Source organism: Antechinus flavipes, chromosome 3 (genome assembly GCF_016432865.1).
Source record: "Antechinus flavipes isolate AdamAnt ecotype Samford, QLD, Australia chromosome 3, AdamAnt_v2, whole genome shotgun sequence".
Classification (NCBI taxonomy): domain Eukaryota; kingdom Metazoa; phylum Chordata; class Mammalia; order Dasyuromorphia; family Dasyuridae; genus Antechinus; species Antechinus flavipes.
The window spans coordinates 330134586-330373296 of NC_067400.1; the positions used below are offsets into that span (position 1 = coordinate 330134586).

Genomic DNA, 238711 nt, shown 5'->3' on the forward strand with positions numbered 1-238711 from the left:
ACTTGGCATATTTCTTTGAAACACAAACAACTGTCTGTATTGAGAAGAATCAATAAAATTCCTCCATTGATTATTGCACAAAAGAGGAGAGCCTTTAATTGTGGAGTTATATATTCTACAGAGCCCAGATCACTTGCCCTGATCCATGATCACCACCCAGAAATCAATGTAGATTAAAATCTCTACTCTCTCTCCCTGCTTCTTAATATGTCAACCATGTAGCCTGGGATTCAGTTCTCAAGAGGAATTGTCAGGATTCACTAGAGTATTGCATTTTACTTGGGTTAATACTGCTGAAGTACAGTTGCATACATCTCTCTCAAAGCAGATAGAGAAGACAACAATAAATCATTTGGCATTTGGCAAGAGCTAGGTTCTTATGGGTGAAGTGTCATTGGGTTAGAAGAGTGTTAGAATTATTACAAGGTGCTAAGTCACTGGAATTGATAGAGACAATAATTATCTAATTTAGCATGGTACTTAACAGTTCTCTAGTTCAGAGTTCACACTTTTCACACCTTTAAGATTCACACCTTTAAGAAAGCATATATAGCTAGGAACCTCAACCAGGATGCACTTCAGGAGATTCAGAGCCAGGATTCAGTCGAGGAGATTCACAAGTCAGAAAACACAAGCCTACTCTCTAGGTGAAGTCAGATTCATTCCATTTTCCACCTTTGTGCTGGCTGGAGGCTGAAGTTGGAGAGGCAAAAGACTAATAGCAAGAGCTCTTGGAACCAAGGAGAGGAATAGGCCTCTAAGAAAGCTAACTAGGTCCAAGGAAGGACACAAGACTTGGAAAGAGAAAATAAAGGATGTGAACTTTAATTCCTGGCTGCATTTGAGGTGATTATTACTCTGAACTGAAAGGAAGGCTGCCTCCAGAAGCCCCCCAAGAAACCCTGCTCCCAGAGAACATTATATTTTAGAGAAGAACACTACAAAAGAGGAGGAATGAATTCTTGGGTGCCAGCATATTTGTAGGTCTTTCAACAACTTCTAAGCAAGTCATTGTTTGAAAATTAAATGGCAATCTTTGGATGTTTTAAAACCATCCTTTGTAGCTAACATCTAATAATATTGGGTCCCCAGAGAGGTAAAATATATTGCCAAAGATGAAGATAAATGGAGGATTTCAGTATACCATTTCTCCCTTACAATACTCCCTTGCATTACTTGTGTGGAAAGCAGAAGGCATCTGGCAGCTTATAGTGGTCAACAGAAAGCTGAACAAAGTCATTATGCTCAATCACTTCAGCTGTTCCTAATCTTATCAATGTTATTGAACAGACCCAGGATAAGTGGTTTGGAGTTAGCAACCTTGCCAAAGTTTTTGTCTATGCCTGCAGTTAGGACTAGTCAGGAGCAGTTTGCTTTTACCTGGAATGGAAGCCTTTCTCGGGGCTACCTGAAGTCTCTCAAGATCATATTACAGTGACCAAAGACCTGAAAAATGCTTCCTTTTTGAAGATACTGGGCACCACAACACTGATGACTTAATATTGACCCAATCAGACTTATATACTAAATGATAATCCAGAAAAGGAACAAGATAGGAGGAAAACCAGGAGAGAGTAGTATCCCAAAAACCTAGAGAGAAAAGAATATCAAGGAAGAGAGGATGAAAATGTCAAAAGCTGCAGAGAGATCAAGAATGAAGATTGAAAAAAGGCCACTGGATTTGGCAACTAAGATATCATTAGTAACTGTGGAGAGAACAGTTTTGATTTGGAAGCTGGATTGCAAGGGGTCAACAAGAGAGTGGAAGAGAAAATGGAGAAGCACCTATTATAAATGGCCTTTTTGAGGAATTTAGCTAAAAAAAGAGCAGAAAAAATATAGGACAGTAAAGAGAATGGAGGAATAAAGTGAGGTGTTTTTTAAGAGAGGGAGAGCTGGATTTGTTTGTTGGCAGTAAGGAATGGGCTAGTAGGCAGAGAAAGAATGAAAATAAGTGAAAGAATAGGCAAGACAGAGGGGACAATCTATTGGAGGAGAAGGAGTGGAATGGTAAGTCTTGACAACCAGAAAGTTCCAGTCAGGTAGCTGTAATTATATACCAGAAACTGTCTCTGAGACTATATGACTAGAATTACATACCAAAAGTTCACTATTTTCTTTAAACTGAGAGGACTAATCCCTATACTACAAATACAACCCCAAAATAGCCCTATGAGTTCAACAAATTCTGGAGTCAATTTATCATTGTAGGTGCTATCCACAACTGCTCAAACATGACATCAATCTATCAAAATTTAAGATCAACATTTTTAAAAAAGTTTTTACCATGGATTCATTGTCTCCAAATCACATGGAAAGAAAAGCTCTCAAAATATAAAAATTTAGCAAAAGAAATCAAAGCCAAGAAGATACAAGAAAAGATATATGTTATCCCTATCTGCTAATAGGTTAGTTCCAAGGATATTTTCAATTATTCTATAGAAGATGAACTTCAATTCCAGTGTTCTTATTCAATTGTCAAAAAAAATAGTCATTTTTGTTCTCTTGTGCAATCACTCACAGAACATTAAATATTGAAGCATAATAGCTAGACTTTGACATCTTTGAATTGTTTTGCTCAAAACTCCATCAAAAAAAGATGAAAACAAGAAAACAGTGTCAATTTTGGTAACAGAAATATCCCATATTTATATGGTGCTTTTACGTTTTTGTGATATCTTTTATAAACTATTTCATTTGCTTTTCACAACAACTGGGTAAAATAGGTGGTACTATTTATAGATAAGGAAAAAAATTTTAAGAGACTGTTTGATTTGCCCCAAATCACATAGCTAGTAGGAAAAATATCTGTTTGAATCTCCAATTTTGCTATTAGCTATGTGACAGAGAACCTCAGTTTACTTACCTTTAAGACTAGTTTTCTCAAAAAAAACTTTTGAAAAGTTTGTGAAAAGAAAGTGTATCACTACACTATAGAATTGTGAACTAGAAGTATGATTATCTAAAATGTATTTTCTCTCTTGATTGGGGAATCTTAATTTTGTTTGTCCTCTTTCTTCCCATTTAAAGATTTTACTAGTTAGTACAGTAAAATGTCTGGAGAAGACCATTTCAACATTTTTAAATCAGTTGTATAACTTATTTATTAACTCTAGAGAAGCTTTGACTTTGCTTCTTCTTTGAAATATGTCTCTATAAATGAAATTGAACTGGTCATTCCTGGAGAAAGGCAGAATAAAGAGTATGAAGTATACCTATATAAAATCTATTTAAAAAAAAACAATTTTCAGCCTCCAAATAGTGTTTTGATATAGAATTGAATATTTCAGAATTGATTTAATGAAATCTATCAATATTCTGCAAATCTTTGAACTGACTATTTGTAAAATAAATAGGAGCTATCTATTTCTGATTCTAACATTCTGTGATTCAGTGGTTCTATAGAATTATCTATCACTTCAATCTAGATAAATACTCAAACATTTCCTATCTAAATTAGACAAAATCTATACCTATCAATAAAGTTTACAGAAATCAAAATTGACTAACTTTAGGGACAGCAGAAGTACTAGTCCTCTGAAGCTTTTTAAAAATTAATTATTATATTCCATATTATAAAACCCTGAAAGAAGCAAGATTAGAAAAAAACAAAACACCTACCTTCAAAAGCAGGAATGTACAATGTGTCAGAATTTGGAATCTTGCTGCAAATGAGAATAGTTTTTATTCCTGTTCTCCTTTTTGATAAGCCACTACCCAAAGTTCCAAAGCAATAAAGCTAAGGAAACAAATCCGGGATAGCAATCTCTAGCTAAATGCAAAAGTTCCCTCCAAGCTCCTCCCTTTCCCAAAGTGGCAGGACATAGTCTACTGAAACAGAATATTAGATTTGGAGTCAGGCTTGGCTTCTGATCTAGCTTTGTTCTTATTAGCTGTGTAACCTCAATAACCTGTGTTATTTCCCTTTTTTAGGCATCAAATAGATCTTCTTCATCTGTAAAAATTAGATAATTGGAATAGCTGAGAAGGTCCTTTCCAGATCTAACATCCTATAACCCATTGGAAGATGAAGATGAAAACATCAAATTCAATCTTATGGGATCTGCCAGAAGTAGTTAGAGTAGTTGTGATTATTTAGTCTGGAGAATGTTTAACAAAACATGGTGTTTGATTGCTTTCCAATGTATGTCAAGTTATTATTAGCCTAACTCCATATCTTGAGGAAATTCCTTTCTGACACAGTTAGCTACTGTGGCCAAAAATATTCATTAACTTTTGGTCAATCTTGTGGAGACAAGCTACCCCACACTTAGGTAGTCCGGATGCTTCTCTCCCTGTCCCAACCAGATATAGAGGACTAAATTCAACAACATGCTAAAATGCTGAAGACTCCATGGGACATATAGGTCAGTCAATCAATAAACATTTATGAAATGTTTACTATATTCTAAGCACTATGAATACAAAGAAAGTCGGGGGGGGGGAACACTTTCTACTTTCAATGAGCTTAGAATCCTGAATTATTGAAGGTTATACCAACAAAGCACTGACTGAACAGTCCTATCAAGAATGATCCTAAGATATGTCTTCATCCCAATCTTTCCCCTACAGTGCAGACATAAAGCTTTCCAGGCTAATTATAGTGTGAGCACAAGCACAGTCCCACAATTCTGCTCACTTTATTCTGGAGGGAGGGCAAAAATCAAAGCATCTACATATATATCCGCTCAAGAAGCTTGGACTTCCAATGGCAGCCATAGTAAAAGCACTGGCTCTAGAATCAGAAGGTATGGACTCAAATGTCAACTTTGCTACTTTCCACCTAGGGTATGGTAATTTTGAGAAAATTGCATAACCTCTCTTCATTCAGATTTCCTCTTCTTTAAAGTAATCATTGGATTAAAATAAACTGAAAGTAACATTTTGAAGTGTGCAAAGCAATGTAGTAGAGAACAAGGAGGATACAAAATGTGCTAGGATCAAGAGGTTGGATGGACATGGCATTTCTCTCCCCACTTTCAGTTTTTATCAGAATAACACCACCATTTCCCAGTCAACCAATTGTGAGTTGACATCTTTCTTCAGAAGTGACCAGTTCTTACTAAAGATAATGGAATTGATTTAAGAATTTCCATAACAACTAATTAACACAGAAACAATAGATAAAAAAGAACAGCCAAACCCCACTCCAGTTCAAGTCTATCTGCTTAGAACATCTGTATTACCTGTTGGAAGACAATTGGCCTAAAAAAAGCATCCTTCCTGACTTCAACTCCCAAGATGAACACTTACCTGGTATTAAATTCAAATAGAAAAAAGAGTCACTAATCCATATAGAAGACATGCTTAAGAATCCCTGCTGCCATATATTGACTTCATTTTAAAATGTAATGTTATCTTTGTTTTGTTGCACTTCAATTTATTAAATATTTTCCAATTATGTTTCAGTCTGGTTGCAACCACACTTGGGAATGTTGCAGGCCACATGGCCAGAAGGCTGCATATTTGACACTTTTTGCTCTAATGTCATAATAACGATCTTAAAATGCTCTGGCCTCCAGAATACAGCTGATGGGTCACCAACCTCAAATAATGCCCAGATTGGTTGGGTCTAGCATCCACTTCCAAGGTGCACATTCCCAAAGCAAATGAGTTACAGACCCCACCATTTCTTAAGTAATTTAAAAATTCTAACTGGAACCATCTATACCACCATATCGGATTGTGAACAGCTCCTCTTCCTAAAAATTAAAAGGAATAATGCTATGGGACTGTGTGCTTGAAAGATATGTCTGTAATAGAGTGAAAAAACAGTCATAAGTAGAGGTAAAGATACTTCAATATTTCCCAAGATACTGAAATAATTTGCAATTGTATTTACAAAATCATTCATACTGGAGAATTGTGGAGGATGGAAGAAGTAAGAGAAGATGAGAGTTGGCCAAATACCTTCCAACCTATAAATTGTACCTTATAAATCTAATGTTGTCCCATGCTGAAATTCTGTAATCTTATTAGATGTATGATTTGTTTTTAAAAAATGGAAGGAAGTGGTGATCAAAAGGAACCAGTATGGGTTCACTAAGAATAAGCCAAAGCAAACAGTTCCTTGCTGTTGTTGAAATTTTATTTAAGTAATTCAAAAAGAGATCCACAGATATGATATTCAATGTAAAAAGAAAAAATTAGAGGCAATTATGTGACCCAGTGGATAGAGCACCAGCCCTGAAGTCAGAAGGAGCTAAGTTCACATCTGATCTCAAACACTTAACTCTTCCTAGCTGTGTGACTCTGGACAAATCATTTAACCCCAACTGCCTCAGCAAAAAAAAAAGAAAAAGAAAGAAAGAAAAAGAAAAAGAAAAAGAAAAGAAAAAGAAAAAAAAAAAAAAAGAAAAAAAAGAAAAGAAAAAGAAAGAAAGAAAGAAAGAAAGAAAGAAAGAAAGAAAGAAAGAAAGAAAGAAAGAAAGAAAGAAAGAATTTAAAATCCTTTTTTTTTTAAAGACAATGCTTTCAGTAATTCCAAGATGTTCTTGGACAAAGATCAATCTTTTCAATGGTAATATTCTTTCATTGATATTAAGCAAAGAATACCAATGTTACAGGGTTCTAGAGCATGTACACTGCACCTTCTAACAGTCACCATATGGAGGGGCTGAAATGCTGCTTCTAAGAATATTGTGATTACATGAAATGAATATGCCTTAAAGACAGTACAGCCTATGTAGACATTTTGTAATTCCTTTTGTTCTGTTAACTGTGATAATAAGAAGCCTTTTCAGACTGCCTTGAGTTGCCATAACTGGGGAAGAATGGATGTTGAAAAAGGCTTGAATCAACCTTAGCCTAGTTCTCTACATCCCTCTGATGATTTGAAGTACTTTGAATCATCATGTATCCAGTGACTGGGTCCAATAATGGACCTTAATTAAAAAGAGATGGCCTTGGGAACTTCTCTTTGCTAAGACCATGTGACCCTTCCCAAATGATTTTGGTTCTTGTCCTCTATATTTGTTTTTTTCCATTCTAAGTGAAGGAGATTCTAATCTTGTAAAATTCAAAAGCTCAGAAAGGTGAGTATCTAAGATCTCATTATATCACAATATCAATAATTAAAATTGTGAGTGTCCATAAGGACAATGAAAAGATGTGTGATAAGTATAACTACGTTATAGAAAGTTTGTAGTGGTGATTTATGTACAAGAAATGGTGTTAAAGTTGTCATTAAGGATATATATATAACCAGAAAAAAAGCAAGATGGTCACATACTAAGAGAATAGAATGGTTCACAGATCTAATGCTGCACTGTCATCAACAAAATACTTAAAGACTTAAAGCATTATCTCTAGTACAATGGAGATAGAGATCCTCATTAGAGAATTTATATGAAAATATGCATAAATACTATATAGCAGCCAAGTGGCCCAAAGGATAGAGTTTAAATCTGGCCTCAGATACTTACAAGCTGTGTGAACAGAACTCAACCTCTGCTAGCCTCAGTTTACTCATCTATAAAATGGGAACAATAAATAGCACTTACCTCTCAAAGTTATCGTGAAGACCAAATGAGATAATAATTGTAGAGTGCTTATAATATTGCCCAACACATAGTATGCACTATAGAAGTGTTTATTAGCTATTATTATTTTGCCTTATTTTCCCATGACCTTTAGTAAGACATATGTAATCTAGATAAAGTAGAATAAAATGTTGGGATCAAAAGCTATTAGAAAATATTCAATCTGATCAAATATCCAAAGCAGCATAGTCTCAGCATTCATCGAGTTGAGCAACTAAAAATGTTGAAATAATGGCCAATGTAGAACAAAACTACCTCCAATGACTCTTATAGTACCTATTACCATGATGATAGATAGATGTCATCATCTTGTACCTGCTGATCATTGAGATCAATCCACCCAAGTCCCACTGTAGTACTTGAGCTAAAAGTCACCAGCCAAAGAACAATTTGCTGCTCCTAAGCAGCCAACCAATTGGTGACATCATGCCAGTGAATTGTAATGCCCAAACTACTAAAAGATACTCCACACTTCTGCATATTCCAAACTCCAAATCTCAAAGAATTAGAACCTCTAATATGTTACAGTTTCAGCAGATATGGGCTTTATTAAAGCCTCTCTGGATTTGAGGAGACAACAGTTAATAATAGCTCATTGTTTTTCAAAATAACAATATAATTTAGCAAAGACTACAGCAAAAGTATGAAAGCAGTCAGAATTCCAAATGGAAACGTCCACAACTTTCCTAATTGGCAAACAACACACCTAAGATGGAAGCAGTTCAGGTTTTGTTTAGGATGTATGAAAAAGGAAAAGCTAAAGAGATCTCTAAGGTAGCTTTGTTGAATTCAAATTGCTCAAAGAGTTGAAAGACTCAACACTGCTCTATTTATCTTCAAAGCTTTTAGCACTGTAGTTCCGGTTTTTAATATGTTCATTTAGCAGGAAACATTGATATACTTGTTCCAGCATTCAGTTATTAACAAGGAAAAACAAACATCCAGCATGATATCTTATCCATATTACCTATTCACTTCACCTCAAGTCAGATGCTGGGACAAAGAGTAGTGTGTTTAGTTTACATTAATAAAGACCACATGATGTAATATTTTAAATGAAAATAGCCTGTTATGCAATACTTGGCACCTTTTCATTTTCAGCACTTTTCATAACATCTGTTATTCACCATTTCACAGACTTCACATATTTTGCAATTCATAGGAAATCTTTGGATTGGTTGACTTTTAAGTTCCTTTCCAAAACTGGTCACCTTTCCTGAAGCACTGCAAAAAAGAATTGATAAAGGTCATAAAATCAGCGACAGAACTAGAACCTCATTCGCCAATTCTTGTATACAAAAATTGCATAGAAAACTATTGGACTGGATGTACTTTGAAGTCTTTTTCTATATTACATTGCCTTCCCTCACTGGGAAAAATGATTCTGTTCTTTTGTTAAGATTTGATAATTCTTTAGGATGCCATCATTTTCTCTTTTCGATTATACCACCAGTCTGTGACCTTATTTACAAAACCTCCAATGTAGCTGGTGTTTTCTCATGAGATGACTCTGTTTGTTCACATATTATTCTATTTTTTAAGATTTTGTATTGATAAAATTAGAGTGAGGATAGGAAGGCAGAGAAGAGGTCCCAGAAGAAGCCTAATCAAACCCTTGGTTCAACCTTAAAAAGTTTGATGACAAAGTTTAAAGAGGTGTTATATAGTTCCTCTTCAAAAGATGAAGGAAGAACACATGATAGGGGAACAAATGAGTAAATTTAATTATTTGAAATCCTTGTAGGTCTGACAGGAAATACCATGAAGTCTTTTGTGCAATTAATAGAATTATAGAGGAAAGGTTGGGGGAAGGGGGTTAAGAATTTTGCTAATTTTTTAAAAACCAAAGAATCTTTGGTTTTTCCTTCCTGGCAGAAACTTTTCAAGTCCCAGATTCATCTTTTCTGGAGCAGATGAAACACAGAACATTTTCTGATTTCAGAAGTATAGGTTGCCATAAGTTTCAACATACTTGGGATCTAAAAGAAAATCAAAATGAGATAAAAATAAATTAGCAAAAAAATTTAAAAGAAACCAAGTAAATTCTGATTTTCCTTTTTGTTCCTTTGGTTAAGAAATCTATGTAAAAGAATTGTGGGAAGGGATAGGAGGTAGGCAAAATGGAAAAAGTTTATTCAAAATGAATCATCATTTTCTTACATATAACTCTAAAATTTAAATTGTTTAATTAGAGAATCACAGAATTTCAGAATAGGAAGGTACTTCAAAGACTATGTAGTCAAATCTATATCTATACAGGAATCTCATTTACAATTACCTCAATAATTGTCCATCTGGTAGTTGAAGACCTATGTGAAGGAATTTCAAACATATTTGTCATAAGTAAATTATAATTACGTGACTTTAGCTAAACATCAGAACTATTCCCAGAATATAACAAATCAGGATGATAGTCATGCGTCTAATGCTTTAAGGCAGGGGTAAGGAATACTTTTAGGACAGGAGTGAGGAATGTCTGGCCCTCAGACCATATAAGGCCTGAGAAATCATTTGGTCTGATCTTACCAAGGCAACTACAGGCAATGATGAACTGAAAGTTGGGTACAACAACTTCCCATTGCTTAAGTTCTGTAAGTTGATAATTTTGTATAACCCATGAATGATATTATAAATATCATTATAAATAGCCCTTGGCAGAAAAAAAGGTTTTCCACTTCTTCATTAGGGGAAGCTGGCACTGCTGAGAATGGTCAGTGGTATTGGATGAGCTGAGTAAGGTAATTCCTATCAATACTAGAAGCATTGCCGGAGTAGCAAACCAGCCTAGATGAAGCAAGGCATCCTGAGGGAGAGATAAAAAGTGTCCATGTACCAGGCAAGTCTATCCACCATCACCTTGACCACCTCTCACCAGATCTTGATGGAGATCACCCTGGACCCAATAGTGCTGGGAAAAGCATTGCCCCTCTGATCATCAGCCTTGCTTCCAGTCTGTCCCTTTTAGCCATCATCAAGAGGAGCAACTACTATAGAGAATGGATTCATCATTCACCACCACCACCATCTACTGCTTCACTGTCTTTGATAGGCAGGTAAATCTAAGAGCTTAAAACACACAAGTATTCCCCATGCCCTCTGACCACTGATCCTGCTTTGAAGCCAGCCCCCATTGCTGTTATTTGTCCTTCAGTTTTGAAGACCAAGGACTTCATGGATGATGTCTTGACCCAGAGGTGAATTGGATTTAAGTGAGGTAGAGTTACACAAAGTTGTCAACCTCAGTTTGTTAGGTACCTAACTTACCAATAGGTTTGAGGTCTGTCAGTTAAAAGATCATCATCCAAAGAAGCAACCATTATGGAAAAGGGGCCAGCCATCCCCAGCTGCCAACCAACTATCATCCAAAGGAGCAGGCAAGCTGCTAAAGCAACAAAGTACCCTGAGGAAGAGATACAGGGGGTAGCATGACATCTCAGGTAAATCAAACTTCCATCACTATACTGACTACTACCTCCACTCAAACCAGATTGGACCTATCCCAGGACTATGAATTTAGGAGTATCAACATCCCTCATACTACCAACCTTGCTTCCAGTGCAGCCTCAGGAATCAATCCTTGTAAAGAAAGAGATGCTGTACTCTGAGATACCACTATACACCTGTCAGATTGGCTAAGATGACAGGAAAAAATAATGATGATTGTTGGAGGGGATGTGGGAAAACTGGGACACTGATGCATTGTTGGTGGAGTTGTGAATGAATCCAACCATTCTGGAGAGCAATCTGGAATTATGCCCAAAAAGTTATCAAACTGTGCATACCCTTTGATCCAGCAGTGTTTCTATTGGGCTTATACCCCAAAGAGACACTAAAAAAGGGAAAGGGACCTGTATGTGCCAAAATGTTTGTGGCAGCCGTTTGTAGTGGCTAGAAACTGGAAAGTGAATGGATGCCCATCAATTGGAGAATGGCTGGGTAAATTATGGCATATGAATGTTATGGAATATTATTGTTCTGTAAGAAATGACCAGCAGGATGAATACAGAGAGGCTTGGAGAGACTTACATGAACTGATGCTAAGTGAAATGAGCAGAACCAGGAGATCATTATATACTTCAACAACGATACTGTATGAGGATGTATTCTGATGGAAGTGAATTTCTTTGACAAAGAGACCTAATTCCGTTTCAATTGATAAATGATGGACAGAAGCAGCTACATCCAAAGAAAGAACACTGGAAAATGAATGTAAACTATTTGCATTTTTGTTTTTCTTCCTGGGTTATTTTTACCTTTTGAATCCAATTCTCCCTGTGCAACAAGAGAACTGTTCAGTTCTGCATACATATTTTGTATCTAGGATATACTTCAACATATTTAACATATATAGGACTGCTTGCCATCTAGGGGAGGGGGTGGAGAGGGAGGGAGGGGGAAAATCGGAACAGAAGTGAGTGCAAGGGATAACGTTATTAAAAAATTATCCTGGCATGGGTTCTGTCAATAAAAAGTTATTATTAAAAAAGAGAGAGAGATGCTGTATTCCTGAAGACCTAGAAAAGAAAGCTTTTTCTACCCAAACCCTTGTCATGTTAAATGGTTCATCATCAGAAATGGATATGGTTTTAGTACTAAGAAGTTAAACAAAATACTTTACCATTTGTTCTGCTACTGTATCCTAAGGATCAAGGGTCCTTTTCTACCTGACTTGCAGTTGAAACCTTGTACATGTGTTGCCTCCCCATTAGAATGTGAATTCATTAAGATAACAGATTATATAATCTATAACCCCCACTTAGCATAGGGCTTCATATATAGCTAGCATTAAACAAATGTTCTTTCATTCACTAGGGAAAAGCATCCAGGACTCCTATAATCTCCTTTATATACTTTTCAGACTACTTTTTTATGCTTTCTTTGGCCCTTCTAAATTGCCTTTGCAATTTATTTTAGCCAGATTTCATGCATATAAAAACATTAGGGAACAAAAGAGAGTGGCATGAGAGGGCAATAACATACATTATCATTGGTCTGGGCCCTATACCTACCTAGAGATGGTACTAGCTTGGGTAACTGCATTAGACAAGCCTGGATTTTTATTACTTGCCACTTCTGCTTTCAGTGTCCTAGAATGACATATTCTGTGACTTAGTAGCATTCCACTTTAAAGCACAGCATAAGGAGACCTGGATTTTAAAAATTTGACTAAAATTTTTGATTCCCACGTTTACCATTAATATTTTATAGAACTTTAGGTTTGCAAAGCATTTTATATGTTAACTCATTTGATCCTCAGAATAACCCTGTGAGCTAGATGCTATTATCCTGATTTGATAGATAAGGAAACTGAGACACAGAAAGGTTGTGACAACTTTAATGACCGATTTTCTCAGGGTTACATAAGAAGTGTCTGAGATTCAAACTTAGATCTTTCTGATTCCAAGTCTTGGGTTCTGTGTCATCATGCTGTATTCTATTATTTTCCAGTATTTTGAAATAATGAACCTAATCTATTTCCTTCTTGAATCATACTATACTAGCAGGGAATTTTTAACTGGGGAAATGAGTTATATATGGAGATTTTCCCAACATTTGATGACAGTAGGATCAAAGTACAAGGTTAATTTATTACATGCAAATGAACTTCATAAAATCCTACAATTCTTGAGGACACTGAGCACGTTTTGGCTAATTAGGATCACCTCAACTATTCTATTAGGCAGTGAGCCAAATCTGTTTTCTCTTTCAACCTTTAGAATTGGGATTCAATTTCTTCTTTCATTAGGCTCCATCTTCCTAGTTTCATTATGAACATCAGTATCTTCTCTCTACATCTTTATATAAGTAAAAACCTCTAATCCCCAACAATCTGCAATAGAGGGCGACCAAAACCTTACTTACCTCTCTCATGATCCCAGGCTAATAGGAAGGGGTGGAAGCTAGAGGAAGCATTATTTACTAGTTAGATCCAAATCTAAACTTTCACACTTACTCCTTTCAATTAATTTCATTGAGTTCCAAAATCCTAAGACAGCACAACAGAGGGGTATACTTGTCGGGAGACTTGCATATGTAACATGTTGAACACTTACTGTGTGAGCCCACATTACTCACTGAACTTAATTTTCTTTAAGCCCTCTTTCCTCAACTATGAAATAGATCACATTTATACAGCTTGGACTTAACTGACATTCTACAACTTTGATTGTTATTTCAACTAGTTTTTTAGTTAAGGCTCTAGTCCTACTAGATATTCCCAGAAAGAGAGCAATGCTTAGCCCAGTACTGAACAGAAATAAGATCCAAGTAGTGTCAGACAGAACCGTCCTCCAGCACAATGGAGGAGCATTTTAGATTATACAGCAGGTAGAGATAGGGGCCCCATTAGTAGTAGTTAGAGACATTTATAGTTTTATGAAATGCTTTCTTCAAAAACAACCTTGAGGGGCAGGTAGGTGGCGCAGTGGATAGAGCCCCAGCCTGAAGTCAGGAGGACCTGAGTTCAAATCTGGCCTCAGATAGTTAATATTTCCTAGCTATGTGACCCTGGGCAAATCACTTAACCCCAATTGCCTCAGCAAAAAAAAAAAAAAAAAAAACCACCACCACCACCTTGAGATAGTGTACGTGAACGCCTCATTTTAGGTGAGGGAACATGGCCTAAGAGATGCTACGTAATTTGTTCACAGTAACAAACAAGTGGAACTTCTACTCATGCCTCAAGCAAGTCCTAAATGCAAATCCAGTACCGTTTTTACTATACCCTTAATTCTATGTCTAATATTTCTCAGATTTATGAGTTTACCCTAAAAATTATCTAACCTCTTCAATTTAACTCAACACTCTTCTTAATGTTTTTTCAACTTAGTTAAACAATAAGCTTATTTTTGCACAGCTCAAGTTTATTAAAAGTAAGCTGAGAATGGCAAAAAATAAAATTGTTCATATATTTTTGTTTTTAGAAAAAAAGAATTTAATCTGGAATATACAAGAAGTTAAACAGAGACCACACCTAGCCTCCCTTCAACCAGAAACAAATATTAAAATTTTATGTATTGATTCCACTGACCAAAATTAAGTCCAGATACAAAGAGTCAAATTCAATGACATCCACTACAAAAAATAAAATGATTGTATATACTACAATTTATTCTGTATAAAACAAAGTTTATGTAAAGTCTCCCATTTCTTTTATTCTACATTACTGTCATCCTCTGCAGAATAGATAGCTTGATTCCTTCTCTTAATTTTCTTTTGTAAATGGTTTCCATTTCCAGTTTCATCACTTAGTCTTTTAATGGATCTCTCATTTAAGTTCTTCCCTTCTTCTGATTCCTGATTTTCACTAGATTTCTCCAGTTCATTTGTGGAATTCATTGTATCATCAGAAGATACTACCATGGAATCTGGTAAGATCCTAATGTCAGAGAAGCTTGTTGAAAAATCAGAAGGGTGATGATCAAGCGAGGGCTCTACTGAGGGAGTACTAACATCACCAGGTAGACCTGTAATACTATCTTCACCCTCATCATCGTCATCCAGCATTATTTCTTCTGGGTTAATAGAGGAAGACAGAACAGAATTATCTGTGTTATATTCACTTGGTTCCTCTCCTGATCCATTACTGTCCACTTCCTCATCATAATCTCCACGCAATGAACTTTCTTCTATCACCTGTTGAATTCTATTATTAATATCAGTGAGGCCAAGTTGGGCACAAAACTCCGTGGTCTGAGGACTGATCCTATGAACTAATTCCATGTGCTTTTGGGGCTTGCTGGGATCATAGCATATAGCTGTCACACTGAAGTTACATGGCACTTTGAGGTCATGGTTCATTTCGTCTAATATCTCTTTCATTGCTTCTTCTGTTGCACTATAATCCCACCTAGAAATGTTAGGGAGAAAAAGCATTATTTATTTTTATCTTGATAAAATTAAACAATACAAAATAGGAAATTAAAAAAATAATTTTCAGCTCACAAATAGAAAATAAATTCAATTTTGTTAAGATAATTTTAAAAACAATTTACTCTGGAGGCAGGTAGGTGGTATAGTGGATAGAACACCCACCCTTGAGTCAGGAAGATATGAGTTCAAATGTGGCCTCATTTATTGACACTTATTAGCTTTGTGACCTGGACAAGTCACTTAATGCCAACTGTTGGAGGTACAGACAGAGATGGAAGAATTTATTCTAGAAAGCTATCTCTAACTGATGATAGACAAGTCCATGTCATTCCAGAATAAGAAAAGTCTTTCTTCTAGAATGCTTTAGTTACAAGTGACTTTTAAAAACATGTATGTGGGGGCAACCACATGGCGCAGTAAGTAAAGCACCAGCCCTGAAGTCAGTAGGACCCGATTTCAAATCTGACCTCAGATACCTAATACTTCCTAGATGTGTGACCCTGGGCAAGTCATTTAACCTGAATTGTCTCAGCAAAAACAAACAAACAAACAAAAAACTATATATGTGATGGTAAGCTCCTAACTTTCCTTTTAGATGGTATCTATATCAGAGTTTCTTAAACTTTTTCTACTCAGGTACCCTTTTTGCCCAAGAAATTTTTACATGACTCTGGGTATATAGGTATATAAATCAAACATTTACTGATAATAAATCATAAAGAAATTAATTTTAAAACAATTCTTTGGTGTGTGTATTATATATATGTAATTTTGTCATTTATTAAAGATGAAAAATTTGCATAATAATTGGATGTGCTTGTTTATTTTTACATAAAGAATTAAATCTTAGCAGAATATTTTACTATTGTCAACTTTTTCACAACTACATTCAATTACATGACCTCATATAGGCTCTCAACCCACTGTTTAAGATGGTTTGATCTATATGTCATTAGAATTTTTTGTTTACATTGGTCAGTGAGAAAAAATTTATTTTGAGAATTATTCAAGAACAATTTCCCCTCATTCTAGACTTTTAAGTTATGCATATATCAGAAAGAAAAAAATCTTTTCAATAAAAACCATGGCTATTTAATAAGTATATAAGTTCCTAACATGTGTTAGATAGTGGGGATAAAAAGACTAAGGCCAGGCCCAATCTTCAAGGGATTGATAATCTACTGGAAGGATAGGGATGGAGAGGAAAGGGGTATGTCATGTACACAGATAAGCATATATAAAATAATAAAATAATACAGTATCTAATTTAACTTACTTTGCATGGAGGCCATTATTTTCTGGCATATTCCATAAGCCTCGTGACACATTTACAAGACTATTAGTAGCCTTTAGAACACTGAGCCATTCAAGATCATATTCCAAACAGTCAGGTGCATTTGAGTCATGCTCTACTTCTATTATCTGTGTAAAAAAATTGATTACTTTTAGGAAAATCTAATCACTTTAACATTATTACCATTAAATATAGTATGCTCTCTAATTTTAACTACTTAATAAACAATACTTCTGTTCTCAAAGAAGAACAGAATGATCTGATCTGATCTCAGGATTAACTACCCAAAAGAAAGAAATCAAAGTGTAGAGATGTACTACACCATAGTATAGTTATCTAACGTTTAAAAAAATATTCTGGCTACCTAAAGCAACGTCTTATTTTAGGACTACTTAAAACAACAATTTTAATTTCCAAAATTTTATAATAATTATAATTCCCAATTCAATTATACAGCTTCTCAATCACCTATGCCTCTTCCCTACAGAAGAGGATGTTGATCATAGTATATGGTATTTTAAAATAAGTGCAATAACAAAATATCTAAACTAGGATTCCAAACAGAACTTTTTCGGAATTTATTATTCTATCACATCATTGTCCCCAAAAGTTCAAATTTTTTATTTCATCTTTTAGGCACACTAATACACTGTTCCCAGAATTGTGAATCAATCCAACCATTCTAGAAAACTATTTGGAATTATGCAAAAAAACCCACAAAACCATCTAGCTATAGTCAATGTCAAATTTAAATGTCTTTTTCTTTGTTACAAAGGAAAGCTTAATATAGTGGAAAGAGGAGAACATTCAGAAATAACTGTGATGTAAAAAACAAAAGACTTGGAAAAAAGAAATAAGATTAAACAAAACCTATATAAACATGAGCCCATATTCACATACATTTACAGATAGCACTTTAACATTTTTTTACAAACTCTTCTTTTTCAACAATACCATAAAGTAGGTTACACAACTATTTTACAAATATGAAAACTGAAACTCAGAGAAACTGAAGTTATGATTTGCCTACAATCATACAGCCAGTAAGAATGAGAAACAGGATTCCAAGTTTTCTGACTCTATGAGAGACATAAATGTATTCTTGCAGAAAAATTAATGTGGATCTTTATAAATGAATGAAATTCCTTTTTTATATTCTGAGTACATGAACATTACAAAAGATAATCATATTATTTCATTTTTACCTGTAAGAAGTCTCTGTGTGGCAGACATTTGTCTAAGGCTAAAAATTTAGTTACTTTTGGCAGCTGTCCATCATTGGCCTAGAAAATAAAAATTATGGTTTAATTACTAAATTTAATTAGTTTAATTACTAAAAAGCAGGTAGGTGGGTATTAATTAGAAATGGCTAAATAAGCCATGATATCTATACGTAACAGGATATTTCTATGCTACGATGAATGTCAAGAATTTAGATAAATCTCATTAACATTTAGGTGAATTAATGCAGAATGAAGCAGAACTAGAAATATATGATGTCTACAACATTGTGGATAGAAATAAACAAAAAAAACATGAAACTACAAAATATATTTTGGCCCTGGACAGGAGCTGAGAAAATGCACTTTCTTTCGAGAGGTGGGGCATTATGGGTATGAAATACTGCATGTGATGTCAGATTCCACTGATGTGTTGGTCAGCTGATTTCCCTGAACTGTTTCTCTCTCATAAATTCTATTATGGTCTGATTAGGTATAAAAGGCCATTCTTTGCCTCATTCCTTTCTTACTTAGCTTTAATCACTGAATGATTATGTGCCCAAGACCTGTTAAAGATCTTAGCTTAAAGATATTCCATTGCATTCAGGGCCACCTCCACTCAACGTCTTCTGTGTCTGGCCACTGGACACAGATGGTTCTGGAGGAGTGTGAGGCTGGTGACTGCCATTCCCCACCCAAATCAAAATTATTCTGTGCCAGGCACTGTGCTGGTTTTAGAGACACAAATTCAAAAGCAAGAATTTCAGGCTCAAAGAGATTACATTTCACTGAGGGGACAGAAAATGTTCACAGAAAAGTAAAGAAGATATACATCAAATATTATCAAAGTAATTAAAAGGAACTGGGGGAGAGGGAATGACAACTTGGGGAATCACAAAAGTCTTCTTAAACAAAGTGTCACCTGAGTCAAGGTATAAGTTCCAAGAGGAAGAAGTGAGGAGAGAGAACATTCTAAGTATGATCAAAAGTCTATGTAATGATTTGGAGGCAAGAAATGAATAATAGTGTACAGGGAACAATAAATAAATCAATTTCATGCCAAGAGAATGTGTATAATTAATGTATATGTAATATGTAATTATGTAAAGTATGTAATATGTAAATCCATCAGTCTAGAAAGTGGCACCAGGAAACAAGGTATTAGGTCAATTTATTTCTTCTCAATGAATCTGAATAAGTGAAATACAAAGTTTCCTCTTGAAAGAGCTGTGGTATTGAGGGAAAACCCTTTTAATACTGACATTAAAAAGGCTTTCTAAGTAAGGTTTGCAATAGTAACTACATATTTGATAAACGTTACCTGATGTTTCATGAAAGCTGCAAACTTCACATGAAGGTGGGCAGAGAACCAATAAGTAGGTTTCAAATGATGTAAAAGCTCTGAAGCAGCAGGACTTCCTAATGTATTGTTTTCTACTTCTTGTCGAAAAAAGGATTTTGTTTGAAGAAGTTGCTTTTTATTGCCATAATGGTAGATACTTCTTGGCCAGTCATGAGACAAGAAAATATCAATAGGTTGTTTCAGCTGTAAAACAAAACAGACAAAACATTTAAGTAACCTAATAATCTAAAAATCAGGATGCTCACTTCCTCCTCTATAATGCCTCACCTAGCCATATAACCATTTGGCCATTCTATCTACTGCTACTTAAATTAAGATCTCACAGCCCTCTAACATTAAGAAGGTCACTATTCAAAGCAAATAGAAATCTTTGTTCTAAGGAGTCTGAATCAGCTTTTCACATAACTTCTAGTGCAAATTTGTAGTATGTATTTTAGAAGTTTATCATTGCCATACATTTATTGAGCACATGCTAGGAAATGTCAGACAATTAAAAAAAGTCTAAGATAAAGAATCTGCCACCAGCAATTTACATTCTAACTGCAGAAGAAACAAATTATATGTGTGTGTGAATTTTATATTCACAATATAATATATACAAGACTTAAATTAAGATTATAAAGCAAAATTATGAGGTTTCAATAATGTAGGATTAATTGACCAATTAGTGTTACAGACAGTAATTACTACAGAACATCAGAAAAATCATTTGGGGTAAAAAAACCCCTAAGTATAACACTGAATTGGATTTGAATAGACAGAAAAAAAGGAAGGTGTAATTAACAGTAGAACTGAAGAGAGAAAACATAAAGGAATACTAGTAAGCAAATAGGTTTTCTCAAATAATACATTATGAAACATTGCACCAATATGATTATTAAAAAAATTTGTAGGGAGTTTAATTTTTATAAGAATGATTTCTAAGGTTGTTTTAGTATCTTTTTTCCATACCTGTTTTAATTTGAAGACCTCAATATTTCTCACATGGTATACACTTCTTACTGAGTTTTGATCATAAGGAGGGCACTCATAATGTCCTGAAATTAATAAAGTGAAATAAGTTACATTTAAATCACCAGAATAATATACTTTCCTAGTGTTCAAGACAATTCACAAATGCCAAAACACATCATCATTGTTTGCTAGCAGTACATTTGCTTTTATATTTTGGGACTCTGGCACTTTTCAAACAACAGATTCATTTTTGTCTTATAAAACTACTATTAAAAAATTAACTGATTTGTGGGATAAGATGTGTAATCTGCCAATTATGTTGTATTTATTTGTTTTAAAGCTTTAAGAGTTCATATTACAAGGAAATATACTATATTACCAATAAGTTTCTATGTGGCACTTTGGAAGTCACATTACCTTTGCGGTAGTCATGAGATTTGAAGATACCAGAAATTCCACCAATTCTTACACCACGGAATTTAACCACTCCAGCATATCCTGAAAAATTATACATGCAAATAAAATCCCCATGTATTTCAATATTACACATAAGAAATATGACCTCAAAGCTATAAATAAATGAGCTAATATTATGTTTGTGGTGTGTAAATACACAATGCCACTTAATACATTCTCAGAAAATTACCTTATAAGTTTTAAAATGAAAAGCAATAAGCAACAATAATGAAAACATGAGGTAAATTATTACCAAGATGTGCTGAGAAATAAAAATTTCATAATTTCATAAAATTCCCAAGGTCTTTATCTTGGCATAGGTTGATGTTCAAAATAAGAACTTGTCCTAATACAAAACTTCTGGGGCTTATATGAAAGAAAAAGAAAGGATGCCTTCTAAGGAATTCTCATCAAAACTGATTTGTCTTAGGGCTCAATAACACCAAAACTAATGAATCAACCAACGCCTATTTACAAGCTGGGCTATCAGGGAGAGAAAAAAAAAAAAAGGTACTGTCCTTCAGGAAATTTACTTGAGAAAATTATCATCCTTTACTTATTTAGCAAAAGCAAGCTTGTGAATACATGATTTCATTTTATTTTCAAAAAAATCCTACAAGATAGATCACCCAATTATTATTATTCCCATTTTATAGATAAGGAAATTAAGGACATTGACAGTTACTAAGTGGCAGATCTCTTCCAGTCAAAATATGACTTAACTTTACAAAAAAAAAAAAAAAAAAAAAAAAAAAAATGAATCAACCTAAAAACACCAGTTATATTTCTAATCTCTTTACCATACTAGAACATGTACATTTTCTTGCCCATAAAAAGTTTTAACCCTTTTATCTTTGAATCCATAACCTTAGGTCCCACTGCCTAGATGGTAACTATCACCCACTGAATACAGACTTATTGAATTTGTCTAAGGGTACATATAAAGATACATACATATGTCTCATCACTTCACATAACAAAAAACAAAGAGCAAATACCTAGGTAATATATGTTTGGGGCCACCCAGCCACCATAAGGTAGCTCTTGCAAGTGATTGGAGGCTTCATGATTCCCCCCAATGAAGATTGTAAGAACAGGAGCTTTCTTCTCACCAGAGTAATACCTAGGACACAAGTATACATTTGTCAATTACACTATACAATCCCATACTGTCAGGTTGTTGACATTGTTACATGTTAGAGTACATGTATATGTATCCAATACACTACAAAATTTCCCATAATGGCAACACAATTCAAACATTCCTTAAGTAATAATACATGAAAAACAGGTCATCCTGGAGTATGAAATCAGGTAAAGTATTGGAAGTATTTTTTTGAGGGTATTTTAATCTGCATTAAGGATAAGGAGAAATTAATCTAAACTTTATGGAGCCAGAGCACTTTTTTGTTTTTCTTTTTACAAATCGAACATATAAAGTTCTTAAATACTTGTTAAATTAAAGAGTACACACAGAAATAGGCACTTTACAATCCAAGTGATTAGCATATATAACGTAATTAAGATTTGCTTGGTAAAATAAAGAACTCAAGTTTACATGGCCCTTTAATCCTAAAATAACCCAATAAACTGGATGCTATCATTGACCACATTTTACAGTTAAAGAAATTGAGTCTCAATGAGGTTAAGTCATTCACCCCGGGGTAGTCCATCCATTTAATTCAATACAAACATTTATCAAGTGCCTACTATGTGCCAGGCACTGTGCTAAGCTCTTACAAAATGAGACAAAAGATAGTATCAAAAGTAGGAACTTTCTGATTACAAGGCACCCTATAGCTTAGTCGAAAAGAGGACCTTGACACTCTGAGAGTGATGCATAAGTCATTACATCTACTCATTCCCCTTTCACTGGCCACAAAGATTTGACTTACAACTTGGGGTAAGAGGAAGACGGAAAAGCTCAGGAATTGCTCACGGAAAAGAGGTTGGGAGAGCGGAAGGAAGAAGGCAGGAAGCTCAGGAGAAAGAAATAAAAGAGAAATGAGGGCGAGAGAGAGGGAGTGTACAGGGGTGGAAGAGGAGTATTCCAGGAAAAAGCACCATGAAGGGTGCCGACTTAACCTGTAGAAAGTCTGCATGTGCCGGTACTTGGGAGGCACGGCCATGCAGCGGAGGTCAGCCTCGTTCCGCACCGCTTGGAAGTCGCCGCAGCACAGCAGCAGGTCCGCCGGGCCCCCGCCCCGCCGCTCCGCCAGCGCCAGCGTTTCGTATATCTTGTCCAGCTCTCCATGACAGCAGCCGGTCACGGCCACTCGCATCTTACCGGCCCGAACTTGAGATCCCCGCCCTCCAGTCCAGCAACCAAGCCTCACGTCAGAGACCGCCTCCACCACACCGGAGGAGAAGCTACTGCCAGATGACCACTCCGGCCCGGGGCGACCAGACAGCAGCAGTGCTTCTCCCGCCTTCCTCTGGTTCCAGTCAAACTTGAGCGGAAGTGGCGCATCTCCTCGCTACAAAAGCTCCAATACTTCCGGCTCGTCAACTCTCGCAATGAAATGGGAGCTCCGCTCGCGAGAGTTGGCCGGTGCTTGGCTAGTGACAAGTCCTGATCTGACTTGTAGAAAAACCAAGTGTGGCATTTGTGATCTACCTTTCGTTTAATGCAGAAGCAGGGCAAACAAAACTTTGATGATTAAAAAACAAAAAAAGTTTTATTTATCGATTTTTTTTCTTTTACATAACACACATTTCAGTTTACTTCCATTTCATGAGAAATGTTTTGTATCAAGTGAAACTAACAAAATAGTGACCTCTGAAAGTTCATGCAACATTCTACATCTGTAGTAGCCCCATCGCCACCATCCACCACCACCATTCTGATTATCTAAAAGTTAACAGAAACATATTTGCCTTCCAACTCTATCCCATTGGGAGGAAAGGAGAAAAAATTTCTTGTAATAAGCCAGTTAAGCAAAATAACAAAGAGAACATAATATTTAACATCACCTTCCAGAGGGGAGACGTAGTGCTTTTACTTGGAAAACTTATGAGGACAAGTCATTATGAAACTAAGAGGCACAATCTCCCCTTAAATCTTTGAAAGCATAAATTTTCTCCTGAGTCTGCCATCATTTCAAGCTATCTTCCTACATCTCTGCTTTCTTCCTTGCTCCCTACCTCCAAACCATAGCACTTGGTCATCCGTGTCTTCTTTTCATGTTAAACTTGAATGCTATACCCAGTTATATTATCTCTGATCAGTGAGCTTTCTTAGTTCCAGGGCCATCCCCAAATCCATTCCATTTTCACTTTAAACATTGTCTTCACTCCTTTGAAGCTCTTTGAGGACAGGACTTTATTCTGATTAAAAGATCACATATATGTAATATTCTTCTCTAAAATGTAATATTCTCTTGTTGGGGTTCTCATAGGGTCTCTGGAGGCAGCCTTCCTTTCAGTTCAGTAATCACCCCAAATGGAGCTAGGGGTTAAAGTTCAAATCTTTTATTGTCTCCTTCAAAGTCTTGTCTCTTTCACTTGGGGTTTGGCTAGTTTTGGGGGGTTTTTTGGGAGGCCTATCTCTCTCCTTGGTTCTTTGGGCTTGAGGTCCCACCTACCTTCTCTGGCTTCTGAATCTCTTGGACTGAGTCCAGCCCTGAGAGCTTCTTGCTTATATACCCCACACTGAGTTTACACCAATCATTATATCACTAGAAAACCATTATTTGTTGTAGGATTAAAACCATTGTCTCCTCAATTCCACTTAGTACCTTGTTTCAAGTTCTGGCCCATAACATCTCCTTGTAGGATTAAATCAATCATACTAAACCATGCTAAATTAGATAACTATTGTCTCTATCAATTGCACTGATTTAGTACCTTGTTTCAAGTTCTGGCCCATAACATCACTTGTCTTGATTACATGTGTATCTCTACAGTTTAGCACAGTGCCTACCACATGATAATTGCTTAATAAATATCCTTCTCATAATCAAACTCCTAAGAAAAACCATCTACATTTATTTCCCACAATGATCTCTCATTAACTTCACAATCCTTTACAGGTTTAAACCACACTGTTCAACTGGAACTGCTTTTTTTTAAGTTACCAATAATCTATTGATTTCAAAATCTGATGTTATCTTTTCTGTATTCATCTTTCTTGACTTCTCTGTATCTACTAAATCTAACCCTGCCCACATTCTTCCCTAGATGATTTTCCATGTGTTGTTCCCTTTACATATAATCTGTCCTGAGCCCTCTACTATTTCTATCTACTGTCCATGGTGTCAAGATGACTCCCAAATCTGCATTTACATAATTTGTCTCTTTCCTCCATCATCAGCTGCCTGTCAGACCAAGTGATGGCAGACTCAAAAGAAAGTTTAGACTTTTAAGGGTTTAAGGAGGGATGATCTTGATATCCTATAAGCACCTCAAGCTCAAAAAACTTGAATAATTATTTTTCCTCCTAAACCCAGAACTTCTAACTTCTCTATTTCCTTTGAGGAATGCTACTGTCCTAATCATATACATTTGTAAACTTGGAGCCATATTCTACTCTTGGTTTTCTCTCATCCCCAAAATCCGATCAATTATCAAGTCTCCTTAATTCTTTCCCTTTTCTCCCCTTTACCAATTAGAGCCTCTTTGCTGATCACTTGGATTATTGCAGTAATCTCCTAATTGGTCTCTGTTCCCAGGAGCAGAGGGAATTTTTTTAAAGCTATTTTATAGTAGAAGTGTAGAAGTAAAAGGTATTGAGATTCCATTTCCTGGATTTGGAAAATGGCAGGCCACAGAGATGAGAGTCTTTCTTATTTTAAAGTATTACTAAAATAGTTTGTATAGAGAGTTAGGTATAGTGGAGAGAACATTATTAGGCATGGAGTTATGAAGGTCTGAATTTAAATATGACCTTAAACACTTACGAGCTGTATGATGCTGAGCAAGCCACCTAACTTCTGTTTACTTTCCTTTCCTCATTTATAAAATGGGGAAGAATACCACCTATCTCTTAAGAATCATTTGAGATACTATTTATAGCACAGTGCCTGACACATAGTAAATATTTATTCCCTTCTCCTCATATAGAATGATGTCAGCTGAGGCAGAAGTTGGGGGTAATGATGCCTGTCTTAACTTGTGAGGTAGAGTTGTACAAAGTCATCAGTCTCACCCTTCCCTCCAGCATCATCATAGTCCAGTGACAAGAAAAAATTCAAAGTGACTTGTGCTGGCCAGGATGAGAGTATATTTTAGGAATCCCTTGTATAGTCACTTTTCTGCCTGAGAAAAATTTGGCCAGGCTAAGATAGCCATGAGGACATTAACAGACCATAAAGTCTAAATCTTTTGTATACTGAGCTTCACATAGAGAATCCTCCAAACCACTATTCTTAATCTTGAATGTAATCCTTTTCCAAGTTATATATCAAATTAGGACTTATATGATGACAGCTCAAAATATAGATCTATTGATGGATGGGAGTCAAAGATTTTCAGTACTGTTGCTCTGTCATATTAATTCTGGGTCTTTTTAGAAAATCTCAGGTAGGAACCCCATCCATATTCAAAGTTTTATTTGGAAAGATTGCTTTTTGTGGTAACTCAAATAAAATATGCCTTTTGTGGAATCACCCTAATCCCTCTTTTATATATGAGGCCAATAACTTACCCAGTGCTGCTAAACCAGGTCTATTTATAATCTCTAAGTTATACTAAGTTATACTTATTTGGAAGATATGTTCTGTTCTTTTTTTGATATCATTTCCTTCTCTTAGCAGCCTCCTATCCAGCATAATACAGTGGAAAGAACACTGGATTTAGAGTCAAACTGGAGTTTATATTTTAGCTCTACACCCTTATTACCTGTGTGACCTTGACAAATCTCTAAGCCCAACTGGCCTTCAGTTTACTCATCTATTAAGTTAAGGGATTGGAACAGATGATTTCTAAGGTGCCTCTTAGCTCTGATTCTATAATTCTATGACCTGCTTCTCTGACTCTATCATTCCTAAGAGTTGGCTGAGATCTCAAAAGTAGTATTAAAGATATTATGTCTCATTTTGTTTTCAGGAAGCAGTGAGGAATACTAAATGAAGTATTGTTTCCATTTCCCCCAGTTCTTCATTGACTGTCTCATCATCCATTCATTCTTACCATGTAGTCATCCAACAAACTGAAGTCATATTGAAGTTATCTCTCCAATAGAGAAATTGCTTTAGTGGGATAGTTGTCCAAGTCAGCCTGTGAGATGGAGTCAGTTGGGCAACTATTCTTCAACACTCCCTATTCTATTTCCCCATAGGGGAAAAATACATTTCTCTTCAGAGAATTCAGTGAGGGAGGCTAAGCCAAGCAAAATCATAACTAGTATAAATATTAATATAAATGAAGATATGTTTCAAACCCTTGAAATACAGGAAAGGGCCATAAAAGTCACTCCCTAATGCAAGGAGGAATAGTAAATGAGGTGTGTATGAGTTGCTGGTTCTAACACATCAGAATCCCATTCTTTGTAAGCACCATTTCACTTTTGGTTCTCTTTGATTTAGGACAAGTGGTGACATTCATCCAGGAAACTGGAATTTCTTCTAGACTTAAACACATAGCTTGGAATGCAATTACAGCAACATTTATTCAAGCAATATGGAGTGGGGCAATAAAAAAAGCAATAAATTAATAAAAAACAATAATAATCGCTGATTCTCATATAGCACTATAAGGAGTAAAAAGTTCTCTTCAAGATCTTAAAGAAGGGAAAGAGACCCCTATGTGCCAAAATGTGCCAAAAAGGCAGCCTTTTTTGTGTGGCTAGAAACTGGAAAATGAATGGATGCCCATCAATTGGAGAATAGTTGGGTAAATTGTGGTATATGAATATTATTGTTCTGTAAGAAATGACCAACAGGATGAATACAGAGAGGCATGGAGAGATTTACATGAACTGATGCTGAGTGAAATGAGCAGAACCAGGGGATCATTATACACTTCAACAACAATACTGTATGAGGATGTATTCTTTTTTTTAATAGCTTTTTATTTACAACTTATATGCATGGGTAATTTTACAGCATTGACAATTGCCAAACCTTTTGTTCCAATTTTTTCCCTCCTTCTCCTCATCCTCTCCCCATGATGGCAGGTTAACCAATACATGTTAAGTGTGTCAAAGTATAAATTAAATACAATATAAGCATACATGTCCTAACAGTTATTTTGCTGTACAAAAAGAATTGGAGTTTGAAATAACGTACTATTAGCCTGTGAAGGAAATCAAAAATGCAGGTGGACAAAAATATAGGGATTGGGAATTCTATGTAATGGTTCATAGTCATTTCCCAAAGTTCTTTCGCTGGGTGTAGCTGGCTTAATTCATTACTGCTCTATTGGAGCTGCTTTGGTTTATCTCATTGTTGAAGAAGGTCCTGTCCATCAGAATTGATCCTCATACAGTATTGTTGTTGAAGTGTATAATGATCCCCTGGTTCTGCTCATTTCACTCAGCATCAGTTCGTGTAAATCTTTCCAAGCCTTTCTGAAATATGAGGATGTATTCTGATGGAAGTGGATATCTTTGACAAAGGGAAGATCTAATTCAGTCCCAATTGATCAATGATGGACAGAACCAGCTATACCCAGAGAAGGAATACTGGGAAATGAATGTGGACTACTTACATTTTTGTTTTTCTTCCCAGGTTATTTTTACCTTCTGAATCCAATTCTTCTTGTGCAACAAGAGAACTGTATGGATCTGTACATATATATTGTATGTAGGATATACTTTAACATAATTAACATGTATTAGACTGCCTGCCATCTAAGGGAGAGGGTGGAGGGAGAGAAAGGAAAAGTTGGAACAGAAATGAGTGCAAGGGACAATGTTGTAAAAAAAAAAAATACCCATGCATATGTTCTGTCAATAAAAAGCTATAATTTAAAAAATAATAAATAAAATAAAAAATATCTTCTGGGAAAAAAAGTTTTCTTTATAGCTATTGATGAACCAATAAGCATTTATGAGGCATCTACTGTGTGTCATGCATTGTGCTAGGCATCGGGGATGTAAACATAAAAACAAAACAGTATCTGTCATCAAAGAACTTACACTCTCATGGGGGGAACAATATATACACAAATGTAACAGGAATCGGTACCTCTGTAGAACATCTTTAACAGTTCCCCATTTGGAGAAAGCTAGGAAACCAAGTCCCAAAAGAATTGGGATAAGTAAAATGGAATGATAATAACAACAACATGAAGCATTTGTATAATACGGTAAAGATTGTAAAACATATAATAGTACTCTTTCATTTGATCTTCACAACAACCTGGGAGGTAGGGATATTATTATTATTCTCATTTTATAGATGAAAAATTGAGACACCCAAATTAAGTGAATCTCCCAGTATTACTCAGTAAATGTCTGAGATCTGATTTGGATTTAGGTCTTCCTGACTCCAGGTCCAATGCTCTATATACTGGGAATGCCTTGAAGAAACATTGGAATATGCATAGATATTTTGTCATTGATTTTGGTTAGTCACATGGTAAAGAGGATGCTCATTTATTGACTGCAGAAGCATTCAGAAAGTATTAGCTGATCAGAGTATTAACCAATTCTCTTTGAATAATGGATCTAATAGACCTCTGTTTTTAGTTTGACTCCTTCACTAACAGTACATAATGAAAGATATTTTTGAAAAGGAAAGACATTGGGCTGTAGGCCTGAATGTAGACCTGTGAAACACATTCATCTTTGCCTCTATATTTCTTCTTTCCTATTTTAGGTGAAGGAATCAGAGGCTACAACCTTGTTAGTTTTGAAAAGTCAGTGATCCTCTGGAAGCTTCCCCATGTCATTGATTTCAAGTGTCTGAATCTATGCTGGCTGTGTAGCTAGTTCATAATTAATATTTCAAGAAACCTGTGGTTTCTGAATACAGCAATTGCTGAGATTAAGAATCATTTGTCAGCCTTTGAACATATACTTGATGAGATTGGTCCTTTTTAAGAATTGAACTAAATTTCCATCTACTCTCTCTAGAGAAAAAATGGTGTAGAGCAGGGTATCCCCAAGTTACTGGGGAAAATATTTGTGCTTTTATTTTTGAAATAAATATACCTTTGTAACTAATTGATTTTAAGTAGTTAAGCAGAACTAGGGCATAACAGAAGATACAACCAATGTTTTTTTGGATTCAGGTAGATATGGAGATGAATAGAGTACTGAGCTCAGAGGCAAGAAAATTTGAGTTCAAATCCAGATAAGTAAATCACTTAAACTCTATCTGTCTCAGATTCCTCTGTTATAAAATGAGGATATTAACAGCACCCTTCTCCTAAGATTGTTGTGAAGGTAAAATGCAATAATATAAGTAACTCACCTTGAAAACCTTAGAACATTATGTAAATGCTAACTTTTGCTAACTACTAGAGGATCAAACTGATAGCATCAGAGAAGAGAAACCTCCTGTCACCCATAGAACCTTGAGAAAGAGAATTAACTAGCCTCACTCCAGGATAACAAGGACAGAATATACTTACTATAAGCAAAACATATGTAACTATGACTACCCTAACCCCTACTGCCTGAAGAGCAGTTATGTTTCATGCCCGTCTCCAAGTATCTTAGGCACCATTAAAGGAAATTGGGGATGTTTAAGGCTATCTGCCAATGACTCTAGTCCCCATTGATGATATTGTAAGAGATGGATCCTCTACACGAAGTTCCATTTAATGACAAGTCAGATTAGCTTTTATAAACAAATATTTACTTCAAAAGTAAAATTTCAAATATACAAATTTACTCTACAATGTATGGGAAGTATAACCTCAACTCCATACCACCTCAGTCTTTATGAGAGTAAGATTAGGTTTGTAGATATATTCAGTTCCTCTAGAGTACAAGCTCAGCTATCTATAACTCTCACTTGTAGAGTGTACTTCTTATTGTTTGTTGAATATAACAAATCTTATTAAGTACTTCAACTACATCCTCATGTTGGATTTTTTTTGCACACTGCAATTAGATTGTTATAAAGCTTAGAAAGTACATCACTTCCCTTTACCATACCTGGTGTTTTTCCAGGATCACTTGTTATTGAAATGTCAATAATGCTAATAGTTTTTCTTTTATTAAACCAGTCCTACATTTCTGGTATAAATCGCAATTAGATTAAGAGTATGATCCTAGTGATACATTACTGTAATCTCCTTGCTAGTAGTTTACTTAAAGTTTTGTATCAATATTCATTTGGAAAATTGGTCTATAATTTTTTTTCTCTGTTTTTGTTCTTCATGGTTTAGATATCAGCATCATATTTGTGTTGTGAAAGGAATTTGGTAGACTCTTTCATTGCCAATTTTTCCAAATAATTTATATAGTATTTAAATTGTTCTATAAATCTTTCATAGAAGTTACTTTTGAATCCATCTGGCTTTAGAAATTTTTTTCTTAGGGAATTAATTTATAGCTTGTTCAATTTTTTTTTCTAAGAGGGAGTTAAGTATTCTACTTCATTTTCTATTAATTTGAAATTTTAATATTTTTAAGTATTCATCCATCTTGCTTGGATTGTCAGATTAATTACCATAAAATTGTGTATTATTTCTTTTTTTTTTTTCATCTCTGGCTTCATTTCTTCAAAGTATTCATGGTGCCATCCTTTTTCTTTTTTTTTTTCACTTTGAGTCTTTGTTATAAAGTAAACTCCTTTCTAAGTTGGATATTTTGTTATAAATTTGAGAAATACAATGATATTTTATGTTGGTTTATGTCTTCTGTGGCTTACCCAATTCTCTAAGCTTTAGTACTTAAATTTAATTATTGAATTTGGGAAACCAGACTTTAACCTTTACTGCACTTTCAGGTGGAATGGTCAACCTTTTGTGATATTACCATGAGTCACTTGAGTTTATGCTCTGACCTCTCATTCCAAGGATTAGGCACTCCGATGTCTTTGAGGTTCAGAGTATAGGGTGTTCAAGGCCCATTATGGCATTTCTAAGTACCTTAAATCTCCTGAATACCTGAGCTGTCTCAGAATGAGCTCATAGCAATGATTACTGACACTTCTGGTGGCTTCCAAGATTTCCATTTTGCAATTCTGACAACTCTGGGGATTATGACTATGATGGGTATTTCTTGAGGAGTCTTTCATTATTACTGCTTCTAGATATAAAGCCTTGTAATTTACAAGTAGCTAATTGAGATGAGATGTTAACAGCTTGTTTGCCTATTAGCCCTATCTTGGTTGATCTTCCCTATTTTTATATTGGGCATTACTGATTTTTTGGTGCATTTTGGGAAGAAGTCACATATTATATTTTGTGCCTCAGTACCTCTCATCCCTCAGGTCCTCCCAAATGCCTTGAGCAGCATTCCTTGCTTCTAGAGGCTTTTTAACCCTTACAGTATTCCATTGTTAGAATCCTAGTGTTAATTCAACTTGAAACAAGGTGATAACTCAAGGGAGATGTTAGAATCCTAGTATTAACTCAATGGAATTAATAAAATGCTTATTGATTCACATCTTAGAGCAAATCCTTACAAGGTGATAAGTTGCTAATACTAATAGAAATAATGCTTGTGTTCTCACCTTTAGAGAGCTCATACAAGCAAGAAGTATTTAAGTACTCATTGGAATTCACAAGTATGGGAGATTCACAAAGTTAACTGTAACTTTGTGAATTCACACCTCCCTTGAAGCTCTTAGGGACAGAGAGCACTCTGGGAGGAAACCCATAATCCCACTCTCTCATATCCCACAATCCCTCTCTCGGAAAAGGAGCATAAGTAGAGCTTCAGTGAGCCAGTCAAGAGAGTTCAGCTGAATTAGATTGAGAGAAGAGCACTCTGGGAGGAAGCCCACAAACCCACTCTCGGAGACAAGTCAGATTCATGCCATCTTTGTGCTGGCTGGAGGCTGAAGAAAGCAGAGGCAAAGGAGAAGCTGCAAGAGCTCTTGGAACCAAGCAGAAAGATAGGCCTCTAAGAAAAACTAACCGGGCTATATTGGAGACAATAAAAGATCAGAACTTTTAACACCTGCTGCGTTTTGAGGTGATTATTACTTTCAACTGCAACTAAAACTGCCTCCAGAAAACTTCCCCAAGAATCCTGTTCCCAGAGGCAACCATTATTATTCTAAAGAAGAAGATCACATTCCATTTATTTGGTCTAGTGCATATTTTAGATTTTTGTTGGAATATTTTAGGTTTTTGTTAGGTTAGATTGTTTGGCTTTAGGTATGGAGAACTAAGGAAATTAAGGAATATGCCTGCATTTGTCAGCCATATTGTCCAGAAGTCCCACCATTTTTTAAAGTATTAAGAACTGCATCTTGGATTTGTCATCTGTTTATTCTTGCCCTTCTTTCTGCTTTTCCTTTGTTTATATGAATACTCTTTACATAATGCACTCATGTCTTTTTGCCATCCTATCTTTTCCCCAAAACACAACTGTTTAATTCAGACATTTTACCAAAAATACTGTGATTACTTATACTATAAAAGTTCTTAAATTAAAATCTAATTAATCACATATGAAAAACATGTATTGTTCTAAGTACTCGACTCTCTAGAATCTCCCTACAACTTAATTCTAAAGGGTTTTTGAAGTGTCTTAACACATGAATTATTTTAGAACTTTATAGCTCTTAACTATAATTACATGTCTTTTACTTGCTTAACTACTATCTATCTTTTACTTTCAAACATAATTCTTAGGTCTGTTTTATATGATGGTGGACATAAGGGACCAGAACATATGCATAGAGATTCAGTAATCTGTTTACTGGAGAGTCATGATGATATATATTGGAGAAACTGTGGAACATGCTTAGTTATTTTGTAATTACCTTGAATCTGCTAACCACAAAGTGAATAGGAACCTTTCAATTATCTGCATAGCTGAAACTGGAGGAAGGAATTCTCAAAAAGCCTCAGTAAACATAGGGTACTATCTTTTGCTTTCTTCTCTTGTTGGATCTCTTCCCTGACAAGAGACACTGTTTTAAGGGAAGAAGCCTGGATCTTTTGCCCCTAAGGCTTTGTGGTTCCATGAAAATAGATCTTAATATTTTGGCTTTTAATTTGTTTCTTTATGTTCTAAGTGAATGGATTGTGAGTATCTATAGATAAGAGGAATGAACTGGACATCTTGGTGTCCCAGCATCAGAATAAAATGTTGCAGCCATCACAACATCAATTCCTCAGGGAGGAAAGAGTGACCTTCAGGAGTAATTGTTGAGATCCAGTCTAGCAGAAACAGAGACAAGTACTCATGCAGCAGTCATGGCATACCTAGATAAGAACTTGATGAGACCAATGCTATATAGAAATTATGCTAAACATGAGGCCACTATTATCAGAGACTGAAATATATAGGTGTTATGGGCCAGAACTTGAAACAAGGTGCTAAGCCACTGGAATTGATAGAGACAATGATTATGTACTTAGTACTTATTAGAATTCACAACTTTCACATCTTTAAGAGAGCATATATAAACTAGGATCCTCAACCAGGATGCACTTTGGGAGATTCAGAGCCAGGATTCAGTCAAGGAGATTCACAAGTCCGACAAAACAAAGGAAGACAGAAACCCACAGACCCACTCTTTCGGAGGCGGAGTCAGATTCATTCCAACTTCCACCTTTGTGCTGGGTGGAGATTTGGAGGAAGAGAGGCTGAAGCTGGAAGAAACAAAGGACTAGCGGCAAGAGCTCTCGGAACAAGGAGAGAGATAGGCCTCTAAGAAAGCTAACCAGGCTATTTTGAAGGAGATAATAAAGGATCTGGACTTTAACTCCTGGCTGCATTTGAGATGATTATCACTCTGAACTGAAAGGAAGGATGCTCCCAAAAGCCCCCCAAGAAACCTGCTTCCAGAGAACATTATATTTTAGAGAAGAACATTACATATAGGGGTAAGTTTGCCTTTGAGGATATGTGAGGAAATGTTTGTACTTTTTAATACTATATCATCAAAGCAAATATTCCAGTTAAGCTGTTAAATGGAATGGGCTGTTAACAGTAGAGAATATGAACTGTGGATGACTAAGCTGATATTAAAAAAAGACAACTCCAAAACTTTCACAGTACTCTTGGGTGAGAGGAGTTCATCTAACTGGCTCTGAAATAGTCAAGGTACACTAGTTATATCTGCATAAGCTAAAGTTCAAGTTTCTTCACACAGGAGTACTATGGATTCTTTTTCTTTATAGGCGGTTGCTTACTTTTGGATTTCACAAAATTTTACTTCCCAGTTTCCTAAAATATATTAGATAGTTTTCTTCTTTGATATTTTTAAAAATTCTAGTAATTTTGACATTTTTCATCACTCTTTTAAATAGTCATTTTCATATATGTTTCTTTGAAATATTTTTTCTGAGTATGTATTTCTGTCTTTCAATTTATTAATTTTGCTTTTGGGTACATTCATTTATATTTTCAAATTCTCTAGTAATTTTTTGCATGTATGTCATTCTCTTATTTTTGGAGAAGAACATGTGAAGTCATCAATTTGAAGAATGTAGGGACCCCACTGATCCCCTACCTAGAGTAAATTTCACGGCTAAAAAAATTAACTTCAATTAGTTTTCTGATAATTTCTTTTCTTGTGAATGAAAGCTACTTCTAACTATATCTGTACCTCCAATACCCTGGTCAGCACATTCTCCCTTTGCTTTCATGTGGCTAGATAAGACCAATTCACAATTTAAGTAAACTTAAAGAACTTAAAATAGGGTATATAAAAAGGAATAGGGGAAAATCTTTAAGAAAGGACTAGCATTATATTAGCATAAGCAAAATTACTTTGATATATGAATTACTTGAGATAAATAATAATTTTGATATGATTTCATTTTGTGACAGCAATGGTTATATGTGTATTTCTACTGATACTAGACTAACTAAACAGACTGACACTATGATATGACCAAATGAAATCATGCTGGTTTCCCCATTTATATATGGTTCTGTCAGTTGAGTACTGGATTTCATGGCAGACACAAATATTTCATTGTTCTTGTTTTTTCTAATTCTGTGATTTTTAAAGAAAGGATGTTATTTCAAGTGTGACTCAGGGCTACTGTGTTTTCTTACTAGTCATCTATATTTGCTAGAATTAAGGTTAATTCTCTTAGTTCCTATGCTCAAAAAGTTATCAAAATGTGCATACCCTTTGATCCAGCAGTGTTTCTACTGGGCTTATACCCCAAAGAGATACTAAAGAAAGGAAAGGGACCTGTATGTGCCAAAATGTTTGTGCCAGCCCTGTTTGTAATGGCTAGAAGCTGGAAAATGAAAGAATGCCCATAAATTAGAGAATGGTTGAGTAAATTGTGGTATATGAATGTTATGGAATATTATTGTTCTGTAAGGAATGACCAGCAGGATGAATACAGAGAAGACTGGCAAGACTTACATGAACTGATGCTAAGTGAAATGAGCAGAACCAGGAGATCATTATATACCTCAATAACGATACTGTTTGAGGATGTATTCTGATGGAAGTGGATCTCTTCGATAAAGAGAGCTTTAATTGATCAAAGATGGACAGAAGCAGCTACACCCAAAGAAAGAACACTGAGAAATGAATATAAACTGCTTGCATTTTTGTTTTTCTTCCCGGGTTATTTCTACCTTCTGAATTCAATTCTCCCTGAGCAACAAGAAAACTGTTCGGTTCTGCAACATATATTGTATCTAGTATATACTGTAACCTATTCAACATGTAAAGGACTGCTTGCCATCTGGGGGAGGGGGTGGAGGGAAGGAGGGGAAAAATCAGAACAGAAGTGAATGCAAGGGATAATGCTGTAAAAAAAAATTACCCTGGCATGTGTTCTATCAATAAAAAGTTATTTTAAAAAATTCTCTTAGTTTCTCTCCTGTATGAGACATTAGTCAAAATTCACAGTAATAAACTGTCTAGGCTTTTCCAATATGTGGGAAAGTGGATATCAACCCAAACAATTATCTTACCCAAAGTGATATTGATATGGGAAAACTGTGAAAAGATTTTTACTGCTGTCCTAAAGGACACTTATACTCAGCATGAAAGGTGTTAGTCCAAATGAACACTCAAATTTTAAATTTGGTGAAATTCAAAATGATTTGAGTCTAAATTATAAATTAATTCTTCTGACTACTGCCTCTCCTAATCCACCTTCCATTTTATGGGTCCTCTTCTTCCCTTTTCTTATCTTCTTCCCTTTCTACTTTTTTTTAAAGATAAATTCTTTCATTTTCAAAATAATTTTGATGAAAGTGAGGTTCAAGCATTCTTCCTATTTCCCCTTCAATGTAAAAGCTCTTCTTTATATGTCTCTTTTATGTGACATAATATTCCCCATTCTTCCCTCCCTACCCCCTCCAGTGGCATCTCTTTTTCTCATGTCTTCATTTTTAAAGATCATTTCAACTTAATAGACTCATTCCTCTGCTCTTTGCCTATATAAAGCCCTAACTGCACTTATAGTGATAAAATCCACAGGATTGTATGTATCAACTTCGCATATAGGAATGTAAATAGTTTAATCTTATTAAGTCTTTTTTGATTTCTCTTTCATATTTATTTCTTCATGCTTCTTTTGCATTTGAATATCAAGTTTTTTATTCAGTTCTTGTCTTTTCATTAGAAATGCTTGAATATCTTCTGTTTCATTAAATATCCACGTTAACCTTGAAGGATTATATTCAGTTTGACTGGGTAGATGATTCTTTGCTATAATCTTAGCCCCTTTACTTTCAAGAATTTCATATTCTAATCCCTCTGCTCACTTAATGTGGAGACTGCTAAATCTTGTGTGAGTCTAACTGGGGCTTCATGATAGCTGAACGATTTTTTTCTGGCTTCTTGCAGTATTTTTTCTATTACTGAGGAGCTTTGAAATTTAGCTATAATATTTCTAGGAGTTTTCATTTTGGGATCTCTTTCGATTTCTATTTTATTCTTTGTTTCTAATTATCAAGGCAGTTTGGTTTGATAATTACTTGAAATATAATATCTAGGCTTTTTTTCTTTGATAACAGCTTTTAGGTAGTACAATAATTCTTAAATTATTTCTCCTTGATTTATTTTCCATGTCAATTGTTTTTACAAAATAGGAGGCAGCATATGCCAAGCAAGTCAAACCACCATCACCACATTGAACACTATATCCCTTCAGACCATAGTGGAAACAGCTTAGGAACTTAAACCCAAAGGATCTGGGACCTTCACATTTGATTTGTTGCTGAAATCTTCTATGTGAATTATCTTTTCCATTAGAATGTGAGTTCCTGGAGAGTAGGAACTATCTTTTCTATTTGTATCTCCAGAACTTTACACAGTGCTTTGTAGATACTAAGTGCTTAATTATTTTTTTATTTATTCATTTATTCTAGAATCTCATGAGTGGAAATGGAATACCATAATATAATCTTGCATCATGCTGAGTGTTATAAAAGGACAAGAAATGTAAACAAGAGATGGAGATAAACCCACTTCAATAATCTAGGAACGTAATTTATACTGCATTGAAAATCTGTAAGCTTTTGGAGAATGATTGAACAGATTATGGCATACAATTGTGATGGATTACTATTGTGATATAATAATGGAGATACTTACAAAAAGACACCTGGGAAGACTTATATGAGATGATAAAAATGAAGTAAACAGAACCAGAAGAACAATGTACGCAGTAACAACAATATTGTTAAGATAATTAACTGAGAAAAACTTAGCAATTATGATCAATTCAATGACCCATAACAATTCCAAAGGATTCATGATGAAAAATGTTATCAATTTCCAGATAGAGAACTGTTGGATTCTGAGTATATATTGAAGCATATTATTTTTCCTCTTTTTTTTCTTGTCTTTTCCCCTCATGATATGGCTAATGTGGAAGTATTTTTTGCATGATCTTATATGTCTCTTGCCAATGGATAGGAGAAGAGGAGGGGGGGGGGGAAGGAACTTGAAATTGCAAACAAAATTAAATAAATAAAATCTATGGACTATACTCAAAGGTAGACTTAGAAAAGTGAACTGTTTATCAATACTATACTTAATATCCAATATAATACAAGTGTTGCTTCATTATTTAAAACTAAAGAATTTGTATCAAATCTTATAAGCTCAATGCTAAACATTTCAGTAAAGAAATATTGAAAAAAAATTACAATGTAAAAAAATTGTGAAATTCATTGACAGATTTATTTTACTTTGTCACATTTTGGTTCTTCTTGAGAATGAAAGATGAACAACAGCAACCACAGCTTGGTTACATTTAGTTAAAATACTAAGGTAACAAAAGGATGTCTTTGATCCTTTGATGATTAATTTCAAGTGTGGCTTAAAATAAGGAGACATAGTCTAATATTTGCTACTATCATGGAAAATGTTCACTAGAGTCCAAATGAAAATGTTTCCATATAAACGATGCAAGGCCTTTAGATGTTCCTATTTGCAAATTACTTAATATTAATCATAAGAAATCATGAATCTTTGCAAACCCTTCTATAAGGAGATCCATAATCAATGAGAAGAATATTTTAACTACCTTACAGAAAAATTAAAGTAGATAAAGAATACCTTTTGCCCAATTAAAAGTCAGTAAAGAAGTATTTATATATGTTTGTTATGTTTTTTTCCTATCCAAAGGAACTTACATTCCAAGAGGTGAGATAACATGCAAAAAACTATACATGTATAAAATACAGACAGGAGACTTGAGTATGTACAACATACTCTGCCTTTTGACAATCAAAATAGAAGCTTGGCAAATCTGTTTCCAGAAATGCAAAATGGCATATAGTGGAAGAATTCTTCCCCAATTTAGAACATGCACAGGTATTGGCTTTATTGTACTTTTAAAAAAATGAATAAGTGATGAAGACTATCTATAAGCCTACTGCATAGGAGAAGGGCAACTGCTTCATCCATCTTAACTCTCCTCAGGCGACCATGTAGCTATAAATGCATGGTACTTATAGTGGTTTTAATTTTATTTTTTGCTTTTTAGTAGTATTTTATTTTTCCAAATATGCAAAGTGTTTGACCTATGCCTTTGTAAAACTTTGTGTTCCAAATTTTCCTCATCAAATCAAAAGAAAAAAAAAAAAACATGAGAAAAGAAAAAAATACAAGTAAACAAACAATAACAGAAAGGTGAAAATACTATACTTTGATCCACATTCAGTCTCCATAGTTTTCTCTCTGGATGCAGATGATACTTTCCATTACAAATCTATTGGAATTGCCTTAAATCATCACATTGTTGAAAAGATCCAAGTCCATCACAGTTGGTCACCACATAATCTTGTTATAGAGTACAATGTTCTCTTGCTTCTGCTCACTTCATTTAGTAACAAGTATCAATTCATGTAAGTCTTTTCAGATTTTTCTGAAATTAGCCTGCTCATCATTTCTTTTTTCTTTCTTTCTTTTTTTGCTGAGACAATTGGGGATAAATGACTTGCCCAAGGTCACACACCAGGAAGTGTTAAGTATTTGAAGTCAGATTTGAACTCAGGTCCTCCTGACTTCAGGGCTGGTGCTCTATCCACTACACCAACTAGCTGACCCCATCATTTCTTATAGAACAATAATATTGTATTACATTCACATTCCCTAACTTATTTAGCCATTCTTGAACTATTCCAGTTGCTTGCCACTACAAAAAAGGGCTGCTACAAATATTTTTGCACATGTGGGTTCTTTTCCTTCTTTTATGATCTCTTTGGAATGCAGACCCAGTAGAGACATTGCTGGATCAAAGGGTATGCACAGTTTTATAGTCCTTTGGGCATAGTTCCAAATTGTTCTTCAAAATGGTTGGATCATTTCACAACTCCACATGATACCTATGCTGTTGTTTGTATCCTTTCCTGGATTTAAGTGAATATGCATTAGAAATAAATGGACTAGATATGACCTTATGGGCTTTTCAGTCAAAAGAGGCACCAAAAGTCTAACAACTGGATCCCAAAATAGTCTGCTGCTAGCTATAGTAGTTGAAGCATCCTTGTGGAACAAACTATCTGACTAAGACCAGCATAGAATCCTAGCAGCTTACTCACAGTGCCTTGTCAGCAGTGGAGCAACCCATGCAATCATTATGCCATAACTAGAAGAGCTCTTGGTAAGGCAAATGTTAGTAGTCACCACTTTAAGTTTGAGTCTACTTTCCCCAGGAATAATGGTAATAGAGGTAAGTTACCTCTTTTTTTTTTGCTATATATTTTTTTCTACTTGTTATAGATATATTTAGGTGTCAATCAGTGAGTTAATAAATATTTGTTAAGTGTCTTCCATACACTAGGCATTGAATATTAAGAAAGGTAGAAATAGTTCCATCTTTCAAGGAGCTCACTGATTGATAGTGGAGAGAGCATGAAAACTTCTATTTATAAACAAGATATAAGCCGGATAAATTTAAGATTTGATACTTCTAATTATGTGTGTTGTTATGTGATGTTGGAGAGATGTTACAGCCACATGATATTTCAGGGCAATATGCCAGATGAGGACTTATGTTCTCACTCTATATAGGAAAATAACCTCACTCTAGCTCATATTATGGACTGGGGGAAGAAGCTACTTCAGGAAAATGCTGATAAATATTAATTTACCACACCCCAGAACCTTAAAAGTAACAGCATCTGTTGTCTGGGAACCCAACTTGCAAGTGCCAGCAAGAGTTAGGCAAGTGAACCTTGAGGGAAATTACACAGTATAAATGAAAGGTAATCTCAGAAGATTGTAGGAAGAAGCAGAACAGCCAAAAATCTCTCATCCTTTAAATAGATGTAGAAACTGCATCAGTCTTAATATGTGTAATAGTCCTTGTCTGCTAAATAAGGAGGGGTAGAGGAAGGGAGAGAATTGGAACTAAAAATAAACTATATGCATATACACACACTGAATATCAGTGATGTTGTCGGCATGGAGAGTTTTATAGTCTTTTGGGAATAGTTCCAAATTGCTCACCAGAATGATTGAATTACTTCAAAATTCCACCAACAATGTATGAGTCTTTTTTTTTCCACATCCCTCCCAATATCCCTCATTTTTCCCTTTTTGTCCTGTTTGCCAATCTGATAGATGTGAGGTAGTACCGCAAAGTTGTTTTAATTTGCATTTCTCTAAACAACAGCTAATTTTTTCATATGACCATAGATGGCTTTAATTTCTTTGCCAGATTTCTATTTTCACTGTGATGAACCTTTTTATGCAGAACCTTTTTAATTTAATGTAATAAAAGTTATTCATTTCATGATGTTTTATATCTCTTGTCTACCTTATAAATTCTTCTTCATGGTTCTGATAGGCAGACTATCAGATGGTATCATCCTTTATGTGTAAATCATATACCTATTTTCATTTTATCTTGAGGTAAGATGTGAGATGCTAGTCTATGCCTAGTTTTTCCCAAGCTATTTTATAGTTTTCCAGCAGTCAAATACTGAGTTTTTAATCTCAGAAACTGGAGTCTTTGAATCTTGGTGCAGTTTCAAGCAATGTAGCCACACCTTAACACATTCATATGGGGTAAATTCTTACTTACTTTGGATTTTTTTGTGCTGAAATACATAATTTGTTATGAATTATATAATTACCTCAATTGTTTAACTTCACTTTTAATATGGGGCATGAACCTTAGGGGTTTGATACAAAATAATGAAGTGATCTTGGCTTAGTCACATGACTTCTCTGTTTCCTTATCTGTATGTTTTGGGAAACGAGGGCACTATAAATCTTAAAATGCTCCACACATAAAGGAAAGAATCTCGAAATAGCCTCCAAGAACCTACGATGGGATCTCTATTTACTATCTGTGTGACCTTGAACAAACCCCAATCTCTGTGTACCTCTATTTCATCATTTGTAAATTGAAGACGCTGGACGAGATTCCTGACAATTCCAAATCCAAGAAAAGTTTTCTTTTAAAGGAACATAAAATAGGCTCCATTAATTCTCACCCTCTAGAGGGCTCCCACTCAACGTGCAAAGGCCTTGTCCCGCCCAGGCGGAGGGTTTGCACGAGGGCAATTCCCCTTACGCGCATGCGTCAACTGCTGAACACCGCCCCTTTCCTTCATCTCAACGCCTCCAACTAAGATTAATGTCTATTTCCCATCTGCTGATTCGTTAATAAGCTCCCCTTTCTTTTTCTTTTCCTAATCCAATATCTTTCTCGGAGCTACAGCTGCCCCCGTAGCGGCGTGAATCTTTCCTTTGCCAGACTCCCCACGAGTGACAACGATTAGTAGCGACATAGGAAGGCCGCGGTCGAAAGTGCCGACGCCATCCCTAGTCTTAACCCCAATCCGGTGGGAAGGATCAAGATGGCGTGTCTGCTGGAGACCCCAATCCGCATGAGCGTCCTTTCGGTGAGTGACCCTCGGCGGCCGCCCCGGGTAGGGGTGGAGGGAGGCGGGCAGCTCCGCCGCCTTCCGCGCGCGGCCACCTTCTTCAGCGACTCCTGTGGTGCCCGTCCGGTCTTCCGGAGGGCGGCCCTTCCTGAGCCGACCGGGCTCCAGGGAGGTGTCTGGGGAGCGCACGCTCTAAAGACTAGGGAATCGGAGATCAGCTTCGGGCTGCGGGGTCCTATGGGAACCCGAAACCCCCGGCACCGGTGGGGCCAGTCTGTTCAGGGTTGCCCAGAGGTCTGTCCGCTCCGAGACCTGGTAGCAGCTGGGGCTCATGGCTTGTCCCCCCTGCCGCGAATAACTCTCCCCGCCACCCCCCCCCCCAACCCCCGACTCCCTGTGGATCCCCGGGGAGGCTATAAGGGAGGGGCGGGGCGAGGCGAGGGCAGCTTGCCGGTCTCGGGGCTCGGGCCTGGATACTCCCTGATTTTCGAGAGGGCCAAGCTTAGGAGCGGGACAGATGCGGGAGTCGCTTCTTAGTTTGGGTTGGGGGGGGGTCGTATTGCAACTCGTAAAAGTGTGTGGAGGGCTTGCGTTTGTTGTCTGACCTCTTTTATCTGGAGCTGTCCATGGGGTCATTTCTTTGGCTGGCTCCGCCGGGGTTTGTGTGCTTAGTGGTGGGTAACATGCTGTCAATAACTTGGAGGGAGTTAGTTTAAAGACTAAAAAGAGGATGACCCGACATCCATAAGCACGGGCACATTTGTAAGTTTGGCCTTACACCACTTGGAAGGCTGACGCTTAGAAGGGATGGATACCAATCGATTTTGCTGGAGAGAGGTCGGAACTAAGACCAGAGATTTGTAATTTTACAGCCCTTACAATTGGAGCTGTCCAAAAGTAGTTATAAGACTGGAGAAGTCGCAAGCTTGTTAAGGTGTCTGGAATTGCTCAGAGATGGGGTGACTGCTTGTAAGAAGTGTTTTAGAAAGAATTTCTACATGGGGCGGGGATTTGGAACAAATAACTCTTTTTTTTTTTGTTCCCCAAAGACTCTCACATTTCTTTATTCTAATGCTTTTCTTTCCCCCTCTCCCCACCCTTTCTAGTGCTTTGAGTTTTGAGATTCTACCGAGCAGATGACTTACTCCTAAAGATCCCTTTGACTCCGTAGTTTCAAGTAGATTACTTCTTATTCCTCAACATACACTGTATTTTGGGAGGGTTTTTGGAACAGAATAAGTCGGGGCTAGGAAATGGGAACTTTTCTTATTTACTTTAGATATAGCATGATGCATTGACAATGCGAGTGTTACAGTTTTAAGCAATGTCCATGACACTAAGTCCATCTCAATAAATCCTACATACCTCAATATCTTATCTATCAAACTCAACACACAGATCTAAAAACATGTATTCTCACCCTACTCAGATCAGGTTATTATTTTGTCTCTGACAGTGACACCAAAAATATTTTTGGGAGTATAATGATAGTTTTCTTTTAGCAATGTCTTTAAAGATTCTACAGTTCAGTAGACATTTATTGAGCAAGTGGCTGTATACACAGTAGTGGTTAGGAAGTAATAGAGTACAAATCTGACATGGCCCTTGCCCCAATGAAGTTCACAGTCCAGTAGGGCACTATGAACTTTTAATTTCTCTAGTTCTATCAACTATGCTAAGTTCCAAATATTTGCCTATAGAGTAAAGTATTTCTAATTTTGTCCAGAAACCTTCTTCACGGGCAGCTTCCTAATTCATGTTGTGATAATCATTGTTGGATAGGGCAAACTGGATGATTAGCTCTTATCTTCTGAAGTGCAGCTTGTTAGTGGGGTTGCTACAATTTGAGATATGGTTTCATAATTCTGTAGGTCAAGAACTTCATTTCACCCATAGTTGGTGTCTAAGATAAACTGACTTATACTGTCTAAAACAGATGATTTGATCCAATTTATTAAATTTGCGGATACATTATTTAAGTGACTGAAAGTTTCGTTTACATTACTCTGGGATCTCTTTTCTAGTATTGAGGTAGCTGGGAAACTAAATTGGTAATCAGAAAGTAGATCTACAGGCATTAAATCAGAGAGAAAGTTGGATTTGGAGTAAAAGCTCTGACTCTCCTATTGATACCTGTTTAATTTTGGATAAGTTGTTTTAACTCTGGACTGCAGTTTCTTTCTTTTTTTTTTTTAATTTTATAATAACTTTTTATTGACAGAACCCATGCCAGGGTAATTTTTTTTTACAACATTATCCCTTGCACTAACTTCTGTTCCGATTTTCCCCTCCCTCCCTCCACTCCCTCCCCTAGATGGCAAGCAGTCCTATATATGTTAAATATATTTCAGTATTTCCTAGATACAATATATGTATGCAGAACCAAACAATTCTCTTGAGGCACAAGGAGAATTGGATTTAGAAGGTAAAAATAACCCGGAAAGAAAAAAAACAAAAATGCAAATAGTTTACATTCATTTCTCAGTGTTCTTACTTTGGGTGTAGCTACTTCTGTCCATCATTGATCAATTGAAATTGAGTTAGATCTCTTTGTCAAAGAACTCCACTTCCATCATAATACATCTTCATACAGTATCGTTGTTGAAGTATATAATGATCTCTTGGTTCTGCTCATTTCACTTAGCATAGACTGCAGTTTCTTTATCTGAAAAATGAGGGAATATGATTAGGTAAGCTTTGAGGCTTTTTCTAATCCTAAAACTTATGAGCCTATTACTGAGAGTTAAATTATCATGATCCTCTTACTTAGTATTTATTTAGTGCCTTAAGGTATGCAAAATGCTTCAGAAGTATTATTTAATTTAATCTTCCCAACTACCCTGTGAGATGCTGTTCCTATTTCCATTTTAGAGATGTGAGCATTGGGTCGAACAGGTTATATGACTTGCCTAGTATCACACTAGAAATGTTTTAGGCCACATTTGAATTTTCTTACTCCAAGTCTGATGTTCTATACATTATGCCACTTAGCTTAAAAAATTTAAGTATTTCATTCAGCCTAAAGACTCTCTCCTATACTTTCTCTTTCAGAGAATTTATTCCACTGGCTTTAACTATCACTTTCTCTATAGATAACAATTCTCTATCCCTGGCATTTAAAGATTTTCCTGAGCTTCAGTCTCAGGTCTCCAGTTTCTTGCTGGATACAAATATTTGAAAATTCTATCATAGCCTTAAACAAATCTACAAAATGCTGTATAAATTTAAAGAGACTGGACCTGTGATTTTATACATACACACACACACATATATATACATATATATATGTATATATGTATGTATGTATAAAATCACAGGTATATATAATATTCATGACTATATCAATGAATATATATAATATTCATATTCATAACAATGAAATTGTTAGAATGTAAAGGTCTTGCAAGTAGTAATTGCTTCATTCTTAAAATTTGTATTCCCAAGGTGTAATTTGTATGCCTTAATTTATATACTCAAATAGGTACTTACATACCCAGAATTGGGGAAAAATTTCTCTGGTGAAAAAAGGGTGGCTAATGGAAAAATTTTAAGAAGACCCGAACTGTACCACTGAAGCTTTTCATATAGATGTAAGATGCTATTTCTCGTGGTTTTCCTCACACCTATGATGTAGTACATTTATTACTTTCCACTTAAAGTAATAATATTAATAGCCTTCTAACTGATGTCATTACCTCTCTGGTCTTTTGATTCTACTGTCCCTGTTATCCTCAAATAACTTTGATCTTATCACTCCTCTACTGAAAAACATTTATTCACTCTTGATTGTCCACATGATAAAGTCTAAATTACTAAGTCTTTCATTGTGATATAGGGAAAAGAGCGCTAAACTTGTAAACTGAATTCAAATCCCAATTCTGCAACTTATCTGTGTGGCCTCAAAATTGCTTAATTTCTCTGTGCCTCAATATATTCATCATTAAAACATGGACCTTGAACTAGATGACCTGTAGAGCCTTTCAGTTTCAGTTCTATGATCTGATGGTCAAGATGTTTCAGAATCTAGGATCAGTTTACCTTTCTAGTCTCTGCTTCAACTAAATGGTTTGTTCTATTTCCTGAATACATGTTGCAATTTTTAATCTCCATGTTTTTGCTCACATAGAATGTCCTGTCTCTTTTTTTCTACCAATTAATTTTTCAAGATTGATCTTAATTCCAGCTTTCTCTGTGAAGTCTTTTCTGACCTATGCGAAACCTTTCTTGGTCCAATGAATTTATACATTGAATTTAGAAAGCTTTTCTTATTTAACTCATTAATTTTACATTTATTTGCTGCCTTATTTATTGTTTTATGGATATATTTCTCATCTTGATTATAAACTGTTAGGGAAAAGATCCTGTCTTCTACTACTTGGTATCTAGAACAAAACTGATAGGTTGAACTAATAGTTGTATTTGTGAACTAATATGCTTAATTATAGAAAAAACTTTTTGTTATTTTGACCTAGAATATTTTTGTTTTCCCAAGACTATGTTGAAATCCTTACTATCTAGTTTTGTTTTGTTTTGGTTTTTCCTAGATAGCATGGTATTTATTTCCTTTTTCTCCTAGTGCCTATTAAAAAGAATCAAAAAAGAAAATCCGCCAAAGATGAGGATATGTTTTCTGTGTAATTTTGTATATTTTCCCCTAATACTAGAAGGACTAAGTATGCCCATTGATGCAAGAAAATTATGATTTTATTTAAAATACATGTTTCATCCTTTTTTTCTGCCTCGTGGATAAAAAAATCATGCCAATGTATGCAGGTGGTCCTCTTAAATTCTGGTCCTTCTGCGTTAATAATGCTAGGCATTTTGTCATCCTACTTGGCTGCAGCTTCACTTTTAACTGATGAGGGTTGCAACTTGACACTCAAAACTTTTTATATAAAGATAAAAAGTTACTCATCCTTGTTTCTTAATAGCAAAATAATAGTAAAATCAATGAATGGAATGTTGTAAGGATTCAATTAACACATTTAAAGTAGTTTGTCATTAACTTACTATAAAGAGCCAACTATAGAAAGTATATCAAAGGTTGTACCAAAATAAATCAATACTACTGGATTTATGATTTGTTATTATGGGTTCCAAAGAGAATTGGAAATACAGTAGTGATGTCTGTTCTTAGATGGACTGTTTTGTTAGGCTTTCAACACTATCTGAATTCAATGTGTGGAGACCCTATTGACTAAGCCCCCTCATGTTAAAAATTAAAGAACTCAAGTTAATGATGATACTAAGGATTTCTAGTGATACTGGATTTAGTCTAACTTTTTTTTTTGATTTGCCAGTAGACTTGAGCTGCCTTAACTTCTGCAGGATTGCCAACCCACACCATGGTGATTGCAGGTTAAAGGTATAACAATATTTGTTAAAGTAGTTCCTTTTCTTCTGAAAACTGTAGAACCACTTGCCTTCATTGAACATTGGTTATTCACTGTGCCTCTATGGTCTACCTAGTTATATATGTTTCAGATAAGAGGTATGCATGTGTAGTCAAAATATTTATTGAAAAAAAATTGATCCTTGTAGTTGCTATATTCCTACTTGAATATTCAAAATATAAAATTTTCTGGTTGTAATATCAATTAGTGGCTTACTCTCTCCTTCCTCTTGTGATTCAATAAAAAGCACCTAGGAGCTAATAACACGTAATTAACATGGGAAAATGAAAACGCAATGCAAATTTTCTGTTAGCTCTAAAATGTTTCAGATTTTAAACATTGCAAAAAAAATTCAACAAATATTTAGCAATAAATTACTTTAAATTATAACTTTTTTAGTATTTGCCACATGTTATAAAATTGTTAAATATGAATAACTTTGATACATATGGAATTTAGTTCCTAGCATATTTGTAAAAATATGTATCATGTATATTGTATTTAATTTATATTTTAACATATTTAACATGTATTGGTCAACCTGCCATCTCAGGGAAAAGGTTGGGGGAAAGAGGGGAAAAGTTGAAACAAAAGGTCTTGCAATTGTCAATGCTAAAAAATTACCCATGCATATATCTTGTAAATAAAAAGCTATAATAAAAAAAATCATGTATCAGTATTTTAAATATCTGTAATTTCATTTATGTGGATATTTCCTCCATTGGAAACGCCTTTCCTCTCCAATTCCTCAACTTAGATTTTTGTAGGGAATTGCTGATCGACAATTCATCATTCTGTTGCCAAACTGATGTTAAGCCTTATAAAACATAACAACAGGTGTACAGTCCAGTGTACTTTACAGAGTTCATATATCCATTTGGAACTTGTATTCTGCTTACATAGTCTATAAAAATCCAAGGTTATTTTCACAATTAGGCAGTGAAGTAGGACCTATATTAGAGTAGGACCTCTAAGTGCAAAAGACTCTTGGTGGTCTTAATATAGGCTGTTACTTATACCCTGAGTGGATTTCTATAAAACTTAAGGAGGGGTAGGGGGAGTGGGTAGAGATTATAATTATACTGGTAGTAAAGGGACAATGCAAGTGATGACAAAAGTGAACAAAATATATTTACCTGAATGAAAGTGATGCACAAAACTATTCCTTCAGTAAATGTGTGATGTAGGTATATTTCATACATGATTTTGTGTGTGTATCTGTGTGTATTTTAGTATTTGTTTACATTCATAGAGATCTTAAATAAGAAATGTAGTTTACATGTGGGAATGTTCTCTATTTGGACCAATGTAGGATAAGCCTTCCATTAATTTATAAACCGTAAACTATAATTTTTTTTTAAGTTCATATTAAAACTAGAAAGTTCCTTAGAGGTTATCAGTTCAATCCCTTCATTTTACAGATGAGGAAACTGAGACTTAAAATGTAAAGTGATTTGCTCAGCTATATATAAAATGATATTTGAACCCAGGAGTTGTCTAACACTCTCTCCAATACGCTGTCCTCCCACCAATTAATACCTTTTCTTTTTATTCCACAATTATTTTTCACTATTCCCATCTGCTACTGAATGCTGCCATATAGCTAAGAAAAAGTAATATTCTGAAAGGAAAAAGTCTTGAACACTTATTTTGAATTGGATTCTTAGTTCATGCTTCCAACAAACAAAGATTATTCACCCAGGTGTGTTGGTGGGGCAGCTAAGATCAATTAGACAAGTACCCACTCTTAACATACAGTATAGATAGAGGTCAGATGGGGAAGAGGATAAGAAATGTAGACAGATAAATAGAATACATTAAAATATATTGTTGCTGTGAAGTGTGGGATAATATTTTGAGATCATGAAAAAAAGATTTTACAGGTTAAGAGATAGTGGGGGAAGATTTTATGGAGGAGCTGATATTTGACTTAGGCCTTTAAAGAATGGGTGATAGAGGTAGTCATAAAAAGAGGTCATTTCAGGCATTTAAAATCATTTGAACAAAAGTGCAGAAGTAGGAAACTAAGTGATGTGCATGGGGACAGTGATGAATTTAGTCTAGTTATAATGTAGAGTGGAAAGGTAATTTGGAAATATATTATAGAGAACTTTCAATGCTAGACTAAGGAATTTGGTTTTTATTCTGAGCTATTTGGTCTAAAACTCTTTTAAACTTCATGGAACCCTAGTATTCCCAATTTGACATTCCTATTTTGTGCCATCTTCATATTCAAGAATTCTGAAATCTCCTTATCTGACAATAACGTATTGGTTTTTCATCTCTCTCTGTGCTTTCTTTTATAAAACCTTATTCTGTCTGCCTCATGACCTAAAGCCCCTTGACCCCTTGATTCTCTCCTTGATCATCTCTCTCTTTCCCTCATCTTGACCGCTTGTTGCCAATTCAACTCTGTATTGTCCTTTCTTAGACAGTTCTATATTTGGACTGCTGAATGAAGGTGGAGAAAATCATACAACTATTCTGATTGACTATTCCACAAATTTATGTAATGCAGCTTCAACTGGATCCTCACTGATGCTAGGTAATCCTACTATAGCTCCTTTATTGACTCACTATCCCACACTTCACAGCAAATCTTTTCATCTCTTCTCAAACTTCCTCTGGTTCCCTCTCCTTCCACTCTTTCAGGTCCTTTCCTCATATTTTATTTTATTCAAAATACATGAAAAGATGGTTTTCCATATTTATCCTTGCAAAACCTTGTGTTCCAAACTTTTCTCCCTTCCTGTCACTTCCCCTAGACAACAAATAATCCAATATAGGTTAAATATGTGCAATTCTTTTAAAACATTTATCATGCTGCACAAGAAAAATCAGATCAAAAAGGAAAAAAAATTGAGAAAGTAAAAAAAAAAAAAAAAAAAAAAAAAAGCAAACAACAGAAGATATGTGAAAAAAAAATTGTGGTCCACATTTAGTCCCCATAGTCCTTTTTCTGGATGTAGATGGCTCTCTCTATCCCAAGTTATTGAAATTGGCCTGACTCATCTCATTGTTGAAAAAGAGCCAATCCCTCACAGTTGATCATCACATAATTTTGTTGGTGCTATGTACAACGTTCTCCAGGTTCTACTCACTTCACTTAACATCAGTTTATGTAAGTCTTCCTAGGCCTTTTCTGAAATCATCCTGCTGATCATTTCTTGTAGAACAATAATATTCCATTATGTTCATATATCATAACTTATTCAGTCATTCCCCAACTCATGGACATCCACTCAATTTCCAGTTCCTTTTTCTTCCAACAGATTGCCTCCTCAGTTAGTATGTTCTTTTCTTTTTTATTAGATTTATATTTTATTTTATTTCATATGTATTTTATATACATATAGATAGATTTTTTTTTTCTTTTTCCTTCATTGAAATACAAGTTAATCAAAAGTAAGCATTGTTTCTTCTTTGTACTTTTTTCTTCCCAGTACTCTGGCATAGGGCTTGGCATATAATAGGGCTTAATATATACTTATTGATTGATTGCTTTTGACTTCAATATCACTGTCTACCTACTTCTTTTCCCATCCTTTCTTCCTAATTAAAATAAAACCTTGTACTAAGCATAGTTAAGTAAATCAACTTTAATTTTCTGTACATTGACTATCTGAAAAGGTATCTTTTTCTACACCTGTATTCTATAATTTCTTTAGAAAGAGGTGGGAAACATGATTCTTCAGGTAATAGTTAATTGGATAGAGCTTGTGAAGTCAGGAAAACCTGAGTTCAGATATGGCCTCAGATACTTATTGGCTATCTGATCCTGGACAAGTCACTTAACTTGTGCCTAACTTTCCTCATCTGTAAAATTAGGTTAATTATAGCACCTGTCTCTAAGAATTATGAGGATCAAATAAGATAATAATTGTAAAGTGCTTAGCTTGTGCCTGGCACATAGTAAACACTATGTAAATGTTATTTTTGTTATTAACAGGATTCTGGGTTTGTGAGTAGATAGTGCATTAATCAGAGTCCCCGAGTCTTTTCCTAGGCAGTTTTCCTCCAGTATTATATAAAATTTTTTCCTGTTTCTGCTTGCTTTATTATCTACTAACCTTTCCAGGTTTCTCTTGAGTCCATCATATTCATAATTTTTTATGGCACAAGAATGTTCTATTAAATTCATATACCATAATCCAGTTATTCCTCAACTGATATATCACTTTTATTTCCAGTTCTTTCCTGCAACAAAAAATGCTGCTTCTTCCTTTTCTTTGATCTCTTTGGGATCTATGACTGCAGTGGTATCTATAGATTGAGAATGATTTTTAGTATAGTTTTAAATTACTTTGAACAAGATTTGGACCAACTCACATCTTCACCAAAAATGTATTAATATAGTGAATATCCTTCCATAACCATCAATAGTACTTTTCCATGTTTTGTCATCTTTGGTATTATGATGGTTGTACGACTTTATTGAGGTGCTTAATTTGGTTTTCATATTAGTTAGTTGGAATATTTTTAATTGGTGGTTAATAATTTGTCTTTTTTCTTTTTAATCATTTATATATTGGAGATTGGCTTGGATATTCTTAAGTATTTGTATCAGTTCCTTATATGTCATGCATAGCTGACTCTTATCAGAGAAATTTCTTATTTTTTCTAGTTCATTGTGTCTCTTTTATTGTAACCACATCTATTTAATTGTTTTTGCAGAAGCTTTTCAATTTATCATAATCATAAAAGATTTGTACTTTTTTTTCCTCCTGTGATTTATCTTTGCCTCTTGTTGGATCAAGAATTTGCCCCTTATCCATAGCAGAGAGTTATCTCCATCTTTTCTCCTTTAATTTGTTTTATAAAATCTTTTGTATGTAGATTATTTATTCAATTTGAGATTATTGCGGTATATCTATCACATGACTTGTTTGTCTTTAAACCTTATTTCCATCAGATTGCTTTATAGTTTTCTCCACAATTTTGTCCATTGATGAGCCCTTACTCCATTCTTTGGTTTTATTAAATATTATGTTAGTATGTTCAATTGTATCCAGGTTTTGTGTACCTAATCTCATTCGTTTACCAATTTAACTTTTTTTTAACCAACACCAAATTAATTTTGATGATTATTGTAAAAAAAAATTATCCTGATATTCTTGACAGGCAGGCTTATTTTCAAAACATCTTTAGTTTTAAACCATTTTGTCCTTTATTGTTGTGCAGTTCCCTCTTTGTATTTTTTTTTCTTTTCTATTTCTTTCCTGCCTTTTTTTTTTCCTTGTTTCTTTCTGCTTTCCTTTTCTTTCTAGCTGCCTCTTGTTCCTTCAACCATAATATGGAATTGCAGTTAAAAATAGTTTTGTATTTTCTTTGTTTAATTTTAAAATTGTTTGGTAATGTTAATATAACATTTTAATTCTTTAAAATAAATAAATGGTTTTTACTTCTCTGTAACTAAAGTGTGAAATAAAGGTGCAAAGTGATTCACATTTTCAGGCAAGGTCAATTTGTGGATTCATTTTGATTATCTTATAGTGGAGAACTGCTTTGAGATGGTGATGAGAACAGTTGGGTAGTAGTAGTGATACAAAAAAAGAAGAAGAAAATAAAAAATGCAAATGAAACATTAGGAAATACACATAAGATTAGAATTTCTCCTAACTCCAGGGCTAGTGTTCTATCCACTGCACATCTAGCTGCTTCTGTGCTTTCGAATGGTCATAAAACTAACCAGTAGAATACAATTACTTCAGTATTAGATTAAGAAATTTGTCTTTTAGCCATCAAGCTAGAAATGTAGAATTCTTTTTTTCTCTTTAAAGCTATGGGGGGAGGGGAGTAGGAGATTTTCTACTTTGAGTGTACTTGAGGCAAAATACTAGTAACAAAATAGATAAGTGTTCTGAAGTAAGTTGAAATTAGGAAATGAATTCCAAATATTCATTGTAAGACTTGAAACAGAAAAAAAAAGAAGACTGGTACCATTTGGAGGGCATAGGGATTCAGTATCTTGGTGAGAAAGTTGGAGATGTTAAAAGTTAAGAATGAAATTCATGGGATTTTTTTTTTAATTGAGGGATTTATTAGCACTTTCCCTCTTGAATTATTTAGTATCACTTTGTATATAATTTACTTTTATACATGGCATATTCTCTTACAGCTAGTGCTCTCTCAAATGCCATAGTATTTGTAAAACCCTTAGCACAATATCAGGACATATTGTAGGTGTTAAATAAATGTTTATTCTCTGCAAACTCCCCTTGACAACTATCTAGTTTTTAACTGTTTTGTATATATTTGTATTTATTAATTTGATATTAATGCTTTGTATTTTTTATATGTAGCTGTTTTCTTGGAATGTGAGCTATGGAAAGAAGGATTTTTTTTAAATTATTATTATTCTTTGTGCCTGGCTCTTAATAAATACTTGCTGATTCAATAACACTTGGGATGTTGAACATATTAAATAACGTATGTAAAGCACTTTGTAAACTTTAAATTGCTATTTAAATATGAGTGTTATCAACATAGGCAATGTTCCTTATACTTAAATTTAACCCTTGATATCGAAAGATTAAAAGAACTTCATTGCCGTAAACATTAGTCACCTTAGATGCTTCTTCCCTTTGTCTTACCACACCTAATTCTCACTTGTAGCCATGGCTTTCCTATTACTCCAGAGCCTGGCAGCTGTAGGAATGATTTGTCAAGTTACCTTCTACTTTAAATGAGAGACCATAGATGGAAATCCATTCTCAGAATATATTACAGTACTCTTTTTTCAAATGACAGGCATTGCTGATGAGTAAAAACCACAGAAGCATTAAGTAGGCCTAATAGTGCTCTATTCTTTATTGAAGAGAGGTAGGACACCTTCACCATCATAAAGCTCTAGTTTGAATTTTTATCTATGATCCAAAAGGAACAATGGGACCCTTTCATTCAAAATCAGATAAATTTAATTCAACAAATACTTAGTAAGCATTTGCAATGTACAGAATACCATGCTAGACATAGAGATCCAAAGCTAAATAAGATATGATTATAGCAATTTTGTCAAATATTCAGATCACTCTTGGGTGGATGTCTGCAAATGTGTTTCTTTTGTTTTAACCAGGAGCACCTGAACTCATATCCTATGCTTGTCATGATACCCTGCCCTTCAGAAATTGCGGACTATTTACAAGAGACATCAGCATCTTATAGTGGAGAAAGCACTGGACTTGGGAGTCAGAAAGATGTAGTTTTGTGATTTAGATCTGCCAAATTATGACAATAAGAAAATAACTTCATCACAGTGAAACTGCAGTTTCTTTGTAAAATGGAGATAACGATAATTTTGAAAATCAAATGAAATATAACTGAGTTGTTAAAAAATTTTAAAAAATAAAATAAAAGTCTCCATGTTCTCATCTGAGTTGAGGGCTTGAGGAAGTGCCAGATGTGTCTAGATCTGATTATTTATAACTCATGTTATGTTTGTCCATGCCAGTGGACACTAGAGATTACACAACCAGTTACCAGCCATGAAATATTGTTTGTATAGATTTTATTATGAGTCTTTCTTTTTCTTAGAGTGCATAAACTTACTTATCAAATAGTAAGCAATGCCTCACATCTAGTAGATACCTAAAAAATGTTCACTAAATATAATTTTAGAGTACTATGCTAAGAAGCTGGGGAAAATACAAAATTTAGGTAACATAGTCCCTGCTTCTAGAATGTCAACACACAATGCTTATAATTCTTTCTAATGGAGAAGCTGAGGTTAGTAGATCTCTTCAACTCAAAAGTTCTGCAGTGGGTTATGCCACTCAAGTGTTCAAGAGTCTAGTCAAAGACTAGTCATTGACAAGATGGGAGAGAGTACCTATTGCCTAAAGAGAGGCAAACTGGCTGAGCAAGGAAATGAAACAGATCAAAAAGTTTCTATGCCTGAATGTGCTTAATTTATTCCCTATTCTTATTTAGGTTTTGGGATTAGAAAGTTATTATTGGTACTTGAAAAGCTGATGAGGTGTTTGCAACTTGATGCTTTTATTTTCAAACTTGAATTTTTTTTGAAGCAGAGATTAATTTTTCCTTGGAATTCTAAAGCTTTTGTATATGAAAGTGACTTAAGACTTTGCAAAATCTGTTCTTAAATTTGTTCTTTGAAAGATTATGGCTGCCCTCTTTTTCTAGTGGCAAAGAACTGGAAACTAAGGAGGTGCCCAATCAATTGGAGAATGACTGAACAAGTAATGGTATGTGAAAGTAATAGAATATTGTTGCATCATAAGAAATGACAAAAGGGATGGTTTTAGGCAAATCTGGGAAGACAGTTTTTAAAATAACAATAACATTGTACAGAAAAACAACTAGGAGAATTAATCACTTTGATCCCTGCAGTGACCAGCCATGATTCTTGAGTACTATTAGTGAAACATGCTACCTATTTCCTGACAGAAAGATAAATTCTAGTGCAGAATAAGATATAAAGTATGTGGATTATGTGTTTTTTATACACACACACACACACACACACACACACACATATTTATGCATATTTCATATACACACAAAGTGGCACCCAATAGAAGATGTCCCATTCCATGAAAATACTTGTTAGCATGATTAAACCATAGTTACAGTTTTTATAGTGTAAAGTAGTAAATAGAAAGTTGAGTTTCAATAAATGTAACTATTAAGTAGTGATGCTAAAATACTGGGATGCAGGTGGAAGGGAAGGCAAGAAGCTTAAATATGCTATTTCTTAATGGGGGAAGAAAGAGGAAATCTATGAGTAAAGATGACCCTTTAGTTATCTTCAAATATTATAAGCGCAATCGTCTGGAAGATTTATTTATTCTTTGTTTCTCTATATACCCAAAATAAGTGGGTAGAGATTTTGACTTTATAATTTGGGAGAGAGGAAGGAATAAGCATTTATATAGTACCTATGACATACCAAGCACTATGCTAAGTGCTTTACAATTATTACCTCATTTGATTCTCACAAAAACCCTGTTATTATCTCTACTTTTCAGTTGAGGAAACCGAGGCAGACAGGCTAAATGTTTACTAGAGGTCACACAACTAGTAAGTTTTTGAGGATGGATTTGAATTCAGCCTCAATTCTAGACTCAGCACTTCCCTATGCTACCTTGCTGCCTCTGAATAGCAAAACCTTTTCCACTTGTCAGAGCTGCCCCAAAATGAAATGGATTACTGAGAAAAGTACACAGTTCTTCCTAGTCATTGAAAGAGTTCAGGTTGAAAGAAGAACTTGCCAGGAGTGCTCCATTGCAGTTTTCTCCAAAGTAGATCATGAGATCTCCTAGGGGACCTATGATTTGATTCTAAGGTTTGATCATTACCAATTCAAGGGAAGACAGTTCATGTCTCTTTTAATAGTTAGTCAGCAGGCTTGTTTCCAACATAATCCTATCCTTATCTTCAATCTCTCACCATTCTATTCCTTCTCTCTATGATACAAGCTTTCAACTCTCTCCTTTTTGAAGTAGATGTCAGATCCTTATGACAATTATAACCTAAACTAACTACCACATAGCGACCCACAGCCCTTGTGCAAATGCCATTGGGCAAATTCTATTTCTTCCCCAATTCCTCTCCGACTAGGATCTGAGGATCTCTGGACATCTGGGCATCTGGGGATATCTAGAAACAATGGCTGGAAGCTGTTGAAGGCTAACTCTTACATTGTGGGCAATGAAAGTTCCAGCTTCTTCTAGTCATCTACGTTTGTATAACCTCAATGTCAGCATCAGATTTTTCCCTCCAATCTCACAAATCTATTCAGTTGCCAAGGTTGTTGATTTTTATAACTGTATCTCTCATATTGCTCTTTATCCCTCTCCTCACACAGCCACCATCCTAGTCAGGTTCTCATCACAAGGTGATTGGATATGGCTTCCTAATTGTTTTCTTCACCTAAGTTAACTTCTTTCTCCAATTCATTTTCCCTACAGCTGTCAGTGATTTTCCTGTGGTGTAGGGCTGATCATATTTACTCTTACTGTGTAAACTCCAGGAGTTCCCTCTTGACTATGGGATTAAATGTTATTTCATCTTTATCTTGTCCTTTTAAAATTTGTATTTTATATAGTTATATTTTAGTACAGTAGCACATGTATATAATTTTTAAGTAAGTTTTGAGACCTTTGTTCTGGAGAATATGTGTTTGAGGTGAGAGATTATACTTTATGATCTCCAAGTTATCTTCTTGATTACAGCATTAAAGTTCGTGAATTCTTGTTACCTTTTATTCACATTAGAAACCAATTAGACCCTTTTCCCATCTCCTAAATTTTTTTTTTCTTTTAAAGGCAAAACCCAGAAATATTGATTTCAGAATGTAACATCCTGGTACTATGGATTGACAGCTCTAATATTACTAAGAACAAATATAAAATAATCAGAACACATATTGGAATTTATGGGGTGAGAGTTTGCAAGTAGATAATGCAGTTAATTATTATTTTAGAGAAGTGTCAAAGTAACAATGAAAAAGGGAATTTATTTGAGGAGGTGTATACTGTTAATCTGAGGACTCTAGAAAGTTGCAGTTAGGATATAAATAAGGTCTAGAACTCTACATGCCTGATTGCAACATTATTTGTGTTTTAATTACAATAAGAAACCTTTATGACATAACTTCTGCCTATTGGGACAAAAATAAATCTATCACTATCATACGGAGGTCTGCACATATTTTGTATATCAGGCATATAAGAGATTTTTAAATTGGATGGGAAGTTGAGTAGATGACCTCTAAAGTTTTTTTCCAATAATGGGCACATTAATGAGGTATAAGTGGAGCTATAATTTGGTCTAATTATTTTGAAAAATATTATATTAAAAAAGTCAATACATAACTTGACCCAATAATACCCCAAAGATGTGAAAAGGGTAAAGTTCCCATATGGAAAATCAGTCGTCAAGTACCTGTTAACACTTTTACTGACACTGTAGTTGAGAATACAAAAACTAAAAATGGAAATAACCCCTGCCTTCACAGAACTTCAGTCTTTCAGAGGAGATAGTATTGACAACATTTATGACCTAAGCCCGTTCAGCCTTTCCAGTTTTCCTATACTTTACTTATCAATATACACACACATTAGGATAGGGCAACCCTTTCTCTCATACTCTTGTCACTCAATTTCCTGTATCTCTATCTTTGCTTTTGCACTTGCTGGTCCCCTCTCAAATACTCTCCCTTTTCATTTTCCACTTATTTAAATCTTGTACATCAGTATGAACCAAATAAATAAAATTTAATTTTTAAGGGGTGGCATTAGCAACTGTAATATTCAGGAAAGGTTTCATGTATTTAAGCTATGAATATTAAGAAGTATAAGTAAATAGGGATTGAATTTTGTGCATGGGGAGAGGGAGAGCAGCAGCCAATGCCAAGGTGAGATGACAGTAATTTAATGCATGTGAAGAGGAGTAAGAAGGACAATTTGACTAGTGTGTGAAGAGTGTATAATAAAGCTGTAAGTTGGATCAAGATTATGAAGGGCCTTAAGTGACGGAGGAACTTATATTTGACCTTAGAATAAATAGGCATGTAACGTTTTGCTGCTATTCAGTCTTGTTGGATTCTTTGTAATCCATTTGGGGTTTTGGCAAAAATACTATAGTAGTTTGCCATTGTCTTCTGCAGTTCATTTTACAAATGAGGAATCTGAGGCAAACAGAGTAATGACTTGCTTTGGGTCACACAGCTAGTTAAATGTGTGAAGTTGGATTTAAACTCAGGAAGATGAGTTTTCCTGACTTCAAGTCCTTAACTTTATCTATTGTGCCACCCAGCTGCCCAGGGTTGTGATAATGTCAGACTTAAAAATCACTCTGGCAGATGTGTGGAAGATTTATTAAAGAGGGAAGAGATTTGAGTTTGGAAAATATATTGGGAGACTAGCATAATCCAGATAAGAAATGGCTCTGAGTAGAAGGGAGATTTGTTGAGGAAAGATGTAGAGATAGAAAGGAGAAGTTTGAAAACCATTTGGTTATAGGAAGTGAATGATGGGGAGAGCTCATGGGGAACACCAAATTTGCAATGCAAGGCAATGAGAAAGGTTGTTGTGTTGAATACTGGAATAGGAAAATTAGAAGAGGATAGGTTTGGGGAAAGATTGTGAGGAAATTTGAGTCTTGGAGAGATAAAGTGACTCACTCAAAGTTATACAGTTAGTGAGTGGTGGAGCCAGGATCTCTTTAACCTCTTTAAATCCTAATGGTTATTGAGCACAGAAATCTTTGCTTTGTCTTTTGAGTCATTTGTAATTTTAATGCCATGACTTGAAGCATCAGAATAATGATATCAACAAAATTGGCATTTGTGACAGGGAAGAAACCCTGTTATGTAAGCATGTGATCATTGAAAGCACTTTGTAATTTATCACATGCAGTCTAGCATAATATTTTCCTACTCAAAATTTAGGCCAAGTATATTGACCTGTTTTCTTCTGATTTTATAATGATTTACTTCATCAGTTCATCTGGAGGTTATTGTGTGGAGTGATCTAAGTTTATTTTTCTTCCTATTTGTTTTGCCCAGTAGCATTTGTTAAAATTCCTTTCTCTGTTATGTAATTTTATTGGGTTTATAGCATAGATCCAGAAGCAAAAAAGAGTAAATCTCCAATGTGTCAGTGCTGTCTTTCTGATTTTTAAAAATTAATCAATTTTCTAAATTGTTTTAATATAATTAATTTTTCAAAATATGAAATAACATTAAAAATATTTCAGAAAATAGAACTTTGTTCCCTATCAATTTATTCTCAAAAAAAAAAAAAAAAAAGCTATTTCCTAAAATTCTCTTTGGTAGTTTTGCTCACTAATTTTTTCATATATATTTTGCTTTGACTTTATTTATATAAAATGTACTGGAATTTAGTTACTAGTGTTTAAAGTCTGTAAACTTCTAAAATAGTGTCATTCTCATAAAATTTACTCTTCCTAGCAAAGAATAAGGTATTTCTTTAAATTTAATTTTTCTAATTCTTCACTTTATCTTATAATATACCCTATAACAATAATTAAAAACAAAACAAAAAACAACCTGATGCTTATTCAATACCTAAGAGTTCAAAATGCACTTTACTTAGAAGTCATACTTGCGTCTCATACTATCTCGTGGATATTGGTTACATTTATTATTATACCCATTTTACAGAAGAAACTGACTTAGAGAGGCTGTAACTTTTCCTTGGTCATTTAGGAATTCATACATAGTCAAATGAAATATTATAACAGGCAATTTATTTTAAACAGGTTAAAGGTAGCAAAGTTTATTATCAAGTCTATTCCTATTTCTTGTGATAAGTGAGAAATATTTGTTTATATAAATATTGGCTGGTTATCATAGTTGGAGCACAGTAAAGTATTTGCAAAATTTCCTTATCTCTATAATTAGAACTTCTCATTTTATAATGTTATCATGTAATTCTTAATTTGGAAATATAATAGAATTATATTAATTATGATAGAAATGACAAAATAGTTATTTTTAGAAAATATTGTTAGAAGATCATCAGTTAAGTATCACACATTTAAAGACTTCAAATGAATCATCATTTTATCTGATGTGAGATAACAAATACTAAACACTTTTCAGGAAGATGGTGGTGGTGACTAAAAATTTGGTCATGAGACTTTTAAAATATTAAAAGCTTGTCTAGTTTGGTATAAGGCTTATTGGAGCTTATGTTTTGATTATAACAGCCTTTAAGAAATTTAGGATCACTCTCACATCAGGGAAATTTTATATTGGAATAGGATAGTAGTTGGACATTTTGCATACTTACAGGGAGTAGCAATACTATTTTAAAAATATAATTGCCACTTTCTTGTCAGATATTTAGTGTTATGGATAATTTTGTAAATTTGTTATTTTCTTGGCTTCAACTATCATTTTTTCCTCTACTTTTTAGGAAGTGACAGCTAGCAGTCGCCACTATGTTGACAGGTTATTTGACCCTGATCCTCAGAAAGTTCTACAAGGTGTTATGTAAGTAATATTTATTTTGCATATTTAAGAGCTTGTTTTAAATTTTTCTTATTTTCAGCATTTGAATCTTTTGTCTTATATTACTAATTTTATTTGGATTATCTATGGAAAATAGCATATCACTTTGTGTGATTCTGTTGATTTCAGTTTTACAATTTAAAAAATTGAATTTTAGTAACTGACTAGGAAGTATAGTGCTATTCACAGTTACTAATATTTCCTGTGTGAAAATATTTTTGCTACCATAGAGAACTGGTTGATACACTAAAATGAAATTGTTCTTTTTATCAAATTGCAAAAGACCCTCACTTTATATTTTTCCCCTGATCCACTTTGAATTTTGTATGGATGGGTCCTTATCTTCTGCAGCTCCAGTCTCTTATTACTAAACAGTTTTATTTACAGAAGAACAGCTATTTACATAGTTATCATTGATAAGGTTAGTTATATTTTAAAATTTTAACAAAGTTTTTTCTTTCAGCAGTTAGTTGATGTTTAAAGAAGAAGACACTTTTAAAAGAATATAGTTGTATTTATGTGAAAGACAGAGAAAGAAAATAATGTAATATCTTTTCCTGTCAACATTTTAATTTGGGCCTTAAGAATTATGGGTCTAGGGGATACTATCATTATTTGTTTCACTTCTTATTTATTGTTTGAAGCTTTTCACTGGATTTTGGTACATCATGGATCTCACAATCCTATACTTCCAGATTAAGGATGATTGAAGAATGAAAGGACTTGAGAAGTTTTTGGTTAGGGTATATAGCAGCATATGAACTGACTATTTTTCTTTTTCCATTTCCATAGTGAATTTTTCATTTTTTAAGTCAATGGCACCTTTTCATTTGACCCTTTACTTTCAAGGCAAGAAAAGTTTCAATTCAATTCCACAAATATTTTTAATGTGAATCTTTTGTACAGAGCATCCAGGTAGACACAAAGGACATGTAAAGGTTAAATAAGACAGTCTTTGCCTTCATGAAACTTAACACATATACAAATAAGTGATATAAAATGCTTGACAACTTCATTAGAGAAACACAAAATAAAGTGCTTTGTTAAGTCACAAGGAGAAAAAGTTTTGGTAATTAGTGGAGTAGAGGAAGGTTTCATGAAAGAAGTTATATTTGAATTGGGCTACTTTAAGGGATAAGTATCAACTTGAAATAGGCAATAAGATAAAGCTGTTGCATAGAGATGAACAAGAAAGATGTTTTCAGAGAAGAAAGTAAATAGTCAGATGTGAGTCTGGCCTCATGGCTTTTTGTTTAGATTTGTCATAATCAACTACTCTTAGTCCAATCTTTCCTTTCTCCTGTCCATCTGTCACATGGCTGTTTAATCATTATTCCTAAAAACCATGTCTGACTACCTCTCTGTCTCGAAGCTTTAAGGGCTCTCTTTTTCCTTTGAGATTTCAGTCTTATTCCAATCTTAGTTTTTTGGCCTGTGATTATATATAACTTCCTTTCTTGAGCTCTGAAGCTAAGAAAACTTAAATTTTGTTTTGCAAACATGGCATTTTCTCTCCTACCTCTTTGCCATTGCATAGATTCTCTCCCAGTGTGAAATATTGTATCCCTGTGAACCAAAAGTTCCCTTTAAGATTCAGTTCAAGTAGTATCTTAGATGTTTTTTCTGATTGTACCTGCCCAGCCCATACACAAACCATTGTGTATTTATTTTGTATCTCTTCTTATCTATAAACATTTTATGTTTGATTAATAGACTATAAGCTTCTTAAGGGCAAGAACTGAGTCATTTTTATATTTGTATCCCAAAAAAAGCACATTTGCTTGTTGGATTGGCTGAAGCTTTTTTGCCTGTGTGTCAATTCTTCAGTGATATCATTAATGAGATTATTCTCTCAAGCCTTTTACAGGTTGCAGCTCATTCTTCCTTATCCATCCTGTGTTGCTCTTGTATGTGTCTTATAAACATGTTAGCTATTATTATTATTATTATTATTATTAACAATAATAATGATAAATTTGCCAGATGAGTTCCATTCAACACATTGAAGGCCATCCTTTGACATTGTGTGTGTACTAATGGAGTATGCAGACTTACCATACTCTCCCTTGTTAGATGACTGGCCCATCTTTTTTTCCAGTCATGCATTTTTGTGATGACAGCCTAAATATGAAAACTATTGTGTAATTTCTCATTTGTATTGTGTTGCAACTATTCATATTCACTATGAACTTCATTTTTGCCTTTTGCAATACCTTCAAGTTTAGTTCTTTAGAGATTGCCTATTCCATGACATTCATTCATAGAAGTTTTCAAGAATATTGTTAAAGAAAAAGATGGATTTTTTTTTTCCAGAGAGAAGCATTTAAGACATTAAAAAAATTGTTCAGATTCCCTAAGGAAATTTAACTTTCTATCTTCTATTCCGTTTTAGACCCAGCCCATTGTCCATTTGCAGTGTTTTTCTTAAATGTATTTAGTAGTGGAAAAACTCAATAAATTGTCAGTTTAACTGAATGTGATAGTTTGAATAATAAACATCTTGTGGCAGTTAGTTGGGATAGGAGAAAGTCTTGAATTTGAAGTCAGGAAAACTTTATTGCAGCATTCCTGCTTTAGACAGTTATTAGTGTGTGACTGTACAAGTCACTTAACCTCTTTCTGCTTCTTTTTCCTAAGCTGCAAAGTGAGCATAATAATAACACTTATAGGATTGTTTGTAAGGATCAAATGAGATAATATATATAAAGTACCCTACAAGTCTTAAAATCCTATATAAATGCTAGCTATTATTATTTTTCTTTTTTTTTCTGCTTAGTTTTTCTTTTGTGGATAATTTGATTAAAATCTCTTGAGTGACTAAATCTAATATAGGAGATTATAATATCCCAAAATTGACGTATTACTAGCAAAACTGGCTTAACAATCTTAAGTCTTTGGCTAGAGTTTAGACAAACTAACAAATATGAAAGTAGAAAATTATGATTTCCTCGTAAAAGAAATTGTAAGAAAATACATGAAGAAATGTAACTTGACTTTTAAGTTGATTCTTAAGAGAGCTTTAGGCATAGGATATTTACTGTAACTTTCATTACACCTATTCTTTTTTGTTGTTGTCTTGTTAATAATGCAGGTAGCAACAGAGTATTCTTCTCACCATATTTTTGGTCTTTGTTTTGTTATTTAATGGGATACTGTTATTTAATAAGATACTTAATAAAGTTTGAGTCAATTGGGGAATTGTGAGAAATGGTCATTATCAATTCTGATGTTGCTACAAACATATTTGGAAAGAAAAAAGACTTAAAATAATAAGAATAACAAATATCATAGGTCCAACTTAAATTACAAAATGGCTTAATATGTATAATAAATTCAAGTTATTTTGAGATTGCTTTGTTCTTTAAGTTGATTTAAGTAAATAAAGGGATTTTAGGGAGATCTTTTAAGCAAAAGAGCTGAATTGCCTTTTGTTGAGAAGAAAATAGCAAAATAAAATGACAAGAAAAATTATGTGAAATAGCATATGTTCATTAAGCTTCAGTTTCTGAATTTTGATTAAATTCATCTTTCCTTCCTTTCTTTCTTCCTTTTCTCCTTCTCTCCCCTCTGTTGTGTTCACTCGTTTCTTACTAGACAATTCTCCCTGCATGTTCAGTAAACTCAACTTGTTTAAATTGGAGCTCATTATTTCCAGGCTCTTTCTCATTCTCCTTTATTCCATCTAAACTCTCAGATTCTCAAGACTTTCTTTTTTCAATTGAGAGCATTTTTCTCTCATCAGGGTTCATAATCTTTGAGTCTTTTATAACTTTTTAAAAAAATTATTTAATATTTTTCTCCAGTTATAGTTAAAACATTTTTTTAAACATTTGCTTTTAAAATTTTGAGTTACAGTTTATCTTTCATATCCCTACCCTAGTCTCCTGAAGAAACCATTTGGTAAGTTATGCAAATCATTTCCCTAAGAGCCATGTTGTGAACCCTCAGAAAAAATAGAAAGAAAAAAAGAAAGAAAGCGGAGGGGAGAGAAAAGAGAGAGAGAGACAGAGACAGAGAGAATATGAGAGAATGACAATGCTACAATTAATATTCAGATACAATCAGTTTCTTCTCTGGGTAGGGATAGAATTTTTCATCATAAGTCCTTCAGAGTAGTCATAGATCTTTGTACTGCTGATAATAACAAAGTCATTTACAGCTGGTCATCCCAGAACATTGCTATTATTTTGTATACCAGTATATTTCACTTGGCTTGAGTTCTTGGAAGACTTTCCAGGGTTTTTTGTTTTGTTTTGTTTTGTTTTTTGAGAGCATCCTTCTCATCATTTCCCATAGAACAGTAATATTCCATGAAAATCACATACCCCAATTCATTCATTCCCCAGTTGATGGACATTCCCTCAATTTTCAAATTTTTGCACTGAGAAGAAAGCTGCTAAATATTTTTATACATATAGATTCCCCCCCCCCCTTTTTTTTAATCTCTTTTGGTATTCGTGCCTACTGGTAATATTATTAGGTCAAAGGATACATATGAATTTATAATCCTTTGGAAATAGATCATATATTTTGGTTATTTATCTTTTTGCCATTAATTCTCTTATCTCATTGAATGTCCACCTTTTCCTCTGAAAGATTATATCCAGTTTTTCTGGGTAGTTGATTCATGGCTGTAATTCAGACTCTATTGTTCTCCAGAATATCATATTCTAAGCCCTCCAATTTTTTAATGAAAAATTTGCAAATCTTGTGTTAGCTCCATTATACTTGAATTGTTTTTTCCTGGACACTTGCAGTATTTTCTCCTTGACCTGGGAATTTGAGAATTTGACTTTAATATTCCTGGGAATTTTCAATTTGGGATCTCTTTTATAATCTGTAGATTCTTTAAATTTCTATTTTACCTTCTGGCTCTAGAATATCAGGACAGTTTTCCTTGATAATTTCTTGAAAGGTGATGTCCAAGCTTTTTTTCTTATCATAACTTTCAGGTAGACCAATAATTTTTAAATTCTCTCTCCTGGATCTATTTTCAGGTCAGTTGAAATTTTCATATTTTTTCTATTTTCTTTTTTTTTTTTTTTCTTCTTTTGGTTTTCTTTATTCTATCTCAAATTCTAATAAAGTCATTAGTTCATTTATTCAATTCTAATTTTTAAGAACTTATTTTCTTTAAAGTGCTTTTATATCTCCTTTCTCAATTGTCCAATTTTGCTTTTTAAGATATTCTTCTCCTCATTAGCTTTTTGTATTTACTTTTGTACTTTTCTCAGTTCTTTCCTTAATTTTCCTTAAATTTTCCTCTAGCTCTCTTGATTTTCAAAGGCCATTTTAAACTCTTCCATGGCCTGAACCCAATTCTTATTCTGTGAGACTTTGGATGTAGGAGCTTTGATTTTATCTTTGATCTTCCTTGTCATTGCAGTAACTTCATATAGTCAGCTACTTCTTTTGTTGTCTGATCATATCCTTAGCCTATTACTTGGCTTTTAACTCTTTGTTAAAGTAGGGCTCTGTTTCCATGGTGAGGGTGCACTGTCTTTAGCTTTAAGGATTTTGTACAGCTGTTTTTAGAGATCCTTCCAGGGATCTGATCATAAGTACTTTTTTCTGCCCTAGAACTGTTAGGATGTTCCCAATCCACTGTAGCTATAGGATCTAGTCTGCTAAAGCAACAGTCCTGCTTTTCTGTCACCAGAGCCTGGTCTGGGCTTGTGTGCTTGAATCCCACCCTGTTGCCATAGACCTTTTCTGCTGACCTTCCAGGTTCTCACTGGTGTCTCTGGGCTGAGAGTTCTGGAGCTGCCAGTATTGTAGTTAATTCAGAGGCCTGTAGACCTGTTCGTGCTTTATTAGCAAGAGGCTAGGGCTGGGAGCAGAGCTGAGCTGGCATGACCTGCACCAGGGCTGCACTCTAGCCTCCCACCCTGTGTCACAGACCTTTTCTGCTGACTTTCTAAGTTGTCTTCAGTTGGAAAATATTTTTGGATGTTCTGACACTCTAAAATTTGTTTAAAGATAGTATTAAAAGGAATTTGGAGCTATTTGGGAAAGAAGTTGGGCAAGTTTCTGCTTTTATTCTTGCCATCTTGGCCCCGCCCCTCTTTCATTACTTAAAAAAAAATATATATATATGCTGGAACTTTTATATTCTAAATATTTCCCAGTATTTTACCTTTTCATGTGTCTACTCTCTATCTATATTCCCCCTCCCCCATTGTCAAAAAGAAAACAGACAACATAGGGACTATATCTAATAATGCATATACCATTTATATATCATTTAGTACCCATAGTTCCCCGTTCTCTCTGTCTTTAAATATATATACAATCCCCTTTCTCTATACTTCTATACAAAGAACAGGAAGGTCTCTATTACAATCCATACCCTAGAATCAATCTTGATCATTGGCTTCTGTTTTTTTAATGTGGTTTTCATTTAAATTATTATAGCCATTATGAATATGCTAGCTTTGCTTTCTTTGATCAGCATCAATTTGTATACATCTTCTAGTGTTTTTCTAAATTTCTGATATTCATCTTCTCTTGTGATGCAGAAATATTACATTGCATTCATATACTACAATATATTGAACAATTGCTCCAGGTGGTGAGCATCCATTTTTTCAAAAAAAATTTCCTATCATAAAAAGTACTACTATGAATAATTTGGTATGTATATAACCTTTTCTTTTATCTTTGACTTTGTAGTTTACATGCTAAGTAGTGATTTCAAAGGGTATGAACAACAGAGATTTTTCTTGAATGGTTCCAAGTAATTTTTTCAGAATTGTTGGACCAATTCTCTGTCCCACCAATAATGCATGTTTCTGCCTTCCACTCTTAATTCTTCCATCTCCCACAGCCTCCAAAAATCAGTTTCCAAGACTTCCTTTTCCTTTAAATTTCCACAATATCTCATATTTATCTAGATGTTTCTAGTCTAAATTCTTATTACCACATTTCTTAATAACCTTCTATTTGATATTTCTGTTCCACTTTGTCTCTTTCCAATCCATCTTCCAAAAATAGTCAAAATGATCTTCCAAAGGCATAGGTCTTATTGTGCTAAACTCCTAACCTTCTATTACTCCCTATTGCCTGTAAAGATAAAATGCAAACTATCTAACCTGGGATTTAAGGCCCTGCATAATCTGCTTTTTATCTTCCTTTTCATCTTTGCTATGTGATTCTATTATACACAGTTTGTTCCATCCATCCCTAACCTACTATCTCCCATTATGTTGTTTTATCCCACCAAAGTGATTTCCCATGCTTGGAATGAGTTCCTTTCATTCTGCCTATTAGAGTTATTTTCTTTTAAGGCTTTAAGTCAGCAATATATCTTCTCTGACCGTGGCAGCTGCTATTTCTCTTAAAATTACCTTCTACTGTCATACTTATATGTTCATATGTATGAATACCTTTAAATAAAATGCCTTTTCAATACTGTTTCATTGCTATTTTTGTTTCCAGTAATTTACAGCATATTTTACTAGTAGTAGATGGTATCGTTCCAATAAACATTTGTTAATAGAGTTTAGGAAAAGAAATGTGAAGTGAAAAGTCATTTTGTAGCTTGTGGTGTTCTGCCAGAAAAGCGTAGGTCTCAAGTTTTGGATATCTTTGGGCACTTGAAGGTCACTGGTTACTTTCAAGGTTTGGGATCAAAGAGCATACTAGGAATAGAGGAAAGGAAAAGGGAAGACTAAATGTTAAAGATCTCTTCTATAAGCTTGCTAGGACTAGTCTTGTTTTATATTTAGATGATGAACGCACAATTTATATCTTCTTTTAATTCTCAATTTATACAGTTGTCCCCACTCCGAAAGAAGCTTTTAGCTTTTCTTTCATTATTATTCCTTTTACTTGTAACAGGTACATTGACACAAATAAGTCCCCAGCTGACCCCTCTACATAAATCCCTGAATCATTTCTTCCTGAATTTACTCTCAGTGTCAGCAAAAGAAAATGGAGAATTATCTAAATCTGGTGCTTATTCAAATAAATATTGACTTTGTTCATTTAACAAAAGCTTTGTCTATTATTAATGGGAGTGTATAAATAGTTCAAGAATTTAAGCTCAGTTTGTTTTATAATTGGCTAAAAGTAGTATTAATGGAGAAAATAAAACAACTGGAATAGTACAGTTGGAAAAAATGATAAATAGGAAACCTTTTTGTTTTGTGATGCATGATATATACTAGTTATATCATTATCAGTATACATAATTGAAAGATAAAGACATTGAAGAGGGAAAAAATAGATAGAATGGTATTTTAAGATATTATATGTAAAAAAAAAAAATGAACCATAAAGGGAAATTGAAATAAACTAATAGCTTTGTGAATTGTCAATAAATTTAATATATACGTGTTACTAATATATGTGATGTTAATATGTAATATACATTATATTAATAGCCAGTTATTAGATAGATATTAATATTTATAAAGATCATTTAAGATGGAATATAAAACTTTCTTGTGCTGAACATTAGAATAGTTTTCAGTGCTCAGTATTATTCAGCTATTATAATCCTCCCAAGATGAGTTGGAGACACTGCAGTCCTCATCTCTGTGTAAGGGAAATTTGTCGAATGGATTGTAGAACAATGTGGTCTTAGCCCTTAGTAGGATGAAAAGGAACCTAAATCCTGACAACTCTCCATAAAAATAGTTTTCTAGCATCTGTTTTTATGTTAAGCTACAGAAAAACTTTACTTGATCAGAACTCAGCTCATCAGAAACCCTTACTTAATGAAAACTTTTTTCTCCCAGGTCTTTGTTGATAAATAAATGCTGTTTCAAAGTATATCTTTGGGAGAGGTAACATAATATAGTAGAAATAGCTTTGATCTGAGAAGCTTCCTTCCAGAGTCCTAACTTTGCCACTTTAAAGATATTGGAGTAACCACTAATCTGAGCCTTGGTTAACTATCTATAAAGTAGGAGTACTAATGCTTTGACAGTCTACTTCACAGAGTTGTAAGGAAAGTGAATTGCAAAATGGAAAGTGCCATATAAATGTGAATTAGCTATTACTGAACTTAACTTGGTGACTGGCACTTACTAAGTGCTTATTGACTGAAAGTATAGAACTTTATCTAGACACTGATGTTAAAATCTTAGATGACACTTATTAGTTGTGTTTGATCAAGTGTTGGACTGCCTTAGAATCTTGGCTTACTTATCTGTAAAATCACTACTTACTTCAAAGTAGTAAGCTAAATGCTTTGTAAACATTAAAGTGTTATCGTTATTGTGAGGCACAAATAACTTATTTTTCAGAATAATTTAACCTACAGGAAGGAAAGAGTAGAGCAAGACAGGTGAACTTCAGTTTCCCAATTCTTTCTCAGTTACCTATTTAGTCTGCACTTTGAAATAAGTTATTAAACATTAATAGACAGATTCAAATGTAAATTTTCAAACACAAAAATTAAATTTAAATGACTTGAGATTATAAACTTGTCTCAATGCAAATAAAATAAGTAATTTTTTAAAAATTGAAAATAAGGAGTAAAACAAGGATATCTATTTTCACCACTATTATTTGATGTTTTTTTCTAGAAATGCTAAGCTGTTGCTATTGTAGGAAGATACAGAAATTGAGGGAATGAACAAAGACAAAGACACAAAATGATTGCTATTTATAGATTTCATTTTCTCAGAGAACACAAGACTTAAACTTCACTTAAATGGCAGGAGATAAAACAAAGCCCGAGAAATCATCAGCCTTTCTGTATGTTGCAAACAAAAACTCAGCAGGAAGAGATAAAAAAATTTCCATTAAAAATAAATGCTGAATGTATAAAATATCTGGCAGTTTACTTACCAAGATTCATAAAATAATTATAGAACTACAAATACAAAACATTTAAAAAATGTAAATTTTAATTGATATTGTTTTTTACATCACTTACATATGTACCACTATATGTACCATATGCTCTCAAGATCATTGTCACTATGATATAAAAATAGAGTAATACTTTTTTTAAAAGCTCTATATAACTAACCAACATATCATATTAAAAAAAAAAAAAGAAATCTGATGTTATTTGCAATTCATGATTCTCTATCTTTAAAAAGATATGAGGGAAGAGGGGGGTGTTTTCTCACATCTTCTTTGGGGCTAACTTTGATCATTATAACTTTGCAGCATTCAGTTTCCATTGTTTTGTTTTTTAACCAGTTTACCTTGTTTTAGACAGTGTGTACATTATTTTCCTGGTTGTATTTATTCCAACTTGTAGCAGGTAGGTTGAGCTAATATGTAAAAACATTACCCTAAATTGTTCTAAACTTCATTTATTTGCAATTGCTTTCCAATTATAAAATACTCTGAAGAAGTAAGACTTAAATAATTCGAAAGATTAATTGCTCATAGTTCAGGAATGCTAATCATAAAACATGATGGTCCTAAGTTGATTTATAAATTTAGTGTTATACTAATGAGACTACCAAAGGATTACATTACAGAACTACATAAAAATAATTTTTAAACTATATTCAAAAGAGGAATTAAAGGTCAGGAATCTCAAGGGGAAAAATGAAAAATAATTTAAAAATTGGAAGGAAGGGGGCCTAGCAACACTAGATCCCAGTCAGTGCTATAAAACAATAATCACTGAAGTTATTTGGTACTTAAAAAAAATAGCAAAGCCAATCATGATACAGATTAGTTCAGGAATACACAGAATAAATGAACTTTGTAACCTAATGTTCATCAGATATAGACATCCCACTTACTGGGGTAAGCACTTATTATTTGACCAAAACCTTGAAAGCAGTCTGTCAGAAACTGGGTTTAAAGCAACTTCTCACACTATCTAGCAAGATAAGGTCTATATGTCTAGAATTTTTTATCAATGGTGCCTTCAAGTGTCCATACTGCTTTATGAATATTATTCTCATTTTAACCTCACAACAACTCTGGGAAGTAGGTGCTATTATTATTCTCATTTTATGGTGAGAAAACTTAAGGTGGACATAGCTAAGGGACTTACCCAGGGTTGCACAGCTTGTGTCTAAAGCTGGCTTTGAACTCGCATCCTCCTGGCTCATGTCCTGACTCTTATCCACTACATGACATGTGCTCACATCATAAACAAAATAGAGGAGCAAGGAAGAAATACTCTTTTGGGATTTGTATATAGGGGAAGAGTTCCTGAACAAATAGAAAGTATTACAGAAGGTAAAACAATTTTGATTATGTAAAATTAAAAAAAGCTTTTGCATAAAATAAAAACTCAATGTAGCTATGATTAGAAGGAAAGTCAATTTTTGGGAAAATAATTCTTGCAACTAGTTTGTCTGATAAGTCTTAAATTTCCTAGATATATAAGGAATTGATTTCTTATTTTACTCACTGTCTTATTTTTCTATTTATATTCCCAGCACTTAGCATAGTGTTTTTCTCATTGGCACTTAGTAAAATGCTTTATTTATTCATTTTAAGTTTATAAGAATAAGAGCTGTTCCCCTAAATGTCCAAAGGTTACGAACAGGTTGGTCTCAGAGAAAGAAATCCAAGTTATATCCACATGAAAAAGTTTTCCAAATCATTCATGGAGGAATGCAAATTAAAACCATTCATCAGAATGGTGAAATTGAAAGAAATGTCAGTTGGTCTGGTCATTCTGGAAAGCAGTTCAGAACTTTGCCTCAAAGGTTACTAAATTGGATATAACTTTTCTTCTAGCAATATAGATACAATAAATACACACACACACACACACACTTCAATGATATTACCAACCACAAGGACAGTATCCATATATTAAAAAAAAAAATTTTACAGCAATGCTTTTTTGTCACAGCAAAGAAAAGTGGGTGATTTAGAGAATGGCTGGGCAAATTATGTAATATGAATGTAATAGAATTTTTCTTATGCTTTTAACAGTGATGAAAGCGTTCAGAAAAATCTGGCAATACTGGTATGAAATGATGTGAAGAGAGTAGAACTAGAATTATAATGAGTACAACATTACAAGTATACTAAAGAAAATAACTTTGAAAGAATTAATGACTGACGGTAACGCCACAAAGACTAATGAAGCAAAGAAGTGACTGATTTCTAGGTGTAGGTAACAAATGCATTTTAAGACAAGACCAATGTGTGAATGTATTTTATTTGACTATACTTATTAAAAGGAAAGGTTTTTATTTATGGGTTAGGTTATAATTGTGAATAGAGGAAATGGATGAATAATAAATGACAAGAAAAAAGCATCAATGAAACATTTAAAAATGCACAGAAGAAAGCAGAAAGAAGTTTATAAATAGATATAGATAGTCAGGGTAGTTTTATTACTATTGTATTAAATTTAGTATATATTTAATTTTAAAAATAATTTAAATTGGAATTATAATTTACAATTTAGATCAACTTTTTGTTGAAATCTTTTGTTTAAGAGGACAGCATATATAAAGATATCTTTGAAATTTCATGTTAATTAAAAACTGGTATGGGGCTGAACTATCCAAATTTATTATTTAAAGTCAAGCACACTTTATGAACATCTTTTGAATAGGTCATCATAACAGGTCTTAATATTAAGTATCCAATCTTAAGAGGTTTCTAAATGATATAAAAACTATCCAGTACAAGGAATTATTTTCTAAGTCTTAGAAGGATACTGGTATGGTTGAGGGATACTTAGTTTCAGTTTTCAAATTGTGAATTTATTTCTCTTATACTAACCTCTTTGTTAGAATCTTTGGAGATATCAGACCTGAAAGACTAGTTGCATTTGCAATTGTGTAGAGGGAGTTAACCCTTTACTTCTTTTTGGAAGTGCAATGTTTGAAGCATGTAAGTAAGTGGTAGTTTGTTGTGGGCAGAATAAATTTGACCAAGGAGGTCCCTTAATATAAAGAATGATAAGATAAACCATAATACAATAGTTGTAGTCTGTGCAGCAATCTGTATACAAGTAGTAGACCGGAGTTAGGTATAAAGGACATCCTAATCTATGTGGATTGAAATTTTCTTATGATTTTTAACCCCTTCCTAATACTCCTTTAGTATACTTTTCACTATACACACACACACACACACACACACACACACACACACACACACACACACACACATATAAAAAAGAGAGGTTTTGTTTGTTTGTTTGTTTGTTTTTTTTAATGAATTCTTTTGCACTATTTGATGCTTAGGATTTTTTTCCCCCCAGATTCTGAGTCTATAGTAAAGTTACTGAGCGCTGTCCTGCGTTTTATGCAAGTAATTCTCTTTGAAGAGATCAAAATGTCCTTATCCTGGTTTATTGTTAATTAAGAAGATAGAAAGCTTCTTAAAGTACAGTACAGTTAATTGATAACCGAGCTGGATGTGTATTTCCTGATTCTGGTGCTTCAAAATAAGATAAAGAATTAAAAGAGTAGAAGCAGCTGATTAAGATCAATTAGTAAAGCATGGTATTAGAGTAACTTTAACTGCAGTTACTAACTTATTCTTTAGGTATCTGTGTATATAGTTTTAAATAGAATATAATAATATGGAATAGAGCTATAAGGTTCTGTGAGAATAGTAAAGCTATTGTTTTGTTATAATGCTCACAACTATTTAATAATTTTTCTTAACTTTTTTCCTGTCTGCTGATGTCACTTTGTAGATTCAATCTAGGGGTAAAGCAATAATTTAAAAATGTAAAATTTCATTTCAAAGTTGCCTATCTCACAGGTATCATGCAGAACTTCAAATCTCACTATAACATTAATTATGTTAATTTTTATATTGCTTATGCCAAGAATGTCATTAAGTGCCTATCATCCAGGAGAACTTGGAGGAAATCATGGCCTTGTATCTTGTTTGGAGACATTTGTAGTATGGTTTCCCTATGATATACTTGTATAGATTCCTGGAAATAATAATGAATACCCCTCCTTCATATTCCATCAGAAAACTTAAGTCTCTAAGTGAAAATCAAGATGAGATCGAAGCTGAGATACATATTGTGTTAGGAATAATAGATGAGTTTATATTGAATGTTACTGGTAAGTCAGTGTCACTGATCATAACAATCAGAAAGATTTTTTGGGAGAATAATAACACCTACAGAATGTTGCTTTGTTGACAGAGGTATTGTAGAAATAGAATTTCTGGGACACAGTAGTTGATTTGGATATGAAAAGTAGTGTAGAAAGCATGTTTTAAACATGCAAAACTGAATGGTAATACCAGGTGATGAGGTAGGTTCTCTTTCTGCCCCATATAATATTCTTTCTGCCCCATATAATATATATTAAATTTAATATTTATAGTTGATCTTTATATACATTCTTGCTGTTATTGTAAAGAAGATATATTCCTGGTTTTGCTTGTTTCACTCAGCACCAGTTCATGTAAGTCTTTTCAGCCCTTTCTAAATTCAGCTTGTTAATCAATTTTTATAGAACAATAATACTCTGTTATCTTCATATGACCACACCTTGTTCAGCTGTTCCCCAATTGATTGGCATCTACTTATTTTCCAGTTTTTTGCTACCACAAAAAGAGCTGCTACAAACATTTTTGCACATATTTTCCTTCCTTTAAGATTTCCTTGGGATATAGATTAGATCAAAGAATACATGGTTTGATAGCCCCTTAGACATAGTTCCAAATTGGTCTCCAGGATGGTTGGATTATTTCACAACTCCACCAACAATGCATTGGTGTCCCGGTTTTTCCACGTCCCTTTGAACATTTATCATTATCATTTCCTGTCATGTTAGCCAATCTGAGAGGTGTGAAGTGGTACCTCAGAATTGTTTTAATTTGCATTTTTCTAATCAATAGTGATTTAGAGCATGCCCTTCATCTTGTTGGTCCACGTTTTCATGTAAATAAATGCTCTGTTGAGATCTACTTAACATGGGGAGGCAGACTAAGATGGCAGAATACAGGCAGGAACTTGTCATAGCTTTTCCCCAAACTCTAAATTCCTTAAATAATGACTCGAAACAAATTTTAGCGCATTAGGATACCCAAAAAGACAGAAAACATTTTCCAGCCAATAACAACTTAGAAGATCAGCAGAAAAGGTCTGTGACTCAAGATGGGAGTCCAACATGCAGTCCTGATGCAGACCACGCCATTGCAGCTTCTATCCCATGCCAGTAAAGTAGAAATGGGTCTAGGAACCTCTGAATCAATGTTAGTACTGGCAGTTTTTAAACGTCTCAATCCAGAGACACCAAAGAGGACTTGAAAGGTCAGGAGAATCTACTTAACATGGTAGGAACTTTCCCATAGCTCTCCTGATATAATAGAGATTGTGGGATGTCCATCTCTGCAACTCAGTATAGGATCAACCTTCCCCCCCCCCTTTTTTTTTTTCTGGAAATACAGCTCTTATTATATTGTTTGCACTGTTTCTCCTGAGCCATTTTTCATTTCTGTTATATTTCTACCTACTTAAAGTCCTTTGAGTGACCTGCAAGAAGATTGACATATAACATCAGTGGAAGAATAATGATGTTACCAAGATAATCCTTTTATTAAAGGAGAATATTAGAACCATTTAAAACACTGCACAGTTTCTCAAAAGTAGAAGCTTGTCCTCTTAAATACTGGGCCTATTTAATTATCTTCCTGCACTATCTATACAAGTTACATATTCTGAGTTGTTTTTTGTACCTATACTGTATAACACAGTGTTGACAAAAGGAATTTATTTTTCTTTTTTGTCCTCTGTATTGATAGCTGTGTTGAACACTTTTGCATGTTTTGTGGTATTTTGGAGTTTGTTGCTGTCAAAACAAATGTCATTCACAAATAGTATCTGGAAGATTCTATCATATGTGAGGAACCCTTTTTTTATTTGAAATCTACATTGGATGTCTTTTCTTACTGGGGGAGGGAGAAAGGAAAGGGAAGATGGGAGAGAAAAGGGAGGGAGAGAAAGAGAAAGAGAGAGAAAAGAAAGATATTATGACTATCTTTTATATACTAAAGAGTGTACTACTAGGCAATTACATGCACCTTTAGTTTATTTATGTTGAGATACCTCTATACCCCCTCTCCATCTCTTCTATTAAGTCAACTAGTCAAAAGAGAATACTTTTTTTGAATATGGGAGAGAGAGACAGAGAGAGAGAAAGAGAGAGAGTGAGTGTGTGTATGAACACTTTGTCAAACATATGCTGCTGCTATAGGAATTTTCTACTAATAGAACCATTTGATAAATTTCTCTCATATTTTAACATAGTTCACTCTCTGATTTTAGAGACATGAAAAATGCTGTAATCGGAAACAACAAACAGAAAGCCAACCTTATTGTTCTAGGAGCAGTTCCAAGGTATGTTTTTGTGAATGCCTTTTTGTTTTTTGTTACTTGTAATACATTTTGATTGTTTATACAGACAATAGATGGGCATCCCTGTAACATCCAGTTCTTTGTCACCACAAAAAGAATTGCTATTAATATTTTAGAATATGAAGGTTCTTTTTCTTTCTCCCTAATCATCTTGGGAAGCAGATCTAATAATGGTTTGCTGGGTCAAAAGGTATAGGCATTTTTATAACTGTTTGGGCAGAATTCCAAATTGGAGAACAAATTTCCAAATTTCTCCATATGCCTTCTAACATTTGTCATTTCCCCCTTCTATTACTTTAATCAGTCTTATAAGTGTAAACTGATATCTCAGGGTTGTTTAATTTGCATGTCTCTAATTAGCAATGATTTAGAGCATTTTTTCTTATGAATGTAAATTGTTTTGATTTCTTCATTGGAAAACTGCCAATTCATATTCTTTGACCATTTATTAATTGGGGAATGACATTTGCTTTTAGATTTGGCAAAGTTCTTTATATATTTGAGATATGAAATCTTTATCTGAGAAATTGTCTGCAAAAATCTCCCCCCCCCCCCTCCCCCGCCCCTTTCTGCTTTTATTCTGATCTTGGCTTCATTGGTTTTATTTGTATAAATATTTTAATTTAATGTAATCAAAATTATCCATTTTACACTTCCCAGTACCCTTTTGTTTATTCATAAATTGTTCACCTCTTTATAAATCTGATAGAGAATATATTTCATGTTCTTCAAGTTTTTTTTTAGATTTAAAAAAAATTTTTTTAGGCTCTTATATCTGCTTCAGCAAGAAACTTCAAGCACAGAGTTAAAAACTGAATGTGCAGTCGTGTTGGGAAGTCTTGCTATGGGTACTGAAAACAATGTCAAGTCTCTTCTGGACTGTCATATTATTCCTGCCTTGCTGCAAGGTATGTTAATCTTGAACTTTTAATTTTAAGGTAGTGCATCTTAGTATATTTTTTCTGTTTTTAATTCAATAAATTAATCTTAAAACTGAACAGTGATCCCACTTTTTATTTATAGGATTGCTATCACAAGATTTGAAATTCATTGAAGCTTGCCTTAGATGCCTTCGTACCATTTTTACTAGTCCGGTCACCCCAGAGGAGCTACTTTACACAGTAAGTTTTGTGAAGATGAAAACCTAAGTTCTAATAGCATAAATTTAACTGTCTTAGAGATTTTAAAATTCTTCATTAATTTTATGTAACTAACTTAGTATCTAAGAAAAAGGCGTATTTCCTCATAGTTCTTCAGAATATTTTGTCCCCAAATATTTGTTGAGCATCTGCTTTGCACTTAATGCTACTAGACACTATGGGGATTTATTAAGGGTATATAATACTTGTCCTTAAAGACCTTATACGAAAATCAGGGGAGCTAAAATGAATAGGCACAAAAAACTAACACACATTGCTTTGTAATTGTGTTTTATTTATGATTAGGTTTGAATGAGTTATGGAAGTATTAAAAAGAATTGATATTGCTATCAGCTGAGAAAGACTTTACAGAGAAATAAACTGGATTTTGAATGGTGTTAAGTCTTAGCTAGAAAAATACGAAGGGTATTATATAATTAAACCACTATGAACAGTGACTCAGAAAGAAATGTGCAATGTCTTTTCTCAGGACAGTGTAAATTAATTAATTAAGGGTTTCTGTAGGGAACTAATGGATGATAAGACTGGAAAGGAAAAGTTGTCTAGGTTATAGAGGATCTAGAACACTAAATTAAGGAATTTGGACTTTGGATCACTAGCAAACAGGTTAAGTTTACCTTAAAGTTTTAGTTGTTTAGTTAGTTTCGTCTGAGTGCAGCAAAAATGATAAGGAGACAATATCACAGGTGTTACCATAAAGGTTAAATAAAAGAGCTAGCAGAAAGTAGACAGAAGTTCTATTCGAATAATTATTATAGGCAAAGAGAATTTGGCATTGACCTGCAGAGTATGCTGTGTTTTTCTTTCTTCCAGTATCAACATTTGGTTATTCACAACATGTCCTATATTTTTAAAAAGTGAAAGGGCTAAATAAATACAACTCCTAGGCTATCAGGAATAATAAAATGATACAAAGATGAATGGAAGAAATAATTCAAGGAGGATATAAGAAAGGTATATGAAGAGGAAGAAAAAGCTTTTTGACAGCATCAGAAAGTTAGGGGATAGGAGATTTTGACAAAGAGAAGGAAAAGAAGAATGGCCAGCTAGTATTTGGAACTCTGTAATAGATTTGAGTATCTTTCTGTAGAGGGGGACATCAAATTGTATACCATGAAAAACACTTCTCCTTGAGCTTCAGTGAGAGACAATCCATGAAGAGTCAGAATTAAGTAGTGATGGTAGATGACTCCCTGATGAGGGATCTTTGTCAAACTGAGTTAAACAGTGGAATGGTTTTATTGTCTCATGGTTGTTACCTATTTCCAGTGATTCCTAAAGGGAAAAGGATACCATCAAAAAGAATCTGGGAAGTTTTGATAAGAATTATGAAGTTCTAAGAAAAACGTTAATACTTATAAGCATAAATGTTATTTTCATTATTAATGCTGATTGATAATAGAGGATTCAAAAGAAAAAAACTGACTTAATAAATTAACAATAGATTGTATCTGACAATGGAAATTGGATTTTTGTACCATAGTTCAACAACATAGGGATGGTGGTCAGCGATAGACTATATTTAACAGTTTGATAAAAACACATTTACCTAGAGGCTTAAAAATCTGATTAAGAGGGATCACATATGTCAAGTCTGTTACCATAATGCATATCACATCAAAGGTGAGAAGAATGGCAGAAGAGAGAATCAGTAGTTTATAGAAGAAAATATCCCAGATTAGAGTCATCAGCAAAATCTATGTGTCTTTTTTACATATTCACAAAGAACAGATAATAAAAAGAGCAGAGAGATATTAATGTGAAAAAGAACTTTACCTCACAAATATTTTTGAGACTTGCTAGGGTAAGATTTATAATTGGTCAGTGACTTTGGAAAGGTATACCTTAATTGAAAATGAACAAAGTAACATAGTGTGAAGTAATGTTTCTCTTAATAATGCGTTTTGTTTTTAATTTAAACAAGTTGTACCCATTATGGAAATCCAGTAACCCCAAATAGGACGACATGGAGAAAAGTTAGGTGAGAATCAAAGGAGGCAAAAACAAGTGATATTATCTTTGTGTGCTACACACTCCTTTATCAGAATAAAGAGTCTGAGAAATACAAAACAAATCACATTTTAGTGATAAGGTATTTCAGCTATCTGGATATGTGCCAGAGCGTTCTCTCTCTGTCAGAAGCAAAACAACTAACAAATTACATACCTGATGGTAATTTCTTCCTTCAAAAAGTAGAATTAAGTACTAGGTATTTTAGACCTAAGTCTGACTCTCAAGGAGGAACTAGTGGCTATGAAAACAAGTTATTGAAGAAAAGAAAAATTAGTATAGTCTGACATAAAACTTAGATTTTAGAAAAGCAGATTTTAAAAGCTTCAGAGAAGTAATAATCAGGATTCTAAGATTTTATAGAGGAAGCTTGTGCCAAAAGTAGAAAGCTTTCAAGAATGAAATTGTTAAGACAGAAGCAGAAATAATTCTAAGAAGGAGGAATAATTTAAGAATATCAGTATGGTTATACAGAGAAATTCAGTCATATTCAGTCATTTTAAATAATAAAGAATGAACTGTTAACTATATTAACAGATGTTCAAATGCTCTAATAATAAAACATAATCAAGAAAAGCTACCACCATACATTCATTATAATATCAAACAAAGTCCCCCCCAAAAAAAAAAATTGTTAGTAGGTTTGTAGGAGCATATTAAGTGGAATTGTAGCTTCTCATATGTAAGACTTTTGAGGGATCTATAGACAATAGTACAAGAATAGTACAAATATTTTGAAGAACTATATGACCATGTATACTGCAAGAAATCACAAAATTAATTAACAATCTTTTACCTAGTTCTATTGCTTTTCATAGAAAAGGGAAGAGACCTATTTGTATATTATATTCATAACATATATATCATAGCAAAACACTAGATGTGACCTGTATATCTTCTTAGAGAATGAACAAAGTTATTATACATTGATGCAATGGACTGTTATGAGACTACAGAAATTATAAATAATGAAGCATACAAAGACAGAAATGATGCCTAGTGAAATGATGCAAAGTAAAAACCAACAAAACCAGAACTGTCTACATATTAACCAGAATTAACTTTAAAAAATAAAAAAAATATACTGAGCAAATTGGGGGAAAAGGGAGGTATAAACATTTTTCTACTCTAAAATGTTACTGTAACCTTCTGTTTTCAGGGGAGGAGAAAAAGGGGGTGAGTTAAGTTTCTCTAATGCCCTGACTTGAGCCCCAGACCAGTTATGTCCCCCACTGTTAGGTATTACTGAATAGTACCCTAGTTACACTTAACCATTTGACATCAATTAGCTTTTGAAAGGGATATTTACTTTAGAGAATAAGAACAAAAATATAAACATTTCCTCGGGTACACACTCTTCTCTATCCCACCTGAGTTTTTGGTGAGAATAGGTTCAGAAATATTTAATCCTTAAAAAGCATCGCTCTGATCATGCTAATGTCCAAATGCTGCTACTGCTGTTGGGCTCGGTCACAGAAGTCATTCTTTACTTCTTAGAGCATTGATTTAGAATTGGCTGCAAAACTCAGAATCTGGGATTCTGAAATGTCAAGATCTTTACTCTCCTGACCTTTCAGAATTTATAAGATCGAAGTCTCCCATCACTTTAACCAAAATGGAAAAGATTAAATGATGAGACAACAGAGCCAAAACCCATTAAAATAGGACCACATGTCAGCCTAAATAGAGAATGCTCAGACTCCCTTTACACTCTGTTACTGGATATCAACCATGAAGGAGGCAAACAAAGAGTGATCACCCAAAGAGAAAAATGACCAAATTTCTAGTTGCTAATGACATTTTGAAGATATTAGTTCTAGGTGTCTAGCCAGTCTTTTAGATTTAGATTTAGATTTTAGATTTCTCTTAATCTAATCTTGTGGTTAGCAGAACAGAACGAGTTAGAGAATGTGTATACCGCCACAAATTTCCCAAAGGTGCATCCATTATATATTATCATCACTATCCTAGAAATATATTCCATATAGGATGTTTGTATCAACCAAGCATAAATATATGCTGCACATGCCTCAGTCTCCATTATACAAAGGTTATAACCTTTGTACTTTAAAAAGCTTAGATTTTTATTTCTTACTGCATATGTTTGTTTGATTAATAATAATCATCAGCTTCAGATTTATATTAAAAATTGTGTTAGAACATGTATACAAAGAAAACTAGGATAAATATTCAAGGGTGAGTACAAAAGAGTAGCATGTTCCTATAAAGCAGTATCAGAAGTAAAGTCAAGAAGAAACTGAGTCTGACAATGAATGCTAAGGACCACAAAAACTAATTTTTATAGTTATATTGGGGCAGAGAGGCAGAGGGAATAGAGAACTTGACTCAGAATCAAGAAGATGGGGCTGACTTCTTGATTCGCAGACCAGCTGAGTGATCTTTGTTAATTATTAAATTCTCAGTTCCCAGGGCAACTCTTAAAAACTAAGCTGTAGAGATGGTCCTATTCTACTTGGGAGAGGAATTTTCTCTTCAAAAACAATTGATAATGAGGAACTTAAATACCTGGTTTTAGAGAATAAAAGAAAGATAGCACTGTTGTCTGAATTGGATTAGATAATAAGGACAATGATCTTTGGATTGGGAAGGATAGAACAAAAAGTGGTAAGGACTTTAAATTGAAGATAAATAAGATGTTAAAAGAGTGCCTAGCTGCCATCAAGTAGACTAGATTTCCACATTCAGTTGAACAACATCCTAGTCTTTTGAAAAGAATTGGCAGGTGGTATTACTGAGCTACTCTCAGAGATCTTTGAAGGATCATTCAGAAAGAGACAGAGCTGCAAGGCTACAGAAGTGCAAAAAAGATTTTCAAGAAAGAGGAGGATTGAGTCTGCAAACTGTTAGAAAGTTTGATTCATCTCCTGGTAAAATTCTAGAATATCTTAAATGATTAGTTTATGAAAGGGAAGACCTGATATTCACAAAACATAAAGTCATCTAACCAAACTAACTAACCTTGTTTCTTTTTTTTTTTTCTGAAAATGTTAGCTCAGAGGAAAGTGGAGTCATAATATTAAATATATGTGACAAAAGCTCTTGTGCTCTCCTTATAGACAAGATGGGTGGATATATGAGCTAGTTTATATAGTTTTGTGAACTGGATTTGAATGGCCCCTTTCAATTTGAACTTGGAGAAAAATACCTGAGAGTACTTGTTTATAGTGTCAATTGAGATATATAAGGTGTTCCGAATGCCTAGCACTTTTGATATGAAGGCCTGTTTGTTGAGTCCTTTGCAGGGCTTCTCATTCATCTTTGGAGTTCACTTGCCACGCAACTCTCATCTGTATTTTCAAGAAGTTGTAACATGTGCAGTGGGCACATGCTGCTAAAACTCTCAGCAGACAGGTTGAGAGTAACTGACAGGGGGCAGCTAGATGGTGCAATGTATAGAGCCCCAGCTTTGAAGTCAGGAAGACCTGAGTTCAAATCTGGCCTCAGACACCTAACACTTCCTGGCTGTATGACCCTGGGCAAGTCACTTAACCCCAATTACCTCAGCAGAAAGAAAGAAAGTAAATGAGAATAACTGACAGGCTCAGACCTGTGAGTTAGAATGATGTTCACCCCTAGCATGTGAAGACTTCGCTTGGTGGAATGGACTGATGAGAGCAGTCTGTGCCAGTGGCCATGAAGTGGCTGAAGCAGGCTCCATGGAGTGCTTAGCGTTTGGTCAGACAGCAGAGACACTGAGGTCACCCGTTACATTCCAAGCCATCACCAGTTGTCTTGACTTCTGTCTTGTCACCAGACTTTGATGAATCTGGACTCTGCCTCACTAAATATAATTCACGAGCAAGGCAACATGTCACCCATGATATTCTTATTCCTTTTTGACACTAATGACAACTGTTTCAGAGGAAGGTTAAGATTTTTTTAAAGCAGTTTTAGGCATTGAATTTGATAATTAAAATATTATTGATAGTCTTTGGGAGAGCAGTTTTAGTGGAAACAAACACTGTTTCAGGGTTAAGAAGAAAGTGGGGGTAATAAGCAAGTTGGAAATATTATGTATATAAACAACTTTCTCAAGAAATTTGTTTATTCCTTCCTAAGATCATTGAGCTTATCATATGGAAATGTTTGTTTTGTTCCATGAATTGAAAATAAAATAAATTTGTTATATGAAGAAGGAGAAGAAGTAGTAGTTTCTATGAAGGGAGAGATTATTACTTTTCATTTATAAGCCCCTTGACTAATTTTTTTTTCTCTATCCATTCATCAGTGGCCCTTGATCAAAAAATTTTCTCATTCCTGTGTTAAACCATGAGGGGCAATGAAATCTCAGTTGTTTATAGATTTGTGAGTTTTTTTGTCAAAGGAGTTTTCTTGACATATTAAGTACAGACTTTTTTCAACCAGTATATAAGGAACTAGAAAGATGTTTGGATCAGGGAGGATCTTAGTGTTGCAAAGAAATAGCTCACCAAGTTATAATGTGGTAGAAATAATCTGATAATATTAGAGAATGAAGAGAAAATAGTTAGTTTTATACTTCTGCTAAGATCTCTCCTTATCTATCCTATGATTAGTTCATATTCTAACAAGTTGAAGCAGGTAGAATTCAAATTGGAATTTTACAAGCTTTGCTACTTTTGTAACCTGTTCTTTCAGTATAAAATTGACAGTATTTATCAAATAATAAAATAAGAATTTCAGGTAAACATTTTTACACCATGATTTCTTTGAATGTAATTTAGTATAAGAAGTCTTTGTTATGTTAAAATATTATATTAGTGGGTTTTTTTAAACTAGTAATCCTTTTTAAATTGTTCTGTTTATTTATCAAGCCTGAGTAGTTTACAAGACATGAAATTTAAACTTATTTTAATTATTGTTTCCAAGGACAAACATTGAAGGTTCTATTCTTCCTTTTTACCCTGAGTTTTTCAATGTTAGTAAACCTTTTATCAAGTACCTACTACTACTAAGTGCCAGGCACTGTACTAAGCCCTGGAGATGGGGGGGGGAGGGGAAGGGGGAGGAAGGCAAATGATAATCCCTGCCCTCAAGGAGCTAATTGGAGAGACAACAATCTAACAAATATGTATAAACACTTTATATACAGGGATTAAGAGGAAATAATGAAAAGAAGAAAAGTATTAGAATTAAGAGAGTTTTTCCCATAGAAGATGGGATTTTAGTTAGAATACAGCAAGCCAGGAAAGTAATTAAGTATAATTGTGGAGGGAGAACATTCCAGATAGAAGGACAATTAAGAAAAAGTCAAAAGATGAGGTGTCTCATTCATGGAACACGGAGGCCAATGTCACTGGATTGAAGAATGTGTGACAGGGAGTAAGGTGTAAAAAACCTGGAAAGTACGGGGACACAGGTTATGAAAGTCTTGGGATATCAAATAGAGGATTTTATATTTATTCCTGGAGGTGATAGGTAATCATTGGCGTTTATTTTCTCATTTCACTTTTTTAGTTTCTGGCTTATTCCTTAAAGGTATATATTCACTGAGGTATATAAATCATATAAACTGAAATGTTGGATATTAAATAGTTTATGGCCTATAGTTTAAAGTATGTTTTCACTGATTGTATAGCTAAAACTTTCTGTTATTAATATTTTCCTTTTCAACTTTCCAGGATGCTACAGTTATTCCCCACCTCATGGCACTGCTTGGTAGATCTCGTTATACACAAGAGTACATTTGTCAGATCTTCTCTCATTGCTGCAAAGTAAGGATATATAATAAATGTTTTTTTCTAATGCAAAATTTTGTATTCCTAAAGGAAATTATTTTTTAAGTAGAAGTAATAGATATAGAAAGTTTGATATGATTCCATAATTATAGGAAGCCCTCAAAGCAGACCTGCAACTGATCTGAATCTTAGAGAGACCTTGAAAGATGAAGTGGGCTGGCAGGATCACACAACCATATGTGTTTCAGAAGTACGGCCTCCCCCAGGTCTTTTTGATTCCTCAGCTATCTATTCAATATGTGATAGTGACTCTGAGATAAATTATTATAATAGAGATAGGGACTGGACCTATAAATTTATTGGTAGAGGTAATCTCTAGAGAGGCAACTTTTACAAATGTTGAACAACTTATCTGTGATTTATTGTCTTCCAAGAGTTGTTGCAAGAGGCCAAGGGACTTGTTCAGGGTCTCCCAGCAGTATTTCTCAGAGGTACTGAATCGAGGTCCTGTTGGCTTTGGGCCAGATATCTCTGAACTATGCTATGCTGCCTCTTTATTTAGAAGAAACAATTTCATTTATCAAGAATTTTGAAAGTTATAGGTCTTGGTTGTTATAGGAAGAAGTTTTTCTGCTAATGAAAATTATTCTATTAAAAGCAGTAAGACTTCTAGGCTCCTCTTTGCTGAATATAACGTTTTTGTAAATAGATATAATTATCAGATTTATACTTGGGGACTCCTATTTTATTAATGGACAAGGTTCATAAGATGTAAGGAAATAGTGTAGTTAACTGAATAGCTAATGTAGAGATAATTATAGTAGGAATTTTAGGAGATTTTTCAGATGTAAATATAGTTTACTTTTATCAAAGTGAAGGTGAATGATTTGGAATTTGGAAATATAACATGTTGAAGTAGCCTTTTAAGTTATCATCCAAATCTGAATTTATCAAGTCACATTTATAGAGGAAATATTGCTTTCTAAAAATCCTTTACATTAATCTGTAAGCCATTTATTAAGTAGGCATTATGCTAAGTGTTGATGATAAAAGGAAAAAAAAAGTTAATTCTTACTATCTTATACATACATATACATACACGCAGGCATCTACCTCTATATGTAGACACACACACACACACACACACACACACACACACACACGTAAAAGTTTCACAAGCTATTAAGTATTCTTTTCTTCCTGTCCTCCTGCACATCTTTTTTTCTGTTCTGAAACCATACACACACTCACAGATACACAATCAAATACACACTCACACACACGTATATAAATTTACGTATATCCATGTATATCTATATATTTATTTATATATATATAATAACAAACTTTCACTTTTGTTGAATACTTGTCTGTTAATTCATTGAATAGTCAGTGACTTCCAAAACTTTTCCATCTCTCCTTCAAGTTCCCATGACTCTTGCCCCATTCTCTCAACGGAGAGCCCTTCCTTGTATTTTACTGAAAAATTGTAGCCATTTGCTGAGAGGTCCTCTTCTCTCTTGTTTCTTATATCACAGGTCTTTTGTTAACTCTCTCCTCCTTCACTCCTGTCTTACATAGTGAAGTGGCCATCTCATTGCCTAGGCAAAACCCCTTATATCAAACTATCATCTAACTATCTTCCTCAACAAGGCACGTTGAAGTAGACTTGAACCCAGGTCTTTCTGGCAACCCTTCTTCATTGTACTAAGCCTCTCATATCAAGCTTATACAAATTTAATTTTACCCAGAATGCATTTAAAAACACATAGAAGGTCATGCCATGAACAATTTCTGCTCTGGAGTGTCATGCTTCTTCTGCATTATCTCTTCCCCCAACAATCCTTTACTTCATTCTCTATCCAGGTACTTCATCCACAAGTTCCTTTTTATTTACCCCTTCCTTCCTGTTCTCCTACCTACCTACTATGTTTTTTTTTGTGCTGGAACCATTCACTATCATCAATCTTCCTACTATTCTTCCTGAAATGGAAAGTTAATATACTTCACAAAGGCCTTCACAGCTGCCCCCCAAAGTACCTTATTTGGCTACTATTCCTATATGTGCAATTTCTGCTTTAGAATGTAAACTTCTTGGATGCAAGGCTTGACTTCTGTATTTGTACCCCTGATGTTTACTGTAGTACTTTACTCATAGTAAGCTTTTAATAATGCTTAATTTTAATAATTTCCATTGTATAGTCATCAACAAGCATTATACACTCCACTTTGTGGGATGAAGTCTTGGTCGTAAAAAGAAAAAAATAAAATAGTCCCTTCTCTCATGGAACTAATATTCAATTTATAGGAAACAAAATATATACAAATAAGTTGATAAAACATTTAAAAGTAAATTTCCATGGAGAAGCATTATTGGCTGAGAGGTTAAGAGAAAACCTCTTGTAGGGGGTGGCACTTGAACTGAATTTTAATGGAAACTAGAGGTTCAAAGAAATGAGGAGGGAGAGACTTCTAGGTATGGAGTCCAACTAAGATAAAGAGAAAGGGATTTGAAATTTTGAGTGTGAGAAAGAGTACATCTGGTTGTGAAGAGTTTTAAACAGCAAACAGGAGTTTGTATTTGATTCTAAAGTGAATGAAGAGCCACTGCGGTTAATGAGAGAGGAGTGATGAAGTCAGGCCTGTGGTTTAGAAATAACACTTGGGCAACTATGTGAAATATGTAATATCCTTGAATCAGGGAGACCAATTAGGAGTCTATTATAGTAGTCTGTTTCAGAGGAGGTAAGGGTCTAAATCATAGTGATAATTTGTGAAAAGAATTTCTTAAAAATATATTATACAAAGTTGTAGAAGATCTTATGTTATTTTGCCTATACTTTAAAATGAATACTACTGAAATTACTTTTAACTAGTTTTAAAGAATTAACTTTTAATATACTTCAAGAGTTAATTGTTAAAAGTTAATTCAAGAGTTTAATTATTATTGTCTATATTTACAATGATAACATTTGTAAGAGTTAATAATATGATTATAACTAAAATGATGTATATTATTATGGCAGTATTTTTTTCCAGAACATTGTTTTAAATAAAATCAATATTATTGAAGTCTTAGGTGTAACTTAGAGCCTTTAAATATGGGTAGTCATAATGATGATTATAATCGGTTATAATTGAAGTTAATTATAATTATAAAGATGTAATTTTCAGGTGAAAAATGCCAAAATGAGCCAACATGATTTCGCTTTTATTATGTTTTTATAATAAAACTTTTAATGTGTATTTTTCAATCTTGTCATTGGCAAAGCTATGACTGTCATTACCCTAGTGACTTACACATGTTCCTCTCCTACAAAAGAATTTGTTGTTTTAATTATATTGCTTTATTAGAAAATGTGTCTGTGATAGCAACTAAATCAAATTAGAGGTTTTAAATGATAAATCCTAAATGCTTTTTGGATGCTTTTGCCTAAATGTAAATATTTTAAAGGCATTATTCAAATATTCCATAATTCAGAAATGAACATAATTATCTCTTCAGTTATTTAAACCACTAATATAAAATATTACATAATGCCTGCCAATTTTTAGTGCTGCTTTGGATGATCTGATCCATAGTCTTTGTCACATAGGCCTTGCAAATCAGAGTGATAGGCACAGAAACTGTGAATTAAGTCAATGTCTTGTTATCTTAAAATCTCTGGAGTATATCCTGAGAGGGCCTTTTAGTAGTAGTATGGCAGTCTATTAGTAGTACATCTTATGATGCTAATATAGTTCTAGTATTAGGAAATCCTAGTTTTGTTTATTTGAATGCATTTTTATAAATTATGTAATAATACTTCTCAGAAATTCTTTTCACTCCTTGAAAAATATACTTGAAACCTGTAACTAAGCAAGTTAAGAATTGTTTTACATACCCAGTTGGTTGAATCAGAAACAATCAAGCAATTATTCTGTCTTGTGTGATAGAACTCTATGAGGTGCTAAAGACACAAGTACAAAGAATGTAATTGTTCACAATGAGCTTATATTCCAATGGGAGAGACAAAAACATATAGAGAAATATATGCAGCATAACTAAAAGTAATAAAGACATATGTATAAATGAGGTGTTGAAACCACTACATTTTGCATTGTTGCATTCCATTAGGTAACAACTTTTTGTTATTATTTGCTTCACCAGAACTAAATGGTTTCAACCCTATATTGTCTTGTTCTCTCTTTCTGTTTCTCTGTTTCTCTCCTTCCTCTTTCCCCTCTGTTTCTCCCCCCCTTCCTTCCTCTCCCTCTCACACACACATATGCACACATGTATATATCTACACATATAGAATAGTTGAAAACAGGGTAGTTTGGGAAGAAAGACCCAGCTTTGGAAAGGCATCTTGCAGGACATGGTGCTTGGACTTCATATTAAAGGAAGAAAAGGGGAATCTGTGAGATGCAGGTAAAGAGGGAGTCCATTCCAGGCATGGAGCTGGTTGATGCAAAGAGATAGAAGATGGAGGATCATGCATGAAGATTGCAGAGTGAGGGAGGGGAAGTAATAGCCAAAGAAGGTGAATTGACATAACAGCCTTTGAATAAGATCTTCTCAAAGAACTATGCTCCGATTACAGTGAAATTATGAAAATCTTAGATTTCAAATGAAATACAAAGAACTTATCACTCGCATAGAATTGAATTGTATAATTCAGAGAAAAGAAATTAAGATATTAAAATATTGCCTTCTTTATAGGATTAGTAAAGTAGAAGGATAATAAAGAGAATTTGGAACTGAAAGTAACATAAAATTGAATTGGGGGAAAAAAGAAAACAAAAGTATCTTTTTAAAAATTATATGTGTTTTTAAATTTTTATGTTTAATTTTTTCCCCATCACATATAAAACCATTTTTTACATTTGTTTTTAAAACTTTGAGTTTCACATCCTCTTCTTCTTCATTCCTACCTCTCTTTAAGGAGGCACATATGAAGTTAAGCAAAATAAATTGTATGTGTTTTTAAGAAATTTCAGTTACTTTTTTTGGCTTATGTGTTTTAGAGTGGCATAATTTTTGTTATTTTGCCTTTATACTAAGTAAATTACTCTGGTCTTCCTATTTCAAAGTACAATAAGCTACCTACTTCCTCTTACTCTCACTTTCCTATCCCTAGTTTTACCAAACTTCCTGATTTGCCATTTATGTTTTTAAGATAGAAGAGATCAGACTTGATGTCACACACACCTGTGATCCCTACTATCAGAGCAGAGCAAAACTGAGTTCAAAAGTGTTAAGTTCAGTAGAGCTACAGACTGCATTGTGTGGCATCAGTAGGGCAAGTTTCTAGGGATGAAGGACCCTCAGACTGCCCAAAAATAGAGGTCTCGCCCTAGATTAGAAATGGATAGGATCATAGCTTCTATGTGGAACAACTACAGGCTCAGACCCATGAATGATTGCTGTACTTCTAGACTAGGGAAGATATGGAGACCCAGTCTTCTCCCCATCCAACCTATTTCCACCCCATCCCTCCCAAAAAAAAAGAAAGAAAAGAAATATCAGGGAGAGTGAGTAATTCTGTTCTCAAATACCTTGTAGGTTCATCATAGATGTTCTTTGAAGCTGAAAACTATGATATAAAAAAACATGAGTTGAATTTTAGAGAAACCATTTAAAATCATATGAAAGTTGAAAATTTGGTTGTTATAATAGTCACCTTCAAAAATGCTCATCCTAATGTTACAGATTATAGAATGTTAAGATCAGAAGGGAGAGACCTTATTAATAATCTAATCCAATCACTTATTTTACTAATGGGGACACTGAGTACCCCAGGAACACCAGGGAAGCTCTCTGGAGGATCTCGGGACCAGCCTTGGTCTTAGTGGAGGAGTGAAGGAGGCAGGAGAGCCACCAGGTTGGACAAAGATGGAGTGTCTCATTTCTAGTCCTCTCAGCCCTTAAATACCTCAGTATGATTACATCATTACAGCATAGTAGGCATGTGCTAACTAGAGAACCATTATTTCATTGATCACACTGAGCAAGTACTAACTATAAGCATCCTGCTATGTAAATGCCTCTTGCTTTGAAGCAAGAACACAGGTGTTCAAGCCCTCCTTCACTTCTCAGGAAGGGTGAGAACACCAAAGAGAGGTGTGGCGCCAAACCGGACGTGTCAGCAGGTTCCCTCTGGGCTGAAGGGTCTTATACTTTACCCAGAGTTCCCCCACTATGTGCAGCAAAATTATCTTACAGGTATCTATAGAACCATAATTTGAATGTAGGTTCCCTGATTTCAAGAACAATGTTTTTACCATTATCAGTTGTATAATATTAACATTGTATAAATGTTAGTTCTTATTATTAATACTAAACCATATTTTATTCTTTCAAGTCCTCTGTTAAATGGTAAGAGGAATTTTGAATATCAGTGAGTTAACCTTAGCATCGGACTGGAAAATCAGACTTGAGATCCTCTATTAGAGTTTTATCAATGATTTACTCAGGATTTCCAGTAAGTGGCATAACCTTGTATGTTGTGTTCCACTCATGAAAAATAGGAGATTCTTGCTGTGATTCCAATGGAGGAAGAACAAAACTATGGCATTATTTAGCTGTTGTGAATTTCTGTCTTTCCTTAGCCAGATCTTTGATGAATCTCTTAAAAATAAACTGAATTGAAAGAAAGTAATTTCATTCTTCTACTCTTTACCCATTCATGTTTCTCTTCTGAGAGCAGTAATAAGGCGGGGAAAACATGTCAAAGTCAGACATAAATCAAACACATATATGTAACTTATACATTTTGGTTTTTTTACCCCTGAATAATTAAGAATGAATAGTATGGTTACCGACTATAATATTTCCTACTAGCAATTTACACAGATAACATTAATAAGTTAAAATTAACTGGGGTCTGGGTTTATTTTAGAACTCCCAGAATCTATTTTTTTCTTCATTTTGAGATAGATGATACTTGATTAAGGGGAAGGGGAAAGGAAGATAATAAGCTTTTAAATAGCATTATTATGTTCCCAGCACTCTGTGCTGTGTTTTTTAAATATTATCTCATTTGAGACTCTGTGAGATCCCATTTTACAGTTATGGAAACTGAGGCTAAGTGTGCAGGATCACAACAGCAAGTTATTGTCTGAGTTCAAATTTGAACTCAGTTCCTTCGGACTCCAGACCCCACCTTCTCCACACTTTATCACATGTTTAATTGAGGTTTATTTAAAGACTCCAGGCTGCCTCTTTTCTTGCTCCTATCCTTTGTGGGCCCATAATGAAGAACATAAACAGGAAATGCATTAGTGCTAATCATTTAATTAATAGAAGTTACTAGAAGGACAAAGTAGTTTTCATCTTTCCTTATGTTTTTGACAAGGAGACCCCACTATTGTGTCAACCAAACCAAATCAACCTCTAACCTGTGGATGACTAAAGCCAAATAGAACAAGCTGGAGACAGGAGATTCAGGAATTAAATGGTTTCAAAGTGAGGGAAATGGCTTGCTGTAAGGGGCTGAGGCTTGAGTTGATACATTGAGGTCCCAAGCACATGAGGCTAAATAGTAACTGGACCATACTCTACTAATATATAAGCTTGGAGAAAGAATGGCCCCCTCCCACTCTTTGTGCAAGTCCTGATGTGTTGTATAGGAAATGATGATTTTGGTGGGTGGAGGCAGGGGAGTGGAAAAAGAAGTGTAGAGACTGCTGGCTGGCATTTTGACACAGTTGCTCATATTGCTATCGCAACCGCCCTTTACCTCCGATCCCCTTTTCACCTGCAATCCCCCTTCACCTCTGCTGGCTGACTTCCTGTCACAGCTGCCTGTATTGTTATCGCAATCCTTCTTCACCTCTACTGAGAATAAAGATTGAAGATTTTTCCCTTAACCTGAATTCCTGACTCCGGCTGATTTTAAATATGCGGTCCTCACAGCTTGCAAGCAAAAGGCAGGTTATTCACATATTCCAGGACTTTGCCCTTAGTTAGGGGATGGGAAAAAACCTGCTTTAGTGTAGGAGATCTCAATACTTAAACTAGTAGCTACAAAGTGAATTGTAGTTCTGACAATGAAACATAATAGCACCAATGTGACAAGTTTGATTCTTAGCAAGGCTTCATGACCAGAACTTATTCAAGCTTGTCCAGTCTTTGTCCAAGCTCAGAGAACACCTGGTCCTGGTCAACAATATAGTAATGATGGATTTTTGTCAGAAAGTGAATGCAAAGGATTGTTGTTATGCCAAACTCAGGGCACAGGCTACTTGGTGGCCTTTAGCGCAGGAAAACAAGAGTGTCTCCCAATATCTTGACAATGGTAAAGGTTAGATGTGACTTTTGCAAAGGGTGCTGGGTTTGCATACAGGTCACTTGCCTTGTTTCAAGATAGTAATGAAAGTATTAATATAGTGATGAGACACCTTATTGAACAGAATTTCATTTTAGCAGATTGTTTTCATCAGGCCTGCACAAATATATTTTCTTTTCTTACAGGCACCAGATCATCAAACAATTTTATTTAATCATGGAGCCGTACAGAATATTGCTCATCTGCTAACTTCAGTGTCATACAAAGTAAGATGTTAAACTTAGATCAGCCTTTTTTTTTCCCTTGATTTTTATTTCTTAATCTGCTTTTCAAGAAAAGAGCCATATTTTATTGCATTTGTAATATTTGCAATCAGGAAAAAGTGACCTTGTGAAAAAAGTATTCATGAATATTTTATTATTTATCAAAAGCTTTCCTTCTGACATTTTTAACAGCTGCATAGTGCTTTCACTTTTTGGTAGGCAGGAAGTTGGTTTTGGTTTTTATCTGTTTTCATCAACAGTATTTCAAGTCTTTCCTGGCCTGAAACCAATGAAAAATGCAAACTATCCTTTCGAGAAATGTCTTGATGTGTATGCTGCTTCTGAAAAAATGGTGTGTCATTTCTGGAAGTACTTTGGATTGGAAATTTCTGAAAACTTTTCATTTATCCACATAACTCTTCAAACTAACATGAAGCATCTCGATATGAACATTTGAGACTGATTACACTATTTCTGAGAAATTATATTGTAAATCAAATCAGCATTTAGACTATTTAGTCAGTCTTTCCCCTTCCTCCCCTTCTCTCTTCCCTCCTCTCCCCCTGCCCCTGAAGCAATTGGAGTTAAGTGACTTGCCCATAGTCACACAGCTAATAAATGTTAAGTGTCTGAGGTCGAATTTGAACTGTCTTCCTGATTTAAGGGCCACTTCCTTATCTACTATGCCATCTAATTGCCCCCATTTAGTCAGTCTTAAAAAAAAAAAAAGTAAATAAATTAGCCCTCTGAAATACATTTTAAAATAAAATCTTGATAATATCAACTTGTTTCCCAACCATGTTATATTAGTAAACCAAGAATATATACTTATGTCATAGTAGATCCTGTTTGGTTTTTTTTAATGCTTTAGAGGAAGTTGTCAAACATCCTAATAGGCCACCTATATCATTCTTATGTAGAATCTGCTTGTTCCCATGTTTTATATCATCTGTTTTCAGGTTTCCATAGTTCTAATTCTGTTAATTGTCAGAAATGATAAACCCAGGGTGATTGTGCCATCTTGACATTACGTTAGGACTGCTAAATAGGCAGGCTATCTCTTTGTTCCCTTTTCTTTAACTGTGGATTGGTGATGTAACTCTTTCTGTAGCATCCAACTGGTTCTACTGATCGAGGGCTTTGTTTTTCTTTGAGAAATGGGTTTGCTAATTATTAAAGGAGGTAGATAGAGAACTATGACTCAAGGACAAATAACTACAAGAACTGCAGCCAAAAAGGATCATATGATTATAGATTAGATAATTAAAACCTTAAGAGATCACCTAATCCAAATCCTTAAAACCTTTTATTTTACAGATAAAAAAACTAAGATTGAAAGAGATTAAGTGCTTTGTCCAAGATGGTATAGACAATAAATGACAGACTCAGGATTTGAACTCAGACCTCTACTTCTAGAGCCAATGTTTTTTACATTGTGCCATCCTATTTTTCTTTCTTTTCTTTTCTTCCCCCTCTCCCTCACCATCCTGCTTTTCAGGAAACCAAGAAAACCATGCAGATCACTTTAAACTTTCCAAGGCAGCTTTGTTGTTGCAAAGGATGTGCAGAGGGAACAAAGCAAACAGTTGTTTTGCCAACCCTAAGCTTGGCAAATGTGATAACTACATTGCCACTATGAGCAGTTATAGACAAAGTGTTGATTTGGTTTTGATAAATGAAATTCCTAGCCATAAATAGTAGCTTGTGGTGCCTGTAGATTTCAATGTAGAAAGAGATAAAGCCAACATCAGAATAGATAAGTAAGTCAATAGGCTATCCAGCCATTGTATTGGATACTGAGACTGTAACTAGAAGGTTGGGGATGAGAATATAATGACACCAAAGAGAGGTACCAACAAAGTCTGAGGCTAAGGTACTCCAGGTTTCTTAATTTAAAAAGTAATGACAAAGCTCTAATCTATTTTCACTATTGCAACCAGCAGAATCCAAGGGTCATTAATTTTCATACTACCTCTTGTTTTCTTATTCCCTTTATACACTCAAACCTTAAATTCCTCTCCCCCTTAAAATAAGCAGTAAATCAATTTTTAAAAATTATAACTATAATTCCTTTTGTACTATCAGTCATTTAATCATTTGTTTCTAAATAGAGAACAAAAAGCTTCTTCCTCGTTAAAGAAATTTCAGGCATTAATGTTTTTGATTTGTTTTTCTCCATCAAATATGACCTTAAAACAAAAATAGGCAATACTTGAAAAAGTAAATCAGATTTAGTGCTTTTGAGATTACTAAACGGAATGGAGGACTGGAAGGAGTTCATGGTCCTTACCTGGACTTTTCTAAGAAGGCTAACTGAGGTCGCTAGAGGTGTAGTGCAAATTATTGCTATATTGAAGAGTCCTTTGTGTCCTTGGTATCTTTGAGGATCTAGATCTCATACTTTCCCGCAAAAGTATATATGTATATACAAATAGCATCTATCTATCTATCTATATATATATATATATATATATATATATATATATATATTTATATGTATTCATATATGAGATAAAATAGAAATTTCTATACATCTCTGTTAGGTATAATTTGCCTTTTAAAAAGCATGTAATAAATTCCACAAGTTAATTTCATAGCTGTCTTGCTTCTCCATGTCGTCTAAACTTCTTTCCATTTTTTTTCTGTGTTTTAGTGATCCCCTTTTCTTTCCTTTTTTCTTTTTTTTTTTTGGTGTGTGTGTGTGTGTGTGTGTGTGGCAGGAAGGTATCACCATGGCTAGTCCCATTTTTCCTTATAACCTTTCTTTTATTTAAAACAAAAATTAAAAAAAAAACCTTATTTGAGCAAATCAACATAGTCAAGCAAGACAAATCTAGGTTTCCCTTTTGTTATGGCACAATAATATTCCATTCCATTTATTTGTCATAATTTGTTCAGCTACTCCACTGTTGAATGATAGCCATTTAGTTTCTAGTTTCTATTATATAACAAAAAGGTCTGTTTTTGCACATAGAGATACCAATTTAATTTAACCCAATGTAAATTCTGATACTAGATCCTAATACTTTAACTTATAGTTAGTAAACAAGAATGATAGACTGCATAAAACTTGCATTAGTCACATACTAAACACTTATTTTAATAGCTACAACGCGAATGACCATTTGTTAACCATCTATGATACTCAAAATTCCAATTCAATTCCTTCCTTATATTTTCTTCCCAAACAATCATGGAATTTCTTGAACTTTGGTCACTACAGCTATTTCCATTTCATCATTCCAATTGAATGTGTGATTTTCTGTTTAAATTCATCATTTTGTGCATGGCCCAAATCTCATGATGCTAGACTACTAGAGCTAGCCAAGTCACAGACATGAAATAAATAGATGTGATAGAATTGAATGAGATGTGAGATAATTGAATGCCTTATTGGAAGGCAAGAGAAGTTTTTTGTTCTCTCCCTTCCCCCCCCCACCCCAGGTCTCTATCTTATTCTTTTTAGTTTTTAATCAATCCTTTAAAAAATATTTTTAATTCTTCAATTTGTAGATCTCTTCTCTCATCATCTTCTGTTTTATTTGCCACTCAGATTTGTCTTCAACCTGTCCCCTCTACTCTATCCTGCCAAACAGTCACAAGTATTTATTAAGTGCTTCCTATGTGCCAGGGAGTATGCTTATACCATAGAAAATTATGAAATTGCCAGCTGTGATATAGAATGAAAATCATCTGGAAACTATATTAGTGATAGATTGTAAAAAAAATTTTTAATGTTGTTGACTTCCTTTATAAATATTACAGTAATATATGTAACTATCCAAACTATTGCCTATTTTACTTGGATAGTTCATATGGATGTTTGCTGTTTTCACTAGTGAAAATAGTGTTTGGAGAAAAATAAAAACAATTAAAATTGTCTTATTTGCAAAAGGCAGAGTAATCTATCTTTTATAAAAATACAAAAGTCTTCATAATCCCAATGATAACATAGATGCTAGGTGTAAAAAATAATTCATTAAATATTAAGAATTTAATTATGGAGGACAACAGTTCCTAGGTAGCATATGAAACTTAATAAATTAGTGTTTTCAAAGTCGATACAGAACAACTTGAATTATTTTTAGAAATTGCTTGTCTTCTCCTTACTTTATTGTTCCTTTCTTGTTCTTATTTGTCTCACTTGAAATGTACTTGTTGATTACCATTTTATATATATATATATATATATACATATATATATATATATATTAAAAACCCTATTGTTTTAGTTGGTTGTTTTAAATATTTCTTCTTGTACTTCTTCATGTCTTCTACTACTTTAATATAAATTGTCCTATTTTAAAAGATGCTTATATCTTTATTGTACTTTGTAGTACTGTTTTGGTCTTTGATGTAGAGTTCTCCTTTTTACAAAATATTTATTTAATGTTTCTTCATAAGCCTATATTCTAATTGATTACAGCTCATTTTTTGCAAACTATGAATAATGTACACTTTCTGGTTTGAGGTTGGTTGGTTTGTTTGTTTTTCTCTTTCTCTCTTTTTTTAAACAGGTTCGAATGCAAGCACTGAAATGCTTCTCTGTTCTAGCCTTTGAAAACCCCCAGGTATCCATGACTCTTGTAAATGGTAAGCTAAAAACTTTATCAGCTTTTTTCTATATTTTAAAATGAATAACATTTTAAAAGAATTTCCCAAATTCTGGCTTGTTTGCTTCTTTTATTTCCAGTTTTGGTTGATGGAGAATTATTACCCCAGATTTTTGTGAAGATGTTACAGAGGGATAAGCCTATTGAAATGCAGCTCACATCAGCAAAATGGTAAAGCTTGAGATAACATGAAGCAAAAGGAAATGCATTTATAAGTATATTCCACAGTGGTAGCTGGATACCTCCCAACTGCTGCTTCTTTCATTTGAGGAGTTGGAGAAGTTTTTGGTTCTCCTTTGCGTAATTTAGTCTTAAATAGAGTTGAAAATTAGCATAGATCTCATCTAGAATTGCATTTGCCTAACTCCAGAATGTATTATAGTAATTAATATGTTTATCATCGACAGGAAAAACGAAAAGTGTTAATGTCCCAGTGTTTTTAATTCAGTTGCCAATAATATAGAGTCATAATTCTGAAAGATTTAATTAATATGTACATGTACTATATAATATGAATACCTTTGGACTAGAAATATGGCATATTTTGACAACTAAACTGCATTTAAATTCAAGCTCTCTGTGAGGGTTGTTTTTAATGGTATATTTGTTTCTAAGTATAATCTTTACATTTTACTTTATTCATTCTTTTTGCTATACCTCAGCATTGTCTATGCTAATAGCTGAGCTTGTTTAACCATTTGATAATTGAATACAGGAAAAGAGGTGTATTCTTAGTAAATAATAATTCACCTAATTTTCACATGAAACCTTAACAACAATTTTTAAAAAAAGATTTATAAACCAGATAGCAAGTTTATATTTTTCTATTTATTTTTAGCTTAACATACATGTGCAGAGCTGGAGCAATTCGGACAGATGACAGTTGTATTGTATTAAAGGTAATTTCATTTCAGATTGTTCTTAGATGGAATGTTACTTGTTCAGAAATCAAAATATTTTACACATTTGTTATTATTTTCTGATTTTTTTTCTCTATATTCATTAATCATTGGATGATTTAGATATATGTACATATAAAAATATATAAGTATGTGATGACCGCGTATTTAAAATCAGCCGGAGTCAGGAATTCAGGTTAAGGGAAAAATCTTCAATCTTTATTCTCACTAGAGGTGAAGAAGGATTACGATAGCAATATGGGCAGACAGGAAGCCAGCTAGCAGAGGAGGATTGGAGGTGAAGGGAGGTCACGATAGCAATGCAAGCAACTGTGACAAGACATCAGCCAGCAGTCTCTCTTTCCTTCCCTTTCCGCTCCCTTGCCTCCACCCACCAAAATCGTAACTTCCTATACAACACATCAGAACTTGCACAAAGAGTGGGCGGGGCCATTCTTTAGCTTATGTATTAATGGAGTATGGTCCAATTACTATTTAGCCTCATGTGCTTGGGACCTCAGTGCATCAACTCAAGCCTCAGCCCATTACAGAAGTATTTATCTGCATGCATTAGTTTACTTCATGGAAATGGGTTAATCATTGAAATTTTTAAAATTGGTACTAGGTATGTTTTGAAAAATCTAAGACCAGGAATAAAACATTTATAATCACTTTTAGCATCTTCTAATAATGATAAAGACATAGAATGTATGAATGTATATGAACACTATAAAGCCAAAAAATATTTTGCTGTTTATTTTTATTTTTTTTTTTTTTTTGCTTTTATATACTTGGAACTTGCTTTGCCTATAATGTAGTCATTTAATATTATCTCACTTTGACAAGTATAGACAATCACAATCTCATATCAAGGTATTATTAAATATCCTAAAAGTCCTACTCTTATGCCTCATCATATCACTAAGATGATTCTCCATATTGGCTTATACTTATTTGTATTTGCATTCCCAGTCAGTTATCTTTGCTTTAGTTTCTATAGTGATACTTGCCATCATTGATTCCGGTTTTTCTACTCTGCTAGTTATATTTCCTATGTGTGCCAGATATTCTGCTTTTGCAATTCTTATTTCTCATTTAAACGGTAACATCCTGCATGGTTCTATACTTTCTGAGGACCACATACTACATTAACAATTCACCTTACTCCTTTCACCATTAATTTGTAAGGAAATATCTAAATTATCAGTCCTTAACCCCTTTTACGCCACCTTGATTTTTATTTCCTGAAAATCCAAAAAGTTCTCTGTCTCAGATGTTGATTGATTTTTTTTTTTTTTTGCTTTAAAGTATTTGTTAATAGGTGCTGAACTCTATCTAATTTAGAGGCCATATACCCTTCTGCTATTAATATTTTCCCTGTTGGCTTATCTGCTTATGCTCAAGGTCTTTATTTGAGTTTTCTTCTTCTTCTGGTCTTTGGTCATTTAGTTTTGTTGTTTTTGTTGTTGTTTTTACATTTGAGTTAACCATATGTAAAGCATTCTCAAAAATTAAATCTGTATAATGTTCATTTTCTGACTCCTCTTTGATGGCAGTTTTCCTGAAAGCTAAATCTCAGAAGTGACTTGGCCTCTTTCCATAATGAGCATTTCATGATATTTCAGTCCCAGTTTCTGAATGTTGGGCACAGTGCCTTATAGCCATACACTTTGTCCTGTCCCCTTTTCCTCGGTTTCTCCATTCTCTAGTCAAGTTTTGTTGCAGCACTGAATGATACTATGCTGTTTTTCATAGCCTGCACAGATTTCTGCCATTTAGATCTCCCTGACACTGGGAGGTAGTGGGAGGAAGAAGAGTATTAGAGTAAAGAATTAAATTTTTTTGTATGCATGTAAATTGTGGGTGGGTACCTTAGCTTCCAAGAATGCGGTGGATGGTGGGGAAGGAGTGCTTAAGGAGTTAGAGAATTTGTTTCCTATTTTGTAGTTCATCAGGTTTTTACATTATTTGGGTTCTTGATGTCCTAGATTATAGAAACAACTAAAATTGTTCTATATCTTGTGCATAATTCCTATTTTAGAGAGGTTTGAGAGGTCATGAGGATCAGAGAAAATGTCTAGTTCTCTAGCTTGTTGGTCACATGACTTGGTAGTTGGCCCTAGTGGAGTTCAAGTTCTGGCAGGTATCATTATCTCCAAAAAGCTTCAGAGACAGATCGGGTGACAAGACTGGATATCTTTTATTCAGAGACTAATCTTGCTAAGTTGAAAAAGTCTCATTGTTATAGACTAATACATTTTCTAGGGTTCAGCAAGTCACAAAGATCACCTGCCAAGGTATGTTTTAAGAATAACCTCAGACAGACAAAATTACAGATTCTTGAAACATGAGTTTAAATCCTAATTTTAAAATTAAACATAATAATAATTAATGAGTTAATCTGGTAACTAAAGGCAAATACAAATTAATATTACAAAATCTGTCAACTTTGAATTATATCTGACTTTGTGAAAAATGTGAATTAAACAGTATTTTTAAATTGTTCCATCAATTTCAAATACAATAGGCCATTTAAGTTAAAGAAAAATGTGATTTAATGATGTATACTTATTTCATAATAATTTTCCATTAGCAGAAAAATAATAGAAGTTTTATGATGTATATAGTTAACTTTTTAACTTGCAAAACTGACATCGGCCCTATAAATTTTAAGTAGTAATAATAAATTGTGAAAATCAAGTGAGTTAACATATGTAAAGCATTTTGTAACCTTTAAAATGCTTATATAAATTCTAGTTTAATTATTGTATAGCGATTGGTTTCTAGTTATTGTTTCTGTTTTATTTTATAGTCATTTTTACTTTGTTTTCCTTGTTCTGATTACTTCAGTTTTTTCAATTCATGGAAGTCTCACCGTGCTTCTCTGGATTCTTCATATCATTATTTTTAGGAGTAATAACATTATATTACATTTATGTACCATAGTTTATTTTGCTTTTTTTTTCTTTAGTGGCCATGTACTTTGTTTCCAATTTTTTGATGCCATAAAAAATGTCACTGTTAATACTTTGATTTATGTGACACCTTTCTGTCATTGATTTCCTCAGATATGTGCTTAGTGATAGGATCTTTAGGTTAAAAATGTATGGTAATTTTAGATGCCATTTTAGTGTATTAATTTTTTTAGAATGGTTAGACCAATTTACATCTAAGTCAGTACTGTGTTTATAAGTCTGTTTTTCTAAACATTGCTCCTCCAACATTGATTATCTCCATATTTTGTCATCTTTGCCATTTTTCTGTGGGTGAAGTAAAATCTCAGAATTATTTTGGTTTGTATTTTTTTTCTTAGTAATGATCTAGAGCAGGTTTTCATATTGTTCATTGTAGTTTATAATTCTTCTATTGAGAATTGTTTGTTTTTATCTTTTGACTGTTCATTCATTGAGAAATTCTTCTTGATTAGGAAATTAGTATAGATAGATATATCATTTCCCCCTAATTAATGGTTTCCTTTGTTTATTTTATGCACATTGATTTTGTTTTTACAAAAAATTTTTATTTTCATGATTTCCCCTCTTCCTTGGTTGGTTATGGCTTCTGTCTTCATCTATAGTTTTAAGAGGTACTTGATTTCATTCTATTCTTTTTGGCATTTCATTCTCTTCTCTCTTATTTTTTTACATTCAAGTTGTATATCTATTTTGAGTTTATTAGATCATATGGCATAAAATGTTGGTCTAAATCTAATTTCTGCTAATGTGCTTTCCAGTTCTTTCAGCAGAGATGCTAGACTTTAAAAAATAAACAAACACCTAAAGAATAGGTAACTCTGCCTAGCTGTCTCTCAAAATGGAAATACTGGTTACAGAAAAATGATGACAGTTTTTGTTTAAATGAAAGATTAGGGAAGTAAGTACAAACAGAAATCTTTGTGAAAAGTAAGAGGCAAATTGGATATTACACAAGACACAATAAAAATGTGAGAAATACTTTTCCTAGATTTCAAAGCCTATGATAAAGGCCTTTAACTATAGCAAAAATATTACATAATATTGCCCTAAAAATTTCTCAAAAAGTATATATATAATTTTCTTATATAGGAATGTAAACAGCTTAACATTTTTTATTGAGTTCCTTGTGATTATTCTTTCATGTTTACCTTTTTTATGCTTCTTTTGAGTCTTCTGTCTAATGAGCAAGTTTCTACTCTATGGTGGTCTTTTCAACAGGAATATTTGGAAGTCCTGTATTTCCCTAAATACCTATTTTTTCCTCTGAAGGATTATAGTTACGTCTTGTTTGGTTTGTTATTTTTGGTTGTAACCTTAGTTCCTTTGCCTTCTACATTATCATATTCCAAGTGTTCTGCTTCTTTGACATGAAGACTATTAAATCTTTTGTGTTTCTGACTGTGACTTCATGATATTTGAATTTTTTTTTTTCTCACTACTTGGAATATCTTCTTCTTTTTGACCTGGATACTGTGATATTTGGCTATTAATAATATTCTTAGGTATTTTCATTTTGGGATCTCTTTCAGAAGGTGATATATGGATTCTTTAAAATTCTATTTTACTCTCATTCTAAAATTAGGTCAATTTTCCTTGATAATTTCTTGAAAAAAGATGTTTAGTTTGTGGTTTTTGTTTTTTATCATGGCTTTCAGGTAGTCTAATAATTTTAAAATTATCTCTCCTGGATCTATTTTCCAGGTCAGTTGTTTTTCTAATGAGATATTTCACATTTTCTTCTTTTTTTCCCCCATTCTTTTAATTGTGTTTTGTTCTTAATCTCATAGAGTCATTACCTTTTCTTGCCCAATTCTAATTTTTAAGAAATGATTTTCTTCATTGAGCCTTTTTACTTCCTTTTCCATTTGGCCAATTCTGTTTCTTTCTTTCTTTCTTTTTTTTTTTTTTTTATTTCAATGGTATTTTATTGCCAAATACATATAAGCTCTTTAACTTTCAACATTCATTTTTGTAAGATTTAATATTCCTATTTTTCTCCCTCCCTCTGTTACCTGCCCTCTTTGCCCAAGACAGCAAGTAATCTGATATAGGTTAAATATATGTGATTCTTTTAAACATTTTCATATTTGTCATAAAATTGTCATAAATTGCAAAAAACTCAGATCAAAAAGAAAAAAAAAACTAGAGAAAAAACAAAGGTGAAAATACTAATTTCGATCTACATTCACTCTCCCTAGTTCTCTCTCTCTAGATGCAGATGGCATTTTCTATTCCCAGTCTCCAATTCTATTTAAAAAGTCCTTTTCTTAAGTATTTTTTGTGCCTCTTTTACCAAACTGTTAATTCTCTTTCATAATTTACTTGTATCACTTTCATTTCTTTTCCCAATTTTACCTCTATCACTCTTACCTCTTTTTTTTTAAACTTCTGGGAATTTTTTAATCCAATTAGCATTTTACTTTGAAGTTCTATTTTTGCTGTTTTCACATTGTTGTTTTTCTCTAAGTCATGTATTGGTTCTCCCTGCCACCATAGAAACTTTTTATGCTCAAATTCTTTATTGTTTTCTTAATTTTTAGCCTACTTCGTGACTTTTAGTTTTATGTTAAAGTGGAGTTTCACTTATCTGAGAGTGAGGAGGCTTCATTCTAAGTTTCAGGCTTCTTCATCTTGCTGTTTTTAGAGCTAATTCTTGGGAGATAACAGTTTGGGGTACTTTCAAGGTGAGGTGATCCGGAGAGAGGTGTTGCCATTGTTCTCTTCATCTCTGTTCTGGTCTTTACCCAGGAAAGGCTGCCACTCTTCTGCAGCCACAAGAACAAGCTCTTCGCTTGGCCCTGGAAATGAGAGTAGGGTCCTTGCTCCCTTATGACTGACACAAGTCTTCCTATTTTCTCTGGAACTGTGACCCAGAGAAGTGTCTGGACAGTAGAGTTACCAGTCACTGTCAGCTATACCCAGTGCCAGCAGAGGATCCCCTCTAATCACTTTCTGACTATTTATCATCTCTGGTCTTAGATCTTCTGAATCTGCTGCTGTAATTATCACTTCTACTTCCAAGGCCCATTTTTGGTGTTCCTATCATGCTCTGGGCCTGTGTCCAGCCAGGTGTTCTAGATCTTTCATGTGGACCTCCTAAGATATCTTAGACTAGATTAATGTTTCTCTCTGATTTTTTCTTGGCTCTGCAACTCCAAAATCTGATTTGAGGAGTTTTTTAATGTCCTTTTGGAGAATTATGGGAAGTTAGTACTCTGTCATCTTGGCTCTGCCTCTGTATATGTGTCATTTTTTTCAGACTTTAAAAATATTTGACGTGATTTCATATCCATGACTAAATATTCCAGCATTTTTCTTTCAATGGCATATGTGACTATATTTTATACATTATATAGAAGTTACCTTCAAGCCATCAACAAAATAATAAATTTTTTCCTAATCAAAGTTTCTGAATTAATGAAGTTCTATTTTACTTAAAGTAAAGTTAACATTGAAAACTCTAATCCATAAATAATACAGATGATTTAATTTTCATTGTAGGGTTATAGATATAAAACTTTATTAGGGGCTATCTAGGTTGACTCCCTTCATTTTACAGATGAAAAAACTGAGTCTCAGAGAGGCAGTTAAGTAAAATAGTGGATAAAGTGCTAAACTTTATCAGGAATACTCAAATTCAAATCCTATTCAAACACTATATGTGTGCATCTTAACACGTATTTAATCTCTTAGTTTAGTTTTTTTATCAGCAAAATGTCGATAATAGCTCTTTTATAGGGTTGTTGTGAAAATGCGAAATATATGTAATACATTTTGCAAACCATAAAACCATATAAATGTGAGCTATTATTGCCCAGAGCTATGCTAGTAATAAATGTCAAAGGTAGGAGTTGAACTCAGATTTTTCTGACAAATCTTATCATTCTCTTAATTCTACCATACTGCTATGATTTTATTTGCTCTCACTCTGAAGAAAAATTCTAATTCATTTTTGCACAACCATTGTTTGGAAATTTTAACCATTCTGACTGTAAAATCTGAATGATATTTATAAAACTAGCCATCTGCTATCTTAAAAAAAAAAATCCAAGTAATTCTTATGTTTTTCAGACTTTGCCTTGTTTGGTTCGAATGTGCAGTAAGGAGAGATTGCTAGAGGAGCGAGTTGAAGGAGCTGAAACACTTGCCTATCTGATTGAACCAGATGTTGAACTACAAAGAATTGCCAGCATAACAGATCACCTAATTGCCATGCTTGCTGATTACTTCAAGTATCCCAGTTCAGTCAGTGCAATTACTGATATTAAAAGGGTATATTTTATTTTTCTCTTTGTGTTTAACAGAAAGAGACAATTTTTAGAAATCATAAAAATTTCATACTTTTAAAATTTATAATTATAGTTTAAAACAGTTGTAGATATGTAATTTTTAAAAGTTTGATAATACTGGTTTTACCATTTTTTTTAGCTTTATAACTTGATGACATCTCAGAATTTTTTTCCATTTACATATATAAATAAATTAGTAATAAAGATTCACTGAATTCTTCCATGTATTTCCCTCCATCCTCACCTCTCAAAAGAAAGATAGAAAATAAAAAAGCAAGGTAGACTTTCAAGGGCTGACATATGACAATGGTGATAAAAATAAAAACTTTTCTAATTTTCTTCAGCATCACAACTACAAATTCTTCCTCTGGATCTAGGATCTTATGTCAGAGGTGGCACCACAAGACACCTGAAATAATATCTAATATTATTCTTGTGTTCCCTATAATATTCACCCTTCTTTTTTTCCCCTTTCTCTCTTTTTTTCTCCTTTATTTCTCTTCCTACTCTTTTTCCTTTTATTCTTCTTCTAACATGGTGAGACATTCCATTATGGATATGGAAAAATAGCAACATATTCTTTGAAGAGAAATCATATTGTCAAAGTAGATATCTATACTTACAATTTAGGCAAGTAGCTAGAATGACTATGATAATTGAAATTGTCTCTTTATTAATATTTTTTGCAAATGGTCATATATATCTAAAAGTTTCTCAGATTTTCGAATAGTACCAGCATTTTCATTTTGCCTGTTTGAGATTAATTAAATCATCTAAAATGTTAATAAATTAGGATTTATGTTCTTTTCATGTCAAATCTATAAGCTTTCTTTAAATTTCAGATCATTAAATATCTGAGACAGATCATTTTGTTTTTGTTTTTGTTTTCTTTAGCTTGACCATGATTTAAAGCATGCTCATGAACTTCGCCAGGCTGCTTTCAAGCTTTATGCCTCCCTTGGAGCTAATGATGAAGACATCCGGAAGAAGGTGAGTCTGGGAGAGGGGCGTCCCCCAGTCCTGACAGCCAGCAGGCAGGGAGTGACATCATCCTGAAAGGCGTGGTGAAGAGCACTAACAGTGACTGTTTGACTATAATAAAACAGAGGGACTAAAAGCATAATTGAAGAATGAATGGGACCCGGATGTGGGTTTTTTGTTTGTTTTGTTTTTAGAAACGTAGTGTGGCATGAACGTGCTGGAATGACAAATAACTGGTGTGCTTTTATGTGACATTAATATGGATTCTCATGTTGCACATTTTTTGCATGTGTTCTGGTGAAAATTATTCTAGCACTGTGAAGCTTCAGACACCTTGAAAAACATAACACTAGAATTGTAAATGTTATTTATGGAAATAACTTTTTTCTGATACCATTGAGAAATTCAAGTTTCCTATTGTACATTGTTCTTTGATATGTGGCCTAGTTATGTTTTAATTTTTTTGCTACTGTGCAAGTTTTGTGTGAATAAAAGCTTTGTGGAATGATGATTTCATGGTTTAGTGAGTGGTCATCTGAAATTTTAAGCTCCTGACCAATGTTCAATGGTATGTTTAGCACTTTCATGTTGTTGTTGCAATTTAGCCCTACATGAATCTCACTTTATTGGTCCTGGGCAAGAAGAATATAACGTAAAGCTCTGGCTTGGCTCCACAAGCAAAGACACTAGAGCTGACCACTCACAAAGAGATCTGATATACCCTCTGTGCAGGGCCTCTTTTAGTCATCAGAGAGAAAAATCAAATCTTCTCTCATTATTATCCATATAAAGGACTCAAAATCGGTCTGTTTTTATTGAATTTGGTAGTTTCTTGGTTATATTCATCCAGAGTACTTTGACTCATTACTATTATATTTTAAAACATACTAAAGACTTACATGATTCAGAGATATATTATAATCCTTATATTTATAGTGAGGAATACAGTTACCAGAATATAGTTAAAGCAAAAGAATGTAATGAGGCCATAGAGGGGTCATCTGGGGGAAAAAAATAAAATAATAATAGCATTAGACACAACTACCATGCTTTGTTTTCTGTGCACCTTCATTTGGCACCATTAATAAAATGTTTCTTAACTAGAAGAGTGCTTAAAAGACAATCTGAAAAAATTAGTTTTGTATCTCCAAACACCCAAAAGGCAAAACTTTCACTGTAGGCTTAACTAAGTGATAATATCTGTCCATATCAAAATTTGATATGCTTTATGAATTTTGACACTTTTGTCTTACATGCAATTAGGAAAATTTTGTATTCCAAAGCAAGGACTTTATGTGGCACCAATGTGGATTAAAAATTTATCAATACTTTGAGTATCTGCAAGTTTTTCATTATTGGTTAAAAATTTTAAAAAAACCCCTCAAACTTCTAAATTTTATTGTGGGAAATATTGAGGAAATTTATAATTGTATTAAACCTATGAGATCTGATAAACTGATATGCTTCCTGGAAACTGAAGAATTATTTTGCCCATTGATAAAGTTTCAAAAGAGTTTTTCAGAGAAATGCTATGGGCTAAAAGGGAGATAGACAGATGGGTCAGTAGAAAAATAGGGTGTCCTTTTTTGTACTTGTGTATAATTTTTCATTTTCTTAATAAAACACTATTTTGAAGTTATTGACTTAATTTGTGACATAATGTGTTTAGTGTTATTTGCAACATAGTCTAAATAGTAGTTTATTAAAAAAATTCTGTGTGTATATTGTGTATATCTCCCTCCACCTACTTTTCAAGGATAATTTTTGAATGTTTCTGTAGAAACATGAAAAAAAATAAAGAATAACTTTAACTATAAATTGTAGTTTGCTGTGCTGAAAAGCAAATGCTATACTATTCTTACATGATATACATTATGTGATTTCTGGGAATTTCAGTCTCTAAATAATTGATAGTTCATAGTAACTACCCAAGAGAGAAATTGTAACATGGAAAATATAGTATGATTGTGATGATGAGACCTTCTTGGAGATCAACTTCAGAAAGTGGTAAAACCTTATTTTGAATACATAAATGATATAGATTAATTCTTTTAAATGCATTTGTTTCTGTTTTATTTTTGTTCAAGTTTATATTTGGACAGATTTTTATTTATATTATCTGTAAGGTGCTTATTTATTTGATACCACTTGTATTCTTATTCATGTATAGTCTGGAAAGCATTGTTTAATATGATTTTTTTTAACATTGCATATTATTTTCTTGAAAGCTGGGTAATTTTTAGAGCTCATTTTAACTTTAGTCAAGGATGAGACCTTTTTAAAAAATTAGTTCAAAGAACCACAGAGGGAACAGCATTTGAAAGCAAGATAATTGAGGGTTGTTTTTTTTTTTCCTTTTCAAGAGAGACAAATATAAAATGATGCACTGATCTGCTTACAAATTAAGAATTGGCAGGGAGGGGGGTGTGGAAAGAGCACTATTTTAAGTAAGTATGATAAATAGTGAAATATATATTACAGGGCTACATAATTACAATGATCAGTTAAATAGGGGCAGGACACAGAATAACAATATCATCTCACAGTTTATTTAGGACTTTAAATTTTATAAAACACTTTTCTTATGACATCTCTCTGTGGTGTAGGTAGTATTAGCAATGTAAGTATCATTACAACTCCCTTTCAAATGAGAATACTAAAGCACAATAGAGGTTAAGTGATTTATCTAGCAAATTTCACAGCCCAGCCTTAAATCTGTGTTTCCAAATTCCATCAAGGCTTTTTCAATACATTTCAAATAATGGGAGAAAAATAAGAAAAGGGACAGAGTTGAAAAATTGTAGAGAAATACACACACACACACACACACACACACACACACTCTCACACACACACACACATATACACTCACAGTGGGAAAAATACTATATATCAGAAGAACTATAGGCCCTTTATTTTAGGGGAAAGCCATCCCATTTTGTGACTTTTTAAGAGTTGTTCCTAAAAAATTTTTAAAGCTATGTTACATTTTTGCCTTTACAGCTATAAATGATACTTTGTGTTTCCTGAAGACTAATAAAACTAAACAGACTGAGGGTTGGATTTGTTGTTGTCAGTGATAAGAGTCTAGATGTTTTGAAGGTGTGCCCCACTTAATTGAAACAAAGTCTACAGACATAGAAAATTAAAGAAAAAATATCTTAGAAACCAATTTCTTTAATTTACATGATGTCTCACTGTATAGAAGGATGCTGTTGTTTTATCTTGATATTTTTTAACTTTTTTTTAACCTTTTATAAATTTCTAAATTGTCATAGCACTTTATGGTAAAAATGAGGACATTTTGCTATGGGAAAGAGCTGGGAATATTAGGCTTTTTAAAAAATAATATGCTGCATCTATGATAAAAAGGAGAAACAAAAGAACCATATCTGAGCCAGTACCAGTGTGGCTTGGCTATCTTAGGGAATATAGTTTAGATTGTGAGGTATTAGTACCTGTCCTTCATTTTAAATGAAGACTTAATAATATAGGATTCAAAGAAATGGGTTAAGGGAAGCTTAGGACATCATATTGGGAGAGGACAAATAAATGAGCAAGAGTAGTACTTGAGACAATCCATACAGGAAAGTTGCTTAAACTAGAGCTCAGAAGAAATCTCAGTTTTCAGGAACACACTGACATATTTACAGTATTAATTTTTCTTATCATATTGGTAGAAATGTACAATTAATGCTTATTAGAGAACCAAAAGGGAAAGGAATGTCTTTTTCCCCCTCATTAGTATGAAGAACTTTAAAATGTGTCCAAAAAAATGAACAAATTCTTTAATATTATAACATCCTTAAATAGAACAGAAATATTTAGTTTTATAATTAAGAACAGTAAGAAGAACTCATCAAATGCAAGGAACAGTGCATCAGACAAAAAATTCCTGTTGAGGATCACATCATAACTTTAGAATTTTAAAAATAATTTTAAAATGTGTGTGTGTGTGTGTGTGTGTGTGTGTGTGTGTGTGTGTGTGTGTAGACTATCAAGACGGAGCAAATTGTGGGAAATTATTTGTCTTTAATAACAATAAAAGGCATTGCAAATATTGGATAAAGTGGTAATTGCTGGCTTTTCTTGTCATGGAGAACAAAGAAAATTCTCAAGAAAATTCCTTCTTAGTGGAATAAGGACATCAACGAACCCAAAAGCCACCCTCAAAGAAATTAAGCACTTTTTTCAGTTTAGGGTAGAGAGTAAACCTTAGCTGTTCACCAATACTTGCAGAAATCTCTAAAGCAGGAAGTATGTGCCCATTGACAACTTTTGTAAAGAACTTTTAGGTCTTATTTTCTGGACAGCAAAATGGGAAATTTCATGAGTACAGAATATAAAATTTAAATTGTGGAAAAGTATAAACTGTGATGATGTCAATAAGGGGTTACATTGTACCTGAAGTAGAATGAGAAATCTAAAAGATTTAAAGGAAATATCTGTGTATGAAACGAGGGCCAGCCCACAAGGGTGCATCTGCTTCTCACTTGGATCTAGGCTGAAGGGAACACAATTTTCTGGTACAGTATTTGTATTTTTTTTTACTTGCTTTAAATATTAATCTCAATCAAAATATTATTGTTTTTGTTTTTAAATGTGTGCTTTAAAAGATTTGCTGTTCTTAATGTGAATCATTTTTATTATATCAGGAGCAAATTAGAAAACATAATTGATACCTTAAAAAATGACTTTCTGTATATCAGTTCTGTTTTGTAAAATAAGCTGTATTTGTTTAATGTTAAATTCCAATTTGATGAAATACCTTTGATTTATGTGTGTGGATATATATATAGATATGTGTGTTATATCTATATATATATATATATGAATGAAAATATTCATATTGGAGCTCAAAAATAACAACTTAGTGAATAAAGAGCCAACCTGAGTTATATAGCTCTGGATCCAAGTCCAGACTCTTTAACACACTCTCTAAAATACCTTGATTAATTCACTGAACCTTTCAATGCCCCAAACAACTTTTGAGTGCTAATTAGAAACATTTTAATTTATACATTAAAAAACTTCTATTTTCTTACATATAGTTAACCCCCCACTCATCTCCATCTTCATTGTTTTAATTGATTTAAATCAATTACTAATGATCTACCTAAGTCAGAAAAATGAGGAGAGAAATCCTTCATTTTTGAATCCAAATGAATAAAAACTCAGCCTTTAAACCACTGCAACTTTTTACAATATTTATGTGTAAAGACAAGCTCCAGAAAGTTCTTTTCTATTTTTAAGTCACCTGGTTTTTCATGGAAAAGGGACAAAGGGCTACTAGCCACTCCCTTTTTCATAACAGTGGAATGGGGGAGGGGAATAAACTATTTTGCATGGATTTGATTTTTTTTTTTATTTTTTTTAACTTGATAATTTTTATTACTATCAAAGGAAAAAGACAAGGAATATATACATTTCAGTAAGGACGAATTATGAAAGGAAATTTTAACCCAAAAAACTCAAAAGTTTTAAAATCTAAATGTTTTTCAGATCAAACTACATTCAGATAAAATAACACAGAATAATTTTCATTTGCATTTTAATGAACTTTACTTTTAAGTTACCCCTTTTTAAATTTTGGTTTTAACATAATTTTATAAGTACTGAATTGTCTTTGCATATTTAGAATATGCATATTTTATTTTGTGACACACTTATTTCCTAAAATATCTGATATTTTTGTTATCTTTGGGATTAAATAACATTATGTAGTTAAATTTTTTTATAACAAAGTGACAGCTGTTTAAATAAAGGAATTAACAAAGAAGAGTCGAAATGCTCTCTAATTTTTTATTTTATGCATATAAACATAACCCTGTTACATGCTTTTCCAAAATAATACGCTGTCATTTATCTGAAATCTTATTTTTCATTTTAAAAAAAGTATATTTTTATATTTTATAATATCAGAGAGATTTATGTTTCACATTAAACAACTGTATAAATTTTGTATAACTAGAATTTTAGATCAAATTCTTGTAATTTTAAGTGGTTATTTTTCTAATCTGTAAAAGATACTCATCCAGATGCCCTCCATAATATCCTCTAACTTGTTAAAGAGCATTTTATGATTGTATGGTTTTAATATATTAAATTCTTGGCCAGCCCTTTATTGTGTTGAGGACTTTTTATCTTTTATTTTATCATGTCCTCTTAAGTGGTTAATGCTAGTATAAATATTTTATATATATATATCAAGACTTTCTTCCATAATGATATTATTTAGATAAAAAGATTAAATTTATAACTTAATCTATACGTTTAAAAGCAATAATTTGGATCTTTTAAAGGTTTTTACCCAATAATTTAATGAGGGAAATCCATTCTGTTCTTAGCTACCAACTAGCTGTGTGACCATGAACAAGTAATATTCTTTGCACCTGTTTCCTCAGTTGTAAATTGTAGGGATTTATCTAATCTCTAAGGTTCTTTAAAATTCTAACAATTATACGATTCACTATGATCTATCTGTATTCATTATACTTTGGTTGTGTTGTAATTGCCTAAATGGTTATATCAGTTAAAAAAAATAATCAACTGGGAGCCAGGAGACTTGACTAGGATTATGTCTGCCATTCCCTTCTAGCTAAACTATGTGATCTTAGCTAAGTCATTTAACCTCTTTGGGCCTCAGTTTCCTCATCTTTAAGGTGGTAGATGAACTCTAAGGCCATTTCCAGCTTAGAATTGAAATCAGTGAAATGAACCTTGAGGTTCCCATAAAAGGTAAGTGTTTTAAATGAGTTCTTAAAACAGGATGAAGTTTTGGAACCTTTTGTAATTTGGGGGCCTTTTTCTTACAGTATAAAAGTAAAAATAAGCTTTTCATGATATAATGCTTTTGAAAGAAAATAAGAAATTAAGTATTTCAGAATTTGTTTAAATGAGAAACAACTTGAAAAACTTAACAGGAATTTTGGTTTTTAAGCACAAAGCATGTTGTTTAGGTTGGTGGTTTTTATTAATCTTTTGTATAATAAAACAGCTAAGAAACACATAGATTTTATGCTTAAAGAAAAGTTTTTGAAAATGGGACCCCTATTAGATTTGTAATCTTAAAATAGTGGTTCTTGTGTTTGGATTTTGAGGAAAGTTTAGCTTGGAATTAAACAAATGAAAAAGTGAGGATGTGGTTGGGGCTTTTTGACATTCTAGTTTTTATAGAAGGAAAAGTAATGTTGTTACCTCTATTGGGGCAAGTGTTTTCTTTTCTACTTTATATCTCCCCTATGCCTAGCATATGGTTCTACCTACAGCCAATGTTTAACAAAACTTTATTGAATTCATCCTACAGTTAAAATAGGAAGTGCTCTGGAATACTATGCAATTTGGTTTTAGCCAGTTTTTTATACTCTGTATTTGCCAGCACAGTTGGTACTAGGGGAAGAAATCGGGTGCTAGTAGCACGAGGGTAAGAAACAATACCTACATGGTATTATTGTCTGGGATCAATTAGAATGGGCCAATATCACATTGTGACATAGGATTATCTCTCTTTAGTTTTCTTGTCAACAAGTTTGACAAGAACAGCCAGTTCTTTCCAAAATATATGTTATATGTACCTCTACATTCATTAAATTTATAGGTTTTAGCAGTAGAAGGATCTTTGGGAATTATATAGTTTAATCAGCCTTATCATTTTACAGTTGAGGATGGATATCTTTGTCCACAGAGATACCTTTTGCGCATCTTTAAGATAACTTTCTCAGGGTGTATAAGCAGCATATAGAAGAACTGAGTTAAGCCTAGGTTCTCTAATACCAAGGCTTATGATATTTCTTTGACACCATGCTCCTACCCACTCTGATATAACTATGTTATTATTTTAGATATTAGAAATAGAATATCCCATGATGACAGCAGTTTTAATAGGAAAAGTGAATTGAGCAAAGAAAAACAGAAATCATGGTCAGTTTCTGACCCAGAACAGGAAGTGAAACAGGAACAGATCAGACTCTTATGTCTCTGATCTTTCACATTTTATTATGTGTCATGCATCATGAGAAAGGCTTATCTTCCTTTTGACTTGGCCAGGATGGACCAGGCAGAAATAAAATAAACTGTGAGATTAACAAAGGAGTGAAATGAAACATGGTGGGTTGAATTTCCACAAATATAGTTCTGTTGACTTTTTAAATCACTTTCCCAACAATTTATACAATTACAATCAGGAGATAATGAAAGACAAATTATGGAACATTTTTGATTCTAGACTGATGTTACAGATAATTTTGCAGTATCTATGTTCCAAATGAGGTATAATCTTTCCTTATTGTACAGGATGATGTAAAGGAAGGAGCATTAGTTTCATTCCTGAGTTAAGTCCTTCATGAATTACAAGCTTTCTATGAAGCATTGGACAAGTTATTTAACCCCCCTGGGCCTCTATTTCTTCATATGTAAGTTGAAGACAGAGGAGAGGGGATTGGACTCAATGAACTTTAAGTGCCCTTCCAACTCCTTAAGTGCTACAAATATAAATGGCAATTTTTTGGCCTCAAGATATTCTGACACTTCTCTTCAGCAGAAACTACCTCCAGTGAACTTCATTCTTCACCAAGACTGCTTTTCCATGAAATACCTACAGACAAATCCAGTCAATGTATATAAATTAAGGTCTGACAACTCAACAAATATTCTAATCTTCTGTATCCTGCACTTTTCTTCATCCTATCAATACCAACTTCAAAAAGAAATGGCTATGACTTTAGAATACTTAAGGGAGCAGCAGAAAAAATGAGAGTATAAGCATTTATTAAATGTCTATTGTGTGCTTTGCACTGTGATAAGACTTTACATATATTAACTGATTTCAACATTACAGCAACCCTGAGAGGTAGGTGCTGCTGTTATCCCTGTTTTACAGATGAGAAAACTGAGCAAACAGGTTAGGTGATTTGACCAGTCATGCAGCTAGTATCTTAGGACATTTTTTGAACTCAGGTCTTCTTAATGCCAGCCCCAGTGATGTGTCCTTTTTACCTCCACATGAGGAGGGAAACAAATTTCTCATTTTTATTCTAGTATAGGCTAAGATGTTAACTTAGTTAATTTGAGGCAAATTAACAGAGTGCTGGATTCAGACTCAGTAAAGCCTAGATTCAAATCCCACCTCCAACGTTTGGCACTGTGACTGTAGGCAAGTTACTGAACCAACCAAGTCTTTATTTCCCCGTCTGTTAGGTGAGAATAATGAAGACTATTATATGTCCTTTACTGGGTTATTGTGAAGATTGTGGACATGCATGGGAAGCACTTTATGAATCCTGAAGTGCTCTATAAATTACGATTATTTTTACTCACTTTCTTTGAGCATTTTCTCTGAAAACCATTTATGTAAACTACTTATCTTCTATGAGAGAACCTGACAGTATCTGGAACCTTCAATGGTCCTTCTATTTACTCAAGATTGTGAGGAAAAAACTTCATAAATTATTTAATTTATATTTATACATACACATGCACATACATATATATATATATATGTAAAGCATGATCTGTTTAATTGTGGCTCACTACAAATCAGAATCTCTAAATTTACAAGATTTACCTGTAAATTTACAGGATTACAGGATTCTCGAATACAGGAAAGGAGGTCTTTTTAGGAAGTTGCTTACATAGTATCTATATCACTGAGTCTATTTTCAGTTCCTCATCCTTGTGCTCACAAGAATTTTGCAAGGTTCCATTTTATATCTAGGAAGGAGAAAGGGGAAAGGAAATTGCAACTTTTTCTAGTATGAGCAGATTCTTACCTTGCCTCAAACTAAATATCCACACCCTCTCCTATTCCTTTTTTTCTGACCTTCTATTTCTATTGATAGCATCCCAACCTCCTGGACATCCAGGTGTAAAATTTCAAAAGTCATTACCACTTTCTCCACCTCCTAGATATTAGTTGCTAATGTCTGTCAGATTCTAAAAGTCCTGTTGCAGTTTCCTTTGTTGTAAGAATGCTGAAGAATCTCTGAATTCAAATCCAGCCTCAGATACTTAATAACCGTATGACATTGGGTAAGTCATTTAACAATTGTTTGTCTCAATTTTTTTTATCTATGAAGTGAGAAAAATAATATTACCTACCTCCAAGTATTGTTGTGAGGATTAAATAATACTATTTATAAAATACTTAGCACAATGTCTATCACACAGTTGGCATTATAGAAATGCTAACTATTTTTATCTCCCAAGAAAAACTGAAGCAAGCAGACTCCCACCTCCTATAGTTGCTATTGTTTTGTCAAAGAATTCACTAGACCATATCCTCTTCAAGTCCTTTAGCTTTGCAGTGACAGCCCTTCATAGAGACCTAAAACCATGCAAGATATTACAGCTACCTAGCTGGATCATCTGGTGCCCCTGCACTTGATAGGATCTGAAGTCATATGACACCTGTTCCAAGATAAAATTCTTTGACAAAAACTGTAGGAGTTTTAGTGTAGTCTAACTATCAACATCTAAAGGTTATGAAAGAGTTCATCCCTTGCCTAATCACTTACTATTATTTGGGTAGTACTCATTTATCAAAATTGGTGCCATTATTTTTACAAAGACTATTACTGTAAAACTAGCAGGAAGTATATTCTTTTTTTTTTCCCCTGAGACAATTGGGGTTAAGTGACTTTGCCCAAGGTCACACAGCTAGGAAGTAGTAAGTATCTGAGGCTAGATTTGAACTCAGGTGCTCCTGACTTCAGGGCTGATGCTCTATCCACTGTACCACCTCACTGCCTTAGTATATTCCATTTTCATGAAACCATTCATGAGTGGTTGTCCTAGTCTTTCTAATTTTGAAAGTCCTTCCTGGGATTGGTGGGCTTGCATACATCTTAGATTTGGTCCATTTAAATCAAACCAAAATAGTTAATTAAATGCTTGACATTATTTAAAGTCCCTCCTTAGTTACTATCAGAATGATTAGTTTCCTTTCCTCATTTTCATGAAGTTCTTATATAATTAAGTCATGCTTGACTAAGCTCAGCTCGTCTGTTTTATCCTTTAGAATGTCTCAACCCACTGACTTTATTGTGGGCAACTAACAATAGCTAGGTAGGACAGTCTTCTGCACATGCTCTGTGCCCTGATAGCCCAAGAATGTCAAGTATATTTACTAAGAGAAGGCAGCCTATAGGCATCATATGGCGTGCCTGTTTTTTGGTTTGGTTTGGTTTTTTGCTCTTTTTGTTTGTTTGTTTTTGCACCAAAGCCATCTGATGAAGTGACCTTGTCTGACAGGGATATATATGACATTCCATGTGTTTAGTCATCCTTTTTCTTTTGAGAGGAGAAAGGTATCTATTAGTTCTTTAGGACTTGGAATAGCTCCTGACAGTTCATCGGTTTACTCATTAGCATGATTACCATTTACATTTATGTATGGAATTCTCTTGATTCTGCTTTCTTCATTCTATATTGCTCTAAACATCTTCCCATGTTTCTGTGAATTCTTCACTTTGTTATTTCATAAGTCACAGTAATATATTTCATTCCTGTACTACAACTTATTAAGCCATTCTTCAATTGATTGTTTTCGCTCCTTTGCTACTACAGACAGTTCTTCTATGAATATTTTGTTATACATGAGACCTTTCTGTCATTGACATTATAGAGTAGGATCACTGAATTAGAGAACATAAATGATTTAGTGAATTTCCTTGCATAATTCTACATTGCTTTCTAGGATGGGTGGACCAATTGAAAGCTCATTTTACTATAGATGATGATATGTGTCTGTGCCTTGAATTCTACCATATCCCCTCCCTTTTGCCACATGGTGAGTAGAGACAGAAATATATATATAGTATTTAACAGATACTCAAGTCTAAAGAAGTCTTGGGGACAACTGTTTTATTTGAAAAATCAGGACGATGTGATTCTTGAAAGCTGATTGGTACTCTGAGCAGATCTATTCAAGTTTTGCACTCTAGTTACCACCCCCCAACAAACTAGAACCTCAAAGGTAAGAGTATACATCATAGAGTGCTGTGACATGATCCCCAGCATATTTTATGTCTACTCATAATACTCTTCATTATTTTACTTGCAATTCCCTGACCACTATCCCCTTTCCTCCCTATTTCTTCTTCTAACTATCCTATTTTGGTTGATAGCACTATTTCCATCTGAAACGCCCAGGCACAAAACCTTGAAGTCATTTTTAATACCTCCCCTTCACCTCTGCATACCATCATTTGCCAACTTCTGCCAAATCTTAGCAGTCCTACAAGTTGCAGTAAGTATCTTTTGTTGTAATTTAACTGAAGGATCTCCTAGAGAGAAGCTTAAAGTAGACTCTTTAACTCCTTCAGGTGCTGCTTTTATGACCTCAAACAAGGACTAAGTTTTTTGGGCTCAGGATCACCTACAGTCTTGTTCAGCATAAAAAACAACTTAAATTATTTTGTATGGGCAGCAGAAAGGACTTGCTATTAAAAATACTTGAGAGCATCAGAATTAAGTCTCCTAGTCTGTGTTTGGTTATTTTGGAAATAACAAGCCCCACATAGGCTTTGAACCATAACCTGTGACTAAAGTAATCCAGGTCCTGGTGCCTTCCCTCCTGACCTTTTTTTCCCTCAGCATAAATACCAGCAAAAATAGTTATGAAAGACTTTTAATCCCATTCTGTATGCTAACCCATCAGATTTGCATTTTTCTCATCACTGTAACCAAATCTCTATGTATTCTCTCAAAGCAAATACTTTCTTTGTATAATGCTAGCTTTCCATCATCATTCTCCAGTGACTTAGCACTAGCCCTAAGACTAGCCCTGATGCCCTTAAATGGGCCCCAGAAATGTCAAGTATTTAGTTTTCCCATCAGCAGCATCCTAAATTGAGTAGTTTTTCATTTCCTTTCCTATCTGGCTATCTAGCCTAGCATCCTTTATGTAGAATCAGAATTCGGGTTGGCTTACTAGTATTACTTTTACTTTATCCTAATTGACCTCCTTGGACTTGATTTGTTGACTTCTAGATTTTCCATTTCTACCAGAATCCTCCCAATCAGCTGAACACATAGTTTTGAACTCTCTTTGCTAGACCTCTTTTGTTGCCCATGCTGCTTCTTAGCAACACTATAACTTTGATGTTGTTTCTGTTCTCATTAAATATTATACAGAATTTGAATCATTATTTAAAGCTTCCTCTGTCTAGTTACAATGTACAAAAAAAATCATTCTTTGTTTTTAACTCTTTAAAGGTCTTGGGTTATCTAGCTTTAGAAGGAGGAGGGTATTGGTAACATTTTGCATTTACAGCATTATGTATCATTATCAAACTATTTCAGAACTTGTATTACCTGCTTTCAAAGATGAAAGGATGTGAATTATCCAAATTTCATAAGATTACTAGACTTGCAGTTCAACAATTCAACAAGTATTTGTTAGATGTCTTTTATTTGCCAGGCATTGTGGCTAAGTTCTGAGAATATAAACAGACAAAAATAGCCTCTTCTTTCAAGCACTTTGTAGTTTTGTTTTTAATTTTAGATTTCTGCCTCTGGATTTTTTGCTTCCTTTTTAGGAATTTATTAGAAATTTATAAATTTGACCATTTACATTCTGATCTTATAGTAATAATATTACAACCCTCTATAAAAGGAATTTATGAAATGAATCATGGAAGAAAGGAGAAAGGAAGGGAGGAAGGAAGAAAAAAAGGAGAGAGAATAAGAAAATGGGCACATAGTCTCTCTTCTTAGATTTACCTTTTAAGCTATCAGGCCTCTTATTCAATAATGTAAGATACCTTCTTGGATTTGGCATTGAATAGGGTGCTGAGGAGAGTTGTCTGGGAACCTTAATTCAGTATAAATCTGTGACTATATCCTTGTAATCTCAAGAAGAAGGCTTGCATCTCTTTGATTTAGGAAATTCCCACCTCATAATATACTCTTTTTGTGTTGTCCCAAAGAAAATTTTTCCATGTCCCCAAAATCTGAAAATATAACTTAGGGCAAGTCAAATTAAAACAGCAATATTCTTCAAAACTTAGCTCAAATGCTGTTTCCTTCATGAAGCCTTTCAATGCTAAGTAGAGCAAGAGTGCAATTCAGAAAGGCCTCAGTTCAGATTGCACTTGGTAACTCATTTAACCTTTTGGAAGCCCAGTTTCCTCATTTGTAAAATGGAGAGCTTAATACTTCTGATACCTTCTCCCACACATGGTTGCTCAAAGATGATAATGTATGTGAAGTCCCTTGAAACTTTAAAATATTATGTGACACTATTGTTGTTATTGTTAATCTAGATCTGTGATTTCATTAAGGAGTTCTCTAGTGAGGAAACTTCTCCATGAGCTGCAATTTTGCAATTTTTTTCACAACTTACAGTTGTAAGAAACTTGTCCAGGATCCCACAACTAATATGTGTCAATGGCTGAATTTGACTCTAGGTTCTGCTGACTTCAAAGCTAGTTTTCTTTCAGTCATATCATACCTCTCAGTTTTCATCATCATCATCATTATCATTATTGATACTAGTAATGGTAATAACAATAAATCATTGGGTTTTTAGAAAACAGATAAAAGGTTTTTATTAGCTAAGTATCTAATTCTGTTAATTCTGTGAGTGCTAGAGAGCTGTAGATCAATTTAAAGTGGAATTTACTTTACCATGCTGTTAGTTTGAAGAACTTATTTAGGTAGTAGGATATGCATTTGTTTCTATGATAGTTGCCACTGTATAATCCTTCTAGAACTGAATGGTTTGGTCAAAATTGAATGATAATACTATTAAGGAAGCCAAGGTACTGACAAGGTAATCATCTTCTGTCCTAGAATGTCCTGTACTGTACTATTTTTTTCTTTCAGTGCAGAGTACAGGAATCATCAAATTGGTTGTATATTTATTTACTGTGAAAAGTACTGGACTAAGTTAGGAAACCTCAGATCTAACTTTGGCAACCCTTCTAGTTGGGCAACCTTGAGTTAGCCATATAAATTCTGAGCTTCTTTTCCCTTATCTTTAAATGAGAATAATACTGTCAGGCACTATCTTTGTGTCCCTTTGCTTTTCTTGACTATTTCTTTGTTAGAAGACTCTGCTGGGCAAAGGGATTGGGACAGGAATAAGGTTTTTGTTGTTGTTGTTTTTAATGACAGCAATAATTTTTAGTTATAAAGTTTTTTTTTTTTAAATAGGAGCAAAGATATCTACTCTAGCTATTTCTCGTGACAGTTATAAACTCAGTGAAGTAATATATGTGAAAACACTTTAAAAATTATAAAGAATTATACAACTATATGATGGTGTCAATATTATTCCTGTTACTAGTTTCAGTCTCATGGCTGCAAGGGATCTTGGGTAAATTTCCCTAAAAAGCATTTGAAATTGGGCCAACATCAGAAACATCTTTGTTTTATCTGTTGTTGTTGGGTCTTCAGAGTATAAAATTTAGGTGAGGGAGTTCTATGTCTTTAATTAGTTATTACCCATATCTGGCCCCGCTTTCTTTCTCCCTTATCCTGTCAGGTCTAAAGATGGATACAAAAAAGTGCCAACCATTCCTAATGTAATAAGACTAATATGAAGGATCTTAGAAATTAGCTGGTCCAATCCAAGCATTTTGCAAATTAGATAGCCCGGAAAGGTGAAGTATCTTATCCACAACTATACAGATGGTATGTAACACAGCTGAGATTCAAACCAAGTCCTTGGACTCCAAATCCAACCTCCTTTTTGTCAAACTATCTGCCTTTAAACATATTTCTTTTATTTCTGAATGGATCCAGCTTTAAAAAAAAAAGAGAGAGAGAGAAAATTCTAATTCCCCAAATGAGGGCTTTAAATTTTCTTCTACCTTTTCCCCCTAGTTCTCAAACAAACCCTACAGGTTTTACAGTAGTCACACTTAAGTTATTATAGCTAAAAAAGTTAACCCTTTTAAATTCATCCATATTTCAGTCCCTTTGACATCATACTCCAGTTATTATTTCCAGGAAGCAATCTTATTGATTTCTTGTCTGTAGTACTGAAAGTTTTAAGTTTGGGGAATATCCAGCTTTTTGCAGATAAAGCACTTTTTTCTTAACCTCCATTGGCAAGCCCTTTGCCATTCTCCAATTCTAGATTTTTCAACAATATAGACTTGGCCTCCTATTTTAAGGCAGCCTTCTTTCTCTCTGACTTTTGTAGTCCTTAAACCATTGACTTTTTCAGAACCCAGCTGTTCAATTAGATTATGAACTCTGCAGAAAGGGAGTTAATATATACTAAGTTGTACTTCACTCTAACACCAAGAACAGTATCTTAATATGTAATAGATACTGGGGTGGGGGTGGTAGATTTTTTGTTGTTTTTGTTGTTGTTGTTTGTTGTTTTTTGTGTTGTTGTTATTGTTGTTGTTTTAATGAGTGGTGGTGGCAAAAAGGATCAGGGATAACGGGAAAATGTGGGAAATTTTTAGAATATAATAAGTATTCTTCTGGGTTTATATAGCATACGCACTTATTTGAGGCTAGAATACTTAAGAAATAGATTGTCTATACGAGAATATAGAGTATATGAAGAAAATAGTGTGAGATAATTCCAGGATAGTAAATTAGAACTAAATTGTAGTGCCAGACTAAAGTTTTGACTTTGTCACAGGGCAGTGGGGAACCATTAAACATTTTCTAGCAGATGAATAAAATGGTAAAGTTGTTTTCAGAAATTTATTTTGGTTCCTTATACATAATGAATTAAGAGATTATAGTCTGGGAATTTAATTAATAATCTGTCTTGTCATCAAGTGACAAGGGCTTGAATTAAGGTGATAACAAGTAAAAGAGGAAAATAATAAATGGGTATAAATGATACTATAATGGAAGAATGCATAAAATTTGGTTACTGGATATTGAGGGAGAGAGGAATCAGCTTGTTTCAATGTTTGGAGACTGGCAGCATGCTGTTTAGGGAGAAATTTTGGTGTGTTTTAGATATGTTTAGTTTGAGATCCCCAAGGAAGAATAAAAATGTCCTATAACTCACTGTAAATGTGAGAATGATTTTTCAAACAAGAAACGTGTTTTCCCAGTATCAGAAATTTGCTCAGTCTCCTCCAACGTCTTTTCCTTTACAGAAAAGGAAAGGTGACAACATGCAGAGTATTTCCTGGTATTTAAAACTATTTGCCAACACTAAGGTAAAAAAGAATATAAGGGCCCTCATGTGCCCGCTGGAGTCATAAAATATTGGTGCATCTCTTTTCCTGGTATCCCTATCTTCTAGCATATACTTAATATGTTATCTGACTAGGTCTTAAGGGTTGGTTTCCAAATCTTAGGTGAAGTTTGGGTTTATCCTATTCAACTGGTAGCTATTTTACTTCTACCTATACAATGAAGAGTATAGGAAAAGTGGTGGATCCAAGCTCTTTCTGTCACTAACCACCTGCTTAACCTTGGGCAAATCACCTCACCAGGCTGACCCTCAATTCAAAATCTGCAAAGTAAAGGAATAGGACATTAAGTCTTCTTCTAGATATAACATTCTATGAGTCTGTGATAGTCCTATCTCTTTGTGTATGTATGCCTTGAATGTTCTGTTACTCCCACCCTGCCTCCTACTACCCCATCAAGACATGAACCAGCTTCTCAGTCATACGCACCATGAATTAAATGTTCCCACTCTTTTAACTAAAATTATTGGGGACAATAGTTTACCTTTTGTAAGGTGTGAATTACCCTCCTTATAAAAGACTGTGGTAAATACTTTTGCAGAAGTTATAGTTAGTATTTTCCAGGTATTCAACTGGATTAAGGGCTTCAGTGAAAGAAGACAGTAGTTAATTTTTAAAACATATGCTTGGTTTAAATGTCAAGAAGAAAATAAACTACTGATCAAAGTTAGAAAATCTTCCCACTCAGCAGGATGGCTTGGGTAGGAATCTTAAATCTCTTTGGAGAGTCTATGTTGTTTGTTCCCTTTCATATTTGTTGGTCTAATAGTAATTCACCAAACTAGAAGTCATTTTCCATTATTTACTTTTTTTTAATTGTCTTAGATGGTTATAAGTGAAATGTCTATGTTTTCTTCATGCTATTTATTGTCTTAAGTGTTTTTATTTTTCTAAAAACAAAGCCTTCTCTGTGTCTATGATTTATGATGGTAAATGCTCATAATCGGTAGATGTACCTTTCTGATGTGTTGCCCAGGTCCAGTACAAGGTTGCTGTATATAAGGTAAAAACTTTTACCAAAAAAGCAGCATTTAAATTGTAATGGCAGTTTAAAAAAGGGAGGAGGGAGGAAAAATTACTAACACTTACAAGCATTAAGTAAATTGTCAACTTCATGTTGTTATTTATGCAGAATTAACCTTTTTCTCCAGATCATTGAGACTGAAAATATGATGGACCGAATTGTGAATGGCTTGTCTGAGTCTAGTATCAAGGTGCGGTTAGCTGCAGTCAGGTATGAGTTTTAATGGTCTGAATAAAAATCACTTGCAGTATATTTAATTCAGTTAACTTTCTGGTCCTTCATGAAGTAAGAAACCAAATGAACTGACCATAAACTTATAAATGCAGTATGTAACATTAATGGAGAAAGTACTTGAAGTGTTCTGAAGTGGTTAAAGACTAATATATGTGTTATCTGCAGTATATAAATATTTATGAACCCCCCTAATTTTTATGTTTGAAAAGTAAAGGTTTAATCCTCATGTGAAGCTAATTTTGATTATTCTTTGTAGATGTTTGCACAGTTTATCCAGGTCTGTGCAGCAGCTTCGAACCAGTTTTCAGGATCATGCAGTATGGAAACCTTTAATGAAGGTAAGAGGGGGGAAGAAAGACTGCAAGCACATGTCATTAAGACTATCTTTGTAACAACTCATTTCCCCTGCCCACTTAGTTTTCCTGTAGGGTCTTTTGAATAATCAGTGTGCTAAAACCTATATTTAGTATTGACATATCTAAAACAGTCTACAAAAAGTCTTTCTGAGGTCAGCAATTAGTACTTGCACATGTTTCTACTTTGTCCTTCTTTGCCCTTTAAAGTTTTAATTATCCATTTGAACTTATATAGCATACTTATAATTAGCTAATGTTTATCTTATTTTTTATGAGTTAAAAAGGAAATTTGTTTGTAGTTTGTGCATGAGTAATCTAGATCTTTTCTTCTTAGTCTTTTATCAACTATAGAACATTCTGAAAACCTTAATTTATTTTGATGAGGAATTTCTATAGTTACATATATCACTTTTGTCACCATGTCTTACTCAGAATATCATGACTTTGATAACTCCATGATCCCATTTTTTTGGTCACTCCTACCACCAATGTGATAACTAACATTTATAGAGTACTTACTATGTACTGGCACTGTGCTAAACACTTTACATTTATTAACTTAGTTGATACTCACAATAACCCTACCAGGTAGGTACTATTAATATCCCCATTTTACAGTTGAGGAAACTGACACAAGCAAAGGTTAAGTGATTTGTCCAGTGTCCCATAGTTATTAAGTGTCTGAGGACAGATTTGAACTTCAAATCAAGGTCTTCTTGATTCCTGGCTTAATACTCTATCTACTGAGCCACATAATTGCCTAAGATCACAGACTACAATACTTTCTGATTCCATGCAATTCTTATCCAAGACCTTCTTTCCTTTTGGTCTTTTAATATTTTGTAGATGACAGTATAAGATTCTGGTCATGATTTATTATTTCTCTCTCTTACTATACAACCAGCCTTTTTTCTCTTCGGTATTTTTTTATACTACTGCTTGCATGTTAGTTATTATTGTGAAATACAGCCTTTTTACAACCACTACACGTTTTCCATTGCTCTTTAATATGACTAATTCTTCAAAGATCATGTTGTTCAGCTTGGTAATAATGACTGTAGGTAACATTAAAGGCTTGCAGAGCACTTTACAGATATTATCTCATTTGATCCTTCAAATGCAAACCATGCAAAGAAGACTGTCATTATTGTTATTTTACAGTTCAGGTAACAGTGTTAGAATAAGTGGCTTGCTTAAAGTCATTCAGCCAGTTAATGTCTGAAGCAGGATCAAACTCAGGTCTTCCTGGCTTTAAGTCCAGCATTGTATATCCAGTACACCATCTAGCCAAAAATATAATTAGCCTGCAAGTTTATGCTGAGTGCTTAAGAATATTCTGTATTGTACCAGGTATATAAGTGATACAAGAGAAGACATGATTCCTGCCCTCAGGAAACCTAGAATCTTGTTAGAAAATAGTATCTACTGTCAGCTAGCATTGGAATTCTGGATTTAGGGCAGGGGTCTTCAAACTACACCCTGCAGGCCAGATGCAGCAACTGAGGACGATTATCCCCTTCACCCAGGGCTATGAAGTTTCTTTATTTAAAGGCCCACAAAACAAAGTTTTTGTTTTTACTATAGTCCGGCCCTCCAACAGTCTCGGACAGTGAACTGGCCCCCTACTTAAAAAGTTTGAGGACCTCTGATTTAAGGGTTCCAGCTTAGAGTACCTTCTCCAAAATGTTAGTAATTATGGAATATTGGGCACAATGGTGGCACAGTGTTTAAAGTACCAGGCTTGGATCAAAAAGACCTGAGTTCAGTTCCAGCCTGAGATACTTACTAGCTGTGTGATCCTGTCAAGTCATTTAACTTAACATCTATAAAATGATCTCGGGAAGGAAATGGCCAAGAAAACCCCAAATGGGATCATGAATAGTCAGATATAATTGAAAAATGAGTGAATGACATTGCAACCTAGAGGGGTCAAATGACTTGCCCAGTTTTCTTATCAGTAAAATGAGAGTGCTGTGATCTCTGAAGTGCCCTCTAGCACTAGATCTGTGATTCTATGACTTCTGACTCTAGAGTTACCACCCATCACTCCTGTTTGATCATGTCATCTGTCACCATTGAACCAAGTCATCTCACCAGTCTCCCCTGTCAAAGAATCTTAGACATCTTTAACACATGTGTAACAGACACCCTATTAAAGGATACTCTTTAAAAGATGATATTTTGCTTTGTCAAATCCTTTGTTTTTAATCAAGCAATAAACGTAGGGTGTGTGTGTGTGTGTGTGTGTGTGTGTGTGTGTGTGTGTATTCCAGTCATTTGTATAACTGTGAAGAAGTGGCCTGTTAAAAGAATTGTCCATGAAAGCATTTTTCTCTTTTCACATTTTCCTTATTTTATAACTTATATAATTTCCTAAAGCCAGTTGTATTAAGTTATATGTATTAAGTGTGTCTTTGGAAATTGAGTCAGGTCCATTTTCATCGTAATTGATGAATTGACATAGTTGTTCTGCTACTAATTTCCATTCCTCTAGATCCAATTCTTTTTCCATAGAGAACCAAGGAGATATGCACTGTATAGTTTCTAAAAGTTCAGTGATCTGCTCCCAAATTATAATTAAATCTTGGCTTTTCATAAGTCTGACAATGCTCTCTACACATTTTCCTTGAAGAGGAAAAGAAGGCTGTTTTCTAAACATCTATACTATTTTAGCTCTTTAACAAAGTTTCCTTATTGTACTCACCCTAATTTGGTCGAGGAGACTTTTCCACTGAAATCAGGATCAGAGACTTTTCCACTGAAATCAGGATCAAGACATCTCCCATGTTCGGAGGCCAAAATGTGATATTCTCCTCTAAAATGTAATGTTCCCTGGGAGCAGGTTTCTTGGCAGGCTTCTGGGAGCAGCCTTCATTTCAGTTCAGTAATGACCCCAAATAAAGCCAAGTATTAAAGTCCAAATCCTCTATTATCTCCTTCAAAGTCTTATCTCCTTCACTTGGGGATCGGCTAGTTTTTTTAAGAGGCCTTCTGTAGTCTTGATTCTGAGAGCTTAAGCTGCCTTCTCTGGCTTGTGAATCTCCTCAACTGAATCCTGGCTGAACTTTCAAGAGCTTCTAGTGGGCTTCTCCTTCCTGGCTCTGAGAGCTTCTTGCTTATATGCTGTACACTGAGTATATACCAATCATTATATCACTAGGAAACCATTATATGTTGTAGGATTAAATCAGTGCTAAACTAGATTTAATCACTGTCTCCTCAATTCCACTTACTTAGCACCTGGTAAGAATCCTAACATGTTAACATCAAAGGTACCTCCTTCCAAGAAATGTTCATTTAATTTATTGGTTCCCTAACTCCATTTCCTTTTTGGGGTATTGTCCAAGCTAATCTCCCATACAAGGGACTTTGTCCTTAAATACTAAGACAAATAACTATTTTGGTCAAGTCCACCAAACCCCTAGAAAAATCACTAATTAGTAAATGCCTAGAAAAAGAGATAATGAACCCAAAGTGGTATAGGTAGGCTTCTAGACTAATTTCATTTCCTTTTTAAATGAAATAGCTATCCTTTTTTAAAGCCTTTTAATGTTTGCAAGTATTTTATATATGTTCTTATTTGACATAAGTTGAAGATAGTTACCAAGATTTTAGCAATTTAGTAATTAAACAAGGACATGGCTATTCTTAGAAACAAGACAGAAATGTCAGCCAGACCATGTTAGTTAGGTAGATTCAGAAATGGTTGAATGCCTAGTTCCAAATGTCTTCATTGACATTAATAGTTTAATGTCAAGCTGGCAGGGACTCTATAAAGAGGTCTTACCTAAGACATTTGTGCTTATTATGTTCATGCTTTTTGATGTTATTTTTTTCTTCCCAGTGATTTGGATAAAGACATAGTTGAAATGCACATCAAATTTGCAAAAGATTCAAAGGTAGAAAAGAGAACAATACAATGGATGATAGAACCAAGATCCAAAAAAGATCTCACCAGGCCAGAAGACCAGTTCAACTGAAATAAGATGAAAATTTAATAAGAATAAATGTAAAGTCATAAATTGGGGTTCAAAATTTCACAAAAGTGAGATATTGGCTACTGGCCAGACAATAGTTTGTCTGAAAAATCACTCAATAGGATGCTACAGCAGCTCCCCTGCCTGACCCCGCTCCTCATCCACTCAGAAAAGAAAAAAGAAATTAACATAAGAAAGGCCAGAGTATCTTGCACTAGATTAAATGATTGCCCTATTGTACTGTTGCCTCTTTTAGACCATACCTAGAATATTTTGTTTAGGTCCAGGTATCATTTTTTCAAGCATTAATAAGTGAGATGCCCTCGAGAAGCATTCTAGATCTGAATAGTGTTCAAGGTCATGTCATATGAATATGAAAGAATTAATATGTAATCTTGAGAAGAGCACATTAAAGAAGGACATTCATGGAAACTCCCCAAGTATTTGAAGGACTATTGAATAGACTAGGGATTAGACATCTACTTGCCTGGAGAAAGCAAAACTAAGATCCCTGTGTAGTATTCTAGAGGTTGAGTTATGGCTTCATGTAAAGAAAAGCTTCAAATAATTAGAGCTATCTCAAAGGGGAACAGATTTCCTTAAAAAAATAGTGGCATTCCTTGCACCAGAAGTTTTTAAGTCAAGACTGAATGACCACTTGTTGGAGTATGTCATTGAGTGAATTCTTGTTTATGTATACATTAGGCTTTAAAGTTTCATAAAATTCTGAGATTCTATGTTTCTATAATGTGACTTGTTGATCAGATTGAATTTGTAAATAACACTTTCCAATTTCCTGTGGCACATTTGTTTCAGTGTTAAAGAACAAGTCCTTATATTGGTGAATAGCTCCTAGTGAATCCTAGAAAGGGAAAAGAGTAAACAAGGGGATTGATGTAATATTGCTTTGAAAGACACATCATAACTGCATGTTATTCAAATCAAATTGGATAGAGAGGGTGGGACAAGGAGGGGGGAGAAGTACAAAAAAGAAAAGAATAATAAAAGTAGATTCAGTAGATTTAGATTTGAGCAGGAAAATGTGAGATGGGAAAAAATTTAATGGACCAAAGTTCAAGAGAATATGGAATGTAGTAGGATCAAGGATAGCAAGTGGAAAAGGAAGTGAGGATATTGAAAGGAGAGGAGGGGCAGTTAGGTAGTACAGTGGATAGAGCACTGGCCCTGAAGTCAAAAGTACAAGAGTTCAAATCCAGCCTCATGCACTTAACACTTACTAGCTTTGTGACTTTGGGCAAGTCACTGACCCCCAATTGTCTTTCATACCCTCCCAAAAAGAGAAAAATCAGATTTAAAAGAAAGACGGAAAGGACAGGAGAGGAACAGCACAGCACAGTAAGTTCCTGTTGCTTTACTTCAGTTTTCTTATAAAGTTGAAAGATAGTATTAGAGACTTAAGAAAAGAAAATATTTAGAGAAGCTTTTGTGGGAAAAGATGAGAATAAGGAGGAATTTTTCTAAAATTGGCATAATGATAGAATGAAATTTCACAGAAATTTCAGTTAAAAGTAATCTCCACTGTTGTTTAGTCTAACCTAGCTGTAAACTTTCCTCTTAGTTTTGTGTCATATACAAACTAAATAAGTATGCCATCTATATGCCTTTATGCAAGTCACTGACAAAAATGTTTAAAAAAAAAAACAGGTCCAAGAACAGATCCCTTGGTCATTGTACTTTTAAAAGATTTTTCAAGTTGACACTGAAGAACCAAGACATTCACCAGTTCTGGATCAACCTACCTAGTCTGTTTTGTTAAAATGACTATTTTCTTGAACTGCCTAGAAGCAAGATTTTTAAGATTTATAGTGCCCAGCAAAGCTTTATAAAAATTAATCTGTTTGACAGTATAATTGGAGAAAAAATAATTATATAGGAAAATAATTCTTGATCACTTTCATAATAGCATTTTGCTTTGTCACAAATTAAAGGATCACATATTTAAAGGAAAGATTATTCAATAAAATATTTGTTACTTATGGTTCACTTTTTTTCTTAATTATTTAAGGGTTGATTTTCATACTTTTTTTTGTTCCTTTTATACCCTTTCATCTTGTTTGTGGAGTAAACATACACTGTTCTTGTTTTCATTAGTATTTACAGAAAATAAGGGAAGAGAATGTGGGATCTTTTTTTTTTTTTTTTTAAACCAAGTGTCCTATGATTCTTTAAAGTTTGGGTATTTTTTTTTTAATACAAAGTTAATTTTCAAAACTTTTGCTCTGTTTATCATTTTGATGAAAATAAACTTCCTTAAGTATTAGTTCATTGCTTTTGATAGTTTGACTATTATGCTGTCCTGAAGTCTGGAGGTACTCAGAATACCTAGTGTTTGGTCTAATTTGCATACAAAAATTGATTAACTTAAAATTAATTTAAATATCATGAACAATAAGAAAATTTTTAAAAAGGCAATAACTGCAGAGTGAATCCTATTAAAGCAAAGTATTTTTTTAAACCACAACTGAATACACTTCATAATGAAAGGTGTTTACATTCTCATTCAAGAATCAATTTAATAATTATGCTCACCGAAATAATTTTGGCTTGGTTGGTTTGTTGATTTAACTTTGTTAAGTAACATGTTCTGTCAAAAGGGAAGACCATTTGCTCATTCAACAGACTTTTTGTGGAATTCCTAATATTTGCAAAGATTCATATGAAAACCATCTTCTGTCATTTGCCTCACATCCTGTAATTTTGAACTTCCAAATTGCAAAATAACCTCATTGTTTAGCTGAAGTGGGTAAAGTGTTTAACTTTCTGTTACTTCCTGCAATTATAATATCTTCTAGATTAATCATCCTAGTACGCTGATCCTTGTGAGTTATAAGTATAGATTACTTAGATAAGTAGTCATTGGTTGCAAATGCTGATTTTTATCAAAGCATTGAAGACCATCTTGGGACCCATAAGAGAAGAATCCTAATTTGTGATAATCTGTTAGAGCAGCATTACATGCTAACAATGCTAACATGTTAATAAGTCCCTCCAGGAGACAGAACAGAAAGTCACAGTTGCTACCAAGGCTTAGTCTTATTATTTCAGTTAATTTTCTCTAGTAATCCATCAGTGATTAGTGTTGTATAATGGGAAATGTACTGAATTTGAAAGCAAAAGATTGGGTTCATGCTGTAACTCTACTATTTATTACCTGTGTAGCATGAAGAAAATTACTTGCCCTCTTTGTCCCTCCATAAAATCAGAGGGTCAGGCCAGGAATTCCCAAGGTCCCTTCCAGGTTGTTCAATGAATACAGAGTATAGCCATGCTACAATGGCTACTATGGTTTCTTAAAGACTTTCTTTAAAGGGTCTGCATTTCTATATACAAAGAGGTCAAGATTGCTTTCATTCATTCAACCAGAATTTATAAGCTCTTGCTATGTGCTAGGTACTTTGATAGTCCCTAAATAGTGACAAAAACATAAGTACTTTGATAGTCCCTTTTTAAAAAGTGACAAAAAACATGTCTCTTTCCTTTAGGACTTCATAGAAAATAATATTTTAAAGAAAATTTAATTACAAAATACATATAAAATGATTTCCAAGAAAAGAGCACCACCTAGGGGTTCAGAATAGGCTGTCAGCATTTAAGCTGAATTTTAAAGCAACCTCAGAGGTCCATGAGACAGAGTTCAGTAGCAGGTGAGAATACCTTTCGGGCATGGAGATGGGAAATGGAACAACAAGCAGACCAGTTTTGCTGAAAGAAAGAGTGGATGAGACAAAGTAATATACAGTATGCCTGGAAAACCAGACCACAAATGACTTGAAAAAAACAAACAGAAGAGTTTGTATTTTGTCCCAGAGGCAAGAGGGAACACTGAAGCTTCTTGAGTGACAGAGTCAGACTTATTTTAGGGATGTCATTTTGGAAGATGGATTGGATAGAGAAAAAACTAGCACCTGGAAGACCAAGTTAGAGTCTCTTGTAATAATTCAGGTAACAGATGAGGGAAATGAGGGTCTAAAATAGAATGATGACTGTACATGGAGAAAGGAGGACAAATGCAATAGATATTTTGGACAGAATGGGCAAGAATTGGTGACTGAGTGTGAAGGACTAGTGAGAGAGAAGATTTGTGAATGACTCCAAGGTTGGGAATTTGGGGGACTGGAAGGACAGTGATGTTTCCAACAGAAATAGGGAACTTAGAAGAGAGGATTTTTTTCAGAAAAAATAATGAATTCTGTTTTAGATATATTACATTTTACATGCCTACAGACTTAAAGTTGATGCTATGAAGAACTAATATGTAATCAGTTACAGTTTTATGTAGATCTTTATTAACTGTATTTTACATATTTGGAATCAGATGAAGAAATAAATTGCTTTTATTTCACTTGTTCATTTTGTTACTTCCTTTGTTCTAAAGTTAATAGAGCTTTTGTCTCTCCTTATAATTCTCTTAGGTTTTACAAAATGCACCAGATGAAATTTTAGTGGTAGCATCTTCCATGCTGTGTAATCTATTGCTTGAATTCTCTCCAAGTAAAGAGGTTGGTATATATATTTTTTCTCAATTTCGAAATAACTTAGTTGTGTTGTGGTTATTATTGATTTATAATGTATTTTCATCATATTTGAAATTATTCATTGCTTTATTTAAAGAATCAACTTCTAAATATTAGATTTCTTTGAATAAAAATCATACAGAATTGTATTTTAAATAAGGGTATTATTTGTCTTTTTCCATTTAAACTATTATAATTTATAGTTATGCTCATCTGTGAAGTACTACAAAAATATATTTTAATTGTACTTATGTTAACCTTCTAATTTCCAAAACTGTATGTTCAGAAATGAAATAAAACCATCCATATTTCTGATTGATTCACCAAATAATTAAATAACATGAACTCATTCAAAAAAACAATAAAAATGTAGTTCTCTGGAGTTTTACCCTATGGTAGTAACAATGACATGTTTCATGGGGCAGGGTTTTGAGGCATGGATTCGGATTCTCCTGTCCTCATGAACCCAGGAGTTCTCTGTTATTAGTGATTTAAAAATGCCTTGAATTCATGATTTGTTAAGCAATCATTTGCCTGGTACTTGGGAAGGTATTATTGATTTGATAACTGAACTAAGTTCAAAGAGACATTTTCCAAAGACACACATGGAAACAAAGTAAGATGAGAAAAGTGCTTCATTCAAAGTGAAGGAAGATAGAGGGTGTACTTTAAGAGCTATTTCCCTGGGCCCTTATGATGGTTCCATTAAATAGAATCACAAAGTTGGAAGAAATCTCAGAAATGTTTAACTTAAGTCTCTCTCTCTCTCTCATCTTGTAGGGAAATCAAAACCATTCATTAACAACACTTTCCAGTGTTTCAATTCAACAAATCTTTAAGCATCTAGCTACCTTGTATAAGACATTGTGGATTTAAAGATGACATGACTAAAATTCCTGCTGCCATACATTTACAGTCTAAATGAAGACAATAGGACAGATAAGACATGGTTATAAATGACTACCAAACAAAATTAAATATGAAAAGAAGGGTACAAAGTGCTATGAAAAATTTGTAGAGAGAGAAATTACTTTCAGCTGAGGGAGAGGAGCTCAGCTAAGAGGTAGCATGTGAGTTGGGACTTGAAAGAAAGAAGGTATTGAGCCAGTGCTCTTATTTGAAGAAGACAGTTGGACTAAATTTGGCAAGAAACAGGCTTTTATTAAGTATATTCCTCATGCCAGGCACTCTACTAAGGACTTTAGAAATACTATCTCATTTAAGAATGAGGCACAGAGAGCAGTCTATTTAGCTGCAATGTAGATCATATGAAGGGAAAGTGATATGAGAGAAGTCTGAAACAATAGACTAAAACTGAATTGCAATAGCTCTTTATTGTCAAAATAAGGTACTTAACTTAATACATATTATGAAGAGATTTTTCTTAGGGGTAAGATTACCCATCTGAATATGTCATTTCTACTCATTTTTTTTTAAATATTTTTATAGTGACTTACAGTTGGTGCAGAAGACACAAATGTATATTACTGTGCATACATGTTTCTAAGAGTAGTGAGCATGATAGATAGTAAATGGTAACATGAGAACCCAGAGTGAGAGCAACTCTCTGTAATAGTCTATAATAATGCCACTTGTCACCGTGTTGCCTAAAATATAAGAGCATATATCAGAGGTTATCAGAAAAATTTGTGAACTGAAAGGGTGACATTTAGGAAGATTTAATTTAGGAAATTTTTTCTGATGAGAGAATGATAAATATTTACAATATTTGTGTGTGATCACTTTTTTTGAAAACTTTCTAATTCTTAGTGGAAGAAAATATTAATTTCAATAAGAAGGACACAGGAAAAACTTATGGGAAGTAACTTATCATTTGTGCACATTCACTTAGTTGACAAGCATAATCTTAAATTTCTTTTTTCTTTTCTTTTCTAATTGCAGCCTATTTTAGAATCAGGAGCCATAGAATTACTTTGTGGTTTAACCCAAAGTGAAAATCCTGCTTTACGAGTGAATGGGATTTGGGCTTTAATGGTATGTTTCTTTATTATAATCTTTAGGGGATGAAAAATAGAAGTAAAATATATATTGTATAAGAGTTCAAAATTTTGCTTATGAAGAATATTGGGTGATAGTTTGGTTCATTGGCCCAAGTGATGAATTGGAACCAAGCAGACCCCAGAGATTTAGTCTTCTAACTCTACCATTTATAGGCTCACAGAATTTCAGAGTTGAAAGGGAATTCAGTGGCATCTATTTCAATCCATGCCTGCAACATATTCACTCTTTCTTAAAGACTTTTAGCGAAAGGCAAAATTCTTCCTTACAAAGAAGCCCATTCCATATCTAATTGTTACCTGACAATTAGATAAGTCCAATTTTTAGGAATGTTTTTTCTCTTTATTTTAAGCCTGAATTTCCACTGTGAGCTTTCTATCCATTGTTTTATATTTCTGCTTTCTGGGGCCAAGTGGAACATTCTAACCACTCTGCCACCATGACAGTCGTTTAAGTCCTTGAAAACAGCTATCTTCCCTCCTAAGTTTTCCTTTCTTCAATTTCTTACCAGTCCTCACATAGCATGATCTCAAGGCCTTTCATCATTCTTGTTGCTTTTCTCTGGACACTCCCTGTCTTTTCTAAATATTGTGTCCATAACTCAGCATAACATTCTAGATGTAGTCTGATGAGGCCATTACAGCATGCTTATCAACTCCTTATTCCTAAAAACCAGTAATCTCTTAATGTAACTTAAAATCAAGCTAGCATTCTTGGCTTTCATATCATTACATTGTCCTTGAAATCCACTAAAACCCTAGAGCTTTCAAACTGTTCTCACTTCATATTTTCTTACCTCTTTCCTGTGAAATAGATTTTTAGCCCATGTGAGATGTTATATTTGTTCCTTTTAAATTTCTTCTTATTAGATTTGATCTAATGTTCTAACTTGTCAAATATTTTTGAATCCCAATTCTCTCATCCAGTGTTTTAGCTATCTCTCTTTGCTTTGCGGAATATACAGATTTGCTGAGCATTTTATCTCTGCCTTTTAAAATGTTAAACAGCATGGGAACAAGCAGAGATCCTTGGGTCACTTCACTGGAAACCTCCTTCTAAATTGACATTGACCCATTAATGACTACTCTGTTTTCAGCCATTCATCAAGTCCCAAAGCCATAAAATTATACTATCATCTAAGCAATATCTCTTCATCTTTTTCACAAGAATGGCACAAGAGACTATCAAATGCTTTGCCAAAATCAGTTAAATGATATCCACAGTATTCCACTCATCTATCAGTTTAGTAACCTAATAAATCATTGTAAGATATAAGGTTAAGTTTGGCATGATCAAAATCACTATGTTCTTTTTTTAGTTGTTTACTAACCATTCCTTAAAGAATGCATTCCAAAATTTCTTTTTAATTTGTTCCTCAAATAAGTTATATATTCTTTTTGTTCCTCAATTCAGAAATGAAACTGACTTTTTATAAGGCTATTTCAAGGCACTTATTTTACAAATTTTATATATATATTTGAATAAGGTTTCATATTGTTCAAAGCCCTTTATCACATTTGTACAACAACCCTTTAAGGTTGGAAATAAATACAATATATGCACAACTCCACTTATGCCCTATACTTTTTCCTCATTATAATATGGAGGTAACCTTGGATTCTCAAAGCCTATGCAAGCAGAAAATAGATTAGCAGGTTATATCCCGCTGAGGGACATAGGTAGCTGTTAATTAATGGACTCTTTTTTAAAGGATGAGCCTAGTCAAATTCAGAGAAACCCACCACCCAGAAGCTTGACCACCAGGTGAATTTTTTAAGCTTCAGCTACTCAAGAACAACATCCAAAACTTGGTCCAGTGAAAAGAGTGCAAAGTTTAAGTTAGAGTATCTGAGTTCAAATTCTGTCTTTAGCTTGGACAAGTCAGTTACTTTCTAAGCCTCAGTTTCCTGAGCTGTAAAATGAAGGTGTTGGATTAGATGACCTGTAAGGACCCTTTCAGTTCTGAATCTATGATCTATACATATTACCATTTCTACTTTACAATGAAGAAAGCAAGACACTGAGATCAAGTTACTACCTAAACGTCACATAATTGCTACATAAATGTTTAGTAGTTCAGTATTTTAAATCTTTTATTTCAGTAATGTAGTTACTTTCATCACTGATGTACATTGGAATCAGAATCCTATCATTCCCAAGTAGATTCATTCATATCACCTGGTAGCCAACTTTCTGATGATAAATACTATAAAATTTTTAAGTACTATTTTAAAAATTAAAATGTTTAATTAATTAAATTTAAAAATTAATTTTTTCCTTCAATATGGATACTATTAAGATCCAACTGAACCCGTCATCCTTTGATCTTTTTATAATTTTTAACTTTGAATATGGCATATATAAATAAAAATTTTTGAAACACACAAATGGCCATGCAGCATGGAAAGAACTGATCTTTGGAGCCATATTCAGTGTTTGAAAATCAAAATTTCCATTTAGAAAGACTGAATACTTTACAATTAGGAATCATAATAAAATGACTAGAGAAAGATGCTGTAGAGCCTCCTCTTACTCTAACTTTAAAAAGAAAAACCACCACTTAACTAAGAAAATTTAACATTAGAAGATAGTTACAGATGTGAAGACGATAACTTTTTTTTATCTTTCAGAATATGGCATTTCAGGCAGAACAAAAAATAAAAGCAGATATTTTACGAAGTTTAAGTACCGAGCAGTTATTCCAGTTGTTGTCAGATTCAGACTTGAATGTGTTAATGAAGACTTTGGGACTTCTCAGAAATCTCCTTTCCACTCGCCCAGTAAGTAAGATCTTCCAGGCTGCCAGGAATCTTACCATATGAAATAGTTATTTTCTGTAGTATCAGGAATACAAAGGAATCAGTCAGTCTACCATACTTTACAGTAATCTATATGCTGAGTTGTGTGCTTATATATTGCCCCCAACAAAGGAGTAAACCACCTACAGGTACTTAACATCTATTCTGGTATATTTCTTAACACAATATCTCCTCTCTATCATTCCCATCATTATTCTCTCCCCCTCTACCCTGAGGTCCGAGTGTTGCTCCACTTTTAGTTTTCATTTATTCTTTTGCCCTATCTAGTTTCCAAGGCCTGACTATTTTTATCACTTCCCCCAATGATGTCTTCTGATCTGCTTCTTCTTGTCCCTGAGTATTCTTTCTGATTCCTATTTCTTATTCTCTCTCACTTTATATGCCCACCCGACCCCCCACTGGAAGGTATGCTGCTTTTTGTGGAAATTGGGAAGATGAGTGGACAGGCCCTTCTCAGAGATGAGATAGGATGGGCTTTGCTAGTATTTCAAACCATGTCAATGATGTCACTTCCAGAAATGGCTTTTTGGCACTTCATTGATACTTCCCTACCATTCTCACATTTCTCTAAATATATTTTTTCCAAAAACACTATTTACATTATCCACACCCAGTTTTGTTATATCTTCATTCTTTGCCCATCACCTTTTTTCTTCCTTACCACTTTAACATCTAACCAAAGGACTTCTATGTCCATGCATTGCAAAATACTGTCCTTTCGATATTTGTCTTCCTCCTTCAAGTAATTAAGGAAAAATAAATAAAGGGCAAATGGAAGAAAGTTTTAAAATTTTAGGAATAATTCTGCCATTTTCTGAATATAATAATTCTGTTCTCTATTCTTTAATTTTCAGAAAATCTCTGTGTTGTTTCTCTCTGTCTTACTCTGCTACTGAGAGATTAATTGTTCATTTCCAATTGATTTTGCAGCACATAGACAAGATAATGAGTACTCATGGAAAGCAAATTATGCAAGCTGTCACTCTTATTCTGGAAGGGGAGCATAATATAGAAGTCAAAGAGCAGGTATATTTTACTTTTCTATATAAAATATATTTTGTATTTATAAAAAGGAAGAGTAATAGAAATCTCAAAGCACTAAGCCTACAAAGGTAGTGTATTAATATGTTTATAAAAATAATCTAGGATTATGATAAAAAGTGGGAGAAAGCATTAGAAAAAAAAGAATATGTAGGAAAAGCTAGTTATTATCCTACCAATTATTCCATTATTCTCCTATGTCCAAGAACACATTCAGTCACTAACTCCCTATCTACAGTGCAGATATCCAGTTATATCTGGTTCATGCTATAGCCTTAGAAATAACTTCCTCGGACATCCATATCCCCACTTGACATAATCTTTTCTTCTGGAACCTTCCATTTCTTGTCTATTCCTCATTCATATACAGAATCCATGTTGTTCTACAGGAAAACAATCTTTCATTCAGGAGACGGCCTTTCTTTCACAATAGATCATCTTATGGTCCTCCTTTTTCACATATCCTCCTACTTCCACCTCCAACTCCTCCACCCTTTTCTCCTCTCTATTGAGTTACAACATTTAGGGTGAGTTAAGAAACTATACATATACCAAGGGGCTATATTCAAATGCCTTTTCATTTCTGCCTAGTAATTTTCCCATGAATATTAAATCTATATATTTCATTAAGTACTATAAAAATTAACTTCAGTTTTACACTAAACATTTGCATACAAAAAATTAAATTTTATTTCTTAGGTATACACTAACCCTTTGTAAGATATAAGTGAAACATGACAACTAAAGAATTTCTTTGTTCAAAAGAAACATTTGCTAGGGGAAGATGAGAATTGGCACCATATTTGAAGAAGATATATTTATCTTATGGAAGCCCATGAACCTGAGAATGGAAGCATGATAGACTAAGTTTGACTACTTTGAGAATGTACTCTAGATCTCCTAGTAGGATGGAATACTAATTCCTAATAGAGACTATAAAACTGACAGAGACAGAGATAGAGACAGGGGAACTTCAAACATTTTGGGAACTACTAAAGAAAGAGCATTTTAGAATTTAGACCAACAGCAAATAACTAATTGTGATTTAGAAATATGTTTTCACTCTCCTTAAATTAAATTTATCTTATTTAATATGCTGTACTTTCAGTAATATATAAGCTTCTTAAGTACAGAGATTCTATTTTCATTTGTTTTTTGTATTTCCAGTGCCCAGCACAATGCTTTACATGCAATAATTATTTGCTATATGTTTCTTGAACTGAATTGAAGTGATCGTATGTATAGTTTGTATTAGGGAATACTGAGTCACATATGTTGTTCACATACTTTAATAAATTAGATGTCAACAATTTCAAAGTATGATCTCATGACCAGAATCTCTGAAGGAAAATATGGGAAATCATGAAGCATGGAAGTTCTCAAATATGAAATTCTAGCTATATAATTATGAACAATGTCAATGAAAAAGCAAAGAGGGAGGCAGTTATAGAAGGCAGCACATCTTCCCAGGAGATTTTGAAAAACCAGATATAAAAGCCCCCCCAAAATAGTACAAACTCTTAAAAATGATCTGGAAAGTCAAAACCCAGAATGAGCCAAAGTTTATTTTTTAAAAATACTAGAAAACAAAAAAGATCTATGTGATCAGTAGTTCAGTCACCACTTGAGGCACATAGATTCATAAAAGTTTAATCAGATTCTTCAGACGTACAATCTAAACTCCTGTTGACTTCTCACTTCTTCAGTAAGAAGGTTAGTCATCAAATGGAAGGGCATAACATAAATAAGAAGCATTTGTAGCTGAAGATAAGTGAAGAAGTTAGTGAATACCTAACCACTTTAAATTACTTCACATTTCCATGTGAACTTTTAGTATGAATTACATGCTAAATGTCAGAGACAATAGTGGTGATATTTTAAAAGTCACAAGAAAAATAAGAGGTAACAAAAGATTAGAGATGAGCCATCTCAGTTTTCTTTTTTGAAGAAGGAAAATATGGATTTTGGGGAACAAGTAAATATATGGATTGTGGGAACATTGGTAAATTTGATATTGATTCCTAGCACAATTCTAAAATAGACAAATCATTTATGGACATTTGAAAAGGAAAGAATCAACATGAATTCACTTTTAAGAAAAAAATCATGCCAACTTAGTTTCATTTCAATTTTTAATATGCTTGTAAGGCTCATTACTCAGGAATAGCTGTATACACAGTGCTCCTTGATTTCAGGAGAGCATTTGACACAGTTTCTCGTGTTAAATATGTGGACAAGATAAAGAAGTGTTGAATAAATGATGGTACTATTAGGTACTTTTGAAACTTGTTGAATGACCAAATCCAGAGGTTAGTTTTTATCTTACTTAGCTTTTATTTGGATGAGAAAGTGATCATAGGTAAAGTTAGTAATAGCAAGATGAGAGAACACTTGAGTCACAAATACTGTTTGAATATTTTAATAAGCCAAAAGTTTAGCCTGGTAGCAACCATAGATAGCATGTTTATCACATTTGTAGATTGCATGGAGCCAGCAGAAATAGCTAACATATCAGATAATAGGATTCAAAAAAGATCTTGGCACACTAGAACAACTGGCTAAATCAAATAAAATGAAATTTAATGGAAACAAAGGTACATTTTACAATTGGGTTCAAAAATCAATTTCTCAAGTATATAAGAGAGCTATATCTAAACAGTCCTATGAAAAAGATATAGGAGGTGGGATGAAGTGGATTGCAAACTCAGTATGTACCAACAAAAAGTAAATATGGTTGAGATTAGATTTAGAGAAGAATAAGGTTCAGAACAAAAAAAAATAGTACTTCCAATATAAAATCCCTGCTTAGGCCAATCTGGATCCTGAGATCAAATAGGAGTGTCATTTTTTTTTTTTAAAGAAAGGTTTTAAGCACATGCAGTGATAAGTCATCTGGATAAGAGAACTAGAGAGCATTCTATATGAGGATCATGTTAACAAAGTAGGAGCCCAGAAAGGAGAACAGAGTTAGTGGACAGAGAAGCAGCTCATGATAAAACTCTTTTCAGTTATTTAAATGTTTATCTTGTCAGATTTATTCAATTTAGCCACAGAAAGGAGAATTAAAAGTAATGGAGAAGCATTGCAAGGACATAGATTTAGAATTGACATAATGAAAAAGTTCATAATAATTGGTGGCCCAGAAGCAGAATGGGCTTCTGTGTAGGATAACAAGTTCTGCTTCATTGAATATTTTCTCACAGAGAGATGAGATGACCATTTGTTGGGGATGCTATAGAAGAGATTTTTCTCCAGGTTGGAGTTGAATTCAGTAGCCTCTAAAGGACTGGTCAACTCTTAGGTTGTAAATTCTGAAACTTTTGACAAAATATATCCTAAGATCCTTATGGATGAAATAGTTTTAAAAAAGGGGGGGGGTGAATATTAATATAACTGGATAGATTCAAAGTTTGTTGAACAACTATATTGAGACTATTAGTAAGTGGATTAGTAGTGAACTTGAAGTATGGTTTCTAGTGGAAAATTACTGGGAGTCTGGTTCACTTAATTCAGTTCCACAAAAATTCATTTGGTCCTTACTGCATACAAAATTACAGGAAATAGAAAGCTGAATGGCATGTTCCTTCTTCTTTAAAAAGTTACAATGTAGTTATAATAGTAATCTAACTAGTATTTTTTGGGAAAGATAGAAAAAAGTCTATTTAGATATGAGAACATAGTGGGATGGGATAGAGGTTTAAGATCAATGTTAATATGTTCCTGAATTCTTTACCATAGTCACGAATTATATGAATGGTATGTTGTCACAATATGATATGAGTATTGAACACACACCAAGAAATTAAACTCATGTAGACAAATAGCATATCATAGGATCTAGAGATTGGGGCTTTATTGAGTATCATCTCAAAATAATCTGAGTGGAGTGATAATCCAAACTCATTTCTGTTTGTCTTTAGAACTCAAATTCATTATACTAAAGATAACATTGACAGTGGTTCAAGGGTATAGAAAAATTGCCCCTCTAATATGACCCCATCCACCTATTCCCAATTTTTCTAATTTCTTGTTTCTCTAGAAATATTTATGATTTTGAGTGAATTGTTTCCTTTCTCTGGGCCTTGATTTTCTTATCTAAAAATGAAGGATTTTAGAATAAAGGCTCTTTAGCTTTTTTTTTTTCTGTGTCTGACACTATAAAGTTCTGGATAGGGCAGCAAAGTATAGTTTAAACATAACACAATTCCACTAGTTGTAATCAAGCTTGCAGATTTGATTATGAACTCTATTTAAAAGTTAAAGTTTAAAACAGCCATGTAGTATGTCTGGACTATATGTGTGTGCAAGCTCACTACTCATGTGTCAGCAGGCCTGCACACATCTGCAGACCTGGGTAGATATGCTTACACATATACATATACATAGTTGCAAAGAACATCAATTTAGTTCAACCCTTGGCCGTCTGGTCAGTCCATGTGGTTCAACCAATGGCCAAATTCCAGTATCTCAACAAATAATCATTTAGTCTTTGCTTGAAGGCCTTTAGTGGGGGAGAGGGGAGAGGAGATCCATGAAGGAGCCCATTTAAGTTTTATCTAGTTTTAATTGGATTTTTTCCTTAGATGAAGCTTAGGTTTCTCTCTGCAATTATTATTATAATCTTTCTGTGATTTTTTTTTTTTACCCATTGCTTCAAGTTCTACTATTATATCCCACTTACCATCACCTTCATTCTCCTTAAGATTAAAAATCCTCACTTTCTTCAGCTATCCTCATGTAATTTGCTTTAAAGTCTTTAATTTGGCATCCCTTAAAGACATAAAAGATCATATAAACAAATGCCACGTGGCCAAAAGGAGGGGTTTGAGTTCATGAGTAGCTCACTTAGTGGAGCTGTATGATTTTTATGGGTAATGAGAGAGACGATACTGAAAGTAGAGGCTGGATTAGATAGTGGGGGTTAGCGCCTTTTGATTTAGTAACTCTGAAACAATCCATCACATCCAAGCTATTCAGACACCCAAAAATAGAAAACAAGTCTTTGTCATTGTACAACATCTCTCACAAATAAATAGTTTCACCTTCTCATTTTTCATTGTTTCTTGACAATACCAGTGTCATAGTATCATGCTGTATTTATACAGAATTGATCTGCTTGGACTTTTCAATATAATATGTTGAAAAAATATCAGATCAAAATGCTAATTACATAGAAGAGGAAGAAGGGAAAAGTTTATGTTCAAATGCTAGAGAATGCTAGAGAAAAAAAGCAGATGAATCTGGAATTAGCAGATATGCCTAAACATGAATATTCATTGCTTACTAAAGAGAGCTAAGGTCAATAGGCAATATTTTCTTTGAATTGACTGTAGTTCATGATACATGATATTGGGATACATTCTCCCAATTTTGGGAGGCTCAGAAAGATTGTGAAATGGTTAAGGAAGCTATTTCCAACCTGCTGCTTTTTCTAAAATGGGCAGACTACCAAATTTGCTTTTGCCTAAGAAAAATCTGGTTTAAATATTTCATCCTTTAGATATACTACTCTTTGGCTAGACAAAAATAATTTTGAGGTACATGAACCAGACTTACAAAATAGATGCAACCTCACTGGTGTCATTCTAGGAGATTTATTTATTCTTATTGCTCCAACATATGATATACTACCACTTTCTATTCATGCTATTTTATCTTTGCTTTTTTCCCTTCTCCATGTCAGTTTCTTTGGCCCACATCAGTTATTTGATTAGTTGGGGTACTAGAGTGGGAGCAACCTTCCCTTAGGAAAAGAAAAAGAGCTAGAGAAGGTACTTTCTTGTCACAACCAACAACAGAAAAGTCCAGAACAACAGTTTAACCTAATTAATACATGGCATAAGCAAGGAAGGAAAAAAGTAAAAGATAATTAGCAGGTGGTATAAATGGCCAGCTCTACTCTTCAAACTCTTGCCTCCTTTTGATTTCATGAGTTTTTCTTTTTTAATTCTGAATTAATTATTTCTTGTTTTACTCCCAGCTCACAACTAAAAGGTTAAAATCAAAAGACAAGAAAGTAAGAAAAAATTACAAGTGGAAATGGCTAATTAGTCTGTTAAAATCTGGCTTCGTTGTAGCATATAGATAATAGCAGTATATGGTTTTTTCTTACTATCTTTACTTCTATTAAGTATTCTCTACCACTTTAGAATATAAGCATATGTTTATTATCTTTTGAAGGCATAATGCTGACAGTTTGAATGATATTGTATCTCATATGTGTCCAAGATACACATAAATTTTTTTTTATTATTTTCCCCACCCCTTTGTATTTTACTGTTTTCTGATAGTATCACATTTTCCCAAGTTTTGATTTACCCTAAGCATTGATTCCTTCAAAAACATGATGTTTATTCAATTGAGCCTTTAGCTACATTTTATAATGAAGTGGTGTTTTATCATATTCTCTGTTCTCTTGGGGCTTTCATTAGTGTTTCATTATCCTTCCCAAACTTTGTCTTGTCTACTCCAGACCCAAAGGATTCAAGATAACACGATCTTTTCCCCATAAATGCCAATGATCTGAAATCAAAATTTCAGTTTACTATCTAAACAGCCTTTTTCTGAAAAGATACTCCCTCTCTATGATCTTCTGTTTTCTGCTTCCATAGAAGGAGAATAATTCCTTGAGGATATCATGTCCTGTATTAATTTTGTCTTTGTCATAAATCTAAAAAATAATCTTTTTATCTAGGACCTTGAAGTTCTCAGCTTTGCTTCAAGGCTCCAAAAGTTTCCATTCTTTAGCTCTTTGACTTGACTATGAGTCTAAAGTAACATAAGAAATACCTTGTTACTGACTATCAGGTTTTCATTTTTCATGTTAACTTTGACTCAAATCAAAGCATATTTAGTTCAAATATAGGAGACAAATCAATATTCTTTCCTCTTCTGAATCTGTTGAATGCTCATATTCTTAGATCTGAGACCACTATTGATTATGATGGGTGCCTTATTCCTGAGGTTTTTCTTAGATTGCTTCATTTTTTTTCTGTAAATATGTTCATATATCTATAAAGGTATACATTCTTAGGGACTAAGAGTCTGGACATCTAGATTACATCCTCAGTGATATCCACTAAGTTTATCTTAGGCAAATCACCCAATGTCTCTGTTTCTGGCAGTCTGTATCAGTGCCTACCCAACCTCATCACAGCCTGAGAATAAAATCTCTTAAAGATTTATCAAAAAAAAAAAGAGGCTGTAAAAATATAAAGTTAGTTTTTAAAACTAAAATAAAAGAAAAGGAAAAGAAAGAACAGACTGAACAAAAGAGACATTTGACTTCGGCTTTAGTCAGCTCTTGCATCTAGAATTCCACAGTTTGTATAAGATACTTTGCCCCAAGTCCTGCATAGCTGGAAGTTCTGGGCTGAGTAGTTTCATTACTCTGTAGAATTATCTACCTAGTCTTTTTTCTTAAAGAAGAAAAATAAGTAATGAGAAAGACTATCTATTCTCTATATTCAGGCTGTAGTCTTGGTTGGATTCATTACATTGTCCTTTGGTTATTAGAAAAAAAAACAACTGACATCATTGAGGAAAAACCTATTTCCATAGAAGATTGTCATTTCGTCCCTACTTTCTTTGAAAGTACATTAATTTGTCCAAAATATGTTAGAGTAACATTAATTTTGAATTATCAATGTATGCTTTCAGGCCACTGGTGCGCATTATATAATTTTCAAGGTGAATATAATTCCAGATTTTCCTAATCCCAAGTTTTAATGCTACATAAACCATAGCCTTTTCCCAAAGTAGTGTCATTTTCATAGGATGCTTCATAATTTGAAAAATGGTAGCCTAAACTTGACATGTTAAAGTCTTGTATTTCTGTATTATAATACTCTCAGAAAATAGCAGCATCCAAGATAACATTGACAAAAATATTCTTATGCTATTCAATAAATTTGTGTTTAAAAATTCCTTTGTCTTCTTTTAGTTAATAGAGAAGTGGCTTATTTCTAACAATCATGTCAAAATAGGAACCCCCTTAAAACTTCCATAGATAAGGATGCTTCAGTTATTTTCCTTAATGCCGATCATGTCTACTTTCTGTCTGGATCTTACTGTTACAGGATGAGAGGAAAGAGCAAATATTTTTTGTAAAGTTATTCAAATTCTTTTAACACCCTGTCCTACTTCACTTTCTTTTACCATCTCTTTCCTTCATTTTCTCTTTTTTACTTTGTCTGCATTAAAACTTGAAAGAAAATAAGAGCAGGACTTGATTATTATCTGTGATTTTCTTTTTTTTCTTCTTGCTTCTTGGAAGATGAAGTTCTTATAAATCTTGCTGTTCTGAATCTTTTTCTTATAACATGAGAGAAGAGAAACAGATGTTTGTTTGTTTGCTTTTTCAGTAAGTAATTTTTACTTTGCTTCCACAAATGACTCTAATATTGCTAGGTTTTAGTCTTAAGTACAATACATGTTCTGACTGAGGTTAGTTCAGGAAAATGGAGGCAGAGGTTAAAGGGGAGAAGAAATTATATGACAGTGATAGTTGATAATAAATAGTATCTGCTGAGACTCCCCAAATGGTCACTCTGTGTCCCAAATTGTCAGTCATAGGATAAGGCACTAAGATATGGGGCTGCCCCATGTATTTCAGACATCTGTCAACTCTATTCAATGTAATCATGAATTTTTGAATGATTCCTTTCAAATACTTAAGGATTTAACTGCTTGTCAATAAGATAAAAGGCTAATCATCTTTATTCTCAGCCTTTTCTGCCCAACTCATGTCTTTAAATGGCTTTAGTTGGTCTTTTGGGAAGGAGAGCTCACCCTCTGCATTTATTGTTATCTTCTCTATGATGAATCTTAATAGGGACAGCCAGACACGGTCTGCATTTATAGGTAAAGCAGAATGAAGGGGCAAGAAGTTTACTCTCTGTCTCCTTTTAGCCCTTCTGGACATTTATTTATTTCTCCATTATTATTCACTTTCTCATAGGGCATTGAAGTGCCTTCCTTATTTCTAATTGAAAGCCATATGTTTGCATTTTATCTCCCATCATTTTCATTCACTAAAAAGGGAAGGGGAAGGAAGTAAGCATAATAAGCTTACAATGTACCAGGCACCATGTAAATGATTTACAAATATTATCTCTTGATCTTCATAACAATCTTGTGAGATAAGTGCTCTTCACCCCCATCTTTCCCAACTTTCTCCCCAGAAAAGATATCTGATATAGATTCCTTCCTGATCCTTCTTAATTAAATTTTTCCCTTTTTGTGTCCTAAGAATTATAAGTTTCTTAGATAGGACTTAAATCAGAAAACTAGTAATTTCATCAGTGGGAACATTCCCTCACGCAAAACAAATTATAACTTCTTCACACTGTAACTTTAGTGTGATTTGTCTTCATGAGTTTCTATGACTGAAAAAAATCCACCTGATAGCCTACTGGTGACAAAAATTACTATATTCTGTAGCTAGAAAAAGAAAAAGTGAAGTGTATGGGAATGTGTGGAATAAAATATGGAGAAAAAGATGTATCATTTAAACTATTCTACAAAGCTGGAATTATTGTCAACTGTTATAGGAGAGAACCACTTCAACCTTACATCAATCGCGACATCAAAAGATTTTTAGCACATAGACTTAGACATTCCTAGTTAATTCACTTCAATTCAGCACTTTTTAAGGACTTAAATATACAAAACTGTGTTCTGGTGTTGACGTGAGGAGGATTCAAAGACAAGTAAGATATCTTTTCCAGTGAAGATTTAAGAGGCACACTATTATCCTATATCTATGTAATAACATGCAGAATAATATATAATTCTATTTATAAGAGCTATAAACTTTTATGCAAAATTGATGGAAGAAAAGGGCATAAAGTCTGTACTCTGCTATCTCTACCTTATGATGGGGACACCCATATTTATTTTCTCAGAGGATCAGAAAAATTCCCAAAACCTCCAAGAAAGTATCCCTATTATAGCTAGGAGACAAGGCAGATACCTTATCTACTAGTAAGTAGAGAAGCCTTCTATAGACTCTGAAAAACCTAGAAATGATTACTGAATACTACATCTATCAGCTATCATGGAATAACAGACTTTCATAGAAATTATTTTACTGAAAAGGAACTGACTGGCCTTTTTCCCCCATCTTCTCCTTGTGAAATTAAGTCACAAGGAGCCAATATAAATGGTTCCTTTTGTAATGGAATATATTAGTAACAGTAAAGCATTTTAAATGTTTTTGTGATAGTCAATAAAAATATCATGTAAGATCACCCCTTTAAAACTCATCATTGTATTGAAATTATTACTTTTAAAAATACTTATCAAGTCATAGAAACAATAGGGCTTTGAGGCAAATTCTCTCTTATTAGTAATATGATAAATTATGTTACATTATGATTATGTGAAATGTGTAGAATTGGTCATTTTAAACCATTATTTTGGTCAAAGTACCACAGATTTTTTTTCAACTTTCTGTTAGTCTAAAATATTTTTTTGTTTATTGTGGTTCACATTATTAAAAACAAGAAAGTTTAACATTTGAAAGAAGAAAATCTATAAAAGTTAAAATCATGAAGTACCAACATTGTTTTAAAAGTTTAATTGCTCAGATGAATTAAAGCCTGTATCTACACCAATAACTGTTCTTTCTCCCTCTAGACATTATGTATATTGGCCAACATAGCAGATGGAACAACAGCAAAAGAACTCATTATGACCAATGATGACATTTTGCAGAAAATTAAATATTATATGGTATTGCCTTTTTCCTTTTTTTTAAGAGAAAATTTCTTTTTTCCCTGTTGTTTGTGGATGTAGGATGAAGGATAGCTACACTAGAAACACTATTTCATTACAAATTGTGCAAAGATAATTAAACCTAGTTCACTTTGACCATTTAACTAAAGGATAAGATATTATTGTGACAAATTTAATAATTTTTCATAAGTAGATACTAGAACTATTTGTGAAATGAAGAAATGAAGAATTGACTTTTTTTTCTTTTAATAGAATTCAAAATCTCTCCAAATGAAGAGTGATCAAGTTTTTTTGATAAGGTTATATTTTGATAAGTATAGTTTATTTTACCTGATTATGCATATTTATTACAAGAATTTTCTTTTTCTTTGTTTCTTGAGAGGAAATAGAGAGATAGAAGGGAGAGAAAATAAATGCTTATAATTGAAAAATAAAATTTAACCTAAACATTTATTAAAAACTAAGCGATTGGGAGGACATTTAATAAGAAATCTTGAAGCTATTCATCTAATTAATTCTTTTCCTTGATTATATCACAGTTACATTGCAAACTTACTTTAAGAGATGTCTTCCTAAGTGAAATATTAAGAATTCTATAAACACATTTCATAGAAGAATTCGTAATTTTCACTTAGGATATAGATAGATAAATATCTCAGAATCAGCCCAGGGAATTTGACCTAAATGTTTTGAAAATAAATAGAGACAGAAATATTTTACAGATTTACACCAAAAAAAAAAAAAAGTCATCCTTTTTTTATATAGCAGAATTAATGTGAAAAACACAATTCAAACAAATAGTTGAAAAATGGCTCTGATAAGTTATAGATATAATACCTTGTGTTTATGATACCACTTTACAGTTTAAAAAAAAAAAAACTTTTCCATTTGCTATTTCGTTGGAGCCTCACAACAACTTTGTGGAGATTAAGGGGGCAGGTACTTCTGGGAAAATAGCCTCAAATCCCAGATTTTGACCTCAAATTCAAGCTTGTAGTAGCTTATTTAAATAAAAATCATCAAAGTTATGCATTCAGTGATTGCCTGAGCTTAATGTTATTTGTAGTAGAGAACTTTATTTTTCTTCCCTAGATTTATTTTGAGAGTAGTAGTTGTGTTTTTGGCCCAGTTTCATATAAAATTACCTCTGGTTTTGATACAGTTTCCTTTTCTTTGTTATTTAGGGTCATTCCCATGTTAAACTACAGCTTGCTGCCATGTTTTGTATATCAAACCTCATATGGAATGAAGAAGAAGGTAAGAGATTTGTGAAATCTATTTTGAAGAAGGAAAATCACAGAAGCAAAAAGCTTTCTGTGTGTTTATTTTATCTGGAAAGCACCAGGTATTCAAAATTATTTCTAGAAGTAGGAACAAGGAGTCATTTTCTGATTATTTTTTAGCTTTGGACTTTGCTCCACTCTGCCTAGAAAAACTTTCATATTATTTTGTACTATGAAATAAGATAAAAATGAGTCCAGTGCTCATGCAGCTAGATAATTACTAGAAACTGGTTTGTCCATAGCAAAGCTACATGCTTTGGGGGTACCTTAAAAAAATAAGAGGTTTGGTCCTGACTTCAAAAGAAACACAAATACAATTTAAGAAAACTTAAACAATAACAATTAGCTTGAGTACACAAGTGCTCCAGAAGTTGATTTAGATATGATTTAGAGATGAACAGATGAATAAAAAGAGTATTCTTGAAAGAGGTGATTTTGGAAATAGATTTTGAAGTAGATGAAGTCTTAGATGGCTTGCTCGAAGACACACATGAGTCTGTGCCCAGAGCAAGACTTGAATGCAACTCTTCCCGATTCCAAGGCTAGCCATCTTTCTACTACCCAGTGCTTTCAGTAATATCTAAAGTTTTATTTTTCAGGTTCACAAGAACGGCAAGATAAATTGCGAGATATTGGCATTGTAGATATTCTACACAAGCTCAGCCAGTCACCAGATACAAACCTATGTGATAAGTAAGTACCAGTGATAATTAATATGAAGCTGTTTAAATTACATACTAATCCACCATGCCATTCTTTGCATGCAAATTTGTCATCAGTCATATCTAGTCATCTCAGTTTAAGGGAAAGCAGGGGAACATTTAAATATGAAAAACAAACAGGTATGTGAGGGAGTGATAGAGTCCCGCTGTGTATCTCTTTTGCTTTCTGGATGACCCATAAGTTTGATTTTTTAAATTTTTTAATCAAATTTGATTTTTCAGAGATTATGGTATTGTGTGATCTGTAACTATCTAGCATTTCCAAGAGGTGATGTGAGGAATTATTGTTTGAATATGAAAGCAATAGCACAAAAAGATATCGGATAAGTTTGATTAAATTTGAAATCATTTTGTCTCATATTGTTTTATGTACCCATGTAAATTAAATTTTTGCTATGTGGATGAGACAAATTATCATGAAAAGATAACATGACTATTACCTAACTAAGATATACCAATGAGACCAGTTTTTAGTTTGGGATTGGTTGTTTATTTGGTTTTATTTTATTTTTTTTAATTTCTTCAAAGGAACTTAGTTTTCTCTGTCCTGAATCAGACTGTAGGGAAGAACCAGGTAGAGTTCAAATGGATATTCAAAAGTTTCCTTGAACAATTACAATTTTCTTGTAATATTATTTTTTTGGAGAAATGTGGTGTTTTGAGTTCCCTTTTATGTTTGTAGTTTTTACATTTCACTTAACCATTCTATAAGATTCCACAAAATCCAGTAATTTTTCTTGATTAAGAAAACTTGCTATTACTCCATAAAGTAATGTGTATTATCTATCTTTGCACATTTTGGAATTTAAGATTGTATCTTAATTTTTTTAAATGAAAAATTTTGTAGCTACTCACTAATTCATCATTTGTGATTTCAGGGCAAAGACAGCACTGCAGCAGTATCTTGCGTGATGGGAGACCCAGCAAGTCTTCAAATGTCCCTTTCCATTGTTTAAGGAGTAACAGGAAATAGCCTCGTTGGGTTCCTTATATTTGCACAAGTCACCTTGGACTGAGTTTCTCTCATGTGCAGGGAGCTGTTTTGCAAAAGCAATTTAGTAGAATAGATCTCAGATACATCTTGAGAACCTTCTTCAAGGTAGTAACTTACTCAGAGGACTATTGTGTTTATTTTTTCCTGAGCTACTTGGACTCTATTAGAACAATCAATCGTCATTTTCCTTTGGACCTACAATTTTTTGCCTATGCTGCAGCCACTTTGTGTGTGAGTGTGGGTGTGGGTGTGGGTATGTGTGTAGGTATGTGCGTGTGGGTGTGTGTGTGGATGTGTGTATGTATGAGGGAATACCTCAGAATTTTGTTTTCTTATTTTACGTGTGAAAATCTCTTTTCTACAGATTTTCCAGGGTTTAAGCATTGCTTGCTGTAAGAAAACTTTACTGAATTATATACAGTTTGAATGATATGTTATTTTAAAAACAAAAATTTGTTAAGTGTTCCATAAAGGTTATGTTGAATTTTGGTCAGATGAATATTTGTAAGTAAAAATATATGCATTTCTGAACCTCAAATTTAACTTACATATATTTCCTTTAAAAAAGAAAGAGAGAGGAAGCGAGAGGGAGAGAGAGAGAGAGAGAGAGAAAGAAAGAGAGAGAGAAAGAGAAAATATGGTTCTTAATGACCTGAATCACAGGCAATATCAATGGTGCTCCATAGCATCTTACTGCCGCACAATATTAGCAGGTACTAGTGGCTTTTTCAGCCCATTTAAGTTCTCAGGCTTCCGAAATAAAGGAATGGGGTAACTCTCCTTAAGTTTCTGAAAATATCCAAGGGAAAATGTCATGGTACTACTGATAGTGATGCTTCTGTGGCAAAGTACTGTGAGAGAAGAACCAGTGGGTTCAGTGCCGGCACTCACTATGGAACTTGCCAGTCACATTCGAAAACCCAGATCTTCAGCACCTGTGTGTACAAGTCTTAGAATCAGCATGGTAAGTGACAGCCATTGGACAGTGATTAGACAAGATCATTTCAGACCATGTCATTTCTTAGAAATGCTGTCAGAATAAAATGGAGGGAATCTGGCAAGTATGAGTTTAAAGATTCATTGCATCCTAATATTTGCACTTCCTGCAGAATTTATCACTGTGAAATGAATTCATTTTCTCCAAAGTTAAGCTATTTCAGAAGGCTCCAGGTAAAGAGTTGAACAGTTTAAGAAGCTTTCTCAAGAGCATTGCTAAGCATAATTAGCATTATGTAGCCAGGAATTGAAACATAATGTGCTTTTATAAAAGAGATCAGGGCTTTAGTAACTGTTTGGTGTTGTCAAGCACCTTAAGGATGGAGAACTTAATGTCCAGAGAAGGAAGAGAAAATATCTTCATGATGACTGAAGAAAATATATTCTCTCTGCATAATACATGTATCTTATCTCTTTAATATCCTTTAGTTTAAAATGTTCTCCAATCTGTGGATTAACTTGTTCCCAAGTGTTTACCCAAAACATAATGCAAGTTACAATGAACTATTAGAGGGACAAATCTGTCTCTCATTTTCCTTCAAATAAGAGATCTCTTGAAGAAAGGAATGAAAACAATTTGGGTCAAAGGAAAAAAAAATCCTGAATTTCATTACCCATCTCTGTCAAATATTACTAGCATATAAACTACTCTGTTACTATCCAGCACTTTTCTTTATATAGAGTTTATCTGGTTAAAATAGAGCATTTTTCCTCCCCTCAAAAAAATAAAGCATTTGATCTCATTTTCCCCTACTCTGAATGTGGCCACTTAGATCCCGTGATTTAAATGCAGAGATAATGAATGTTAATTTCTTCAGGACATCAGTGAAAGTTTATTAAACATCTGGATTTTGCAGAGAGATCAAAATGCAAATATGGGAAAACCTGGAGATTTTTTTTTTTAATTTCGTTTCTTGGAAATAAAGCCTTATTTTAAAACATGTTCAACCGATGACAGTTTTTCTAACACTAAAAGTATCCTTGATTAAAATTTTTAATGTGAAACACCCCAAAGTTACTATCAAATTAAAACAGACCAACAATGAAATGCTAAGACAATCCAGAAATCACATGGAAAGAAAAACAGTATTTTTCAAGAGGAACATCAGTAGACTAAAAGTCCACTAAATAGCATTTTCACTCTCAAATGATGTGAACTGATATTGCTTATGGATGTATACAAATAGGAAAATTAAAAGTGCTCTACCATAAACTAGCTCTTCTGAATTTCATGGGAAAAATGTATTTATTATGGTAATACTGTTTTCTGCGTTACATGCAATTTTTAGTCTGCAAGACACTGGCAACAGTGGGAAATGGTCTTATATGTATATAGCCCAAGTTCTTAACTAAGCTTCTCAACAATCTTTAATAATGCTTTCTGTTTCTCCTTTTTTCTCCTCATTGTAATCCAAAATTTATGAAATAGAAAACAATGTCCAATTTAATAAGTTGCATTAATTTCCTGAAGCACTTTATTGAGAACAATATGTGTTCTAGTAGTGTTTGGATAAAATTATGACTTTAACACATGCTAATAAAGCCAAGAAAAATCACATCAATTTCTAAAACTTACTCTATTTTTCCAAATGTCCAGTTCATTGGAGAATTTTTGAAAAAGATATTATCCTCTGGCACTTGAAATGCATTTCCTCCATGACCCAAAAGGCTGAGAGTTGACTCTGAGTCTCAGAGGTTCTACCTTAGTCAGACCAGCCTGAACCTGAACATGATATCCCAGGTTATGTGCCTCTCATTGAAATGAATGGATCTGTTGAGGTCCTGGGCAATTTTTCATCTCAGTCACTCTGTGGCTTCATAGATAGCTTCATGCTATTCCCAACTTCCTTGGGCAAGCACAATCTTCCTTGTTTTTTGGATTTGATTTCATCAGCTTCCAGCTACCTCTGCCATAATATATAACCCATCATTTTCAGTTCTTCTAAATTTCCCTTTCTGATGAGTCCCATATTTCCACTGCTCTTGTTTACTCTATTTCTGTTTCACAGACAGAAAAATGCAGGTAAATCTGCAATACAACATGCAGAATTTCTTATCTGTTGCAAAAATAGGATAATCTAATGGAAAGAGCCCTGATTTGGGAAACAGGAAATCTTGATTCTTAGTATAACCCCCATTTCACGGGAAACCTGATGAGTTTCTAAATTAAGGTGACTTCTGTAATAGCCAGCAAGAGCAAAAAGGGAATGCCAGCATGCTGTCACTATTGATTAACCAACAGGGAAAGAAGAATAATGGTGTATGAACTGAATTTTGGAGTAACCCAAGGAGAATTTTGTTAGCTAATAAGCATGTATTAAATGCCTATTATATGCCGGGAACTAGGGTGATTACTTGCTTAATCCAATGTCGTGAGGGTATATTATTATCTCTGAAGGAGATACAGAGCATAACTCTTTTTTCCAGATGACTTTTTGGTAACTGGGTAAAGAAAAGGGCAGTCTGCTACAGAATTGGATCTGATAAAAAGGAAAGAAGAAAAAAGGGAAAGGGAAAAGCATTCCCAGCATTAATAGATACTTTAAGATGGAATTGGATCATTGCTGATAAATTGTACTACAGATAATAGGGATAATTTTTTGTTTTACACACACACACACACACACATACACACACACACACACACACTCAAGTCCTTCATTAAGGTGAATTCCAAGGCCTGCCCGCTAAGAACCAAGGAAGGGGCTGAATGAAGACATCTGGAACTTTGAGCTAATACCATCTTCAAGCAAAGCTTCTTGCCATTCTCTAAGCAATGCTGCCTTTTACTGTTCCAGACAACCTGCTGATTGTCAATTCAAGCCATTTTCTATACCTACTTCAGAAGCCTCTAGGGGTCCTCAAACTATGGCCCACAGGCCAGATGCGGTAGCTGAGGATGTTTATCCCTCTCACCCAAGACTATGAAGTTTCTTTATTTAAGGGCCCACAAAACAAAGTTTTTTGTTTTTACATAGTCCGGCCCTCCAACAGTCTGAGGGACAGTGAACTGGCCCTCTATTTAAAAAGTTTGAGGACCCCTGCGAGTCTAGGTCTTATGGAGGCTGATTTAGAAGATAAACCTGTATCTGGGCAGAAAGCTATTGTTTAGCTCCCGTCCCCTAAAGCATAGCACTGTGAAACAAGTTTTAGAGGACGCTCCAATTAGTTCAAAGATAAGGGCTGCTCATCTTTGCCTCAAAGGATGAAGTCCATTCTTTTTCACAAGAGCATATGCTCACAGGTTGAAAGGGGGCTTTCAAAGAGGCTACCAAGATAGGTAATAGTCTATGGAATCTGAAGACATAAGATCACATCCTAGCACTGCCAATTAACTTCTGGCTCTCATTGTCCTCACATAAAATGAGGGGAATTAAAACTCATAATCTGTGCCAAGCAATTAAGTATTTACAAATCATCTACCATGTGACAGGTTCTGTGCTAGGCACTAGGATTGTATAAAGAATACTCACATGGGGCTTACATTATAAGGAGGGAGACAAAACACAAAAATGCAGACAGCACAGGAAAATCAACTCAAATATATATAAAATTATTAAATACAAGTTAATGTGGGCAGAAGTTGGGGAGATTAAGAAAGGCTTCTAAGCCCTTCTAACCTCTTAAGAAGATAGTACTTGTGCTGTATCTTGAAGAAAAATTAAGGCACAAGTAGAGGGGGATTCATTCTAGATAGGTGGCACAGCCCATGCCAGGGCACAGTGTCAGGAAAGATAGAAGTTTGGCTGGATCTCTAAGAGTAAGAGGGAGAGAGTAATGTTCTTCCATCTCCTGCTGCTCCACTCTGATGTCCAGCTTTGGGTGAGGAGAGGAGCAGCTTTCCATCTAACCATTTCCTTTCCATATCTTGTGTGTGTCGCATAAGGAAAGGTGGCAAAGGACCCTGCACAATTTAGACCTTCTGCCTCCACTAATCTTACCAGTCTCCTGCCATCACTCATGAGAAACGAGCAGCCTTTCCTCTGGAGGCTTTCTATCTCTTGCTGTACTTATCCCAAGAGAAGAGAAATATTGGGAAGGGATTTCCATCCGCTGCTTCCCTTATGTCCTGGCTGACCTCCAACTCCTCTGAAAAGAAAAGTGGCACCTTTCATACCTGGTCAAACTCTATACATCCTAGTGATTTTGAACTCTTATAGGTTATTATCCAAACTCCACCCCCTATCCACTACTACTACTAAATTCCTTTTTCCAATCCCCTCAACCTTCCCTCCTCATGAAGTTCCCAATCTACACCTTTCACTGTACCCTCTGCTCCATAAGCAACAAACTTGACTTTGTCCTAAGCTTTTTCTCCCATTCCTCACATCTTCTACTGATGAGACTTGACTCTCTCCTGATGACACAGCCTTCCTTTACCAGTTGCCCTTTCCCTTTTTCCCTTTGAAATTCATGCGATCAAGGAGAGCTAGATGGCACAGTAGATAGAGTGCTGGTTCTGAAGTCAGGAGGACCTGAGTTCATATTGGGCCTCAGATGTTGGAATACTCAGGAGCCACCTGACAGTGGCTGCTGGAGATCAAACCCAGAATGGAGCTCCTCTTGTGAGATGATGATACAAGGAGATTGAGAGGCAGTTGCATTGTCTGACCTCTCTTCTCTTCCCTCTGCCTCCAGTTTATCTCGTTCCCAGTCTTCAACACCTGTGTCAGCAAAGGCTGCCCTGCAACCCCTTCAGATGTTATGATCCACATTAGTTGAGGCTCTTGGAGAATTGACTTGTCCCTTAACACTCAAACACTTTTAATACTTCCTAGCTGTGTGACCGTGGGCAAGTCACTTAACCCTGATTGCCTGAGGAAAAGGAAAAAAAATCCAGAAATTCATGCAATTAAAATCTTGTTAGCCATTGGACCTAGACTTCTAGGTCACTCCCTTTCCTCAAAGAGCTACGTACCTAGCTCATAATTTTTCTTTCAATTCCTGCCCCTTTCTAGGGGACTTCATATTTATTGACTCTCCCTTGACCACTGTATTCCTCAAATCTATTTACTTCCCTTGACCTACTTCTCCACCTGACCTGTCACATATGATAGTCATATCCTTGATCTTACCTTCAGTCACAAATGCTCCATACTCAAGAATTCCAAAATCTCCTTATCTAACCATAATCATGTGGCTTCTCTTCTGCCTTCCCTTAACAAACTTCTTATGTCCATATCTTGACCTCCAATTCCTCAACTTTTCACTTTTCTTTCTGGATATCGCCTCTGCATGAGCTACTCTCCTTTTTCTCCAATCTTGACCCCTTGGTGAGCCAGTCCAACTCAACAATGATTCTCTGACCTCTTTATTATTTCACCAATTACTCCTTTCCAAGCCTCAACCTTGGATTCTCACCATTTATCACCTTTGCTCCCACACACAACTGCTGGATGAAAAAGGAAAATTATGTAACTATTCTGACCCTCCATGCAGGAACATTATAGCCAAATTTCTAAATGATCAGGTCAAGAAAAAAAAAAAAAATACAAGTGACCAGAAAGAAACAATTCAGAAACAATCCACAATTAGGATTACACAAGACCTGGACATTGCAAATTAAAGGACCAGATGGCATGGAACATGATATTCTATAAGATAAAGGCTAGGCTAGAACTACATCCAAGGATCATCTACTTGATGACATTATAATACTTCAAGAGGAAAAATGATCATTAAATAGAAGAATTTCAAACTTCCTAAGAAGACCAGAGCTAACTAAAAAATCTGACCTCCAATATCAAGATCCAAGAGAAGTATAAACAGGTAAAAAGGGGAAAGAAGACATAAGAGATTAAATAGAGCTAAACTGTTTACATCCCTACATGCATTTTTGTATTTCTTAATAATTTTAATTTAATTTAATAATAATTTAAAAGATATTTGTATTTCTTAATAATTCTATCAGTAATATAGGTAGAAGGAATATATATAGAATGTATGGGTATAGGGCAGTTGGGGGAATGACAAAAAATAAGCAATAAGAGGAATACAGAAAGAGTGCAGAAAAAGGAAAATGTAGAATAGTGTAAATTATTTTATATGAAGAGGCAAAAAAGACTCATTTCAATGGAGAGGAAGATGGGAGGATGGGCAATGAGCATTACTTGGACCTTACTCTCATGTGCATTGGCTCAAAAGGAAATCATATACACATTCAATTGAAAATAGAAATCTAACTTAACAAGGAAGTAGGAAGGGAAGAAATTAAAGGAATGAAGGTGGGAACAGATAGAAGGGAGGGCAAATCAGGGAAGGTGGTAGACTGAAGCAAAACATTGATGAAGAGGAAAAAGGTGAAAGGAACAAAGAGGACAAATGGAAAAGAGTAGGATGGAGGAAAATTCACAGGTAGTAATCATAAGCATGAATGTGATTGGTATGAACTCTTCCATCAAGTGGATGGAGATAGCAGAGTGGATCAAAACAATAGAATTCTATCATATTGTTTACAAGAAACATTTGAAGTAAAGACATACACAATAAAGGTGAGGGATTGGAGCAAAATCTATTGTGCTTTAGCTAAAGTAAAGGAAAGCAACAGTAGCGCTCCTGATCTCAAACTACTATAGAAGATAAAACAATATCAATACTAAACATATACACCAAGTAATATAGCATTCAAATTATTTTTTAAACTTAATAGTATTTTATTTTTCCAATTATATGTAAAGGTAGTTTTCAACATTTATTAGTTTTTCAACATTTCAGCATTAAAAATCCCCAACTGAGCACCAAACTGGAAATACTGAAAATCAAAAATGAGGTTAACCAAATAAACAAACTATCAAACTAATTAATCTGGGAGCTGGTTTTATTAAAAAAAAAATGAGATGGATATGCCATTGTTTAATTTGATTTTTTTAAAACCCAAATATCCAGTATCAAAAATTTGAAAAGGGTAAAATTGCAACTAATGAAGAAATTAAAACAATCATTAGGAAATATTTTGCTCTATTTCACTCTGAGTAAAATCCATGAATATTTATGAAAGTATAAAATACCTAGATTAACAGAAACCCTAAAAAGAAATCCTAAATAACCCCACCTTAGAAAAACAAACTGAATATGCCATCAGTGAACTAGAGGGGAAAAAAATCTCAGGATCAGATAGGTTTACAAATGAATTTTACCAAATATTTAAAGAACAATTAATTCCAATACTATATAAATAATTGGGTAAAATCGATGAAGAAACTCTATCAGATTCTTTATGACAGAAATATGGCATTGATGCCTAACCTAGGGAGAGCTAAAACAGAAAGAAAATTATCCTCTCATTTCCTTAATGAATATTAATGCAAAAAAAAATTGAACAAAATACTAGCAAGGCAATTATAGCAATAAAACTCAAGGATTATACACTCTGTTCAGATGGGATTTATACCAGGAATGCAAATTTGGTTCAATATTAGGAAAACCATTAACATAATTGGTCATATCAATAAGAAAACCAACAAAAATCATATGATTGGCTCAAAAGATCCTGGAAAACCTTTTGACAAAATACAACATATGTTCCTACTAAAAACACTAGAGAGCATGGGAATAAAAGAACTATTCCTTAAAATGATAAGCCATTTCTATCTAAAACTATCAGTAATCATCTGTAATGGGGATAAGCTAGAAGCCTTTCCAATAAGATGAGGAGTGAAACAAAGATACCCACTATCACCATTATTATTCAATATAATACTGGAAAATTAGCTTTTCTTCTTAAAAATGCAATGGTCAAAAGCAATTCCAAGAGAATCACGATAAAAAAAATGCTATCTATATCCAAAGCAAAAATTCTGAAGTCTAAATGCAGATCAAATTTTCACTTTTTTTTTTGTTTTTTCTTTCTCATGTTTTTTCCTTTTTGTTCTGATTCTTCTTCGACAACATGACTAATGTGGAAATATGTTAAATGTGATTGCACATGTATAATCTATATCAGATTGCTTGCTGTCTTAGGGAGGATAATGTGGAGAAGGGAGGAAAAAATGGAAATCAAAATCTTATAAAAGTAAATCTTGAAAATTATCTTTACATGTAATTGGAAAAATAAAATATTTTTTTTAAAAAGGTTAGGTTTATCAATAAGAAGAAAAAGAAATCAAAGGAATTAGAATAGGCAATGAGGAAAAATCACTATTTAGACATGATATGATGGTATATTCAACAAATCCTTGAGGGTCCACTAAAAAATTATTTGAAATAATAAACAACTTTAGCAAAATTGCAGGATATAGGATAAATCCATATAAATCATTAGTATTTCTTTAATGAGCAATAAAGCCCAGTAGCAAGAGATAGAAAGAGAAATTCCTTTTAAATTAACTGCAAACAGTATAAAAATGCTGAGGATGCTATCTGCCAATCCAAGTCCAAGACTATATGAACACAATTACAAAATATTTTCACACGAATAGATTCAAATCTACACAAATGGTGAATCAACCTAATAAAATGACAGTTCTGCTTAAACTAATTTACTTCTTCAAGGCTATACTAATCAAACTACCAAAAAAAAATCTATTTGATAGAGCTAGAAAAAATAACAACAAAATCCATCCAGAAGAACAAAAGATCAAGAATATCAAGGGAATTAATGAAAAAAAAAATTCAAAGGAAGGTAGCCTAGCACAACCAGGTCTTAAATTACAATACAAAGCAGTAATCATCAAAACTCTGGTGTTGGCTAATAAACAGAATGGTGGATCAATGGAATAGACTTGGTACACAAGACATAGTAGATAATAATAAAAGTTATCTAGTGCTTGATAAACCCAAAGACCCCAGTTTTGGGGGATAAGAATTCAGTATTTAACAAAAATTCCTGAGAAAACTGAAAGACAAAAAAATCACAAACTAGTTTAAGACTAACATCTCACATAGTATATATACCAAGAGAAGGTCAAGATGAGTGCATGATGTAAACATAAAGTATAAAGCAAATTAGAAGAGTGAGCAACAGTTTACTTGTCAGACCTATAGGGAGAAGGAAAATTCAAACAAAAAATAAAAAGCACTAAAATACAAAATAGATAATTTTGATGACATTAAATTAAAAAGGGGTTGCACAAACAAAACCGATGCAACCAAGATTAGAAGGAGAGCAGAAAGCAGGGAAACAATTTTATAACAAGTATGTCTGAGAAAGGCCTCATTTCTCAAATATATTATAGAACTGAGTCAAAATTATAAGAATACAAGTCATTCTACAATTGGTAAATGTTCAAAGGATATGAACAGTTTTCAGATTTAAAAAAACGCTATATATAGCCAGATTGGGGAGGAAAAAAGAATATTCTGAAATCACTATTGATGAGAGAAATGCAAATTAAAACAACTCTGATTGGCTAATATAACAGAAACCAAACAATATCATTTTCTGGTTGAGATGTAGAAAAATTAGAGCACTAACATACTGTTAGTGAAGAACCAACCATTCTGGAGAGCAATTTGGAACCATCCTTAAAGGGCTACAAAACTGTATATATCCTTTGACCCAGAAATATCACTACTAGATCTGTATTCCAAAAAAAACTTTTTTTAAATGAGGAAGAACCTATATTTATGAAAACATTTATACTAGTGGTAAAGAATTGGAAATGGAAAGGATGTTTATTAATTAGAGAATGGATAAACAAATTCTGGCTTGTGATTGTAATAAAATATTTTGCTATAAGAAATTATGAGCAAGATAATTTCAGAAAAATCTGTATAAAGATTTTTATGAGCTGATACAAAGTGAAGTTAGCAGGACTAAGAGAACATTGTACACAGTAACAACAATATTGTAACATAATTTATTCTGAATGATTTAGTTATTCTCAGTAATCCAAAGGATTTATGAAAAATACTATCCACCTCTAGAGAAAGAACTGATGAAGTTGATTTCTGATTGAAACATACCATTTTCCACTCTGTTTTTTATGGAGGATTTTTTGGTCTATTTTCTTGATCCAAAACTATCACGGATATGTTTTGCCTGATTGCAGTGTATAATCTATATGAAATAGCTTATCATCTCAGGGAAAGGGGGAGAAAAAGAATTTGGAACTTAAAAAAAAATTTAAACTGTCAAAAGTCATTTTTACATATAAAAGAATTTTTTTTCAAAATGAAAAAATAAAGAAATTACTTTGTGGTCAGGTCTTCAGTTTTTGTGGCTATACTATAGTCACAAAATTCTCTTTCTAGGCAAACTAACCATTATTTTTCTCAAGGAAGGACAAAAAAAAAAAAAAAAAAACCTGGCCTTGACTTAGAAATACCAGAATTCAGAAAACTGAACCAAAGAAATGGATGTAAATATGACCCTATGTTTCAGAATTTTATCCAAATAATCAGTAAAGTCACTAACTTTTTTAAAAACCTGGCCTGTAGCCAAGAGACATGATACCATACTCTTATTCTTTATTTTAGTGCTTGGGAAATTAAACCATCTTATGATCAAGAAAACTTTTAAAATTATATCTCAGAGTATATATAGGAGAAATCCTCTGATGACTCTTTTTGCTGTATCCCATAGGTTTTGATGTTATCTCACTTTTGTTCTCTTTAACAAAATTTTTAATTATTTCTGTAATTTGTTCTTTAACCTACTCTTTTTAAAAAGATTAGATTGTTTAGTCTCCAATTAGTTTTAATCTATATTTTTGTGGTCCCTTATTAAATATAATTTTATTGATTGTGATCTGAAAAGAATACCTTAAAATGTCTTTTAATTATAAAATTGTAATATTCTAATATATAAAAGTATGTAAAGAATGATTTTACATATATATGTATACACATGTTTGTATCTAGTCGTAGTCATTTCTGGGGGGAATAAGGGAAGAAAAAAAGAAAAAAATTACATAATTTTATTATATATTTAAAAGGAATGGCAAGTTATACATAATAGATTTGCAATTTCATGTGTAATCACCTTTTTTTATTCCATAACCTATGTTGTGGAAATACTTGTTTTATTTCATAAATTAAAAATAAATGCAATTATTTTTTAATTTTTTCCAATATCTGAAGATGGCAAATTTGAATTAGAACTTGTGATGCCGCCTCTAGTCATTTTTGGAGAATAGTAATCTTAATTCATGGGTTTGTTCACTGGAGAATTTCTTCCCTTGGTACTTTGTCAGCATCACTTCCTGTTGGGCAATAACAAAACTTGTTCTTAACATTCCATACCATTTCCTTGTGATTAAAAAAAATCTATAGACTCATTATCCACCTCATGAGCTTCAATAATCATTTTCTTTTTCACCTACTTATAGTAATTGCAATTATAAGAGGAAAAATCTGGTCGATTTTCCCACATTTTCAAATTCTTAAAGAGAGAAAACTAAATGGCACAGGGACCAAAAATTGAGGAAACACTTTTAATGGAAGTCTACAGAAACATTTAATGGCTCCATTAAAAATATCTCTAATGTCACAAGATAGGACTGTGGGATCTTTTTTTCTAACTTGCAACTTAAATCTCCTTTATGTTTGTGTGAACTTCTTGAGAGCAAAGACTTGTCTTCCTTCTATTTTCTAATAGCAAGGGTTCTTGCTTAGCACACTAAGTCCTTAATAAATACTTTTATCCATTCATTTCTTCCTATACTTAAATTAGTTACTAGATATTTAATATTAGAACACCAGCTTTCTCTTTCACATTGACTGAAGGCAAAAGTTTTCTGTAATTAATTACTTTATACTGAATCTGTATCCTTACCTGAAATTTTAAAATTTGGGAAAAAAAATTCAATCTCTCTGTTTGCTTGTTCTCTGTTTTCACTGCCATGGACAGCATTAAATGGCATTATTGTGCCATACTGAGCCCGGAGACTGTAAACAGTAAAATTTTGTTATGTTAATTAAGATAAATCATATCATAATTTTACTTGAAAAAGTGCATCTGACTAAATCTTGATCACTAATCAATTAACTCTGAATCCCTTATATTTATTTTTATTATATTTATTTATATTTACTTTTTCATGAACAACCAAAATGAAGGATTCAAAAAACAGAGGAAATGAACATTGGGTCATTAGCTCATAGAATCTCCATAATTAATTCTCTCTGATTATAAACAAATTGATTATTTTCATAACTTTTTTCTATTTAGGAACCAAGTTCCCACACTCTATATTTTAATTGAAGAGAACATGTAAACTTTAGTAAACTATTTAATGATTGCTAGGAGCCATCATGAGAACAAAAAGCAATCATAGTACAGACTTAGATTGCAGTTTCAGCTCTTTTATTAACTAGCTATATAATCTAGACAAATTCTTTCTATCTGTAAAATCGAGACAGTAATGATCTGCCCAATCTGTCTAATAGGGTTGCCGAATTTCAAATGAGAATATGGATGTGAAAGTTCTCTGAATAGTCTACAAATGCAGAAAGCATATTCCCCTGAACCTACGCTAACAATTTAATTGTTCCCTTTTGATTAAGATTCTTATTTTGATGATCAAGTCTAGGATAAACAGAAAAGTATTATAAATGTCATAATTGCAATGATAAGCTAAACTTTCAGAAACGAGTACCTATGGAAGCAATTATAAATAAGTAACAATCAGTAACTTCCAATAATTATTTATTTTTACCATTTTCACTGAGAGGAGGAATTATTAAGGAGAGAGAGCAGAATGTTGATATTGCATATGCCTCTCTTTAAATGTATAAGCAAGTTGTAAAGATTTTTGTGCACTAACAATTAACACTTTCAATTTAACCATTCTTATTCTTGAACAAATCTAGAGGAATCCAAATCAGAAATATTTTAACTAAGATTTTAGAGCCTCATCACCTAGTTTTTTAAAGGTTAATTAATTTGGGGGTCACTGTCACTCACAAAGACCATCCACTAAGACAAGGAAGAATTTCAACATATTCCTACCACTAAAATTAAGATCCTTGAAGAATTGAAGTATAAGATGACTGGCAAAGGTGTTGACATGATTTTTCATTCTGGATGTAAGTTCTGAAAATGAAAGGCTATATCATTACCTTTCAGGATTTTCCCTCTTGGCAACTTCAATATCACTTGGACCAATGAAGTCTCTCCAGGCAGCAACTACATCTTTATCATTTTCAGGCCATGAGATTATGAGTAATCGGCATGGCCCATCAGACATGTGCTGAACTAGCTTTTCAAATATTTCCTAAAATACAATTATGCCAAATTTATCTAGCAACTTATGGTAGTGGCACTCATTCAAAAAAGCCCAAAGAAACTATAGTTTTACCCTCCTTTTTGTAGAAATAAAGAGAATCATGAAAGAATGGGGTGTCCCAAAAGTCTTGGAGCAATATTAAGTTATTAAAACAAATATAGCTCTGACAACTACAGTAATAAGCAAGCTATGTAACTCACTATTTCATCCAAAGTTTATTAAAACTCAGTGGTCAGATATCTCACTCTCCTAGCTCATCTATTGCTCAATTTCACACATTTATGGGTCCCTAAAATTTGTGATCACAAGTATTTCAAATTTAAATATAATGGAAGAAACTTAATTTAATGTTGGGAATTATGCAGAAAATATCCATTCTTTAGATAGAAGCTGAAGTAGATTATCTGTACTATCTCTGTCAGATTATGGCTTTCTAAGTGTCCCCTCCTCTGTGAAACTTACTCCTTACCATCCAACATGTATGATTTCTTAATGTTCTGAGTGCTTATGGCATTTACTATTACTAAAACTTATTAGACATCTCATACATGTTACTTTATATTATAAGGTATCCTTTTACTTGAAGACAGTGATTGTGATTTGTACTTTTATGTATATCAGGGCCAACCACAGTGCTTTGCAAACAGTAAGCAATGATGCAAATTCCAAGAATGATGCAAACATCATTCTTGATGGGAATGAAACAGAAATCTGTTGCCATAAAATATCATCTTTTCAATCTCATCACACCATGATATCTTTTAAGCTTAATAGATTTGAAATATGTTGGATATATATGTCTAATAACCTCTAAGTTATTACAGTTTACAACATATTTACAGCCTATTTTCATAGTATTCATGCTAATCTAAATTGATCCAAACTTTATCAAAGAAGAGAAAAAAAGAGAGAGAAAAAGAAAGAAATAGAACTAACCTCTTCAGATCTTTTTTGGTATAGATATCTTGTTTCAGCCTCTGTCATGATTCTTTCTTCATTAGTTAAAATTTCAAACCCAGCTTCCTGAACCTATGGTATACAAAAGAAGGATAATTTATCTTGAGGCTATAAATAAAACATAAATACATGTTCATCACAGCAGAGCATCATGTAGTCTAGAAAGGTCCCTCAAAGTAGGTTGCAGTTTTTCATTTTTGTTGTTGTTTCCCCAGCACATTATATATTGTCTCACATATAGAATTTTTGCAGAGTTTAATTCATTGTTAATATTTTGTAGGGCAAGGAAAATTGAATCAGGTAAATCCTAAAATATACTGATCAAATATATCAAGTGGGTATGCAAGTGGAAAAAAAAAACAATCGATTTAACATGAATTGATTTATAACAATCCATTATGACAGTTTTAAGTCTATATATAATCTTTGAGAATTAAATCAAATCACTATGTTTTCCCCAAATTTACCTTAATATGCTGGTCAAGATAGGAAAGATGTCTTCATAGAACACTGGTTAGACACAAGATGCATTTCTTATGCTAAGGCCTTAATGAAAATTATATTGCAAGAAACCCAATCCAAGTGGGCCATGATGGCTTGAGTTATAACACCTCAGCTTCGATTGCCCACATTTGGCTTTCCAAACTAACAGGGATTTGTGTGTTTTCATCACAACTCTATGGCTCAGTTATTGACAAAGTTTTTTCCTCCATCTGAGAATAACGAGCTATAACATCTTTTGAAATCTTAGTCAGTGTCTCTACTGGGCTTGTATCTCAAAAAGATCATAAAAAAGGGGGAAAGACCCACATGTGCAAAAATTTTTGTGGTAGCCTTTTTGTAGTGGCAAGGAACTGGAAACTGAGTGGATGCCCATCAGTTGGGGAATGGCTGAATTAATTATGGTATATGAATGTAATGGAACATTATTGTTCTATAAAAAATTATCAGCAGGATGATTTCAGAGAGGCTTGGAAAGATTTAGATGAACTGATGCTAAGTGAGTAGAACCAAGAGAACATTGTATAATTGTATAAATATGTATGCATATATTGTATTTAACATATATTTCTATCATGTTTAACATATATTGGACTACTTGCCATGTAGGGGAGGGCATGAGGAGAAGAGAAAATTGGAACACAAGGTTTTACAAGGGCTAATATTAAAGAATTGTCCATGCATATGTTTTGAAAAATAAAAAATAAATAAAAAGAGAACATTGTACACGGCAACAAGAAGATTATGTGATGATCAACTGTGACAGACTTGGCTCTCCTCAGCAATACATTGGTCCAAGATAATAATATATGGGTTCATGATTTAGACATAAAGAATGATGTTATAAGCAAATTAGAAGAACAAAGGATAGTTTACTTCTCAGATCTGTGGAGAAGGAGGCATTTGTGGCCAAAGAAGAACTGGAGCTCATTATTGAACATAAAATAAATAATTTTAATTATATTAAGTTAAAAAAGGTTTTGTACAAACAAAATCAATGCAGATAAGATTAGAAAGGAAGTGAAAAACTGGAGCAAAATTACATTCAAGGCCTGTATAAAGGTCTCATTTCTAAAATATATAGAGAACTGATTCAAATTTATAAAAATAAAGGCCATTCTCCAATTGATAAATGATCAAAGGATATGAAGAGACAATTTTCAGATGAAGAAATTGAAACCATTTTAGTCATATGAAAAGGTGCTCCAAATCATTATTGATCAGACAAATGCAAATTAAGACAATTCTGAGGTACCACTATATAACTCTCCAATTAGCTAAGATGACAGGAAAAGATAATGATAAATGTTGGAGAGGATCTAGGAAAAGTGGGACACTAATACATTGTTGATGGAGTTGTGAACTGATCCAACAATTTTGGAGAGCAATTTGGAACTGTGCCCAAAGAGCTATCAAACTGCATACTCTTTTATCCAGCAGTGTTTTTAATGAGTTTGTATTTCAAAGAGATCATAAAGGAGGGAAAGGGACCCACATGTCCAAAAATGTTTGTGGCAGCCCTTTTTGTAGTGGCAAGAAACTGGAAACTGAGTGGTGCTCATCAGTTGGGGAATGGCTGAATAAGTTATGGTATATGAATGTTATGGAATATTATTGTTCTATAAGAAACAATCAGCAGGATGATTTCAGAGAGGCTTGGAGAGACTTGCATGAACTGATACTAAATGAGTAGAACCAGGAGATCATTATACAAGGCAACAACAAGATTATATGGTGAGAAATTCTGATGGTCGTGATTCTTTTCAACAATGACATAATCCAGGCCAGTTCCAATGATATTGTGATGAAAAAAGCCATCTACACTAAGAGAGAGGACTCTAAGAACTGAGTGTGGAACACAACATAGAATTTTCACTCTTTTTGTTGTTGTTTGCTTGCATTTTGTTTTCTTACTCATTTTTTCCCTTTTTGATCTGATTTTTCTTGTGCAGCAAGATAATTGTATAAATATGTATACAGATATTGGATTTAACATATGTCTTAACATGTTTAACAAAAAGAGATTTCTCCACGACCATAAATTCAGTATTCATACTCTCATAGAATACTTTTTTTACATTATTACAATTTTAATTTGTTGCAAATTTAAACTGGAAACTGAAAACATTAGGCTAAGAGCCTCTTTAGGGAAGGGACTGTCTTTTGTCTTTCCTTGTATCTCAATCACTTAGCATAGTGCCTGATGCTTAATAAATGTTTGTTGCCTGACTCACCCCTTAAAAAGAAGATTCTTTCAATAGAACTGAAGACTTTCAAAGCTTTGCTGAACCTTCAACATAATAAAATCATATTCTTAGAGTTGAATTTTTATATGTGGGGAAAATAAGACCCAGAGAAGTATTTACCCAAGATCACACAAATGGGCATTACTAGTTGTTTAGTCATTTTGTCAGTCATGTCCAATTCTTCATGATACATTTTGGGTTTTCTTGGCAAAGATACTGGAGTTGTTTACCATTTCCTCCCCCCCCCCCCACCTTATTTTACAGATAAGGAAACTAAGGGGAAATAGGGTTAAGTAACTTGTCTAGATTCATGCAGATGGTAAGTACCAGAGGCTAAATTTAAATGTAAGATGACTCTTCCTGATTCCAGGACTAGAGTTCTATCTAGTGTACCACCTAGTTTCCCCAGGAAATATTAGTGCCAGACTTCAAACCTTGATCAATCCTTTTATTCCAAATTTAGTCTTTTTTTTTTTTTAACCATACTACACTACTGTTTTATCTAAAATATCTGCTCATCAGAACCAGGAGATCATTATACACTTCAACAACGATATTGTATGAGGACATATTTTGATGGAAGTGGATTTCTTTGACAAAGAGACCTAACTAAGTTTCAATTGATAAATGATGGACATAAGCAGCTACACCCAAAGAACGAACATTGGGAAACGAATGTGAACTATCTGCATTTTAGTTTTTCTTCCCGGGTTATTTATACCTTCTGAATCCAATTCTCCCTATGCAACAAGAGAACTGTTCGGTTCTGCAAACATATATTGTATCTAGGATATACTGCAACATATCCAACATATAAAGGACTGCTTGCCATCTAGGGGAGGGGGTAGAGGGAGGGAGGGGGAAAAAAAATCGGAAAAGAAACGAGTGCAAGGAATAATGTTGTCAATATAAAGTAATCATTAAATAAAAAATAAAAATTAAAAAAAAAGATCATCCTAAATTAATAGCAAATTACCAAAAGTGCCCAAATTAATAAATTAATGCTCAATTTATTCAGTAAAAAAAATAAATAAATAAAATAAAATAAAATATCTGCTCATTTTACAGAAAATTAAACTAAAATCCTCAATGAAAAGCTCAAAATCAAGCTGTCAGCAAATTAAATAGTTAATCAGTTAAGTAGTTAGTTATCAGGTTAGTATCCAGGTACTAGTTTTGGGGCCAAAACTCTTTAAAGTATACCAATTGTCTCTCTATAAAATGGTTACTTCCAGTTGTCTTCTGATTTACCAAAGAAAATATTGCTACATTTCCGGTGGATATTTATTGTTGTTCTTACCTTCAGGATGATGTCGTCCACCTTCCCATGGGCCACAGCATCTGGTTTAATAATTGCCAGTGTGCAGGATTTTTCAAGTGACACTAAAAATGATTTTTAAAACCCTGAACTTTAGTAAGGATTTTATGCTCTAGAGATTTCAATATATTTGACAAATGGTTATTATTCTTTTACTTGAAGACCTTGAGACACAGGGAACTCATTACCTCTTGAGGTACCCTATTCTATATTTTTTAAGAGAGCTCTACTTGTTAGGAAGGATTTTTCATTCTAACTCAATATCTACTTTCCTGCTGTTTCTACCTGTTTCTCCTAGTTTCAATCCCTGGGGTTTAAAATAGCAAGACTAATTTCTTTAAGGATATCCACATGGCACAATGGATAGAGTATTCCTGAAGTCAGGAAGACCTAAAATCAAATCCTGTCTGTATGCTGTATGCTGCTGATCCTGGCAAGTCATTTCACCCTGTTTGCCTCAGTTTCTTTATCTGTTGAATGAGCTGGAAAAGAAAATGGTTAACCACCCCAGTATCTTTGCCCCAAAAAAGTCTCAAAATGGAATCATGAAGAGTTGGACATAACTGAAATAACTCAACAAGAATGTCTTTATATATGCCAATCTATCAAATATTTGAAGATCAATCCTCCTATTGAAGAGAGAACCTCAAAACTCTGATAAATCTTTAAAGGAGAAAACCTTCTTCAACTCTGCCTCAGTGTGGGGATTCCATCCCAAGCACAGTTTCATCTTTGTTATCTGGATAGGGGTCGGCTCAGTCCCAAAACCCACTGAATTAATTCAAATTCTAGCTGAAACCCAGCGAGGAGCCAACCTGGGACTCCACCCGCAAGCACCCTTTAGCTTGTAGCCAAAACCCCTTATTATAAAAGAACCAAACTAAAGTCCTCTCTTTGCAGAGGTTCCAAATATGCCAGCTATATTAGGCTTGGCATCCCAAGGAGCTTCTACCCACTGGAATATTTTTTCCAGTGCCAACCTCTCTTTACCTATTTCCTTAACTAGACTTTAACCTTACTTCCAATCTCCATAATAAACTTCTTTTATCAATCTAGGTTTTAGGGTGTGTAAATTCCTTTATAGGGGACTCTTGTGCGGCCAGAAGGGAACCCCAGAACTCCCTACCCTTGTGCCACCACTAGACCTCATTTAGACCTTATTTAACTCCCTGACCACCAGAAACCCTAAATTCATTTGGTTACTCCAAATCTAAACCTCATCACTATATATCTCTTCTAAGTGTTCTTTCCTTCAAGCAGTACTCATATGGTACATGTCAGTCTATCAGCTATCGTTTAGTAAGTTTTTACTATGAGCCAAGCACTGAGCTAGGTTCTAATGAAATAGTATTTACCCTTAAGAAACTTACATTCTATCAAGGCAGACAACATCTTATCATTTTATCAGGAATCCTACTTACCAATCTAGTCACCTTCCTTTGAATGTAATCTTGTTCGCCAAAGTCTTTATTAAAATATCATACCCAGAACTAAACACAATATTCTAGATATGTGAGGACAGGCAGAATTCAGCAGAACTATGACCTCGCTTGTTCTAGACACTATACCTATCAATGTAGCCTAAGATGGATTTTGGTTAGGTTACCTACCATTGCAGTCTTTTGGTGTTTTGCTTGGTTTTGATTTTGATTCTCATGCCCTATTATTAATTACTATTGTTTGCTAATAGGTTCAGGTGTTTTGCAATGTACTATTGTCTTTATCTGCCCTTACTTTGCAAATAAGAAAAAACACCCAAGAAACATAATAACTTTCCCAAGATCCCACAGAAGATTAGTGGAAAAAGAATTAGAATGAACAGTTCCAGAAACGCATGGCTTTCATTCTGTAAACAAAATGATTCATACACATGCAAAACTGTGTGCCAATTTTATTCTGTCCTTTGTCTTGAATTTTTTCCCACCTTATATTAAACTCTCTTTTCTAATCTTACCTCTGTCCTTCCAATCTAAACCAAACATTCTTTCACTTCCTAGGAATAGGGACTTTACCTGTGATTTCAATGACATAAGAAACTTCTTAGTGAGGAAACTCCACCTTTGCTGCATGGAAAACCACACAACTTTACAATCTCAGAAAATTGCTAAGAGTTTAAGTGGCTTACCCAAGAACACATAGCTAGTTTTCATCAGAGGTAGTATGTGAACCTATTTCTTCTTAACTCCTAGGCCAGCTGTCTATTTTTTTCAACTGTTAAATAAGGGGGTTGGAGTAGATAAGCTCTAAATTTCTGTCCAGCACTATGTCCCTCTAATTCTCTGTGCTAAAATAAATGCTAATTAAATGCAATATAGGATGAGCCAATGAATGACAAGTTTTCCAACAACTCAGAGGAATCATGTACATGCTCAGAGAACCTAATCCTAAAAGTAGGTAATACTGTGCTGTGGAGGGGCCTCATCTGGGGCAAACATTGAATCTTTCGAATTTTCAGAAAAGCACTGGAAAGATTATCTATCCCAGATTCTCTTTATTAAATCTTCTGTTTTATTTATTTAAGTAATTCATGAGAAGTTTTTTCCTTTGTTTTTGATTATAAGTGTGCAGAAGGGGTGTTAATCACAATCACTTGATATTGAAGACAACCACACTAAGACAGGAATGTGATCCTACTGCATTAGAAGACTCCTGCTGCCCTTCATGGTTTCCTAGGACCTTGAGGGGAAGATTTAGCCAGCTAAGCTATTATTTTAAATTTATTATTTCCTTTAGGATATGTCTGTGTATTTTATCATATTATTATATTATCATATATTATGTTATATTTTTGTAATAAATATATAGGTTGCATAAATACATTATACACACGTGCGCGCACACACACCCATACACACACACACCCGCATTCTTTCCCAATTTCTGTTAAACCTATTGGAATTGAATTTTACTTACCTACTTCATCTTCCTCTCCATACTCCTGATCTTGGGAAACACTTTCTTCTTCAATGGAAAGAGCTGCATCTTTAATCTAATATAAATCTTTTATTAAGGCAAGTAATCAGATAAATTATACTAAATCTATCTGGTACAAGAGCAAAGACGCCCATTTCCTAAGCTTTATTCTAAGGAAAAGAAAATTACTAAGGAAAACAAAATACAGACTGAATAACCTAAAATTTGGCCATCTGGTTTTGTGAGAATATTAAAAGGCTTTTACTAACTAGTTAATGGGGGGATTATCTTGGTTATATTAGATATTGTATAGCATTTGTTTTTTAGTCAATGGGAGAAAAGAATCAATAGAATTAAAAACAAGAAAAAACAGAAGTAAAAAGTTTAGAAGATGTCAAATATTCCAAAAGAAAATTATTTAAAATTTAGAGAAAAAATTAAGCTGATGGCTAGTTATGGCAGAAGACAATAAAGTAACAAATTCTTCCTTCTTGTGTTACAGAATTTGGGACACAATGGGAATTCAAGTTTCTTTCTGGACCTTATAGTATTTTCATCAAAGCAAATGCCAATTTCTTTTTCGGGGGTGAATTTCCTTTTTGAACGTAATATTTTATTTTAGTCTGTTCCACTAAAATAGCATGGTAATTAAATGCTTTTGAAAACACAATGTGCAATTTAATAATAATGTTTTGATTTGTTTTCACAAATGTCATCAACAGCCATATGCTTTCTAATTTATAAATCATAATGACTTCAACTTAACAAAAAAAAAGTTCTTGTTATTTTGAGGATTTGAAGGATAGAATTTCTAAATAAAATTCTCTCTCAGTTGGATTAAATAGACACTTGAAAAATTTGGAAATTAAGCCCAGAGTTCTATGGATCTACTACAAATTTCTTATTTGAAAATCTTCATTTCAAGCTTTTTTGAGTATACCTCAATATTTTGGAGTCTTCCTCTTAAAGATACTTGATTCTATACTTTTATATTCCATACTGAACCTATTAACTGTTCCAGAAATTGTTCTGATTTTTCAGGTTTAATTGGGTAAAGGGAGTTGGAGTCCTATTGAATTGAAGGGAATGGAATGATATCAGGTCCAATTGAATGGATAGAATTTTGTTGAATTAAGGATGAAAGGAAAGTTTTAAATATATGCTATGGGAACTAAGCAAGAGTCCTTCTTGGTTTACTTGCTACAGCATATGCCATGGAGTACTGGGTCTGTACCCAAGATACTTCTGAAGAAACATATAACTTCACTCCAAAAGGACTTGTTGCTTTGGTATGATGCAGCAAACATTATTCTATTCCAATTAGAAAATTCTAATCACTCTGAATGACTGGATTGCATGTTTTCCTATTTAAAGCTTTAAGAAAACCAGAAAAGGAGATCATTATGTTAGAGTACATTAGTGTATAATACATGGTAGAGCTTTAGAGTTTAGAGTTTCAAAAGTTAAAATCCTCCAATTACCACTTTCCGTTCAATGCCTTGTTCCAAAACCTTATTCTCTGCATCCAGCTGATCTAGAATAGTTTTGTGCAGTAATGGTCCATTTGCTCCTCTTACCACAGCCACTAATTCTCCACCCTAGAATAGATGGTAAAATTACTGGTTGAAATAGTGAAATCATTAATGAAATAAAATGCCTTTCACTTTATTTTTATTAGCCAATTTTGCATTGTTAATGCTCATTACTTTCACTTAGAATAAGACAATGTATAAGGTAAGGAACAACCTTAGGATAAATCATGAAGTTGGAGAGATTCTCCTTTGGTGCGTCTTTTATTTTCTGCCCCTTTAGCTGTTGCCACTCTGCCTAGCTCCACACATGCCAACTAAATTTATGTTGCTCTGAGTTCCCTATACTTGAGGCACCCTCAGCCAGAATTACTTCATGCTTTATAGTTCCCTCTCAAAATAATTATTTAGGTCACTGTAGATTTTCTTGAGGCAACAACAACAAATTCTAAAGGGAAAAAAAGAGCAGAAAAGAAAAAATGTCTATCTGGTGAGCCTTTATAAATACATAATGAAAGAAGGAAAGTGAAAAGGAAAGGAAAAAGGGAAAGATATGCCCAAATGAATACAGAATTCCAGCAAACATCAAGGAGAGATGAAGAGATTTTCTTATATGAGAAATTCAATAAAATTAAAGAAAACAATATAATGGAAAAGATAAGAGATCTCTTCAAGAAAGTAAGGAATATCAAGGAAAATCAAAAGATTTATGCAAAAATGGGCATTAAAATGATTTTTAAAAGTAATAGGCATTTAACAAAAGTAGGAGAGATTAAGAGCTGGCAAGAATACAAAAGAATTATATAAGAAAGATTTTACCATTACCAATAACTACAATGGTATGGTTACTGGTCTAGAGCCAAACATTCTGGAAATGTCAAATGGGCCTTAGGAAGCATTGATAACATTAAGGATAGTGGAAATGATAGAATTCCAGCTCAACCATTTAAAACCTTAAGAGATGATGCTATTAAAGTGCTGCTCTCAATATATCAGCCAATTTGGAAAACTCAGCTGTGGCCACTGGATTAGAAATGATCAGTTTCTGTCCCAGTTCTAAAAAAGGGCAATGCCAAAGAATGTTCAAATTACCAAACAATTTTACTCCATTCACATGCCAGCAAGGTTATTTTAAAGATTCTGCAGGCTAATTAAACTTAGTGTAGCATCCACCATTTCCCCATCCACCACCACCCTTATCACCTTGGCTTTCTTACTCTGATATGCAAATAGCAGGATTAAATAAGATAAATACTATATAAAATATATGTGTCAGTCTAATAAACCTTTCATAAAATGCAAAAAAATAACAACAACAAAAAAAGATTCTTCAGACTAGACTTCAGCAATATGTGACCTGAGAATTACCAAAAGAGCAAGTTGGTCTTCAAAGAGGAAAAGGAACTAGAGACCAAATTGCCAGCTTTCTCTGAATTACACAGAAAACAATAGAGTTCCAGAAAAAACTCTACTTATGCTTCATTAACTATTTTGACTATGTGGATCATAACAAAGTGTAGCAAGTCCTCACAGAAATGGGAAAACCAGATCATCTTACTTGTCTCCTGGAAACCTATATAGAGGTCAAGAAGCAACAGAACTAAACATGAAACAATTAATTAGTTTAGAATTGGAAAATGTGGGTGACAAGGCTGCATATTGACACCTTATTTATTTAATTTAAATGCCAGACTGGATGAATTAAAAAGTTGGAATTAAGGTTACCAGAAAAAATATCAACAATTTCAGATATGCAGATGATATCCCTTAGATGGCAGAAAGTGGAGAGGAATTAAGAAGCCTCTGGATAAAGGTAAAAGAAGAGAATGTAAAAGCTGATTTGAAATTTAACTTTAATAAAACTAAGAACTTGGCAACTGATCCCACCATTTCCTGGCAAATAGAAGGAAATGGAAGCAGTGTCAGATTTTATATTCTTGGGCTCAAAGATCACTGTAAATAGAAATTACATCTATGAAATTAAAAGATACTTTCTATTTGGAAGGAAAGCTATGGCAAATCTAGATAGTACTAAAAAGCAGAGATATCACCTTACTGACAAAGGTCCATGTGGTCAAAACTATGGTTTTTCCAGTAGTAATATATGGCTGTGAGAGTTAGGCCCTATATAGGGAAAGCTAAATACAACAGATGATGCTTTCAATTTGTGATGCTGGAGAAGACTTTTGAGATTCTCTTGGACAACAAAAAGGTCAGATCAGTCAATACTTAAAAAAAATTAATTCAGGCTATTCATTAAAAAGTCAAATACTGAAGCTAAAGCTTAAACATTTTGGCCACATAATGAAAAGATAGAACTCATTGGAAAAGGCTCCAATATTGGGAAAGATGGAAGGCCAAATGAAGAGGATGGCAGAGAAGAAGATGGATAAATAATATCATGGAGACAATGAACATGAACTTGGATAGACTTTGAGAAATAGTAAAGGATGAAAGGGCCTTGGGTACTCTGGTCTATGGAGTCATTAAGAGTTGGATACAACTTAATAACTGAACAACAACATTTTACCATTAACAAAGAATTGTGAATTTAATTTATTCTTTAAAACAGCTCACTGAAAAAACCAACACAGTTATTGTTTTTCTATTGTGTGTATATGTGTTTATCAAACACTTGACTGAAGCTTTTATTTTTTAATCATGTTTTGTTGTCATAGCTATAGCATTAAAAATGTGATTCCTATCCAAAAGAAATGTGCAAAATGCAATAGACCTTGTTTGAATCCGAATATTTCTAACTACATATAATATTGATTCTTGCTTTAAAAAATACTCACTGCATAAAAAAGAAAGGTAGGTTCACACTTTCCCCGGTATTTCTCCAAAATATCAAGAGAGTCTGCTTCTGCCTAAATAAAAAAAAGCAAAAAAAATTATCTGATATATTTTTAGCTTTTTATTTTCAAAACATATGCATAGATAATTTTCAAGATTCACCTCTGCAAAACCCTGTGTTCCAAATTTTTTTCTTCCTCTCCCCTACCCTCTCCCTTAGACTGCAAATAATCCAATATGTGCAATTATTCAATACATATATCTATAATTATCATGCTGCAGAAGAAAAATCAGATCAAAAAGGAGAAAGAATGAGAAAGAAAACAAAAAAAGAAACAAACAATAAAAAAGGTGAAAATATTACATTGTGGTCCACACTCAGTCCCCATAGACCTCTTTCTAGATACAGATGGCTTTCTCCATCACAAATCCATTGGAACTGGCCTGAATCACCTCATTATTGAAAACAGTCCTATCCATCAGAATTGATCTTGGTATAATCTTGTTGCTGATCTCCTGATTCTGCTCATTTCATTTAGCATCAGTTCATGTAAGTTTCTCCAGGCCTCACTGTAATAATCATCTTTCTTACAGTGGATAATAATTTCTTTCTTACAGAACAATAATATTTCATAACATTCGTATACCATAACTTATTCAGCCATTCTCAAATTGATGGACATCCACTCAGTTTCCAGTTTCTTGCCATTACAAAAAGGGCTGCTACAAGCATTCTTGCACATACAGGTCCCTTTCTCTCCTTTAAGATCTCTTTGGGATACAGGCTCAGTAGAAACACTGCTGGGTCAAAGGATATGCACACATTGATAGCCTTTTGGGCATTGTTCCATATTGCTCTTCAGAATGGTTGGATCAGTTCACAATTCCACCAACAATGTATTAGTGCCCCAGTTTTCCCACATACCCTCTAACATTCATCATTATTTTTTCCTGTCATTTTAGCCAATCTGAGAGGTGTACAGTGTACCTCAGAGATGTCTTAATTTGTATTTCTCTGATCAGTAGTGATGTAAAGCTTTTTCATGTGACTGAAATGGTTTCAATTTCATCTTAAAATTGCCTGTTCATATCCTTTGATCATTTATCAATTGGAGAATGGCCTTTATTCTTGTACATTTGAATTAATTTTCTATATATTTTAGAAATGAGGCTTTTATCAGAACCCTTGAATGTAAAATTTTTCTTTTATTTCTCATTTTTGTAGCAACTTCTCTTATAAAAATCCAACATCCAAAATATATGGAAAATTTCATTTAAATATATCAGAATAAGAGCTATTTTCTCAATGATAAGTGACCTAAATATATGAACAACCTGTTCATATATAAAGAAAATATACAAGCTCCATCACAAGAGAAAAAATATTCAAATCCACTAATAATAAGAGAAATACAAATTAGAGAAACTTGAGGTTCCACTTTATAGTTATCAGATTCACAAAAATGATTAACCCTTCCTAGGGTTTTTTATATTATTTAGATATTCCTCTTTTTTAAAAATTTCTCTAATTTTTAACATCTCTTTTATAATTCTTTTAGGTTTATTTGTTGGCTTTCTAATACCTGCTATTATTCAATTCAGTAATCTTTTTTTTCTATTTTGTTAATATTTATTTACAGATAAATTATTTTTCTCGTGAGAACTGCTTTATCTGTACCCCAGAAATTTTGATATTTTTTTTAATCATCATCATTTTCTTTCATGTAATCATTGTTCCTATGATGTGTTCATTATGCCCAAAGGACTATAAAATCATATATACCTTTGATCTAACAACACCACTACTAGGTATGTATCCCCAAAGAGAATTTAAAATGGGGGGAGGATTTATATGTACAAAAACAATTATAGTAGGTCTTTTTTCAGGGCAAAGAATTGAAATTGAGAAGATGTCCATCAATTGGGTAATGGCTGAATAAATTGTGATATGTGATTATAATGGAATACTATTATGCTATAAAAATGATGAGCAGAATGTCCTCATAAGAACTCATAAAGACTTCCATGAGCTCATGCAAAGTGAAATGTACTGTGTACAAGTAAAAGCAATATTATAAGATGATTCGCTGTGAATGACTTTACTGTTCTCAGCAATATGATGATTGCTGAGACAACTATGAAGGAGTTATCAGAAAGAACTGATTGTGCATGAATATATGTTGAAATATACTGTTTTTTTACTTTATTTTTCTTGAGATTTTTTTTGGGGGAGAGAGCAGAAAAATCAATGTTTTCTTTTACACTATGACTTTTATGGAAATGGTTTTTGCAGAATTTGACATGTACCTTCTCTTAGTTGTGGGGGGACATTTGGGGAGAGAGGAAAGGAGAGAATCTGGAACTCAAACTTTTAAAAACAAATGTTTAAAAATGTTTTACATGTAACTAGGGAAAAATAAAATATCTATGATTTGTTCTTTGACCCACTGATAATTTGGAATTTTGTTGTTAATATCTCCCTTAAATCAATTTCTTTTGTTTCTGGTTCTTAAACTAATGTTTATTTTTATTGTGTTATGGTCTCTAAGAAATATATTTACTATTTATGCCTTTTTACATTTGTTTGTATTATCCCTGTGTTCCAATATGTGGTCAATCTATATAAAGATTCCATGTAATGCTGAGAAATAAATATATTCTTTATCAGTTCAATTTTTTAAAAAAAATTCCTTAAGTCTTTTAGCTTTTTTCTTCAACAATTTGTTCAGCTTCACATTTTCATTTTTAATCTTTTAGTTAGACTTATCCAAAACTGAAAGAAGGATAACCAAGTCTCTTGTAATGATTATGTTGCTGTCTTTGTTTCTTGTAGATCATGTAATATTTGTTTTATGAATTTGGATGCAAAAGCACTTAGCACTTATGTAAGTTTATTGGCTTTTTGTCTAGTTAAGCTTGCTGTTTTATCTTTTTTATTTTTGAATGTTTTTGCTTTGTGAAATAACATGATTGATTTTTGGTTTTAATTGAAACATTGCAAATTCTTTTCATCCTCTCACTTTTACTTTGTACAGGTCTTTGTTTTTAAACATGTTTAAAAGGTTTTGTTTTCTTACCCAATCTATAACCTTTTTCATTTTATTGGATATTTTTGAGTTATGATTTTCTCTCTTCTAGAAACACAGTACTATCCTATCTCTTCAATTACTTTAGCTTAATCCTTTTTTATAATGTTTCCATTTATTTATTTCTAACATTCTTTTATCATTTGTATTTTAGCTTTTTATTTACAATACATATGCATGGGTAATTTTTCGGCATTGACCCTTGCAAAATCTTCTGTTCCAACTTTTCCCCTCCTTCTCCCCCACTCCCTCCCCTAGATGGCAGGTAGACCAATACATGTTAAATGTGTTAAAGTATATGTTAAATACAATATGTATACATATTTATACAGTTATCTTACTACACAAGAAAAATTGGATTTAGAAATAAAGTAAAAATAACCTGAGAATAAAAACAAAAATGCAAGTGGGCAATAACAGAAGGAGTGGAAATGCTATGTTGTGGTCCACACTCATTTCCTATAGTTCTTTCTCTGGGTGTAACTGGTTCTCTTCACTACTGAGCAATTTGAACTTATTTGGTTCATCTCATTGTTGAAGAGAACCATGTCCATCAGAATTGATCATCATATATTATTGTTGTTCAAATATATTATGATCTCCTCGTTCTGCTCATTTCACTTAGCATCAATTCATGTAAGTCTCTCCAGGACTTTCTGAAATCATCCTGCTGGTCATTTTTTACAGAACAATAATATTCATAACATTCATATACCACGATTTATTCAGCCATTCTCCAATTGATGGGCATCCATTCAATTTCCAGTTTCTAGCCACTACAAAAAGGGCTGCCACAAACATTTTTGCACATATGGATTCCTTTCCCTTCTCTAAGATCTCTTTGGATATAAGCCCAGTAGTAACACTGTTGGATCAAAGGGTATGCACAATTTAATAACTTTTTGAACATAGTTCCAAATTGCTCTCCAGAATGGTTGGATGCATTCACAATTTCACCAACAATGTATCAGTGTCCCAATTTTCCCACATCCCCTCCAAGCTTAATCCTTTTTAGAGGGGACCCTAATTGTCATTGGCTCCTTTCCTAGTCTCCTCTTCCTTTTGGCACCTTTTTCTCTTTGGAGTTTAGCTCATTGTTTGTTTGTTTGTTTTTTCCCTGTCCCATTTTTTATCTAATTTATCTATTTATCTATCATTGGGTTTTTTTGTCCCATTTTTTATCTAATTTATCTAATTATTTCGTTCTTTCCCTCTTTTTTTCTTCTTGGTTAGTCATGAAGATTCCCTCTTCCTTTCCTCCCTTTCAAATTTTCTTTTCATTAGTTATTAAAATTTCATTTTTGTGCTCTTTTCCAAAGAGGATTTCCTCTACTCTTTTTATAAACAAATCTTCCCTGTTTATTCTAGATTTTCATTCTTTGGTTTATGACCCCTATAATTATCTTGTCTTCTGTTTTATGTAATCCTCACAGAATTTCCCAGGTATCTATTTTAGTCTCTCCCTCTAGGCAGTTTCTACCACTCCCTTATAGAGCTTTCCTTGTGGATTCCATTTTTCTTTTTGGCTTACTCACAGAACAGTGACAATTTCTATGTTTAATAAGATTTATACCCTTCTCCTCATTATCTTTTTTCCCCATTTGCCTCAAAATCTCACCCTCCCACCCCAGTCCATGCCTTCCACTCCCTCGGGTGCCAATTGCCCCAAATGCTCCCTTCCTAGCAAAGTAGTAAAATAGTCTTTTCAAGTACAAAAGCCCTCAAGCAGTACCCAGAACAATGTATATCTGGTGTCATGTCCCTTCACAGAACATCTCTCTCCACTTATAGGAGCATTCATCAGTGGAACTCCCTTCCCTCAATCAAAACAAGTTCTTTCATCATTGTCCCCTTGCTATATCCTTGATCCATCTTCTTCACTTCTCTTCATACTCTTCTCTTCCTGAGAGACCAGAGAGATTGTCTTCTCATTGCTAGAACTTAATTTGGCCTGATACATAACACACTCCCTTCTATATCCTTGATATCCTTGCTCTTTTCATGTGTTCTCCCTTTTTGTCATATACTCATACACACACACACACCAACAACATTGATTTAGCTAGAGGTAAGGTGTCACATAATTCTCCACAGTCCCCTTCCACTGTTACTTCCACCTTTACTCTTGTCTCCTTGGATTGATTTAGAAATAAGGATGTTACTCTGCTGTTACTCTGTTATTTCTGTCCCTGGCTGCTACATTGATTTACTTTTCCTGCATTTCTGCTGTCTGTGGTGTTCAGGAAGCAAATAATTTCTTCTGATCTGGTTTTCTTTTTAAGAATGATCCAGATGAATCTTTATTACTAGAAGTCCATCTTTTCTTTTTTTTAATTTATAGATAAGCTCAGATTTGCAGGATTGATTGCCCTGATCTGCATCCTGAGCTTTATTGCTCTTTAAAACACATTGTTTCATTCTGTCTTGGGTTTTCTGGTGTATGTAGAATAATCTTCCATTGTTCAAATTTCCTTTCCTTTGTTTTGAAAGTCTTTCTCCTACTCACTAGGAAAATTTCATATTTCTGAACTGAATTGTAAATGTCTGGGACCTAAACCCTCATCAGTCAGTTTATTCCCATTGCCCCTTACAGATAATATCAAATTAAAGAATAAAAGTAAGGATCCAAGTGAATGTCTTTTTTTTAATGAAATATTATACAAAATCTTAAGCTATTCTAGCAAAAATGCTAGTATGTGTTGTGGTATAGTCTGGCTTTTGCAAGCACTTAAAGAATTTATATGTTCACCTGAGACTATATAGTGTATGAGACACTATAAATACATGTCGCCTGTTCAATGGAGAAAATCCCTTTAAGATTAGGCAAGTGCAGAGCATCCCAGTAACTAAAGGGAGAATCTAGATATGGGCTTTCATAGCATATGGAATTTTGATGGAAGAAACTCCTCTTCCAATAGAATGAATATCAATTTGAAAATAAAATTTTTTAACTTAGTTACATGAGCAAAGGCCTCCTTTTTACACTTCATATCCTTCATTATTTTTTATTTTTCTTACATTGTAATCTTACTTTTCCCAAGATACAATCTTACCGTGGCAAAGTGAAGGTCATCTCCAACTTCAAGTTTTATTTTCCTGAAAAGACTGACCACAGGTTTGCAAGGTCCACACCAGTTTTGGTAGACATCAACCACTATATAGTAAAATATAGCCAAAAGATCATAAACAGACAACAACATGGAATGTCAGCAGCAATATAAGGAAATTATATACTTTATATAATATATAATTATAAAATTACATAAAGGTAGATGTATTTTAATTAACTTATTAAAAGGTATTTAGTGATTATATATGTACATACAAAGAGATATGTATATATAGATGAATATCGATTTATAGATTCCAAATTTCATATGAACAACAATAAAAATACAGATTTCTCTCATTAATTTAAAATTTAAGATATTGAACAAATTTTTTTAAACTAATCTTTATCATAAATTTGATAACCTTCAAAAAACCACAAATCATAAGTCAACTGTGTGAATAGAGGACGGGACTTGGAATCAGAAAGACCAAAATTCAAGTCCTGCCTTAGACTCTTGCTATGTGACCTTGGGCAAATTATTTTACCTCTCTGAACCTGTTTCCTCATCCCTAAAATGAGAGTAAGAAAAGTACTTATCTCACAAGTTACTGTAAAAATCAAATGATTTAACATATAAGAAGCACTTTAGAAACCTTGAAGAATTATAGAAATGATAACTAATATTATTACATAAACACAAACAAGAAAAGGTTTTGAATAAAGTAATAAAAACTATTTGTGGTCTGTTCAAAAACTGTAAAAACTACAAACTATAAAGATTAGTTTAAAAAACTGTAAAATGGACATCTTAATAGTACTTACTCCCAGATTTGTTATAATAACATGAGATAATATCTGTAAAGCACTCAGAACTGTGCTTGACATATAGCTATTGTTCAGTTGTTCAGTCATGTCCGATTCTCAGTGACACATTTGACACATAGTAATTGCTTTAAAATTGTTTCCTTCATCCCTTCTCCTCTCCAGTCTCCATTCCCAACATCTCTATTCTGTGTCATCAAAATTTGATAAATATGCCAAATATGCAAGTTATTGTTGAAAATGAGGTGCAGAAACAATCACAGAACCATATGTATTGTAGTATAGACTACTTTCCAAAATAACATTAATGACAATAAAAACATTTTAGGTCCAATCTTTCAACTATTCCAGTTCCAAATTACCAAATTCATCTAAATTCATTGTTGCCTAGCCCACATCTTTTTATCTTTTCTACAATCAAAACTGAGAAATGTTGCCAAGTGTTCTGCTAACAATAAAGGTGGTTTTTTTTTAAACGCATGCTATATATGCACCCATAGATGCATATATGAAAAATATCCCCAGACAAAATTATATTTATAGTAATCCTGTCAAAAAAGTAAATGAGATTAGTCTGGTATGACCTATTCTTGATTAAGTCATCCTGGCTTATTGTGATTAATGCTTCTTTTTCTATTGTTAAGGTCCCACCAATCATTAATAGAGATCAAATTAAGTCTGATCTTGATATTATGTAAATATTATTGTACAATAATCCTCTGAAAATTAATTATTCACATGATAACTCTATTTTTTTTTTGAAGATTAGGTGTCCCTATCTCATCCAGGTTAGATATGTAGGGGCTCCTCAATGACCTGCTCCCACTATGATTGGCTCATATTCTGATTGTGTTATGAGCCTTGATGTGTTCCTGTCTGGTCCAGTTTGCCCTTCCATAGGTTACCTAGTTCCAGCACCCTGTCTTCTGGAGGGGTCAAATTTTAATGCAGGCTTAGCTCACTGTAGCTTGGAACTTTCATAAGTTCAAGAAATCTAACATCTTTGTACTTGTATGTAGCAGGAATTGCAGTTCTGCTCTATCATACCCAGAAATATCTCTTTATTAAGCATTAAATATGGCTAACTTAAACAACTCAATTCTTAACTTTACAGGGAGTAGAGAGTACTTCAATATTTTAGTAAATCCTTATAGTAATCACAATAGTAGGCTAATTAAAATAGAGAATTTAGAATAATTTTTTTAAAAGTCAATCCAAGTATTGAAGTGAATTCATTTCTTGGCTGATTAAATAGTTGATTAATCCCTAGCCAATCATATGTCATAGGTAGCTAGGTGTTACAGCACATATCTCTGCTAAAAAACTACGAAAATGGTCACAAGGATAAGACACAACTGAAAAACAACTGAATCATATGTTAAATAAGTAACCTATTCTTATGAGGTTTGAGAGAATATTAAATGGCACATACTAAGCCCAACAAGTAATGCTTCAAATATAAGCACTAAATTTTTTGGGAAGGATATAAAATATTAAAAATGTTTAAGTACATATATTAGAAAAAATAAACTTATAAGTTTTTTGGTAAGTTCCTTACCTGTTAATCCTTTGGAGCTGAGCATTTCTTCCCAAAGTTCCTGGTTGTTGATATTGATCTATTTTAACAAAATGAATCAGAAGGGGAAAAAAAACTTTTTCTAATAATGATTTATATAGACTATATTGATATAAAAATCAGAAGGGATAAAATAATGGTATTTTAGATAAAAAGCAGCATAATCATAAAGAAAGAAACTATGTCATCTACAAAAGAATATGTCATGTTAATGAAAATGCATAATATAGTGGTTATAAGCTCAGCTCATGGCATTATTCACAAGCACATACAGAAAAATGGCAGAAAAAATAATTTGCATGATGATTATATTTTCCAAAACAAATCTCAATAGGTAAAACAAAAGTCATTGGACTACAGAAGTTGCTGCTAGCCTTTTATTAAAGTAATAGAAATCATGATAAATATGATAATCTTAGATATGTTAACCTAATTTCCCTATCTTTGAAATAAAGTATAATTGCTTACTAAAATATGAACTTTAATAATAGAAAATTTTATTGTGTTAAGTTTGGGGGTGAAAAATTTCTGAAATCACTAGTGTTTCTAAGAAATATAAGCATATATATCTATGCATATTTTTGTTGTTTAATTGTTTTTCAGTCAAATCCACTCTTCATGACTCATTTGGAGTTTTCTTGGCAAAGATATTGGAATAATTTGCCATTTTCTTTTCCAGCTCATTTAATAGATGAGGAATTGATGAGGCAAATCGGCTTAAGTGACTTACTTGCTCAGGAACACATTGCTAATAAATATCTGAGGCCAGATTTGAACTCATGAAGATGAATTCTCCTATTTCCAAGTCCAGTGCTCTATCCACAGGTCCATCTACTAATGCATGTATGTATATACATGTGTATAATTATAATTATACATAATTATAATATATTGTAATACAATTATTAATATATTGCTTGCACATGTATAATAATAACTAATCACTAACACCCCCAAATATCCTAGATTATATTCATTGCATAGCAAGAAAAATAGTATTGACTGCAATGATATTTTCTTTTAAAATAATGTATACACATTAATCAATAAGCTGGAATATTTTTTACAGATCCAGTCGAGAGACAGAGACAGAGACAGAGACACAGAGAGAGACAGAGACATAGAGAGAGACAGAGACAGAGCAATAGAGACAGAAACAGAGACACAGAGAGAAAGAGACAGAGAAACAGAGACTCAGACAGAGACAGAGACAGCAAGACAAAGAGAGAGTATTGACTACAATGATATTTTTTTTAAAATAATGTATACACATTAATCAATAAGTTAGAAAATTTTTTACAGATCCAGTCGAGAGACAGAGACAGAGACACAAAGAGAGACAGAGACAGAGCAATAGAGACAGAGACAGAGACACACAGAGAAAGAGACAGAGAAACAGAGACTCAGAGACAGAAACAGCAAGACAAAGAGAGAGACAGAGAGATAAAGACAGAAACAGAGAGTGTACACAGAGAAAGGAAGGAAGGAAGGAAAGAAGGAAGAAAGCATTGTGATAAAAATGAAAAGAACATTGAATTAAGAGGCAAGGAATCAAAGTGAAGCTCTTCTTCTGGTGCTCCCTAGTAGCATTATTTTCACTAATCTCTGGATCTTATATATGCTTCTCATATGTAAATGAAGAGGGATTTGACCCAGAATATCTCCAAAACATACTTGAACACTTTGATGGATCAATGATATCTCTCTTGGAGGAGAGCCTTCAGGCCAGCATTTTACTCTCCTCAAATACTTTTTTAGTTAACAAATAATGAGCATAGTGGGACCCTTATTTTCTGTACTTTTTAATCAATATCATCCCTGTAATGATGTAGTCTGCTGTAGAATATTGTTTGTGAAAGCCCAACTGTTTCTTTCTTATTATATCTTTCTCAAGTATATCATTAATGTATGTCAATATTATTTTCATTTTGCATTCTTTTCTACATAGCTTTCTTTGCAAGATATCCATCCATACTTCTTCTAGTTTAAGGTATAACAATATTGTTTCTAGCATTTTTCCTGCTTAAATGCTATCCTGGTATTGGTGGAATTTTTCAGGGCAGTTTCTGTTATTCAATAGCACTGGGTTAGATCTGTATCCAAATCTTTTTACACTTTAATGAGATAGGCTAAAATAATAAAACCATACATTTACATAGTATATCTTTTTTTTTCAAGATACTTGATTCCTACTCTAAAATTTTGTAAGGTAGGTAGAACTAGGACTGTTCTTATTTTATGGAATGTAACCTAGGTCTCAAACTTAGATCATTTACATAAAATTCCCCTTTTTAGTAGAGAGAATGATTGGATGCTGAATGCCCATGTGGGAAATGGAGTTGGCTGTAGAACTTTTAAGAGAAAAAATTCTTCTTCTTTATTGATCCAGAGAGGATACCTGGATCCATGCTCTCTTTAGGGAAAGACACATGAATAAATAAAAGAAATTTTGGAAGATAGACATGTTAGGGAGTCAGTTTTCCCCGTTATGTTTGCCTTTTAAAGTCTATTCTTTTTCTCCACCAGAGAGCCTAGAATTGGGTATTCATCTCTTTAAGTAGGAAAGAAGTAGGTCTCCTCTTCACATTTCTAGAATAAACTTTTCCCTCGCACACAAAGTCATCCAGTTATCATTCTCTTCACTCGTGAGGAGAATCCTATTCAAATGATTCAGGCTTGAGACCTTGGTGTGCTTATAAGGAAGAAGTAGCACCAAAAAAAGCCTATAGCAGAATCACATTTCTATACTCTCCAACAGACTATGCTGCCTCCTGCTAGGGTAAAGAAGAAAGATTAGAAAAATAAAAAAGAAGCACTAGATAAAAACTAAACTTCATTAGGATGTACCACAAGAGAATAAAGCCATTCTGTTTTAAATATGTTATGTATAGATCTGGTAGTAAGTGGTAGAGAGGGAGGATTTGATACCAAACGAGAATCTTTTGATATTCCTTAACCCTCTACTAAGAAGCAATTACCATTTGCTAAGAACAGTAACATCAATATGATTTAAATTCTGTTAATGAAATGTCCACTAAAAGAAGCATAGATATTTTTTTTTAAGGAAAGCAATACTTCAATTCAACAAGCTGGAATATTTTCCACAAATCCAGTCAAGAGAGAAACAAAGACAGCGAGACAGAGAAAAAAAAGACAGAGACATAAATAGAGACAGACAGAAACAAAGAACAACTATAGAACAGAGACAGACAGGGACAGACGGGACAGAGAGTGACAAAAGAAAGAAGGAAGTAAGGAAGAAGAGAGGGAGGGAGGGAAGAAGAGAGGAAGGGAAGAAGGAAGAAAGGATATAAATACATATATTTTGATGACATGCGCAAAGTTTAAAGCAGTAAATTCACTGGAATATAAATGGCTTTTTTAAAGTTAAATTAACTTATATTTTTAATATTGGAAACTATTTCTTTGTGTGTAGATTTTCATTTTTGATACCTCATGAATTTTATATTCTTATTTTGCTCATTTTTATTGCACATTTTAAAATGAAGTTTTTTCCCTTGTATAATTCCTATACAGTCACTGGATTCAATGGGCTATTCTGCTTCTTCTAAGACCTCTCTCCTAAGGATCCAAAACTTCAATCCAGCCAAGTTGAGATCCAGCAGTGTGGTACTTTCTACAGGATTCTTATCTCTATCATTTCCATTGTTTTTTTTTTAATTTTTTTATTTAATAATTACATTATATTGACACTCGTTTCTGTTCCGATTTTTTCCCCCTCCCTCCCTCCACCCCCTCCCCTAGATGGCAAGCAGTCCTTTATATGTTGGATATGTTGCAGTATATCCTAGATACAATATATGTTTGCAGAACCGAACCGTTCTCTTGTTGCGTAGGGAGAATTGGATTCAGAAGGTATAAATAATCCGGGAAGAAAAACAAAAATGCAGATAGTTTACATTCGTTTCCCAGTGTTCTTTCTTTGGGTGTAGCTGCTTTTGTCCGTCATTTATCAATTGAAACTCAGGTCTCTTTGTCAAAGAAATCCACTTCCATCAAAATATGTCCTCATACAATATCGTTGTCGAAGTGTATAATGATCTCCTGGTTCTGCTCATTTCACTTAGCATCAGTTCATGTAAGTCTCGCCAGTCCTCTCTGTATTCATCCTGCTGGTCATTTCTTACAGAACAATAATATTCCATAACATTCATATACCACAATTTACCCAGCCATTCTCCAATTGATGGGCATCCATTCATTTTCCAGTTTCTAGCCACTACAAACAGGGCTGCTACAAACTTTTTGGCACATACAGGTCCCTTTCCCTTCTTTAGTATTTCTTTGGGATATAAGCCCAATAGAAACACTGCTGGATCAAAGGGTATGCACAATTTGATAATTTTTTGGGCATAATTCCAGATTGCTTTCCAGAATGGTTGGATTCGTTCACAACTCCACCAACAATGCATTAGTGTCCCAGTTTTCCCGCATCCCCTCCAACATTCATCATTATTTTTTCCTGTCATCTTAGCCAATCTGACAGGTGTGTAGTGGTATCTCAGAGTTGTCTTAATTTGCATTTCCCTGATCAATAATGATTTGGAACACTCTTTCATATGAGTGGTAATAGTTTCAATCTCATCCTCTGAAAATTGTCTGTTCATATCCTTTGACCATTTATCAATTGGAGAATGGCTTGATTTCTTATAAATTTGAGTCAGTTCTCTATATATTTTGGAAATGAGGCCTTTATCAGAACCTTTAACTGTGAAAATGTTTTCCCAGGTTGTTGCTTCCCTTCTAATCTTGTTTGCATTAGTTTTATTTGTACAAAAGCTTTTTAATTTGATGTAATTGAAATTTTCTATTCTGTGATCAGTAATGGTTTCTAGTTCATCTTTGGTCACAAATTTTTTTCTCCTCCACAAGTCTGAGAGATAAACTATTCTATGTTCCTCTAATTTATTTATAGTCTCGTTCTTTATGCCTAGGTCATAGACCCATTTTGATCTTATCTTGGTATATGGTGTTAAGTGTGGGTCCATGCCTAATTTCTGCCATACTAATTTCCAATTATCCCAGCAGTTTTTATCAAATAATGAATTCTTTTCCCAGAAGTTAGGGGCTTTGGGTGTGTCAAACACTAGATTGCTATAATTGACTATTCTGTCTTGTGAGCCTAGCCTTTTCCACTGATCCACTAATCTATTTCTTAGCCAATACCAAATGGTTTTGGTGACTGCTGCTTTATAATATAATTTTAGATCAGGTACAGCTAGGCCACCTTCATTTGATTTTTTTTTCATTAATTCCCTTGAGATTCTCGACTTTTTATTGTTCCATATGAATTTTGTTGTTATTTTTTCTAGATCAATAAAATATTTTCTTGGAAGTCTGATTGGTATAGCACTAAATAAATAGATTAGTTTAGGGAGTATTGTCATCTTTATTATGTTCGCTCGGCCGATCCAAGAGCACTTAATATTTTTCCAATTATTTAAGTCTGACTTTATTTGTGTGGAGACTTTTTTATAATTTTGCTCATATAATTCCTGACTTTCCTTTGGTAGATAGATTCCCAAATATTTTATGGTATCAACAGTTATTCTGAATGGAATTTCTCTTTGTATCTCTTGCTGTTGGGTTTTGTTGGTGATGTATAAAAATGCTGAGGATTTATGGGGATTTATTTTGTAGCCAGCTACTTTGCTAAAATTATGAATTATTTCCAATAGCTTTTTGGTAGAATCTCTGGGGTTCTCTAGGTATACCATCATATCATCTGCAAAGAGTGATAGTTTGGTTTCCTCATTGCCTACTCTAATTCCTTTTATATCTTTCTCGACTCTTATTGCCGAGGCTAGTGTTTCTAATACGATATTAAATAATAATGGTGATAGTGGGCAACCTTGCTTCACTCCAGATCTTACTGGGAAAGGTTCCAGTTTTTCCCCATTGCATATGATGCTTACTGATGGTTTTAAATATATGCTCCTGACTATTTTAAGGAAAAGTCCATTTATTCCTATGCTCTCAAGTGTTTTTATTAGGAATGGATGTTGGATTTTATCAAATGCTTTTTCTGCATCTATTGAGATGATCATGTGGTTTTTGTTTGTTTGGTTATTGATATAGTCAATTATGCTAATAGTTTTCCTAATATTGAACCAGCCCTGCATTCCTGGTATAAATCCTACTTGGTCATAGTGTATTATCCTGGTGACAATTTTCTGTAATCTTTTTGCTAATATTTTATTTAAGATTTTAGCATCAATATTCATTAGGGAGATTGGTCTATAATTTTCTTTCTCTGTTTTCAGCCTACCTGGTTTAGGTATCAGTACCATATCTGTGTCATAAAAGGAGTTTGGTAGGACTCCTTCAATCCCTATTTTTTCAAATAGTTTATATAACATTGGAGTTAATTGTTCTTTAAATGTTTGGTAGAATTCACATGTAAATCCATCTGGTCCTGGGGATTTTTTCTTAGGGAGTTGATTGATAGTTTGTTCTATTTCTTTTTCTGAGATGGGACTGTTTAGGATATTTACTTCTTCCTCTGTTAGTTTGGGCAAGCTGTATTTTTGGAGGTATTTTTCTATTTCATTTAAGTTGTCGAATTTATTGGCATAAAGTTGGGCAAAGTAACTCCTAATTATTGCTCTAATTTCCTCTTCGTTAGTGGTGAGTTCTCCCTTTTCATTTTTAAGACTAACAATTTGATTTTCCTCTTTCCTTTTTTTAATCAGATTTACTAAGGGTTTGTCTATTTTGTTGGTTTTTTCATAGAACCAACTCTTAGTTTTATTAATCAATTCAATAGTTTTTTTACTTTCAATTTTATTGATCTCACCTTTTACTTTTAGAATTTCAAGTTTAGTGTTTGACTGGGGGTTTTTAATTTGTTCCTTTTCTAGCATTTTTAATTGCAAACCCAATTCATTGACCTTCTCTTTCTCTATTTTATACAAATAGGCCTCTAGAGATATGAAATTTCCCCTTATTACCGCTTTGGCTGCATCCCATACATTTTGGTATGATGTCTCATTATTATCGTTTTCTTGGGTGAAGTTATTAATTATGTCTATGATTTGCTGTTTCACCCAATCATTCTTTAGTATGAGATTATTTAGTTTCCAATTATTTTTTGGTCTACTTCCCCCTGCTTTTTTGTTGAATGTAATTTTCATTGCATCGTGGTCTGAAAAGGATGCATTTACTATTTCTGCCTTACTACATTTGAGTTTGAGGTTTTTATGTCCTAATATATGGTCAATTTTTGTATAGGTTCCATGAACTGCTGAAAAGAAAGTGTATTCCTTTCTGTCTCCATTACATTTTCTCCAGAGATCTATCATATCTAACTTTTCTAGTATTCTATTTACCTCTTTGACTTCTTTCTTATTTATTTTGTGGTTTGATTTATCTAATTCTGAGAGTGCAAGGTTAAGATCTCCCACTATTATAGTTTTACTGTCTATTTCTTCTTGCAGCTCTCTTAGTTTCTCTTTTAAGAATTTAGATGCTACCCCACTTGGTGCATATATGTTTAATATAGATAGTGCTTCATTATCCATGCTACCCTTTAGCAAGATATAGTGTCCTTCCTTATCTCTTTTAATTAGGTCAATTTTTGCTTTAGCTTGATCTGAGATCAGGATGGCTACCCCTGCTTTTTTGACTTCACCTGAAGCATAGTAGATTTTGCTCCAACCTTTTACCTTTAACCTGCATGTATCTCCCCGCTTCAGGTGTGTTTCCTGTAAACAACATATTGTAGGATTCTGGCTTTTAATCCATTCTGCTAACCGCTTCCTCTTTATGGGGGAGTTTACCCCGTTCACGTTTATGGTTAGAATGACCAATTCTGTATTACTTGCCATCTTGTTAACCCCGGTTTATGCTTTCCTCCCTTCTTTCCCCTTTCCCCCCTTCCAAGTATTAAGCTTGTGAGCACCCTTGCTTCTCACAGCCCTCCCTTTTTAGTGTCCCTCCCCCTGCCTTAGAGTTCCTCCCCCTATCTTACCCCTTTCCCTCCCAGTTCCCGTATTCCCTTCCGCTTAGCTTATTCCTTCCCTTTCCACTTTTCCCTTCTCACTTTTCAATGAGATGGGAGAAGTTTCACCATAGATTGAATATGTCTTAAGATTTTTCACTTAAAGCCAATTCTGAAGGCAGTAAGATACCCACTATATTCATCCCCCTCCATTCTTTCTCTCAGATATAATAGGTTTCCTATGCCTCTTCATGAGATGTACTACCCCCACTTTACCCTTTTTCTGGTACAATGTCCTTTCCACATCAATTTCTAGAACAAGGTATACATGTATTCTTTATACATCTATATAGTCAAAATATAGTTCCCAAGATTAATCTTTACCTTTTTAGATTTCTCTTGAGTTCTATATTTGTAGATCAAACTTTTTGTTAAGTTCTGGTTTTTTCATCAGAAATAGATGAAATTCGCTTACTTCGTTGAATGTCCATCTTCTTCCCTGGAAAAAGATGCTCATTCTCGCTGGGTAAGTTATTTTTGGTTGCATACCAAGTTCCTTAGCCTTTCGGAATATCATATTCCAGGCCCTTCGATCTTTTAATGTGGATGCTGCCAGATCCTGGGTGATCCTTATTGTGGCTCCTTGATACTTGAATTGGGTTTTTCTAGCCGCTTGCAATATTTTTTCTTTCATCTGAGGGTTCTGGCATTTGGCCACTATATTCCTTGGTGTTTTGATTTTAGGATCCCTTTCAGTGGGTGATCGATGAATCCTTTCAATGTTTATTTTTTCCTCTGTTCCTATGACTTCTGGGCAGTTCTCTTTGATAATTTCCTGGAAGACAGTGTCCAGGCTCTTTTTTTCATCATGTTTTTCTGGGAGTCCAATGATTCTCAGATTGTCTCTCCTGGATCTGTTTTCCAGGTCTGTTGTCTTCCCTAGAAGGTATTTCACATTTTTCTCCATTGTTTGATTTTTTTGGATTTGCTTGACTGATTCTTCTTGTCTCCTCGAGTCATTCAATTCCACTTGTTCAATTCTGATTTTCAGTGAAGTATTCTCTTCACTCACTTTTTTAAAATCTTTCTCTAATTGTCCAATTGAGTTCTTTTGTTCTGTGGAATTTTTTTCCATTTCGCCAATTTTGTTTTTTAGAGAGCTGTTTTCTGTTTCCAGTTCACTAATCCTATTTTTCAAGGATTTTACTTCTTTATCCACTCTCTCTTTAACTTTCTCCAGGCTCTTTTGCCAAGCCTCCCTCTCCTTTTCCCAAGCCTCACTCTGCTTTCCCCATTTTTCTTCTAGCTCCCTTGTGAGAGCCTTTTTAATCACTTCTATGAGGTTCATCTGTGCTGAGGAACAGATGATCTCCTCCTTTGGGGAATCACCTGGGGACTGCCTGTTTTTAGTCTCCTCAGGATTTAGAGTCTGCTCTCTATCTGTGTAGAAGCTGTCAAGGGTTAAAGTCCTCTTCAGCTTCTTGCTCATTCTGTCTATTAATCAGAGACAAACTACCAAAGAAAAACAGAAAAAACTGGAGTCTTTCTTTGGGGGGGGGGGCTGGGTGTGTTATCGAGCTTCCTCTACAGACTGCAGGGGGCAGCAGTGAGGCACTAGCAGGACTGTGCTGCGCCTGCGCTCTGAGATCCCATAGCGTGCTGAGTCACTGAGGGGGGGAAAGGGGGGGGCAGCCAGGTCCTGAGAGACTCCAGCTGTTTGGGGTTGTATTCTTCAGCCCCGGTGTTTTTAGCTTCTCTGCTGGGCTGCTGACTTGCTGCAGGTTCCAAACCTGTAGCGAAGCTCTCCCCGCAGAGACGGCTGCGATCACTCTCCACCCCCTCTCCAGTCTGCTCCCGTGCTCTCACTGCTGCTGCCCGCCGCCTGCGCCCGATCTAAAACCGCCCCAGCCCTCCAGTAAAGACAGACCTTTCTTGGCGGATCTCAAGGATGGCTTCTCTTGGTAACTATTTGTGGGTTTTTTTCAGTCAAGCATTGATTCAGAGGCTTGTAATGAAGTGGATAGTGAGAGAAAGCGCGGAGCTTATGCAACTGTGAGCCTCCTCTCCGCCATCTTAACCGGAAGTCCATCATTTCCATTGTTTTTCTGCATTCCCCAAACCCTGAGGTCTTGCTGAGGAAAACTATAGGTTTCCCCTTCGTTTCTCCTGAAAGTAACATATGACCCATTTGGGTGTTTTCTAAAGAGTTATAAAAGCAGTGAACTTAAGGATACAACTATAGTATAAGCATGAAGATGTGGAGGTTTACAAAATGCATAATTTTTGTCTTTAATCCAGGAATTCTTTACTGTTTATGTCAAAGACCCCTTTGGGGATCAGGTAAAATGCATGGATCTCTTCTCAGAATGTTTTATCCTATATTAATTTTATATTTAGCTTATTCTGTATTTATTCTATGCTTATTTTAAAAAATAAACTACATAGGATTCCACAAGAAAATAAAATTTGAATAATTAAGAAAATGTATGTTTTTTTATACACATATAAACACACACACACACACACACACACACACACCCAAGCTCGTACACTCCCCAGATGAGAATTTTTGTTGTAGTCAGTATACTAAAGCACTGGGTGTAGGGGAACAAAGCCTACTCTTCTTAGGTCTCTCTTTCTTCTCCTGATAGATCTTGATCTTGATGTTAGCACACTTCTAACCTTGCTGTAGATTGTCCAGTCAGGCTGTTTTAACAAGGCCTTAAGTTTATTTCTCCAGACTTCATCTATGAGTTTCAATTCTTAGAACTGAATGGGAATTTTAAACTTCTCAAGTTAGCTATTTCTCAGAAATTTCTCCATCAACATACTCATCCTGGTCTACCTCTTACTACAGATGAAAAAAAAAAAAAACTTCTCTAAATGGGTCCCAAACTTATCTTCTCTCAAATTTCAGGTTTTGTTGCTCCTTCATTCTTTTTTCTGAATATTCCCATGGCTTAACATCCCCCAGTTTTTTTTTTTTAATTTTCATTAGTATTTTATTTTCCAAATATATGTAAAGATAGTTTTCAATATTCATTTTTGGAAGACTTTGCGTTTTAAATTTTTCTTTTCTCCCTTACCTTCCCCCAAGACAGTGAGTAATCTGATATAGCTTAAATATGTGCAATTCTTTTTAACATATTTCCATATTTGTCACATAGTGTAAGAAAAATCAGACCTAAAAGGAAAAAAAACCATAAGAAATAAAAAAAATGAAAATACTATGCTTTGATCCATATTCATTCACCATAGTTCTCTCTCTGGATGTGGTTGTCACTTTCTATCACAGGTCTTGGAATTGCCTTGAATGTTCTCACTGATCATCACATAATCTTATTGCTGTATACAATGTTCTCTTCGTTCTAAGCATAGGTTCATGTCAGTCTCTCTTGGCTTTTTTAAAATCACCTTGCTCATCATTTCTTTTTTTTTTTTTCCTGAGGCAATTGGGGTTAAGTGACTTGCCCAGGGTCACACAGCTAGGAAGTGAGGTCGGATTTGAACTCAGGTCCTCCTGACTTCAGGGCTGGTGCTTCAACCACTGTGCCACCTAGCTGCCCCTCATCATTTCTTATAGAACAATGATATTCCATTATATTCATATGCTATGATTATTCAGCTATTCCCCAATTGATGGGCATCCACTTGATTTCTAGTTTCTTGCTACTACAAAAAATGGTCTGCTACAAACATTTTTGCACATGTGGGTCCTTTTCCCTCTTTTATGATATCTTTGGGATACAGACCTAGTAATGACACTACTGGATCAAAAGTTATACATAGTTTTATAGCCCTTTTTTGCATAGTTCCAAATTGCTCTCCAGAATAATTGGATCTGAATGTTTGTTGTTTTATCTTATCGCAGTTTCTTTTCTTAAGCTAATCTATCTAAAGTCAATATTTCAATATAATTCGTTTTCTTTGTAGTCTTAAGTATTTCACTTTATATATTTAAAAGCATTAAGTTTTTAAGAAGTTCTAAAGTTTCACCTAACTGCCAAAAGAGTCCATGACACACACACAAAAGTCAAGAATCCCTGTCTTAAAGGGTTGCCTATGGTGATTAAATGATTTTCCCAAGGTCACTCAGCCAAAGAATGCCAGAGCAAGATTTGAACCCAAACTTTCCTGGCTCTGAGGCTTATTCTCTCTATATCCATTATACCACACTGCCCTTCTATTAACTTGTATAATAATTTGCATCTAGATGCCATGTTTCCTGGAAGGTATGGAACATACCTTGCTTCTACATAAGTTAATAAATATCAAATTGAATTACACTTCCTCTTCCTACATTCCCAGGTTTTCTGAGTAGAGTCTGATTCACTACAGATATCTTGGAGCCAGAGTCCCCAGACTGCTCAGTGAATAATCTACTATATATCCCATTTTAGACTAAATTATTCTTCCAATCTCATGACACAGGTATTTATTCCCATTCAATACAATCCTATGTAACTGAGGTCACAAATATGCATTGTAGCCATGATCTTCTCCCTCCTACAAGAACGTTAAACTGTGCTCTCTTGAAAGCTTTTGTGGTTGTGTCATTTCAGTCCTGTCCAACTCCATGATCCCATCTGGGATTTTCTTAGCAAAGGTACTAGAGGCTTTTATAGTAGTTGAGTTAAAAAGTGATGTAGGCCTGGACTAGAGTAGTGTTCATGTGAATGAAGAAAAGGAGGTGAATGTCATGAAAATAGAATTAATAAGGCCTGGCAACTCATTGGATACAGAAAAGTATGCTCATCTAAATAGCTAGGGGACCAAAAGCTGAAAAGAAGAAATGCAGACTAAGAGAAAGCAATAGAGCAAGGGAGTGCCCAGCTGGAAAGAGAGTCTGCAACAGACATTGGACTGTCTCTAGGATAATCAGGTTATCCAGCAAGGATATGACTACTTGGTACCCTGAGTCTTGGTAAGAATTATTAATAAACTTCTGGAGGATGGGAGAAAAGGAAACAGCATTCCCTGTAAGTTGGGCTATGACTCTTCCCTTATTAACTTGTTAGCTAAGAAGTTTCAAGTTATTTATATGTCTTTTAATAAATATGTTCTATGTTTAAATGTTTATTGTCAGCCTGATGCTTTTAGGTGAACTAAAGATCCCTAATGAATAGCTAGATATGAAACAAATTCAGAAGTTCCCAGTTCCTCAAGAGCAAGCTAAACTCTGAAGATTGAACCTGCCTATTTGACTCATCAAAATTTATTGCTTTGTTCCTTGGAAGAATTATATGAATTGTTACAAACTGAAATGAGAGGAACGAGGAGATCACTGTTCACAGCAAAAGGAGCCACAGTTAGGATTACCCAAGACCTAGGAGCTTCCACTTTAAAAGGATCAAAGGGCATGGAATATGATATTCTGAAAGGCAAAGGAATTTGAATTGCAGCCAAGATTCAACTATCCAGCCAAAGTGAACTTTGCCTTTCAGGGGAAAAGATTGATATTCAATGAAACAGGTGAATTTCATTTATTTTTGATGAAAAGACCAGGGCTGAATAGAAAATCTGATCTTCAAATGCAGAACTCAAGAAACATTAAAAGGTAAAAGAAGAAAGAAAAAAAACTTTCTTTTAAAAGTTAAAAAGCGTATATCCTTATATGGGAAGGTGATATGTTTAATTCTTGAGAGCAGTGTCTCTGTTATGAGTATATTTAGAAGATGTACATATAATCTGATTTTATTGTGATGATATAAAAAAGAAACTAGAGGAGGAAAGGTGATCATACTGGAAGAAGAGAAAAATGGAGTTAAAAATGGGGTCATGTAGAGGCAAAAAAGACCTCTTACAATTGAGGTAAAGAAGGGAGAGGAATGAGCATTGTGTGAATCATTTAGCTTCACAGAGAAGCTTGTATTACCCTATGGGGAAGTAGTAAGGAAAAGGGGAAAAGAAAATGGGAGGATAATAGAAAGGAGAGCAGAAGTAGGAGGGGAAAGGTATGAGAAAGGAGGAAGGGCTGTAGAAGGGGAAAACTGTTTGAGGGAGGAGGTGGTCAGAAGCAAAATACTGGGGAAGAGAGAAAGGAGAATAGGAAAGAGAAAAGTATAACGGGGGAAACAAGATGGCAGGAAATACAGTTAGTAATTTTAATTGTGAATGTGAATGGGATGAACTCTTCCATAAAATGGAAGCGGATGGTAGACTGGATTAAAAGACAGAATCCTACAATTTGTTGTTTACAAGAAACACTTTTCAAGCAGAGTGATACATTCAAAGTAAAGATAAAATACTGGAGCAGAATCTATTATGCTTCAGCTGAAGTAAAAGCAAAGGTAGTAATCCTGATCTCATGTCAAGCAAAAGCAAAAATAGATTTAAGTAAAAGAGATAAGGAAGGAAAACTACATCCTACTTAAAGGTACCATAGATAATGAAGTAATATCAATTCTAAAATATATGTACCAAATGGTATAGCATCCAAATTCCTCAAGGAGAAGTTGAGAGCTACAAGAAGAATTAGACAGCAAAATGATATATGTTTTAGGGATCTCAACCTTGCTCTCTCAGAACTAGATAAATTGAGCCACAAAAATAAATAAGAAAGAAGTTAAGGAGGTAAATAGAATTCTAGAAAAGTTGGCTATGATAGACCTTTGGAGAAAATTGAATGGAGACAAAAAAGAATATACCTTTTTCTTGTCAATACATGGAACTTATATATAAAAAATAGCCATGTATTAGGGCATAAAAACCTCAAAATATAATGCAGAAAGGAAGAAATAGTAAGTACACTTTTTTTCAGATTCACAATGCAATAAAAGGCCAGGGGAGGAAAGACCAAAAATTATTTGGAAATTAAATAATCTAATCCTAAGGAATGAGGATTTGAAACAACAAATCATAGACACAATTGATAATTTCATCCAAGAGAATGACAATAATGAGACAACATACCAAACCTTGTGGGCTGCAGCCAAAGTGGTTATTAGGGGAAATCTTATATCTCTAGTTGCTTACTTGCATAAAATAGAGAAAGAGAAGATCAATGAATTGGTCTTACAATTAAAAAAAGCTAAAACAAAGAACAAATTAAAAATTCCCAATTAAACACCAAATTTGAAATTCTGAAAATAAAAAGGGAGATTAATAAAATTGAAAGTAAGGAAATTATTGAGTTAATAAACAAAACTAAGTTGGTTTTATGAAAAAAAAAAACAAGAAAATAGATAAACCTTTAGTTAATTTGATTAGAAAAAAGAAAGAAGAAAATCAAATTGTTAGTATCAAAAATGAAAAGGAGAGCTTTCCACCAATGAAGAAGAGATTTGAGAAATAATTAGGAATTATTTTGCCCAACTATATGTCAATAAATTGATAATCTAGGTGAAATGGAGAAATACTTACAAAAATATAGATTGTCCAGATTAACAGAAAAGGAAATAAATTACTTAAATAGTCCCATTTTAGAAAAAAAATGAATAAGCTATTAATCAACTCCATAAGAAAAAATCTCCAGGGCCAGATGGATTTACATGTGAATACTACAAATATTTGAATACTACAAACATTGATTTACATGTGAGTAATACAAACTACTACAAATCATTTGGAATGATTAATTCCAATACTATGCAAACTATTTGAAAAAATAGAGAAAGAAGGAGTCTTACCAAATTCCTTTCATGAGATAGATATAGTGCTGATACCAAAACCAGGTAGGGTCAAAACAGAAAAAGAAAATTATAAACCAATTTCCCTAATGAATATTGATGCAAAAGTCTTAAATAAAATATTATCAAAGATATTATAGCAAGTCATCCCCAGGACAATACATTATTACCAAGTAGGATTTATTTCAGAAATATAGAGCTGGTTCAATATTAGGAAAACTATTATCATAATTGACTATATCAATAACCAAACTAACAAAAAACTACCAGAAACAATTCATAACTTTAGCAAAGTTGCAAGATACAAAATAAATCCATCAGCATTTTTATACATTTCCCATAAAGTCCAGCAGCAAGAAATTCAAAGAGAAATTGCACTTAAAATAACTGTCAAAAATTTTTAATATTTGGGAATCTATCTGCCAAGACAAAGTCAGGAAGCCTATTTACACAATTGCAAAACACTTTCCACACAAATAAAGTCAGAGCTAATCAACTGAAAAATTATCAAATACTCATGGATAGGCTGAATGAATATAATAAAAATGATAATAATACCTAAATTAATCTACTTATTCAGTGTCATACCAATCAAACTCTTGAAAAGTTATTTTATAGAGCTGGACAAAGTAATAACAAAGTTCATCTGGAAGACTAAAAGGTCAAAAATTTCAAGAGAATTAAAGGAAAAAATGCAAATTAAGGTAGTCTAGCTGTACCAGACCTAAAACTATATTATAAAGCAGTGGTTATCAAAACCATTTGGTGCTGGCTAAGAAATAGAGTAGTTGATCAATGGAATAGGTTATGTTCACAGGACAAAATTGTTAATGATTATAGGAATCTAGTGTTTGACAAATCCAAAAACCCCAACTTTTGGGATAAGAACTCACTATTTGACAAAAACTGCTGAGAAAATTGGAAATTAGTATGGCAGAAACTAAGCATTAATCCACACTTAACACCATATACCAAGATAAGATAGAAATGGGTTCATGATTTAGACATAAAGAGTGATATTATATATAAGCAAATTAGAAGAACAAAGGATAGTTTACCTCTCAGATCTGTGGAGAAGGAAGGAATTTGTGGCCAAAGAAGAATTGGAATACATTATTGAATACAAAATAGATAATTTCGATTAAAAAGTTTTTGTATAAACAAAACCAAAGCAGCCAAGATTAGAAGAGAAGCAATAAACTGGGGGAAAAAAATTTATATTCAAGACCTCATTTCTAAAATATCAAATTTATAAGAATAAAGGCCATTCTCCAATTGATAATGGTCAAAGGATATGAACAGATAATTTTCAGATGAAGAAATTGAAACCATTTCTAGTCATATGGAAAGGTGCTCTAAATCACTATTGATCAGACAAATGCAAATTAAGACAACTCTGAGGTACCATTACATACCTCTCAGATTGGTTAAGATGACAAAGAAAGATAGTAACGAATGTTGGAGGGGATGCGGGAAAACTGGGACCCTAATACATCATTGGTGGAATTGTGAATGGATCCAACCATTCTGGAGAGCAATTTCAAACTATGCACAAAGGGCTATCAAAATGTGCATGCCCTTTGATCCAGCAGTGTTTCTACTGGGCTTATATCCCAAAGAGATCTTAAAAAAGGGAAAGGGACCCACATGTGCAAAAATATTTGTGGCAGCCCTTTTTGTAGTGGCAAGAAACTGGAAAATGAGGGGATGCCTATCAATTGGAGAGTGGATGAATAAGTTATGGTATATAAATGTTATGGAATATTATTATTCTGTAAGAAATGATCATCAGGATGATTATTACAGCGAGGCCTGGAGAAAAATAACATGAACTAATGCCAAGTGAAATGAACAGAATCAGGAGATCAGCAACAAGATTATACCAAGATCAATTCTGATTAATGTAACTCTTTTCAACAATGAGATGATTGAGGCCAGTTCCAATGATCTTATGATCTACACCCAGAGAGAGAACTGTGGGAACTAAGTGTGGACAACATGGTATTTTCACTCTTTTTGTTGTTTGCTTGAATTTTGTTTTCTTTCTCATTTTTTCCCTTTTTTGATCTGATTTTTCTTGTGCAGCATAATTATGTAAACATATATATAGGATTTAATATATTTAACATGTTTAACATATATTGTATTATTTGCCATCTAGGAGAGGAGGTGGAGGAAAGGGAAGTAAAATTTGGAATACAAGATTTTGCAAGAGTTAATGTTGAAAAATTATCTATGCATATGTTTTGAAAATAAAAAGTTTTAATTTAAAAAAATAAAATAAATTAAAAACCAATATTGACCAATTGTGAAAGACCCAGCACTTAAATCAAGATATGATCTAAGACAATTCCAAAGGATCCATGATGAAAATGCTATGCTTTTCCAAGGAGAAAACTGATAAACAAATTGAAGTACTTTTTAAACTTTCTTTATTTTTCTTTCTCTTTGTATATATTTGCAACATGGATGACATAGAATTATGCTTTGTATGATTTCACATATGCAATTGATATTGCACATGTGATTGCCTTCTCAATTGATGGGGAGGGGTGAGGAGGAGAGAGAATTATGGACTTGACATTTTTTTAAATTAAGCTAATTTTACATGCAATTGGGAAATGTTTAACAAAATAAATTAAAATGTAATTTTAAAAATGTTTTGATTTGTAAATAGACTTATTTAGACTGATAATGTAAAAACATTCATATATAGTCATGGAAAATTACTGGGGAATAATATCAGGCATGGAAATCTTAAGAAAACCAAAGAACTGGAGTCTTGTATCATAAATGAAAACCATTTATGTAATTGCTTTTGAATATGCTAGACTTTTACGTTAATCAATAAGTACTCATTAAGTGATTACTCTGTGGGTCCCAGGCACTTTCCCAAATGCTGAGAATATAAATGCAAGGAAGGAAACAATCCCTGCTCCCAAGGAATTTGTTTTAATAAGAGATAAGTACATATGTAAATATATATGGCATCAATAAAAATTAATATATACATCCCAAAGAGTTAAATATAGGAAAATTTGAGAGAGGACTCTAGAAGTTAAGGAATCAGGAAAGGCTTCATACAAAGAATAATACTTGAACTGTGTCTTAGAGGAAGAGAGCAATTGTGAGGCAAAAGTAAGAAGGAGGTATATTCCAGGGAGTGGGATACTCAATGTAAAGTTATAAAGATGTAAGATGGAGTATATCATGTGTGAAAAATGGAAAGAAAGCAAATTTGACTGGATCACAGGGAATAAGATGGGGAGTAAATCTAATATGGCCAAAAAATTGGTTGGGACTAGATTGTTTAGGATCTTAAAAGAAAAAAGAGCAGGCTATGTTTTATTTTAGAGGAAAATGAAAGTTACTGAATCATTTGAATAGGAAAGTGATTTGGTCAGATCTTTGCTCAAGAAAAAAATTATTTTAGATTAGTAGTGGATGGAATGAATTGCAGTGAAGAAAAGATTTGATGCAGGAAGACCAACTAAGAGACTGTTAAAATAAGATAAACAAGAACCAAGGTGGTAGCTGTCCGAACAAGAGAAGAAATCATTTGCAACCAATTTTATGGAGGTAACATTAGCACAATTTGGCAAGGATATGTGATGCAAGAAATTGAAAAGATGAGGATAATAATGAAGTTACAAGCCTGAGATGTAGGAAGGATGATGATACTTCACCAGAAACAGGAGGAGGCAGAGCCAATTTGGCAGAATGACAGGAAACAATACTGTGATCTCCTCTCCACAAAATCCTCCTAACAGATCTAAAAAATACACCAGATTGGATCCTGATGATAAAATCAAGAAAAAAGCCATAGTGACTCTCATTTGTCCAGCCTAGCTAAGCATACAAACAGAATGATCTGGAAACACTGGAGAAAGGGTAAGATTCAGAATCCAGGGAGAAGTTGAACACAAAAACCAGAGGAAGTCATACAGAGCACTCCCAAACCCATACCAAAGCACTGTCAGGACAAGTGTCAACAAGCAGTTTTGTTGTCCACTTCCTACTCCCAGGTCACAGATCTAAGGTGAAATTAATTGGGGACACAAGCAGAGTAGTTGAAGCCCCAAAGGAGGAAGACACTGATGAGTATAAAACAGAACCTGTATTAACAGTGGTATTTCTCAGATCTCAGGGATAATACAGGGTCTCACTTTCAGCATCTAATTCATCCTGCAGAAAAATAACTAGGGCAGGAATCCCCAAACAAAAGAGTTACCTTCAATTGTGCTGCTTTAGGCCAATAAAGATTGTCAACTGGCTGATAGGGGTAGAATCCAACAGCATCTCTTCTTGTTCACATCTAGGTAAAAACTTGCTGTGCCCACACTGGCAGGCAGCAATCAAACTTTGTCTTGGATTAAGACTTCCTTTGCTTTAGGAGCAAAGAGTTTGTAGATACCCAGACTGTCCTTAAGTCCTGGAACAATATAATACCTGACAACTTCAAGAAAGTAGCAACAGTACCAGCCCAGATATTCCATCTAGAAGTACCACAGAAGTACCCTAAAGCCAGGAAGAGAGAAGAATGAACAAACAAAGAACACTACCATAATGAGCATAATGGTGGTAGGAATGATCAAGACATCAAAAAAGAGAATGACTCCAAAATGTTTACAAGCAATACCTCAGAGAAAAACACAAGTTGGCCACAAATTCAACCAGAATTCCTGGAGGAAACAAAGGCAGAATTTTTCAAAAGAAAATTTTAAAAAAATAAATAGAATGGAGGGCATTTGGGGAAAAATATAGAAGAAAGAATTGAAAAGAGAATCAAAAGCTCTGAACAAGAGTTACAAAACTTTGTCCAAGCAACAAATTCTTCCCAAAATAGACCAAATAGAAGCCAATGGGACAACATAAACATATTTTTAAAACTAAAGGAGCTGGAAAATAGAAGAAAATTTAAAGTATCTCATAACAAAGACAACTAATCTGGGAAATAGATTGAGGGAAAAAAATTTAAGAATTATTGGATTGTCTAAATGCCATGGCCAGAAAAAAAGACAAAGAGAGAGAGACAGAGAGAAACAGAGAGACAGAGAAAGAGAGAGGAGAGACAGAGAGATAGAGACAGAAACAGAGACACATAGAGAAAGACAGAGATAGAGATAGACAAACTAGAAGATGTATTTCAAGAAATCTTAAAATAAAATTGTGTGGATCTCTCAGAACCAGAGAGCAAAGTAAAAATAGAAAAAAGCCACTGATCATCTCCTGAAAGAAATCCCCAAATGAAAACTCTAAGGAACATTATGTCCAGAATCCAGAGATTTGAGCAAAAAAAAAAAAAAAAGAATACTGCAAGCAGCCAGAAAAAAAATTCAAATTCAAGTACTAAGAAGCCAGTCAGGATCACATAGCAGTAATAAGTACAAAGGGGGCAAAAAATTTGGAATATGATATTCTGGAAGCAAAGGATCAATGTTTACAATCAAAAAGAACTTACTCAGCTAAAGTGAGTATACAGTCTTTTGAGGTGTGTATGTGTGAACTTTTAATGAAATAAAGAACTTCTCAGTACTCTTTTCCCTGATTTTATGTCTTTTCCCCAAATTATACAAGAAACAATTTTAACATTCATTTCTTTAAAGTTTCCAAATTCTTTGACTCCCTCTCTCTTTTAAACTCAGATCTCCTGACTCAAGTTCAAAATTCTACACGTGTCTGGATTGAAAGAGATCTTAGAAATGAGCTAGTGCAAATGCCTCATTTTAATGATTAGAAAAGTTTAGAGGTAAAAATACATGTCGCTGATGGCAGAATCTGGATTCATACCTAGTTGTTGATTCCAGAACTGGGACTCTTTCCATTAAGTCCTATTGTCTCTACCTATCTGCAAATATGTACAACACACACACACACACACACACACACACAGAGAGAGAGAGAGAGAGAGAGTTTTTCTTCCCCAATAAAATGCTTGAAACAAACACTAATTGCACTTACCTGTAACTTTACTTCCTTCTTCTTGCTCACCATGTTGCTCCAAAGAAAATAGAACCAACTTTACACAGTACAATAACACAAGACTTTTAGCAGAGTACTCCTTATGTTATGGTGATGCCATGGGAACAGTAGCCCGAGCCGATGGCTGAACTTGATAGAGTGGTGAAGTCCTTGACTACTAGTCCAACCCCTTAATTTTATTTTATTTTTCCTACAACCAACTCAAGTTTATGTTATTAAATATGTCAATTTCTTGTTGATATTAGTAACGTATGTAACGAAGTAAAACATCTGAGACATTTTCCCCACCCTACACACTTATTTTGCAGATCGCATGGCATAAAAAGTTTAAAAAATGGGAAATCGTACCCAAGACAACTGTTACCCATGAAATAAAATAAAACTTGAGAAGGACAGGCAGAGCGAAACAGAGCTTCCACAAACCAGGGGGACTCCAGTGGTTGTAGTTCATTGCTTTGCATTTATTAAATGCTTTTTTTTTTTTTTAAGACTTGGGAACTGAAAAAAAGCAGTGAACTTTGACCTGAAAAATTCAGATTTCCTTGTGGGCTGCGGAGTAAAGTTTTCCATTAAGCTACGTGAGGCGCTGCTAAAACGAAAGCAAACGTTATATTATTACTAAATTTCTACTCTGAATTCCTGGATTAAAAGGACTCTAGAAAACATGGATATTCACGCTGCAGGTCTGAGAACTTGTGTTGTATAAGCGACTCGAAGCTGGTTGTCATGGCAACCAATTTGTTTCTTTTTCCTTAAGACTCCTCTTCGCTGACTCCGGGTTTTTAACTAGGTTCCTCAAATTGTAATTTATTCAACTTCATTCCTGTAGGTCCGAAACACCTGAGTTCAAAGAAAGACACGGGAGGTACCTCCGAAATCCTTTAGGGTGGTCTTGTTGCTCGAGTACCTCTTTTCCTCTCCTTATCTATGGGAACCTGGTTTTGTTTGTTTTTCGACCATAAGTTGGAAGGGCTGTCAGTACTCGGACGGATGTGGGACAAGGTGATGGGAGCGGGGCATGCGAGGTAGAGAGCTGTTATTTAACAGATAGGGGCTGTCAATGTTGGTAGAGAGTAAAATGGCTGGAATCAGTGTTATCCGGAATATGAGATAAAAGGGTGGGGGTGCTGGGCAAAGAGCTTTGAGTCTTTTTATCCATTGGCTGAAGAAGTTGTCAATATATTCCTAGTAGGCGATGGGAAGGGGAGGGCGGTGGGATACTAGGGAGAGAACTTGTGAATCTTTCCACTGATTGGCTGAAGGAGTTATCAGTATTTTTGATAACAAAGAGATGGGAGCCTTGTGATCTTTTTACCGATGGAAGGAAGAGTTGATGCAAGGAAATGGGACAGCTGTTGCGGGTGAATCCTGGCTTTAGAATTGTGCCGGCAGAGCTGGAACGTAATCACTTCTCATTCTAGCGGAGAACTGTGGGTAAAGTGGGAGAAATGACTAAGTGATAAAGCTTGTTATATAGATCGACAAGGGTGCCTCATACAGGATTGGGACACAGTTTGGAAAAATGAATGGTTCTCCAGTTCCGAGCTTTTGGTGAGATCATTAATTCTATTTCAAAAAGTGTAAATGTAAATAATACAACCACCTCATGGAATTCAGTATAGTGCTAATCAATACCTAGCAACAGTTGTATTGCTGGGTCACAGTTTAGTAGCTTTTGCCATATCGTTTCACAACCTAATTATTTTCATAATTCCTTATTGCTTATTATTTTGACCTGTTCGATTTCTTTGCCTCTCCAAGGAGAACGTATAACCATCCTTTCATTTAGCTGGAACTTCCTTCTTCTAGAAGATTTCACTTATAAAGGCAAAATCATGACATTCGATTCAATTTTTCCAGTAGAATATTCATTCTCCATCTCCAACTCCGCTTCTTTTGAACTACAAAGAACATGATGCCCCACCCCCCGGTACTGGGATGTCCCTGGGATCTGCTCTTTCTTTCCAGTTTCCTTTTATGTGTTTTCTTTCCCAATTAGATTGTTAGCTCCTTGAGGGAAGGTATTGTTCATTCTTTCTTTCTTTTTTGTTTCTTTCTCTTTTCTTCCTTTCTTCTTTTTTCTTTTTCTCTTTCCTTCCTTCCTACCTTTCTTTTTTTTCTTCCTTTTTTTCTTTCCTTCCTTTCTTCTTTCCTTCCTTCCTTTCTTAATTTTTCTTTCTTTTTAAATTTGTATCCCCAGAATCAAGCACAGTGTCCGACTCATTTTTTTGTTGTTCAATTCTTAGTGACCTTATTGGGGGTTTTTATGGCAGAGATATGAAGTGGTTTGTTATTTACTTCTCCATCTCATTTTACAGAGAATAGGTGCATAATAAATGTTTATTGAATTAAATACTGTATGTGGATATCACAGACTTTCAAAACTGAGTCAGTCCATCTTGCCCACCACTCTCTGATTCAGCTTTTTTTAGACATTTTTAATCTGCTATGTCCAGTGAAGATTACAGTTCACCCACAGTGTAAGTGCCATGACTTAACCAGTGAAAGGGAAAGTACTTTCTGTCCTCAGTTTCCTGATTTTACCCATGCTCTGAAAAAATGGGTCTGGGGGTGTTTGTTTCTCTTCTGTTTTGTTTGTCCTCCTTAGTTTCAGGTCCTAAAGGGGATCCCCATAGAACTCATATGTTTAAGCCATGATAATCTTTGAGCCAGAATTCTAGGAGGATATACCTATCCAACCATCCCCACATGAGGACTTTGAGAAACCAGGATGCTTGGGACTTAAGTCTGGGTGGGATTTTGGACCCAGAATTAGGAATGATGCTCCATTGGAACTCAGCTAAATGTGAAACAATCCCATTTTCCTCTCCAAGACTGAGTTGCTTATAAAGAGGTAGGGATTATATCTCCTATGATTTGGGGAAGTAAGTGATTATACCTTTTAAAATAATTCTGTGTTAAAGACTATTAATGGCTAAATAAACTGGGGTACTGGAAATTCCCTCTATACTTGGATGAACACCATGGATAGGACCTAGAACTAAAGACAGACCAATATTAGAGAACACTGAATGTAGGGAGAAGGGAGGATAAAATATAATCAATTGGTGTACAAGCAGTGGGGACCAGAGTAGCCTATATTATATATGCTCCAATGACAAAATTTTCAAAGACCCACGTCCATGGTGGGCTTTGTGAAAGATAGAGATTACATATTCCAGTTGTAATAGTCTTCTTTAAAGACTATTCTTTAAAATACAATGTTCTCTGGAAGCTGGTCTCTTGGTTGGGGTTTCCTTGGGGTCTCTGGAGGCAGCCTTAGTTTCAGTTCAGTGTAATCACCCCAAATGCTGCCAGGAGTTGAAGTCCAAATCCTTTATTGTTTCCTTCAAAGTCTTATCTTTCTTCCTGGGGCCCTTTTAGCTTTCTTATCTCTCTCCTTGGTTCTGAGAGCTCCTGCCGCTAGTCCTTTGCTTCTGCCAGCTTCAACCTTCAGCCAGCACAAAGGTGGAAGATGGAATGAATCTGTCTTCTCCTCCGAGAGCTTCTAGTGGAATTATATGTCTGGCCCTGAGAGCTTCTTACTTTATGCTGTACACTGAGTATATATCAATCAATATATCACTAGGAAACCGTTATTTGTTGTAGGATTAAATCAATGCTAAACTAAATTTAACCACAATTTCCTCAATTCCACTTACTTAGAATACTTGTAAGAATCCTAACATCCAGTAACATACAATTCCCCATCTTCCTTCTCATTGCCTCACTTCCTGCTCCACCAACAATTTAAAAAAAACACCCTACTCCTAATTATGCTTAATATTATTTTGGTGGAAAATATTTGGGAATGCATAGCAATTGCTTAATTTCTTGTGTTGTCAAGAGGGTTCATACCATTGTTATGACTAATACAGCAGCTTAAAGTGGTTTGTCTTACTGGTTCAGTGTCCTTGGAATTTTGAGCTCACAGGATTAAGGTTGTAAAGCTGATTTACCACTGATTTGGCCAAAAGCAAAGTTCAGGTCATTCAAGTCTAGTTTCATTTCCTCTGCCAAGATCATCTAGATCAGGGATTCTTAGTCTTTTGTGTATTATGGACCCTTTAACAATCCAGCCGAGCCTATGGATACCTTCTCAGAATAATGTATTTAAATGTAAACAATAAAATACATTGGTTTAGGGTCCAGAATTCCACAACCAAGGGATTGAGCTTCTCCTTCATCCTCAACCAAGAGGCAAGCTAAGTATACTAAAGAAAGATTATATGAGTGATTTAATGATCATAATTAATTACTTATGTAGGGGCTATCTGGTGTGGCAGCCAGACTATTCAGGGGATCCCCAAAAAGCCCTCTCAAAGGACCCAAAGCAATTATAGAAATCAAACAAAGGGAGAAGAAGCTGCAAAGTATCATTATATATATCATTAAGGATTTGTATTATGCTTATCAAGTAGTTCTAATTTTGGGCCTGGGTCCCAAGATTTGGGCAATAAGCCAATACCTTTGGGTGAGTGCCTAGCCACGCAAGGTTATATGGTAGACACAGTAAAAGTTATGTTTTGATTACTGTGTCCTTGTTATGTCTCATGATATGTTGTATCTGGTTAGTGTATCCTTGTTATGGTTTTCAACCCAATAGGACTCCACAAGGTCAAGTACTGGTCAATTTGAGTAAGTTCTCAGGCGTACTCAAGGTTTTTTGCTAGGCACGATATTCTTATAATAGCTTTCTCCCCCAGCAAACTTTGGAATGGCTTTTACACCCAGTAGTATGGTTTTTACTAATCAGAACCCCACACTAGATTACAAAACAAATGAAAAAAAATTAAAGTAGGTTTTAAGCCTGTGGTCCATTTTTTAAAAAAAATTGATAATTGTATCCCAATACATTTCCAACTGTTTCCCAATCCAATCCAATCAATACAATACAATACAATACAAAACAATAAATGTTATCCCAAAAGTCTTAGTGCAATTCTCAATTTTAAAAGGCTGACTTTGGGGACACTCTGTGTTTCATTGAAACACAGGCTTAAAACCTACTTTAATTTTTTTTTTAATTCTCAGGATCAAGAATGTTAGGTCAAGATTAGAGAATTTCAATTTAAGTCAATTCAACAAGAAACTTTAACTATCTACTATATTAATTGAGGAAATAGTTTCCACCTTTTGGAATGTAAAGTATTTGCTTCAGGGAGGGACCACTCTTCCAAGACCCACACCTTCCTCCTCTCACCAGCCTGCATTTTCCTTGGCCAACCTTTTTACTTTGCCCCTCATTCCAAAGACTGAAAACTTCAATGAAATGTGAGCCATTCTAAACCAGAGCTTAACTTTTTCCACTATGACCCCTTTTCACCCAAGAAATTTTTATGTGACCATGTGATTCTTGGAGGCAGCTTCTTAAGAGCATCATGGTCTGAGTCCTCTTGCCCTGCTACTCAAGGACTCTTCTGGTTTTTGGTTTTATCCTTTGCCCTCATCCTTCCTTCCTCCCTCACTCCATCCCCTATGTCATTAAGTATCTCTAGTATGGCCAAATAAAATGGCCTTTTGCTTTCAGTTTTGACCGACTCCTCCTCTGGATTTAATTCCTTCTGCAAAGTCCCTTTAAGTACTAATATAGGACCAACAGGATGATTTCAGAAAGGCCTGAAAACACTTACATGAACTGATGCTGAGAGAAATGAGTAAAATGATCAGGAGATCATTATATACTTCAACAACAATACTATATGATGATCAATTCTGACGGACGTGGGTCTCTTCAACAATGAGATGAACCAAATCAGTTCCAATAGAGCAATAATGAATTGAACCAGCTACACCCAGTGAAAAGAACTCTGGGAAATGAGTATGAACCACTACATAGAATTCCCAATCCCTCTATTTTTGTCCAATTGCGTTTTCGATTTCCTTCACAGGTTAATTATACACTATTTCAAAGTCCGATTCTTTTTGTACAGCAAAATAACTGTATGGACATGTATACATATATTGTATTTAACATATACTTTAACATATATAACAGGTATTGGTCAACTTGCCATCTGAGGGAGGGGGTAGGGGGAAGGAGGGGAAAAATTGTAACAAAAGGTTTTGCAGTTGTCAATGCTGAAAAATCACCCATGCATATATCTTGTAAATAAAAACTATAATAAAAAAAACTTTTTAAAAGTGCTAATATAGGTTCATCTTTGGACTTTAGAAACCATTTAGTATAGCAACCTCATTTTAAAATTAGCAAACTGGAGTGCATCAATAGCAACTATACTCCTATCAGGTCCCAAGATAGGGGTATTATTCCATTAATATAGATGTTTTCTGGACTTCTATTTTAGAAAGTTAGGAATTTGCTCCTTTGAAAGAAAGAAAAGAAAGGAATTGCACGAATGCTTTTTAGCTTTTAAACTTAAGATATGAACCAAACCATTTTTAATAACATGTTGATGTTATCCAAATTTTTATTTAAGAGAACTGAGTATGATCTCTGGGTTTTTAGTTCTCATTTGTGTTCAATATTAAGTCCTTTGGAGCTGTAGTAGCAAAGATTTATTTGGGACATGCTTAACAATGACATTTTGGAAGACTAAGGATAGAAAGCCTTTTTTGTATTTTTATAAAAGTATAATTTATTAAAATAGCTAAGCACAAAGTAAATAACCTTAGCATAATATTTAAATAACTAGATGATACATTATCTTTAAAATACACATGTAGTTCCTTTTCTTTCTCAGTGATTCCAACTCTAAAATTACACTCACAGAGGTTATCAGTAACCCCCTAATCACTAAATCCAGTGGTTTTTAAGATTTTAACCACCTTGACCTCTTTGAAGTATTTGACACCATTAATATCTCCCTATTTTATGATCAGACTTTACCTGAAGTGAATTTTCTCCTTCCAATTTAACTATAAGAGAAAGTTTGAGCTCCTTAGCCTAGTATTCAAGACCCCAACCCCATCCTCAATCTGTTTCCAGCTTGTTTTGTCTCCTTTCATCTTCAGATTGCCAGACTTATTTGAGTTTTTACATGTTAATAATGGGAAACCACAAATGACTTTTGAGTAAAATAGCAATTCAATCAGAGTTGTGCATTAAGCAGATGTAAAGACATATCAGACAGAAAGTTGAATCAGGCCCACTATGAGGTAGTACTGATTTGAATTAGTCCTATTTCTTTGGGTTTATAGGATTTTTATTAAAAGAAATAACATTGGTCAAGTTTTCCCACCTATTTAAATTCTGCCATCTGACAGCAAATGCTTCTTCAAATGAGTAATACTGTAGTAAATTAGGAAGCATACTAAGAGAAAATCATTCATTTAAACATGTAGAGCTTAAAGGCAATTCAGAAATCATCTAGTTCAACTGAGGTCTAGAGAGATTAAGAAATTTGCCCCCTACGGTGCCTCCTCCCTTCAATTGTCTGCTCTATGGGTGGGACGCCCGTTCTTGAGGACCTATAATAAACTTTGCTTTGCTTCTAGGAAAAAAAGAAAGAAAGAAAGAAACTTGCCGACAAATAGAATCAGGAACACATTATACACAATAACAGCAAGATTGTGTGATGATCAACTATTAAAAACTTGGTTCTCCTCAGTGATTCAGTGATCTAAGCCAATCCAATAAACTTTGGATAGAAAACACCATCTGCATCCAGAGAGAGAACTAAGGAGAATGAATGTAAATCAACACGTGCTATGTTTACTTTTTTCCTTTTTTCTTCTGTTTTTTCTCTTGTGGTTTTCCTCTCTTGTTCTGATTTTTCTCTCCCAAAATGATTCATAAAGAAATGTGTATTTTTAAAAGATAATCTATATATATATAACCAGAAAAATAAAACAATAATAAAAAATAAATTTGGCCAAAGTTACATAGGTACTGTCAGAGGCAGGATTTGAATTAATGTTTCCTGCCTTCAGAATCAGTGCACTTATCACCATACCATACTGCCTGCACACAGCTTTTTTCAGGACTGAATTTGGGGAATGATGCAAATCTCTTGCATGCTGGATTATTCATTTAGGGTTATGGGAATAGGTAGAAGTTCATCTTCATCCTTTTCTAAAGGTAAAGTTCTGTATCTAACATGTGATTACCACTTTCCCCTGATTCCCAGATGATCTAGAGTGGTGCTAGTGAAGGGGAAGAGTGTTATCTTTGTCTGTGCTTCCGTATCTTTGAGTTTTCTAATAAATTGAGAGATCAAAATAAGGAGGCAGAGATTTGAGAACAGCTAGCTTTGGGCAAATTCTCAGAAGCTTATGGCCTTGATCAGAGACATTTAGAGACTCTCCTCTGCACACGTGGAATGAGGTTATATGAAGACAAAAGGTTTCAACATTTGTTCATGGTCCAAATTACCATTAATACCCCGGAGCTAATTCTTAGTCTCTAATGATACTATAGTTATAGTAAACAAATTTACCATTCATTACTTTTCAGTACTTCATATTTCAAGGAACTTTCAAGGTACTTATCTTTGAGAGAGAATTCAGGAAGCAATTAACCAGGTCTAGGAAATCTATTAAAATAAACAGAGCTATGAGACTCTAGATCATCTGGGAATCAGGGGAATTGGTTTGAGAACTGAAACAGTCCAGCACCCTGGAAAGTTCCATAAAAGTAGCTTTCTCTAAATCGAAGTTATTGACTCAGGACTTTTATCCTTCCCATAAACCAGAGGTGGGGAACATCCTACCTATTGTCTGTAAGATTTGTGAAATCATTTGCTAAGGCAACTGCAGAGGATGGTAAGCTGAAAGCTAGATATAACAACTTCCCACTGCTTGAGTTTTATAAGTTGTTAATTTTGTATACCCACAAATGGTGTTATAAATATCCAAATGGTCTATGGCAGAAAGTTACCCACCCCTGCTATAAACCTATGTATTAAAATCTTTAAAACTCAGCTTAAGAGTCACCTCTATGAATATTTTCAGGTGCTAATTCATGTTAACTTGGACTTAATTTAAGTACAAAGTATATCATCTAGTTAAGAGAGTTGGCAGGTATCAGAGATCATCTAATTCATATACTTTTATTACCTGTAATTGTGTGTATATGTTTATTATAGATGTTAATGAAAATAATATACATATATGTCAATCATATGGATAAATCCCAATAAACCCTTCTACATATGTGCCTATATAACATCTCAGATTAGATTATAAAATCCATAAGAGAAAGAGCTTTTTCATCTTTATACTTCTTCCCCTCTCCCCTCTAGAATCATGACCAATATGGATGCTTATTGAATGAAAACAATATATGTACAGAGAATTCTTGATTTAAAGACTCACAATGTAGAGATGATCCTGTCCATAGAGATGTTCCCTCATTCTCTAATCTTTGGAACTTTCATTGTCAAGAATCCTTTGGGGGGAAGGGGAGAAAGAATTGATTCTTTTAGAGAGATGTTCCCTCATTCTCTAATCTTTGGAACTTTCATTGTCAAGAATCCTTTGGGGGGAAGGGGAGAAAGAATTGATTCTTTTAGAGATCAGAAGTAAAAGGGAAGAAATTATGAAAAATGAGAACCTCTTAGGGAAATTGACTGCTAGAAAAATTTCCTTGATATGTCTGGCCTGTATCAATGGAGGTTATTAGGCCTCAGAATGTCTCTACTCTCTTCCCCTACAGTCTATGTAATGGTCTAAATCTTTCAGTTTGTTATTATTGAAATTCTACCAAATAGAAATGTGGTTGGTTGACAGGCATCTTTTGACACACAAATACCTCTGTGTGCAAGATGAGGCATTTAAAGTATCATGAAGGCACTAGGCCCTAGGGGACTTGGGCAGGGAAACATTGGAAAGTAGGTGAGGAGTCAATAAAGGGAGATGGAAGAGCTTCAAAGGAAAGATTTGAATATTTTTTTAAAAATTCCTGGCATCTGGTGAATGCTTATAAATAGAAATTTCCTGCATCTTACATTAAACAACCTTGGAACTTGGTTTAGTTTGTTAGTTAATTGATTGCAGGTTAAATTCAGTTCAGCAAAAAGTTATTAAGTACCTATTGCATATAGCATATTGTATAATAGTTTAAGATTACAAAGGCAATAAACAACAGTCTGCTTTCAAAGTGCTTTCAGTATAGTAGAAAGGAATATGACAAGTACAAAAATAAAAGGAATCCATGATTACAAAGGACCACCTCCCAAAAGAATATACTATATACTAGGAGAACATAGTTTTAATATACATATTCTGTGCATGTATGCATAGGGGAGGGGGACAGACAGAATGATACAGAGAGAACCAACTAATGAAGGAATCTGTTTTGCTTGACTGTAAATTTATTTTTAAATTTTTTGTTTTTCTTTACTTTTTTCCCCAATATGGCCAAGACTCATAGAAAAAAAATAAATTTCTGTTCATTTTAGATTAAATAGAGAGGTAGAATAGAATTATAAATGTAAAATGTTATATGCACTTTCAGAAGAGGTTATATTATTAGATTTGTTCAATTATTTTAATTTGTTACAAGAGACTTCTTAAAGAATAGGGATACTCTGTAAATGTCTCTAATGTTTTAACAAAATACATTAATAAAATTTTTAAAATAAGAGGAAGACCACAATGTATGGTAGACAGAACAATGGAGTTAGATTTAGGAGATCAGGATTTCGAATTGTAACTCTTCTGCCTTTTACCTGTTAACTTAGGCAAATCATTCAGATTCTTGGGCCTCAGTTTTTGTTTTTTGTTTCTTTATAAAATAGAGGAGGATTAGGAATTATATAGATAATATATAGAGACCCTTCAACTCCAAATCTATTATTTTCATATTTGGTTAATTCTATTTTCTTTGTGTAAATATGTGATTTACAAGGGGACACTCACATCATTTTGTGATATGCTTGGACCAAATTCCCCCTAAAGCTTTCAATGGTAGGATCCTTTCTTCTGCTATCATGTGAGACTTAGAAGAGAATACAGATATCTAATTAATCAGGTGTAGTTCACACAAGTTTCCAGCCAATGTAATTTTGCAATAATCCCTTTAATCCCCACCTAAACATCCTACATTAATGTTATGAAACTATTGAAAAAATAGTTTTGTTGATTGCCTAATATGCTAATTAGATACTCCATGATCCATGACTATCTTGGGCTAGCTTGTGAACCACACTGGTATTAACTTCTCTGAATATCAGTCTTCCTGCTATCCTGTTTGAAACCTTCTTTTTTTACAATAATTTCTGTTAAGGACCATGCCTAAGTGAAGGGGCAGGTCAATTCTCTGAGAGCTTCCACAGCTGTGAATCATAAACTTGAAGGAGTTGCAAAGTAGCCTTTGCAGATGTTCCTTGTGGATTGGGAATGAAATAAATTGGAGACAAGAGGGAAGAGGAGAAAGTTCAGACAACGCAACTACCTTTTAGTGGAGAGGTCAAAGAACAGCAACTGCCTCTCAGTCTCTTTGTATCATCATCATCCTCTCACATGAAGAGATCCATTCTACAGCTCTGAGTTAGACCTCCAGCAGCTACTAGCAGGTGGCTCCCGTATCACAATAAAAATTAACTCCCATAACTTTCTTTCACCTAACATTAGGGTTTTTACAGAAACAACTAAAATATTTAGAAAGAATATGGCTGTATTGGGTGGGGATAATCCTGTATATTAAGAAAAATGCCTTCCTATAAGGAAGTAGAGGTGAGACAGAACATAATGGAGAAGATTTGAGTGAAGGTCAAGGGAGAGAGAAACATTATTCTGTCACTGGAGTATACTACAAGCTATCCAGACAGAAAGAGGAAATAAATGAGAAGATTGGAAAACATCACAAACCTGTCACAGAGGCATGGTACAGTAGTAATGATGTTCTTCAGTTATTTATACACTAAAAGCAGACTACCTAATAACATTTTAATTAGGGCTATATGTATAGGTTAACTATTGATTCTTCTTTCATTAATGTCATAGTCATAGCAAGTTGGGCAGAAAATTGACCTCAAAACCAAGAAGATTCTGGATTGTTGGGTACAAAACCTACCCCTGATATATGCTGGCTAGTCCAAAGAAAGTTACTTAACCTTTCAATGCCTCAGGCAATTCTCTAAGATTACAAATGGTAAATAAAGTATAGCTCCACAAAGACAGAGTGAATTCCTTTTGGAAGTCCTCTATGATTCATAAAATCATATCCATAACGTTTCCCTTGTTCTTCTTGTGGTGAAAATTCCCTTCCTCAGAATGGATTGACTTGGTGTTTGATTTGTACAATGTCCTTCCCTTTCCCAAAATTTAAACAACTTGTACAAGACCTAAGCTCCTTTTTTCATCTCTCTATCTCTAGGTTGCTGGGCTGATAGGTGGGGAAAGAAGACAAATGTAGAAATTGAGGTAAATGCCCACCTTCCCCTCCTCCAAAGAATCTCAGTGATGGTATGTGCATATGCCATCATTTTATTCTTTCCATTTTTACCAGTTTCAAAAATTCCAGAGCCCCCAAAAACCCTGAACAAAACAGCACTATCCGTACTCAACTAATTCACCAACCCCAACTTAGATTCCCTTCAAAACAACTGTCCAGGTTTCCCAGTAATCTGTCTTATACATTAACCTAATATAACCTTGATCAAGGCACTTCCCTTTATGGACTTTAGCTTCCTCATCTGAGGAAGTTAAATTATCTGACAGCTAAGATCTCTTCTAGTTTTATATTTAAGATGTATTTTATGTGTATATACACATATATGCGTGTGTGTTTGCTAGGATATATTATAAGTAGAGGGAATTTCCTCATTAAGAGATTTTTATAACACATTATAGATCTTGTCCAAAAGGGGAAAAAACTCTTATAAGAGATCATTTTACAAATAACAGATTATTCTAAATATGTCTTACTCCTAAAATTAGATCTTTGATAAGAAACACTTATTTCTTATATAACATATACTTCTTAGGTTTTCATATATAAAATATACCTTTTAATGTATTACGGTATATTTTGTTATGTATTATTCATATATAATAGATTACTCTAAATATGTTATAGTCCTAAAATTATAGTTTTTATAAGAAATGTATATTTCTTTTTTACATACATATAAGAAATATATGTCTAATTCTTATGTATAATTATATGTATATATTACATAATATATTGTTTATACATAACATATTTATTCACAAATATATTAACCTAAGTATAAATCACACTCCCAAAATTAGAGCTCTGATGAATAATATATTTCTTACATACAAGAAATATTTATATTCCTCATGTTATGTTATTTAATTATATTTAATTTTTACTCACACATGTACTTATGTTCTTATACACATATATATTTTATTATCAATTATATAATTTTAGGAATATGACCTATATTTAGATTAATTTGTTATTTGTGAACTGATCTCCTATAAAGGTTTTTTTTTTCTTTTGGATGATACCTATAATTTCATTGGTATAAGCTTCTTCCTATAAGTAAATCCTTCTAATGATGTATCCTAACAAATGGCTCTACAACTTCTAGTCTAAACATATTCTGAGACTTTTAGTTTAAGTGACCTGCATGGGTTCACATAGTCAATATGTCTTCTGTTAGAGGATGAACTTAAACCCAGGGCTTTCTAATTCTGTTTAATATACTGTTCTGCCTCTTTTATGAAAGAGTTATCAAAGAGAAATTTAGATTTGGGGAATGCTAAGGAAACAATTATTTGAGAGGGAAGTGGACCAGAATTCCAAAGGACCAATAATGAAGCATACTGACCAGGTAATGATGAACTTAAAATGCAGAATAAGACATATGTTTTTGGACAGGGTCAATGTAGGAGATTCTTTCAATATTTTATGCACATTTGTCATAGTTTTTCTTTTTCTTTTCTCCAGTGGAGAGGGAGGTTAGAGAAAATATAAAAGCATTCTAATTTGAAAAATTAATTTTTAAAAAAGAGACAAATCAAATAACCTGTTTGACAGATATGCCAAGAGAGACTCAGATGTGTAACATATAAGTAGACGAACAACATAAAATAGTGTACATGATTTTAAAACAGTAAATACTTAGGTATTTATTAATTTGCTGGAACTATATAGCATATGGATAAAGCTCTGGCCCTGAAATTAGGAGAAGCTGAGTTCCAATCTGGCCTCAGATATTTACTAATGGTGTGACCCTGAGCAAGTGTAGGATTAATCAAGGTTCAAAATTTGCATTCAACAAAAATAGTCTTAAAGAGGGTGGGTACAAGTTTATTACTCCTCAGAACCTTGATTTAAACAAGATATAAGAAAAAGAAGAAACTTATAGCATAAAAGTAATGAGCAATTAACAGACAGTGAAAACCAAGACAATATAAAAAACAGACAATAGATAACATACATCTTCACTCTATGAGGAAGTACCAACATCTGAATTCCAACAGCTGAGAGAACCCGGAGTCACAGCTATCCAGAGTCTGGAGTGAGAAATGATGTTAGGCAAGTGGTCCCAATCCTCCTAACTTAGTTCTCAAAGTTTGTTTCCACTAAGGAGTTTTTATAGGCTGAGAACAAAGAAGGCACTACATTAAATATTCTCAGTTGATAAAAGGGGTCCCTCAAAGAGAATATTTGTAATAAAGGTTCCTGGAAGGTGGTCTTTCCTCCTAATGTTTCCTGAGATTTATCAGATAGCTAGGAGTGCATTTCTAAGTTCTTAGCAAACAAATTTACACAAAGGCATGCTCGAGATTCACTGGGATTCCTCACTAGAATTTCCTACAATAAGACATTTAACACTGCCTCAATTTCTTCATCTCTAAAATGAACTGGAGAAGGAAAATGTAGGTTTGAGGAATGCTAAGGAAAGAAATTATCATAGTTTTCTTCTTTCAAGTTTCAGTCATATCAGATAAAATTTGTCTCCAGGATCTCTTCTCATTTGTTGAAGAGACTTTTGGCATTTTTGCATAGAAGCTTCAGTCCTTGGATTTTATTTGTGTGATTGAGTTATTTTTCAGTTGTGTCCAACTATTTATGACTCCAATTGGAATTTTCTTGTCAAAGTTACTAGAATGATTTGCCTTTTCCTTCTCCAGGTATACCCTATTCAAAAGAAACAAGACAGTTTAAAGTATAGGGTAAAGATAACATTTTATTCTAAGACACTATAAGGAAATCCAGGAACCAAGGGGAAAATATGATGAAGAATATTTAATGAGATTCAAAGGAGGGTGAAAACATAATTTTGCCATCGACATAACCTAGAAAACATATAGACAGAAAGAGAAAACAGAAGGGGAAACAGATCCCAAGCCTGGCACCAAAGCAGAATATGGTAGTAAAAGTAAAATACATACATAGATATGTAGACATCTACTCAAATGCTCTTTTTGTTTCTATTTGTGTCTCTGTCTCTGTGTCAAATTCAGGTCACCTAATAACTTGTTCATTTTGACTACCATGATGTAAACAGCTTTGGTTTTGTTTGGTTTTTAAAATTCAATTTTGTTTTAGTCCCCTGTCAATCATTGAGAAGGAAACAAAAACAAAATTCATTATAAATTTGTATAATCATATACAACATATTTCCAAATATTAAAAAAACCTAGAAGACTTGAGAATCAGAAGATGAAAAGAATAATCAGTCATGATTCCAGACTACTGATGATGAGACATGTTTCTCACCCCTTGGCTAAGGGAGAGACAGGAGGTAGCAAGTGCTAAGTAGTCATATGGTCCAATGGGTAGAGTGCCTGACCTGAAGTCAGAAAGCACTGAGTTCAAATTCAGTGTCAATACTTAGAAGCTGCATGAGCTTTGGTAAGTCATTTAATGTCTGCCTCAGTTCCCTCATCTATATAAAAATGGGGATAATAATAGCACTCAACCCCCAAGGTTTTGGGGAGGATCAAATGAAATAATATTCAAAAATCACTTTGCAAGCCTAAAAGTACTATGTAAAGCTATTATTATTATTAGTTATTAATAAGTCAAATGATCATCTCCACTACTTTGACCACTGTTGCCCTTAGATCCCAATAAACCAGCCCAGAACACTGAGTTCAATGGTATTGGGAATAGAAATACTTTCAGTATAGTGCGCACTCATACAATATCGAGAAGCAACTCCAACAGAGATGCAACCTGGTAATTGCTCCTATATGCTCTAGCACAGCCTCAGAAAAGATCCAGTAAATATTTTGCCACCAAAATCCTTGGTACTGTCAATTTAACATCAGAAATTAATATGATTATATCATAGGAAATAACATCAAAGATGAAGCCAATCATTTTCTTTGCCCCTGCACTCTAAATGATGTGGAACTGGAAACTCGCTTATTCTCTTCCCTCATCAGAAAGGACTCTATCCAGCCATTATCAGTTATAATCAAGTCCCAGATTGACCAGTTTGTATAGTTATTGTCTAGAACAGGAATCTCTGAGATTATCTAGCATCTTTAAATGATCTTTGAGATCTTCATTAGCATATCAATAGTCAGGTCTAGGACCTGGTCAGCCAAGTGGATTCCATCTGGTTCTTTTTTAATCCTTCCCTCTGAGTTACCAAACTCTCTTTGTTCTTCCTCTTCTTCCCTAGACCCTCCCCCCCAAGTCTCTTCAGAGCTATAAAAGATGATTTCCCCAAATCAAATACTCATTCAATGTTATTTTCACATTTCATATAACATTCATGTTCTGAGGCTATTTTCATATAAAATATGCAACTTATGATGGATGCCTATGACCTAATTTCCTTATATCACAAACCAAATCTCTATTATACTATTTTTACATAATGCTATTTTATATGGCATTTTACAATCTATTGTTCTCCAGAATCTATTTCATATTACTACTATTGGTGCCTATTTTACCTCTTCATAAAGACCATGGGACCTTTTAGCTTCAGAATATGATGTTGAGTTCAAAAGTTTGGGGGCATAGAGTGATGTCATGAAATGTCTCAAAAGAATTTTTAGGCTTGAACCCATCTCCAAGGCAAGGGACAAAGTTTATTGTAATTGTAATGCCATTTGAAGTGGGCCAAGTTCCAAAAGGAGCTAACAAAGAGCCAGGAGCAAGAAGACAAATTTATAGGAAAAGAGAAGAAAACTGATTCTTCATGTCACTGATATGCTAATTTTATGACCCAGAGGTAGACTTGAGTAGTCTGGTATACATCTCACCATTGTCTCACTGATCAACAGATTGTTAGGACATTAACATTCTAAGGTCAGGGGACCTCAGGACCACTACTATATTTCCCCTAGAAGCTATACCCCATGGATGATTTTTAAAAAGGTAAAAATTTTTTTTAATTGCTTTCATGATCTTTTTTTCCTTTAAAAGGTAGAGGAACCAAATAAGAATAAATTGCATTCCTAACCCATTTGAAATTACGTATGCAATCTAGTACCTAGTGGTTAAATGTTAAAAATAGTTCATTTAGCTACTAGAACCACTCAATTATTTTGGAGGGGCACCTTTTTCATATGAGAATTACCTTCCCTCTTTCCATACTGACCAACATAATTATACTGACAGGCATCAATCAGCAAGCATGTATGAAGTGCCTGTTGTATGCCAGGTACTATGAACAAAAAAGTAGTTTTAAAAACACAAAAACCTGGCACTCTCATAAACACTGGGCATTAAGATATAAAAGTGACACCGCCCTAGTCGTTAAGAAGCTTACATTCCAATGAGGGAGACCACATACAAAGGAATGATTCCAAGAGTTTGAGTCTGGAAAGTCAAGGGATATGCAGGAGAAGTAGAAAACGCATGCAAACAATCTGAAACAATAATGGCCAAAGTGCCTTGAGAGTGGATCTGGGTTGGAACTAAATATGATGAATACTCAATCAGAAGCCCAGAAAACAGGATAAAAACAGGTTGGAAGTTGAGAAAACTACCGACACAGAAATTATATGAGTCAAGAGCATAATACATAAAAAGAGGCCAGAGATTCCTTCATCTTGGGAGACTCAGTGGCTAGAGCACCCAGCGCGCAGTCATTTTAGTGAGTTCAAATCTGATCTCAGATTATTGCTAAATATGTGACCCAGGGGAAGTCATTTCATCCCATTTGCTTCAGTTTCCTTGTCTGTCAAATGAACTGGAGAAGAAAACGCCAAATCACGCCAATATCTTTGCTAAGAAAACCCCAAATGGGATTATAAAAGTTGGACATGACTGAACACCTTCAGAGGTAGCCTTGGAAATGTCCAATGCCATTGCATTTCCGTTCTCTTTGCCTGGCCATCTCCCAAGAAACAGAATACGTGTGCCTATAGGACTATGCTGGCAAATGTTTAACCAGCTCTCTGTGGGGGAAATGTACACGTCATATTTTAAAGTTTAATCTGCATTATTAGCATTTTCTGTATCACTTTCTTAAGTCTAAGCAATCAGTGAAATAGTAAACCAAACCTTGATCTGTAGTGTTTGCCTTTTTTGTTTTTTTTTAACTTGTTTTTCCTAGTTATATGTAAAAAAATATATTTTTTTTAAATTTTGAGTTCCAAATTCTCTTCTCCCTCCTCGTTAAGTAAGCAAATTTATGTTACACATGTACAGTCATAAAACATAGTTCCATATAATCATGTTGGAAAAGAAAACAAATTTTAAAAGAAAAGAAAAATAAAGGGGAAAAAAGTATGCTTCGATCTGTATTCAGATTTTCTCTGGAGGGAGAAGTTTTTTTCATCATAAGTCTTCGAAATTATCTTCAATCACTAATGCCAAGCATAGCTAAATAATTCAGTTGATCATTCCACAATTTTGCCATTTCATAAAAACAGTCTCATGGTTTTGTTGCCTCTTTCTGAGGTATAAATTCTTTTTTTTTTTTAAGAGACCAATTCAATAGTTTATTAAATGGAGAGATACTGGGACCAGATGGATCTTGGTCCCAGGCTGGACGAGACTATCATCTCAAAGAATCCAGCCCTGAGTACTGGGACAGCAAGCTTTTTTTATAGGATAACAAGAACAGTGACATAATGGGGGGGGTATCTAGGTGAGGATAACCTAATGGTGGGGGAGGCCCCTAGGATGACACAATGGAGGGAGGTTACTGATATTCTAATGACATCTAAAATGGATAAATCTTTATCCTGTCAAACATTAAGAAGTAATGTCTATAACCTAAAGATATAAAACCTTCATTTCGTCAACCATTTAAGAGGGAATGGTTATAGACTGGGGTTTTGGGGCAGAGCAACTGAGGTAGACCTTTATCTCATCAAACATTAAGAGGGAAAGGTTATAACCTGAGGCAGAATAACTAAATAGGACAATTGGAGAAACTGGGTCATGACATTAAAAGAGACTGGGTCACGACATTAAAAGGGAACTTTGATACAACATTCCTCACTCTTTCTCTTGTAACTATTCAAATCTTTGAATTACCTTCCTCTAGAAGGTTTTAGCACTATAATTTTGACCAACCCTATGTGAAGTAAATAGACCAAATAAAAATCAAAATAAAGCTAGAACAATGCAAAGACTTATGGCAAGGTCATGTCTCTCCCTGATAACCCCGGAGTTAATCAGCAATACACAAAGTTCCTTATTTCAATTATTTCTGAGAATCAATTGTGAGATCCTCTGCAGTTGGGGAGCATATGGACAGCTGTGGTCATTTGTGCATGACTCGGCCTCTGCTTACAGAGCAGAAGGGCTCAAGATAGTTGTGCTGCCTATTAAAAGGGGCAACCCACTCCAGGGGAGAAGGGTGAGGCTTGGAGTAGCTCCATGAGGTATAAATTCTTATATTGAAATTTCAACAATCAGCTGTTGGGAAAAGCCTCAAATCTAGCCCTGGTATACACTCTATGCATCCATGTACAAGTCTCACTTAATTATGATCAGAAAGGCCTGATAGTTATACCAGAACCTGCCAGGTTTGCAGGCAAAGACCCTTGAGCTAATAATGACTATGCAATCAGGCAGTGCATAGAAATACTATCCATTGTTCATTTGTTTCAGTCAGTATTCCATTTGAGGTTTTCTAGGTAGATACTGGGATAGTTTGCCGTATCCTTTTCCAGCTCATTTTACAAATGAGGAAATTGAGGCAAAAGGTTTTTGTGACTTCCTCAGGGTCATATAAGTATCTGAGTGTTTGAATTCAGATCCTCCTAACTCCAAAATGATGCTGCATCCCCTATACTGCCTAACTGCCAGAGATATACACTGCTTAAATTTTGCCCATAATTTATCTGAAATATTATATTTTATATTGTATTTATATGAGAAGTATTGTATTACTTATAATAAGACAATAGACAAAATATTGTCCATTACTCTTTCATAAAAACTATGTAGTATTTCAGTTATTCTTTGTTATAAGTAGGTTCCTGAACTAGCTCTAGAAAATCTAACACATGACTTTTTCCCTATCTGAAGATGTTTTGAACTTAACTACGTGGCAGAGCTTCCAACTTCTATTTTTTAACAATAACTTTTAATTTTCAAAACATGTAAAGATAATTTAACAAAAACCCTTGCAAAGTTTCTCTTACTCTCCCCTAGACAACAAATTATCCAATATGTTAAACACATGCAATTCTTCTATACATGTTTCCACATTTGTCATTCTGCACAAGAAAAATCAGATCAAAAAGAAAAGAGAAAAAAATGCAAGCAAACAACACAAAAGGTGAAAATGTTTTGTGATCCACATTTAGTCACCACAGTCCTCTCTAGGTACAGATAGCTCTCTGCATCACAAGTCTTTATTACAATAGAGTTGTCAACTTTTACACTAGAATGTTTAACTTATCTGTATAAACTAAGTATTCTGCTCATTTTGAAATGTTTTATTGGTGAGAATTTCTTTGTATTTTATTAACTAGCATAATTATAGCTATATAAAGTTCTAAAGTTAACAAGGTATTTTCATGTCATTTCATTTAGTCCTAAACTTGTGAAAGCAGTGCTACTATCCCAGTTTTATGTATGATGAAGCTGAGGTGTAGATATATATAGCAAGTAAGTTTGAGATAGGATTTGAACTTGGGTCTTACTAACTCCAAGTAAGCACTCCAAGTCCCCTATATCATTGGTAATAAACTCAAATAGTAACCAAAAGATCCATGTGGACTGCATATTGACTTAGACAATATATTAAAATTACCTATTTTTGTATTTTTATTTTTTTGTTAAACTTTAACTTTAATTACATTTTAATCTGATTTAGTTAACCCTTGAAAGTGTTTCCAACAGACTTGGTATTTGACACCTTTGCCCTGTATCACCTAGCTTATAATCATCTCCCTCTCCCAGAATTCTCCCCTTATAGAAAGTATAGTCATGGAAAATAAACATATTGGGCAATTTTGTTGCTAACACAAAAAATTTAACATATACTTTAAAAACTCAATATATATAACCAACTAAATATCACAAAATAAAACTGGCAATAATGACTTTGAATACCATACAACATAATTATTCATAATAGAAAATAGCACAAAACATTTTTTGAAAATATTCTCTACTTCATTCCTTTATGACCTGTGAGTTTCTTGGCCAATTCTGAAAGAATTTCATTTCTGTTCTATGAGGGATAATTTGAGCACGAGGTGGCAGTAAAGGGTAGGAAAGTTGATAGCAAAGGAGTTGGAACAGACAGACAAAGGGGAAAAAACCCACCTATTTTGGAATATGTCATATGATTGATTTGAAAAGGATATGAAATGTTTGAAGGAGAAATGACATCCAGGAGAATAGAATATAGACCTTTGTATGCTGCTTTTCATTTTTAATAGTCTTTTAGAGCTTTCCTAACTGGGAAATCTGACTTTGGAATCCAAGTCCATGCATAAAAGGTAAGTTGAGGTTCCTAGGAGAGACTTGGTGATAGATTAGGGGGAAGGGAGAAAGGGAGAGGAAGGGGAAAGAGATTAAAAAAAAAACACAACAAAAAAGTATACTTGCAGAAAGCATTATAGTTGCACTTTCAGTGACAGCAAGAAAGTCCCATTATTCCTTTTGTCATACAGAGGAGTTTTATTTGCTTCTTGCATCAGTTTGGTTTAAAAAATGGCATCCAGATCTCATTCACAAACATGGATTTTCCATAGTACCAATGAGCATCCAGGGGTGGAGAATGGGGAAATAATCACAGTGGAAAAGAACAGAGCCTAACAAGCCTGGCTAAGCCCTAAGTATTTCACAGATAAGGACACTAAAACACACAAATTCAAATTTGAATAAAAATTCTTAAACAGAACATATACCCAAACCTCCCTCTTCCTGCCCTCCCCCATATACATTTCTTAAATGTAACTAAAATTTTTTAAACATTTAGAAGTTTTGAGTAGTAAGTTCCATTCTTTTCTTCTTCCCTCCCTTCCTACTCCCTAGAGGGGAAGCAGTCAGATATAGATTATACATGTGCAATTAAGTAAAACATTTTCATACTAATCATTTTGTATACAATTAAATTTTAAAAAATGAAAGTGAATGGCATGCTTCACTCTGTTTTCAAACAGTATCTATTCTCTCTGGAAATAGTATGCTTTATTAGTCCCTTAGGATTGTCTTGGGTCTTTGCATTGTTGAGACTATTCTCAAGTCATTCCTATTCTTCAAACAATATTGTTGTTAATATATACATTTTCCTGGTTCTGTTCATTTTACTATGCATCAGTTCATGCAAGTCTTTCCACCATCCTGCTTGTCATTTCTTATAGAAGTATAATATTACATTATACTTATATACCTGTTTATTTAGCCATTCCCCAATTAATAGCCATTCCTTAGCCACTGCAAAAAAAGTTGCTATAAATATTAAATATAAACAATTAATCATTTTAAGTTGCATCTTATCATAAGGCTATCAAATTTAATTGATGAAAATACAAAGCTAAAGACAATGCATGTACCTAAGGGACGAAGTCCTTACTACTGAGAAGTGTATTTCCATTATCTAGTTCAATTTGTCTTCAGCACACACAAATGACATGTTGATTTATATAGACAAGGATAAGAGCAGAGCTGAAGGCTGTTTTGGGATCCTATATCTCCTGATTAAGAATAGGGTTGATTATATTAACATCTTTGGATATAAGTTTGATAAAATAATGTAGAGCCTCAAAAATTGATTTTTTTTGAGGGGGGGGAGGGAACAGTCTCTATTCTGTACTCCATACTGTATAGATATAATGCTAGTAGAAGCACAGGATTATAGTTTAGGTCAACTGGGTTTGCTCTCCTGGATCTGGGAAAAAAAACAAAAAACATGTAAGTCAGTTATTAAAATTACTCAAGATGTTTCTGCTTTTCTGCATTTGACTTGTTTTTACTCTCCAGATGTCTATTATAGCTCTCTCTCTCTCTCTCTCTCTCTCTCTCTCTCTCTCTCTCTCTCTATATATATATATATATATATATATATATATATATATATATATATATATATATATATATATACATATATATATAGCTTATCTAAGATACCATTTAACTCCTTGACTTTTTTCTTAAATTTTTTGTTAAATTTATTTAATTTGGAGAGAGCGAAGCTAAAATCCCCCATTATTATAATTTTGTTATCTCTATCTGTAATTCATTTACCTTTTCCTCTATAAATTTGGATGCTATAACACTGTGTGCACATGTTTAGTATTAATATTACTTCATTATCTATGGTACCTTTAGATATCATAGTTTCCCTGCTTATGCCACAATTAAACTTTTTAGCTTTAACTTTATCTGAGACCATGGTTACTATTTTTTTTAAGATCAATTGAAGCATAATAAATTCTATTCTGACCCTTTATTTTTATTTTGTTTCTCTCATTTTAAAATTTATTTTCCATGAATAACTTATTGTCTGGCTCCAGGTTTTTTGTTTTGTTTTGTTTTGTTTTTGTTTTGGGTATTCATTTTGCTATTTCCATTTTATGGGTATGTTCATATCATTCACATTCAAAGTTATTATTGCTAGTTGTGTTATTTCCCCTTCCATTCCATTTTCTACTATTGTTAAACCTTCTCTTTACCTTAATCCTCTTCAGATATATTTTACTTCTGACCCATGTCTTCCTATTCTGTATATTTTAAAGTCCCTTCTTTATCCTATCCCCTATCTCCCCTATTTGTCTGTAAGCAAAGAAGGCTTTTACATGCAACTAGATGCATATAATATTCCCTCTAACTCAGTTCCAGTAAAAGTTTGTTTCCCTTAATGCTTACCTTTCATTTCAACCTCTCTTCATGGGAAAAGATTTGTTATTCATTTTTGTGTGAGATAATTGCTCCATTTTACCTCTCCCTAAGTATTTTTTTTTTTTAGGATCATCCCGTTATCAACTCAAACCCAAATTTTCTATGTATACTTTTTCTAACCACCCTAACATTCTTAAGAATTATAAATATAATTTCCCCATATGACAGTAAACACTTTAACCTTATTAAATCCCCTATGACTACACTTTCATGTTTACCTTCTTATGTTTCTCCAGATTCTTGTACTCCATTCAAATTTTTTTTCAGTTCTAGTCTCCTAAGGAATGTTTGGAAATCCTTTAATTAAATGGGGTCAGCTTCTAAAAGTATTCTGGGGTCCAAAACTTTTGCCAACTTCATTCTTCTCCTAGTTATGTTGAAGAAAAGGATAAAATGAAATGTAGATATTCAGTGCTTTATGGTTCCAGTTTTCTGGGATAGCTGAATCTACAACAGTTTAGGGCAGATGGGGTAGAAGAAATAGGCAAACAAAATTTTAAACCTGAAGGGGTTCCCTCAGCCTGCATAAGATTTGAATCTTTAAGTGCATGGACACGGGGCAGCTAGGTGGCACAGTGAATAGAGCACCAGCCCTGAAATCAGCATGATCTGAGTTCAAATCTGGTCTCAGACACTTAATACTTCCTGGCTGTGTGACCCTGGGCAAGTCACTTAACCTCAATTACCTCAGCAAAAAAAAAAAAAAAAAAAAAAAAAAAAAAAAAAAGTACATGGGCACAAATATCTTAGGCAATACACCCCCTTGATTTTTTGGACTAACTCCAACCAATCAGTGATCCATTTGATCACAGAATTAGATAAAGTTCTTAATGTAGCAACTGTGCAAACTTATCCTTAATATAAGCTATGAACTCCAAATATTGATGACATGAAGCTAGATCCAGATATTTCCCCTGAGCTTTTTTCCATTTTGGCCAATTCTGGACTTTTCCCCCACATCAATTGTTTCTCTTCCAAGAAGAGGAAGGATTAGGTAAACATAAGCTTAATATCAAAAAATAAAAAATGAGATTTACCTGTCTTCTCTATGAAACTGAGATTTCCATGTAAGTCTAATAGGGAACTTGATTCCCCCCTCACCCCCTCCCTTCCATTAACACATTCAGGCAATGGAAAAGCCAGATCATTGGATTGGCAACCAGAAAGTCAGTATGGTTTCAGAAAGCTTTCCAACATGTAGGGATTTCATCTCTGGTTTGTGATTAGAAGTCCAACCTGGATGACTAGGATCTAGTC

At 33.9% G+C, this 238711-nt stretch overlaps 3 protein-coding genes across 5 annotated transcripts; 1 reads left to right on the forward strand and 2 right to left on the reverse strand.

Annotated features, from left to right (window-relative positions):
• Positions 1-14451: 14451 nt before the first annotated feature.
• Positions 14452-23151, reverse strand: DBR1 (debranching RNA lariats 1). The gene is made up of 8 exons (XM_051985613.1): positions 22786-23151; positions 21699-21823; positions 20662-20742; positions 20242-20327; positions 19249-19473; positions 17913-17990; positions 16690-16835; positions 14452-15390 (listed from the first exon to the last, which is right to left on the reverse strand). Exons 1-8 carry the CDS (start codon positions 22980-22982, stop codon positions 14694-14696), a joined length of 1635 nt encoding a protein of 544 aa, XP_051841573.1. The 5' UTR covers positions 22983-23151; the 3' UTR covers positions 14452-14693.
• A 19582-nt stretch (positions 23152-42733) lies between these two features.
• On the forward strand, positions 42734-157304 carry ARMC8 (armadillo repeat containing 8). Of its 3 annotated transcripts, XM_051985611.1 has the most exons (23): positions 43039-43060; positions 56578-56639; positions 62340-62416; positions 78624-78695; positions 79479-79621; positions 79737-79834; positions 87505-87597; positions 96020-96100; positions 100615-100690; positions 100791-100881; positions 101549-101609; positions 108656-108856; positions 109768-109863; positions 128177-128259; positions 128540-128621; positions 137050-137136; positions 139054-139146; positions 141801-141950; positions 142920-143015; positions 153669-153764; positions 154952-155024; positions 155650-155743; positions 156651-157304. In XM_051985611.1, exons 2-23 carry the CDS (start codon positions 56622-56624, stop codon positions 156682-156684), a joined length of 1995 nt encoding a protein of 664 aa, XP_051841571.1. In that variant the 5' UTR covers positions 43039-43060; positions 56578-56621; the 3' UTR covers positions 156685-157304. The 3 variants fall into 3 exon arrangements, with proteins under 3 accessions (XP_051841572.1, XP_051841570.1, XP_051841571.1); XM_051985610.1 differs by lacking the exon at positions 56578-56639 and having other exon boundaries at positions 42735-43060; XM_051985612.1 differs by lacking the exons at positions 56578-56639; positions 141801-141950 and having other exon boundaries at positions 42734-43060.
• Positions 157305-168603: 11299 nt separating this feature from the next.
• On the reverse strand, positions 168604-213557 carry NME9 (NME/NM23 family member 9). Its single transcript, XM_051985615.1, has 11 exons — positions 213274-213557; positions 191707-191764; positions 189328-189428; positions 183191-183262; positions 180345-180461; positions 178864-178939; positions 175933-176015; positions 171865-171957; positions 170762-170916; positions 169476-169588; positions 168604-168903 (listed from the first exon to the last, which is right to left on the reverse strand). The coding sequence occupies exons 1-11, from the start codon at positions 213304-213306 to the stop codon at positions 168860-168862; spliced, it is 945 nt and encodes a 314-aa protein (XP_051841575.1). The 5' UTR covers positions 213307-213557; the 3' UTR covers positions 168604-168859.
• Between the last annotated feature and the right edge of the window lie 25154 nt (positions 213558-238711).

Excerpts from the sequence above, each read along its gene's own strand:
- ARMC8 (XM_051985610.1), top strand. The coding sequence starts at position 43,016 with ATGGCGTGTCTGCTGGAGACCCCAATCCGCATGAGCGTCCTTTCG. Across the intron at positions 153,765-154,951 it reads AGAAAATTAAATATTATATG|GGTCATTCCCATGTTAAACT; the intron begins GTATTGCCTTTT and ends TTTGTTATTTAG. Across the intron at positions 155,025-155,649 it reads CATATGGAATGAAGAAGAAG|GTTCACAAGAACGGCAAGAT; the intron begins GTAAGAGATTTG and ends TTTATTTTTCAG.
- NME9 (XM_051985615.1), bottom strand. The coding sequence starts at position 213,306 with ATGGTGAGCAAGAAGAAGGAAGTAAAGTTACAG. Across the intron at positions 178,940-180,344 it reads AAGGCATTGAACGGAAAGTG|ATTAAAGATGCAGCTCTTTC; the intron begins GTAATTGGAGGA and ends GATTTATATTAG. Across the intron at positions 176,016-178,863 it reads TGGAGAGGAAGATGAAGTAG|TGTCACTTGAAAAATCCTGC; the intron begins GTAAGTAAAATT and ends AATCATTTTTAG.
- DBR1 (XM_051985613.1), bottom strand. The coding sequence starts at position 22,982 with ATGCGAGTGGCCGTGACCGGCTGCTGTCATGGAGAGCTGGACAAGATA. Across the intron at positions 20,328-20,661 it reads ATCTCATGACTACCGCAAAG|GACATTATGAGTGCCCTCCT; the intron begins GTAATGTGACTT and ends TATTAATTTCAG. Across the intron at positions 16,836-17,912 it reads CACACAGAGACTTCTTACAG|ATAATAGAAGTAGAGCATGA; the intron begins GTAAAAATGAAA and ends TTTTTTACACAG.